The 249,168-nt window shown below is 38.9% G+C and overlaps 4 protein-coding genes across 7 annotated transcripts; 2 read left to right on the top strand and 2 right to left on the bottom strand.

Annotated features, from left to right (window-relative positions):
* Positions 1–6,230: 6,230 nt before the first annotated feature.
* On the bottom strand, positions 6,231–31,412 carry PIK3R4 (phosphoinositide-3-kinase regulatory subunit 4). Its single transcript, XM_074150402.1, has 19 exons — positions 30,683–31,412; positions 28,935–29,068; positions 28,170–28,752; positions 25,923–26,057; positions 23,779–24,000; positions 21,035–21,208; positions 19,740–19,885; positions 18,385–18,588; positions 17,357–17,558; positions 16,049–16,248; positions 14,876–15,086; positions 13,449–13,614; positions 12,569–12,733; positions 11,195–11,406; positions 10,795–10,926; positions 9,336–9,436; positions 8,228–8,316; positions 7,697–7,805; positions 6,231–6,865 (listed from the first exon to the last, which is right to left on the bottom strand). Exons 1-19 carry the CDS (start codon positions 31,410–31,412, stop codon positions 6,695–6,697), a joined length of 4,086 nt encoding a protein of 1,361 aa, XP_074006503.1. The 3' UTR covers positions 6,231–6,694.
* A 32,762-nt stretch (positions 31,413–64,174) lies between these two features.
* On the top strand, positions 64,175–137,154 carry ATP2C1 (ATPase secretory pathway Ca2+ transporting 1). 4 transcript variants are annotated; one of them, XM_074150605.1, is made up of 28 exons: positions 97,823–97,927; positions 98,847–98,963; positions 100,553–100,642; positions 102,722–102,757; positions 103,638–103,699; positions 104,051–104,159; positions 107,052–107,207; positions 107,826–107,894; positions 109,038–109,113; positions 111,406–111,472; positions 112,596–112,720; positions 113,965–114,062; positions 115,437–115,532; positions 115,643–115,732; positions 117,148–117,252; positions 118,955–119,111; positions 120,532–120,702; positions 121,679–121,776; positions 123,393–123,443; positions 124,249–124,415; positions 126,192–126,260; positions 127,930–128,046; positions 128,950–129,097; positions 129,714–129,809; positions 130,643–130,784; positions 131,689–131,781; positions 131,875–131,876; positions 137,143–137,154. In XM_074150605.1, exons 1-28 carry the CDS (start codon positions 97,859–97,861, stop codon positions 137,152–137,154), a joined length of 2,688 nt encoding a protein of 895 aa, XP_074006706.1. In that variant the 5' UTR covers positions 97,823–97,858. The 4 variants fall into 4 exon arrangements, with proteins under 4 accessions (XP_074006704.1, XP_074006707.1, XP_074006706.1 ...); XM_074150603.1 differs by lacking the exon at positions 137,143–137,154 and adding an exon at positions 64,175–64,279 and having other exon boundaries at positions 97,817–97,927; positions 131,689–132,499; XM_074150606.1 differs by lacking the exon at positions 137,143–137,154 and adding an exon at positions 97,154–97,168 and having other exon boundaries at positions 97,817–97,927; positions 131,689–132,499.
* ASTE1 (asteroid homolog 1) lies at positions 136,593–141,699 on the bottom strand. The gene is made up of 4 exons (XM_074150607.1): positions 140,386–141,699; positions 138,241–138,451; positions 137,135–137,330; positions 136,593–136,872 (listed from the first exon to the last, which is right to left on the bottom strand). The coding sequence occupies exons 1-4, from the start codon at positions 141,697–141,699 to the stop codon at positions 136,593–136,595; spliced, it is 2,001 nt and encodes a 666-aa protein (XP_074006708.1).
* Positions 141,700–145,788: 4,089 nt separating this feature from the next.
* NEK11 (NIMA related kinase 11) lies at positions 145,789–239,471 on the top strand. Its single transcript, XM_074150436.1, has 15 exons — positions 145,789–145,958; positions 164,312–164,477; positions 169,508–169,626; positions 174,469–174,533; positions 175,041–175,167; positions 182,280–182,429; positions 182,512–182,590; positions 183,102–183,187; positions 187,108–187,227; positions 189,305–189,398; positions 190,224–190,362; positions 207,318–207,442; positions 213,143–213,203; positions 219,987–220,083; positions 238,220–239,471. Exons 1-15 carry the CDS (start codon positions 145,789–145,791, stop codon positions 238,422–238,424), a joined length of 1,803 nt encoding a protein of 600 aa, XP_074006537.1. The 3' UTR covers positions 238,425–239,471.
* Positions 239,472–249,168: the final 9,697 nt, after the last annotated feature.

The following is a 249,168-nucleotide window of genomic DNA, read 5'->3' as shown; positions in this document are numbered from 1 at the left end:
AATTCAATGTGGTATTTTCATGAGAAAGCAAGTGTATATCCTCTTTGCAATTTACAGCATCATTCATGCATCACAAAATGGAATTGTCCCTCAGAGGTGCAGGAATCTGAGAAATGTGAGGGTGGAATGCAAGAAAAAAAAAAAGAGTTTTCCTTATCTTCCAAGAATCCTTGCAAGAAGCTGGGCCATAATGGAGTTCTGATACAGAAAAACAGAAAAAAATTGCTAAAGGGAGAACACATTTGTTGCATTTAAGTTACGTGATTTCAAATCATAAAAATGAAAAACATGATGACTTCTCAAAAGTTGCACGTTTCTTGAAGCTTCAGATAATGATTTTAATAAATTAACAGCTGGAAATGAGCACGTGCCATAGCTCTTTATAGCTTGTTAATTATAGTACGTTCAACACAGAATATCAGCTTCTTTGTTATAGATAAAGCTAAAAACCTCAGGGAAATAAGGTGTCCGTTCTGATATCATTAAAATTACCAACAACTTCACACAATACATTCTTTAATTTGGAATTGTGCTGTACCCAATATGACATGAAAGAATGGTTTTAAAATTGTTCTCCAAAACAAAAAACATTTTAACTATCAGAATCGCCAGTAGAAATAGCTTAAAGGTGTTGTATATCTATAATAATGGGTTTCTTGCTGGTTGAAACTTCTCTTAAAAATAAGTTACTGGTCCTATTTTACAAGAGGAGTCCAACATTAACTTTATAGAAGAAATTCATTTTCATATTTCTGTAAAAGAAGAATTGGATCTGGGTATAAATAAATGACTGGTTACTGTATCTTTTATGAAGCTGCAAGAGACTGTAAGGTGGGTATGGGGGAATAAGGAAACAGGACACTATCCATTCTACTGTTCAAGAGGTCTTTCCTAAAGAAGATGGGGTAGAGAATGAGCACATCAACATTTGAAGAAATGCTTTCTCCTGTGCAAAGTTCCTTGGTAACAGTTGCATCCTTGGCCAGGCTGGGTGGGTAAGGAGGAAAAGGCTGGAGAGGGGGTTTCTCCCACTCTGCTCTCTGCCATCACCCCAGCTGTCCTGCTTCTGCCCATAAGCATATTCTCAGCATCCTTTCCTCATCTCTCTCCTCATTGTTTTATAGCACAGTTGAACACTGAAATCCATTTCTTGTTCTACCAGTTCTTGTTCTTTCAAACCCTTCTCTTTGCTCTACCACTGTCAAAGAAAATAATTCCAAAAAATGACTCATCGTTTATAATAAGAGATTTGCATCTATTTTAACTAATTCACAACAAACAAAACCAAACAAAAAGAAAGCCTTAACAAACTATTTGGAGACATATTAATATATATTATTGTGTGCCACAGCTGAAGTTATGTTGTTCGATCCCTCTGCTCCTATCTTTGTGAAGCTTGCCATTGACTCTTGCTTCTCAAGTCTTAACATCTCTAGTGTAGAAGCACTTGGCCGAGATAGACAGACAGACGCTGGGACAATATTAACCTTATTTCAATTTGGAAAAAGGCTTTTTAGCCGCCTTTTAGTTTTTCTTTAGAACCATAGAAAAACAGGATCGGTGCACTCTGCACTCCCTTCTCAAAATGGCCAAATTTGCATTGTGCACATGGGAAAACTTTCTTTTTAAAACTGACCCAGTTCATCAGATTCTGAAGAATTTTACAGGATGTCATATTTTAAAACTAAAAACGAAGCTTGGTTTGAAGCAGAAAAGGGATTTCCAGCTAATTTTTTCTGACTAAACTGTTCACTAAAAGCTGGCCCAGAAACCTATTTCATAATTTATATCTTACATTACTAAGCTTATGGTTCTGGATCTTTGCTGCAGTTCTCCTGCGGGAGCACTGTCAGGCAGCCCAGTGCTGTCTTCCACATTAGTCACCTCATTACTTCAGCATAAAAAACAGGATTTGTGATAAGAAGCCTGGGAAGAAATGAATGCAGATAAAAGAACAATGTATCATCACACCGTTTTAAAGCAAAAATAAAAATAAAAATTGACATGGTCTTTCTGACCAGCTCACAAGCTCCTTAGATCTGTGAGTTGTACGGATATCTAATACTGTTCATGCTTTAAGCTGTGAATTTCCTGAGTCCTTTGTACTTGCTGTGAAGGTCACCACAGCACTACTTATGAGTTATGATTTCCTGTGGCTGTTTTGTAGTGACTGCTTCACCCTAGCATAATTTTTGAGAACACATTCACGAAACACAATGCAGCATAAAATGCGCATTTTCTCCAAATGATACAGGAAATCCAGGAGGTGTGTCCCAGCATAGTCGTTCTTGCACTGCGCTACACTGAGATGTGTGGACTTTTGTGGCACGTTACTTTTCAGTATGAGGAGGGAAGTGGATTTGCGTGTGATGGAAAAGTGTCACTGAATGCCAGGGACTTTTTCTCTCAATCTTTTTGTGGCTTAAAACATAATGGCCTTTTTCTGCTTCAGTCTTGGATTAAATTTTTGGCTTGTGCTAGTTAGTACAAAGCTATATATTTACACGTTACCTTTTTATTGTAAGATAACAATACATGATTTTTAAAAGTGTTCTGTCTCCCTAGGCAATCCCCTTTTCTTTCTGCTTCTGAAGTACATTTCTTCTGAAAGTACATTTCACTCAGCTGACATTTAGAAATAAGTTGTTTTCAAAATTTGCTTTTACAAACCATCCAGGAGAGTTTCCTGATTTTACACGTTGTCTTTATTTCTGTTTTCACCTCTGCTATGCTTTTTTTCTTGGTTTTATTTCATTTTCAGATACTATTTGCAATTTTAGTTTGAGGAGTCACTCTTTATAAACCATGCACAAGCAAGATATCAAAAGAAGGAATTTCTTAATGTTGTTTGATATAGATGTCTCTGCTCGTGTATCCCAAAATTGCAAGAAGTAGTAAGAAAGACTGGTTTGTCCAAAGCTAGTTAGTAATAAACTCAAGGGAGTGAAGAAGAGATGACTGAACTGCGTTCTAGCGGCTGCTCCTGGCAATAAAACAAACACTTAGGGCCTGACTTTCATTTCCAACCTTTTTCTAAGCAGCCTGCCCTCTGGCACAAGCACAGCTTTCACTGAGATCATGTAAGCCGTGTCAGAAGTGGACCCTCTGTACTGCCTCTCACTGGCAGATCTGATATTTACACAGAACTGCCAAGGTAAATCTCATATTGAAGAGACTGGTGGAAAGCCCAAGCTCATATTTTGAATAAAAAAAATTGACATTCTGAAGACAATAAAAGATAATTGGGTCCTTGCCATCACCACTCCTGAATATGGTTAAGTTCTACAATTTACTGTAACTCATGTTGATCTTTGTATTTATTAATTCATTTCAGATTCAATGGTCAGTATTTTAATGAGGTAAATAATTAAATGTGTTTTGTTCTTGCAATGCCTCCTTTTAGCACAGTGTGTGCATGGATGAAGTGCATTTCATTTGCAGTTTAGTCCATCTGACCCAATTGCCTTCAAAGATGTAATATTCTCCTTATGATCATCTGCAGCAGTAACATCAACCATCCTTGATTTGGGGATTGAGAGCAAAATTATGTCTGTAACTCAGCTTGCTTGCATCATTCTCAGCTTTGTCTCCCCTGTGATTTTTAGCCATACCCTTCCTTGTCCTCTTCATAAATCTTTGAAAGACCAGTTTCTTTGCAGTCCCTTTCTTTTCTATGTACGTAAGAATATTGACTTCTTTCTTCTCAATTATGCTAGCAAAGTCTCTTGTGATATGGTCTCTTCCCAAAAGACTATACTTGGTCTCTCTTACTAAATAACTTCTAGGTAACACCCATGGAATATATTGTAATAACGTTATGTTCCATTTCGGTTTCTTTTAGTCTCTGATTCTCTCCTTCAAACCCAGTTTTTGCAGATATACATAGATGATGGGTTTGCTCGTAAGTATCTCCTTTGAAGCTGGCCCTTTGAAGCAATGAATGGGCAATGGAAATCAGAAGGTGAGAAGACAGGTTTTGTTTCAGTCGTTACACCCACCCTGCAATTTAGAGTACGAGTGCCATAATGGCGTCAGCTGAAATAGAAGAGTTTCTTGGAGACTGCAGCCAATACAACCTCATCACAGTGGAGGATGAAAACCAGTGATTTTTAACACTTTAGTTTTCCCCTTCCTTGGTGGAGAAGAAAATCTGGACCATTGTTCCCACAGGTAGAAAAAGAACTTTTGCTTCTGCTCTCAGAGTTATTGCCAGCTTTGCTTTACTCCAGTGCTAATGGTTTTCTCTCTCTTCCAGACTTGATGGTACCTGCCAGCCTTACGGCAGCTGCTCCAATTTTGACAAGAAGTAACTTACCTGAGCAAAGCTACCTCTTTGCTTTCTCTATGGTCCAGATATACTCCCCCATGAGAGTTTAAAGTTGGAAGGCAAAGGGATTTGTGATCCCAGCTGGATTTTTAAAATCTTGGAATAGTCTGGTAATTCATAACAGTCTTGTTAACATTAAAATGCTTCTGTTTTGGTGGAAGACTAAATTCCATTCAGGAAGCTGTTTAAATAAAAATATAATTTTCCTCTTCCATTGTACAGAAATCTGTGCACACCAATAAAATTACTTTTTTCCACAGGCCATTCCTGTCAGAAAATTCATGCCAGAGTTATTGCAAAATCACAGCTTTAATTTTCAACATGCCATTTTTGTATATAGCAGTTTTGTGATTAATAGTCCTTAATGGATTCTTTTTTTGCTCTGAATTTATTTAAGCATAATTTGAATAGCCCAAAGTAATGAACTCCATCACTTAATTGCATGCTTTATGGAATAGTACTTTCCTTTGTACATGTTTATCTCATCTTTTATTTGATACTCTATAGTTCTGTCATTATGAGAGCGAGCAAATAGTTATTGCCTATTCAGTTTTCCCTGTGTCATTGCTCATTTACAGATCTCTGTCATCTCGTTCTTTGGGTTTCTATTTTCCAGATGCAGACTCCTAGTCTAGTTAATTATTTGTTATATGGAAACCATTCTTTACCCATAATAGACTTTCTTTGTGCCTCACATGGTTGTATCATACGTATTTTCATTACTAGGGGGAAGCGCTGCACACATTATTCACAGTAAGAGGGCACCATGGATTTGTTCATTGGTGTACTATTTGATTCTTTCCCTGATAATTCCTAACATTCATTTTAACTTGTGGATCAATACCAAGCACTGAGTTAATGTTTTTATAGGGCTCATTTTTTTCCCTGAACAGGCCTAAGCTATTCAGGACTGCTCATTATAAACACAAAGTTAAGACTGCGCTGTGTTTACCACGTGCACCACTTTTACCTGCAAAGGATTTCATTTGACTGGGCTCATTCAGTCATCCACTATCATCAAACCCTTCTGTAACATTTTTGTAGTCAGTTTTCATTCCTGCTGTCCCGAGTAACTTACTGTCTTCAGCAACTTTTGGGTACATCACCATTTGCTTCACAAATCCACGTCTCTACTGATAAGCTTTCCTCCAGTGGGAAAGCTGATTTACCCCAATATCACTTACTGTATTTTAACTAGTATTAAATAATATTTAATAACTGTATTGACCAGTGTTAATCTTTGAGAAGATTTTAATATCAGGTGACATTATTTTTGGAAGGCTTTCATTGGGGAATTGTCAAAATCCTCTGGAAATCAAAGACAATCAGTCAGACCTGTACTGTTCACATGGCTACCAATGCTTTCCAAGATAGGTTTATAATAAAAGACTTCACCTTGTTATCACCTGGTTTTAAGGGTAAATAACCTTCTGTCCTTGTAAAGCAGAACCGGGAAATGCAAGTAAGGAATAAGCTACCTCATGGAAAAAAGCCTAAGACAGGGAGACTGAAAAGGATTTGGAAATCTGAAAATCTGGATCAGACAACGGAGGAGAGGTGAGAAAGTTCACTGCCCTCATCTGACCTCCAGAACTGCCTCTCACATGAACATTGCATGAGGAAGAAATGATTCCTGCTGAAAGCTTGCGTTTTGGCCATTTCTGATAGCCATACCCGATGACGGAGAACACCATCCTGGTGGCGCTGCTTTAGGTTCCCAAGACAGCAGAGCTTGGCCCGAGACTCCAGTTCAAAGCAAGCTGGATGCACAGCACAAAGTACGGCTTAGGATCTGACACAAAGTTAAGCCGATCTCAAACTACAATTAACAGCCCCATGGCTCTGGGCAGCTGAAGCTACAGAATCACTGCAGAGGAACAAAGGACATAATGAAACCCAAGTACCAAAGAGGGAAGCTCAAGTGGACTTTATTATAGTTATTAGAATGTACAGGGACATTAGTGCACTGATTCTTACTTCATTTCTCAGACTCAACACAGGAGCGGTCAGACACCGAAGTACATGTACCAGCTCTTTGCTTTTTGCACATGTAGCATGTGTAACGTGGGACATCTTTAAATCATTTTCTGAAAGATTCTTGAAGAACAATGTAGTCAAAACCAGGTTAAATGATTTCTTCATACTGCTGGGTATTTCAGGAAATGCTATAGATTATTACTTCTTTTGTTAAAGATGTTTGCTAAGAAGTGCTAACAGGGTGGTAGGATACAGATAACTGATTTTATCATCACCGTTATAGTATTTAAAGTCCATTCTATTCCATGATCTGGAAACAGTCCTTGAAAAATTAATTATAACACTATTTCTTTATTACAAATATTTACATACTATATATTAGTACAGCTTTTATTTCCACACTTTAACAATTCCATCCCTTGATGCAGTTACTATAAACCCTTGCGTGGTCTGGAAAGTTGCAATATCTGTGATAATATCATGATGACCGACAGGAAGAGACTCTGGACCCTTCCGAGGGGTCTCATCAGTGGGCCCCAGTTTTTGCTTGTTTTGAATTTCCTGTACAAAAACAAAGTGAGAAATATTATTTACAGAAAGGTGAGCATTTGCAAAGGGGAACTGTCACACCTATTAGATTGTCAGTATAAAAAGACCAAAATATCTCTTCAAACAAACAAATGCCACCCAAACACAAGACCTCTCATCCTTTGATAGTTTTCTTAGGATTACTCCTTGGTTCGTTCCTTGTCATCATACACAACCCGAGTCTTAATCTGAACTGACATTACAGCTCTCTGATTAGGGAAAGAAATTTTTTTTTCAACACACAGCGCCTCAAGGGTTTTATAAAAACTGGTTCAATAGCATGAATGTAATTGTTTAAGAACTTCCGGTAAAACACTAAAATATCATAGTGCTTAGGTAGACCCTCGCGGAATTTTTTTTTCAGTCACCTCTGAAGTAGCATTCATTCAATTGAAGTGAAACAAAACATTGTGCTACTCAACAACGAGCAACACTGCCAGTTCCAAAAGCCACTCTGAAGGATGTCATAAAAACTGCAGAGTTCTTCTACCATGTTATTTTGGTACCAGTACACCTCACGTTGTCTTGCTAAGATCCTACACAAAAGACCTTGCACAGACTGACCAAAGCCAAGAGCGTTAAAACATTAGATTTCAATATCCCAAAAGTAATATACGAGTCTGGCTTCTGATATTTTTTCTTTTAAAATAACTTCTTCCTAACTGCCTGAAAATGCAACAGTGACATCATCCATAAAAGGTAAGAGAGACACAGTTATGATTAAAGCCATCATGTAATTAATACAACCCATGGGGCCATCCAAAAGGCAAGCAGAATAGGTGTCTATCAAACAAAGCAAAATACCTGAACCACCTCCGTGCCCTCAATTATCTTCCTGTAGTAGGAAACGGATGGGCAATTAGAACTTCCAGCAACAACATATGATCTCTCAGGGTAGGCTAGATCCCAAAACCTGAAGACAAACAAGATCAAGCTGAGATGTTCAATTTTATCGTCTTAATACAGCTGTTTAAAAGCTGTCTTGCTGTTATGATGAAAACAAGTGGGCCCAAACGCTACATGCTTTCTACACTTAGTGGAAGAGTGTGATGTAGAGAAATCAACATTCATATCAAGCTTACACATGAGTTACAGTTTTATTTCCCATCATGCAGCGTACCAAGAATTTAAAAAAGGGTACATGTTGTGTTTCAGAGAAGCAAGTAGTTTTGCGCTACTTTTGCTAAGAACCATTCTCTCAGCTCACTGATGCTTACTAATGAACACATCGTCAGCATTATTGTTTTGACTTCTTGGAGCTTACTTAGGCACTGCTTGGCAAAATTTAGTGCACCAGCAGGGGTGGAGGGGAGAGCATCAAACAAAATTTATTACCTTATTTTCATGTCTGAGCCTGCTGTCAGTAATATGGGATTACCCGACGCTGGACTACAATATATTCCATGGATGCTGTTAGGAGAAGGCTAGCAGGGAGAAGGGATATACAAAAATAAGTTATCACCACTAGCCGTTGCCATGCTTCATACAGAGAACGCATTCTTTACCACATTCATCCACTCAATTTCCAAACCTTTCTGACAATGCCAAATTACTTTAATCTCAATACATTAAGCTAAATTGCTTCCTTACATTTCACAGAGCAATGCAACGGATTTAACCCTCCATAATGCTTTTTGGGAATCTTGGAAATGATGTTCTCGATGGCAAATGAGAGAGATTATTTCTAAAAGAATTAGGCAAGCAAATCATGCTGAAAAGCATGATTTACGCTATGAAGCCATTAAGGGGCAGACATACAACAGAAAACTAGCTTGAATCCTTGCATGCAAAGTGCGTCACCAAAATTAACTCGACCTGCAATCTTTCTGGCACGTACGAGTTCAAGTTTAGGTAGATTCCAGATCTGCATTAACAACATTTGTCAAAGTAGCTGTGGTTATTTTTGTGCATGTGTTTGCGTTTTAAGAATGATATCCCAGATTGCTCCTTCCCCAATTAACTCCCTGAAGAAGCGCAACTTCATGCTTTAAACCAGCAGTTAAGTGTAGTAGTGGCACTATATCATAGAAACAATGTGCAGAAGAGCAGATGCTTACAGGAGTATACACAATCCCAGAAACAGCAAGTAAAAGTAAGTACAAAATGCCACACCATGAATTTTGCCTTTGCCCTAATCTTGACAGGCTTGACCAGCTCACTGGTTTTCCAAGAACGTGACTGGATATAGCAAGCGAGTGTTACAACTACATTCCACAGAGAGTGGAAGATACCAATGAAGATTCAGGTTACACTGCTGTTCTACAAAGGGGGTTTCATTTTGACAGCAAAACAATTATGGTGCCCAAATAAATCCCAGGGGAAGCTCCTGGTGCCAAACTGGCACGGCCATGGAGATGGGTAACTGTACTGATACACAGCAAGGAGTACGAGGTGATTGTAGCCCCCGCCACACAGCAGAAACTGGAAAAGAAAGAGACCAGACCTGCAGTTCTGAAAGAGGCGGTGCACTGCTGGCCCACAAAGTGAAGCGTCGATCGCCAGTTTCCATATCCCACATGGAGACTTCATTATTGCCTTGAACAGCTACAGGAAAGACATTGCCAATGCAAAAAATATGAAACAGGTCGGTTGGCTCTTTGCTACCTGTTCTACTGACGTGACATAAAGGGTATGACATAGAGACACTTTCCACTTGCTCTCTGCAGCGTCTGCGTTAGTCTTGCTTTAGCAGCAAAGCCATGCATGTGTTTGGTTTGGTTTACTGCTTGGAAGCAGCTTCACTATAGTTAAAAGTGTCTAATTTAAGAGAGTTTAAATAAAACCTGCTTTAATCTCCAACCCTTTTAAAAAGGTATTAAAACCTCACTTTCCTCGCTAGATAACTTCTCATCCTTCTTTGAGAAGGATGGATGGCCTGTTCAGCAGGGACTTTGGAGATTACCCCCGGGCAGGTAATGCAGCAATCCCAAGTTCCAGAGTTCAGTAGCTACCATGATGTTCCACCCCATTTTTAGTGTGGACTGGCAAAGAATTCTGTTCAAGGGATTGCCTGGCAGCAACCTAGCAAGCAAGGACTTTTTAATAATATTCCAGAGTGATGAACTTTGTCACTCATTTATTCTTTAGCAGGGAGGAAACAAACTAGAAAGCACAGAGAAGCTTGCTTTATTTGTATGGTTTTTCAAGAAATTTGTTTAATCTCCCAGGGTGGTTAATAACTAAAATAAGAAGTGATGCCTAAGAAGCAAGTAAAATATGAAACTCAAATTACTCTCATTTGAGAGCAACTTTATCAATTTTGCTGTTGTAGGATTAGTTTAAGCTACTCGTCCATTTCCAAATGTGTTCCTGACACAAACACTTAGAAGTATATGACAGCGCTGCACACAGTGAGGAAGAAGCAGATGTGAGCATACCAGATGAAGAATCTTGGGGAGATTCTCGAAAGCTCTAACCCGTGACACAGCTGTGTTAGATTCAAGTGGGAATTGGAATGAGACAACCTTTCAGTCTCTGATCTACAGAGGCACTGAAGGCAGTGGCAGGATTCCCATCAACTTACCAATGTATGTCATGAGTTTGGGTTATATCTTTTATAATATTTTGTCCTTAAAAAGTGATGTGGTAGATGTGGTAGACAGCACACAGGGAGAGATCCCCATGAGAGTTGTAATACTCAGAAGATGAGAACTGTAAAGGTTGTCATTTTTATAATAGCTTAACTCTGCTTCCCCCTGCTTCTTTAATTTCAAAAAGAGCCAGGAAGAGCACAGTGGCAGAAAACAAGTATGAACCTTCCCTTTTTCGTCTCCCCAAGCAAAGCATAAGAAAAACTACAAGGAAGAAAAAAAAAAACCAACAAACCAATAACTCCCCCCAGGGCTTGAAGCAGAAGCCGAAACAGAAGCTCCTTTAATCACAACCTCTGGCCACTCTTTTACCTGCAATTACCCAGGACTGATAGACAGGATGCATGAGCAGGCGTCTGATTCGGGCCTTGGAAGGATGAGAATGGCTGGAGATGGGTAACTGAAACCTCATGTCCCAGCACGCCATGGTACCATTGCTTGTTCCTGGTGAGAGAAAGCTCCCCATAGTCAGAGGGATAAAATGTAGGGTTTTGCCCATATCCCTGTGCTCTGTTCCTAGGGAGATGGACTTCAGCCTCAAGTACTTAGAGGGCAGAATACTTCCACAAATAGATCAGGAGGTGTTTCTCTCCTCTTGTTTGAGAAAAGCATATTCTAGTCAAGTTAGATCAAGCAAAAGCTTGAGCTATAGTTATTGTAAAAGAAAACCAGAAGTGGTGGGAGGAGAAGCTAAGAAGAAACACAGGCTTACCAATACACAGCCAGCATTGGTGTATGTCCACAGCAAATGAAGTTATGAGGCCTAACTTCAAATCATGTTTCAGTGTCCAAGCATTGCTGCTAGATCGCAAATCCCATCCAACCAGAGATCCATTAACTGTAGCGTAAGCCAGTACTGACTGGGCTCCTGAATTGAAGTGATGCATATCTACCACACAGCCATCATCCTTCAGATCCAAGGACCTAGATTAAAAGAATAAACTAATTTAGAAGCAGATATGACTCCCTCCAAGTTTAAGACTCCTTCCAACAGCTAAAGCTGAGCAGCATATTCCTCTTCATGTCACTTCTAAAGGCACGTGCTAGAAAGAACTTTCCGATTTTAGTACAACAGATGCTTATGCTCCCTCAAATCTCTCTGCCAACAAGACCTGCAAGTCTTCTACAGGCTAGTAAAACGCTGTCAGCAGCAATTTGCAAACAATCATACCTCTGTGCTCTGGGTCTCTCAGTGTGCTTGGTATTTCTCTCCTATTCATGCTCCATGTTTATCAGATATTCATCTATCCAGAGTGTATGGAACACCCCTCTCCATGTTATACTGCTAGCACTTTCACTTACTGCATGTGCAAATGGACACCTCCTTCAGGCACAAATGCAGAGTTTACCAAAAGGGAAGATCTGGTTTGTAGTTTCCATCTCCATTAGATTTCGCTTATTTAATTTCTGAACTTAATCCCAAATAAGAGAGGACATTTGAGACCGATACCTTACTTTTACTTCGGACAGAAAAGAGGTCTTTGAGATGGCTACTAGATTTGCTGGGGCCTGGACACATCTCTCACTCAAGCTGGAAGATTAAGCTGTTGAATCAGTGCCAAATATTAAAAAACTGCTTATATGGAGATGGGTAAGAAAGAGCTAAACCGTCCCCAAATACTCCCCTAAAGAATATCCTATCCCCCGTATCTTTGCTACCTTACTCACATTAAAAGCCTGGGAATAAAAATTGCAGGCCTGAAGCCAAATGATACGTAGATTTGTAAACGTTTATCTAACGACCTGTAAAAGAACCTCCAAAATTATAAGTATTAACATCATAACAGAGATAGTAAGAAACTACCAATCCCAGCGCGTAAATAAAAAAAACCTGAGAACTGGTCAGACTGACTCTTTCAAGTGCAGTGACAGAGGAGGCACCAATAACCAAGAGCCATGAATTCTCAGCCCTGCACGGTTGCCTTTCAACCCTTCTCTATGAAGCAGGATAAGATCATGGATTACAGCCTTCCAGTACAGCCTGGGCTCAGCCAGCAGGAAGCCTAGAGTAAATCAAGGGATCTAATGGAGGAATATACTAAGAGCTTGAACTTTGCCGTGAAATTTAACTGCTCTAAGTACATACCTGCTTTGTATCGGATGAATTTTAGGAGATTTAGGGAGCTTTGAAGCTTCAATACCAAGAAGCTGGATGGCACCATTATCCGAAGCTATAGCCAAGTAATGTGAGCCTTGGCAGAATGTAAGTGTCTTTACATGTCCTCCAATCCGAGAGTATGTCAAAATTGATCTAAATAGTAGAGAGAGGAGGAGAGGAAGAAAAAAGAGGAACTTTTTTTGTGGCACGTTAAAAAAAAAAAAAGAATTATTTCTCTCAAACACCTACTTAAAACCAATGACTCTTGAGAGAGCTCTCAAAATAACATTTTCTAACTGTTCCAAAATCAGAAAGGAACATAGCCTAAGTTGCCTCTGCAAGCTTAACTCCTCATCTTTGAGCCCCTAGGTTATAAACTGTATGACAGTAGCATACTGCAGTCCACAAGACTTTTTTCAAAGTATTTTGAGACAGACATCCTCGTCTCCCAAAGCTCTCTCTCACAGCCCCATACCACCCATGTTTCAACCAACAGTACAGCTTTCCCGCATCAAGTATCAGTGGATGAGACAGTTAAACATGAAGCTAATTTGTTCCAAAAAACTCAGATGGCTTTAAACAGCAGCACCAGAATTTATTTATGTCTGTATAGAAATGAAATGAAATAGGCTGTAATTACTACAACTGCTAAGCGGTCCCTTTGCATTTGCAAGCAATATTTTTTCTTTTATTAACTAATTGAAACAGAAATCTCGTATTTTCTTGCTGCATGCAAAGAGGAACACCAGTATATTTAATTATTGAAATCTCTAGCACACCCACAAGTGATTCATACTTTGCTCCCTGCTCTAATTTATTTTGCACTCTAAAACAGCAGCCCCAAAAATCTTATGAGTTTTAAATCTACCTGGTTGTAGTGGTCTTTCCTTCCATTTTTTGGCTGTTCCAGATTTTCACCGTGCCATCGTTTGAGCAAGTGGCAAAAATGGAGTGTTCATCAGAGACGCGGATGCGGTTCACCGCAGACTTGTGTTCATGAAGGTGAGCTACCAACAATCCTTTAGGCCGCCATCCTGCAGGGAAAAACAAACCCATAGAGTTTGGTGTTGATTTCATAACTTAATAGGAACATGAAAATCCCTCTGATCCCATCCACCAACAGCTATATTTGGATATAGTCATTACAGCTGCAAAGCACAGAAGGCACCAAAACCACAGAGCTAACATATTTTAAATATTAAAGGCAAAAGCCTGTTTGCCCAGTTCCAAACTAAACCCTCTTGGCAGATCTGGGTAAGAGTTTTCTTTAGATGGGTTCCACGTACATTCAATGAAATTACAAAGAGCTCTTCATAGACTTTGTAGAAATACTAGTGCACCATTCTCCTGGTAGCAGCCTTTGTAGATTGCTGTGCTGCAAATGCCAATCCCATAAAGGCCCAAAATGCACATAACAAGAAACACATTTGAACAGACTTAAGTTCCTGGATTGTCTGTAGAGGGCAAGTGACAGGCTCAGTGGTGCACTACATTCTAGTTTGCAAGCCTTATGTACCTAATGAAATGAAATAACAGCTCTTCTAAATCCCATAGAAAATTTATTCCAGAACTTCAAAAATAAATTGAGGAGTTGAGCTGCCACACAGTAACTCTTGCCGAGAAATTGCCAACATTTGTGTGATGTTTCCTTCTCTGAAACAAGCAATGCAGAAATACCTGGCTGCACTTCTAACATGCATCTACTATAGTGAAGGATTAACAGCAGACAAGGATAATGAAAGACACACCACACTAAATTTCAGAATAAGATACAAACTTTAAATATGAACAGTTTTCTGGCACTCGTGTGGCAGAGCAGGTCAGCTGGGACATGTATTTGGGGACATGTTATTTCATAGGTTGTAAAACTCTCTTTAGAAGACATACTCATGGCTTAGCCAAGCTCAGTCCAAGTTAGCTACGTACAAATGTTGTCTGGTTGGACTATTTTCCTGCTGATTTTCCTGTTACAGGATGGCAAGTCATGTGCCATACACCCGAGTTACAGACAACCCGCTTCAGAAAACTCACTGGAACAAGGCGCACAACCTGAACTTCAGACCAGTGGTTTGGGTCTGTTACTGTGAAGGTAAAGAACTTGCTTCCAGGCCCTCTTTTGTAAGCCGTTCAGGTATTTTGCCAAATATGCATTCTACATAATAGGCACATTTCCTAAAGTAGTAATTTCCTCTTTTCCTCATCTTTTGCATTTTTCCTTGAGATGATGATGTCTTGACTCAAGTTATATATATCTATATATTTTTCGTACAATAACCTCAGTTGCCTGTGATTTACCTGGAGGTGGGGGCTTGCTCTCCCACTCAGCATTCTCCATCATCTGCTTGGCCAGCCTCTCTGCATTACACTGCTCTCGCTTCTGCTGGATCAGCTGCTGAAGTTCAGTTTTGCAAGTGGTGATGCGCAACTGGTGTGCAGATGGGGACGCCGAACTGCTCAGTACCTGTATGGTGGGTTTCCTGGGCTGAACAACCATTCCATCAGATGCCTGTAAGAGGTAAGCACTTAAAAATATATGCCTTACATTCTATACACAGATAAATCCTGCTCTTAAGATTACTGGGTCATACTGAAAAGTGGAAAAATCTTTTTTACTGAATTAATTAGCAATGAATTAGCATTCAAAAAAAATGCTTGCATGAAAACAATTTAAAATAGTGAAAATTATTATTTATAGAAAAGTTAACCATTCACTTATTCTACCCTGCTTGCCTAGTCTGTTCTGTATTCTATTTGTAGAAACTATAATGTGCCGTGCACACGTCTTAATGGGATTATTACAGCAGCAGTTATTGCTCTCAAGACTGACAGAATTACAGGTTAGCTCTTGAACGATTATTTGTTTACATTGGGCTTTCAAATAAAAGCCTAAAGTGTTTAACCTCTTACTTCAGAGTGGACGCTCATTTAAAGCTAGCAGAAGTTAATCGCCAACTAGAAACAGAATAGAAAGAAGTGTTCAGAGTCAAGAGGTGCCTCCACAGCCTGCAGGGCTCCCACCCATCCCTCTGTAGCCAGTATTACAGGTACAGGATATCTAAATGCAGCTATGACATGATACAGCGGTTCCACGATAGCATCATGACATCTCTTCTCTTCCTCACAACATGTATTAGGGCATGCAATTTGAGGAAAAGTCTTCCCTGCCAGAACAGCTTACCTAATAATTAGCTAATCCATAAAGCCCCATTTCTTCATTCAAATCATCTATTTGTTAGTGAAGCTCTTCTGTTCAAGAGACTAAACTCACTTCCATCCTCTCTCAATCCCTAGTTTAAAAATAAGAACTTGAAATTCAGCTACTCTGCTGGAGAAGACACCAGGGAATAGCACCAGTGTGAAATAACCTCCAAACAAAACAAGAACGCCACATCCCTATAGTCCCACTTGGCTTTAAAACAATCGAATCATTTCGGTTTAAGATGCAAAGATAGTATTTTTCAGCAATACCTGTGGGGAGGATGACAAAGTGGCACAAATGCCAGCTGAGGACTCTGAACGAAGAGGTTTCCCAGCCTGGATGGCTTCAGGATCAGTAGTTTGCCCATGTCCTTTGGGTATTGGCTGGGAGATGTTAGTTGGTTCTAGGGACCCAAACATGCTTTTCCATTCTTCATTTACATTTGAATCTTGCTTTACATGTTTTCTAGCTGTAAGCAATCAGGAGGGAGGAGGGGGAGGGAGAAAAAAAAACCACCCATAATCATGACAACGTTCACTCAGGCTGGTCATTATTTTCAGACAACATGGAGCCCAATGTTTACATGCCAATTTACTATTCATATAGTTAATAGAGAAAACCATACTGCTAGGTTGTTTAAGCCACCTGACAGGGATTTATGAGGCAAACAGAACACACGTGGCCAGTGCTCTGTTTACACCTACTTAATCCTACAGTTGCCTCATGCAATAAATCATTCCAGCATAGGAAAGTTTTGCATCTAGAAGTTTGGAGGATTAAACTCCACATGATATTTTTTTCTTATGAGAGTTACTCCATTACTGGCATACGACAGGGATAAACTTGTAATAGCACAGTATGCAAATCATGGTCTGTGTCAACTACAACCAGTTTTCCATCACAATCACCACATCACCTGTAGATTCAAGAATGTTACCTGTAAATAGGAAATTTATTTATTTTCAACAAGCAAAACGAAAACATGGGACAAATTACATGTGGACAAAGTCAGCGAAGAAGTTTAAGGTGTGAAGACTATGCAGGTGACAGTTCTGGGTGAAGCCAATCAGTTCAAATACAGACTTCATATACTAACTTTTAAATCCTGTCCACTCCTGACTCCACAGGATGCAAAAAACTGAAAAGTCCTGTACTTACGTACTTTCCTTAAAATTATATGCAAAATATTTGCAGTCCAGCATCTGATAAGATAGATATATATTCTGATAGACAGCAGAAACGTAGCCTTCATAATTTACACTGTTACCCTGGGTCACTAGAGTCCTGTTTGTCACAATCAGCTTAACAACCTGTGCATATTACTACAGTAGATGCAGTCAAACTAATTTAAATACTCTCAGGGGCAAAACAGACCTATCTTTCACTGATCCAGAGAGCATTCCAGAACCTCACATTTCAAATAGCAGCAGTAATTGTCTTACTGCAAACTCAGTGAGGTGGTGATAGTTATGTAGCCTGAATTACTGAGAACACTTGCTGAGTAAATTAAAGACTTAATTCTCTGACCCTGAAAGAAAGGCTATACTTTATCTATACAGACGACAAAATATACCAACCACGTTTGTCATCAGGCTCCTGCTTTGTTTTAACAAGATCCACTTGTCTCCCAGTTATTCCCAGAGCTGACAAGTCAATCACCCCCTTCTGACTGCTGTCATGCAGGTGGCTCTGATCCACTATATTGGCTTTAGCTTTATTTGATTTTAACATAAAGTCTTTCAGTGCTAACAGCTTATCTTCTTCCTCCTCAGTCATCCCCTACAGAATAAAAGAAGAGATATTATTTACTTTTGACCAAGAACACGCATCATGGCATGAAGACATAAGAAGCAGTGAGATTAGTGACTGGCTCAGAAGTGGAAGGACAGCGTGCATCCCCGGAATTCGAGACATCAATCTATCATACGAGACTTTGGGTAAGCTGCTGTAGTATAAGAATATCCTTCCTCCTCAGGAACAGGGTAGGAATAGAGAAAGGGCAGAATAGCATTTTAATATTGGATCACTGCCTGGTGCAATCTGCTTTGCTGCCACTTAGGCCATGCTTACAGCTCACAGCCTATAGGGAAAAAAAAGGAGAAAAACCCTGAACCCCCCCCCTCACACACACACTCAGGTGCAGTCCTGCCTCTTCTCAGTTCTCACTACTTTTGTGTGGGTGATTCTTAGTGTTCCCCTCTTCACACACAAGCCTCAACACTTTCCAGCTCCCTTTGGCTTTTGCACTATTACTTGCATGTCTATCTCTTCAACAAATGCGTACTCTTCTCTCCAACACAGTATACAACATGTACACTGATACCATCACAGACGTGTCAGAAATCTGAGACATACAACTGAAGTCTTTAAAAAGGGGATGTACTTGGGAAATCCAAATGTAAGGTTGCCCTATTTCTGGCAGATCTTTTCAGAATCTTCCTTAACTTCTGAACTCTTTGTCCTACAAGCACATACTGAAAACAAGTTAATGGGACTCAGACTGGGAGTCCCTCAGAGCAGCCACTGCAAGGTTAGGGTCTGTGGAGACACACGGAGCCCACGAATCTCATGCCTGACTTTCAAAGTACAAATAAAAACCAATCACTTGTGAAAGTAGCTTCTTCAACAGCTGTGCAATGGCAGGGTCCTCTGGGGGTGGGCAGTCAGGGAGAACACCATTCCTCTTCTTCTGACGCATTTGAAGGTGTCGGAAGAGGCTTGTGATATCCTTTGATCTTAAGACATAGTCAAATATGGAACGGCTGACAGGCTCTTTAAGTACACTTAGCAGGACTATTTCTTTATCTATCTGCAATTCAGAAAGAGAGATCAGTCAACACAGAGGAGGATGATATAAACATAGGGAAATGTAGCAGTAAATGCAGTCATCTCATGTCTACAATGTTTGCACTTTTTTTTCCTAGGCTGAAAGTCAGTAGCTGGACAACTGCAAATATTAGTATAAAAATCACTCTCTTCCTCTGAAGGCACATTCTAAAAAACAGTTTCCAGCTCAGTCCTGAAGAGTTGCTTTCAAACTTACAATAACAAAAGACCATGCAGGACTTCAAAATTATTGCACATGATTGTGCCAATAATCTAGATTCAACTACTCTTCTTTTGTGAAAATAGTATCTTTCCCATGTTGATCACATCAGATTCTATCCGTTCTCTTTCCCTGTTCTCCCAGCAGTATCAGAACATCTACTTGGCATTGCTAGCTGGGATTAAAAATTATACTACTAGTACAATGATATCGCAAACTTTGTCTGTCTTTGTCCTACATTTACCCTGTAAAAAAAACAACTAGAAGAGCTCTTCCCTTGTGTCAGTCAGATTACCGAGTTTCCTCCTACGTATACAAGAGAATTAAGGATGTACAAGAGTATAATTAAGTAATATTCAAAAGCATATTAGGACATTAGTAAACAGTCATAAGAAACTGATGAGTTAAGGCATAATTCAGAGTCATTAACTGGGGCAGTCCTTATAAAGATTGCTCATTTCTATTAAAACAGAAAAAAATCAAACAAGTTTCTGTTCTCCCTGGTGGTGATTCAGTATCTGTGTTAGCGAGGCAGGGCTGGAATACTCGGTCTTGCAGATGAAAGCATAAAACATAGAAACACTTGTTTCACAGCCAACTTTTCATGCCTTTTACACTCCTGTAAACTAGCCCAATGTCGCATGAGTTTGGTTGTAAACAAGGCAGAGAAGGGTTTGTTTATTTAAGGCTTTGCAAAATGTTCTGCAATTTGCAACAAACTTGAGACAACAGTGTTTCAAACAGGGAAGACAACAGCCATTCTGTCAATGTCTGCCAGACATTGCTGCCTCTATACTTAATTGAAAAAAAAAAATAAAAATCCAACATTCTTATAGGAAGGACCATGGCCAAGACAGACTTAAGAATTATGACTAGTCAAGATATATTCACATGGATATCATCTGAAATATTACCTGTATTATTGGTTGTGTGATAAAAGGATGGAGGTATGGCATTAGCTTGCAGTAGACATCAGCAATATTCAAATACTGTGCTACCACAGTGATAAATCCAACTGCACCATAACGTATCCAAAGATTAGGATGGCACAGGAAAGGTGCTGAAAGAAAATTAGGCTGTTAAAATATATTCATGTTAAAGAGAGGGGATCATCCTCTATATGGCAGCCTGTAATGCCATTTCCTTCCCCTAGAATTACCCCCAAACTTGATTACCTCCTGCAGAGGACCAAGGTTAAAACACTCATACTAAGAAAATTATTTCATGGACTTCACTGTGCTGCTCAGCTTCCTTGCTGTTGCCAAAAAGCATATTTTTTCTATTTATTCATTTCAATCCTTAATTTTGTACTCCAGATTTGCAAAGGACACTAATCCCAAAATACTCAAAATCTCAAACTTATTATGGAGAATCCTCATACCAGTGATTTATTGTTCTCTTTTTAAGTAAATACTTTATTCGTCCCTTCTTCCCCTCTCTTCATTGAATAGTCACTACTTACATTGTGAGATTACCAGGCTCAGAATTCCATCTCAGTTATGTGGGTTTTAAGAAGTTGTAATCAAAGGACTATCTAGTCATAAGATATAATCACAGATCATCTGTCCCAAATTCTGGGTGCATTTGAAAAGCCATACCATTAGGAAGAAGCAGACTACATCTCAAAAGATCAGCTGATATTTTCTTTCCCATAAATAGCTGGTAAATCTTGTGCATGTCTAAATTAAACTGATAAGCCTGATGAGGAAGGAGAGACCAACTCTGTATTCAAGGTTCTGTCAAGTTAAATGGGGTTTTATGGTGTTAGAAATAGGATGAGAAAGGATCACGTATTGTCCAAAGGACTGGATTCCCCCCTTCCTCAAAGGCTGATGGGTAAGAGTTTCCAAGTTATGTGCCTGATCAACTTCCAGGAGTAACCAGGTGTTCTTCATTCCGACTTCCTTTATAGGAGGTTGGCATGAAGAACAAGGAAAGATCTTAAAGCAGAAAGTTTTTGGACTAAGTGTTGTTTGATGCTGTCCCATGTAAAATCAGAGAAGATGCTTCCAATTTGTTCCACCAAAATTATTAGAGTTCTGAACACTAACATGGTCCAACCAGCAATAGTTGACAAACACAATTTTGTGCAGGTTCTAAAACAGAGGGTTGCATATTGGACAGCTAAGCTGACAGTGAAGTTTTATGTAGTATTGAGATTTCTTTTGTTATTTAGGAAAATAAGGTATTCTCCAGTATTCCAACTTACCGATATCACAAGCAAACTCATAAATATGGGGCTTTTGCAAGAGCCCCAACTGGCACATACAAGTAAGAGCATTGAGGGCTTTATAAATGACAAATTCTTCAGCATCACTGAGACCTTGCTGAAGCAGAGGCTTCAGTATTGATGAGCTTTGCCAGCCGACGTAAGCAGCAACACCTGAAACAATGAAAGAACACATAAAAATCCAAAGTAGCACTTCCTTGCCTTTCCTCACCAAAGTTTAAAATTGCTGTCCCGCAGAGACACCTCAAAACAGATTATTAGTCATTAGAATAAAAGGAAGCTGCTTTCCATTTGAAGTTAGACCAATATTTTGAAAACCGTTTGATAAAAGCAGATCCCTGTGTCCCTGTGCCCGCAGAGATCCTTCCAGATGCCAGGCATAGATGTCAGCACACAGCTGGCCAGCAGAAGTCTGGAACAGCAAGGCAAAACCAGCAGTGCTCCTAAGGGGTGGGGATGCAGTGCCTGCATTTGTACACGGAAAGGACAAGTGAGCAATACCCACAGAATGGTTAGAGTTGGAAGGGACCTTAAAGATGATTCAGTTCCAACCCCCCTGCCCTGGGCAGGGACACCTCCCACTGGACCAGGTTGCTCAAAGCCCCATCCAGCCTGGCCTTGAATACTTTGAAGCGTGTGACAGAACCTAATAAAAGGTTCTGCTGGCAGGATTTTGTCTTTTAATTTAGTAGCAAACATAATACGAGTATCATCCAGACTCCTGAAAAGGCTGAACTGGATACTGGACTAATTATCAGCAAGGAAAGTCTGTAACATACATTCATTTAGCCACAAAGAAAGAATCACTACTCAAAAAGGAACTTTTAGAACTGTCTTCTAAAACTTTTCCAGCCTGAAATGGCTGCAAGATTTGCTGTTTAATTAACTAGTCTCAAATTATTTGCCATCATGAAGCCACCTTGACTGTAGTTTCAAAAATAAATCCAATTTGAAAATATATTTCAAAATCTTAAAGAAAGAAGCAAAATGAAAGCCTTGAAGCTGCTGGACAGCAATGTATCAACTGCATGGCAGTAAAAGAAACTGCCTCCTGTTCTTCTTCCTTTCCCACATGAAAGTCACTGGCCACGTGAAACTGTCATCCGGAATTGCTTGTCTGGATTGGATAACCCAATCTACAGTAATTAATCTCTGGCAACGGTAAGGGAGATGGACCTTGTTGGATTTCTGATCTTTCCTCTACCTTTACATCTATCAAGCTAACATTCCTTCCCACAAACTGCCCAAGTCCTCTGATTGTTCTCAAAAGAAAAAGAATTAGTTTTCCATTGAATAGCTCAGGCTCCTTGTTGCTGCTGTCGTATGTGGTACACAGCATAGACCGTAACTGGCTCTGCTTCTAACCCAGTTACTTGGGATTGATAAATACCAGAAAATTCAATGTCTTCTCAGCAGAATCGAGATTAAACATAGAATAACTTTATTACTTTTACTCTAATAAGTTAACAATAAATATACTTGTTCATGTATTAATGCTGTGCTTTGTAACCAGTTGCTAAATAGAAGAGAGGAAGAAGGGAGAAATAGCCCAGGTAAGAGAAATCCCCTTGGTGCCGCTGTTACAGAAGGGCACCCGCGCACAGCCACAGGCAGCAGGGCCTGCACATACTTAAAGACGAGTTAGAGAGCAAAGTTTTGAAGATGAGCAAACACCTTTAAGTAAAATAGTATAAAATAGTGTAAAATAAAAATATAAATTTTGAACTTTATCTGAATTCTTATGTGGAGGTTTTGAACAGATACTGGGAGAGGAGGAGTTAAAAATACAGGTTACATGTCTTGACTTTTACACTTAATTGCCTCATATATCTCTAAGTGCCAGGACACCGTGACCATGCTTTGGCTACCCCATTGCTCCTTCTAACAAATTCTGACAAGTTATTAGTATCTCATCTTGGCAGGGTTTGCCAGCACAGCATTTTGTGGCTTCCAGTCATAATGGAACGTGTGCCTACCATCATGGCCCTGCTGGACATTTGATCACACTTTTTTTTTTTTTTATTTGCCATACACCTGAAGTACCATTTTTCTCCCCAGGTACTGCAATAGGAAAGTTTTCTTGAACCGCAGATCTTGAGCGCCCACTTTCAGCAACAGTCATGTGCAATAATTTCCAACATACGTGGAACACCAGCTATACTTAACAGCTGATATCATCACTGGTAAGGTTTTTTTAAATTGTTATTAAGTTTTCTGAGCTGACAGGAATCTTTAAGTGAGGTTTCAAGGCACTAAAAAAAATTTTCAAATTACAATTTTTGCCTATATCAATGCATAGTTTTCATCATATGAACAGGTTGCCAGAAATTAACGAGACCATGCACACGTGAAGTGATGCATCTACTGGAGAGCGTCATAATTTAGCTTTTTGAGTTAGTGGCTTTAGCAAAGACTCAAAAAAAAAAAAAGGTATTTAAAGTTTATTTTTTACCTTAATTTAACCTAGACTTAAATGCCTCAGTCTCGTTTGTATTAAATATTTGGACTGAAAGAAAAATATATTTGTATTTACATTGTTTCATCTTCACTCCCTAAAGAAACATTTACACCCAATAACTCAGCAAAGACTTTTCCTATAATTTATAGGAAACTTTGTAAGAAAGGACTTTTATATGACTGTGTAACTGTTTCCAGGATATGCAAAAATTAATTTATTTACATTATTATCTCTCTACTCTGTTTGGCTGAAACCAAACACTTACCAACAATGCTGTCAAAGAAAGCTCCTCGGAGATGCCAGTCATTCTTATCATTTAAGAAAGTGATCATATGAGACAGAAGAACGTCGTTGGCTTTCTGACGTCCAAAAAAGACACAGAGACGAGTTATTCCATTTTCCATCAGCGTTTGTTTCACGATATTCTCCGGGTCACTTAGCAAAGTCACAACTTTCTGCTGGACCATTTCATGCAAGGCTTGCAACTCTGCAAGAGACAGCAGGATGAGCATTTGGGTTGGAGAGAAACAGTATCTGCAGGTGTAGTATCTGCTGCTAAAGGAGTTATACAGATAGAGCTGGGTGCTCTTCAGGATGGCCTATGATGGGCAACACAACAGAACCTCAACAATTCCAACAACTGGCTTACCAAAGACTTCAGACTAAGCCTGAGGTAGTGGCAAAGCCAAAGAATATAGAAGACATTCTTCCCAGATCGATATATTCTAAAATTGTCATAACTTCAACTAAGATGATCCAGCTCATGTAATTTTTATATGTGTGTGTGTGCATGTGAAATGCAGATGTAAAGAAACATCAGAACAAGTCAGCAGCAATGTTACAACAGTAACAAAATGCTTCAAGGCAATTCTGGTTTGGTATGTTTATTTGACCACCAGTTTCAAAGTTTGTGAACTGACAACAGATCAAGAGTGTATCTTTAGTTAGGTAGATAGAATGGCTTCATTAAGGATACAGAGAGGAATAAACAACACTTGAAAAAATGAGTACTTCCAATTTCATCAAATATCAGCAGTTACCCTAACACCACCAACAAAAAATCTGAAGATGACCTTGCCCACAGCTTCTACTCCATAATGTGACTAAAAAAAAATATTTCTGTTAAATGGAAATAACAGAATTGTTAATGCACTGCCTATTATTGAAAGCTGTACAAGGGAGGTTCTCAAACAAGTAGCACAAAAATTTCAGCTATTGCTGTCCCAGCTTTAGCAGGGGTGATTACCATTTCCCTGCAGTCAGAAGACCAGCTAATTTGCTTTCTATCGTGACTCTGTCTGTCAGTCACATGAAAAAGTTGCCTTCTGGGTTCAAACTTCTCATGCTTGATGTCTAAAAGGGTAAAAAGAATAGAACTATTCAAACTTCTTTTTTCCTTGCGTTAATTCTTCCATCTCCAAGCTATTTTGAGGGGACAGGGGAGAGTATATCTTAGAAATACAGCCCGTGTGATGGGGCTTTCTCTCTCACTCTTCAGCAATTCCGAGCACCCCATGCCTTATGTGAAGGAACTCGAAGGTGATATTTTTATGTTTGGTTTCGGTAGGGTGTTGTGTTTTTTTTAAAGTATCATCCTGCAACTAGTTAAGAGATAACTGAAACATGCCTTTTTCCCTACCAAAGGGCATATGTGTGGGATGTTTACCAATTATGATTAGTCACAGAGAAATCTATTTAGCCCAAAAGAGAAATTACAGTTTTAAACTATAAAGTCTTCAAGACTTGCCTAGCATTGTTCTGGAAATCTATGCATCACTAAAAGGCACTGGAGCTGACACACAGGTCACTTCTAACCATTCCTTCTTCCCAAGGGAAAGAGAGATAAAAGTCATTCTTAGGATGTTATATCATTCCCTGTGCTACAGTTACAATAGCACAGATTACGGATGCCGTTGGGCAGTAATGCCGTTCATTCAGCATCTTCAGGCAAAAAGATAGACAAGAATTGCCAGGCATAGGAACTGAAAAGGAAGAACAACTGAAAAATACAGTACTATGACTATGACAGAATTTGACAGGTTTTTCACAGCTAACGCTGCCTGCCACCTCAATGGAAGCGGTGTTTGGAATACAGCCATGTTTTCGCTGCTGACTTTTTTACGGGACTGAGTGAAGCCAGCATCACAGTCAAATACCTTGAAAACTTTTGGAGAAGAAAAGCATGCTCATTTATACACTTTTTTGTCTTTTGCAATGTTCAGAACAGAGGCATCTATTTCTGCATGAAGCTGTAACGTACACGCTTTGATACTGGTCACGACAAAGCATTCTTCCCATTTAATAAAGGAAGGCTAAACTTTTAAGAGATGAGGAAGATCAGAGCTAACTAGGAGTTTTGGCCCATGATTTGCTATTATAAGCAGGCAAGGTAAGTAGAAGTGACATTACCTGTGTCATAGTTATCACTAGGGTGAGAGGTTTCATCCATTTCTTCACCATTTGGTTCATTTTCCATATTCAGATTTTTCAGCTGTACTAACTCCAGAAACCTCAGAGCTGTTTCTGCCAACAACGCTATGTTTTCTGCAAAGGAAAACATTTTGGTTAAGAATTGTTCTACTTTGCCAATTTACATCAGTCTGATGATTCCCTGATGAGATATTATAACTACTGACAATACCAGTCACGATGGGCAAATGGGGTTGAAATTACACAACATGCGCTCATCAACCCCGTTCTGTTGACCCTGACCCCAGCGAAGCTACCACGTACATCAAATCATAGGGTACTTTTGTCATATAAACAAGTGGAAAAATTGTAAGGATATGAAGTTTAGCAAGGACTAATTTCAGTCTTCTAGAACTAGCCCTAAATACCACCTAATCTCAGACTAACGACTAAATAACTTGATAGAACTTAAAGGCCGATTAACCTGAATTAACTAACATGTCCACGTGGTAAACTGCAACAAAACAACAATGACAAACCACCATGCCAGGATATGTATCCTAGGGAATAACAACAGGGTTACCCTTGACGGCTGGATTCCACTTTTAGAACATTAGCCCCCATATCTATCCACGCGATTTGGCACTGTCCTGCACTGTTTGGAAACTGCTGAAGCAACTCAGGCTACATTATATGGGTCAGGCCACTGCTGGCACTGGAATAATCCCATCGAGGCAGAAGTCCCACTTAAGCAGCCATTCTGAGTGTCGTCCAAGACAACAGCAGCATGCTAACAGAGCCTGTCCACAGCCGAGATCAAATCCTGTAAGTCACCAGCCTGCCCACTTCCAAAAAGTGTGCTATACTAACACAAGTTAACTCAGGTGTCAAGCTACCTTTCATTATATATCTTTATTTACTTGAAATTTAAATTGCTTTCTTAAAAGAAAAGCTATTTGAAATTAAGGTGACTTAATCAGATTTAACCATCTACAGTTCAAGTAACTTTTTTAAATTTCAGAAAATATTAGCTGTACTCAGTTTGAAAATAAACCACCGAACACAGAGAGCACCTCTGCGTAAGCAGATGCAACTGATTCTGGGGGTACTGAGACCTGTTGCCTTTCTGCACTTGCAAAAAAGGAGAAATGTGGAAGATCAAGGTGACGAAAAGCAATTGGTTCTATTCATTAACTATACATTACCTTCAATAATTAGTTCTACCAGCTTACTTAGTAAACAAAAGAAAAACATAATCTGAGACATTGTCAACCAAATTCTGCATTTATAACTTAAAAAAACCCAAACCAAACCCTGAAACGACGCACTTAAAAATATGCTAATCCTAGCAAATAAGGGTACATGGTAGATAGCAAATATGGGCATGACTACAAAGCTTATTCCTGAACCAGGCAGAACCCATATATCTGAATAATGTATGAAGAAAATGCCTACTATGGTATAAGCCAGTCTATTACATAGCAAATAAAGTAATTTCAGGCCCTGAATATCAGCTTTCATTTTGTGGGAAAATAACTGAAGCGTAGCAACACACCGATGCTTTAAGTTAGTTTCATATTTATTCAGTTCAATCAGGCCGCTCTAAGCAAGCAATCTGAGCTAGTGAAATGTCAATTAAGATAAATTAATAAAAGCAGCAAGGGGTGGGCAAGCTCAGAAAGCCCTGTTCACATACTTCAGTAGACAAAGACGGCTTGGACAAGTACTTTTCTTTGTTCTGCTCTTGCTTATCGAGGGAATAAAGCCAAGGCTGCTTCCCTGAGCGTGGGGCTCTGAATTCTGACCCCTGACCTTAGCTGTGGGCAGAGCTGCTGTGTGCTACATCCAAGCCCCAGCCCAAAGCACGCGTACACATTCTGCAAGTTGCTTTTACATACAGAACTACAGAGAAGAATTAATATTATTTTTTTAAAAGAGTTGATTCATCTAGCAGAGAGTAAACATGTTTTGTCAACTATTTAAAATGTAATTATTTACTTTGAGTACATACCTACACTGGAAACTCATCTGTTAGTGTAAGTCAACTCATTAATTATTAAGTTGCTGCCACCACCTGCACCAGTTAGCTTAAGTGAATACAGGTGTCTTTACCTGCAGTCATTTCTGAGATTTCTGGGGAGATTTACTGAAACAGCAAGCTACGTGATGACTTTAAGCAGAGAAAAAAACAGTTAAGGAAATACAGAAAAACCCAAGACTAGGAGTTTTGACTGGATTTCCTCTTACCAGCATATGCAAGTCTGACGATGGTGGCTTCATCCTGGGCCAAGTGCGCAATGCCTGGCAGAATGTATTCTGGGTAAATGTTAATATCATTGCGTGGCACCTCTTTGACGAGAGCAAGAACTTTAGTTAGTGTCCTCACAGATTCTGCCCTCACCCTGGGCACAGAGTCGTTGCTGAAATGTAACAGATAAGGAGTAATACGATCCAGAAGAATCTCTACACTTAATCTTGGTGCTAAATGAAGAATCAGTTCCAAAGCGGCCAGTTTTGAATCACAGTATTTGAGAGTCTGTAAACAGGAAGTTATCACAGACACTAGAACAACCAGCCCATTCTCTTTTGTCTCTCCCTCGGCTTTCTCTGTGCGATCATGCCCACAGAGATTGTGAATGATGTTGTCCAGATCTTTACGTATGACCAATATACGCTCATCTGCCGATACAAACGTTTCCTTGGCAAACTGGGCCATGTAAGGCTGAAGGAAAGTGTAAAATATTTCAGGAAATGCATTGTTACGTTGCTGTTTCAAATAATCTTCAGCTGCTAAACGTTTATCTGGCTCGCGATGGACCATCTGAGTGACCTTGAGAAAGGCAGAAGTAGGAGGGAGCGGGAGAGAAAGATTAAAGGTTTAGACATTTGCAATACAAAAAAAACCCCAAAAACCATCCCAAATCCAAACAATTAGCAATTTGTCATCAAAGTAGGTGAAAAAACCCACAAACAGACCACACAAATGATTCTAATGCTGCAGTCCATCCTTACCAGTTCTCTGATACAGCGGTCTTCAATTTTGTTTAGGACTTGATCAGGGGAAAAGAGGCCATTTCTGTAAGCCAAAAGCTGAGATAAATCAAACAAGGGTACGCCTTCTGTGAAGAGCTCTGCTATTACACAGCCTGGGGAACAAAAACAACCACAAGCAAAAAAAGTCAAAGATGTCACAGGATTAGGAACAGATACTTTAACTTTGCTTTCTATATGCAGAAAAGAACAAACTCTACGAAACTCTTAGCTTGATTAAAAATAAGGCAAATAAGTTGCTATCTTCTTTCCATGAGCTAATTTGGCATCTCAAGCTCCAAAAACTGGCTTTTACACTTGTTCCCTGAAGTATCTCCTGGTATTTTATGTTAAACATGCCAACAGCAGAGGAGTTTGGAATTAGGAAACATGAGGCAGTGACTTCAGCCACCTGCCAGCTGGAAAATACACCACCAGAAAAGGAACCCACACCACAGTCACATGGAAGAAGAGTGCCACTAAGTCTGCATGGATCAGGCAGTGGGTCAAAACTAAGCAGCCCTTTTACAGAAAGTAAAGAAATCACCTCTACTTCCACAGTGATGCTTTGAGACAGCATATATTCACTCACACAAGCTCATAAGCACAGTGAGAAATAATGACTGCTAAGCACAGCCCCCCTCCCTCGTTGTGTACATGACACATTCTCTTCAAAGGTCCCACTCCTGCAGTTTGCTCCCAAGGGTGAGCATCTTGCTTTATCAGTGGAGTGCCCTGCAAGTTTGGCCCTAAGAGCAGCTTGTAAAATGAAGTAACCCTTACCTTTAAGTTCAGATTTTCAATCACTTTCAGAAAAAAAAAAAAAAAAAAAGGCCAGACTTACGGCTTTCAAACTGCTCAAGATAAGCCCAAGACTCAAGACAGGCTCCCATAGTCGGACTCCATCAAGTATTTGTGAGTGGGACTATGACAGAAGCTTAGTTAGTTATCCAACTTCCTGCCTGTAGGGAAAATGAATTTAGAAGGGGCTTCTAAGGCCAATATTGCCAAATTGCCCTGAAAGATGCCTCAGTCGCCAGGCAGCTGGACCTTAGGTGAAGCACTGACTGGTTCCTCCTCTTGGGTCCCATGAGACATACGCTACACATCCCCGGAACCTCAGCCACAAGATGATGATGATCTGTGGCTTGCAGAACAATCTCTTTCACTGAATTTCACTGAATTTTTAGAGTTGGAAGGGACCATAAAGATCATCTAGTCCAACTCCCCTGCCGAAGAAGGATTGCCCAGAGCATGTCAGAGTATGTTACTCAGGACTGCATCCAGGTGGATCTTGAAAATCTCCAAAGAAGGGGACTCCACAACCTCCCTGGGCAGCCTGTTCCAGTGCTCTGTCACCCTCACCGTAAAGAAGTTCTTCCTCATATTTAAATGGAACCTCCTATGTTCCAACTTGTGCCCGTTGCCCCTCGTCCTTTCCCAGGGCAAAGTTGAGCCATATCAGAACTGTTTGTGATCTCCCTCCCCAGGTAACATGGTGATGCACTTAAGTTATATAGCTTACTGTACTGTGTCTGTACTTTTTCTGTGAATGAAAAGGTTTGGGTCTTATGCTTAAAATAAGCAAGATTTTCCAATGGTGTTCTCTAAGCCCACTGTAAAAAAAAAAAAAAAAAAAAAAAGGAACAGAAAAAAAACAAATAAAATTTTCTGCACCCAAACACACAACCATAAACAACACACTGCTCTCTCCTGATGGCTCCAAGTACCTGCAGAAAAGATATCCATTGCACGTTTTAACTCCCCTCTTGTTCGCTGATTGCTATTTGCCAAGTCTACCAATGGAGTCGAAGGGTCCCGCATGTTTTCCAACTCCGTAGCAAACATACTGCCATCCACAAAGCGCTCGGGAGCGATGTAACATGTTCTCCTCCGGGATGTGTCAAAGAAATAGTTGAAATCAGCGGGATTGTCTTCAGGAAGATAAGTTGGTTTAAAACTGGCAAAGTCGGTCAGAAGAACCCAGTTCCAGCTGGTGACCATGATGTTCTCCGTTTTAATGTCCCCATGGCGGACTCCAGATTTGTGTGCTTGGTCCACCGCGGTGAGGATCTGGAAAGCGATCCACCTTTTTTCAATGTTGTTCAGGAATGGCCTGGTACTAATGCGATCGTAAAGGTTGTCCCGCACGTACTGCCTGAAGAGCATCGCAGCCTTCTCGGACAGGGTCGCCTTCTGGAAGGGGAGGCAGTTCTGGGCTGAGTGTAGCCTTATCTTCAGCTCCTCCAGCTCCTGCTTGTAGCTGGTCAGGGGTAAGGTGGGATCCTGAATGGCAAACACCTTCACGACCACCAGTCCCTCCCGGTGCTTGGCCCGGGCGACCTTGAAGAAGCGGGTGCTCCCCAGGCTCTTGTCGTATTCGAAGTCGTGGATGTCGGAGAAGTAGCTGTCCACCGAGAGGATCTGCGAGGGGGCGATGCCAGCCAGCTGGTTCCCCATGGCGGCACCTCCTCCCGCCCGCCGGCACCGCACCGGGGCCCTCCCGCCTCAGCCTGGGGGGGGGGGAAAAAAACCCCACAAAACACCAGGTGGGTTTCACACCGGCTGCGGGTTCGCTCCGCTCCCCCCGGGCCCGGCCCCGCGCAGCCCCCGCTCCCCCCGGGCCCCGAGCGGGCCCCTCCGCCGCTCCCGCCCTTCCCCAGGCCCCTCGCCGGGGCAGCGGGACAACGGGGCGCCGCGGCAGCGGGTGTCCCCCCGTACCCTCCCCCGCACCACTCACCGGCGCGGCCCGCCCGGCCCAAGGCAGAACCGGGCCCCCCCGTCCCCCGAGCCCCGGCGGCGGGATGGAGCGAGGCGGGGACTCAGGGCGGCGGAACCGGCACCATGAGGCGGGCGGGGGAAGGGGCGGCGCCCTGAGCTCACATCCTGCCCCGCCAGCCCGCCCCGCCGCTGCGGGACCGGCCGCCGGAGGCCGTGAGGCCTAGGGGAGTGGCCGGCTGTCCCCGCAGCTTGTAAAGAAAAGAGTTTTGGGCTAATGTTACCTGCCTCGAACTAAAGTTTCGGCTTTTACTGTGATCCGGACTTTTTTTATCTGGTTATATTTCCCGGAAGGGTTTCTTACCATAGAATCATGGAATGGTTTGGGTTGGAAGGGGCCTTAAAGGCTGAAAGATCGTGGAGTTCCAGCCCCCCTGCCATGGGCTGGGACACCTCCCACCAGACCAGGTTGCTCAAAGCCCCATCCAGCCTGGCCTTGATCAATTCCAGGGATGGGGCATCCACAGCTTCTCTGGGCAACCTGTTCCAGTGTCTCACCACCCTCACAGTGAAGAACTTCTTCCTAATACCTAATCTAAATCTCCCCTCTTTCAGTCTAAAACCATTACCCCTCATCCTATCGCTCCACTCCCTGATAAAGAGTCCCTCCCCCTCTCTCCTGTAGGCCCCCTTTTAAGTACTGAAAGGCTGCTATAAGGTCTCCCTGGAGCCTTCTCTTCTCCAGGCTGAACAACCCCAACTCCCTCAGCCTGTCTTCATAGGAGAGGTGCTCCAGCCCTCTGATCATCTTCGTGGCCCTCCGCTGGACCCATTCCAACAGGCCCAAATCCTTCCTGTGTTGGAGGCCCCAGAGCTGGACGCAGTCCTCCAGGTAGGGTCTCACCAGAGCGGAGCAGAGGGGTAGAATCACCTCCCTCGACCTACTGGCCACGCTTCTGTTGATGCAGCCCAGGATGGGGTTGGCTTTCTGGGCTGTGAGTGCACAATGTCAGCTCATGTCCAGCTTTTCATCCACCAACACCCCCAAGTCCTTCTTGTTGGGGCTGCTCCCAATCCATTCTCTGCCCAGCCTGTATTTGTGCTGTTCCTGTTTTGTGCTTTGTAATGGGAAGAGGATACGGTGGTAGCAGTAGCAGTCATGTGGTTTAGTTATTTTTGCCTATTTGTTCAGCAATTTGGAAGAAGAGCGGAGGGGGGTACACCACATCTACTTCTGTGTGGTTGGTACTGACGCAGCGCAAGCTGTGTGGGTCAGGTGGTGCGGGGAGGAGATGGGGTATGTTGGTGGAAGGGGCCTTGAATGCATCAGTCAGGACTTTCTCTCAGCTGAGCAAACAGAGGAATAGCAGCCGTGGTTCCTTCTCCTGATGCCTAGCATTAGATGCCTGTGGGGAGAAGGTTATTTTTTTTAGATGACTTCACAACTAGGTCTGTCCTGACAGTGTTTCATGTATCTGAAATATGAGAAAAAGGCTTTTTATAGCAAACTTAGAGTGAAACAAAAAGGGGGTTTATTTGATCTGAAAGTGCTTGAGAACAAGGAGAAGCCCAGGGCAGAGTTTGCTCGTCCTTCCCTTTGCTTACTGCCTTTGCTGTGTTGTTTCTTTGCTACCTGTAACACATTACTAAAGAAGTGATGTTTGGGTCCCATACATCAGTGCCTGTACAATTGAAACTTAACCAAATCCATGATTTCCCCCAGCCGTGCATGAGGTCACTTAATCACGTTGTCTCCAAAGTGGTTTGGTTGTGTTAGCAGAGAGCTTGTTTCCAGCAGGACTCTCCCACCAGCAATTGACACCTGGAGGTTCAGCATGTCCCAGGGCAGAAATCTTAGCCCAGCCTAGGGTTGTGGTTAGGGTGAGGACTAGGGTGAGGAGAACGAGAAGTAGGAAACTGATAGGCATTGGATTGGTGCCTTGGCACAGTTCCTTCTAGAGTTGTAGCTTGATATTGGGCCCTTTTTTTCCCTCTTGGGATGCCATGATCTGGACATAACTGTTCCACTCACAAGACCTTTACCTGGATGGCAGGGAGGTTATGTATCGAGTTCTGCCAAAGGGCATCTGGAAGAAAAGGAAAACAGAGTCAATTTTCTGCTCTGCTTGTGGCTTGGCAGGCTGGCTTCATCCTGTAACACTGATGATCTTGATCCCCACTGTTTAGCTCCTGTCATAGTGGGAAAAGAAGGGAATGTGGAGTTGTGACTCGTGCTCCCTTTTTAACTTTGAAACAGACTGTGAGCTAATGGTACCCTGTTCTGATCACACCTAAAATTTCCTCCTCTCCTTTTAGGGGGTGGAGACAGCTGTGTGGGGAGAAAAGTGAGCGGCTGCCGAAAGTCTATGGCTAAGTCAGACTGTCTTGTGAAACAGAAAATCTCTATTGACTTGTCTGCAAAGCAATTGTATAGGGGTCGCTCTCTCTAACGGAAAAAGTTAATGGATTTAAAGCAGAAATATTTCACAGAATCACGGAATTGTCAGAGTTGGAAGGGACCTCTAGAGATCATCTAGTCCAACTCCCCTGCTAAAGCAGGATTTCCTAGAGCACATTACTCAGGACTGCTTCATCAGTTGAATCAGATGAAGAACAAGTTCAGAAGAAAGTATCTGAGGTTTTTTAGTAAGCATAAATCCCATGAAAGCAACTTTAATTATTCTCTGGCTGTGTGTTTCAATGAAGAACAGAACCTGCAACTTAATTCCTGCTCCAATTATTGAACCACGACTGCAGCTACAGCAGCCCCTAGTTAAGGTTTTGAAACTGTCAGGGTTTGGTCAGAAAGTGGCCAGCCCACCCTGGTGATGTGCCTCTTGTCCTCTGAACACGAAGCATTGCTGCTAACACTGTAAGAGCCTACACCTCCCAGAACAGAGTGCACGAGAGCTCACGCTTCCCCCGTGACTGAGCACCCATGGCAGTTGTGAGGGGATGCCAGAGGCCACGTGGTCAAACTCCAGGCGTGGCTGGAGAGGAGCATCTGTCAGCCCCTGCGTCTCAGCTGTGCTCTCCTCCCTCTGCTCATAGGAGGTAAGTTCGATTTTCAAAGGAGGGTAGGGCTTTTTAATACTGAGGGCTTTTTGTAACTCCTGTAGGCAGACTTTGCTGCCAGCTAAGATGTTAGTTACTGTCTCCTAGCTGAGATGTATTGTCTGTGCAGGTGGTCGCGCTGGGCTAGAGTCATGGGTCAAGTCTGTTTTCAACCACTTGTCTTATGGCGAGAGCCTCTGCAGTACTGCCAGACACAAGTGGGCAGAGGTGCCAAGACAAAAATAGTGGCATGTTTTCATGCACTGTAATTGGAGTTAATTCTAGTTAAGCTAAACTGGCCACAACAAATGGAGAGGATGCATTTGGGGCTTGTGCATCTGCTCTCCTCCTACCATTCCTCCCCTTCCTAAGTTATATACTGTTTAGCTGCTCCTCCAAATCGAAAACTAGCAGAAGGGAAAAACCTATCATTTCATTGTTGCATCTTTGGTCCACATTTATTCAGATGTATACAAGAAGTAAAAAGAGACACTTAGTAGTGGCTGTTGACCATGCTGAAGTTAACGGAAATGAAATAAGCTGCCAAATACATTGCCATCATTTTCCCTGTTGCCCAAATCTGATTATTTTCTAAAGCAAACATCCATGGGTACCTATGCAAACTGTTTTGCCTTTCATTGTGTCTCGAAAATGTCAGAATTCTGCTGCTTCTATGGAGCTGAGCTTAGATACAGAAAAGCAAAACCATTATGGTACCAGTAATCTCATTTAAATCATGGATGAGGATTGGAAATATCCTGGAAACTCATTGTGCTCAGTGCTGTGTCCTATGGACCTCCTGCCCCACTACCAACAGTTTACCCCATACGTAGAAATGAGTGGGAAGGGATCAACATGCACATTCTTTAAAAATAGAGTTGTCTATAACAGTGGGAAGAATTGTTTCTGTGAACCACAAAAGTGCTAGTGCAAGATTAGGCAATGAAGGAAACGATACTGAAAAAGACAGTGGAGCTGTTGCTTGGCAAGCTTAAAATCTTCGTTGTTGTGGAGTGTAGAACTGACCAAGAATGCTAATGCAAGGCTTATTAGCCTACTCTCCTATAGATAAAAGGCTCAAATTAATCACACTCAGCCAGATTGTTTGTGCTTTGGGGTCTTTGTGTATGCGTCCCTTCCAACTCTTTAACCTACTAGCTGATTTCTGCCAAAGTTGAAAGAGATGCAGTTTCTAGAAATCGAATTTCTTAAAATGGGGAGGAAGACAAAAAAACCCTCTGTAGATGTCCTGGCTGGGCACCTGCTCTGACTTCCCAGGTTTTTTCTGACAGAGAATCCTCAGCAGATGGATCTTTTCCATGTCTCAGCTGTGGGAAAAGCTTCAAGGAAGCATGAGGTCTCGTTGGACACTGGAGTTGATCAACCAGGAGAGACAACTCTGTAGGAAACCCCATTTCACTAATTCCAGGGCTTATGGAGGTGTTCATGTTGTCTGAAACCTAAACTGCTTTGGAAAAAAACAACAAATTTAATGAATTTGCACTCTAAAGTATCTTGGAATAAGGACAAAGCTTTCGAAACTTTCAAATCCCTGTGTTTTACTGAAAAGGGTTTGAGAGGTTTTCATTTAAATGATTCTTTTTGTCAGTGTTTTGGATAAATTTTGCTTTTAAAAAGGTTTATTAATATATCAGTTGACTTTATCTGAATGGCACTTTTTTCATCACTAATTTGTAAAGGGATTCAAGATTTGCGCATCTCACCCTGGCTTAGTACGTGTAAACATTTTGAAATCTTCCGCAGCACCATTCTGCTCTATTGAAGCTTCTGACGGTCTTTCCTGCTCATTTAGCATGGCTTCACTGCATGCGATGTGGCAGTGACCCCAGGGACACTTCCATGGGTGGGAGAAATGGTTTATAGAATGCCTTCTTTCAAAGCACCTAAACTAGGAGAATTGCCTGAAGTTTAGTCTCCAGAGTGACATACTGACAGATTTGTTCCCTAGGCATGCGCTAATTGTTTTGGAATGAGAATCACTTGCTCCTGGATGCTTCTACCAAAGCAGCATGTACAAAATTAATTTCACAAAACTCAGCGAGAGACCATATGGAAGAGGAAAGTGATATTTTTTTTAAACAAAGTTGATTTCAGTCACTAACACATAGTGATATAGATGTCACTCCCGTGCACTCCCACACCATGTACTCTGAAGCATCAAGATGTGTGTGATACTTTCATACACACTTCTCCGTTAATGTTTCATTTGGGCCAAGTTTAGTATTTCTGGTATAAATCTCTACAAGCCCCATAAGTTAAATTATACTAACGTTCATGCCCGCTGTTAGCTTATACTAGTGCAATTTTCTTCTGCAGCTGCAGCTACTTTTAACTTTGGGGATTAAAAAGAGAAAGGAGGAAATGGTAACACCAAGCTTAATTATACTCTAAATGTACTTGTAAGCTGTTGGTAGTGGTTACCAGCCTCCCCCTTGCAGCGAGAGCAGAGGAGGAGGAATGTTTTGCTTTTTGTTTTACAGAAATGTAGAAATTCACGGGGAGAAATTACAGCCCATTTTGAGCTTCAAGTGAAAGTTTGGTAACTGTATTTAACATCAAGGACTAACCTATGTCATTTCCCCCCCTTCCTGCATTTAATTCCTCTGCCTGAGACTCGGAAATGGCTCTTCTGTAGTAGCCACAGGTCAGGTAATTGCCATCTTTTTGTGGCCTAAGTCAGCTCCAATGCCAGCCAAACACCTTATACTCGTTATTTTGCTTTATTTTATTTTAAAGACTGTGACTATTTAGTTTTCCTTAGAAATCCTGGGTACAAAATCAAAACGCTGCTCTCAGACGGTGTCCCCCTGAAGACGTCTTTAACATGTCCTTCGATAAAAACACCAGCCCTCTGATAAATGAACTGATGTTGGCAAGATGTGATGATGCAGGGTCAACCTCGCAGAGAGCCGAGCCCAGGCGTCCCCTCGGCTGCCGCGGGGTGGCAGCGCTCCCATTACATTCTAAAATGCATGTGCTTATTAAAACTGTCTCTTGGTGACATTTTCGAGGCAAAAGATAGCACAGAACTGGGGATGAATATACAATTTCCAAGCAAAGAACAGCAAGCAGCTCCAGGCTGCTGTGAAATCTAGATCAAATTTGAAGTGGTTCTTCCCTTGTAAGGGAAATGATATGAGTGTGAGCTCTTTGAGAACAGGTACAGTTTGGAGAAAGCCTACCAAGGTAACTCAGTTGTTAAGCAGAGTCAGCCCGCCTGGCAGTAGAATTGGAATGGCAACACCTGGGGAGATGATGCAGGGCTCAGAACATCTGATTGGACAGTGGTGTTAGTTATGGGAACGTCAGGGAAGAGGGCAGTGAAATAGTTATGGCCAGTCCCATAATGAATATGACAATTGCCGTCCAGACCCATGTGTGAGAACAACCGCTGTGACACTGGGTTTGTCCCCATGAGAAAAGAGCGAGAACAGAATCGCTGCTCTTTGTGATCTCCTCATGTGGACATACAGTATTAAAAACTGTTGCATCTTGTTCTTTCAAATAACAGCTTCCTGGCAGAGACAGAAGCAGTAATGCTTGTACTGTGATATCAAACAGTGCCCGCTCTCCTCCACTCTTACCCTTCCTCACCCAAACACTAAAATATCAGGGAAATCCACTCCTAGAGTCCTCTGTCTCGCTGGAGCCAGTGAGTATGTTTTAGCCCTAAATCCCAGTCTGAGTACAACACATAATATTGTCAGACATTTTGGCTATTCAAATTCGAGAGGAAAACAGTCGATTCAGGCCTATCTTTAGTGATTGATCTATTATCAGAGGCCTGGGAGACTGAGACATATCAGATGCATAATTACGTACATCGGTGCAATATTGGGTTGTTAGTCATTCTTGTTTTATGGCGAAATACAAGGCAGTTTCTTGTTTTGATTAGCATCTCTATTGCCTGTTCTCAGTAAACACATTGTTGGCTTTTTTTTTTTAATAGGAATTTGCACACATCTTCACCTTCCACACAGTCTAGTTACCCAGCCTGCTTTAATGTGTGCTGCAACTAATAAATGAGCAGCTGCCATGGCTACTGTAGCCATCCAAATATAAAGAAAAGCTCTTCAGCTTTTTAAGGAGTGGCTGGAAGTAGGTAATTAACCACGGTTTCACTCCTTGCACACAAAGCACACGGAAAGAAACGCACCGGGCTTCCCTGTGAGTTTTTGCTTTTACCAGCACGTACTTTGAGGATTGCAACATCGCTGCCATTTCTGGGGACAGCAAGAGAGTCAGAAAGAGCGAGGCCGAATGCTACAATGCTCGACAGAAACCTCTCTAGCAAATCCAGTTACAATCAAGCTAGCGATAATAAAGGGGTCTTAAAAATAATAGCAGATTCATGTTTGGCGAACGTCTTTCTCCTGCTTCCCTTCCCCCATTTTCAGGCTTTTCTTCTTTGCTTTATTCTCTCCGTTGCCAGAAAAGCACCTCTAAAGCATCCAGGAGTAGGAGGGTGTTCACTAAAAGATTTTGCAACTTTTTTCAGCTCTTGGCTTTTTCCATATCGATGCATTGCCATTTTTGCATCTTAATATGCCAGTCTTATATTTTTAAAGAATCCCTGATGTTATAGAGCTATTAAAAAAAATCACTTCTTTAACATGCAGGGTAAATCGCATTCTTCTATGTAGCAGATTATTATTTGTCTGTCAGCTCACAGTAAGAGGTCTGATTTCTGCCCACCGACTTCACTGGGAAGCCCTCAGTTGCCTATAATGAGAGTAAAATTGGGTCCAAGAGTGTTAAATTATATCTTCTCCAGCACAGAAGAGCACACCCAGGCTTCCAACCATATCACTCTATTTGCAAACACCAGTGAAATTCTTTTTTTGGTCTCACTGAGCCATGACAACATGATAGTCTCTTAGAGCTATAGATTGGATTTCAGGACAGAAATTGCTGCTACCAGCTGGTTTGAGTTCTTGGAGAGAGAGGGAAAAAATCAGCCAGAAACTTGCTGCAAGCCTGTACGTCCTGGTTGAGCTGTAGGACACGAATTGCAGCCTCTTTGTCTCAATAACAAAAAACACTTACCAGGAAAGCTGCTGGTATTGGTTTATTGGAGGATATTCTCTCTCTCTCTCTCTCTCATGTCCCATTCAGAGCTTACTGTTCTTACTTCACTTGTCTCTGAAATTCAAACTGTTAGTGGTTGCTCTGTAAAGGACAACAATAATTTTAAGTTGCTATAAAATTAATCTGAAGGTGAAGTTGAGCTTTCATTCATATTTTACTCTTTGTATAGTATATTTTAAAGTGTTTGGGGCTTTCGGCCAAGCATTGGTATAAATCAGAATAAATGTTTGGCTGACTCACTTGGGTATCTTCCTTCAGCAATCTGTTTCTAGCTGAAACCAGGTTTGGCCTTCTTTGCAGCTGGGATACCTGTTTCTTTTCCTGCCAGATTTTTTTGTGTGTTTTTTTTGGTTTGGTTTGGTTTGGTTTGGTTTTTTGTGGTTTGTTTTTTTTTTTCTTTTCCATCTTCTGTCTGAAGCAAAAAATATCTTGGTTCAGCAGTCTAACATCTTACTTTGTGATTCCTCAACACTCTTTCCAGTCAAGACTTTTCAAGCTTTTTTCACTTCTGCCCCGGCAATCCACCTGTTTTTAAAAAAATGCTGCTTATTATCTAACTTATGTAGTTCTCTATAATTCAATTTTCTGAGATAACAAATAAGAGTATGGGGGTATCTGCAGGCTGTTTGTGCACAGCCTGCCTATCTGTTGACACCAGTAAGGCTGCCAATGTAAGGTTTGCAAGTCCCTGCAAGGAAGTACATGCGGCTCCTTCTCATAGAGGCCCTTCTTTTGAAAATCCCTGTGGGTTACAGTTCATCTCCGTTCTCTCCACACACCCCTCCTGATTCCCCGGCTGTGTTTTCTGTGGCCTCACTCCTAAGGCATATTTGAGCCTTGCATAATGCCTTATTAGAGAGGAGGGAAACAGTGATGACAGCCAGCTCCCTCAGCCGGCTGGGGAACTGAGTGCTCAACTTAAGAGGGGCAATCAGCTTTTGTCCTTAGTCTCCACCATCCCCTCCTACACCAGCATCAACTGGTCTCCACCAGTCCCTTCTCCACCAGCATGTACTGTGGGAGCCAGCTCAGTAACTGGTGAGAAGCTGCAGCTGACTTGGAGTGACTGGATGCCTCCAGAGAGGTTCAATTCTAGGTCTCCTCTGGGCTTCTACGGTCTTAAAAAGGCCGAGTGGGATGTTTTGTTGTCCTTCTGTTGCTTTTAACTGATTTAAACTCTTTTAAACTGCTTTTAACTCATTTAAACTTAGGGAGAGCATTTGGGTGGCAAGTGAAGTGAAATAGTCCTTATCTTTGCAAAATAATGCTTCGAAGAGCAGCAGAGAGCAACCTAGAGGGAAAATGTTTCCCATGGGACTTGCACATTGTGGGGTGATTGTTTTTGCAGCCCTGCAAAAGAGAATCTTTCAGCACACACACTGCAGATCACCAGGAAAAAAAAATGCAAAATGAGAAGCTAAGCAGCTGCATTTTCTACTGTAGTAGCATCCACTGGCTGTCACAGCTCATCCTGGTGAAAACCTGGTGAAAGAATAGTGAGAGTGAGCTGGGGGGTAGGCACCTGCATGGCTCAATGCTGGAAAACTCGCTTCAGCTATGAGACTGGAAAGAGACTTCGAGCTCCTCTTGGCCCATACTTTTGCTGCGAAGCCAACTGATGGCAAAAATACAGTAAGAAGGACTGCTTGGGGAGTGATGGCAGATAATTAAGAAATGTGCCTGTGTAAGGAAATGCCTCATCTTTGCACCACAGAGCCAGACACAGTCCTCGTCCTTGTGCTCTTTGAATACGAGGACAGCTTCTGCCTCACCCAAGAGCAGGGTTGATCATCTCAAAACATTTGCAGAGGAAGAAGCACAGGCAGGGCCCACTCTCCTCCATGACTCTCCCCCATGTGCTGCAGCACTGGACGAGGAAAACCTATTTTCTTCCTTCAGGAAAAAGCCCATTGCATTAGAAGCAGCAGGATGAATTCTGCTATGCTTCCATTTTAAACTAGTTGTGTATCGGGGTATACACAAGATAAATTTTAAAGCAAGATTTTTTATTCCCAGCCTGCAAAAGATTCCGTTTTCCAGCTGCTGGGAAACATCATGAGCTGATGCTGTAATGAACTCTCTCATGTAAGAATTGCCTCATTACCATTAAATGTTGCCAGCTCTTAGATTTGTGTTCTGCTTCATAAATTCCAAAAAGCAGCTCAATGTATTTAGGAGCTATTTCCCTCTTTTAAAAGGAACCAGAGTCTATTCCAGGACCCAAGCCAGATCCCTTACAGTTTTAATGAAGACAGATTGCCATGAGCTTATTTCAAAAGATGAAGAAAAAGTTTTTGTAGAGCAATTTCTTCTTTTTTTTTTTTTTCTTTTTGCCTTTTATTTTTTTTCCAGGAACAAGAATTGTGTTTTTTGTGTTTTTGAAGAACAGTGAATAAGCCCAGAAAAATTACACTATTGTATGTGCCCACTAGTCAAATATTAACATTATGATCAATTTTTTTCCCTTGGCAGAAGGCAACAAAGGACCAGAATTCATTCTCCCTGATTCTGCATACCAGCTCCATAGGGTTCAATTCACTGCAAACCAAGGTGGAGCTGCTTTGGAGGGACTAATGCTGAGGCGTGGAGGGTTTCTCCCTTCAGTTGTTTATTTGACTATAATCCAGCTGACCACTTTAGGTCAGCTCTGTGTTGCCTGACTTCTGTAAAACAATGAAAATACCTTTTAAATTGTGATGGGTGGTTACTGCAACTTTTCACTTTTATTGGCAGCCTGAAGTACTGAATAGGAAAAAGAGGCAATTTTCTTTTATTACCTATATAGGGATAGGCAGAGCAGCACAACAAATTTGTACTGTTATTCATGTTGCATATGCCTACAAGAAATAGAATGGAATTTGCTATGAGCTGCAAAAGTACTTCACAAAAATAAATTCACCAAGGAGAACATCAGTTCTGAACTGTGTACCTTCCAAATATCTGGGAAATCTGCCTGGGCAACACAGTCTGTTGGATCTTAGTGGACAGTGTTACACGCGTGTTGGATTTAACTTACAAATCTTTCCCAAAGGAGCTGGAGAATGGAAAAAAAACTACAATGCAGTTGGGCATCTGTCATTTTCTGTTAAAAACTGGCTGCTTCCAGCATGTCCAGGCAGACTTAAACAGATGAAAGGGTCAACTAAACAATGATTATATGTGTACCTAAATTAAGGCATGAGAGCTTCCAGTAATTTATTTTATCTATTAAAATGCTGCTGTGGTTTTGACTTTGAGAAAGGAAGTGCCTTAGAAGGATCAGAAGACAGTATCCCATGACAAACAACCAAAATCGGATGAGTTCAAAGATGCAAGAGGATATGTGTTCACTCTGTTCAAGGGGGAGCGTGCAGCTGTGTCCTAATAAAAAGAAATAATTGAATTTTTTTGATCTCCTAGGGTTGTCTCCTTCATAATCTATGCAAGAGAGCATTTTTTAATGCTGTGACTTTTTTTTTTTTTCATAATGTCTTTCAAAACAAGGCCCAGTCTCAAGAACCCTTTCTTTTCCAGCATTAGCCCTGACATTTGGGTAATAGTGTGTTCATTACACAGGATCCCTCCTGCACAGCTCCTGGAGAACTGCAAAGCAGTTGGGACAGCTTGGAAGGCCATGGTTAGACCTGGACTACAGGTTTCCCATGCGTATTGAGCGGAGGTGTACAGAGAGGGAAAGCACCAGGTCTGACATGACAGCGCTGGGAGAAGCTTCTAGTCTAATTAACGCTTGCACCAGCAAACTGTTGGACTCTCCACAGGGACTTCTTCTATTAGCCAAACCCAAAATGCAATTTTACTTGTTCTTTCCTCACTAGAAGTAGTGTACATACAGCGCTCTGAAATTCCAGCTGTAGGTGTATCAAAAATTTAACCGTTGTACCCTATTCAGCCATCTCTTGGTGTTCCTTTCAGTTGAAAAATAGTGGCGTTTCTTCCACTTTTTCCTCAGAAAACCTGTTAACAATTACCATTTCTTATTGCAAGAAGGGCTGAAAAATTTGGCATATGAACATCATCACCTTATGGCATGTTGTACCTGAGCAGAAACTTTTCCATGCACCTCACAAAAGCAGGGTCCATGGAAAGAACAGTTGTAGCATTTTGAAGTGCTATTTATGCTGTCAGTTCTCTTCCTATAAATGTTTTTAAGTCAGGGATTTAAATGAATCACATGAATCACTCTCAAACTAATCAGTGAATTGATTCCAAATCTGGCAGCCAGTCAGTGTTGATACAAGATTTACTGCACGTATACTCCCAAATTTTGTTTGTACAGTATTTTATTGCAAATATAAAAAGGCAGTTGTTGATTATGAATGAAATCAAACCAGGATAAACTGAAGAACAAAACTGGTGTACATACCCTCAGCAACCTGGCAGTATGGACAAAAGTACCCATGAGTGGACATCTAGCACTTATTTGCTAGATCTTCTTGTAAATAATAAATCATCTTCTCTTTCTGCAAACAACATGAACTGTGTTCATTGTTTGAGATTCTTTACATTATTAACAGCTTGGCAGGGAGTTCAAAAACTCAGCTGAAGGAAATATTCAGGAGATCCTATACAGTTTATATTAAGATTCCATGCTGATCTTTTGTACATATGCCTTCTGATGTTACTATGAAGTTTCCATAATTTTGTATTAGTCAGAAAAGTAATGTTTTTCTACTTCTTTGGGGCATTTCCATACTGTAAGTATTCTGAAATATGATTTGAGTAACAAGAATCATAGAATCATAGAATGGTTCAGGTTGGAAGGGACCTTTAAAGATCATCTAGTCCAACCTTCTGCCATGGGCAGGGACACCTCCCACCAGACCAGGTTGCTCAAAGCCCCATCCAGCCTGGCCTTGAACACCTCCAGGAATGGGGCATCCACAACTTCTCTGGGCAACCTGTTCCAGTGCCTTGCCACCCTCATCGTAAAAAATGGCATCCTTATATCCAATCTAAATCTTCCCTCTTTCAGTTTAAAACTGTTGCCCTTTGTCCTATCACTTCAGGAAGGCTGGAACCTTTTTTACTCCAGTACTGCATACAGTTTGCTGTGTACTTTAGAAAGTAAATTTCCATCACTGCTGTCACACTTCTACAGCTTCTGGAGCTGATGTGCCAAGGTGTAAATTCCTTCTCAGGGTTAGTCTGGCTCAACAGGCACAGACCTCCTGCCTTTCTCTTGGAGCTGTAGCGAGCATGAAGAGGCTGGGGGACAATGACATAGGCAGGGTTTTATTGCACTATGCCCACTTCATCTTTGGCCATAGCAGTAGAAACCCTCTTGCCTAATGCTTTCAGTACAAAAGCCAGGGTGCTGAGCGCCCTGGGGCAGGCGTAGGTGTTTCAGGAAAGATGAGGGCCATCCTGTTCTTGCACACCCTAAAAATCTCCACAGGAACAGCCAGGTTTGTCTTTAGGTCTTGAAATTACATGTAGGCTGCTGAAAGTAAAGCTACTCATTAACTGTTCATTAATTCCTTTCTTGAAGTAATTTTTTTTTTTTTTTTTTTTTTTTTTTTTTGTGGCATGAAGATAACCTGCAGGGATAAATGGAAATTGGGTTTGTGCCCTGCTTTCTAGAGTGATTTGGGTTGGTGCTCTATCATTGGAAAAACAGCCATCCTAGCTGCTAGGCAGTTTTAATTATGATTTAGGCACTTCTCCTGTATTTATTGTGGACTTCTTTTCTTAAGTTTCTTATTTTCTTTTTCTTAATCTAAGCATCCAGTTTATACATATATAATCATTTAATGCAAACAAAACATGGATTTCTTCCAATAGTAATTTGTAATGGTGATATAAAATTTAATAGGAAGAAAAGCAATCTGGTACACTAAGGAACGTATAATACCTGCACCCTATCTTCTTCATTGCTCTAACCTATACTCTTCAACATATAAGCTTTGTTTTTTCAACTGAAAGACCTGCAGGAACATCACACCTGCACAATCTGATTAGGTAAAGCTAAGCAAATCTGAATGTTAATTCAGTAGGATCCCCTGAACTGGTAGACAGCCAACACAATTAAACAGCTATCCTGATAAGAAGAGACAAAAATGCTTCTGAAAAGACTTGCCATGGAATAAAGTACCCACCAAAGTAAAACTGCAGCAGTAACGAGATTATTCACAGCATTTTGTTTTTCTTTGGCATTTATTTCCTTATTATTACAGGAATTTCTGTTTATGATGGAAGAGAAGTTTGGCATTTCACACTGATGTAAGAGCTTGCTAATACTTAACTCCCTGTGTCACTGAATGACTATATCCCTGTTAAGCAGTTTCATTGTCATTAAGTGTAATTGTGCTATATTAGCAACCATGGAGATGTCCTGGTTAAGACTATCCTGGTTAAAAGGTTTGTACTATACCAGTGATGATATCCAAATAATATAATTCTGGCAGAAAAAAAAAACCCGGAGCAATAGCTATGAGAAGGAATTTGTAGTTGCTCATCAGAAGAGCAGACAGGGAAGTGTCTCCGCACCAGCATCTCCTGGGGCAGGGAAGATTGCTTTTCTCAGCTAACTCAGCAAAATGGTCATGGTCCCTAGGCATTGCTATTTGTTAAAGGTGTTTCTCTGAAAGGGATGCGTGACCATTGCAGGCTGAGGTTTGGCAGAATCCTGATTTTCAGAATGCTGGGCTCTCTTCCTGGGTAGAAATCATCTGCAGCGTTGGTGTTTCCCTGGCTTCCTCTGAGCACTGTGCACAAGAACAGTCTGCCGTACAAATTCTTCAAACAATCCTCTTATGAATTAATGTTGAAGGCGGCTTTTTCCTTTTCAAGCTGTTATGCTTAACATCTAATTAGCCCACGGTGTCAAGGCTAACATGATAATTCTGTAGGCCAGACATTTCTCCTGAGGAGTAAGGAATAATTTAAAATGGTCATTAGGAGCTGCATGGTCTTGAATATAGAAATTCTTTTCACTTTGTCTATAACTTTAGATAATCTTGCTACATTATTCCTTCCACATTAGTGCTCATTTCTGGAGTTACTAAGTAAAATAACAAGCTGACATCTGTACTGTTACATATGCTTGATTACCTGTATGCAGAAAGTGGCCAACGAACAATTTCAGATAAACAAGTGATTTGATGCTTGAGGGAATTGTCAATATAATTAATCAGCATCTGGGGACATTAACCTGTTTGCTTAAGAAGGGTTTTTCGTTAAATGAGGTTCACAAGCTAAGGTTACACAGAATGCAGAGCAATGTTTACTTCAGTCTTGAAGCCTTGCACTGAAGGGTGTTTCAGAGGATTATTTGAAAAAGTGTTTTTCATATCTAATAATATTCCTCTTAACCACCCTTAGTTACTAGCAATTTGATTATCTTTCATCTCATGTCCAGTAAGCTAAACTGACAGAAATTATCTTCCATTTTTGTATAAAAGGAAGAGCGTGAGTTGGTCCTTACCTACATACAGAGAATCTTTGAGTAACAAATCTTTGCTTCCACTAGTGCTGAACCATGTTAAAGTATTATTTATTCATATTCATGTGCACACAACAAACATTTTTTGAAACTATACTGATATAATCTATCTTTCATAGCCTGCTTCAGTCAAACCACCGGGACTGTGTAGGTGGAATAATGAATTCCAGAAGGAGGAATCTACACCAGTCATGACCCTTCCCAGCCTCTAGACGTTCAAACTCAAATACCTGCAATCAAAAATGTCACAGCTGATTTTGACAATTAAGCGAAGAGAGTGATGGACTTTCTCAGGTAACCAGGCAAGCTGAGCTGTATTCTCTGGAGAGCAAGGGATTTGGTTTTATAGCACAATATTGCCTCCCAGAGATGACCATTTTGCTACTTTTACTGGGTCGTTATAGGAATAATATTACCGTAAAGCAAATTGCTTTTTCACCAGCAACACCTACCTCCCACGTACCACACCTTCATTTGTACTTCTTGGCAACTCCTGCACAGCAGCACGCAGATCCCCATGTTGGCCTGGCATAGCAGATGGGATGCCTTGGCTTGTGTTAAGTCTAGAAGGCAGGTTTTGTAACATTTTGCTGCACATTTTCGTGTGCTAGTAACAGGAGCACGTGATCCCTAATTCCTGAGGTACAGCATCACTCCTACTCCCGTGCCAAGCCTTTTCTGAACAGGCTTGGCCAGCTTTGCAACTGCAACAGTCATTTTTCTCTGATACTGGTATTGGTTGAGAAAACCCATAACAATTTATTGTCATTTAGACAATTGTTCTATCACTCGATGACCCCTCCCCACCCGGAAAGGGGAATCGGGGAACAAAAAGAAACACAAGGGTTGAAATATAAATAGATTTAATAGAATAAGACTAAATAATTAACAATAATACTAAAGAAGCAGTATTAATCCCGATACTAATATAAAATATGCAAGGGTTATACTCAGCCAATTATATCAGTAGGAATCTGTGCACTCCCAGCAGTGGACAGCAAAAGTCAGACGCTGCGAGCACTACAGCTTGGGGAGGAAGGGAAGGGCTCAGGGTTCCGGCACCGGGGCAAAGAGTTGTCTGGACCGTCGCCATCAAGGGAGAGAGAGAACTCCTCAGCAAACTTTCTAATTTATATTGAATGTGACGTTCATGGTATGAAATAATCCTGTTGGCCAGCCTGGGTCAAATGCCTGGGTCTCGTTTTTCCTTGTCCCTGCACCTGGCAAGGCTCAAAAACACTGAGGCCTTGAATCCCACAGAACCTGGGTGGCTATCAAGTAAATATTTTCACAAATTCAAACACTAGAGTCTTCTAAAAGTGCAGTTTTCCCCAGCATTAGAAGAAAAGTTAGTCCTGTGTCGCTCAGCCCAGGACAGGTACCTATAAATAGGGATTAGAATAATACTGTCAAACCGCCTTTCAGATCTTGAGAGTAAAGAAGGATCGGCAAATGTGAAAGGCTAGTATCATAATATAGTATCATAATATTTTCTAATGCCATAGTATCATATAATGCTAGCTCCTGGGTATTTGATTTAACATCCTAGTTCCACAACATTGCTTTCAGGGCATGAATTTCGGGGCAGTTTTGAGTAAGGTCATTAAAATTGTCTCGGGAGCTAATGACTTTCAATATTTCATTCTTTTATGTTTAGTTTTTAATTATTCCTTGTTTAATTCTGTCTGAAAATGAGTGCTTTTTTTCCAGCAATGAATGAAAGAACGTGGGTTATACATGGGTTTTATATTTTTATTTTCATTTTCTTAAGAAATTGCTCAATGAAAGAATCACAGCGGCCACATTTTGACCAACAGATTACCCAGTCAACTTCACCAGCCACTAGATCGGCCCATGTTTTGCTCATGGAAGTTGTTTAATTTCCATCCCTGAAAGTCTTTTGTTACACTGCAAACAAACGCTGTGAGGAATAACATACACAGGACAGGGCAGTAGTCTGTGTCGATGCTTCTCAGCTGGTTTTAGTTGAAGCGCAAGCCAAACTTTAAGCAAAGAAAGATAAATCTTATTTGGTTTTGTCATAATTGTTTTCTTGTATAACTAAACAACACATGGGCTGAAATGACATCATTCGTGCTTTAGGTTTTTTGTTGTCATTTTTATTCATTTGTTCACTTCTATTTTGCTGTATATTTTGCTAACATTATGGAGGTTTAAATGGTTCAGTAAATGTGCCATCTAAGATCTGATGAGCCAGTGGTGAAAAACTGTTGAGAAGCATTCAACTAGGTAACTTCTACAGGTCCTTTCTATCCATTTGCTTTACAACTCTTTGATACGTAGGTGTTTGCAAGTAGGTGTTCCCCGGCATCCAACTTCCACCATTCACTCCAGAGTAGTAAGAATGAGGATGCGAGATCTTCCCCTGCATAGCTCTGGTCCTTTTACACACCCTGTTAAGCTACCAGGCAAACAGAAATGTTTACTGCTACTGTCTGCAGTCCATTCATCCAAATTTCATTCTTTCCATGACCTTTCTTGTAGCAGCTGTGTGTAACGTTTGTAAAAGCAGCAAATTTTGAGGCAAGGGATTTGTCTATAAATTCTCATTTACTTCTGCCTTTTTTATTTCTGATGAAAGGTCCTGATTGACAAAATGAAGTGTAATATGTTTAAAGACCAGCTTAGATATATACTGCTTTACAGCTAATATTTCCTGAGGTTTTTGTGAACTCTGAGTCAGTATGAATGTCAGCATGGGAAATGAAATACATTTAATCTTTCTGCACAGCTGTTTTTATCAACCTTCTCCTCAACCATTAATAAACAGCTGATAAAGCTCTCAGGGGAGCTTGCCAGGATGCATACTGAAATTGGTTTGTCCAATCTGTCCCTTCTGTCGCCTAGTGGAAGGTTAGTGCTTTAGATTGGTCAGAGAGCTTGAGAAGACTTGGAAAAACTCAGGAGTGGTTACACAGGTGGTAAGAGATCTGACCTTAGCCCATCATCTCATGTGAAAGGAGAGGACAGCTCATTTCACTGGAAGTGAGACCACTTTTTTAATGCTGGGCTGAATTTTGTGATTTGCTAATTTATATCAATAGCTCAGCTGCTCCAGATGGAAACTCCAACTCACAACCTGGGGGGCTGCAGATGAGGTGAGGACCAAGCACTTCCCACCCGTCTGCATGCTCCAAAGGGAGGCAGTAAGCAGAGTTACTAGCTAAATGCTATTCTGAACTAATGCTGGGCAGAGAAGCTTCTCTCAGTAAAATTGATAAGGACGTTTCCAGTATTTTCAGTACAATCAGAATTTCATGCTGAAGAGGGAGGAACGTAATTTCAGAGTGACTTCCCTGACACTAAAGACTGTGTGCCCATGATATACATAGAAAGTTATTTTTCTAGTGCTTGTAAATTTCTGTTTTTCATTTCTGTCAAAATTACTCTTGAAAATACTTATTCATGACACATTCCTCTATAGGATAGTCTATCTTTGCTGTGTTTACCTGACAGAAGTAACTCAGTGGGACAATTGTGCCACTGGGTAAATGATAGCTAGGGTAAAATGGTTGAATTGTCCTTCGGCTGGAAAAGCATGTGAGTGTTGCTGATTGTTGTTCATTGTGGCCATTTTAGAACTTAAAATGTACTGCGGGAGTGCTTGAGTTCTGAAGATACATATGCTTTTGAGGGAAAAAAAGTATAGTATTTTAAGTGAACTTTTGTACTGGTGTTTTGTGACCTTGAAAGTGATATCACAAGTGACGAGTGTTTTCCTGTGAATTTATGGCCACATTTCATAAATGGTGTCCCATATTATCCCAGTGTAAACCCTGAGAAGCTTGACATGACTCTATTTGAGCTACTCTGGGTTTACATCAGAGCAAATTCACTGGAAAGTGTTCTCTGATACCTCCAGCCTGAACCTTCATGTTGTTTTTGTTACTCATTATGGTGTTATACACAGGGGTTTTAGCATCGGCTATAGAGACTGAAGCCTTTTATTTGCAGCCAAGATGTAACATACACAGCACTCTTATAAAAAATGTCTGTTTTGCCTTCTAGTGGCCCTTCAGCTTTTGGTAGAGAGGATCACAGCTGAATCTAAGAATGGAGGTGAGGCTTGTTTTTCATGCTTTTAGCGGAAAATGCATGCAGTAACACACCTTTTACAACTGTGCTTCATCTGTGCTACCTGAACGTACACGCTCATCACTGGACAAAATAAATGAGGTAATTTTGCAGTAGATAGCAAGTGGCTAAAAGATGAAAGCAAGCACATCCTGTAATTTAATAATAGACATTTGGAATTATTTGTTTTAAATGTTTAATAACAGATGCAACTTGCAACTCTTTATTAGAAGAGCAATTCTTACTCTAACTATTCCTTAGAGCACTGCAGGTTTGTTTAATATCCCAGCTAGTCAGTGTAACCATTTTGTGATTACTGAGTGGTTATTTACTGGGAAAATGGGGAGGGAACCAGAAGAGTGAGAGTCCAGGTAGCACGTCTGGGTGACAAACATGTCTATTATGTCTGTGTCTACACCACACGTAGGAAATGCTCAAATAGCTCAGTTACCAAACCTTTCACTGAATTTCACTGAATTTTTAGAGTTGGAAGGGACCATAAAGATCATCTAGTCCAACTCCCCTGCTGAAGCAGGATTGCCCAGAGCATGTTAGAGCATGTTACTCAGGACAAGTTAGTTACTTTAATAATTACAAGCTAGAATCTAGGCCAGTGGGCAGAAAAGGTTTTTATATATGGCTGTTCTATCATCAATATGCAATAAATCAGTGGTGGTAAAATCCACTTTATAGAATACTGATGTTCACTTCATCATAGTGGCCATGACGAGACTGACTGGGTACTGGGACTTAAAGAACCTCTTACCATTGGGTGAGATTTGGCCTGTATTTCCAGCTGCCTGAGCTTCATGTCTTGTGAGAACTCCTTGCAAATGAATTGGGTAAATTATGCAGAAATACTCTGAGACACAAAAATGGATATAAAGACTGCTTTCCTTTTCACCAAAAGTGCTTGTTCTATCCCCACAACCTTCTCCTGTCTCACACAGTGCATTTATTTTATTTCCATTAACAGGCACTCTGTGCACCCATTTAATCAAGGGAATGAAATAACCCAGTACTGTTGAATCACATTCTGATTTAGTAAAAATAAATGCAGATGTTTCCTATATGCAGGCTTCCCAGGTGGTTAATTGACAGTTTCAGCAAATGCTGTTTTCTTGCACTGTTAATAATTTTTTTGTTAAGTGTGTCATAATTCATTTATTTACAGAATCTACCATATATTGACAGCAGGGAGTACAGTTCGCTTTTTGTAAAGTCAGCCTGAAGATTGTTATTTAAAGCAGAATCAAAGACTTATGAAGAAGACAGGGAGTTAGCTCCCATGAGGCGATAAGGGAAATTGCATTGAGACAACAGAGCAGGAGGTTAGCTTCCTGCGCTCTGGAATGGAGAGATATGAGAAGCAAAAGGGAACAGCAGTAAATCACGGGCTAATGTGATCGTGTTACTTCATGGGATGCTCTGGAAAAACAAATGGCAAGAGAATGGTATTATGTCTTACATGTGCACTGTAAGCATCTATAAGGTGATTGAGTGACCTGTGTGCTGATAATGGGCTTTAAATAGAAAAATGGGGGGAAGAGAGGGGTGAGATGCTCTGTTAACTCCAGTCGTGACACCACTAACTCCACTAGAAACAACCCTGTCTTGAAATGATCTCCTGAGACCATGAAACGCAACTCTTTATTCTCTCATCCAAAAATCATAGCAGCTGAAGAGCATTCAGTAAGTTGATTGTTCTGCGTACAAGAAGCCCTCGAGGTGACTCTTGCAAGGAAAACCCTGAAATGGAGGCATGAGGAAAATGGAGGCTTCCTTTTTCATCACTGTTTTAAAGCCAGCAAAGCACCACTGACATCAGCTTTCTGCATCACATGGGGAAGGGGATATCTTCTCATCCAAGCTGCTGTTGGAGAGCAGCAACATCCTGAAGTTGCTTGGGGCAGCTCAAGATAGGCTGGCAGCGTGCCGTACGTGACGCCCTAAGCTGGGCCCTAGGGCATATACTCCCAGCTAGCTTTGGCAACAAGCTCTCAAGAGCGGTGTTTGAAAACCACTCCTTCAATCAAATGCGTGTAATGCCAAGGAAAAAAATTCAGGGATGGAGCAAGTTCTCCTGTACTTCAAAAGGCAATGCAACAAAGGTCTAACAGCGCAGCATCCTAAGCCACAGTGTGCATGTTCCCATTGTAGAGACATGGGGAAAAGCCCCTGCGTTTGATGCCAGCAGTGGATGATATCATTCTCCTGATCTGTCCCAGTTCTGCAATGTTACTTCTCAAATTTCCTCCATAATCCGTAGAGTTAGCGAGCATTTCCCAGTTAGAGGCTGCCCTGAATAACCCAAATACAGTATCTGTACGATAATTTTCTTTTTTGACTCAAAAATTGTGTACTGTTTCTCTATCATGAAAACTCGATTGAGTCTGGAGACAGCATTTGTGCATATTCAGTGTATCATATTGATCATAACAGGGAGGAAGCCAAGAGAAGGCCTTCTCCATAGAAACGCAAAGTTACAGTGGGAACAATGAGTCTTCTCTCAGTGATAAATGGCACCGAGGCTGTGATTGCTCTGCTCATTTAGTCTCTGGAGGTATCTCTATGCAATAACGTTTTTACTAACAAGCCCTTTACTTTCCTTTTTAATCTGCTCAACATTTTGGCTGCCAGATTTTACAAAAACCAAACACATTGTATCATTTTTTCCCAGGAGTCCCTTTACTAGTATCTCTAAGCCTGAAATTTCATATTTGCATGTGAACACAGCAGTATCAAATCATTCAAAGCAACTGACACTTCTATAGCTACACCAGACCAAGGTCTGTTCTCAGTTACCCATAAGAATTCAGCAGCAATTTATATACATTTTTTTGCTTTTTAGAGTTATTCATAAAAGAATTCAACAGACGGAGGAAAGCTAAGAAGGAAAGCTCATTGCTACAGGATGCTGTGGGTGCCAGCAGTTTATATGGGCTCTTGGAGGAATTAAAATTCATCTGGGTTGTTATACCTAAAGACACTGTTTCTGGTACAGGAAATCCTTGACCAGCAGATTGCTGGAAGCTGATGAAAGTACCCTGAGGAAGCCATGTTATGTGCCTGCCCTGCCTGCTCTTAGTTGGTTCTTTGTGCATCTGCTACAAGCCATTGCAGGCAACAGGTCTCAATGGACACGTACTCTGACCAGGTACAGCGGCTCTTACGGATCGCTTAAGGCAAATGAGGGGACCTACAAAGAGAACCCCTGGAACTGTAACTTGTGATAGAAGAACACAACAATACTCCTTATGTTTGGCAGAAATGGATGAGGACAGTCTCACCTCATGTCAGGGCCCTGAGGGCACTCCTTACCACTTCTAGGGGTTTGGCTGCCTGGGCTCAGTGACAATCTAGTGCCCTGTGGCACAGCTGGTGGTCTTAGGGAGAGAGCCGGGAGGACTCAGGGAGGTGTCTCCCCACCTCCTGTTCACCCAGGGTCTGGTTTTAAGCTCAGGCTCTGGCTTCTTAGGTCCCAATCAATCTACACTGCAGCTGCATCACAGCCATGCCCATGCTTGGCTGTGGATCCTGCTGATGCACGCACTGGCCCTGACCCATGAACTGGATTCCCAGCTTGCCCCTGGACCTGCCTCATCACCCATGGACTTGCCTGATGACCTGTGCCTGGGTGCCCCCTTCCAACCTGCCCTTCTCCCTCCATGAGGGCAGCAGGATGGGCTCTGACTGGTGAGGCCATGCCTTCCCGACCTGCAGATCACCCATGGCTCACAGCTACCCATCTCTTAGCTTTATATCTCACTCCTTTGCTGTGCCACACCAATGCCTGTAGCCCATTCTGAGGCCTGATATGCAATGATGAGGTGTGATCCACTGACCACCGAGCATGGAGTAGGTGATAAAAGGCTGGTGTTTTGTTCATCTATGTGCACAACTTTTTAGCAGGGCCTGTTGCAATAGGAAAAGCAGTAATGGCTTTAAACTAAAATAGGGAAGATTTAAACTAGATACAAGGAGAAATTTTTTTACAATAAGGGTGGTAAAACACTAGAACAGGTTGCCCAGAGAGGTGGTGGATGTGCCATCCCTGGAAGCATTCATGGTCAGGTTGGATGGGGCTTTGAGCAACCTGATCGAGTTGAAGATGTCCCTGCTCATGGCAGGGGAGGTTAGACTAGATGACCTTTAAAGGTCTCTTCCAACCCAAATTATTCTATGATTCTATGTCTTTTGTGCACCTTTAGCTGTGGGGCACAGGCACGCACCCCAGTTATCATCCCCCCATCACATTGCTTGCTTGCCTCTCTGACGTGTGAACGTAGCACATGCGGTCCCACACACTGGTAGAAAAAGTCATAGGTCCGACGGTGATATTATGCTCGATCACACAGCACCATGGATCTTACAATTCAGTTATAGCCTCACAGAGATTCTCTTACAAGAATTTGTAAGGTTGAAGGTCACCATGCCAAACACAAACGTTCGGGCTATGTATGGACATGGTTGCTCACTGAACTCCAGCAACAATGATAAAGTGACTAAGACATGTCTTGCTCGGGGGCTGTAGAAGAGGTTTGCTAGGGTGTTCTTCTGACTTCAAACAGGAGAAGACAATAAAATGGCCAGGGCAGAAACATGGCTCATGGCACGCTTGCGGCCATAAGCTAGGATAATGAAGATCACTCCAGCTACCAACAGATTGTCTATCAACATATGCAGAGTTCAGAGTTGAAAGAATTTAATAACACAGCGTACTCTGCAATTGGAATCTGTTCATCTAATTTACCTCATGAGACAGAAAATTGGTGGCAGGTTTTCTTTTCCTGCTTGCCTTCCTTGAGAATTCAGTGTCAAAGGAAGCTAGTGTCAAACGGCCCTGGTGAATGATCATTTCTGTGCACAAAACACATAACTGAAGTTTCATCACCCTTTCCTGTCAACAAGTTTCAGTGCTGTTGAGGAAGGATCATTTCCATGTTACCTTCCGCCTCTGCTAGAATTGAACCATGTCCAGGCTGAGGATGAGAAAGTACCTGTAGCAAATCATTTAGACAAATTGCTTCCCTGAGAAAAGCATCAACTTATATTAACAAAACTTTTAAATGTTTAATATTGCATCTGCTCTGTAATTTGGTTCACTGTAATTTTTGTTTTAATAAAAAATCCATTTTTATTCATCTCTTCAATATGCCGCAGTCCTGTTTCACCCTCTTTATAACTGTGATGCATTTTTCTCTTCTAGTCAAAAAATTGGAGCACTTTTTCTGTTTGCTCATATTTCTATCTTACTAGGTTTAACCTCAGAACCTTTCTCTGTTTCTCTCTGGCGGATTATTTGATGTTTCATCCCTTTTGTTTTTCTAAAGAGTAAGTTGGAGTTTTTCTCTTAAGTCATCACATGTTGATTCATTTGTATTTTTGCTAATTATTTTTGTATTTCCTTTTGTGTCAATATCCTCCCCTTGTGTTCTGGGTCAAAAGCGTTATAAAGAAATTAACAACTCTTTCCCTGTCTGCCAGGATAACTGCTTATGATAGTATGGTTTCTAATTCCTTAGAGTTGATGAGGGATTTATGCCCTGAAGCATACAGTTTGATATCCCAGCCTGTACCCTTTCTAATGAATGTTTCCATTATATGCTTACTTGTCCAATCTTCTTCTGAATATGACTAGCATTTGACCTCTGAGATGACCTGCAGAAAAAAAAAATCCACATTTTAATCACTTCCTATTTTATTCAAAAGACAATCTAAAAAAGACTTCTTTCCTGCGTTTCAGATGTGCTGTGGCTTGGTTCTTCCTCTGTGTAGGGTAAAAGCAAATAAGAGCTCGGCCCTTCTTTGCTGTACCTTGTTCTTCTGTACTGTCCTTCATTTCCCTCTGTGCCTGTCTCCTGTCTGCACTAAACAGTTTGCATCGCTTCAATCCTTGTTCATTGGAGAGCTTTTGTATAACTATTCATGACCGTCGTCTGCCTTTGCATTTCTGCAGCTGCATTTTGTGAGATGATGATATGTCTGGCTATGGGTGCTCCCAGTCAGACACATCCTTAGTTTCTAAAATAGAAAATAATACCGCCTCATCTCATTCCCTAGGCATACTTTTTTGATCATCCGTTCATAATGTGAGCAGTACCTTCTGCTTGATGTCTTTAAAGTGGCTGTATATCCTCTGCACTAGAGATCCAGGCTATCCAAAACTGACAGCTAATTCAATCCTAAAATAATTTTTAGAGTGTGTACAAAGCAGAAAGAACAGATTGGCATGCAGCTACTAGGAACAGCGCCCTTTGATATATAAACAGATAAAGTCTAAACCAGACATAATTTCCCAGAATCCATTTTCTGAGTGTCTTTTCACTTTCAAATACAATTCTTCAAGTCAGGCATTTGCCAATTTACTACATGAAACTCAGAGCCTGTTGGCTAAGCTTTTATTCTAAACTATCATGCTGATTCTTCCTTTTAGTTGTATGGAGGTTTCCAACCATTCTTCTTTTTATCTGATAATAGAGAAATGAAGTGGCCTTTTAAAAGGAAGACCTTTTAAAAATGGAATCTCTTATAAAGTAGGTTATGTTTTTTTCAGTAGATCCTATGCAGCTGAACTATTAATTGCACCTGGAGTTTCAGGTGCTCAGCACTTGGTCCTTACTCTCCACCAGCTTTCAAATTACACATATGCTTTCAATTAGATCCTTTTTACCCTTTCATTGGCAGGATTCGCATTCTCCACTCTAGGATAAGTCACGTTTCATGCGCTCACAATATCTCCCCTCCTTGCTTGCTTATTTCACCAGCCTCAAATCTGAGATCTTCACAAAGACAAGAGGAAAAAATCTAGAATTACCTAGCAGGACTCCTTAAACCATAGGCTAGGCTAGATCTCTTTAAGTGAGAGGGAGGGGCCTCAAAGAGAGCCCTTATAAAGCCAGTATTGTAATCCCCTTCTTTTCTTCTGTAGTGCATAGCAGTATTATTGAGGGATGTGTTCCTAGGGGAACATTTGGAAGGGGAAAAGAAGAATTACAGACCATGAGAAGATGGGGGAAAAAGGTTAGTTAGTTTTGGTTCTCAACTGTTGAATCATCTTGAGAATGGTAGCTATGTTTAGAAAGAAGAAAGTTGTATGTAGGTATAAAGCCATAAGGAAATACAGCAGAGTATATCACACAACAAGTTTGAGGAACAAAGTTGTTCCTCAAACAACTTAAAAATTAAAAATTTTAATTAAAAATTAAAAATTCCTAGTTGAATTGCTAGAAGGTGTTACTTCCACTTTAGTGAAGTGTCTCCTTAATTTCAAGGACAAAAATACAATTTTTATGTCAAATCTGGCAGAATGCAGATTGAATTTCCCTGTTATCTTTCCCTAGTCTTACATGAGAAATATTTTGAAAAGCTAATGCCAAATGTTTACAGGTGAATTGCTGGAATCAGACTCAGTTTGAGAAGGACCTTCCTCTTGTTTAGGTGTGAAGAAGCAGCTATCTCAAAAGCAAGCAGCACTCTGGCTCTTACTATAACTCTTCTGATAAGATTGAAAAAAAAAAAAAAATTCTAAAGCCTCATACGGTGCTCCTAGCAAGAACGAGTCTCTTATCCCCAAGTTCATCTGCAGATATAGTACTTGCTGTCCAGTATGCAATTTCTGTAAAGCTTGTACTTAAATGAGAGGGGTTTCTCCATAATCTGATCTCGTTTGTCTCCGATTATGTCTTAAATAAGTGGGCCCATTAAAGACTAGGACTGTGTTGTAAGTGTTCTCCTCCTGAGGCAAACCTCCTGTGAAAATGCCTTTGCGTAGGACTCTTCTGAGTAAGAGAGGGAAAACATTCAGATTAGTCCTCTTCAGAGCTGGAAGATTTGTGTGTCTGAGAAAAGGAAGGTTAATGAGAAAAGGCTCCCTTCATTCCAATACTTCTCCCCCCTCAAACGATTTCTTCTGGCTAGGAGCCTAATGGGGTTTTGGATCGGCTACCTGATTTCCTGTGTTTGAAAGCAAATCTGAGGATAGTTACCTTGCAACAACCCTATAGGAAGATTGTGTTAGCAGACAAGATCTGCTGTGGGGATCTAATGTGTTCGACCTTGGATGAGAGAGAGTCAGAGGTGAGAAGAAGCTCAGCTGACTGCCGGGTTCAAGAGCAGCAGACTTCAGCCTGGCCTTTCTAGCCCCATTGCTCTCCCAAGCACCACGGTCAATCAGTACAGTGAGGAAGACGTTTTTGTGCTACTTTGAGACATATGTGAATAACCAGTCGATCTTTTCTATTCAGATGAAGTTAATAGTCTACAGTCTATTATGTGTTTAGTAGATAAATAAAACACGGTGGGTTTCTGTTATCTGGCTCTACCATGGCTTCTTGTTGCTATGTGTGGGAAGCTCCTTCAGGAAAAATTTGGTAGGAAAAAAGCTTTTCTCTGCTTCATAATCCTGTAATATGAATACAGAATTGCCTGGGCTACAATGTCAGAATAATTAACAATGAAACACCAGTGGCGAGGGAGCTATCAAATAGGATATCTCTGGATCAGTATTGGGCCTGGTATTAATTAATGAAAACACTAATTAAGGTTTATATTAAACAATCTGGAAGATAAAATGAAGCATGCATTGATCAAATTTGTAGAGGCCAGGCTGCAGCTACAGAATGATTGATCAAGAGATTTTAGAGTAAGAGGCAAATTTTAAATAGGGTGAGATTTTAATTTAGATAAATGTTAAACAATGCACTAGAGGATGACACTTTATAAAATGGAAGGCTGCTGATTAGAGATTGGTAAAGCAGAGAAGAACTTAGGAGAGCAGGTAACAAATGGGGCACAAATCCCAATACCATGGAGCTTTAAAAAGACAAATAGCTTTCCTGGCTGTAGAGAGAGTAAAAGGGAGGTCATTTGTAGGACAGTGGCCGTAAGGATATCTGTTCTGTGTTTCTGGTGTGGCAATGTAAAGTTTCAACCTGTTACCTATGTGAAATAAGCTCTTTAATTGTGACCTCAAGGTTGGATGGTAAAGGAATAAAGTTTATGAAAGAGATTCAGAGCTGATAGAGCTCTGAGAGGCACGTGGGCACAGTGGGTCCCACTGACAGCCCACCTCTCAGCCGTAGGGCACCTAATCAGGCAACCTGCGTATGATCAGTTGGTGCTAACTTCTGATGCATTCTTGTACTTGGCAAAACACAATGGGAGGGGGCTGCTTTGGTCATTCAAAATGTAGCAGAATGTAAGTGTAGAAGTTTCTGCCTCTGTCTACCATCTCATCAACCCGTTCCTCTCAGCTACAAAACTGAATTAACAGTATCTTCTGATTGATGGAGAAGGCTGATGAGCGTGAATAACATAAGCATGGAAAGACGTTTTGGGAAATGGGTGCTGCTTTTGAGCCTTTTTGGTTTTTTAGAGCTGTGGTCTTCCTTGTCTAAGAATGACTTCATCTAGATTGAGGCCCTGGCAAAGCAGAGGTCTTCTCATATGCTTAAGGGATCCAAAAGCCATGGCTTCATTGCGATAGAGAAGTCTTGGCCCAAGGAACTTTGAAATGAAAAGTTTAGGTGAAGGTCTCTGGCTGAGATACCAGGATGATAGGAGAAGATGACGAAACAGCTCACGATGAGCAAGAGTTACGTCTTGCTACCTGTCCAGCTGCTAGCAGCTTGCAAGGAGTAGTAGGACAAGATCTGTATTTGTTGATCAGCTCCTTATTATATATGTTTTCATGGTGGAGGTGTTTTGTATATACATGTATATGCATCTATATAGCTATACACATATACCTATACAGATGCATATTTATCTCTAAATATTTTTTTTTCACTCAATGGAAATAAAATTATTTACCTCTTTTACAATAGGATCTCAATGCTGTTTCTGGATTATATAGTGATATATTTTATTACTGTCATTAAAGATTTTTATAATACGGGGCAGGGGTTGAAAAGTGCTGTGTGGGAGCTGCTAAATTCACCTTGACTGATACCACGTGTGTTTGCTGAATAAATAGGTTAATGCTATTCTTGTTGATACTGGATAGTTGCCATGCCAGAGCGGAGGGGTTTAGTCTCTGTTGTTTGCTGTTTTGTGAACACATAATGGATCATTATTTTAGTACAAATTGGGTTCATTCCTAGGTAAAGCTAAAGTGTTTAAATTTCTTTCTTTTCCTTTTAAATATATCGTGGCATAAGAAGCCAGGGGATTTCTTTAATAAACACACAGGGCACAAGAAGAAGAAACTGTTCTTTCAGGTGTCAGAATGCCTGTTTGGAAACTTTTTTCACATTTCTTTAAACCAATGAAAAGAGAATTTTTCACTAAAACTCTTAAACCGAAACGTTCTGACAGCTGATACGGTATGTTGAAAGCTTCTCTTTGCTTTCCTTGGCTTGTTACTGCCTTCGTTAAAGGGGGACTGAGGGAGGGAGAAAATTAGTGATATGTACCACCGACTTACTCTTGTTAGTGCAAGTTTTTCTAGTTAAGAAAGCCAGTTTAATACTTCACTATTTCATCTCCGTTTCAATAAGGAATTTAAGGGGCTATTAAAGAAAATGTAGAATTCTGATATTAGCCAAGGCAATGGCTTGTAGCTTATGTAGCAAGCAGATGATGTCCTCCCACACTTTGGAGGCTCCAGCCACCTGGATTACTGCAGATGTCTCCCTCTGTGCTCAGTAAGTACCCATATGCAGCATCCACGTGGCTGCTAAAGCACTGATGTTAGGCCAGCCTGAAACAAGCCTACTGGCAACTGGTCCGTTCCTCTGGAAGAACTTGGTCATGCGCTTCAGAACTTTTTGCAAAGAAGGATCTTCAGCCTAGTAGGATTTTTCAATGAATGGCATAATGCTGTGATCTTAGGTAAAAGTTAGAGGACGTACAAAACAAATATATCCTAGTATTCATCTATTTTAAAGGAACCATTACAGCAAAGTAGAGCTCAATGCTTTCACCTTGAATCTTCTACGTCTGTCGCTTGTATCTTCAGTTTTACTCTCCTTGTCCTTCCGCTTATGGTGATCCTGGCTTTGCAGAGTATTTGCAATTAAAATTCTCGTGCTGTGATGTGTCACCGATCTTCATAACATTCCCCTGGCTTCTCAGCAACAAGTGTACTTGGCAATTTCCAGTGCTGACAACTCCAGTTTTCTTCCTCTGCTGTTCAGGTGGTCAGAGCCACACAAGCGCCAACAAATTCGATAAAGCACAGAAGCAGCATTTCTGGCTCAGCGGGGATTTGTACCAAAGTGAGGGCATGAGAGGTATTGCGCCGAGTGCCCAAAATTGGCTGGCATCTCTGGATGGGAAGTGAAGTGAAACTGGAAGATCACCTTGTAAGCAGGCCTGGTGCCATCCAAACAGATGGGCTGAAGCATAAGCAGCCAAACAGACATTTAGGAACACAAAATGGATTTGTTGAAGGCAGGTTTCCAAGTATGAAATGTCAGAATGGTTGCCTGTGTCAAGCCTCCAAACCTGAAGGGAAGGATTTGTGCGAGTAGTGTGGGATGAGCTAACGCTGAAAACAAACATGAAAATCTGTCTTGGATCCTTTCCTGGATCCATTGAAAGATTTTTTTCATAGCTGTGAGACCTAGAAGGGACGAGTGGGAGAAGAGTCCTGCAAGGCGGTAATATTTCACTACCACAGGGATCACTTTCCACAAACTGTGCTGACAAGGTAAAGAAATTATTTCTTCTACCTCCCACAGATGTTGATGTGCAGGAGGCCCGTTGCGTTGCTCTGGCTGGTTAGTCTTTGACAGCTGTATTTAATAGCTTCAGGACAAATTCTGTAGTACTAGCCAAGCTCTAAATAATTTATTATAGACAGAAATATACCTTAGTAAAGACTTAAAAGATTTTGAGTTAATCTCCAGTGGCTGTGGAGTTGTAGTGAGGACTGAATTGCCTCCCTGTAATAACCCAGCTCCTCTCTGGGACTTTTCTGCTTAAAAGATCAACAACAACAAAGGGGGTAAAAAAACCACCCCAAACTTCCATAACTCAAAAATTTAGGATGCTAATTGATGGAAATGTGCTTTGCTGTTTTTTCCACCCACTACAAAAGCCAGGCAAACGCTTATTACTTGTCTGCTGATCAAAGGTGCAAAGTAGAGAAGGGCTCACGGAAAGAGAAATGTAATGACTTGAAAGGAAATGAGTTTGCAGGTAAGATTCAAGGCAAAGGCTCCAATTGCAAAGTAAGCTTTATCTGAGCTTACATTGTTATGCCCTGTAACTGGTGCCTTGCAGTTCCAGTTTAGAAAGTGGAGAATGAGAGAAAGCATTAATCTGGCTGAAATCCACATAACAGGATTGTATGCGAAACAAAAGTGAAATCAGAGAGTGCAGTTGGTGAAATACGGCTTGGGGGGGGGGGGGCGGAAATATGCTAGAAACAGCAGTTTTCTAGCCTCCCTACTGCAGCTGAACAAGCTTTAAGAGGTATTAGGATTTATTCTTTGTAGCAAGAGGGGTAGGAAAAATCAGGACCGAGTTACTGTTGTTGGATTTTTCTTTTGCAGCAGCAGCAGAATATTCTTAGCAGAAGTAGGGCTGTTAGAGGATGCTGTCAGGGAAATGATTTGCATTTGGTAGAACTGCCCCTCAGTTCTTCCAGCTCGCACTGCCCTTGTGGCACTTTAACACTGGTCATTTGTTGTAGGCTCTGCATTTGATGTTTTGATTTTCACCAGTTGCTCTGCAGAAAAGGATTGTGCAACAGTCGAGGACTACTGATCTTTGGGAAGAGGCAGAAAACATGCATTCAGATCTCCAGCTCCAGACAGGGAAGCCTCTTTAACTGTGCAGTACCAGTATTGCTTAAATTATGGATAATCTGCTGCATAAGCCTGTCTTCTATTTCATGAAGCTTCCTATCCATGCGATTTGGAAACTTGTATCCACAGTGAAAGACAAGAGGACTCAAGACAAGGTAAAAACAAATTAAAAGAAAGGAAAACCTCCTTCAATTGTAACCCTGTGGGTGACCTGGCTATATCTTAAAGGGAGAGGATCAGAAGTTTAGCTGCACTGTTTTCTAAATGTCAGTATCTGGGAGTAATGGCTATGTCTAAGTTTTTATAAGAGCTTTGTGACTTTGAGAAAATTGGCCCTGAGAACAAATAATTTTTGACTCCGAGGAAATTACTGGACACTTAAAGCAATTGGGGTCTGAGACCTGAAGCTTTAAGTAGTCGTTACCTCTCTGTTGAGGATCACAAAAATCGTATTACGCTGCTGTCATGAGCCATTTTCAGTGTAATTCCAGTTCATCTTGAATCACTCATCTCCATCCTAGCTGGCTGGAGATGAGCTGTTAAACTTCCTTTTACTTTTGATAGTCTTGAATCCCCGGCTACACTAAGGGGGAGTATATATGAGGAAACAAATTCCTAAATATGTATATAAAATAAACCAGACTTCCCCTCTCTTAACTCTTCTGTTAGCCACGAACATTATGCTCTGCTGTTCTCTGTGCTGTAAGGGCTTTGTCTCTAATGAGAGGTGTTAATTAGCCTGGATCAGGTGTAGGGACTGGTCAGTATTTGGGCTCTTTGTCATGTAAATCTGCGTTAAATAAAAGGTTGAATTCTTGGCAGTACAGCTTGTAACTTAGTTTCTTAAATGTTTTGGTAGAGCATGATTTCTTGGCTTAAATGCAACATGAATATCCTTAGGAGAACTGACTTATCTGAAGTTGTTGCTGTTTCACAAGGAAGTGGAAATTATTTAGCACAGAGTGGGGGAGAAGGGGTGAGTCTAGAATGGGGCCATCTCTAATGAGTTACTGTTCTTTTCCATCCAATATGTGCTCAATATTAAGCTATGTGATGAGCATTCAGAAGCAGCCTATAACAAGAGCTGAAGTTCTGCATTCCTTTGAAACAGTTAAACTTCTTCGCTCTTTATGCGCTAGATGATGTTGAACAGCATATTTATTTAAAGAAGTGGTCAGCAGGCAAAGAAAGGCACATTCCTTTGACGTGATATATTTTGGAAAAAGAGTACCAGGGCTTTAACTGGGGGAGGGGGGGGGGGAGGGGAAGTCTGCTTTTCCTGTTTTGGTACAGTAATGTTCATTATTTTCTTTCTTACTCCTAATGTTTTTACAATGGCTGACAGCTCAAGCACTACATGCCAATGGTGGCAGGGCTGATACTCACCAAATACTCCTATTTGCTTCTTTGACTCTACAAACACTTCCAGGGGTGGGAAGTGCAGTTGAGCTCAGCAGGTTGCCCTGCATTGCTGTTGAGAATAAGCTTTTTATTTCTGAGGATCATATTCTTTTATCTAGCAGGGTGAGTCCTTGGGATTGTTTGCTTAGCACTGGCTCAATGCTTTTTAATAAATATTATCAGTAGGTGACTAACTGCTTTTCCTTTGAGGTCGGTTTTGGTTTTTTTTGTCATTTTCTCAATATTCACCCATTACCGATCTGGACAGGTAATTAATTAAAACTCAGGAAGGCTAATGGATCCATGCTAAGAGTGCTATTGTCATGTTCTGTTGAGACAGTTTTTGCATGGTGCTGCTTGTACAGTCATGAAGGCAGAAATCACAAGCAGAGCCCTATGCAGGGCTAGTTGGCTAATAACTTTGAGTTGGTCAAGGTTTGTCCTGACAGCTGAACTTCAGAGGATGTATAGATCACTTATAACTTGAACACTAATCGGTGAGACTGAATGGTTTAGAGAGCAACCTGTAACTAAATGAAATCATTCTGTATGTGCAAGGATGTGAGTATCTTCAGTGCAATATACTTCTGGCACTGCTGTTCCAAGCTGCTGGAAGAAATTCATTTAATCAAAACAAGCATTCACATGGTTATTAGCATGTTAGTCCCGAGACACAAAGCTTTATCAATATAAAATGAACTGAATGTGATGCTGTTATTCATTCTCTTTACATTGCCTGATATTATGCAGTGAATGTAATGAGGCTTGTTGAAGAACTGCTGTTCACTGTGATGTTCCAGAAAAGATACGCATCCTAGGAGAATTGTTCACTGATCAAACATTTTAAATGAAATAAAACATTAAAATCACTGTAATGGTTTCAATCTGACCTCAGCTTTGCATGCTCACTTTTAATGAGTTGCATTTTGCTCTGGAAACTAGAGAACTAAAAATCCTGTTTACTGGTTGCTTAGAAACTTTACAGAAACTGATTATAAGTAACAGCATTAGATATCAAATATTTCAGTAAAAACCAAAGCTGTGAAATAAATGCATATTGTTCAAAAAGTATAGATTCTGGAAATTACTACAGACTCTTATGAAGTCCAAGAGATAAACAGATTATAAGAAGGACATGTGAACAGATAAGAACATCCAGACTTATACTAAGAAGGATAAACTTGCTTGCTCCAGGTATACAGTATGGTTTAGGAAGAGTGTTTCCATACTGCAGTGTATTAAATGTTTCCTCTTTTGGATCACCTTCTGGAATCATTCCTTACTGAACATACCAGGCCCAGGAGCATGGACTTCGTAGAGTACCGGTATGAGTCAATAATGGAATTATTTATGATCGTTACGATTTTCTCTCCTATTTTTAGCTCAATCTTGAATGTTTTAAAGCACAAAAATCTGAAAGCTTCTTGACAATCTTTACAGAAATGTTATGAAAATGTGTTTTACAGCTATATATGGTAGAGTTTCTTTGAGAGTAAGTGACGTTTTAACAATATAGTTGAGTTTAGGAGGTAATTCTGGTTAAATTGGGCTTTCATCTAGATCTGTATAGCTATTTATTATGGGAATATGTATTTTCTAAAGAATAATTCTTATCTAATTCTATACATTGAATTTTTCCTTAAAAATTATTATGATTAAGTTTTTAGAATGTATGAGGCATTTAATATTAATTTAGCCTGAGTAAGGAAACGAATGAAACAATGTCCTAGGTTGTGGAACTGTCATTGACAGATGAAGTAGGCTTTTTAAAAAAAAAAAAAGTAGGCTCCAAATAAAAATTATAATGAAGGAACTTAGAAGATACAGAAAAGAAAAGAAAACACCAGAGTGAAGGTGAAAAATATAATGCATGTTTCTTTTGGGGGGTTGGAAGATCCAAAGTCTGTGAATTTTAGCCTTGGAAGTGACTATAAGCAATCTTGAAGCAGCAGCTTAGTAGCCCTGGAAATGAGTTTTCCTCAGTGACTATGCAATGGGTTTGTGGTTTTAATGCCATGGCCAACTAATCCCAGTCAACCCCATTTCTGAGTATATACATCAGAAAACTTTGTTTGTTCCTGCTGATAAGGCTGCAGTAAAGCTATAAACATGCCAGTTATTTTCTTGTCAAACATAAAAGACCTATTATTTCAAGGTGTTTGAGGCCTCTCTGCTTAGATAAAATAGACAGAAAGCGTGTTGTGTGGCTTGTTTAATGGTGTGTGTGCTGGGAAGGTTTTCTCCTTCCCTTGAAGTAATTTTTCAATTCATTTGGCAAAGCAAGAAATAAATGTTGCCTTCGTTGCTAGTTTGAGTGTACCTGAATTAGCGTTTGAGGAAATGACTTTTCAGGAGTATTGTAAGGTTACCTCCTTCCAAAACATGGCCATAAAACTTAGAATTCCTGTTGAACATGCCAGTTGGACCCAGATAAAACTTTTTCCTGAAAGAAACCACTGGAGGCTTTTTTTTCTTTACAGTCAGCTTCCAAAGGACATCTGACACAATGTTAAACAAAATGGAGGAACTATTATTTTGTGCTGAGAAACCACCAACTTTCCTTTTGAATCTTAGACATTTCTTACAGCTTCTCCAGCCAGTGCTTCTTCAGAGTTATTTTTTGAGCTACACACCAGCCACAAGATGACTGCTAAAATAATTTCTCTAGCTAACAGTTCATGCATAAGAGTGATACCATCAATGAGCTTCTATACATGAGCATTAACAGATGGGGTTTGATCCTTTAGGGAAACCACCAAATGAGCTCTGGGAGTCCAGAACTGAGGCAGCACAGAATGATTTGTACATTGTGCGTGGCATTGAGAGTACGTATGTCTTTAGCAATTAACACAGCTGCTTTGGAAGAACCCCTTTTTAGCTTCTTTTCTGAAGGCAGTGAGCTGTATCTGTCCCTCTCCCCCAGTAACTTCAGAACTCATGGATAGAAGAGTCTCAAAGATGTGAAAATAAGACTGGTAAGAGGAGAGGCATCCTACTAAAACTGCCTTTAAGAGCAGCATTTTGTCAAAGAGAGCATGCAGGGGAGATAATAATGATACTTCATACACAGGAAAAGCTCCAGTCAGTGTTGTCACCTCTCAGCTATTAAAAAAATAAAACAAGCCCCAAACCCTACCCTAGAGAATATATCTGAGAGAACCCTTGACTCAGATACCTGGTAGTGGTTGATTCCCTGCTGCAGCTTAGTTGGTTAACAAGTCAATCAGCCAGAGGACACCAGACTGCTGGAGACCAGGCAGGATATTCCACTAACTGTCACAGGAGGACTATTCCCTGCCATGAAAACATTTCTGTCTTTCTTGAGTTCACAGTTCAGTCACTGATTTCTAAATTAATTTGATTAGAGCCGCATAATGGCACCTATGCTGAGTTGCATCCATCCGTCTTTCCTTCAAGTCACCGTCCTAACTGTGACTGGGCAGGATTTGTAAGTCACTTTAAGGTCTGTGTAGGAAGAGAGTAGAGTTTCTTTTGTTAAGATGTTCTCATAACAGATCTTATCAGATGTTTGCTTGTGTAGTGCATTGTTCTTTTGCCCTGCAAAACCTTTTGTTTTCCTCAGAAATGGCAACTCTGCCCAGTTTAACAGTCCAAGTCTTCTCTCAAAGTAACTGTTTGAGGAGAACAGTGCTCACAAATGATGTGTTTTTAATCAAGGAGAAAAAAGCTCGCAGGCTGCATGCAAATAGGAAATAAGATACACCCTTCAGTCAGTATTTAACCTTTGGAATAATTTATCTATTGTCAGCTCTCTGAAATTTTGGTTAGAGGTGCTTATGAAAGATTTTATATAGATGAAATAGAGGTTATAGTCTTTGTGCACAGTTTACAGACAGAAGTTCTCTGTTACATATACAGTCAGCCTGTACTACAGAAATAATTCCTCACAGCTTTAAAATATACATTAGTTGAATCAAAATGGCACTGTTGAACTTTGTCTGTAAATGTAGTCATTATATGCCAAGCAACATTAGTATGACTGAATCTGACATATGTTTGACACGCAGTTCCTGAGATTATAGAACTACAGGCATTTTAGAGGACACATTTCATGTCCTCAAGTGACAATCTAAGACTTTTGCAAGAATCAACTCTTCCAAGTAGGAAAGATTTCAGACATCTAGTCAGCCTGGAGATGAGACACTGAGGATGCAGCTAAAGGGTCTGACCAGGACACAGTACCCAGTAAAAGATGTAGCAGCTTTTGCTGAAATAGCTGGCACTTGATCTCTGCTCTGAGATAAACAATACATTCCATCATACGTGAGTTAACCTCTAGCTGTCTCTTAGTGTGTATAGGAGAGATGAGATCTATTATTGCCAATGTTTTAACAGTGATCATGCTTGTATTATGGCTATGGTAGTCCAAGTTCTACTGTTGGGTTGAAAAAAAGAGGGGGGCACCTATAGCCTGGCTTTGTTTTGCTTTTCTAAAGATTTCTGTATCTAAAGATGTATTTGGTGTAGCTGCCTCAAGTTTCCAGTGTAGGCACTCTATGAAATATGCAAGTATTACAAATGACATAGTGCTTCTCTACTAGGACAACCAAGAAATCTATATAGCTATTAAAGAAAACTTCGTTATAATGACTTTAGACATGTAGAGTTAAGTTTATTTAATAATAGTGGTATACTTTTTGGTATGTAAAAACTATGCATATGTTAAATTTGAGATGACACATTAAAAGTGCTGCTTGCTTTGAATGACTAAGATGCTATGATTTTTGTGATTAAACAGAGGCTTGACTCATTTATCTAATGAAAATTTTTCTCTAATTTCTGCTCTTCGTTTTTCTGAAGCATAAAAAGCACTAACTGATTGCTGTGTATCCCTGGGGTGGTATGTCCAGAATGTAAATACTTTTTGATTCTCTGGGGCTGATGGGTATTACGTTGTTTAATATTTTATGCTTAACACCATCACGTCAAAATGTGTCCTAACAGTTCCTTGCAGTTCACAAATTAATTTGGAAAACTAATAAATAATTAGTCTATATATATAAATAAATATTAGTCTAATAAACAGGTATCCACTTTGTCACATTAGATTCCTCTAGGCTTGTTTGGATCAATATTTGAGAGACTGCATCAGAAGAAATCCACATGTGCTCTGGTTTGGCTTTATGCTAGACTTTCTACTGTAGTCGCACAGAAATTCCTGTCAGGATTGTATGATGTTTTCCAGGGATGTGCAGATTCTTCTTTTTTCTCCTCTAAGTAGATTTTCTTCTTGAATTACAAGCATTGGTAATGAGGCTTGGATGTTTTGCCCCTTCAGATAAACATCTTTGTTGAACTACCATCTAATGAGCTGGGTCTCCACTGCTTTGTGCCAGACACGACTAGTCAATTTTTCAAGCATACACTATGTCTATCTCTATTTACACATTCTAAGATGAGCAGATTCTGGTATTGTCGTAAGAAAACAGGAACTAATAAAAACCACCGGAAGGAAGCTACACTAAACAAGGATCCTAATCTTAAGGCACTGAGCTTCTGCCTTTTTGACAAAAGCAAAAAGGAGCTGTGGTCCCTTAACATCTTGAAGAACTTCTCTAGTTCTTCTTGACTAATGGTTTATACTATACAAATTCTTATCTTAAGAAGCTGAAAACTTACTAAATGGTCAATGCTTTTTTTTTTTTTTTTTTTTTTGAGTCTAAGTTTATGAGATGGTCTGTTGAAGAATTCTTACATCATTGACATTTAAAACAGGATTGTATCACATTTCCTGAAATACTATTTTCATGTAGACACTTTCGGTGACACTGATATCATCTCAGGAACGTGACCAGGTGTGATTCACTTAAGCCAGTATCATGACCGAATGGCTGCTGCTGACAGTTATTGCTTGGGGAGAGGAGTGGGCTGGCTGCCACTTCTGAAATCTAGTAAAATGAAAAACCTTAACGGAATAGGCAGTGCAGTAGAAAGCTTAAAGATTACAGAGAGACTATATTATTTGAATAATGGGTAGAGCAGTGTGTGTAAACAAAAATATGACGAGGACTGAAGGCCAAGAGAAAAGATTTCAATATTTAGATATATTCTGTTACTGTAGCTTTATTTGTGTACAAATAAAACACAGTATTTTTAATTAAAAAATTCTCTCTGCCCCATCCTACTGTTGCCTCCCTGTTTAAACTGTGAATAAGTCTGTCAGGTACAAATGGATTAGATTTAATTTACAGGACCTTCATATTAGCATTTCAAATGCCACAGAAAGACAAGAAACCCACCGAAATTTAGGTAGCATTTAAAGTCCTGAGATAGTCAAACAAAACAGATGCTTGCAACTCCTGTTGTCTTAATTGAATTTCTTCAGCTGTGCCCTGTCAAACTAGCTTATCACACCATCAGATGTACCGAACATGTGTTAGTTACAATGAAGAGGTACTGGGCTCACGTGTGCTCAGTAACACATGTATATATTCACGTTTCTCCCCAGGAAATTAGGCAGAAATACAGCAGCCCTATTTTTTACCATATTTTAAAATGAATTAGAGCAGAAAATGCTCAAGAGGCATTAAAAAAGCCTACTTGAAAATGATTTTGAATGCTAGAAATTCCAGGACTGTCAATTCCAACAATTACAAAAATGACTTAGCCTTTCAAATTCTGATTTCTTTTCAGAGAAATTTCATTTGGCCTTTCTATTCAAGTTCTGAGGTTCACGCTTTCAAGTTTTTCTATGCAACTAAAAGGATTAGAAACTTTTTTCAGCATAGGCAAACATCTTTGATATAATTGCACAGTTCCAGGAACCAGCATGCAATATCAAAGAATATGATCTTAAAGCCCAGGAACTGTAAATGCTATTAACACTGCAGTATTATAGGAACTGAGCTTTTGGTTGTAGCCTTTCTCTGGTGTTCATGCCACGGCACACCTCTTTCTTTATGGTATTTGCTTTGCATCCACGGGAAGTTTGTTATAGGCTACTACAGCCTGAACTCAGTCCTTAGGACAAAGGGAGGAACCTGAATTAGTGACAGCAATCTTAATAGAGGTTGCCTTTCATAGTAACGTATGGTATTTTCAATGAGGCCTAACATAAAAAAAATACATTTGCAACCATCCTATGTATAGGACTCAGAAGTGCTGGCATTGCTGTTAGAAACTTTTAAACCTGAACTAATTTCATGTAGTTGCTTCTTCAGTTACAGTGCTCCAAGAAGGCACTGTGTTTGAGCAGGGCTAATTTTACACAGAAGGACAGGATGTCATGCCACAGCTATTTTAAAAGGTTGAATGGAATTACTGCCACAAATGACTAGGCTGGTTCAAAATCATGTAAATTTGACAAAAAGGAGAGTACTCCTTAAAGATAAGCGCTTGTGAAGCCTGTGTACCTGCGATAAACCTGGAACTCATTAGAGAATATTTGCTACAAAGTTCCTGTTGGGATCAGAAGCCATTGTGTGAAGGGCTGCAGAAATGTATAAAGTCACTTGTTCTTTTATTCAAAATGGATGTCCTTTAAGTGGCCTAGGACTTGGGGAAAAATATGGTGGTTTTCCTTTTGTCACAAACTGCGCAAGAAAATGCAATTTTAAATGTTTTGGCAAATCTAAAAATGGACCTCATTTTTTTTTCTCACTGATTTTCAGTTTCTCTGTTACAGTTCTGCATTCTTCATGCTTTGATTCTAGAAGAAGGATCTTGATTAGACTCTGTAGGATGTAATAGCTTAATTGCTGCAAAGCTTAATTTCTTCAAACCTAGCTCTCTCTTCAGATATTCCAGTGAGACTATGGCTTAGGATATAACAGACTTTTATCAACAGGAAAAACTGAAACACTAAGGTTAGCTTATTTAAAATCCTTTGTAATCTGTCCCAGGAAGTGAAAACCAGCATCAGACTGTGCACACATGTTGAAGATGTGAGGCTGTAAACAACTAAAGATCAACTTTTCAAAAAGGGAAAACAATTTGGAGTGAAAATTATGGGAGATAGAAAAGACATTCTTAAAAGCACCTGGTTTACTGGAATCTAGATCTACTGAAGAAAATTCTTTAGGAGTCCTGTTCTGCAACTTTAAGAGTAGCAAAATCAAGATTTTGGTTCACACTGCATACACATACGAGTAACTTCTTGTTAATCCCTGTTGCTCCTAGAGTGTCAGAGGCTTCCAATGATAGTTTTATTTTTTTCCCCTAGATATATGATTTTCCACAGGTCAATGAGTGATGAATCAGAAACGTTTACAGCTTAATATCTTTTTAGTTTGGTGTATTAAATAAGCCATAGCTATATGGCTGGATAGATACATGGTTAGATATAACAATGATAGATAAACTAATGCTAGATATAAACATAGAATTATGATTAAGTAAATCATAGATATGATAGCAATCATAGAAATATGCAATGTAAGATATATTTGATATCGTATGATAAATATGATCTCAACAATAATATCTTAAAACATCTTACATTATTGTAATATTATAATCTTCTGACCTTAAATATATTATATTAAATATGTAAGATATATGATAGAAATCATGTCTCTCATTAGATATAAACAGATTCTGGGCACTTCTCAAACAGTATATAGAATCTTTAAGGTTATAATTTACCTTAAGGTGAACTTCAAATAGGAAACAAATTTTTCACTGATCTATCACTGCCAGTTTCTGTAGTCTATAAATAGGGTTGTATCCTCCTCAATAGATCCGGATTCATTGGAGGCCCTTAAAGATGGCATGGGAACTGCCTAATATTTTTACTGAAAGAAAAACTTCTTTTTTTTCCTTCTGAATAGGCAGTTGGCGTGCTGAATTTGTACAGAATGTCCCCACTAGCCAGATGGTGGGGAGGAGGGCATACGGTACAAGTTTCAACTCTTTTTAGATGAAATCCCCCTCTGGTGCTTCTTGGCTTGTTGCAGATGCACAGAATGCAGCTGACATTAGTCACTGATTTACTGGAAGGGAGAGAGAGGGGCACCTCAGGGCCCTTTCAACCCTCCCATTGCCATAGGCTGGTGGAATATACCCTCCCAGTGCATATGGTATAGCTGTGAGGTTTGTCCCTCCCCTATCCGCTCCTGCCAATTTCAGTTGGGAGCTGTATCCAACCCTTGGCGACGCATGGACTTGAGGATGTGATCTATTATTTAATGTAAGAGTTAGGCTAAAGATGGTCATGTTGTTGGAAATACTCTAGCACCTATTTTCCAAGGCAGACAGGAGTCTTTTTGTCCTGCCCTGAAATGAATGTTTGCTTTTTAATTCCCTTGTGCTGAAGTTTGATATTCATCAGCAGTGGTACGGGAACACTTCTGAGCACTTGCTCCCACCTCCGTTTTGTCCTAGCACAAGCTCGTGTAGCTGGGTAGGGAACCAGGTCAGAACAACCTTGTTAAATTTAGGTAATTTTACTAAGTGTACTTCACTAAGTTTCTAAGTGTTACATACTTGCAAGTACAGTTTTTACTTCTCCCCTTGCAGCCTTATTGTTGGGGTCGATTAAGAAGGCATCTGAATACAGATTTAGTCTTTCAGTTCATCACTTGGAGTTACCTTAGGTTAGGGGTCTTTTATGCTAGAGAACGTAGTTGCAATAGAAGCACGCTGCATTGACTGCTTTTGTCAATAACCTCTAACGTCTGCTTCTTAGACCACTTGTGTTAACACATTAGGGAGGAAAAAATCTTCTGAATACTTGACTTCCATTTCTATTCACGTAGTAGTAGTTCTGAAAATAAAAAGGAAAGTGGAATGTGAGCTCTCCTATAAAACAAAAGTTTGTAATGAATTTCTCCCAACCTGAAAAGCTACCGCATGCTTTCACTTGATAAAATTTTTGGCTCTGAGTCTGAATAAAATTACACAGTCCAACACATTATGCTTAAATGTTTTATCAAACAAATTACCTTATTCTTGCCAGAAGCTGAAATCTCATAACTACGTAAACATCTGTTTACTAACTGCCAGCTCCTTACTAAATATTACCTTCACCCCATTTTACCCGCCCCGAATAGTCTTGAAAAAGAATTTCCAAGTGCTGAGAGACTTGGCAAGATTACTTCTCTGTAATATATGCAGCATTCCTGAAATTCTTGGCACATTAGCCTTGAATCAATTCAAACTGAAGTACTTCACTACCGCTGGGTTTTTTTTTTTTTTAACTGTTTATAGTTTCATTGTTGAAACATCTTTATTCTCCACCACAGAATATATGTAAAGCAACTGGAATATTTTAAAAGTAAATGGGGTGCTCTTCTTTCCCATGTAATGAATTGCAGTAATCCTTTGGTGACACATAAACTTCTACTAGGGAGCAGTTTTCCATCTTCTGCTCTGCTCAGGCCATGGCATGACTGTAGCTGCAGCTGATAGCGCAGAGCAGCGGTGCCTTAGTCTGGCAGCAGACATCCTAACAAGGCACGTTGCCTGCCTTGGCTAAGGCTTCCAGGAGTAACTTCACAGCATATTCCAATGATAGAGCACAATCTCGTTGGATGTGTCTCTTGCCTGTCTGTTACAGGCAACAGGAAACTAGCTCCTAACTTCACAAAATAAGTAGGATTGTCTCTGGAAATGTGAAGCCTCGGTACATAGATTGGAGGCGCTTCCGAGAGCTTCTGCATTAGTAGTGGAGCTTTTACTGGAGTACTCAATTTTGAAAACAATCACTGAGGATAAGCCAGAAGCAGCTGAAGAGCTCTGTATGACCTAAATGAAGGGAGGGGAAACCTCTCTGGAAAATATGCAATTAATAATGTTAACTATTTCAAGGAAGAGAATGGCAAGTGAGTATGGAATATGCGGGAGAGATAAAAGGTATCCAGAAGAAAAGTACGGAAGATGAAATACAGGTTTGAGACAACAGTTGAGTGCTATAGTCAGAAAATTAATTAATCTAGCCTTTCCCTGAAGGACAGATTAAACCAGATTTTTCTTGAATCCTTTGAGAGCGCATGTTCACAACAGTTCAAGCTGATTTAAGGTTAGAGCTCCCACAATCCTGTCACTGCCCCATCCCACCTGCCTGTACCTGTTCTGGGAGTAATGCCGTTTTGGAGGTAGGCTTTCTTCTTGGCTGGATGAGTCCCCCTGAGTTGGGTCATCTACCAAGAGATGACAGTGCCAGGGCCAGGAAGTGCAGAACTGAGCATCAGCAAGAGGAGAACCACAAAAGCCTGATTTCATGTCAACTTACAGTGCTGTGGTGCTGCACCCCCTCTCTGAACACAGGATGTTCATAGGGATGCTATTTAGGGATGAAATGAGAGGGTTAAATTTAACGGTGTTTTAAAAATCAGTGAAATCTAATTTAAGACTGCCATAAACCAAAGTTCCTTAATTAGCATAATTGCACAGTGTCAAGACAGGGCTAAGGTAAGGTAATTTGAAAATGTAGCTATGTTTCTTACATCTTAACATGCTCAGATTTATAAAATGAAATGAGTACGTGTTTCCTCTGGGAAAACCATATCCTCTATCTCCTTTTAAACTTAGTGAACTGATTTTTATATATATATATGCATACGTGTGTATATATATATGCACATATATATAAAAACATTCAAAGGTTATGTAGAATTGCCATGGATTTTCCTCTGGAAAATTCTGTTCAGAGATGAGGTGATAGCTGATAGAAACAATCAGCGGAACAGCAGGGATGGAAAGGATGTTGGGAGGAAATAACGCAATACGGGCTTTACGAATGATACATGCCACTTAAAGTGTGTAAATGAGAAGCTCCAGTATCTTCCCTCCCCTGTCCTGGCTCCAGTCATGCAAGTACTCTGTCGAGAACTGTAAAAGCAGTGGTGAGTTTTTAACATCAAGATGAAAGACAACAAATAATGAGATTAGATCAAATTAAAGTCCATCTTAACAGAAAGTAATTTTTTTCTTCCAGAAAAGCTAATTTTTGCTCAGTCTACTGAGGGTGGTTTAAATTATACCATAAGCAAATTGGTAAAAAGCCTGTTTTGATGGAGGGATCACACATTAACCTTTTCTGCCCCAAACTGAAGTGATATAGAAGACTTTGTCCATATTAAAATACTGGTGTTATGATTCAGAAAAATGTTTCTCTTATTATAATGCATAAATAAACTTCTCATGAAATTAACAAAATTTGTGGTAGATTTAATTAGCATTACTCAACACTGACAGAATTTATACAAATGCATCTTTAACAGGATCCTTTAATAGGATCTGGAAGCTCAGTTCAGAGCAACAAGTATTTCAAGTGCTGTTACGGTCTGAGAAGTGACTTTAACAGAATTCTGTATAATAGATCTCCATTCTGTGAACCATGCAGTTATAGGTATCTTTGTTATTTGGTTGGTTTTTGGTTTGGGTTTTTTTTTTTTTTAACTAGTTCTGGTAGCTTGCATATAAACTTGCTGCAGGTTAAGACCTATCTGTTTAATGCTATGAGACTGAATTCTCCATTCTTTCTTTCCAACTGATTGATGGTACTATCTGGAATGTCACATATTTATTACCTTTTAATATGGTGGACTTCCCCCCCCCCCCATATTAAAAGGATTTACCTTTTAATATGGGAGACTTTTTCCAAGCTTTCCAGAGGCTCAAAATTCTTCTGAAGATGTAAAAAGGCAATTAAAAGCAACCTTTTGTTGGAAGCTAAGTATGCTTTTTTACAGCTGACTATTTAAAAAAAACCCAAACAAACCCCAAAGGACCAAACCCTTTTATCAAGTTGCTAGTTTTCAGCCCTGAAGGTCTAGGGGAGCACAGAAAGTACTGAAAGCTACAGTACCTATTTGTGATCCCCACACTCGTTCTACCCTCTTGGCTGTGCCAGAGTAACCACTTGTGATGCAGTTTGAGAGGTCTGTATTTACTGATCTGCTGGGTTATTCTGGACATGAATCAGTTCCCACATAAACTTAGGTGTTGGTCAGTTTGAGGTTGTGGTTCCGAGATAATCTAGTGGCTCCCTGCTGCTGAAGGAAGGAAAGGTCTGAATTGGGCATCAAGAGGAGGTAAATGAGGAGACTTCTGTGGGGAAAAGGATGGGGAGGGAGTGGGGTGGGAAGTGGTGACAGGATGACAGGAATTCCTTTTTGGTGATGCAGAACACACATAAGTGGTGTGCTGTGGCACATAAACCTGACAACACGCCAAGGGAAGGAGAAGGTGTGGGGCTGGGGGCTGCTTCAGTTGGCACCGAATGCTCATGAAACTCTGCTCTCCTAAATGCAAGCCTACCAGCAGCAGCTTCACTTGCTTTTAAGAAGTATTTTCAGGTCTGCAAAACTACAAAAAGAGTGATCTGATGACCGCTAGGATGTTTAGTCTTTTTTTTCCCCCAAACCCTATCAGTGTTGCATATCCTTTCAAGTACTGTTTTTTAAAAAAGATTCTAACTGTCAAGTTTAGAGATTATTTTTTTTGGCCTTTCATATTTGAATTTGTAATTGTTCTTCTAATTTGTATGTATATTTTCAGTGGAATTATTCAGTTGTGGCTAGACATGTTTGCTCACTGGATATTCAGATGAGCATTTTATTGCAAGATTTTTTTACAAGATTAAAAAATATTATTGTAAATTGTGACTATGACTGGCTACAACTGGTTACTGTAAGTGAAGCATTTTTTAATTTCAGCCTATCTCCACAATCATATTCTAGTAATGTTGCTCTGGTTTGCCAAATAATGCTTTGGCTACATACTGTTACGAGGCTTCCTGAAGATATTAGGGCTGTCCTAATACTCTTCTGTACCAAGCTCACATGAAGGTCAGAATTTTTAAAGAAACAATATTCAGCAGCAGAGGGAGATAAAACACTCTGAGCATTGTTTACTAAACAGCCACTGTTTGTAGGTGGGGAGTAGGGCAGAAACAGTAATATAACTACCAAGGATGGATATAGTCCTGGTCTAATGCAGCAGAGGCGCTTCCCAGCTGCCTGGCAGCATCACAGCCACGTATGATTGGCTACGCTAATGAGAATGAGATTAAGCCCCGGAGATGAAGCTTTTTAGTTCTCACTGTACAGTAGGGCTTGCTTTTGGCTTTCTTCTCCTGTTTTAAAGCACAGGAACAAAGAATGTTTCTTAGTAGGCAGGCTTTGCCACTGATACTTAGATCTCAATAGCTCCAGTTGAGAACAAGCTCAGTAACGTTCAAGAATTCCCTTCCAATCTTCTCCCCAAAACATCTCATAGCATAAAGAGAACATAGCATAGTGTAAAGAAGTCCAGATATGTTGTGGATGTAAACAGTACTAGGACCTACAGGCTTTGGGTTTTTTCCTTGATGAAAATATTTACATAAGCTTTTCATATTTAATGGTGACATCTGATATTGAAAGCAAGAGTTACCTGTTTTAACAAGCAACTGAATGTTTTTCCTAACAAGTTATTGTGCATCAGTTTTGTGTTGCAATTAAAAGCACCATAACTAGCGTCACAAGTAGCTCAATGTGGTTCTTTGCTTTGCCTTACAAACAAGTTAACAGAGGCAGTATCTCGGAGAAGAGTCGTTGCTACGATGACAGCGCTACCTACTTGTAGTGGGATACTTCACGGAGTAACCACGGAAATAGTCAAGTAACATGGCAACTATCTGGGGCAAGTCTGAAATTATGCATTAGTTGTTCTCAAACCAGTAACCTGCTTGTTGTCATCTTATTTTCCTGAATGCAAATATCCAGGGCCTGGACTTTACATCTGCACGTGTAACTCTTCTTTACCTCTCACAATATATTGACAAATTTGTGTTATTTTAGCACCCAATTTATCCTCAAGAGCTTCAGAAGAGGAAAGTATGCTCTTTAACTTCTCCTTGTTTAGCTGAGAAATTCAAGATGGGTTGGGAGACTAAATTGTTTAAAATTTAGTTCTGTTAAATACTACTTACAAACTGACAAAGACCGATTTTGGTTTCTTCTGCTGCTTAAGAAAAACAAAGCCAAGGTGACAGGTTGTTAATCACGACATGTCAATGCAATTGTATTTCTCGGACATGTTGTCATGCTCCTTTAGAAGCACGGTGTAAAGCCTACAATTAGCATGTCTCCATTGGATTTTGACCTTGAAAGTCAAAAGGCATTTTGTTCTTACTAGCACTGCGCATCATACCTTAAATATAAAATTCATTATCTCAATGGAAATTACTTGTACTTTAAAACTTCCCCAGCCTTGGAGCTCAGCATTGGAACTGTAGTTTCAAATAATACTCCTTTGGCATCTAGGTAAACATAATTGAATTGGTAAAGCGTATTTTTTTTTCCCACAGTACTTAACGAGTTGTAAGTTGGTAGAGTAGGAAGATTAAGGTTGGTGGTGACATGATTGGTTGCTAATACCAGGTTTTAAAGGTAGCCACTTGGGAGCGTTGGAGGTTTTGTACTGAGACTTCTTTTTTTGCTAACATTTGAAAGAATAATTTGGTGATGCCGAGCTACCCGGACCGCGAGTCTCGCCGGGGTTCGCTGTAACCCTGCAACCAGCAGCTGCTCCATGTGTGCGACACCCGCGTCCATCCGAGACCCGCCTCGGAGCGACACAGCGCGGAGGGCGGCAGAGAAGAGACCCGCAGCCAGCGGGTGTTCCCGGCCTGTCTGCCTACCGCCAGCCCGGGGCCCGCAGGGCCGGGTTTGGCTCCCGCTCCTGGCACAGCGGCCGGCGGGCTCGGCGGCGGCGGCGGGCCTGAGACGCCGAGCCCGGGCGGGTGCGCTGCGGAGGGCAGCGGTGCCCCCCGGCTGCCCGCACCGCTCACGGCTCCATCTTCCTCATGGTAACGAGCTTTTTTAATTCCTGCCCGGGCAGGCGGGTGAGGAGACCGCGCTGCGGAGGTCGGCAGCAGGAGCGCCGGCCTCCGCGCCGGGGGCGCCTCCAAAGCTGCCAGCGGCCGCTGTGGGGCGTTTTAAACGCGTTTGTTTTCGTGGCGAGGTCCCCGCAATCGGGGAGGCGCCCCCCCCCCCCCCGCGCTGTGGCCGAGGGCCGAGCGGGGGGGATATAGCGGCCGCCCCCTCACGCCGCCGGCTGCCACCCCCCCCCGCCCTCAGAGGGGAGCAGGCGTACCCTTCTCGGGGAGGGAAGAAGGGGGGAATCCGCCCGCCTCTTCCGCTGCCGCGCCCCGCCCCGTCCGCTGCCTCTCCCCGCCGCCCGCGGAAGTGAGCGGAGCGGGGATGCGGACGCGCTGCTGTTGCTGCTGCCGCCCCGAGCCAGGGAGCTGAGAGGGGCGACGAGGCGGCGGTTGAGGGAGCTGCTGCTTGCCCCTCTTTCCCCCCTCCCCTCTATATCACCCCCCCTCCTTGCTTACCGCGGCGGCCTGCGCCACAGGGTGAGCGGGTGGGGCCGGGGCGGCTGAGGGGAGCCGAGGCGGGGGTCGCCGAGCTTCGGGGGAGCCGCCGCTTCCCTCCGCCTGGCGCTGCGGAGACGGGGTGCGGGCAGGGCGGCGGGGGAGGGAGGGGTTATTTGGGGTGAGGGTTTATTTTTAGGTGCGGGGCGTTCGTTCCGTGCGCAGCCCCTCCCCGGGCGGGACGAGGCCGCTGGCGGCGCTTGTGGCGAGGGGGGTAAGCGGCGCCGCCGCTGCTGCTCGGTGTTGCCGGAGCTGCTGGGCAACTAATCCTAATCCTTGGTGGCCTCTGACAGCTCTGCGGGCTCCCTGCGTGCGTGTGCCTGCTCCGCCTGGCGTCAGTGGAAAGGCGGTGGAGACCTATGCGCCTCGGCCGTTGGGGTTTAAAATTTTTAAAATTATTATTATTTTTTATTATTTTTTTCCCCTCTTTTAGCGCTGGTTTCTCTTGCAGATGTTGCTGCAGGTGGGGGCAGAGGGAGCGGTGTGATTGCCTGGGATCTTGGGGCATCTCTCTCTTCACCTTTTCAGCTCCCGTGCTGCTGCTGCTAGAGACTTTTTTGTAACTATCGACTCAAGTGCAATTTCGATGGAAAAATGAAGGTAAAGGTCTCATCAGAGTCACTGACTTCATTGGAGCTAAGAGGATTTTTGCATGCAATTTGGTGACAACTCCTACTGGTGCGTGTGTATTGTTTTACCCTTCCAGGGGTTTGCAGGGTTGCTCTCGTGTGTTAATCTCGTGGTAGGAATTTTGATCTGCGTTTTGTACTTCTAAGATTTGTAGAACCATCGTTTTTTCTTTATTGTACTGCCACTTGTTGAACTAATCGGACAGATTTTATTCTCTCTTGACAGATTTTCAAAACGTCTCTTGAGTTGTTTTAGGGCTCTATGTGTTGGGAATAGAAATTTCTTGTTTTATTTAGGTAGGGGCTTCTGAGCATTAGCTGCTTGGTATTTTCTGAGGTTATGTGTGTTTGTTAAATTTTATCTTTCAGGGTGCAATTGAGAAGCATTAGTTGCATTTTGTGTTGAAATATTTTTGTGCATATTTTGTGTTCTTAAAGGTGACTTAATTTTGCTGCCTTGGACAGTATTTGAGTTCTACCACTTGAAAAATTTGGTATAAAGTTGTAAACTCTGTGTACTGAAAGAAGTGACTCTACTATGCTTTCTCCTTCTTGTCAAGTTTGGAAATGACTTAATCCAAGGAGCTAATTCAGTTTAACCATGTCGGGCTTCAGTTTATGCTCTGGGAACCTTGGGAGCTCCTTTGCATTGGTGATAGTGAGCGTGGGCTTCACCAATTTTCGCTTTCAATTTGACTCTGAGTGTTTAGAGATTTTCTTGCTGTATATATATACATATATATAAGAAAATAACTGTTGTTTCCCCCCACCCCTCTTGTGTCATCAGTATTCTTTGAAGATACGAGATGGATTTCTTTAGGTGGCTACTGGATTTCCTTTGCTCTAGGTTGTTATGTGAGATATATGAGTTCCTTTTATTCCCACCCCATTTTGAAAAGAGAGGTGCTTTTTTAATAGTTTGACTTGAATGAAGAACTGGATTGAGTTTGGGATGTAGACCAACTAAATTATTTTCTACAGCTAGATATTGTTGTGTTTTGAAATATGGTTTTCTTCCATGACTGGAGAGTTGTAATTGTGAAATCCAACCTATGTTGAAAACTATGTAGGTTATTATAATCTCGCATTTCAGAACTCTTTTTAAACTTTAAAATAATCTTAGAATTTTCTTAATTCTATTGATCATGTCTCCCAACTGTATGTTTGTAATAAAGAGCACAGAACATGTCAGGTAGAAGGAATTTTGGAGTGTGGTGGAGTGTCTCTAGAAGATTGATCTTTGTTTTGGGAGGCCAGATAGCCGATAGAAGTAGTGTCAGTGCCTCTGCATTTCAGTCACTGCGTTGCGAAAGATTTTTGAATGGACAGCACTGGGAGCGGAGGAAGCAGAGTGGATGTAATGCCATTGATGAGAAATATACTTGGAGGGGGAAAAAAGTAGCCGTCTGACATTTGTGTACCAAAACCAAAATGGCAGGAAGACTTTTAATGACTTTTAGGTCTATTACCAGTAGAATACCAATATGATATATAGTGTGTGATAGGTGTAGTTTATAACCAAGTTGCATGTGATAGTATGGTCGTTCTAAGTCTTCTGCATGCTGGGAGCACAAAGATGGCATTTCTTAAGTTTCTTATGGAATAAATAAATAATGCCTAAAAATCAGTAATACTTGTATGGTAGAAGTAACTTACATATATATAAAAAGCTTTATCTAGGGGAAAAATAATGATCATATGTGTATTTCAAAGGCAGAAATAAATTCTATGGTTTGTTGAGGGCTTTCAAAATGGAGTAGGCTCCTGAGGATAGGAGAAAAGCTCAACTTCAGTATGAATAAAAAGACTGAGTTAATTCCCATAACACTTGAATTACTTCCTCTCCACGCGTTCCATCCCCCCCCGCCCCAGTCTCATAACTGAGTCTCCAGACAGGCGTATGTATTTACAGCTGTCTATTTCGGTGGTCTTCTTGGTATTTCTGAGTTCTTCTTTTTCTATCCATTTGACATTTTGAGACAGCTAGACACTAGCAGCTTTCATATTGGAACTTTTCAGAACTCTTGAGAGGATCCTTAATGTATTTTCTCCAGGAGACAGTTGAAGAATCTCTGTAATCTTGTAGAACAAAGATTACAGTTAGAATATCCTTAAACTTGTTGTTTTTCAAGTTTTTGTTTGAAAGGTCTCTTCAGTTTGAATGTTGAGCAAGAGTTAGCAGATTTTTTTTTATCCCTGTATTTGGATGAATCTTAAAGATTGGGAAGTGGTAAAATGGTTTGGAAAACTGATGTTTTCCTCTGTTAATTCAGTTTCCATAAGCAGTATAGTATGTTTACTTTAAGCTAGTTAATGTTTTGTCCCAAGACTTCATGATTCCGGTCTCTTGTGTTGGGATGATTAAACTTCCGCAAAAATTCGTATGTCTCTTGGTAATGGGGAAGAGAAACTTTCCCATCATAGGCAAACAACTGTTTAGCTTAATAGAACTATGACTTAGAGGAATGATGTTTGTATTTCTGTTTGGAAAGATACAATTTTGTGACTTCTTTCCATAAGCGGATCTTTTTCTTAAACTGTAGACAGTCAAGAGAACTTGCAGCTGTTTAGACAAAATGTAACTCTGAGTGCAAACTAGGCTTTGTAACTTTTGGATCTCTCCACTGGTACCTTTGGGATGTTTTAAGTAATTTTCTATAATTGTAGTCTGAATTTTTTTGCTTTCTTTTATCACTATCTTTTAGATTGATTGTCAGGTTCTTTGTTCTACTGAAGATTGTCTTGTAGAAGACTGCCTTTTAGGAGAAAAATAAAGAATACAGTCTAAGTCACATCAACTTTGAGCTTCAGAGGTCAGACTGTGCTAACAAATAGTTAAATAGGAGTACAGTTTTGTTACCAAAGTCTTCTGTAGAATTTTTTTTTTTTCAGATCATTAAGTGCCTAACAGAAGAGGTCAGAGTAACATTTTCCCACATGTAAACCGAAAAGACTTCCCAAAATCATGTAGAAGGTTGGTACAAAAACTCAGACCAGACTTACTGTAAGTAATAGGAACATCGTGTGGTGATTCTGAAAATCCTCCTTAATCTTCATTATTTTGAGTCCTAGTTAATTTCAGCTAATCTTCTAAGAGGACTGTTAATTTCAGCTGACAGTTTTTCAGTAGTAATTTCAGGAAAATTTTGATAATTAGATAAATAGTGAGATGTAAGTCAAGATTTTTTTTTTTTTTTCTTTTAAAAAGATGCTTTAATTCTTCACATAATCCTGAGAGGGCAAATAAATCATTTTTGTTTGTCATGTGCTTGAAGTGCAGTTGAATTTCCTAATGAGTTTCATGGGTGTTTTTCTTAAATAGTGAAAATGGGCTTAGTTGTACAGTAACATTGAAGATCAGTGAGTAGCTTTTGTTTTCTGAGGGCAGTGAGTTAGCACTCTGGACTAGCTCACCATGGATTAGGCAGCTCTAAGTACTGATGAAGGGGTGGAGTGTGCGTACGTGCAACTGAAAACAGAGGGGGAAGGGATGCCTGCGGCAGCAGTGACTTGAAAACAATTTAAAATGTTCCAGAGTGGCTTCATCAGTTGTGTCATGAAAGTAATATCCAAAATAATCAATGAAATTTGTGAAGGAAAATGTTAGAAATTCTGAAATGGACTTGGTGTTATCACAGCATTTCACATTCCTTTTGACATGTAGATGATTTCTTAATAAACTAATAGGCGGAACAAGAATTTTAATATGAATTGATTACTGTTTCTTACCATCTGCAGCTTGCAGAAAATTAGAACGCAATACTTTACACTTATGTTGGCAAAAAAGTCACCTCTTCTGTTTAACTTGAAGGATAAAGTGAGAGATTTATTTTTTTTTTAAATAGAGAGTCTTCACTAAAGGCCAGTTCTAGTAGATACCTTCCTATCTTTTAATAGTGCTTTGATAACTTAGCAGTTAAGTTAACATAGCATTAGAAATGTAGATTTCCTTTTTAATGCAACAGTTGGCATCATCTTTTAATCTGTAGTTTGACTGGTTGATGGAGCATTAGATAGTTTTTGTCTTTCTCTTTTTTTCACATGCAGATAAATCACAAATGTTAGTCTATAATAATCTCAAAGTGGTTTAACATGGAATCTGCTTCAGTTCAGACAACACAGAATGTATGTTTATTATTTTGCTATCTTTGTAACTCCTTTATGTGGGGAGTCTATGGCATAATCTCTTAATGAGTCAGGAAAAACGGTGTAGGGAAAATGCAGACAATTCTCAGGGCAGCTAATTTAGCAAACGAGAAACAAACATTTTTGCTTGCTTTTTTGGTGAGGAGTTTGACAAGAGCGTGGCGATCTTGGGACGCTCTTCTATAGGACTGAATGAAGTGGTCTTATGACTGCTGAAAGAAGATCCTACTCTCAGCTATGTTCCTGCCGTGTTGCGTTGGCTATCATGTTTGTTGAGTTTCTCTGGCTTGCTAGCTTGGCAGAGGGTTAGCCCAGCCCTTCTTTCCCCTTGGCCCCTGTTGTTGGACAGCTTTCTGTCGAATTAGTAAGTTGAGCGGGCTCGTGAAGCATCCGGTTAATGTCAAAAACCAGTGAGGGACAAAGCAGTGAGACCTCCTTTTAGCATAAGCAGACCATTAGCTTGACTCACTTCTTTATGTGGCCTTAGTTTCAGTTCAATGTAAATTCACCCGTAGATCATGGTGGAATTTTGCAAGAGTGGAATAAGTTAATAAATAGGTTTTATTTGAGACCTGCTTTTGAATTGGTGAAAGAGTTCAGGTGATACCTAATTGACACTGAGTGATAAAAGTGGCATTTTCAGTGTGGTTTGTAGTGGCTAGAAGGAATGATAAAGTTACAATGTAGAGAAGGAAAATAAAATAATCAAGGTATAAATTTGGGACAAGCATCTGCTTCTAGTTATTTGTTTTGTAAACATTCTACTCGAAAGACTTAGAAGGTATAAAATGGATAATGGGTTAGCAGGTGCAGCCTACAGAACCTTTTACAAAGGCTTTTCAAATATTTTTAAGTCATAAATTTTCTGCAGAACTTTTTTTCTGCATACGTAATTCACCAAAGAAAAGCTTGGTGAGTACAATGTTGCTGCTTTCTTGATACTGATTATAAGAGAGCTTATTACCATAAGCAGAGTAATTATGCAGTGAGTTATGTTTGCATTTAAATTAGCACTGCCACTAACTTGGTCCTGAGAACTGCTGTAAACAGTAAGTTCAGGATCTTCTTAATTAGCATTGCATTTTGTTACATTGTGAAGTAACTTGTATAGCTGTAAAGGATATAATCAACGGTTGGGTCTTGGAGCTTCATTTGTTATTTTATTCAACTACTGAGCAAATATTTTTATTGGTGTTTTTTGCTTAATGCAATTACATGACAACTAAAGTTTGCATGTCACGGACACATTAATAGTATATCACAGGATGTTAAAATTCTTTATTAGTGGTTGCTGTTTAAGTGCATCCTTCAATTTGAGAAACTCAGCACTTCCAAGTGTTATGAGATAGCAGCAGACTACTGGAAAGGAGCCATATGATCTTATTTCTAAGCTGAAATGTTCTCCTAGAATGTTATCAACTCTCTGGCAAGATAAATGACTGATATTTAGACCCAAAGACTTTTGGCCTTCAACTTCCAAAAGGCTTCATGTGACTCAGGTTTTAAGCAGAGGCTTAGAGTCAAGTGAGATATGCCCATCGGTGCTCTTGTCCAATGTTTCTGAACTGACCCAGTGCTATTATATGTAAATTTTGCTTTCACCAGGGCATTAGCATCGATTTGACCATTTTAGTGCGTGCTTAGGATTCTATTTCTTTTTGTTCTTCTGATTAATAAGTAATGACAAATGTATGAAATGTTCAGGCAGACTTTTCCAGTGTTCAAGGAATTTTTTTGAACAGGAAGAGTCAAAGCTGAATGTTTTGGCCAATCAAATACAGATTGGTCTGGTGTGTTTGTCAGTGCGTTCTTGGTAATTCTGATGCCACCTCAAGGCTTTCAGCAACCAGGCTTTAAATTCATCATAGTACATCCTCCAGAGTATATGTAGAAATGCTCTCAATGGTAAATATTTTGTAGTGATTGAATACAAAGTTTGAATGTTTTTGCATTCTTTAGTTTTAATGGTGTGACTATATAAATGGGCTAAAGGAAGATAAGGTGATTTGGACAGGTGTGGCGTTGGGAGTTTAGTCTGAATATTTGTTGTCATTACTCCTACAATCTACAGCACTGCTGTCAGGTTAAGGTATCATTATTTTTGTGAATTATTTTCTCTGGCTAGAGAGCAGGCAGTTGTCATTCACAAGGCTCGCAAGATGACCACACAGAATATCCTACGATTACAGAAAATCGTTCAGCTTTACTGTTGTGCTGGTAGCCTCAGTTGAACTAGCTGTCCTCCTTTCCTTTTGGTTTTCTTAAATTAAAGAAGACATGGTGAAACATCTTGAAAGAGTAAGATATTTTTCAGGTTGTGGAGATGCGTTTATTGGAGAAGTGTTTTTGTAGAAGATATTTTTATTACTTAAGTATTTTTAGTTCTTGAGCTTTTATAGACTACTGTAGAGTTAGTGAGTTGGATGTTAATCGGAGCATTGTAGCCTTTATTACATTGCCTAAAGTAGATGGAGTTGGGGATAGATCTCTTTCTTAAATATTTTACGCTTTTTAAGATTGGACAACCCTTGAGGTTCAAGATGGTCAGTGCCAGTATTCAGTTTTTTGTTTCTTAGTTGGTCAGAAATGTGGAAGTATTGTGTACCAAGGAGTATAGTTCTGTGTTATGGCTGGTGGTTGGCCATAGTGAAAGTCCTAAGCACTGCTGAAATAGTACTCAAAGATAAGGCAGTTTTTTTCATGCTCATGGGGCAGTTCAGCAGGTTGTTCGCATAATTTGGATGTTTATATTTCTTTGGTTAATGGGTAGTGTCTGTGCCAGGTTGACTATTGCCCCCTTTCTGTAAAGTCTTATGAAATAACACAATAACAAGGGGCTGAAACTTTGTGACCTACAAGGATAGAAACTACTCTGCAAGGAGAACTCATTAATGCAAATTAGTATTTCTCTTTCCTTCTGGCTTTTTTAGAGACAGAACTTTTCTGTGTGCACTTCCTTTGATGTGGGGTCTCCTGGTAAAATGTTTAAACTAAAATACTGTTGAATAGGAACAAATTTCTTTGAATATTAGAATACAGGGCTGCTGCAGCTGTTTCCCCAGAAGTGAAAAATCATCACACTTTTCCAAAGGAGTCCATTTAAATGAAGGCAGTAGACAGTAACTTCAAAGCTTTCAAAAAGTATTTCTTCTCCTGAGCAAACAGTGGCTGGTAGAAAACAAGTGGCTCATTAGTCTGCAGACTTCAACCTTTTGGGGGTGGGAAGGGACAGCTCTTTGCAGTGGCGAGTAAAATACTCTTTTTGCAAATTGGTCGTGGATGTTTGTGTTGAATGAGTGTTGGCACTTTAATTGTTGCTGTAAGAAATATAAGCATTATTTCCCATAAAGATATTTGTCAAAGTATAATACTCTGCCCAGGTTCTTTTAGAAAATCCCTGTATAGGGGATGTAATGTTTAATATCAGTTGTGTATATTTGATGTTATGGGGGATTTCTGATTTAGCAGAATGATACATTTGTACTATTTTTTAAGTATATTTTATAAGTTACACTTGGCAAAAGAAAGAAATTGCAATACGCAGTTCAATCGCAATACCGATCTGACTCCCATTACCAGTCTCTATAATATGATCACCATCATGACGCCGGGCATCCCCAGTCACCAGAAAGGAATAAGTGGGTTGAAATCAGCTCAGGGCTGTTGCTCTCTTTTGAAATATTGTTGGTTGTTCAGTGCATGTGTTGGGCTGAGCCAAATGCACATCTCCCGTGCTGGTCTGGCTAACTCAGACTTTCACATTCTTTTGATTCAATCGGGGCGAAACATTTACACAACTAGTTGATGCACTCAACTGACATAATGGTTTATCCAAAGCAAAGGCCACCCTCCAGTCCCCATTGTGTTGAGGTAAAGTTAGCGTCTTTGCAACAGCTGTGGTTAGTCACACACCACATTATTTCCAGAGCTTCATGGCTGCATCGCCCTTGTCCATCTCCTCTGAGCCTTCTGTTTTAGGGGTTTATTGGTCAGTCACAGTATTGGAGAATTTTTTATATTTAAATTCACAGGGCTTTGAGACTCATTAGAGGAATTGCTAATTGAGAATACAGGAAGTAATTGGTCTTCCTGATGTAATCAGATGTGAGGTACAAACAACTCTATCACTGCAGTCTGTATAGATGAAGTCTTCCTGAATATAACTTCCAATTTTCTGCACATCGTTAAAAAATTAGTTCAAAAGCCAAGAATACGACATGAAATAATGGAATTTACTTAATCAAGGTGAGTTTGTAGCTTGTCTGCATTTGTAGTTTGTGAACTTGGCTGCACTGATTTTTATTTATTTTATTAAATCTGTATCCACCACACTCAGCTACTTCCATGTGCTTCTTTTTGTTAACATAACTGGTGAATTTCTCTGGAGGTATAATTCCTGTTCAGATCTGTCAAAATTTCACGGAGGAAGTTGTATCATAGTCACAACCATGTTCAGTGTTACATGTTCTAGAATGGTCTGAGGGCTCTCTGCATGCTCATCTCCACCCTGCCTCCGCTTCTGGAATCCTGCTATGCGTCCAGGATTTGCTTCTGGGTGTGCAGTTGGTCTAGGACTAAACTGTAACTATTGAGTGTGCCTAATGGCCTAATGCTTTTTTTTTTTTTCTTTTGTGCTTGGATTTTTGCTGTGTCTTGTCATCACATGGTCCTCATTCTGTGGCTGGGCCCTGTATTGAGGTTCAAGGAGCACCTTGCCTTCTAAACAAATGGGAGAGGCAAAGATGGCAGAAATCTAGTGAAATACATGGTTTTTAAGGTTGTTGCTAGAAAGTGACTCTGTGGAATCACAGTCATGATACTGAGTGGTGACCTGTTTAAATGGAGAGTTTGAAGATGGACAATAACATGATTAAAGATCTGGATCTCTAAAACCTCTAGCCACCATGTCCTAACAAGTAGGAAAAGACTTTGCAGCGATCTTTCATATCTGATGGAACTGACAGACTCTACCCAGAATGGAAGCAATGCTCTTTTCTTTTCCTTAAAGACCTTTCACAGCCAAGAGTCTTTGCCTAGTGGGAACTGTTTCCCAAGTCCATGTGCACACACATGGAGACTCAGGCCTCTATGCCCGTTGACATCTAGTTGATCTCTAGTCCCGTGACTTTCAGGATGCCAGACAGTGCAGAAGAGGTAAGCGCTTGATATTTTATTGTGTTACCGTGTGCACTGATGTCTAAGGTAGTTGCTCTGTCTGTTGTTACCTCTCTGCCATCCTGGCTCTGAATTGTACAGAACTGGAGAAAAGCATGCTTAGTAGCATCGGAGTTTTCTAAACCTTTTAGTATACGTCACGTATAGTTTGATCATACATAAAGTTCAGGAAATGAGGAGCTTGTAAGTTTTAATCTGTTTTGCATTCAGTCAAAAACCTTTATTATGTTGTTGAACGCTATCATTTTTTTCAGTGCAAGGAAGGTATATAAAAAGATAGTTCTTATGGTGGGTCAGGAGCTACTGAGTCTTTCAGGATCCCAAAAAGAAAGGCACGAACACTGGTAAGGCAGATCACTACTAATAACTCAGAAAAGGCGAGAGCAAGGTATAAATCATATGTCCTTTCTGATGCTGGGAACTCTGAGATGATCGAGCTTTGGATGGATCTTTGGTCAGGCACACTGTAGATCTCGTGTGCTCTGTGTTCACTAGTATTCTTAAGGGGTTTTGCTTACAGTACGGGTTCATCAATCACTCGCTGATAGCAGTCAGGTCTGGCATGTGGGCTTTGAAGTTGTCCCTTGGACAACACGGTCTAATATCCTTATCTCATAAATAAAGCTGCAGTTCCTGAGCAGGTGCAGGGAATATCTCAAGTGGAAAAGACAACATACTGCACATATACGTAAGTTTAAATGCACATTGATTAATTACCCATTGATTAAGTATACATTCATTAATTTTACTATTGATTAGACACGGTAGCATTCAGTAGCAATTGTGTGGTATCTGCGATAGAGGCATATTACCTGGGTGTGGGTCACTAGCTGCTCGTACAACAATAGTCTCACAGGTTGATTACTACAAACAAGTCAAAAGGTCTTTGTAGTACTTGTAGTGGCTTGAAAGGGGTTCATTTTTACAGGGACTGATGGGGGTAGATTCAAACTGACTGAATTAGCTATTCAGATGGACGGGAAGATTCAGAAGAAAGTGATAGGTATGGTTAAGAAGTACATATTGGAAGCATGCGGAGTCAGTGCTTCCAGTCATCTTTTCACATTTCCAGTTGCATCAGAGTGGTTCCCAAAAACTGCCTCTACTAACCTGCAGTTTGCCAGTGGGACTTCTTGTGTGGTAGGGTAAACGGTTCTTTCTGAAAGTAGAGTGCCCAAACCCAGATGCATCCTTATGTCTCAGGTTTCTGAAGGAACTTCTCAAAGAAAGAAAAAGTATTTTGCTTTAGTTACCTCAACTTAAATGCCATTTTTTTAAAAACTCCCTCCCTCCTCACTGTTCTCAGTAGTTTTGTTTTTACACCACCTTTGTGTTTTGCACTTTTAGGTCGGTTGAGTAACTGCATGTAACATTTACAGGACTTTATATTAGCTAATTAGCTAAAATGTTTTGGTCACGAGTCTGTCTAGAAATAGATTTTTCTATGAGAATGTTCTAAATTTTTAGACTGCTCTCAGTGAATGTAGGTCCTGCCATTTGCTTTCTCAGACAAAGCAGAGCTAAAATTTGTCCTGAAAAAAATAATTGTAAAAGTATCTCAATGTCAATGAGCCCTGCTGATTGATAATGGACTGTTCCTGCTAAGCTGAGAAATAGCATGGTAATGGTAGGTTGTCAGTATCGGTCATGGTAGAAAGAGGGTAGGCAGAATTTTGTAGTGTATGAGGAAGAAGAAACAGTAACACATTACTGTTAACTGGTTAATTAGATTTTTTTCTGAAGAGAAAACGCAAAAGAGCTCTGAATTTCTGTTAGTGTAAGCCTTCCAGGCTAATTTGTATTAATTTTGATAAACAAGCTTTGGTCACAGTTCCATGGTCATATGATTGATGTGTGTTTCTTGGTCTAGAACTCGTAGTGTGTACGTTGGAAGTGGTCCAAGAAAAGTCCTTCCCCAGGCAGCTATTTATTTTTGTTAGCTAGCATCCTGCTGCTTTGTTCCTTGGTAGAGTTAACTGCGAGCAGGGAATGGGCAGCTGTAGTCACAGCTCCAAAAGCTTCAGTGGTCATGTGTGTGCTGCCTATTTGATACAGCAGCATAGGCCAGTATAGTTTCTTAGCCCAGTTATCCATCTAAAAACTTGGCCTGCAACAAATTACTGAAGTGCTTTAAGGTATCAGCTGATAGATGCTAGAAAACTAATTGCAGCATAGGATGGGAAGACATCTTACTATATGTGGGTTGACTCCTTTAATATAGAAACACAGTGGTTTTGGGAATAGCTTCTGTTGGATATGCTAAAGGATGTTGCAGACGCCCGGACCTCCAGCGTGCAGATCTGGGCAGCAGTGCAAAGGGCTGTAGAGCACTTGCTGACAGTATTGAATAAATAACCCTTCTTTCGCTTTGTGGAAATATTACATAGTAAAGGCAAAATTATTTGCTTGAGGATAGTTACTGTGTTCCAGCAGATAGCAAGCACTTTTTCAACTATTTTTTTGGACCTAAATCTGTTGGTGTAACCCACTTTATATTTTGGAAGGTAGTGATGAAAGAAACAGTGATCAGATTCTCGTTGGCTAAGCAATTGAATTTAATTGGTGGCAAAGTTAGATATTTGAAACTGTTCTTTTCTGAACTAGGAGTGTAGTTTAATCTACACAGATTGTAGGGGATTTTGAGAAATTAGATGAAGATCCTCCACAATTGTCTTACAATATGTAATTTTGCTCTAGAGAAAGGAGCTGCCTATAAAAAGACCTTCTGAGCTTTTATTTTTTAATCCTGTACCACATTTTCTCTATAGATATTTTCACTGTGTACAGTACAGTATTGTTCGTAAAAGTGGGAGATAATATGAATGAAACACATTGAAAACAAATGCCTTTTTGAGTCTGTCACAAAAAGGTTGTCAAAATAGGCTTTGCTGTAGCACAGTTCTGTGCTAATGCAGATTTATTTGGAAAAGCCTGATCTTTGAGACTACTTTAACATTTTTGTTTAACTTCCTAAAATATCCTTAAAAAGCTTGTTATTAGACTTTCTGAAGTTGTCATTGATAATATTAGGGAAACGGTCGGTTACATATCCTTTTTGGAATTGTTATTTGTGTTTAGCAGCCATGTCAGTTGGTATCAGGAAAAAGACTTTTCTCAGCTCTAAAATTTGTAATGGCTGTCAGTTCATTTCTGCCGACTCTTGCTGGGAAACCTTGGCTGCTCGGCATTTTTGTGGAGAATGTGGACTCATCTTGGTCAAACTTCTAAGTTTGCGGGTTTGTTTTGAAACAGCACTTAGGCTTAATGGTTTTTCAGCCCTGAGCTGGTGTTTGGTAGCTAATACCATGAATGTGGTTTCTATTTTCAATAAAATTCAAAAGCTGGCACTTAGGATAGGAAACCTTAAGGAAAAGAACATGAGCTAGTAATTCGGTAGGGTGTTTTATCCGAGAGGGGAGATTGTGGCAAAATCCTGGGTGAATGTTTGCTTTAGAAAAGTATGTAGTCCAAGAAAACTGAAACACAAGTAAGGTTAAAATCCAAAGAAAATTAAGTATTACCATTTAAAGTATGCAAAGTCATCATTGTCAACTGCAATTTCCTGAGAATTGAAGTAATTAAACTTAATATTGGTTTGTATGTGTAGGCTTAACAGCAGCTGCAGCTGGGTGTGTTCTTAATTGCAGAATAGGTGAATTTGAATGAAACTGTTTCTTCCCAGGGACCAAACCTTGTGAGCATGGAGTGCTTCTTGGCTGCTGTAAAAGTGGTGGTACGTTTAACCACGGGCTGGCTGGCTGCGTGGAGGACTGGGTGGTCATGATGATGCATCGCTTCCCATAATGAAGTTGTAGGGAAATGAACTTATATACACCAAAGAGTATTTTATAAGGCTTAGGGTCACAATGTTTGTATTCTTCGTAACTGGAAAACCTGCCATTCTGCTGCTCTTGTGGTCAGCTTCAGTTGCTTTAATAATAGTTGTGTTTTGTAGAGGGAGTCTTATGATGTGTTCTGTGACAAACATGCAACTGTGGAGCATGTGTTTGTCCCTCTGGGCCAGAACAGCGTAACCTTGGTGTAAGGGCTTGTGAGCATTGGGTTTTGTCAAAAGACCCCTTGTTAGGAACAGAATTATATTCATTATTTTGTTTTCCTTCTGATGTTGAAAGTAATAGTGCTTTTAAAATACTTTAAATAAACATATGTTGAGACAGATAAATCTGTTCCTGTTTTGAACCATGGCTGAAATATTTTTTTCTTAATTTCTTGTCTGACTTGAAATGTGTAAAGGTATTTGGAAATGATAACTTGCTAGATAATTTTTATAAATGTATATATTTATAGTGTATAATAATGTGTATTCACCATCATTTTTAAAGATGACTTGCATCAGTTTATATACTTAAGGTTTCATTAAGTACCTAACCAATGCTAAAGCATATTTAAGTCACGTATTTTGTACTCTATAAAAATTTGGCCACAGACTTTCCAATTCTGGTCTTTGCATAAATGTATCATTGAAAGGATAGTGAAGAACAGAAGAAAGCTCTTTCGGTGGAATGAAGTCCGGGAACTGGAGTGGAGGTGTGGCAGAGCATAGCTGAGCTTCCGTTCTTGGCCCTTGCTGAGCTACACTCCAGGAGCCCAGCTGCTCAGTCCTGCTGGTTTTAGGCTACAGTGTGGGATCTAAGGGGTTCCCCCTCTTTGGAGGCCAGTAAACACATTGTTAAGGTGCAGTTCTTTCATCTGCCATCCTGCCTGCCCAGGAGCTCAAACACATGCTCCATATCACCCTGTTTCTCATTAGTCTCTAGACCTGCTTTCTTATATTTGCAGTGAAGGAGCAAGTTTTGTTGGTTTCCTGTTTCACTGGGAACTACATGGCAAGCGTAGAATTTCCAAGGGTTTCTCTTGAAAGTGAAAGCCTGTGAGTTCCAACTGTAGCACTTTCACCTTTGTTCATTGTTCCCATAGGCCCCTAGGATGAAGTCTTTGTGGAGTCTATTTAAGTAAGCAGCTAGAAGAACAAATACTGAGTTAAATTTATCTCAGCTGTCGTATCTGAGTACATGGCAAGCAACACGCAGTATAGAAAATGAAGATTGTCATTCCTTTTTTAGGGCATAAAAATGCTGGAATCTTTTAATGTATTGTCATCTTGAAGTACTTTATCTTAACATTTTAAGTCTCAGCATCCAGAGAGGAGATTTATATGTGACAGTCATTATTTTTAAAGCATAAAATCACCTGTTCAAATTCCGTGCAAGTATAATGGGCAAACCATTTCTGTGGTGTGCATGTTTGCATGTTATGTGTCTTCCAGTTAATGGAGGGGGGAAGTGTGTGTGGCACAACGGACGAGATATTAATTATGGGTGCAGTAAGGTAATGAGAGGGGGGAAAAAAGAGTATCACTCCAACTTCTCATTTAATAAGCAAGAATTCAGAAACTCTGAAGCTTCATTAAAAATCAAAGCAGTGCTGAGTTGTGCAATCAATGTTGCTGTTGCTCTGTTCTACAGTTCACAAAACTTTGAATTCCTTATATTACAGGAAAACATTACTTTTTATAGCATTGACTTGAAGCTTTTGAACTGCAGTCAAGTTTATGACTTTCTTGTTTGAAGTTTTCTTAATGTTGTTTCTCCTGTCTTTGTGTACAAGAAAATGTAAATAGGCCTGCTTAGACCACCTTCATTAATAAGTAGAAAGTAGGGGCAGGGAGTGAAATGTATCTGGAGTGATTACTTTCTGACCAGGTGTTGATGATAATGAGCTAACAGATTATGAATATATTTAACTATTAGGATCTTTGTCATCACTGAACATGTCGTTAGAGAAATCAATCTTCTCAGTTGCATGTCAGGTGTTTTCTTTTATTATTGCAGGTGATACTGCATGAAAATAAGCTGAATTTTAGATTTATTTTTTTTGAAGTGCGATGGTTATCAAAAACTACCTTTTAATGACATTAATACTGTATTGCTCTGGTATATGTTGTTTGAAATGAAATGTTAGTGCTCTCCTTCCCTTCAGACTTTGGTTTTGTTTCTTAGGTTGCACGTCTTCAAAAAATCCCTGATGGTGACAATGAGACAATGATTCCTGTACTGTCTTCAAAAAAAGCAAGTGAATTGCCAGTTGATGAAGTAGCAAGCATTCTGCAAGTAAGTGGTTTTGCATCTCTTAAGAATGCACTGATGTTACCAAACAATAAGTTTGATATTTCTTAAGGACAGATCTTGTCATTGAAAGTCTATGCATTATCATGCAGTTTGGTATTGGCTATTGTCTGCTTCTAAAAGCATGTTGATTTTTAAATTGTTACTTGAAATGCTCTAATCTGTAACGTTTTCAAAAAAACTGGGTATTTGGAAGGGGGATGAGATTCAACTTGAAAATGTTTGGATTTCTGTATGCTTTGAAGATTGCTTTTTGTTAATAAAAATCCTAGAGTCAACCTTCCTATAAAATTCTGTCCTATTTCTCGTAGCTATTGCTTCCATTTCTCTAAGGAATCCTTAACATCCTTAATTTATTTTGGTAGCCTTCATTTTAAGTGGAGGAACAGGATTGAGAGAGCTTCCCATTGACAGATTTATGAACCATTGAATCTGGGTTAATTTTCATGTTAGATGGTATTTTTTCAGTATGCTTGACTGCTTGAGACTACACCATGATAAAGGTTGGTCATTGACAACTCAAGACTTTGAAGCTATTGCTGGCATTTGGCTGAATAACTGAATTCCTGACATAATCTTCAAGAGTCTGAACTATGCCCACGGTTTGGCTTGTTACAGAGTTTTCTGCAGGGAAGATCAGCAATTGTTTAGAGATGTGAAACAGCATCTGCTTCTGTAGTTCTTCTGTGAATTTTTTGTTGATCTCTTAAGAATTGCCAAACTGAGTTCTAAAATAGTAGTTAGTTAGCTTTTATTGTCGTACAAACATTAGTATCAAACTTGTCTTTCTGATATTGGCCAAATTTGTATAATCCGAGGCTATATATTTTGGTGTTGGGATTTGTTTTGACGTCTACTTATTATTGTAATTGCTGACTGTGTTATTCTTTGCGTATTTTAATAGGCTAATCTTCAGAATGGCTTAAAAAACTGTGAAGTTTGTCATAGACGGGCATTCCATGGATGGAATGAATTTGATATTAGTGAAGATGAACCACTGTGGAAAAAATATATTTCCCAGGTTAAGATTTTTGTCCTTTCTAATACTTTTCAGTAATTTTGCTCTTTATTAATAATTTAGCTTTTGTGTGCGTGAACGTATTCTGATAAAAGTGGGAACAGGAACAGGAAATTGCAACTTCTATACATTATATCTAATTTACCTATTGAAAAACCTTTTATTTAGGTACGTGCCAGTGTTTTAATTACATGATTTGTTCTTGGATGTGTGTTTGTAACTAGCCAAAGGGTACCACTTATAACTAGCCTGAGGGCTGGAGGAGCAGAGCAAAGTTCCCTGTAGGCAAAGACTTGGGTATGAATCGCACTAAGGTCAGACACAAATGCATATGACTGTTGGTAAATATTTAAATGAAACGTGAAGTATGAATGCTTCATAGAGGAAATTTTAAAAAGCAAAACCACTGCCTTTGAGCTGAGGGTGGAGGTGGGGCCAGCCTTGATTCTGGTATTAAGCAGAACTGTCAAATGTCAAGTGTGTGGGGTTTTTGTTGTTTGTGTTTTTTTCCTATCAGTGGGATTTATCTCATTTATATATATGCATATATTTTTATATATATAAGTGCATACTACTTCTCAAAATGGTGTGGAAGTGTCACTACTTCCTTCTGCCTACCCCTGCCGTCCCCCAGCTACACAAGATATTTACCGCAAATTTTCACACGGAAGATTTTTTTCTAATGAATTTTTAATGTTAAACATCATGACCAACGTTTCCTGCACCTGTAGAGTAAACCCTGAAGTAATAGATGGTTAATTCTGGAGAACTGTTTTACTTGGGAGTGACTAAAAAGATATTCAGCACTCTGCTGATGTTAACAGTGGGAACTTGATTACGTACTAGCTGTCCTCTGGCATTAATGCTTTATTTTCCCATTTGTAGTGTCAAATTAGTCAGATGCATCAGAACATTTCTAAAGCATATTGTCCAAGTCTATTTTAGGTAGGATTTATTAAGATACGTATTTGCTTTGCTATATGTTCTTCACTTTAATTGGGGGAATGTTCTTTTTTGTACCATTTCTCAAAAAAATGACCATGTTAGCAACCCACTGTCATGTAGAAGCAAGACCTGTTATTATTTGAGCTTTAGAAATCTCAAGAAAGCATATGATCTAAAAGGAAAACTTGTGTCTTGTAAAACAAGAAATCATGAATTGAAAGTTACGAAATATATTGCTGCCTTGATAGTGGTCAGTTTCTGGGGACGATATAAGCCTCAGTATAAGCCTCAAGGACTGAATATATTTCAGGCTGCTTCTTGTATGTTTAAATTATGTTTAAATACAGTATGAACAAATACAGGAGATTATTCTTTTTGTCTTAAAAACGTGAATTGAGAAAGGTAAGAAACAGTTTTTTCCTGTTATGTATTGAATACGGTCTATTCAAGGTCTTTGACAGTTAAAAACAACACCCTCAAGTAAACACCCAAACTGCATAGAGTCAGATTTTCTTTGTACTGACAGGTTAGAAATACTTTACTTGTAGAATAATATGTTTCAAAATAGATCGGATGTGCTTTGAGGGATAGATAAAATGGTCTTTCTGTCAAGTATATTGCTGAATTACTGTTCTGTTTCATTTCAGTTTAAAAATCCCCTTATTATGCTTCTCCTGGCATCTGCAGTCATCAGTGTTTTAATGCATCAGTTTGATGATGCCGTCAGTATCACTGTGGTAAGGAACTAAAATTTTATCTTTGTTGGGAGTACTTCAGAATGTGCAATCACATGTACTGTCAACGTCACATGAATGCCAATGTGGGATGGGATCACTTGATTCTAATTAATGGATTTGATTTATATGCTGTCATTAAATCCATTAAATCTGTTTAGTTTGTGACTGGATTTTGATGGGGTTTTTTTCTTGACTGGTAGCAGTAATACATATCAAAATACATCAGTGAATAGTTATCTGGCTGCATCTTGCATCCTTACTGGTTGAAATGCCCGTCTTCAGGCATTTGTTCAGAGGACCAATTTTTGGTGTCTCTTATGTAATTTTTGTCTTAAATTATGCTTTAATTTCAAATTGAAACCAAATAAGCCTTCTGTTAATTTACTTGAAAGATGTAATCTTTTCAAACATGAAAAAGAAATGTAACCTGAACTCTCTAGAAATAGCAGATGGAAGACAGAAGCTGAAATAATGAATTTTTTGTAGAAGTTTGCTTCTACAAAAGCAAAAAGTTTGTTTTTCTTCATTTTCAGATGATAGTGCAATTTTTCTGTGGCTGTATCTTTGTGCTCAGAGCCTTAGCAACAAAACTAATTTGCTGCTGAAGATCAACGACATATTTCTTTTGGTGGCAACGCTGGCTTGAGCAGCTTTTGCCATCTTATTAGCTCTGCTGATACAAATGTATTGTAAAGCTTTTTGATCTGGACTGGGAACTGATGAAGATTTTTAAAAAAATAATAATTAAAAAATTACCTCCCTTTTCCCTTTTGGAACCTATTGGCTTCTTGATGCACACCATTGCATGTAGACACAAACCGAGAGACTGATGTGAGGGTAGGAATGCAAAGCTGTGTCAGGTAGCACGAACTGTAGAAGATAATACTGCCTCCAAAAGGAACACGTGTAGCTCTGATGGAAACATTCCATGGAAAGATGGAATATATATAGTTATTTACTCTAACATTCAGTTGGTGAGGCCAACGCTAGTATCAAAAATAAAGCAGACTTACTGGATTTATCCTTGATTTTGTTAAGAGTTCTTCAAGAGTGTTTTTCTCTTGCAAAATGGTAATACCTTGGTTATTTTTTAGTAGTTCCTGTGGGTGCTTTAATTAAAGGCTTAATTAATGGATTTTGTTACACCGATTTATTACACAACCATAAGACAACTCAATTTGAGTAACAAATTCAGGTAATGTAACAAAACTCAATTTGAGAGTGTATTGAAGGGGAAGATGATACTTACTTTACACGAAATAGATTTCATTCATTCACTCGCTTTCACATCACGGACTTAGAAGCCTCGTGATTTTTCTGTTGAAGTGGTGTGACCAGAATTGTATGTGATACGAGGGACTGTGAAGGCGTGCTTTGAGGCCTCAGTACTTGTCTTAGATTATTTCTAATGAGAGGGGATTTTTAGCTTTTTTGTTTGGGATCTTTGGTACTTTGGCTGTTTGGGGTATACTCTGTGTCCTGTCTCACTCCTCGGGAGTCCTGGGCAGAGTTCCTGAGTCTCATTCTCCTCTTGTTCTTCTTACTGGGATATTTTCTGGCTCCAGACCTGTTCTTCAGCTTGCTACCTTATCTCTGGTCTTCAGTTTATTCTTAGTCATTCTGTTATCTGGTTATTTGAATGAAAACACATCTGTGATGCTCTGCAGCAGTTAACACGTCATTCCTAACCTTTGTTCTGTTCACAGAGAATGCCATTCACTCTTCATTCAGACCAGTTTTCCTAAATGTGTCATGGATCTTTCTCCACTGCTGTCTCTTGCTCACTGTCCAGAAACACGGAGCAGTTCTTCAAAATCACTATCTAGTTGTTAATCTTATTTTTAGTAAAATCAGGTTATTGAGTTCTTGGACATCACTAGAGCAGATGTAAATAGATAATAGCATCACTTCTATAACAGACCCAAGGGATAGCGAGGGATTTTGAGCATGAGAAAGTTTGTTTCCAAATAATATTGTTAATGTGTAGTAATAACTATGGCTAAGCAAACCCAAATATGATCACTTACTTTCATGGCCATTTGGAATTAATTTATCTTACCTGCTTTTGTTTTCCTGCAGGCAATTCTTATTGTTGTTACAGTTGCCTTCGTTCAGGTAAGACAGCTGTTGTCCAAATGAGATTATTGCTTTTATGTAAACTCTTCTATTTATAAGAGTGAAGTAGTTGTCTTGATGCATTGTGCTGTGAATGGTTGAGTAAAGAGCTCTGTGCTTTCATCCAAGTCTTTTGTCTCTTCTAAAGTGCAGGATTCACCTGCTTTAACTACATTGACATTTATGCATCTGCATTGGTATTATACTCAGCCATAAAAGAGTACTTGTATAAAAGCACTTAGAATAAACAGTGTAGAAGTATTTAAATATTTAACTTCATAGAAAATAGATTTTGAAAATGTAACTCTGGCTTCAGTTTTGTACAGAAATTAAAATATAATAAAATTGTCTTCAAGTAGTTTTCTAAGTCGTAAAGGAGTTGTTTTCATTCTGTAAATGCACAGCTTTACTCAATGTGTACCTAAACCAAAATTGCTTTGTGTTTGTGCTTTATATGTTGAGTTAGAGATGAGTTGTGTGACCTTAGTTCTCCAGGAAGGGACTAAGAGCATGAACACAGTATTTTTGGTACTGACTTGTTAAACTGTAGAACTCAATCATGTGCCTGATCACCGAGTTTAGAAGCATTAGTACAAGGATTACAAAAACTTGAAGATATTGAAGAAAAATAGAGAGGACCTCTGCTATTCTTTCAGAAGAAATGCCTGTAGGCAATCTGTAAATTTTTCAGTGTTTGGACCATACTTGCTTTTTAAAGTATCTAATATAGAACTGTCGAAGGGCATCTTTTATCTTATTGTTTGGGATATTACTTTAATACAACTTTACTAATAAGACAAATTTCAGTAGATGTATCTTATGTTTAACTGTTGCCTGTTATAAAAATGTTAAGTTTTATTTTTTAAAAATGTCTCTACAGGAGTACAGATCAGAAAAATCTCTTGAAGAGCTTAGTAAACTTGTGCCTCCAGAATGCCATTGGTATGTAATAGTCTGTCAGTTCAGTCCTAAATTAAGTCATAATAACTTTAATCTGAAATGAGTTAATGAAAAAGGTTTTACTGAACTTACTGCCTTTGTATCAAGCTCTTATGCTGACACAGAACAAGCTTTGCTTTTGCTCATTTTAAAGATTGTTTTCTAAGCCTAAAAAACTACTCCATGTTCAAATGATGTTACTGATGTGTAACTTCTAAGAAACAAGCAGCAAATAAGAAATCATGTTTTGCTGAAACCAGTAACATTGCAGTGCGTAGTCAACAGTGTGACTGTTTTTCTTGGGCAAAATGCCAGGGAAGAGATTCTCATTGCTCTTCATGTTTTTGCCTACAGTGTACGAGAAGGTAGGGTGGAACATACACTTGCAAGAGACTTGGTCCCAGGTGATACTGTCTGCCTGTCAGTTGGAGACAGAGTCCCAGCTGATCTACGATTATTTGAGGTATATACCTAATATTGCTTTAATATTTAATAACTTCTGGTTTTGTGGGACAGAGGGGAAGAGAAGATAGCCACTGAACACTGAACTACAATAATTGTTACTGTTTGGAATTCACAACTGTTCTGATAGAAATTTTGAAATAATGACTTTCCACGTGTAATTGTGCATTCTTAACAAAATATATGATTTCTTTTTGTAGCACATAGGAAAGAATTTTCCAGTTTTATGTAGTAATGCATTTTTGAAAATTTTAGTTGAGTACTTTTTCCTCAATGTTAAACATGTTGTAAAATTACTGTTTTCAGTCTGAATGATAAGATATTTTGGCAGCTGTTTGCAGATGTTTTTTGGGTCTTTGCATTAATTCTTAGGGTATAGTTTCAGTGTTCTCTGATAATAGAATATTAAAAAAAAATTTGAAATTGTGCCAGTGTAATACTTTCTCTGACACTTTTTCATCAGTGTGCGTTGTTATATTTTCTAGTTTCCTAAATATTTAATTTGTAACATTAGCACGGCTGGAAGTGTTTGAGTTGAAGCAGTAGTACTATAATAGTACTTGCAGATTCTCTAAAAGCAAAGTGGAATGTGTATATATTCATCGCGCTTATTTTGATGGCTTTGGTTCAATAATATCGTGTAACTTTTCTGTCAGATTGGGCATCCTCAGGTTTCCCAATATTTGGGCTATCTATCATGTTAAAGTCATTTCTGGATACGATGAGCGGTGTATCTGTGATTGATACTGGATTAATCAGAGTTTGTTTTATAGACAAAGCCTGAACGAGCTAGTTTCTGAGACAAATCTGTGGCGCTCTTGAGAAATTTGTCTGGCTTATCTGTTGTTAGCCCCTGTAGCGTAGTTAGTGCTTGAGTGGGTTTGTTTTTTGTGACTGCAAACACTTCCTCCTTCCCTCAGCAGTTGTGTAGTCTCTGCATGGATATGGCACTGGTGTTGCAGCAGCATCATCTCCTGCTCATAAGCTTATGGCATGCTATAATAGTGGCCTGCTTGGATGTCTTACAAAGGAAAGCAGAAACGAAATTAGAAGTTTCTCAGCTGTCGTTAGCCCTAAAATAAAAATTTGTGCCATCGTTATCTCAACTACTCTTGCAGATCATTTGAAAATAAGAGCGTGTCATCTTATTTTCGTCTTGTCTGTACTGGGCATTTTTATGGGATGGTGGGTTTTAAAACAAATTGAGATCATCTTTTCAGATAAAGAGGTAGATCTTTTCAGCATATTCTGATTTATGCCGTCTGTCCTAGGAGATTGTAGAAATGAAAGCAGGCACTGTTTACTTTCTACAGCCTTTCGTATATGTGAGAAGTTTCTTCACTGGTCTAATCTTGCAGGGGCAATCTTGTTTTCTAAAAGACCTTTTCTGGCCTGAGTTTTCTGTATGTTAATGAATGGTCCATCAAGTTTTATGGTAGTCTTCACTAAAGCCAGAATATTACATCAGGAACTAACATACTCATAACAGTGTAGGCTTTGAACACAATTCCTTTTGGTAGTGATGATACATATTTCAGAGCTTGTGGCTAAATCTGACTAGTAGCAAAGTGGCACCTTCATCCTGTTTCCGCTTGGTGTCTGAGGAATACGTAACAAATACAAAATTACTATAGAGCTATCTGGAGTTAATAATTCTTTATGGCTTTGACTGAAAGATTCATTGCAGTTTTTCACAAGTGTCCCTTTTCCTTTACTGATGCAGCATCTATCTTCTAAAAACGGGTACTACCCTGGTAACTATGTGAGAGAATAGCAGGAATTAGAGGGATTTGGCAGATCAGAAAGCACTTTAGTGAAGGTACTATCCTTTTTTAACACTGACCAATAATTTTTCATCTAGCTGCCTGTGTTCATTTTATTATTCAGCTAGAACTGGAGTGGATCAGAGTTATCATGCCATTTAAAAAAACAAAGCAAAACACCAAAAAAACTCCCAACTCGGATGTCAGAGTGATCTGCTATAGTGTAGTGGTACTGAGTGCAATGTAACTGATTCTTACTTACTCTTTGTAAGTGATATCCTTTGAAAAAGAGTTTTGGCAGTTGAGTTTTATTATGCACGCTTTAACACTACTTTTCTTGAGAAGGTTATTTTGGAATTTAGTGGTATGGTCACCAATAGTGGGTTTATACCTTTTAATAGTACAAAATTATTTTACTTAAATTTTGGAAACAGAATTTTATGATTCAGGCTTTGGCTAAAGTCAGTAGATTAATATGTAAGAATTGATGTCAGTTGAGGGAAGACATTTTTCTTCAATTTATAATTTGATAATTTTTTGTTTATAGAGCACAAGCTTAATTTTCTTCATCTATCAGCTGATTAATACAGAATAACTCATTTTTAACTAATCCTTCTCTAACTGCCCCAACAGGCTGCCACAAAAGCCACAAAAGGAAAACGTAAAACAAAAAAAGGCAGCTTCTCTTCTTCTAGTTTACTTGACTGTTGCCTGAATAGTATTTTCCCTGTAGACACTTTGTGAACAAAAAAACCTGCATGAAATATGTTTTTTGTTAGGGAATTCTTAATGGACCACGATAGGAGGAAGTAGACAGAGGGAGACTTGACAAGATAATATATATGTGCACTTGTATTCCCAGTTAATTATTTTGTTTGGTGACAGAATGCATCTTGAATGTTTTATAGAAAACCAATCACGGACATAAAATTGAGTAAACTTAGACTCTTCGAAGTGAGAGCTTGTTGTTTTGTTGATCCTTAAAATATGGTTTATACTGACATGGCTTTTTATCATAGGAATAAATTGAATGTATTTTTGTCAAAATTGGGGAAATTCTATTAACACTTCTAACTACTTACAAAAGATTGTTATGCTTTTTATCTAGTCCATGTATTTTGTTTTCAAAGGCTGTGGACCTTTCTATTGATGAATCCAGTCTCACGGGTGAGACAGCTCCTTGCTCTAAATCTACAGCTCCTCAGCCAGCAGCAACCAATGGAGACCTTACTTCTAGGAGCAACATTGCTTTCATGGGAACATTGGTCAGATGTGGAAAAGCAAAGGTGAAATCATTATTAATAGAGAAGAATATTTTCCATGTTTCAACTATTTGAAGGCAGTTCTTATTTTTAAAGTTCACCTATCAATTGGGAAATGTACTTTAATAGCTACGTATATTTTGAGTTTTCTGAAAGAATAGAAATGGAATAGAAATAGAAATTTTTACTGGAAATATAGAAGACTACTGTGATACACTGCAGATCTTTTCTCATTAGTGCTTTTTGAGACATTCTTAGGGCCAGGAGAGCTCAAATTTATAGGGACTAGATGATGGGAAACCCTTCGGTCTAGGATGTGGTATTTTACTTCTAGAACTACATTTACATGTTTGAAAATCTGTAACTGAAAATGCAGTTTTGGCTGGTGTTAGATAGGGGTTACCCTTTTTGAGTTTTGTTACTCTACTTCAGTAGTGGACAGAGTAGCAGCTTGTTTCACAGAGGCAAAATGTTTCTTAGCAAAAATGTTTCCTACTTGTGCCAACAATTATTTTTATAAACAAAGCTAAAAATCATAGCAAGCTAAATGGCATTTTCCCACTATTTGAGTCAAAGCTGTCAAGAGCATCCACTAACATTAAAATTAAACTTCAGATTTGGCTTTTTTTTTTTTTTTTTTAGGGGATAGTTATTGGAACAGGAGAAAACTCTGAATTTGGGGAGGTTTTCAAAATGATGCAAGCAGAAGAGGTAAGAGTGAATATTCAGAAGCGAGGACATATTTTTTAAGTGTATATTTCATCCATTAGAACTGTACTTACTGTACCTTTCAAGGGAATAGTCCTGTCCAGCCTGTGAAGTGGAATCTAATTTAATACACGTGAGGAAAATACAATCATCTGTTCAATAGTATTTAGTTTGTATTATAACAAGTGTAATTATTAATGGAAAAAAAAGAAGGAAAAGAACCCGATGTGAGCATTCTACTCCCAACAACATTCTGAAATATCAGTCTTGTAGGGCTATTTTTTGATATTTATATTACAGTAAACTAATTTTAAAAGTAAATTTTGAAGGTAAGAGTGAATTAAACTTGATACCAGCTTTCTCAGATAGTGTACATGCACTTTAATGATAACTTGTTGAACAAAGGTGATTTTACAATGACCCTGTCTTTTTTTTGCCATGCTTTCTATACTGTAGTCCACCATCTATTACTATTAAAACCCCCAAACTTATTTGCGTCCAAGGTAAAAAATTCACTTTCCTGTTTTGGTTTGTTTTTTTTTTTTTTAGTTCAGATTTTTGTTTTGTGTCCCCTCCTTTCTATCCACCTTCACCCCGTTTCCACCACCCCCCCTTTTTTTTTTTTTGGGCACTAGGTTGTCTTAAGTATTTCCATGGTTTTCTATTTGGCTAAACTGAATTTTCTGCAGATGATTAACAAATTCCTTTAGAGATATAACTGGCCTTCCAGGGCTCTATTGCCTTTGTCTTGAAAAGTCAGTTTTATTTTTGTTATCAAGAACTTTTTTGTTCTTGGAAGAAATGCAGAGGCTTTTAGTCAGCATGATTTTTTTTTTTTAATAAAATCTTTGATAATAAAATCTTTTTTTAATAAAATATTTTGTGTTAGATTATTTGGTGTAGACATTGCAAAGCTCCAAAAGAATGTTTCTAATAAATTTTTCATTTCATTGAAGTGGTTGTGAATCTTCTTGAATTCTACATGAGAATGGAACAGAATAGTCTGTTTTCAGAAAGTAAACAGGGTATAACTGCATCTTACTCACTGACAGTGTTTTGAAATGTGCACATCTGAAGTAATATGTGATACAGTTCATTCTTTTTAACCTGTACTTGTTAACTGCTGCACGTTTACCGTTCATCAAGGCTCCAAAGACACCGCTGCAGAAGAGCATGGATCTCTTGGGAAAACAGCTTTCCCTGTATTCCTTTGGTATAATAGGTAAGAGAATTTACGTGAAAGAATTACAAATTGTTATGCAACTGAAACCAACAAGTAGGCTTGGGAAAATGGAAGGCTTGATCTTTTTTTTTTTTTTTTTTTTAAGTATTTTTGACTCCTCATTTCATCGGTCACTTTGAGTTCATGATACTAATTGTATGAAGATTGCTGATGTGACATAACTTTCATCATAAGAGTGTTTCACAGAATCGTAGAATGATTTGGGTTGGAAGGGTGTCACGACCCGCTCTCAGGAAAGAGGGGCGGTGACTCACATTTGTAAATCTCTGATGGCGCGGACTAAGGTGAGATAAATCTCAAGGTCCATATACAAACATTTATTAGTTTCCCAAAATGATTAGTATAGGTCTTAATAAGTCCATGCTAATTGGTTAGGTATATAACAAATTATGGCAAGCGGTGAGGTATGGATTGTGTTATTTAGCATGTTACTTATGCAACTACTTATGGCAAGCAGTACTTGGTTTTGTATTGGGTGCACCTCTCAAGCCTGTCCAGGTCCCTCTGGATGGCATCCCCTCCCTCCAGCGTATCGACTGTGCAACACAGCTTGGTGTCATTGGCAGATTTGCTGAGGGTGCACTCTGTCCACTCTCCATGTCTCTGACAAAGATGTTAAACAGCACTGGTCCCAGGACTGACCCTTGAGGAATGCCACTTGTCACTGACTTCCACTTGGACATTGAGCCGTTGACCGCAACCCTTTGAGTGCGGCCATCCAGCCAATTCCTTATCCACTGAGTGGTCCATCCATCAAATCCATGCCTTTCCAATTTTAAGACCAGGATGTCATGTGGGACAGTGTCAAATACTTTGCATAAGTGCAGGTAAATAAGGTCTGTTGCTCTCCCCTAATCCACCAACACTGTAGCACCATTGTAGGAGGCCACCAGATTTGTCAGCATGACTTGCCCTTGGTGAAGCCATGTTGGCTGTCACCAATCACCTTCTTATTTTCCATGTGCCTTAGCACAGATTCCAGGAGGATCCACTCCATGATCTTGCCAGGCACAGAGGTGAGACTGACTGGCCTGTAGTTCTCCAGGTCTTCCTTTTTTTCCCTTTTTGAATATGGGGGTTATGTTTCCCCTTTTCCAGCCAGTGGGAACTTCACCAGACTGCCACGACTTTTCAAATAGAATGGAAAGAGGCTTAGCAGCTTCATTCGCCAGCTCCCTCAGGGCCCTTGGATGGATTTCATCAGGTCCCATGGTTTTATGTACCTTCAAGTTCCTTAGATGGTCTCAAACCTGATCTTCTCCTGTAGCGGGCAGTACTTCATTCTCATAGCCCCTGTTTTTGCCTTCTGCAACTTGGGCGGTGTGGTTAGAGCCTCTGTCAGTGCAGACCAAGGCGAAAAAGTCATTCAGTACCTCAGCCTTTTCCATATCCTGGGTGACCAGGTCTCCTCTTTCCTTCCGGAGAGGGCCCACATCTTCCCTAGTCATGCCTTTACCTCTGACATACTTCTAGAATTTTTTCTTGTTGTCCTTGATGTCTCTGGCCAGATTTAATTCTGTCTGGGCTTTAGTAACCTAGTCTGGTTCCTGGCCACTCGGACAGTTTCTCTGTATTCCTCCCAGTCTACCTGCCCTTGCTTCCACCCACCAAAAAGCCTCCTTTTTGCTTTTGAGCTTGTCCAGGAGCTCATTGTTCATCCATGTGGGCCTCCTGGCTTTTTTGGCTGGCTTCTTCTGTGGGATGTACCACTCCTGAGCTTGGAGGAGGTCATCCTTGAATTCTAACCAGCTTTCTTGGGTGCTCTCCCCTCCAGTACTCCATGTTGCCCTGCCAAGCAGGTCCCTCGAGAGGCCAAAGTCTGCTCTCCTCAAGTCCAGGGTAGTGAGCTTGCTGCGTGCCCTCCTTGCTGCTTTAAGGATCTTGAATTCTACCATATCATCATCACTACAGCGAAGGCCACTCTTGAGCTTGATTACTTACTTCTTCCTGCAAACATACTTTTCTGACTGACTGCCTTTTTGTCTTCTAAATGCATCCTTTTAAATTGCAATGCATCTTGTATTCTGATTCAGGGTGTGCATAAGTGAGTACCTCACTGGTGGTATTATTGGGCAACTTGGCTGGCAGAAACTTTCTCCACCTTTGCTATACTAATGGAATCATACTTTGACGGTGAAAGAAATAATACATTTTTATAGGTAGCACAATGATAAGCTTGGTTTTGGCTATTTGAGTTCATTTTCTTGTCCTCATGAGGCTACACAGTACAGGTTGGTTTTATATTTATCTTGATGCCTATTTCCTTTATAGGAGTTATTATGCTGGTTGGCTGGTTGCAAGGAAAGCATATCCTTGATATGTTCACAATTGGTGTGAGGTAAGATTTTTGTTTTTAAATAGTGTAGATCCTTCATTGCAGCAAATTATCTGAAAGCTAGTGACATATAATATGCTTGCTCTGCTTTTAAGTTCACATAAGTAATTCACAATGAAAATAGACTTTGTGCTGTAAAAAGTCAAATTCATAGTAATTTTTAATGATACGGTATGTTCTTGCTGCTCTTTTAAACTGTGCATTTATGTGATGATTTCTGGGTGTATTGTGGAACATCTGCAAACAGACAATAGAATGGTACAATTAGCATTTTCATCACTTAGTAAATAAAGTAAATGTAATTTTATAAGCGGCATCAGACAAAACCAGGTTACTGCAAGCCGCCTGTAATGTAGCTCATTAGCTCATTTTCTAGCATATTATGGAAACTTCATTCCAGGGTGTTGTCTGCTGAGAATAACACTGAATTTAGATGATCTAACTGTACTCTTAGAAAAGTAGCTGAGTTGCTAATTACATGGACAGTGCATAAGGCAGAAGTGTTTGTTTAAATGACAGGATCAGACTCTGGAGATTTACCCTTTTGGAGAGGGGCGGGGAAAAAAACCACCAGGACCTGCATCTTTGAGCATTGTGTAATGAGTTATTGTGATCTTGTTTACACTGTTATCAGCTTTTTTTATTTGTTTGTTTTTAAATGACCTTCTGTTCCATTTCTGCACTTATCTTGCTGCCACATCATGATCTGCAAGTGACAGCTGTGGATCAGTGGTCACCTGAAGTGGTGGCATTTCCCAATTCTGTTTAGTGCTGACTACACTTACTGTTCACAGTCTGGGCTGCTTTGCACGGCACTAATTAGTGGTTTGTGTAGGCCAAACAGATGTACAATTGATTTCTCTCTCTCTCCCCCCAACTTTTCTCCATACTTTTGCATAAGTAATGAGTAGAAATGTCTAGGTTGCTGCGTTTCGTTACTGCCTTCAGTGTGTATCTTATCGTGAATGATGTACAACTGGAGTCAAATGGCAGCTGCTTCCTTTCAATGTTAACCTCAGTGAACAAGACAGACACAGAAACAATGTTCTGAAGTGTAAATGCATCATTGCTATGTATTCATGTATGACATTCTAAGACAAGATTTGTATATTTGCTTTCATTACAGTTTGGCTGTAGCTGCAATCCCTGAAGGACTCCCAATTGTGGTAACAGTGACACTGGCCCTTGGTGTGATGAGAATGGTGAAGAAACGGGCTATTGTAAAAAAACTGCCTATTGTTGAAACTTTAGGTATGACTAGGCTAACTTAGAGATAGTATTTTGGTATAAATGTTAGGAAATCAGCACAAATATTGATGACTAGTGATTTAAATAAAGCAGATATTCTTATTTTGCTACCAATGTGGTGGTATCTCTAAAACATTTCTAAATTGAATGCATTATACACAGAGTTAGAATTCAGGTATGTTTTTGTGGGCCCTCTACCCTTCTCTTTTTTTTTTTTTTTTTTTAACTGAAATAAACAGTCTGTCAGCATGTTACACTAGCAATATTCTAAACTGCATGAGTGATTGGATGTATGAAGTACCCTTTATACTTGTTTGCTGTAAGATGCTCTTGTTAAATAAGACTCGTAAATATTTTTTAAACTAAATCTTTGGTGTAAATTTAGGACTGAGACAGTTGGAAACAAACCCAAATTTGAATATTAGAAGAGGCTTTATAATCATAATTATTATTAATAATAATGTAGTCACTTTCAGGATGTTATGCTGCTATCCTATTAAAACTTAAAATCGTCTAAAAACATTAAAGCTTAAAAACATTTTGTATGCAGTTTCAGTCATGAAACGTGAAGCACAGGACATGGAAACGAAATAGAAATGCTGAGTTAAATAATTGTGCTGCATTTGAATTTATTTTTGCATTTGAAGATTGGAAATATTTTTCCTGATGCCTCTAGCAGAGTTTCATTAGTGTTGTGAGGTTTTTTGTTGCTTTTGCAATTCCTGCTATCGTGTCCAAAAATGTCAAATACTGCAACACTCTTTCAAAATACTATTTTCCTGAGTTAAAAAGACCTATACAAATTTCACATTTCTGTAATCTTTTCAATTTTATTAAAATTTGCTGGTTTAGTAGTAAGTCACACTTGTGTGTGCTACTGTTAGGTGTTGAGCTTTTTGATAAGTAAGAATGACTGCTGTACAGCTTTCCTCCTAACCAGGAGTTGCAATTGCAATTTCAGTAGTTTGAGATACAGCAGAATAAAATCCAAGAGAGGTAGTGAACGGAAGTATTTCAGACAAGTTGTGAATTTGGGATTTGAATTGCTTTTTTTATTTATTGGACAAACTTGCAAAGAACCTTGTAAAGCTATTCATTAATAGTTGAAAATTGTCTATGAAAAAACAAAATGGGATTTAACAAAGCTGCAGTATTTCTCAAAATTTGTCTTGAATACTTTGTTCTTGTTAGTTACTCGCATTGTTCTAAACAAGCATTGTCTTATAAACGTTAATTGATTATTTCAGGTTGTTGCAATGTAATTTGTTCAGATAAAACTGGAACTCTAACAAAGAATGAAATGACTGTTACTCATATTTTTACTTCAGATGGGCAGCATGCCGAGGTATGTAGTGAGACTGTTAGACTTTAATTTTTCTTTTTACTTCATTGTGTGTATCAGCTGAAACACACTTCAGTATACTGCAGGTAAAGCATCAGTTAAAGCACAAATTTGTTGCACCAATTCCTGTTCCTCAACTTCCAGCTAATTCTGTTCTTCTGTTCATTTAGTATTGCAGCCTTTGAGCTGTGCTATCCAAGCCTTCTTTGGTCACAGAAGAATTTTTTTGTATAATCTGTTACGTTCTTAAATCTCTTGGTGGCTGTAGGTCACAATATAAGACAGATGCTGAGATGCAGTACAAAAACAAGTTGAGAGATTGTATTTTTCCTCAGTACAGAAAGTTGAGGCTATTTTCCTGTTGCAGGTGCATAAAATAAAATCTGCATGTTACAAATGTTAAAAATAGGGACATCCAGCTTTTGGCTGAAAGACTATGTAAATACACAAAAGAGAAGGAAAAGCAGGAAGGTGTGGAACTAATGTGGTTTCATGGGAGTGTTTTAAACAAGTTCTTAAATTCTCAAACTCTTCTTGATCAAGGTTTTTTTTCCCATTACAGTTAACAGAGGGTCTTGTCATTGACTTTTGTAAGCATAAATACTGGCGTTTTTTCTTATTATTTCCTGTAATTGCCTGTGTTTGCTTATATATCCTTGTATTTATTTTTCTATTCTTAGAATTCTATAGGAATACTGTAATTGCTTTTTCTTTACTACTAGCACAATTTGTTTACACCTGGGTCAAATCAGCTCCTTTTTCCCAGTTCAAAGAGAACTTGAAATGGCTGTAAAATATATTAGCTGTTAATGCTGTGGACATGAAGACATTTTAGAATCCTAATGGGATGCCTGGTCTTTATGCAGTAAAAATACAATTTTACTGTTCTTAACGCTTCTCTGAGGTGTCAGCTGAGAGGCTGTTCAAATATGTTTTGGTTTTGTTTTTTTTTTTTCCTTCTTACTGGATAAAAGTAGGACTCTGCTCTGTACTTCCATTCCCCTACAAGGGGTATGCATTATTAACTAGTATAAAGACAAATAGGAGGGAAGAAAGCAAAAGAAAGAAGAAAAAAAGAAAGCATGCCTAATACTGTAAGGAAACAACATATACTGCATTTATTTATGCTATGGAATAAAATTGCTACTTAAATTAGTCTCTAATATATTTCGTTGAACTCACTTGCCCTCACGTTTTAATTCCTTTCTGCTACATTAGAAGCTGAGTAGGAGAATCCATTCACACTGGGTAAAATCAGTCATTACCAATGACCTTTTTTACATTTTCTGTAGTTTATAATGAAAAGATGAGATTAAACCAGTTTCTGAACCTGGTGAACGTTACATTGCATTCTGCCTTTGGCTGTTTGTTGTGCAGGTTACTGGAGTAGGTTATAACAGGTTTGGAGAAGTGATGCTTGATGGTGAAGTAATTCATGGTTATAACAACCCATCCATTAGCAAAATTGTTGAGGTAAGATCTTGGCACAGAGAGGTGAGTTTTAATTGATGATGTAGCACAAGAGCTTTGTATGGCATTTACTTTGTGTTCTGTTTTCTCCCCTTTCCTTCCTCCTCTTACAGGCCGGTTGTGTGTGCAATGATGCTTTGATTAGAAACAACACATTAATGGGGAAGCCAACAGAAGGGGCTTTAATCGCGCTTGCTATGAAGGTGTGTACTTGATGGTGCTTTTTGGATTCATGGCAGGTGGGAAGTGTGTAGAAATAAGGGGGTTTTTGTTCATCTCATTTTCTTCTCCTCTGGGGCTCCTAGATTTGTATGGCAACTGCTCATCTCCTGTGTTTCTTAGTTGTTGGAAATTGTTGGGCATTATTGAAAGATGAGACAAAACTATTTAGAACTGAAGTAAAATCTTTATTTCCATCTTTTTGCACTTAGCACTGTTATTTTACCTGCCACAAACTAATTTACCTGTTGAATATTGATTGTGCTGTCTCTTTCCCAGTTCTCATTGGAAGCAGTAAAAAGTTGGTAACTGATGTATTGGTGACTGCACCATTTATAGTGCCCTTTAAGTGCGGGGCACAGGTTGTTCGAATTGTGGACGCTGTGGTTAAATGTTTTGGTTTTTTCTATAATGTTATGACACCCATTTCAGCTACTGAGAAATGTGGCGAGGCCTCTTAGCACTTGATTTTTTTTTCTGTGTTGGTGAATAAACTCAAAAACATTGGAAGATGAATGCATTACATTCTTTCCCTGTGTAACTGAGGCACGAGATAGATGTGTGTTCTTGCTGAGACCCATTCCAAGTCCCCAGTCGTTGACTGGAAAGGATCAGAGTGACATTATTTTGGCATGAGTCCACAGAAACTGAGAAGAACAGGAGTCTTTCACATCTGTTGGTGAAAAGGGAGGTAGTGAAGGAGTTGTGAAGTTCTGTAAGTACTGAGAATGGCTCATGGCAGGCTGCCGCTTCTGCACCTTTAATCATTGCTTTTTCTTAGACTTGATTGAGGGTAGAGCATGGAATGCTGTGAGTAGCATCGGTGTTGGGGAAAGAACGGCATTCAGAATGAAATGCATTTTGTCTGGAATCTTCATGGTTAGTTTCAGATTAAATGTTTTGGTGATTCTGATCACTTAAAAAGAAGTAATATCAGGTTGGATCATTCAAACTTAAAATTACTTTGTCGAGGCCTTGTGTTATAATTTTGTAGGCCCTTCTAGCAGAGAAATTACATAGATTTTTAAAAAAATAAAAAAAAAAGGCTTTGGGGCTTTAGACGTGTTTTTGTTTTAGCTACATCGCTAGCCGTTGCCAGACTTGTGTTTGTGGATGGTTATAATCTACAAAGTATTTGAAGATCCTTGGATCAAAAATAGTATAGTGTTAAAATGGTCTGACTTAAACTGAAGCCTGAGAAAAGCTTCCAGGGGGTTTCAGTGCTGGTTTGTCAGAAGTGTGTCTAAACTGAAACAGTGTGCTCAAAAGCAACTTTGGGGATGAAACTGGTTTTTAACAACGTAATAATTAACTAAAATGTCTCAACAAGTAAAGAAATTGCATAGCTGTTTGGAAAGAAGAGGTCGTGACATTGTAGTGATACTTCTGTTTTATACAGATGGGTTTAGATGGGCTCCAGGAAGACTACATAAGGAAGGCTGAATATCCCTTCAGCTCAGAACAAAAATGGATGGCTGTTAAATGTGTTCACAGAACACAGCAGGTAAGCTTCAATCACTATTTCCTTGTGCACTTGCTCTGTAGAACAGTTACCTACCTTGTTTAATATCCTCATTTTTCACTTCATAAGTTATGGCAGGCTCATAGTAGTGCACAGTCCTGGGAATATGGTTTGATAATAGATACAGTTTTATTTTCAAGCTCTGAAGTGCAGATTAAGAATCACAAAAAATTCTTTCCCTAAAAGGCACACTGGGAAATTATTTTAAGTGTTTTGGTATCTGAGACTTTGAATGTATACCTGGCTGTTTTTTCTTCCTTCTCTTCCCTCCTCAAATGCGTAAAGCAATTCTGCTGATATTCTGTTGTTTCAGTGCTACATAGTTACATAATGAATTAAGAGAAAGAAGATGCATTGATGTTCGATAGTAAAACTTCTTTTGTTTGAAAACACAGGTTTTCTGGTTTTGATGCAGACAGCGTGTTCCCCAGTGTTGATAGATTTTTATTGATGTCAACAGTGTCCTGGATTATCAATACAAACCATTCTTTAACCTCTTTTCCCATCTTCTGATGCTTTCACATACATATCTGCATTCATATTTCATTAGACCAATCTTGAATGTTTTTGTTACAAATAGACATAGTCACTGCTAGTCTGATAACTGGAGCCTTCTAAATAATATGTGCACCAACAGACCTTATCTTGGATTTACTAGATCCTAGTAAAATTTCCTAGTAATTCTGACCAAAAAAAGACTTACTGGTGGCGTTCAACTATCACAGTAAAATCTTTGCTTTAGAAAGAAAGCATTTGACTCCTTTTATCTACATGAATAATATAATTGTATAATCCTTGTCTTTATAAAGAGTAGTGAGGAGGAATTGCTGTAATGTTTTAATTCATGTAAAGATTTATTGTGTCTGTGTTTCGGTATCAGCACTCTTAAGATTGTTGAAAAAAATGGTAGCAGTTTTAAAGGGAGCATAAATTATTTGAAGGCTAAGAAAATGCAGCAGGATTAGAAACTTAGAGCTCTATCAGTTGAGCCTATCAGAAAGACTGAGGTAACTTGACTACTGTGCATAATACCTTCACAAGGAGAAAATAGATATATTTAAAAAGAGCTTTTTAGTTCAGCGGGGAAGAGAAGATGAGAATCAGTGATTGAAAATTCAGCTGAGGAAAGCAATTCTTAATGGAAAAGGCAGGAAGGGAAAGGATGAGTTGATTTAGCATTGGAGTTAAGTGTTCAAGGTAGGTGGTGTATTCTTGATCCTTTGATACCATCAAGGCTAGATGGCTATCTGGAAAATAGTAGAGTTGTTAGGCGTAGTACAAGGATGTAGGTGATGTTTAATGACTGTGCAGCTGGTCAAATGATGAGCTAAAGGTCTTTCAGGTCTAATGTTCTGTGTAGGGTTTTTCTGTCCTTTGTATTGCCTCTTCAGTCTATAAACTGTGACCCACAGTGTCTAATGTGTATGACGTCTACTGAAATGAGATACTGATTATTAGCTTAGTTCTTTTGACATTACCACTCTTGAACATACACTGTATAGAGATACTCAAAAGAACAGACTTCTGGGTTTAGAAGTTTAATTTTGATTTGCGTTATATTCTGAAGGCTCTTTAGAAAAGTATAGATATGCCATTCTTACGTGTGCATGTGTATGTACTTGTGTGTGTATATATTTATATATACATACACACATGTGCACACAACAATTCTTCTTCCTTTTAGGACAAACCTGAAGTTTGCTTTATGAAAGGTGCATATGAACAAGTCATTAGGTACTGCACATCATATAACTGTAAGGGGCAGACCCTACCTCTTGTTCAGCAGCAGAGAGAGCAGTATCAGCAAGAGAAGATATCTATGGGCTCTGCAGGACTTAGGGGTAAGGCTGTTTCAGTGTCTCAAAATAACCATTTTTTTAAAAAATGGCACTGCTTAAAAAAAACAACCAAACAATAAAAACCCCCAAACCACTAGGATTTGTTTTTTCAGTAAGTGCCACTGTGTTGCTTAGTTTTTCTTTAAAATGGGTTAGTGGAAAACAGGTGCTGTTGCCTAAGGCCTGTATAGTAACATGATTAAATTGCAAATGATGAGAAAAGAAAGGTGCTGCTGATTCCTGTCATCTCTTGCATGTGACCATAACTGAACAGTACATTGCTACCTGATAGCTCCCATATCTCATTATAGATATATGTGCACTTTTTAAAAATGTTAATGTGCTTATTTTTCTATTACTTTGGCTGCTGACACCTTTGAGTTAGGCTAGCACAACTGATTGCCGGTCAGACATGCCATTAGAATTATGTTTTATGTGAACAAACTGTGTAGATTTTTAAATATAACAAAGTATTTTTCACAAGATGAATGCTGGGAGGTGATTGTGGGCAAGCATTGTAAATGACTGGCTTTCTTTGGCCTCTCTAAAGAGACCTCTAGGCTTTTAAGTCCACAGCTTTTCAATGTGAAGGTATGGAAATGTGGAAATGGCTCAGGAAATTCCTAGGATGCAAATTATTAGAAACTGAGCGGATGTGCTAGGAATGCTATTTCTTTGTGCTGTTTTGTTCGGACAGTCATTCTTTGTGTCTGCTTCAGACCACTGTTAAACAAAAAACCTAAGGTAATGTTTTGAAAAAAAGTGAATTTGCTTTTCTCTTGCAACTCTAATGTCATTTAAATATATTTTAATTATGATTCCTACTGTAAAAGAGGTTCCAGAAAATACTCAGCATGTACTTAATGAAATCTGCCTTTCTAAAAGAAAAAAAAAAAAACAAAGCAGAAAATCAAAATAAGTTAACTGATCCTTCCTTTCATTTTCTTGCTTAAAAGACTATGCATGTGCAGAGAAACCACAAAGCTAGATGCTGTGCGCTTTACGCATCTGAGAACAAATAGGAAAGTTATATTTAAAACCTGGAATACATATATTTGGTAAAAAGACTCCTGTTTAGAGGAAAGGAATATACACAAGTAGGCTATTTTGAATAGTGAAGATAAGACATTGCTACCCTGGTTTAAAGTAAGAAAATTGCAATTTCCACCCTTTGCTTTATGCTGGCCCACTGGTTCAGTTTGGTCTCATTTCTTAACATCTTGCGATAAGTTAATTTCAAGTGGAATACTCAGATGAATGCAGCTTCTCAAAATGTTTTCAGCAATGAGGCCTTTGGTCAGTGTGCAGATAAATAGTTGTATGCCGTTAGTTTTCATTTTTGAAAACATATATTAGAAGTTGTTTTAAATGCTGATGTAAATGTTAATTTCAAATCTTTTTTTTTTTAATTGTCTCCTAAAAGTTCTAGCCTTAGCTTCCGGTCCTGAGTTAGGACAACTAACTTTTTTGGGGCTTGTGGGAATAATTGATCCTCCACGGACTGGTGTAAAAGAAGCTGTTACTACACTTATCACATCAGGAGTTGCAATAAAAATGATTACTGGAGATTCACAGGAGACTGCAGTGGCGATTGGTATGAGTAGTCCACTTCCTTTCATTTTTCACTTGTTTTCTGTTTTGGAAATGCTTACCTAATTGTTGTGAAATGTAGATATTAAGCCTTTAATGTTTATGAGTTCTGTGTGTTAGATATAACGCAGGGGGATGAGAAGAAAACCCAACAACCCTTGCCTGAAGTGATACTTTTGTTTCAGCTTAACTGTAGTTGTTTGAGTTTGGTTAATGTATGACTTGTGCTGTTTTAGACTATGCATTTTCTTACTGTGTTTTGTTATAACATATGCTAGTGTTCTGTACCACCCTCCCTACCCTCAGCTTTGGATGCCTGTCTTATGGCAACAAGAGAGAAACTAAAATAGCCAGTGACAATGAGCATTGGCACTTCAGTACTATCCAATACAGTTTTGTCCATTTTGACTAAGTTTGAAGTTTAAGTACTATTAATAAATATTTAAACAAATTACTTCTTTTTACAATATAATACATTAAAGTACAAGTACTTTGGCCAGAATATGAATTCTTTACATACAGAATGATGAAGAAAAAGTTGAATGTGCACATAAAAGGTACACCCCTAAATTAGCAGAACTTTCTCCAAGGCTTTTTTTACCTTGTTTCCTGCATGTCATTTTTCATTTTTGATTGTGTTATTTTTGAACTTTGAATTCTTTGGAAAGGACTGAGCTCTTGAGTGTGTATACCATCTGAATAGTATACCATCTGACACAATGAAGTACAGACCTTTAGACCTAAAAAGTCTGAGGAAATAAATATCTTGTTAGAATAGACTTTGTAGCATGTGTTTGTTGCTCAAGAGTTCAGGTAATTTACTCCAGTATACTGAATCAATGAGGTGTTAAGATGTTCTGCTCTAGGCATTTCAAATCTGAAATGCTACAGAAGACAGTAGGTTTTTAAAAAAATAATTGGGTACTTAATTTTTTAAGAGGGTAAATTATAATAATACCTTTTTTATTATTTATTTCCAGCTAGTCGACTAGGATTGTATTCCAAAAATTCACAGGCAATTTCTGGAGAAGAAATAGATGATTTGGATATTCAGCAGCTTTCTCAAATAACACCAAAGGTTTGTTTTGATACACTACTTACGGAAATGCAGTAAAGGATATATTTTATATTGAGAAATGCTTTTATCTGTGGAAAGCTAAAATGTAACTTCTGAGATACAAATAACATGGTTCTAATAGAAGCAGGTGGTACAGTAAATTGCCAGAGGCTTTTAGTACAGAAGCACAGAAGCTGTCCTTGATCAAACAAGTATCTTTTGGTTTGACATATGACCATACGAAAATTTATTTCTTTCAACTCACACAGTTACATTTTTAGGGAGTTTATTATTTTTGTCTCTTTTAACAATTCCATTTATTTTTTACCTTTCAATGCCTATATTGGAACTTTCATTTTGCCACCTCTCGCTTTCAGTGAGCATCATCACCTTTTTCTGTTGCTAGACCATTTTATTTCTTAGAGTAGCTCAGCTCATATATATAATTTTACAGTTTGCATGTTCAGACAGGCCATCCTTTTGTAATTTTTAAGAGGAGCTGACTGTATCTTGATTTTTAATCGATCTGAGGTCACTGGTTGAGAAGTTTGAAAGGATCTATTTATTAAATTACTGCTTAATACTTTTTAGTTATTAAATAACTAAATGTATTAGCCCATGCCAAAGTTGTAAATGCGAAGGCATAATCAAATGCAATTGAGGTTCAGGCTTGGCTGTGTTGGAAAATTGGTGCATCAAAATGCTGCTCTGGTTGCAAGAGACTGCAAAATTAGACTGCAGCATGCTTGAGTCTGATGTAAGCAAGCCAAAAGCCAATATTTACAATCAAGAAATGTGCATGTCAGCTTTGAGTCTTTCCTGGGTGACTCACAAGAAGAACCTTAGAAAAAAAAGAATTGTGTGGCAAATAGTAATTTTCGGTTTATTTGGTAATACTTGTTCTTAAGGGCTGTCCTTCTTAAATAAATGAAATAGCTACAAATTTACTTTTTGCATGTTTGACCTGAGACCCAATTCGTTTTCTAGGTGTTAATTTAAAATCTCATTAGGAATTAATTAAAATCAACCAATAGGATTGATATCTGCGTACGGTCTAAATTGTCTGTTGAGAAAACTCTTATCCAGCTTCTTAAAAAGGAAAAATAGATGTGAATGCTAACTGTATGGAGTTTATTGAAAACTAAATTCCATGTACTCAAATTTCAATTTACAGAGAAGATCAGAGACAGAAAAAAATGCTGAAAAATAATTTCTTCTAAGCTGGAATCTTTATTAATTAGCTTTAAAACTTCAATCTGTTACTGATATGCTACACAACTAGTAAAAGTTGAAATGTCCTGAGTAGCTTGCAACTAGTGCTGACAAGGCAAAAGGACATTATAGAGTCACCATGGCAATCGCCTACATTAATTTAGTCGGGAAGGCCAGCAACAAGCCATTATAACTCAGCTGCTTCACAATTTTGGAGGGTTTTTACATTGCATACTCTATCTTGAGAATTCTCTGGAATTAATGATTTCACTATTAAAAACACAGCTTACTGGTGCTTCAACTTTAGAGCTGACAAGAGTACAGTTGGCCTTTGATAATATTTTTAATCCTCTAGCTTTATAGAATCCAGCGCAATTCTTTACATTTCTCAATTTTTCACTAGTTCTTCATTGTGCTTTTAACAGGTTGCAGTGTTTTACAGAGCCAGTCCCCGACATAAATTAAAAATTATAAAGGTACGTCTTACTAAAGGCTCAAATGCTGGACTGTTGCTATGGGTACTGTTTGTGGTGTCTTTACTTAGATTATAGCATGGCACAATGTGTCAAGATGAAACCAGAAATGCTTTTGGTTTGAAAGTGAAGTGTATTTTAAAATATTACTTAGAAACATGCGTAGTGCCCACAAGGGATAGGCAGTTGCTGGTAGGCAACATCATGCTTTCTGCTGTATAGGAACCTGGGGGTTGGTTGAGATTTTGTGTCATGTTGCAGTTGAATTGACTAGGAGCTTGACAGAACCATCCTTCTGGTACTTCTCAGAACAGGATAAAAGGGCATGAATTTCAAACCATATCTGAAGTAATGCTTCCATTCAGAAGTTAACAAAAGAAGGTAGCAGAGAGATGTACTCAGTATAACAATTGGAACAATGAGAAAAGTAACAATAAGGCTAAGGAAGTGCAACATTGAGACAGTTGGAATATATTGAGATTTATAAGAGGGTGATAAATGTTAAAATACAGTCGTCTTTTTTTCTCTAGAGTGTTTTACTTTCTCTTAAAGGCAAAATTTATATACCCTAGCTTTAAAATTTAGGCTGTCTGACTATACAAACTGAAGTTTAACCTAAAATCTTGTGTAAAAATTCGTTACAACACAAACAGCTGCATTTTTTTTTTTTTTTTTTTTGATTTTACAGTGGAATGAGAAGAAGTTGGGGGGGAGGGTAGGGAGTGTCAACACCAACCTTGTATCTAGAATAAATTTTATAGGATGGGTTATTTCAGTCCCTGATTTAAGTTCTTTTCCCTTTTTTTAGTCCCTGCAAAATAATGGTGCAGTAGTAGCTATGACAGGAGATGGAGTGAATGATGCTGTTGCTCTGAAGGCTGCGGATATTGGTGTAGCAATGGGACAAACTGGAACAGATGTTTGTAAAGAGGCAGCAGATATGATCCTCGTGGATGACGATTTTCAGACAATAATGTAGGTGGCATTTATGTACATACCTTGTGCTATATAATTTTAATGAAATGTTGCCTGGGTTAAAACCGAAAAGTTCCCTGAATTTGTAAGTGTAGCAGCTGTTAATGAGTTCTTGGCTAAGTCAAGAGAATTATCTTTAGGGATATATCTATATCTTTACCTATATTATATTCTTAAAAGAAGAGCTAGGAAGATAATAGTACAAGGGACAACTAAGCATTTCTGTCTTTTTATGTATGTGAATAATAACATAAGAATGTATTTACATATTTAGACCTCTGCTACTGTGGTCTTGTACATAGATCAGATGTAAGTAACAAAGGAGGTTTTGCAGGTATGTGATACAAAAACTAACCTGTATTTCTGCTTTTCCAAGTAGAATTATGGTAGTAGTGTGTTTGGAAACACAACTGAGATGAAATTTTGAGGCTGTTAGCTGTCAGTAGGACTCATCTTCATTTAATTTCTTACTTAAGAAGCATAAATCTTATGTAAAAATGAGAGGGAGCATTCCTATCAAGATTTAAAATTTTTACACAGTGCTGTGTTTGTTTTCAACTCTTTAAATGTGGTGATGTCTCAGAAAAGGAAAGGAATATGAGCTACTTAAATATCACATGCAAAAGCAAGTTACCAACTTCTGGTAACCAGCTATTTGTTACTTGTTTGGTTTTTTTGTTTGGTGTACTTCAAAGATGATATAGGTAAACTTATTCTGAATTTAACCCAGCTGACTTTTGAAGGTAGTAGTTACTGGCGAGAGCTAGACTGCTGTCTAATGAGATTAATGCATAATTTCAAAATGAAGCTATCTCAGAACACTTCAGTTTGTCTGAAAGTATGATGCTTAACCCTTGGGAAGAAGTGAAATGTAGTACCCAGGTAGAGACATGTCAGAGGATGATCTGAGAGTATAAAGATTTCCATACTAACTCAGCCAACAGCAATGTGCTGTTGTGCAAAAACAGAGAGAAGGGAATAATTTTAAGACATTTCCAGAAGAGTACATAGGAAAGACATCTGGGGTAAGTACTTGGGCTTGATGAGGCTTTTGCTGGAATGCTTTATCCAGTTTTGCTCACTTAATCAGGGAAGCTCTCAATAGAGAGTGAAAAAAGTGGTGAATGGTAAGGAAAAAAAACCAGTATGAGCTTCTATAGTTTTATCCTTCCCCCAACCCCTTTAATCTTTTTGTCTTCAAAGTTATAAAAGGAATGCTGCTCAACTGTTGCTCTTGAATGTTGGAGGAACGGGAAAAATAAATGAATTTTATTTGCACCAGAGTAGACTTAGTATAAGTATTAGAAAACACTTTCTCACTGCTGTAATTGCAATAATGCGATAGGCAAGTTCCAACACATGCTAGAAGTTGAAAAGATAGTCTATACATTTTTTATTTATGGTGCAATAAGAATACATGTTCTTTTAAAGTCATGCTACATTTCTATGATTTCATAAAAGTGGTTTTGTTTTTCTTTAATTATCTGACTTGAATCAGAAGGTCTCATCAGGGTTAATGGTGAATCTTAAAGCACAAGGGGGAGATTTTATGATTGATATTTCATTTTGAAAGTTAAGCAGCTGGAAGAATAACTGTTTTGATTAATCTCATAGTCAAGTTGAAACACAATGACTGGCAAAGAGATAAGAACCTCAGCTCCATTTGTTTCTTGACATTTATATTGCTGCTTAAAATATAGTGCTTTTGGTTTGTTTTAAACATTTTTGGCAGTAGTCTCATTTGTCTGGTGATATAATCTTTGTTTTTAATTGCAGGTCTGCGATTGAAGAGGGTAAAGGAATTTATAATAACATAAAAAATTTTGTTAGATTTCAACTGAGCACGTAAGTTTCAAAAGTTGACCATATCAAAGGTTCTAACTACATTGGGGATGAATCAAAGTACCATGAAGCAGATGCTGCATAAATTCATTGCACATTTCATGTGGGACGCTGATATACCGTACTGTTGAATTTTCAGAATTTTGTACTTGGTGGCTTGTTTATTTTTAAAGAACCAGAAAATAGTGCAATAAATAGACATCTGGCTTTGTCACAGTTCTTTCTGTGAAGATGTAAAAAGTCAATAACTGAGAGGATGGGGAGAAACAGGATAGCTACTTTTTCGGTCCTTGTTTAAAGGAGAAGTTAGTAGCCATTCCCTCCTTAACCAAAACATGTATATCAAATGGAGGAAACCAGGGAAACGGGAGGTTAAGTTTCTCTGTAATCCATTTGCTGGTTTGTGGAATGAGTTCGCTCTGTGAACCTGACTTCCTTTTCTTGCATATAAGGATCCTTACATGTTTGTGGTGCTAACTATATCAAGAAGACAAGACATCAAGCCTTAGATTCAACTTATGTGAGTTTCTTACTGAATCTGGATTCAGGAACATGGTTTTCTTCTTCATGGCATTGTTCATGTACTTTTTTGAATCCTCCATGGCATTTCAGAGTGGTTGAACAAAGTTGTCGAACTTTAAAACAAACAAAGCCCCCCAAACAAACAAACAAAGCCCCCCAAACAACCACAAATACCCTCCCCAAGAAACACCAAAAGCAAAAAAATCCCAACCAAAACCCCCCAACACAATAAAACCCAGAAAACACCAAACTCATAGAACTTCCATAAAAATTGTCAGAAGCAGATTTTCAGCCTTCTACCAATGCAAGACACTAGTCAAGACTGAAAGTATATGACACTTCTTACAAACAACTAAGCTTAGATGTTCTAGGAAGGCGTGCTTGCCTGTTAGCCTTGGGAATGGTAGCTCAGGTTTTTGATGAATGAGTTACCCTTTTTTTTTTTTCCTGTCCCTCTTTGTAGGGAGAGTATAATAGGGTTCAGTAGAGCGCTAAATTCAGAATTATTGTAAGTCTTGCTCTCTTCTTGTTGGTTATGGAACCACTTAATCTTTCACTGAAAGCAATTAGTGCATACTTGTTTAGAGAGGTTCCTAATAACTAAGCTTGCAATGACCTAATCTGTTTTCAATCTTTTGCCTAGCCTCATCTTGCTAATAATGAGGGGTGGTGTAGGTATTTTTAGGGAGCTTGGGTAGTACCTTGCCTGGACTGATGAGTCAAACTAGTGACAGGTGCACACAGTGGTTGTGTTTACGTCAAAAGCATAAAAGCAGTTTGGTTTTCAAAAACAGGTTTAGAAGGTCCACTTCTGGCATAATAAAAGTATAGGACCTGGTTCCCCAGTGAAAAAATCAATTAGGTGATAGTGAAACTGAAATGTTATCTTAAAATTTGGGAGCTTTTTAAGATGCAAATTTGCTGCCTTTTCATTGCCAAAACAATGCTATTTTAAATATGAGCTGCGTCAAGATGAGTATTCTAAATGAGTTCATGCCCTACCTTTAAAGTTAGGCTTTCGTCAGTCATGATTCACAGGCAAAATCTATATCTGCTCTTAAACAGTTGAAGTGTTGATTACAAAGCAGTTATCAGTGGATCTTCAGAAATGTTCCATGCTGACAGCTATAAAAATGGATTCTTTCAACAGGAGTATAGCAGCACTGACTTTAATCTCACTGGCTACATTAATGAACTTTCCTAATCCTCTCAATGCCATGCAGATCTTGTGGATCAATATTATTATGGATGGACCTCCAGCTCAAAGGTAAGTAATTACTTTAAATTTCATTAGAGGTCTGAAATTCTTTTATTTCAGCAAGGAAAATGGTTTCTCATAAAGGAAGCTCTGTGAAGTGTTAAACTTCAGTGAAATGTTTCTGAAAAGGCAAACTTTTTCTTAGAACTATACTGCAAACATAATTCAATGTTCGTTCCTTTTGGTTTGCTTTAGTATCTCATGATAATTAGGGGGGCAGCATGGATACCTAAAGATCCATGGCTATGGCCATGAGACTTGGGTACAGGATTCTGGCTTCCCACTGGGTCCTTCTTTGACCCTCTTCACTGGAGATAGATGGTAGAAGTAGAGGTAGAAAGGAACTAGAAGTAAATTCCTTTGCTAGATTGATCATGGTAACAGAAATACTGAAAGACAGGAGATTTATATTTTAGGAAGAAATTCTTTACTGTGAGGGTGGTGAGGCACTGGAACTGGTTGCCCAGAGAAGCTGTGGATGCCCCATCCTGGAGGTGTTCAAGGTCAGGCTGGATGGGGCTTTGAGTAACCTGGTCTGGTGGGAGGTGTCCCTGCCCATGGCAGGGGGGTTGGAACTCGATGGTCTTTAAGGTCTCTTCCAACTCTAACCGTGCTATGAAATGAGGAACATAACTAAGTTTCCTTTAAAATGGACATCTAGTAATTTAAATATTGTCTGATATCATGTATTTATGGACTCGCAAACTGCAGTGTTAGAATCTTGCCTGCTACTAATACATATAACTCCGTTTTCTGAAAGTGAAAGTATCATGTGCTTATTTGAATGATTCTTAGGTTGTAGAGAGATGATTAAAATCCTTATTTCAACTCAGAAAATCTAGTTCTTAAGTTTGAAGCAGTGAATTATTTTTATAATGATAAAAATCTGAGATGTTTTTTTTTAATTATAAGTCTTGGGGTGGAGCCTGTGGATAAAGATGTTATTCGGAAGCCTCCAAGAAATTTGAAGGACAGCATTCTGACCAAAAACCTGATTGTTAAAATACTGGTTTCATCAGTAATTATCGTGTGTGGAACACTGTTTGTCTTCTGGAGAGAGGTATGACAAAATTGCAAGCAGTAACAAACTAATTAGAAAGAAATCCTGTTTGTAACAGCAGTTGGAATTCAGAATTTGTATGAACTTTAGTTGCAAGTTTTGTCCATGCTTATTTGATAACCTATTCAGGTAGCAGATTAGAGAGGAAGATTTTTGAAGTAGTTGTTGAAATGAGGAATATACTTTTATTCCCCAATCTCTGTTGTAACACAGACTTTTCCAGGTCCCAAATCTACTTGGGAAACTTTGGCTCATAGAAAGTAATTGCAAAAATCTTCTAGCCGGACTATTGTGAAACAGACATTTCACTTTCTTTTCCCAGTAGAGAAAAATGTTGTTTGAACTTCTGGTAGTGCATCATAGATTTCTTGGTATTCCATGTGCTTGCATGGGTCTTTGTCAAGAGGCTTCATTTAATCACAACTTGGAATTACAAATTGTTATAAGTTACAGATATGTAATTTTTGCTGTATGATTTATTAAATCAGCTTGGGGCAAACAATTTACTTTTGCTTTCATTTACTAGCTAGTAGAACTTGAATTATTGTAATAACTGTGCTTAGTTGTGGAGGGTTTAAAGCATGCTAAAGCCATTTAATTTTTTTTTTGTTGGCAGTTAAGAGACAATGTTATAACGCCTCGAGATACAACCATGACTTTCACCTGTTTTGTATTTTTTGATATGTTCAATGCTTTGAGTTCTAGATCTCAGGTAAGTGATTTGTATTGTCCATTTACACAATAAGCAGAATTTTCTTTGAGGAGGATCTCGCTGTGTCTGTTTCAAATGTTTTCCTGAAGATTTACTTCTGAAGATTTCAGAATTCTTCTCCTGAAGATTTGCTATTAAGCGTCAGGGTTTCACATAGTTTCTGTGTAGGATTTCTGAAATTACAGATAAGTATTAGTTTTCTTTATTTGTTTACATGATGCAGAGCTGGTAGTAATGCTTCTGTCCTGACAGAAGCAAGGCAATTTTTATTAAAAGTTGAAGTGTATTGCTGTGTATGCTTGATTGGGATTTTTTCCTGAAAATTCTGTCAGTTCAGCGTCCTTCTTAGATTCTGAAACTTCTTGAAGGCCTTGACTTTTTTATTTTGTAACCCTAAACCCATAATCCAAGAAAATTTCTTAAACTGTTCTTTCTCTATATATTTTTGTTTCAAGGAAACAAGTCTGAAATTTTGTGCTAGTATACATTACTACATTTACTCTAATTTGCAGTCTATTTTCTGATGTAATTTGTCAGGGTCAACATAAACACTTCCTTCTAATGTAGAGGGCACCTTCTAATGCACTGTCCTTGCAGAAAAGTGAGCTCAATATACAAGTTGTTGTCTATGAAGACAAGATTTGTACTCTGTTTACCAGAGAGAAAATGCAATTAGCCTGTTCAAGAACTTGTTCTGGATTATCTAAAAGGTCAACAAGAATTTTTTACAGTTTTCTAAAAGTCTGGATGAAAAGAAATCATAGCTACGAATTATTTTCTTGTCTAGATAATTAAGGTTACGTGTACAGTGTAATGTGTTGTTTATTTAACAGGCAAAATCTGTATTTGAGATTGGACTTTGTAGTAACAAAATGTTCTGCTATGCCGTCCTTGGATCTATAATGGGGCAGTTATTGGTCATTTACTTTCCTCCACTTCAGAAGGTTTTCCAAACAGAGAGCCTGAGTGTCTTGGGTAAGAAAAGTTCCCTTTCCAAAATTGTACCTTAAGGATTAATTTGCAAATGCATTAGCTCGTGGTTCTATAAGAGCACTTTCTGGCTGCTTGCATTCAACAGGAATACAAAGCCTGCTGACCTTTTATTAACATCGTTTTAGAGGTTTTCTTTGGGAACCATGATTTAAATGCATATGGTACACAAATGATGAGTGCATTTTTCAATATAAATTTTGATGCAGGCAAAAATGAATCACAGAGTTTATTGAAATTTTTTAAGCACTGTTAATCTTGCTATTTAGCAATTTTTTTTCTCTAAATATAAACACCTTATTTAGAAATCTTGATCCTTTATTAAATAACCAACTGCATTGTTGTAGGATAAATACACACAAGGATTTTAAGAACCTATAGATACATAATGCTGTTCACCTCATTAATTATGTTTATTACTTCTGTGGTTTTCTGGAGTTAAAGATAAGTGTCATGAAATTCATGTTTTTCCATAATTCGTTTTATTTTAGTGTCATTTCTGATGATACTAATATTTTTTCAGTATAATGTTAATTATGTCGCTTCGTGTTGGGTTTGTGTGTGTGGGGGTGTGTGTGTGTATGGTTGGACTCGATCTCATAGGTCCCTTCCAACCATGAAGATTCTGTGTTCTTTGTTTTCAGAGGTGTTAACAAATACAGAATTATGAAATACTTTAGAAGTTTGAAATATCATGCCTGTACAGGTGATTTGTGCATAAACCATGCATGATAATCTTCTGGTCCTGCAAAAATTGGTTCTTGTATCATTTCTCCTGAACTTACCCAAAGATTGGGAGACAATTTGAAAGTCTAGCAAGTCTTTCTTTTGTAAGTCTGCCCTTAGCCTTAAATAGCAAATTTAAAAAAGGCTAATTATCTCTTTCCAGATCTACTGTTTCTTCTGGGACTCACTTCCTCTGTGTGCATAGTGACTGAGATCATAAAGAAGTTTGAAAGAAGCAAGGAAAAGATCCAGAAACGTGGAAGTTCTTCTTCGTCAACTTCGTCTTTTCTTGATGTATGATGCATATTGCATTCTTTTGTTTGCAAACTTTAGGGATTGCTGTCTAAAGATGTAGGAGGAAGAAAAACATATTTGGAGGATAAAGAAATCCTGAGGGCTTTTGACAAGTCCTTTGTTTCACTGGCTAAGGATGAACGTTCATGTTTCAAGACTGTTTAGAATTTAACTTCCAGCTGTGGGAGTAACAAATGAAATTATGCAACTTTGGTAACATTTTTCCTCAAACATAAATTTACTTTTGAGATTGAATGGGATTTTGTGTGGGGGGGTTTAATTTAAAGAAAGATCTAAGCCCAAGTCCCATTTTCTGCACTTAAAAGATATAACTGTGTAAAATCCTTCTCTTAGATATAAATATTTTAGTTTGTTTTTATTTAAAACATTGTAATATTTTACTTTTATGGTGGTGGGACTTTGCTACTAATAAAAGGATAAAAAAATATTCCAGAGGCATTCCACTGGGTTTAGAGTCTGTCACAAGAGTGCCATATTCTAGCTACTGTATTTATTTACTTTATCCTGCAATGTGTAAGCGGCTCAAGTACCTTGTGCTACAGATTTTTTGTATCCTGAGTTTTTTTTTGCACAGGATGTGACCGCTGTTGGATCACTGTTTTTCTTTTCTTTTTCTGTGATTGAAAAGCCTATACTGCAATTTGAAGTAAATGTTTGCTTTTCTTAAAAGTGTGGTGTCTCTTTTTGTTTTAAAAAAACCTGGCATTTACACCAGATTAGCATGCTTGGTTTGATGCAGTTTTAGATACAACCTTTGTTTAATGTCTTGTTTCATATTTACTTTAGCTTATGACTGTTAGATCACTTGAGTGATTATAAACAGAACTGTTACTGAAATGATTTGTAGTGTATTGAATTAGAAAATGAATGCACAAATCCTCACACTAATGGCAAAACACTCCACCCCTCTTTCAAAGAAGCTTGGTTTTTCCTTCCTCTTTCTTCTTCCACCCTGATCATAAAAATAAACTTTTTATGAGTAGTGTAACTTAAAATTTTAACCTGCAGAATAACTTTTTGTGGCTAGAAAAGCATTGTAATAGACTCCTATCCTGATCTGTTAAAAATACTTTTAATATATGGTAATGTCTGAATAATATTCACTAATTGGAAACGGTGTTCTTCCTCAAAATAGACTTGCAGCTGTTGTCATCAGTGTCTTCTCACCAGAGTAGGACTCATCATCTCTTGAGGAAATGCAAGGAGCAATCACCTAGGCAATCTCGAAAAGAGGATGTCTGAGATCTCTAAGGGGAGTTGGAGATGTAATGGTATCTCTTTTGCTTGAAAGCACATGGATCCACATCTTTTCACACGGCAGCCTGAAAGTGTGGCATTGCTGTTGGCTCTGGGCCCTGCTGGCACGAAGGTCATCCTCCGGTTAATGAGGAATTGTCGTAAACAGGCGCTGGGATATTTCTGCACTTCCCTTTCTGGCTTGCCCCACACGCCATGCTCAAAATCTGGGGAGTTCCTGGAAAACAAGGCAGTTTGGAAAGTGCTGTGTGAATATGTTAATTGTTCTCTTTCTTCTTCCCCCTGGAGATTCCCAGACTTGGTCAGGAAGTGGGGCTGCAGACAGGACATGAGTTGCGTGTGTGTAAGCAGACTCAATGGCACACTCATCTGTTGCTCTGGCTGACCTGGTCCTGCTCAGTATGCATGTTACCTGGACTACCAATGTGCAGGTGCCTTAATCGCGTAAAGGGGAAGACTAGCATATGGCCTTCACCTCTTCCTACTGAGCTGGTAGGGCCTGAAGGGGATGAGCTGTTACGGAAATGTTCTCATGTCTTCAAGCAAAAGCTTCATATTTCCAGCAGTTCTGCCTTTCAGAAGTTGAACACATTTGTCAGTGTTCCTCCTGTTGAACAATTACCATCTTTGGCAAGTGGGGCGGTCGTTGTTCAGTATTGTTGTAGGGTGTTAAGTATTTAAATGCCATTTCAGAACACTGATTAATAAAATACTTGGTATTCTTCAGTAAAGACAGGTAGTAAAAACCGTCAGTGCTTGCTGATGAAGAATCTCTTGAATGAACTTGGGTTTTGAGAAAGTAACAGCAACTGTGCTTCCCACGTAGTAAGTCTTAACTTCTTGTTGATACTGTCCATGGGATTTGACTGCTTGTGCCCTGCACTTGGTCGTCGAGTCCCAGAAATCTATATAAGTACAGAAGTGCAGATTAATGCCAATTTGTCATCTTAGCTTTGAAGTGTTACTGCCTGGTCTTTAAGCAAGGTACCGTAAGCAACGGTACTTTAAGAAGTACCCATTTCCCGGCCCAAGTCTCACTTTCTGAGTAAGTTAGGTCAGTCTAGACAAAAAATAAAATGTCAGTCTTTTATGAAGAATTAATTCTGCCTTCTTGCAGGGTGAACTTAATTGAATGCAATTCATTTTAATGCCAAATGTAAGTTCTGCTGTCTTTTCCAATGGAAGAGGAAACAATAACAAGTAATTCATCTAGCTCAATCTATTTATGAAAAATGCATGGACTGAATTCTGTTCTCCATTTTTGATCATTACCACCTAACGCCAAATTTGAGAGATTTTTCTCCAAAACAATTGAATCAGTAATGGGATTTTCCTACCAAAAATGAGGCATTTAATACAGGGTAAAATAGACAGCAACCAAGGAATTTAGTTGCTCTTACTAAAGCATGGAATAGAGAACTCTTCTGTTTTAGTAAGGGCCCTTTATTTTGAATAAGATTGAAAACCTATAATGACTTGAAAATTGGAACGTTTGATTTAAATTCTGAATAATAACCCTAGAATTGGTAATAATTTGCTTCTGCATACAGGGCTGGTGTCTGCAATGAGGTGTGTTTCATCTTACCAGCAACAAAGAACAGCTGAATTCTGCATTGAGAACACATTTCCAGTAGAGTAATTCTTAATCATTGAGTCAGCGCTCCCAAAGGTATTCTCAAAATGCCATGTGATCATAGCAGCCTTTTTATGTGGGAGTGGAACACTTGATTTTATCCCAGTCTTATGAACTATCTCATTGAAGATACTGCTTCTTAGCAAGTCTCAAGAATTTATGTTCTCCAGCACTTTTCCAATATGGGATTCAGAGTAAATTAATATTTGTCTTCTCACAGCACTGACAAAGTGGAATCAAAGATGCCTGTATTTTTATATTTAAGACTTACTTTAAATGTGACTATTTCTGATGATTTAAAATCATAAAAGAACTACACGCTTGGTGAAATGAAATGTGGTATCATAATGGAGCGGAGGATGATTTGGATGATTAAGGATTTAAGTTTTAGTTACTAAAATCAAGAACTTTAAATTTAGCCCCTTTCAACTTTATTTAAAGTCAGCTGATGGAAATGTGACTGCAGACTGCTGCCAACTGAAGTCTTTTTAAAAATGGGTTGTAAAGTTCCAGTAACTTGCTGTATGGTTGAGCGCAGGTGCCATCTGCTGGTATTTTAATAAGTAGCAGTTTTGTACTGAAGACATTAAATATTACTATTTTGGACTGTATCTCAAGAATAGTCATAAATGTATTCTTTTCTCATTGAATATATTATGGCAGTATCAAGACTCAGCTGTATGATATCAGAGACCCTTTCTGTAAGGCACAAGATCTAGTGAGTTACTTCCACATGGACATGTGTCATATGAGGGACGTAACCAGGACTGAAAACTGAGCACACGATGATGCAGGAATTGAGCTTGACTTCTGGTAAGTAATGGGCAAGACCTTAATGATTAAAGCTAGAAATCATGTTTTTCCTGAATGTAAGAAAAAGCGTATGGATTCTGAAGAAAAAAACAAAAATTGTAACTCGATCTCAAATGAGGAAGACACTGGAAAAACAAGGGTTTTATAAGAAAAGAATTTATGTAAATTGACTAATTTTGCTGGAAAGTTAGCTAATACAAAATATTGATGTGGTAGGATTTTTTAAAAATATATATTGTTTTTCAGTATTACCATGTTGATCGTAAAGGTTTGTCAAGTAATTTAGTGTGCGTTTGGGCAAGTTAAAACAGGTCTGTAATTTTACTATAGCCTTTAGACAAAGGAGGTTCATTCAAATGAGGAGTTTGTTAATGGCAGAAGAGAGTACAAAATCACTCTGCTGCCCAAACATGCTGTCGTGTGACAGCTTTGTGTATGCGTGTAAGCATTTAACTCTTACTTACATGTCAAAGTGGGGGAGAATAGAACCTGAAGTTTCTCCCCGAGTGTAATTCGGTGCCTATACTACTACAAGCATAACTCTCTCAGTTGTCACTGACTGAAGCTAGCTGTCCCTGAAACTACAAATGCACTACCTGTAAAGACTGATTTTTATAATATTTTTAAACTTGTCATTTCCCATTTTAATCTGATCTGTAATCACTGTGTTTGTCAAACACAAAGATCAGATTCTTCTGGAAGTTGGAAGCGTTCAGAGAGATGGAGAGATAGCCAGCTATAAGTGCTAGGAAAAGAATTCCTTTAAAATAGTCCAGCTTTTAAATGCTGAACAACTTTACTCTCGTTTTCAATTAGACCAATACTTTAAAGAAAAACAAAACACCACAACTTTTATACAGCACTTCTTTTATTTATAAGAGTTTTAGTTACAAAAAAGTAGATTAAAAAAATCCCTGAAGCAAGAATTGTTGGTAAAGATTAAAACAGGAACTTGTGTGAAAACAGCTGAGCAAATTCCAACAGTCACATATTTTAATATAATTTCTTCCATCTGCACGGCATTAAAAGTTATTTCAGGAATAACGCTTTCAGTCATCCACTGCAAGTGATGCAAACCTATTAACACTGCATAAACGCTGAGCTTCTGGTACAGCACACCGGATGGTCTTTTTTTTCTTATTTGATGCTTTCTTCTTTTTGCAGGACGCAGGTTTCTGAAAGAATTCTGGACATACAGTTGATGTCACTGTATTTAACAAAACCTGATAAAGCAGAGTCATTTTTGGAGATGAACTAAACAGATTTTCCACTGAAGGTGTTGATTTAAGCTCTTGGTACAGTCTGTGCACAAGGGTCCCACTGTAAAGCCTGCTCAAAGGAAGGAGAGAATCCTCATTTAGAATCACACCTCAGCAGGACAGGTACAAAAACATGCTGCTTAGTGAAAAAACTGGTCTTAACTACACACAGGATCCAACAGTGGATTCCTAAGGGATACTGAATTTGGCCAATTTTACCACATCTTCAAACGTAGTAAAATTGGCCAAAGGAGTTTGACACAGAAAATGAAACACATAAACATATTTCATCAGAGGCTTGTGTGGAAAGCAGATCTCTGAAACATCCTTACCTACTTAGGTCTGGCTCTGAGAGAGGAGCGCAGAGTAGCTGGTTGAGATAGAATCCCATCTGAAGACAGCACTGCCACTGGCAAAAACTGTGTGCAGCATCTAAATCAAAGTCTTTATTTTGCAATTTCTTTTCCTTCCACTTTAAAAATTCGTTATATGCAATAGTGTCATCTTCAGCACGTACAGCTGTGGGATCTAGGTTACAAATAAAAAATGACATGCAAGTAAGTGTTCTGCTGTGAATAGTACCAAAAAAAAAAAAAAAAAATTATCTGCAATGTGTAGGGTCTTCAATCCTCCAGTTCAATTTCAAGTTTTCAAATGTCTCAGACTGAACTTTAGATACAAAAGTGCGTAAAAATTCAAATATGAATATCCATGAGAATCTGAAATTGTGAAATCAGGAATTCTATTTGTTAAGTAATTTGCTACGCTGTTCTGTGAGTGGATCAATTCCAAACAAGATTCCCATCTGACTCCCACCCATTTGGGAAGCAGGTGGCAACCACATCAGTCCAGTTTCTATAAACTAGAACCTAAAGAAATTTTATACCGTAAATCTTTGCCATCAAATGAAGGACTCCTAGAGTAAATCCTGCCATAACTAATAGATACGTATAATATTACTGAAACAACTTCTGTGATAACTTAGTACTTCCAAATTCTTGCAATGCACAGGTGCCTGTGCAACTTGGCATTTTTAAGTACAGGTGACTTTAGAAAAACTCACAAGAAAAAAAAGCATCTATTGGAATGCAACAATAGTAGTTATTATCTTTTGATGCACAAATATGTTAAGCTTATTTTTTTGGTAACTTTTATATCTAAATTTATCTTTTACTCCTAAAGAAAGCATTTATAAATGCAAATTAACATGTTACAAGACAGCACTTTACTGTTTTACCTATATAAAATGCTAGCACTGTTTCTCTGCTCTGTATCAATGCAAAGAATGACACCTCAGGAGTAAATCAATGTTAATATAGTATAAATCAAAGTTAATTCATCTGAATTTGGACAAACCACCATAAATGAGGAAAAATGAATTATGGTATAGATTTTCTTAGCAGCTGAACACCTAGAATTGTCATCTTTGGAGACATACCTGTATCACTTGTTATCCTGTGAAGTTCTCCAGATACTATCATTAGAAGTAAAGCCTTTAATTGAGGCAACTTAACTTTTGGTTCTGAACAACATATCCAGTGACATGTTACAGCAATGGGGAGTTGTAAGTGACTGGGGATAGATTCTAGGAAACTCATTTTCACTCCTAGAGTCTCCAGCAAAAGCATCTGTCGGCATGACATGGGCACCTAAAAATAAATTAAAAAATTGGAATAGAAAAATAAAGGTAAGAGACTTTATTTACTGTGAGCAATTTCCAAAAGGCAAATAAGCTCGTGTTTGAACTAGTTAATACTTCAAGTTTTTGATAAATTATTTAAGTTTCGCAGATATTCTGAACAGGAATTATTTTTAAATACTACATAAGCTTTAAAAACTATACAGTTAAATGTTAGGCATAAGGATAAAAGTCACTTTTTTACAATTGCCTGAGGTTAGATTTTAAGAGGTTTCAGAGTCTTCTTCAAATCAGGTGACAAACTCCTATGTGAAAGTTGACTTGATTGGAAAAATCTTGTAACCAATAATGCATTAAAATTACTTCAGTATGGCAAATATCTATCTATCTATAGATAGATATAAAAACTTCATTTTGTGCCTCTAAAAGTTACTCTTGCTTTGTGAGATGCAAGGGTGATGTCTGGGTTTGATATGTTAAAACACACTTACCTGTAGTCACAATGAAATCTTAAGTGTGCAGCTTTTATTTTTCACCTGCAATGTATTAATTCCTAGCACATTCCCTCTTTGTTGTGCTATTTAACTTCTAAAAAGTGGTGTTATGAACTTTGTCTATAAATTCATGCATGCAGCAGAATAACAGCAGTGATTTGGGTGCTTTGTGAACCTTGATTAGGATGATTTTGCCTATTCTTAAGTAGACATACCCACAGTAGAAAATAAACTGAAATCAGTTTTGCCTAGAGCACTTTAAATGCAGAATAATCCTTCTTCTTCTAACCTTTCGTTCAATGGATAATTCCCATATATTTAGTAAAGAGATCTGTTATAATAGCAGGAGCTCAAATGCATTAAACAAACAGCATACATACCAACATCAAATGAAGGTGTTACTAATGTCTCTCAAAATCCCTAAACGTAATTTTTCAAACTCTTAAGTGTTTGCATATTCCTCATGTAAAAGGCCTGTAACAATGACCTGTCTAAAATAACCTGTATGTAAGCCTTTGGAACCTTAGCTATCTGTAGCATTTAATGGTTGTAGTAGTGATTAGACTTGATTCTTACATGAAATAGCCACCAGCAGTGATAAAAACAGAGGTGTGTTAACAGTTGATCTGAATGCCAGGATTGATAGAGCATGTGGTATTAAAAGACACTGATTGTATCTCCGGATCTTTCAGAAATTACTGCATACAAAACCTCAGTTTTGCAACTTTGGGAATGGGGATTACTTTCCATTCACAGCAAGAATTACAGTCTTAAATTGTTAGAATTTAAAAATATAGAATTGCTAATGGTAACTAGAACTAACCTAGTACACCTTTCCTTTGATTACAAGCTGTTTTTCAGGCGCTGTTCTGTCTGGCAAGCGGCTGGGGTGCACATTAGCAGGACACATAGTTGCGGCAGGTAAAACTGCTGGGCAGCTGCAAGATTCATATATAAAGTAATAGTGATTTTTAGTAAAAAAAGTGTCAGATTTTGTTTCAGAACATTGCTCCAAAACCTCCATAGCCTGATCAAATATAAAGTTTTGTAGTGTTAAACTGCACTTTTCTAAATTTCGTAAGAGTTCCTTCCTATAATTATAAAAGCAAGTATTAGTGTTAACAGAATACATAGGATGAGAGAACGGCTTAGAATAGAAAATGTTGGCAATACTACATACACACACAACCAAATTTTCATATAATTTGTCTTGGAACAGTTTGGGGGGGGGGAAGGACAGGAAGGGAAGAAGGTGGCAGCAATCTGTGTAGCCTCTCAAGTATCACAGGCTAAGCTCGGAGCCCTGTGCTTCTGTATCAAGTAGTTACTTACTGAGGTAGCTTAGTTCAGGCATCACATATAGTGACCAGCTAGAAAACGTGAATCCCAAATATTTTTTTTGTCACTTGTGAAACACTGTTAACCATGATCTGTTGTGACAACCATTTACCTCAATTAACTTGTCCAAAGGAAAATGATCATCACAAAAATCTGTGGGTAGGCTTGCTGCTTGAACAAATGTTTTTTTAAGTGTCTTTTGGAGTCTGTCAAATTCACATACAACTGGCAGCTCGCTGGTCTGCTTACTTGGAGAAGCAGCTTCAGTATTCTGAGATACTTTCAGAAGTAGTCCATAGATAACTTGTCGAATGGGCAAAGCTGTGGTGTGTGCGCTAGGTCTCTGCATGTTCTCCACCTGAACGTGGAGGAAGGTACTTCTTAGTATCAGGGCATCACTGATGAATGGGGCCAGCTTACCTTTTGCCAAAGCATCGAGCACCCACCGGGGTATATCTGCTTTCCTGGCTGCCTCGCATTCGTACTTCCCATTTTGAAAGAAGTCCTCGAGATTGACGTCAGACAGAATATAATCCTCCATTGAAGTGCACAGAAGCTCCCTTATGTCTTCTCTCTGGTGTTTCTTCAGGTACTTCAGCAGGCTGTCGACAGCCTCGGTGGGCTCGGCAAACTGCGACAGCCAGTGCAGCAGCCCCTGAAGGCGGGCGTGCTTCCCTCCCTTCCCCGCCGCGCAGCCCCCCGGCAGGCGCACCTTGCTGAAGAACACCTCGAGGGCTGCCAGGTCGATGTAGTCGTTCCCGTTCATGACGGCGAAGAGAGGGAGCAGGCTTTTGTTCGGGAGGCTGAAGTGCCTGCAGAACTTCTCCACGGAGAAGCAGCGAGCAGGAATGTAGCAGCCCGGCGTCCCCTCGCCCGGGCGGACGCTCTGCCACTGGAAGTGGCTGAGTGGGCAGTAACCGGCCGCCAGGTCGAAGACGCAGAAGTCGCTGTCGAGGGAGAGGACGGGGCAGCCCCAGCGGTTGGCCAGGCCGGCGATCTCCCGGTCGGCCTCGGCGAAGCACTGCACGAAGGGGACGCCCAACCGGCCCAGCGCCTGCACGAAGGCCTCGCGGGTCAGCAGCGGCACCAGGCAGCCCCCTTCGCCGCGGGAGAGGCCGTGGGCTGCCCGCAGCCGCTCGGCGGCTCGTCCCTTCAGCGTGGGCAGCTTCCTGTCGTCGGCACCGCGCCCGCCGTCCAGCAGCACGAAGGGGGCGACGCGACAGGCCCGCAGGCTGCCGAAAAACTCGCCCACTGCCGCCGCGAAGGGGCCGTAGTCGCCGCCGCGGCGGAAGTCGGCGGCAGAGGCGAAGCACAGCCGGTGGTAGAGGCTGCTCCCGTCGATGACCAGCTTGGTGTCCCTCACCCGCAGCTCGGTGAAGAACGACCCGTGCTCCTCCACGAAACCTGTCAGACCTGGGATGCCCATGGTGGTGGCGGCAGCCGCCGTCCGTCCGTCCTTCCTCCTCCCCCGGGCGGAAGTAGCGCTAGGAGTGACAGGCGGAGTCCTCCAATCAGAGCTCTTCCTCTTCCCGCCCACTGGCTCTCAGTGCGCGTGCGCGGCCCGTTTCCTAGCGACGGAGGCGCAAACAGGGGCCCGGCGGAGCCGTCGGCGCCGGTCGCGTCTCCGCGCTGCCCGGTTTGGCTCCTCAGGCCGGGCGAGGTAGGAGGCTGTGGCCGCTTCCTCTTTCGCCCTGCCTCAGGCCGTCCCGAGGGGAGCCGAGGGATCCTGAGGGACGGCAGTCCCCGCCGTCAGGCGGGCCTTGGCGGCCGGGCGCTGGAGGTGCAGAAACCGTGGGGAGGTCGCGTACCTGCCGGTGGGGCCAGAGGGGTCCCGGGGAGCACCGCCTTCCCCGGAGGGGTGAGGAAGGGGGAACGGATGGTGGCGTGCCGCCCTCGCCCCTCAGTGTGAGTGTAGCTGGGAAGGGAAGCGAGGACACTACGTACCTGTGTGTGTCCCCAGGTCCTCGGAGTGTAAATTTTGAGTCTTACACGGCCTACTAGAAAGTAGTAACATCTCTGATGTTATGCTAGGGGATCTCGGCTTCCTGAACGTGCGTCAGGCAGATATTAGCCTCTTTGATAGTCAACTACGTTTGACCTTGTTTTACCACCACCTGTAGGCTCCTTTGCTACCAATACTACTAATAAAATCTTTCTTAGTTATCCTTTCTCTGGGAGCAGTAAAAAACTGTCAACTGAGATGATGTTACTTTAGACTTGGCTAGGTTTATAAAGATATTGCAGGAAATAACAATGGAGCTGGTGTTAAGGCGTTCATTTTTTTTAAATGAAGGGAAAAAACAGGAGTACCTAATTTTTCTATTTTCCAAAAGTTTAAAGAAGCAGGCCAGTGAAGTCACTGACAGGAAAAAATTCAAGGTAGTAAATACTAAGGATATTTGGAGTTTAAAAATAAAAATTCTGAAATTTGTACTGCAAGGGATGGGGAGTGCGGGTGGCAAATGTCAATGTAGCACATGGATTCTTAAGGAATAAAAAGAAAACCTGATAGAATTGGAAAATGGCCCTGATTGGCAAAGAGACATTTGTCCTGGAGGCAGAAAGCATCAGAGTATGCTAGCCATTGCTAACCAGAACCTGAAGGTTACATGAAGGAAATTAAAGACAGTATCTTACTTACGTAAGCAAAAGAAGGTCAGGGGAAGAAGTGAAGGTGCTGTGCACTTAGCATGTGTGGGTGAAACTGTGAAATCCTAAACAACTTTGTTTTAGCTTACAACAATAAAGAGGAAGGAGATTTAACTCCAGCCAAGGAAGACAGAAAAATAAAAATGTAATCCAGAAAATGTTATTGCATTGATTTGGCATCAGCAGCCTGCCAGGTTCTGGAATGGGGTTTGGAGGAGGGGGAAGGAAGAAACTGAAGAGCATAAGCAGTTTACCAGAGTGTTACCGGATGGGGTGTATTGGGTTTTTTGAGGAAAAGGGAGCTGGAGAGTTGATTTCTTTGAATTATCTCTAGTTGTTCTGACCTTCAATGGAGCAATTGATGTACTGCTGCTTGGAGAATACTTGCTCAGTGGGAGAAGATGGGCACTAGTCAAAAGTTGAAGAAAGGCTGGGCTAAAGGTTTGAGTGAGGTAGGAGAGGCTGCCCGTTCATATACTTCTCAAAGAATCAGTCAAGATGTGGTTGAGTCTGTTGACTCTCACAGGGTATTTCTTTCAAAATGCAGTGGCTCAGCAGTCCATCTGTTCTGTGCCATTTAAATGTGCCTGTGACACCACAACTGCAGTCACTGGTCCCTGCCTTGTAACACTACTTAGCAGTAGATACCGCAGCATTTAGTATATGATAGTTATTACTGTCATTATCTACAGGGGGAAATAGAAGCATAGAGAGTAGCAGTGAAGAGGCAGGGTTGGAAGTAAAGTACAACAATTAGACTCAATGGGCTACTTGATCTCAAGCGTGGTATTGTGGTGTAAAGGATTGTGATTCTTCCTAGGGCTCAGGTAAGTATCAAAATATGAAGGTGAGCAGTGTTAAGTGACTCTTCTCCAGAAAAAAGGAATAGATACCTCAGCAGTTTTTTCTAAGTTTAGTTATTTCTAAAGGGTATATATCTCAAAACTATTCTTTTGGGGATTTATGAAGGCATCCATAAACCAGTATCTTCCTAGAAGAATAGTAAATTAAAAATATGTAAACTTTCCAGAACTGGCAATGTAATATTTTAGGAGTTCATCTTCCTGTCCTCCTCCCTGTCCCCTCAATGTGGTCCATTTATGCTTCTTCAGACAGATGTGGAGTTACAGAAGGAGTAATTTTGTAGCTGACATTCTTTGCTTAACATTTACATTTCAAAATTTTTGTCACTTGTTATCTGAAGGAGAATACAGAAACAAAATCTCAGGAGTGCTATTGTTTGAAACAAATACATGATTTGTATCATTGTTAAGATGGCTTGTAGTAATTAAAATTTCGCTGTTTCACAATATAGTGACACTGCAATGTCAGGCTCTCTGGTACAGTGTGACAGCAGCTCAGCAGATGGGTATTAAACTAGGTTCCTACACACAGAGAGTTGTTGTAAGATACAAATTTATAATCTTCATTTAGGGTCTACAAAGACAGCGACTTGGAACCAGCAGTTATATAGCTTTTAAAATTAAACAATTTGTCTTTTCTCTTCCAAAACAACAACAACAAAAAAACCCCACATTTTGATGTGCTTGCATTGATGTTATATGCTGTGGTGAGCAAACCCAGGGTGCGCACACTGCACTGCAGCAGGCAGTGCTGATAGATAGATAGTATTAGTTGCACTGATTGTAGGATCTTGCAACATCTTTATTTGCTCCAAAGAATCTTCAAGCGCAAATGATGCAGGTAGCATTTTATTATCTGCAGTGAAACACCTACCCTTTATCATTTGGAATGAGGAAGGTAGAGGAGACAAAGTTATTCTAAATTCACGTTTACTTATTGAAAAACATAGAAACGCTAGAGCTTTGCCTTTGCAGTCCCTACATTTGCAGAATTAGGACTTCAATTAGATAAGAATTCCAAGGCAAAGCTAAATTGTTAGAAAGGTGGTTCAAGAAAGAATTACTACAGCAAAGCAGAAATTAAGATCTTTTAGAAGAAATGGGTTTTATTGAATGTCTTGTAGGCTTGTGGATAGCCAGGAAACTAATTTGCAGAACATATTATTAGTAGTGAATCACGCAGAAGCTGTGAGGTCAGCACTGAAACAGATGGTGAAATTTGAGGGGCAAATGAAAGAGCTGAGAAAACAGCTTTGTAGTTATTGATGGGAGTGGACTCCACTGATGGGTGGAGATTTTGCTTCAGTATCTACAAAAATAATGAAACTTGTATCCTGAAACAGGCATTTTTGGTATTGGGTACTGTAGTGGTATAAAGGCAGCTGCTGGAGAGGAGTGCCAAAAGTTACAGATCACCGGAACAGGCTGCCGACAGAGGCTGTGAGTCTCCTTCTCTGGAGATCTTCAAAACCCACCTGGATGTGTTCCCATCCAGCCTGCTCTGGGTGAACCTGCTTTGGCAGGGGGGTTGGACTAGATGATCTCTGAAGGTCCCTTCCAACCCCTAGCATTCTGTGATATCTAGGGGAACTCTCTGGTGAGATACAGGTGTAATTGTCCTTGCAAAAAGCCCTTCAACTTTTAAATAAATTACTGTATAAGCACCTGCATTTCTTTTCCCCTGTGTTCTTTGTCCTAGTGAATTAATTTAAGGTTGATTTAGAGGAAGGCTAACTATGTCACATCCACGTTAACTGGAGTTTCTTTATCAAGTCCGCTACCCACATCTTAACAACTAATGACTCCACTTAATTTGTATTTTTCTGCAAGCTGAGCACTGTAAGCACTATGATAGTATTAAATGAAGATTTTAATAAGAATATTACATTGAAAAATGAATTTTTTTTCTGTTTCAAGTGTATCCTGTGAATATCCATGGACGATTAAAAGGATTTGAAAGCTACATTCCAGAGAAATTTGTGTAGTTTCTGTTACACAAAGCAATGCTGAAATTTCAAGAAACTGCTAAGCATGTCACTGCTGCCAGATTTAATTCTGCTTGCTCAGATGCTGTGATTGCAAGAAGATACGTTATTCAGAGGAAACTTGGCAATGGAAGCTTTGGAAGTGTATATCTGGTTTCTGACAGAAAAGCAAAACAAGGAGAAGAATTGTAAGTAAACCTTTTGCATACCTTAAATAAAAAAATGCTGGAACATGTTTCTTGCATTGTAGATGTTTTCTTTGTATTTATGTCTCATCTTTCAGTTTGGTGTTACATTGCAGCCTTAACTGTTTAACTTATTGAGGACATAGGAGCAGAGTTTATGCTGACTCAGCATTCCAAATGAATCTGTTTTTGTTTAAAATAGTTTATCAGATATGTCTCTCTTATTGTGCTTTTATCCTTTTTTTTTTTTTTTTTTTATCCTTTTAAATTTACTTGTGCAAGACAGAGTGGAGGTAGGTAGAAAATCTCAGACTCTCATCTCCATAGCGGTGTACACCTCTGAAGCTTTGTAACAAATAATATAAACAGTAAAAATATATGTAACTTACCTGTTCCCCAATGCCATGCCTGGGACAAGTTGCTAATGTAAGATATATGCTATGGAAAAGACCCTTGTATTTAATCAGAACTGAGGTAGATTTTATCATTGTCTTGACAAGAAGCAAAGCAAAGGTATATGCCACGTTTCACAAATTTATGCTGCTTCTCTGTAACAGAATTTTTTGTTAAAGGCTTAAAGCTTTATAATTTATAAGCTCTCATTTCATAATTACGTCAATACGTAATATATGTGTGTGTATTGGGCTGGTTCTCTTTAACATCTTTATCAATGATCTGGATGAAGGGATCAAGTGCACCCTCAGTAAGTCTGCAGATGACACCAAGTTAAGTGGGAGTGTTAATCTGCTTGAGGGTAGAAAGGCTTTGCAGAGGGATCTGGACAGGCTGGATTGATGGGCCAAGGCCAATGGGATGAGATTCAATAAGGCCAAGTGCCGGGTCCTGTGCTTCTGTCACAACAACCCCATGCAGCGCTACAGGCTTGGGGCAGAGTGGCTGGAGCTGCCTGGCAGAAAAGGACCTGGGGGTGTTAGTCAACTGTCAGCTGAACATGAGCCAGCAGTGTGCCCAGGTGGCCGAGAAGGCCAACAGCATCCTGGCCTGTATCAGGAACAGTGTGGTGAGTAGGACTCAGGAGGTGATCGTCTCCCTGTACTCGGTGCTGGTGAGGCCCCACCTCGACTACTGTCCAGTTTGGGACCCCTTACCACAAAAAAAGACATTGAGGTGCTGGAGCGGGTCCAGAGAAGGGCAACAAAGCTAGTGAGGGGTCTGGAGAACAAGTCCTGTGAGGAGCAGCTGAGGGAGCTGGGGTTGTTCAGCCTGGAGAAAAGGAGGCTGAGGGGAGACCTTCTCGCTCTCTCCAACTCCCTGAAAGGAGGGTGTAGCCAGGGGTGTCGGTCTCTTCTCCCAAGTCACAGGCGATAGGACAAGAGGAAATGGCCTCAAGTTGTGCCAGGGGAGTTTCAGATTGGATATTAGGAAAATATTTACACTGAAAGGGTTATTAAGCATCGGAATGGGCTGCCCCAGGAAGTGGTTGAGACACCATCCCTGGAGGTATTTAAAAGACAGGTAGACATAGTGCTTAGAGATACGGTTTAGTGATGGTGTTAGGTTGATGGTTGGACTTGATGATCTTAAATGTCTCTTCCAACCTAGACAATTCTATAATTCTATGATAATATAATTGTATAGGTTATTTTTGAGGTCTTTGTGTTTTATAAATAAACTTGGTTCTTGAAGTTCTTTCTTCAGAACACTTACTGAAGTGCTTAGCCTTATATCCCATGCTTATCCATCTTAATGAATGTGACATTTTTGTTTAAAGTCTGAAACATCTAATCAGTGTGCTTTTCAGCCAGAAATACATTATTCCTTTAAATACGGGGGTCTATCAGTCCTTATTGATGGACACATCAATGAGCAAATATGTGATAAAAGAGCTTTTTCTGATTCGTGTCTCACTTTTTGCTATTTGTAACAATGCATTCTTGGCAATATTGCTTTAAGAAATGTGCAGCCAAGACATAATTCTTTCACTTGTTTTCTTTCTACAACAATTTACAGCTTCTCAGCTCCTTGGATTAGGGTTAAAGGCCACTAAGCTCTTAGCATTTTCCAGCTGGTTTATAAGACTTTTGGATGTATCCTAGCCTTAGCTGTGGTTTGCTATGAAAATGTTCATTAATGAAAACTTTCATTAAAAACAATAGAAAATATTTTTCATTTTCTTTTTCTGTTAAAATAATTTATTATGCAAATAAGGTGACAGAAACTACCTGAGTTTATAAGACCCTTCAGAATTCAGCTCTTACTGAACTCACTCTTAGAATGTTAACAGTATAGTGAAATGTGTGTCTTCACACATTTGCTGCTATGGCACAAACTGACACACCTGAAAAGCAAGGAATGTGTGCTTTCCTTTTAAGTAGTTATCTCTATTTATTGCTTTAGAATTTTACTTTGAGAACTTCAATTCTGAGTGACTGTTTTGAACAAGCATTCACTGCCTGCAGCATTTCATGCCTCTGTTTTGTTGGAGATGAGGCTATTGTGTCCTCTGCCATCCTCAGGACAGAGCCCGAGTATGAAACAGCAAATTGTTTTTGTTTGGTTTTTTTGTTTTATCTGTCTCTTTTTGTGACTACAACAATATTTAACAAGCCTAAGTGCTAGTGTAATACTGTAGTTCATCCTTTCATCACTAGGGGGTACTTGCGTATCACAGTTATTCTTCATTCCTTCTGAGCCTCAAATGGGGATTGAAGAGCAGATTCCGCCAACTTTCTACCACTTATTTGCTAATAAGTGACAAGAATACCGGACCAGGTGAACGTGAAAGCTCAAGTAGCATAAAGAGAGAGTATAGACACTTTCTTCTATTTAAAAATACTGATTTCTTAAAGCGGTAAAATATACTAGAAGTCATATTCTCAACACTACTTTCAAATCAGAAAATAATCTCTTATGGAACTGTACTGGTTACTAATTCTGTTATATTTTCCATTGGGATGTATAAATATATATTTTCAAATGAAAAAAATAGGTGGTTATATCTTTAAAAAAAAATGATCTTGATACAGCTCTGAAAGCACTTCGGCAGAAAAAAAGGGAATTGAGCTATTTAGATCCCAAATTATCTCATCAGAATTAGAAGTCTATTTTTATTGTTTCAGAGATGGTATAGAACATGCTGAGACAAATGTTATATACACTGTGAGCTCAGGCACAGATAGTTGCCTGAAAATTGCTACAGTCTGAAGCACTGTAAAGAGCATAGGAATAAGTCATAAGAATACAAATTCCCAAGAAGAGTGACATCTTGGATATTGGTACAGAAGCTGTTTGGGATATCTTTTTCAGTTTTCCATTAGTGCAATGTCTACAGAATGAGTTAATGCAGAGACTAACAATGGTTATCGTGTAATTTCATGAATGTTCAGCAAAGCTGTTGCATGATTTTAGAAACAGTTTTTGGGTATGCCTTGTACTTTGTTACCCCAAAAGGATCTTCGCTGTAGTGAGTGAAGTATTATGGAAACAGTTGCTTCAGCTGGGAAGGAGAGAGGATTTGGGGCGTGCCTCAAGTTAACAGACTTATTTCACGTAAAACTCTCCACACAGAGCTGCTTAGGCCAGCAATACCTGCCTCTTGTGGAAGTGGATGCCAGCTTCATGCTGATCTCCAGTTCTGCGTTTGGATGGGATCAGGATTACTGACCTTCTGAGGTCTGTACTAGATCAGAGACATCCAGTGTGCTACAGCTGAGTTGCATACTATCTAAATAATAGGATTATGAAATACTACTAGTATAGTAGTGTATGTAGGTGTCTTACTATAATTGCCTCTTAAGTGTTGTACAACATATTCCTTGCCTGTTGCTTTACCTTTCTAATTTGTATTTTTCATAAATTCTATTTTCTTGTAACTTTTGTTCATAGTCCTGTGGGATTTCCTGAATTTTGCCTTCTTTTTTATTAGGTGACCCTGAAAACCTTTTTTATTTTAGTTTTGCCTTCCACCCTGTCTCAACTAGAAAATTGTACATAGCAGTAAACAGCCGTCAGCTACGACATAGCTAAACAGCTGAATGTCTAGGCCAGGAAAAATCCCTAGTCATACCATACATCATCTTATGTCTATGAACTCCAGTTTCCTTCAGAAAATAATAGTTGCAAGTTGTTCTGTATTCCTAAATATGCTTTCATAGGTTCTGTTGATATTGAAGTTTACTGACTAATAGCTTTTCTGCTTGTATTGCTTGTGTTTTATGTTGTTCCAAAGTATATTATCCACAATGGAGAGGGAGAATACCAAACCAGTGATTAGTATTCTGGAGTGAGATGGTGCCATCATGGGGTTTTTTCAGACTGGGTGTTAGACTTAAGGGTCACGCTTACCTCATTCTGAGGTATCTGCTTTGTGCAGACATGTGATGAATAACTATTTTGAATTTCATAACAGTTTCCTAAAAAGAAAAATGCAAGTTCTTGATTTTAGATTTATGTTTAGGGAAGGTGACTTTTTTCTTCCATGTTTGTGTAGAAAGTTGTGCCATCTGCTGTACATCTTCTACAAGAGCTTTTGATCCCATTGGGTGATTCTCACCAAGTTTGACAGAGGGTTAAACATCAAAGATAGAAGTTCCTGCAACTTATGTGAAAACAGACAGCAGAGTAGAGAACAAAATGAATGCCCTTATAAAGAGAAAGGCCAGAACCCGGGAGACTCTTCACTACAAAAGAAATTTCTCATGTACTAGGACAATCCACACAGGAGAGAGCTCATCAGTTTCTCCCAGTTTTGGAAGAAGCTATGGTCAGAATTTATATCATCTTAGACCCTAAAATCGGTTAAATGCAAGAGACATGTTTGTACAAAAGCAAGCTACTTAGTTCCAGTTTGCACAGTATGGCTTGGTTTATGTATTATTTGATATTGTCCCTGTTAGATATCTGCAAATCTTCTGGTTGTGAGCCAGATACTAGATATATTCACTAGAATTGAGACTGAATTGCTTAATATTGACACTGCCTTTCCATTCTAGTGGTCTCTAAAATGAGCTTTGGCAAATCTTTTTTTCAAATTATAAACTGATCTAGCTAATAGGTAACTAGAGTCCAAATAAGGATTGGATGCTCCTGCAAATATTTCCTGTGTTTGTTAATCTTTTCCAGGGTTTGAACTGAATTTAGGCATGCTAGATGGGGATACACATCAGTAGTTACCCGTTAGTGGTGTTTCACAAATTTTTAGAGGGTTTGGCTCTTTTAAGAAGAAAAAAATGGTAGCTTTAATCTGAGTAAAAATTACTAGCTATGTATTTTTGCTCACTTTCCTCTTTTTCTTTTGTATAAGTTGCACCAGTACTGAAGTTAAACTTCTTTACATTTGTATAATTTAATGTTACTAGCAAGGGACAAACAGTGCTACTCAGTCACTTTTCTTGACCCGTGTATGCCCACTATGGAATACTGTCTGTTTAGAATGACTCTTTGCATGCATTAGCACCTTTTCCATTCTGGGACCTGAAAGCACTTTTCAGAGGTGTGAAGTATTTTTATCCAGTTTGCAAGTAGGCAAAAACTAGAGAGGTTAAACAGTTTGCCTGTGTTCATGTAGCGAGGCTGTGGTATGCCTGGAAAATAATTGGGCCCCTATTTGAGAAATCATTCCTTGATATCCTAATCTTGCTAAATATTAGCAGAATTTTCAGTTACACTGTAGGTGCTTGATCCTCATCTAGAGCCTAATATCATGGGGGTCAGCTCTACAGTTTGAAAACAAGCTGTTCTGTGCGTGGCTGGAAGGAAGCCTAGTTTCCTGTAGACTTTGTCCCCTTATCCTACTACAAGAAGCCCTGCTTTTTCACCACGCGCATTATGGGCACATTCCTTTTTCTGGAATGCATGCCGTTTTCTTTTACTTCCTCTAATCATAGCTTTAGCTTCTCCCTTTGCTCTCATATCCAATATTTGTGTTTTCCTTCTGTATTCCCTAACTAGTGACTCGAAAAGAGACAGGTCAGGCTGTGGTGGTCACTGAGGATATGCACAGGTGAGATGATTGGTGTATGTACACTGGCCATTTAGCAACTCAAACAACGTATAACTTTTGAGATCCAGGGGTTGCTAATCTAAGGCTCTTGCATTTCCTACTTAGATCATTAAATAAGGTCATCTTAAGATCCGTGAAATTGCTTCCCTTCTGACGGATTTGGTTGAAACTGGATGATAACTCCCTAAGTTGAGTAGTGATTGCTAGACAGACAGTTTTTTCCTTGGTAGACAAGGCTACTGAACTTAGGACAACTGGAAAAATTTGGAAATGCTGATGGGACAATAAAACTAGGAATTTTGCAACTCTCTGGTGTACTTGATCTTTAATATCTACCTTCACTTCTTTGTTAACATATTATATGTAAATGCTTTGAAGCTTATTAGATCTTATTGGATAGGAAATTCAAGTCATTTATGTGTGAATACAATACCAATTTCATTGGCAGAGTTACAAGTGAAACTTATTTAGCAGCTCAGTAGTTATCAAGCCAGTACTGTCTTATAAAACTCAGTGATCTGCTCAAATACAATCTCTAATGACAAAGAGAAGAAAGGCATTTCAATGTTTTGTCTAAGAAACAGTTTCTATGAATTTTTGTAAATGAATTTACTGGTACACTTTGTGAAATTTACTTAAATTTACAAATCACCTTCAAAATGCAGGACATCTGCAGGAGTTTTGGGGTTGGTTGTTTTGGTTTTTTTTTTTGTGTTTTGTTTTGTTTTGTTTTCCCCCAGATTCTTGGCTTGCATATGCTTTCACAAAAGTCTCTCTCAATTTTTGAGGAGTTTGCTTTTATTTCTGGACATCATGGACCTTGACCTACCCAAAATAATTAGATAATTTGGTTTGTATAAAAAAAGGAGCAGGATTGCATCGGCATTTTTACAGCAAACAGTGATATCCCTGCAGTTACTTCTATCTCTGTCCCCGTGAGCGGTTTAGCAGTTAATTGTAACAGGTAATTATGAGTAAAGAAAATGTCTTTTAAAGTAGAGATTTACATTCAGCAGTAGTCTTGAAGGACAGTGCTATCACTTATAGATAATGCATGTCCTAATCAATTGTGCCAGGTGAAGCTCTGGGTTAAGTTTCACTAATTCATAACCATGCATAGGCAAGCAGCTGCAGTACACAGTAGGCAATAGGGACTTCTAGTTCATAAATATTCACAAGGTACTTATACGTCCCAGTGGTGGAAAGCACATGCTGAGAAGCACCAAACTCCCTGGACTGCTCCTGTGTGTGATAATTGTGGGGTGTTAGCTCAACTTCTGCGTCTGACTTGCATTATACCATTAATCCAGACTCATGCTATGATTCCTTGGAAACTGTGCACTTAGCTGAATAATTTATCACATGACTTTCAATTATTTATGGCTTGTTATAATAAATGAAATAAAATCTAAAGGTGGAAGAGTTTTGTAACTTACAAATATCCAAGCGACTATCAACAGATTGCTATGTCATCAAATCTCTGTTTGCTGCCTGTTTGCTTCTCTGAAGGTACTCCAAGGGAATGGTCATTTGATACTGAATTGATTATAACAGTAACAAATTATTCCCTGCCGGTTGTTGTGTGTATGTTCATCTAATTTTGCTGCTCTCCTTTTTTCTTCTCCCTCTTTTAATAATAAAAACTAGAAATTAAAACTAGAATCCATCCAGTCATTTTAGATACGTGAACAGATATTCACGATCTCCTTGGAAACTGAAGTAAGGTGCATTTCCTATAGGACCTTCCTGATTGCTGCTTATTTTTAAATAAGCTTTTCTTAGTGAACCGTATTTTGCTTGGTTCAGTCAAGTGTGCCTCTGCTTCTTCATGTAAGGCTCAGGCTACGGTGTATCAGCTGAGCTGCCATCACTGCTCAGGTGTGCAGTCAATCTTGTCCCCAAGTAAGAGATAATAAGAACATTGACGGAGAGGTCTTGCTGATTTAGCTAGAGCAGTTTAAGAAGTTAGCCTTCACCAGCTTTCCACTTGAGTGGCTGAGCATGACTTTCATATTCTGTGAGCAATGCTATGGGAGTCAAGACCTAGCTAAGTGTTGAAGTCCTTCCTGAAACCTCTCTAGCAACAGCTGACACTCTTGTGCTGTGATTTAAGGGTACACCTGCAAATGGAGGTTGCCAGAGAGTGAATCTGTAAATGTGGTTTCAGTTTTGGTAGGCAGTTGCAGCTCTGTCTACATTTTTTTCAGTGCTGTTCTAGTGCAGGCCAGTACTGGTTCAGAGACCAATTTGATAACACTGGACTCCTTTTAAGCAGTTCTCATTGGAGACTATATGGGAACATGCTTTAGTCCCCACCTCCTGCAGCCCAGCAAGGCACTGTAGGGCTCCTCAGCAGCCTTTGGCATATGGAGTGAAGGAGCTGCAGACCTTGCAGTGAGATTGTGACAGTGCCAAAGTACAACATGGGTACGGAAGACAGGCACTACCGTTAGAGCCTAGCACAGCTCTGCCTTCCTCTCTCCAGTAAACCTACCCTTATTCGCAGCTACCACAAAGCTATGGAAACAGACACACACATGCATCTGTGCAGAGGGATGCTCTGCAAAAATTGGTAGAACAGAATTAATGGTTTTATCACACACAAATCCAAGAAACGGGCCATTTCACACTGGAACAATTTATTTAGAGCTCAGTGTAAGAAAGTTTGGAAAGTCCCTGTGCTGGATAAGTCTCTAGTGGGTGCTCTGCAGGATAGCTTGGCATCAGAGCACGGATGTGAGATTTTATACTGCCCATGCTGGTGATGGATTTGGCAATTTAAAGCTACTTCCATACTGCAGGCCTTTGTGCAAGAAATTCCTTTGTTAAAATTTCTAGTTCCCTCATTTAAAAAAAAAAAAAAGTAAAACCTGATATTCTGTGGATTCTTTGAAACCAAAGGGCAAATATTTAGAAAATCTTGGGACCTTTTGTTCAGCTGGTGTAACATAGGTGCCTGTGAAAATCTTCTACAGCCATGTCTGATACAACTTTTACATCTGCTCAGTCATCTTTTTGAGCTTTGACGGAATTGTTATTGGTTTTTCTTTTTTTTTCTTTTTTCTTTGTTTTTTCTCTTACCCCTTTTTTGTTTTCTTCTTTTTTTTTTCTTTTTTCTTTTCTTTTTCCCTTTTTTTACCCATCTCCTTTTAGTATACCTTTCTTTGACTATGTAGCCTATTTTTTAATTTTCAGTGGGATTTGTCCATTTGACTGGAGTGTATTCCAACTAGGTTTTTAATTTATGGGAGTGGGAGGCAGAGTTCCTTAAAAAAAATATTATTTGGGTTTACTCTAAATCTCATCCCCCACAGAGCTGAGCTCAGTGCTGCAGCACCCACCCCGTTGTGATCCTATGTGCAGGCAGTGAATGGTGCTGATGGTTAAGTTAATTTTTCAAAATGTTTGCAAGAGGTATTTTCAACATTGAGCACAGAATCGTGCTTAAGGTATTGTTGGTAAATTACTGGTTATTTGAGATGCATGGCAGAAACAGAATTTAGTGATTTTGTAATTAAGCTAATGCCTTGACATCACCTGTATGTCATTCATTTTGTGAAAACTGATGTTTGGTTTTTATGCATTTCTAATCTAGCTTTTGTAAGAAAATGGAGAGGTACTGCCTTATTACTTTAGGTCAAACTGTGACCACCTGCCTCAAAGATACAGTTTGGTTTTGCAATATTTGAATATGCCTATCTATGTATCTTGTGGCAGTTTACCCTTGTTGGCAAGGTGTTTTCTCTTAAGTCTGCATCAAGGATGTTTTTGATTCTTCTATGCAGAATGAGCCTTCTGGCTCTTTGTTGTATTCAGTACATTGTAATAAGAAAACTGCTGCAGTGAGTAGTATAAATTCTGGATTTGCTGTACAGTCAGTGTGTTTTTCCTTCTTTTTTTCTGTTTTGGGTTTGGTTTTTTTGTGCTTATGTGACGCATTAGTAAAAGTAATTTCTAGCTCACTGTTTCTCTTACATGCATGGTTTGCCCTTCATATGTTCTAAAATAACTTTTCAATGTTCTGGGTAGTTGCTTAATTTTTGAGTTGCCCATATTTCACTGATTGCTAAAATCACAGTATCATACTCAGGAGGACTAGAAAGTATTAAAAGATTTTTATCTAATAATAGATGGTATACACAATTCATTTCCTCAGCGTTGCTTGATTCCCTTTGCCTTTGATTGTAGACTATTTAGTAATATGCTTTTGTAAAGCTATAAACTGTCCTTTTATCTCTATTTCTCCCTTTCCCCCCCACCCCCCTTTTTGTACCATAGATAATTCAAAGCATATCAGAAATAAACATTGAAGGAGATGCCTGCTGGAAAGAGACATGTAGGAAGAGTGAAGTTTTTCATTAAAGTTGCAGCAATTAGTATTTAAATTACTTATGGGAATTAGTTCCACTGAAGGGACAATGCTGTTGACATAAATATCCTTGCAACATTGAAAGGAACATAATTCTGCTTACAAATATATTCACATTCAGGAAAGAACCAATTAAATTTTACATGAGGAAATGCTTTAGTTGAATTTCTAGGGAAAGCATTCTTATAGCGATTATTAGTGTGTTTGGTTTCCCTTTGCAACTTCCTGTTCTTCAAAATTCTGTTTTCTGTAAACTGATTCATATGGATCAGGTGATAGGAGGGTCTTTCTTCAAAATTTCTAATTGAAACTAATTTCAAAATTTAAACTAATTCCTATGCATGGAAAATTCTTTTTGACAGATGGTGTAGCCCAAGTCTGCAAGTTGAAGAAACGTATCATGGCAATTGTGAGATGCTTAAACATATTATAATGCTTGAAAGCAAAATGCTGAATCCAAGCTTTAGTTCTCTAACACTATCTCCTTTTTCTGAAAGTGAATATTAATTAGCAGAGAGCAGTTAATAGTGAAATGTATCAGGTATGTGTAATGAAATTGCAACGGAAAAATGCCTGATTTAGATGATTTGATGTTTGATAGAATTAAGTCTTCAAAGATACAGAGGATAAACAAATTATTTAGTCCTTGTCACATTTCTGTTTCAAATTCCATTGAGGTTAGTGGCAGCATGACATTTAATTACATTCTTAAACAAGACTGGGCTGTAGAAAAAAGGATGAATGAACAGTAGGTGGTGATAATGCAACATGTAGAGATAAAGTATTGCTAAAAAACGTACATTCACAGGGATTTAGGCTGTACCCCATAATAATTTTTAATAATTTGCCTGAGTAGACACAAATTTCTGTAGTTCAATCAGAGTCTATTAGTAGTTAATATAGACCTGAAATGTATAAATAGACTATAAATGTAATTAAATTTTATTTTTTCATTTCTGCCAAGGAAAAAAGTTCTAGGTTTCAAAAACATAGTTTTAGAGGAAAATTATTCCTTTATTAATCAATGTCCAGTTTTATTTTGTAATTTTTAATCAACTTAGATGGCAACCTAAAACGCCCCAAAGAATTATTCAAAATAAAGATGGTTGAATATCTAAATAAATAATGTTAATGGTACTTTTGTGCAGTAGTAATATGACTTGTTCAGTTCTGTGGAGAATAACACAAGTACTCTGCTTTGCTTCATAATTATCAATTTTTTCTAACATTGGCACATATGGTTGACCAAAAATAATTTGAAGTATGCCCCTTTGTATATGTGAGATTTTGCTCAGTGCAGAAGAAAATGATATAAGCTGTATTTCTTTAAGCTAATTTATTTCAACAGTGTTCTCTGTCATGATCTTGTCCCAGAAAATATATTCTCATTTCTTTGGGATACTAATTAGGAACTGTTAATTTTCAAATAACCATAAACTGTTTACCTTATGAGCTGAACTGTTCAGTGTTAGTGCATATATTAGAGCATTAGAAAATTAGGCATCTCAAAAAATGTCTGTAGGTGCTATAATTGTGACTTGCTGATGGAAATGAAAAGTGAATCATCCATTTCACTTGTAAATTTATGAAATCTCATCACCATTCAAAGATTAAGCACTGTTAAATTCTTTAAAGTGCTTATTTAGGAAATGAAATTATATTTAATCCATCTACAGATATTACAGTGCTCAGATAGCGATTGAATTCTTAGTGGTTAACTCAGGGAATATCATAGAATCATAGAGGTTGGAAAAGACCTTTGAGATCATTGAATCCAACCATTAACCTAGTACTGCCAAGTCCACCACTAAACCATGTCCCTAAATATCATAACCTAAACATCTTCAGGTCTCTGAAATACCTCCAGGGATGGTGACTCAACGACTTTCCTGGGCAGCCTGTTCCAATGCTTGGTAACTCTTCCAGTGTAAATATTTTTCCTAATATCCAATCTGAACCTCCCGTGGTGCAGCTTGAGGCCATTTTTTCTTGTCCTATCACTTGTTACTTGGGAGAAAAGACCAACCCCCACCTCACTACAACCTCCTTTCAGATAGTTGTAGAGAGCAATAAGGTCTCCCTGAGACTCCTTTTCTCCAGGCTAAACCACCCAGTTCCCTCAGCCACTTTTCAGAGGACTTGTTCTCTAGACCCTTCACCAGCTTTGTTGCTCTTCGCTGAACAAGCTCCATCACCTCAATGCCTTTCTTGTGTTGAGGCCCCAGAACTGAACACAGTTCTCAAGGTGGGGCCTCACTAGTGGACAGGAGGATAATCACTTCCCTAGTCCTGCTGGCCACAGTATTCCTGGTACAGGCCCACTGATGGCTCATGTTCAGCCAACAGTCTACCAGCACCCCCATGTCCTTTACTGCTGGGCAGCTCTCCAGCCACTCTTCCCCAAGCCTGTAGCGCTGCATGGGGTTGTTGTGACACAAGTGCAGGACCCAGCGCTTGGCCTTGTTGAACCTTAAACCATTGGCCTCGGCCTATCAATCCAGCCTGTCCAGATCCCTCTGTAGAGCCATCCTACCCTCAAGAAAATCGACACTCCCGCCCAAGTTGGTGTTGTCTGCACAGTTTAGTTCTTGATGTTTGTGAATGTTCATGAACAGCTTGAATATCCTATTTCAGAGGATAGTAAAAGCCAATCATTGACAATTGTTATGGCTTTACTAATAAATCAATAGTGTTCATGGGAATGACAAAAGAAGCCCAGCATATGTTTAAGGAATTTTTGGGCAATACTTAGGTTTGAAATTGGTTTATGGCTCAAGTAATATATTAGTAGCAGCCATGGGAATGATAAAAGGAGCCCAACATTTGATTTAAGAAGTTGTGTAGTAATGCTTAGGTTTGAAATGTTTTGGCTGATGACTAAACATATATACGTAAGTAGGAATTGCAAACAGTACTCATCGTTTGTTTTTCATTGGAAGTGTGGTAATCTTCTTGATTTCCCCCCAGAAGTTAAGTGCACTTAATTTACTGTGAGTGTTTCTTTTCTTAACTAAAACCAAATATTCGTTCTAGGTAGGACTGATTTGTGTTTGTTGACTTTTTGCATTTCATGGTCTCACCAGCTCCTTCTTTCCGATCAGATGAATGAATGGTCAGACCATGCAGATACTGGTGCTCCAAATATAATAAATAAAATATAAAGAATGATTATTTTAATTTTTGATACTAAGCTGTAAACTGCAGGAAAGCCAGTCACTGAGACCAGGTAGAGAAATCTGGTAAGATTATTAGTAACAGGATAGCTGTATGTATCATGGATAAGGGTTAGATGAAAATTACAGTGGAACTAGAAGACCAACCTAAGTGAGGCAAGTAGATTCCAAGCAATAGGATGCCATATAAAATCAGTAAAGTATCTTAATTGCAAAGAAAAGCTGGATGTGCAAAAGTGCAAACATGAGAGGTCTGAATGGAAACTATAGTGCCTGACAGAGGGCAAGTAACTTTATATGAGGAGTACCTCATGTGCACAGCGTAATGTCAAATCAAAAGGAATCTGTAATATCTGGATGTGAACTGTACAGAAAAGACAGTTAAAGTTGGGGGCAGGCAGGACTATATATCAAAAATTAGATTCCAGGATATATTTTCAGTGTGGCAGCTATCAACAGAAATGCCTAATTGTGATTTTAGAACTATGCTGTTGGCTGTAATGAGCAAATCTCATCAACTGTGCAATATTCTAGAAAGCAACTGACTGTAAGAAGCAGTAATGATCAGCGACTTCAGCTGGTCTGTATGCAGATGGTGTCCTTTTTACTGGATTTCCGAGTTTTAATAGGGTGGAAGCTGTTGTGCAGACAGGACTCGTGCATGAGGGTTGTCGCCTGTTCATCGTTTTGGTCCCCACTTGTAGTATTGTACCTTCTCTGTTTGCCATTTGATAAACAGAATTTAAGGGATCATTAATTAGACAGGGACTCCTTTTATTTTATTGTTTATGACCAATTTCAGATGAGATGATACTTTTTTACGGAGTTGCAGGTGGTCTTTGTCCTGAGGAGTTACCAGGGCGAAGTGGTAGTCCTACAAAGGTCAGAGTAGATAGAAATACAATACACAGTTATGGGTTATGCCACAACTCTCCATATTGAATTCAGGATGACTTGGAAATATCAACTATATGGAATCATGAATTTCCAACTTTCCACACTGATTACTTGCTAGCAGGTCTTGCTAATGTCAGGCTGCAATTAACTGAATGACTGCCTGTGTAAAATTAAGTTTCTATTTAATGAAAACCTTCAAATTTTAATCGTGTATTCCCAGAGCACACTCACTCCATGGTAGTTTGACTATGTATTCTTGACATTAAAAGAGTTCTACTTCTTTTACTTCATTATCAGCAAGAAAATACACGTAGTCAATAATTCATGTTGCAGTCTACTCAGTAAACGGAGTGCGTTTTGAGAAAGATTGTCTTCTTTTAAGAATTGCATCTGATCCAATAAACCAAATTATATAATAATAAAGTATGTCATCAATGTAAACAAATACCAGATGGGTTGTAAAACATTTAATTTTAGATCAGTGCAAATAGACTGAGATAAACACTGCTGTGGCATATTGTCAGGCACTAGTAAAGCTCAAAAAGGATTCCCACTGGGTGTCCATATCCTGGAGGATTCCACCTTTGTGCTTGTTTTTCTCTTGTTGAAGTCTTGCTCTATTTATCCCCATTTGCTCCACGTTACTGTGCTTTCAGACACGGTGTGCTGGCCTGGCTGCGTTTCAAAGCGTGACAGTGCAAGCCAGCTGATGAAAACCAGAAGGTGCTCCCGGGGAAGGTCTGCTGAGATGCAGGCACTGAGGAGGCAGGGCAGCTGCTTTCTGTATTGTGGGGAGTGGTCTTATCTCTCATATTATTTTCCCACCCTGGGGGGAGTGGATGCTGTAACCTGTACCAGACCCAGCTTCTGTAAATGTGGATGTAAATAGTGACATCCAGCGCTTGTGACTCTTAAGATGCAAATGCATTCACTACAAGGCTTTTTCAGTTGTGGTCAGTTCAAGATCAGGTTAAAAGTATCTTTGCCCTATTAAATTGCAAGGCTAGGGTTTCTTTCCACACAGTTAAAACTTTTTGTTCTGTATTTAAGATATCTGCTAGCACGTCCATAACAAGGCTTTATAGTTCTGTGTTCACTGACATTTTGTCTTATCTTTAGGGACACGGTTTAGTGGTGGACTTGGCAGTGTTAGATTTTGCGGTTGGACTCAAAGATGTTAAAGGTCTTTTCCAAGCTAAATGATGCTATGATCTGCTTATATGTCTGTATGCTAAATTAAGTAGAATTTATACTAATAAATAAGTTTAAATCATAGAATCACAGAATAGTTTGTGTTGGAAGGGACCTTAAAGACCATCTAGTTCCAACCCTCCTGCCCTGGGCAGGGACACCTCCCACTAGACCAGGTTGCTCAAAGCCCCATCCAGCCTGGTCTTGAACATCTCCAGGGATGGGGCATCCACAGATTCTCTGGGCAACCTGTTCCAGTGTCTCACCACCCTCACAGTAAAGAATTAGTACATCTCTTTTAGCATTATATCAAAAGGAGTAGTTTTAACTATTGTATTTGGAGGGCATCCGCATTTTAGTGTTTTTGTCTGTTTTTCTGTATGTGCCACCTAAACCTATGATTTCTTAGTTCATGCGAACCGTTTTGGATGTTTTAAATCCTTCTTAATACTTGAGCCTAAGTGGCAGAAAATATAGGGGCAGGTCTTATGAAAAAATTTGACTTTCAGATGGACCTGAATACTCCAGATTAAGTCTTTACCAAATCTTAACAGAAGATTCTATTATTCCCAACATTCATAACAAATGTTTATGTTACATGCTTCAAAAGGTTTGTTTAAAATATTGTGTGTAACCTAACTATATATGTTTCTGAACTGTTCAATCCCTGCAGATTTTCAGCAGATGATACACAAGTATAATGGCTAAATTATGAGCAGTGATAACTTTTTATTATAAGTCAACCTTAAAATGCAGGTTGAATCATATAAATAGAAACACTGTCTCCTTTAAAGTGTAGAGCTGGGTTCTCTTGGTAGAGGGGAAAAGCAGTCAGGATTGTTTAGCTAAGAAAAGTCTGTTGTTTTCTTATGATTGCTAACCTCTTTTTTTTTTTTCTTTGGATAGAACCAGTTTATGGTTCTATCAACTGATTTGACATCACCAGGGATGCCACATTTGAGTTATCTTAGGAGCCCTGTAAATCACAGAAAGAGCCCATTTTTGCTGCTTGTTAGGGTAGAAGTTACTTGTTTAAATACTGAAATGGGGTAAACAAAAGTTTTCTTTCTAGATGCAAATGACTTCTAGTTTTGGGTATTAATTAGCATTGTGTCACAGAAAAGCAATACCTTATTTACAAAAGTATATTTTCCTGATTTGTTCATCTGGGAATGAATTTTAATAAGAAAAACACCTTGTCTTGTTGTCTGACAGCTGATGACAACATCAAAATCACCGAGTGACTAAGATGACAAGCCATCCCTACACATCAACACATCAGGCTTTTATTGCTGTCTTGGGTATACAAGAAACTTGTATTAAAGTGATGTTTAACAAAGACTCACTCTGTTTGTCAGTTCTGTGACGTGATCTATATGAGGGAAGGAATAATGTCTCCATGTCAACTGAAGATTAGAAGATTGCAGTAGTTATTACCAGTCTTCTTAGTATGAAGCCTGTCTGTAGAGATACAGACAGATCAAATGGCATGTTTTTTTCCATCACACTGCCAGATGGGGATTAGGCAAGTTTGTGTAAAAATGTATGCATTGTTAGTCAGAAACTGATGGTTGAGATTTAATAAGAAATTTTCTTATGAAGAAATACAGACTTTTTTCCTTAGGTCAGGTGAATTACTGTGGTTTTATCAATGTCATCTTTAACTACTGGGACTTTACATCCATGCAGTATTGAATGGGGAATTACTAAAAGCACTGTGAAGGCATCCTATTAGTGTGGAACTTTCCTTCCATGTATTCAAAAGTTATTTGAAATGCATCACTTTGTTTCACTAAAATACCATGATATTCTCTAATAGTCTCAAACAGCTCCTTCAGACATAGACCGATGATCTTCAGTGGCTAGTAAAGTGATGGAAATGGCATGCTTTTGTGTGATGCATGCCTTTTTTAAACATTTCATTAGGAAGATCCCAGCAAAATGTGCTTCCTCATAGTGCCCTGCACTAAGAGCTTTTTTCCAACACAAGTTAAGAGTAAACTCTCCAACTCCAGGTATCATGTAGAGCTGTCTGAACCCCAGTTTCTTGTGTAGTGTGTTTGTATGTTGAAGAATATGAAAAATCCCTTTAATTTTTTTAAGCCTTAGGGGGTTTAGGGCCTCCCAGAAAAAAAGGCTAAACACTGAAATTTATAGTTATTTGAAACAGCAGAATTAGGTTTCAGTCACAAATCCAAATTTGCACTTTCCACTTAGGTGTTTGGGTGACGGAAAGGCTGATCTTTAGAAAAAAATAGGCATCCTGATTTTATCACCAGAAAAACAGTCACAGAAATACTACCTTCTGTGTGATTTTTCTCATGCCTCCATGGAGAGACTTTGGCAGAAGCTGCAAAACCAAACAGTTTCTTGCTGCTGCTTATTTCATGTATTAATCTTGAGCATATGCTCTGAGTGGGTTTGAAATCACTTAGATTTGATTTTTTATTTACGTTTATTATTATGCATTAATCCATAGCACTGAAAACAAGTCATGAAGAAAACAGTGCAGTAGCGAGTAAGTGGGAAAAATACTTCAAAATAATATTTTAAAAACGTTGCTTAATCACTTTAGTGACTGGCATTTTTATTTGCATTTTAATGCATTCTGTTTGTTTATCTGTATTTGCCGCATTATTTCATGTTGCCAAGTACTTGGTTAATGTTATTATTTTGCATTTAAAGAAATTATGATGGGTTTTTGAGCATGGTGTGATTTTCTATTTTTCTATTTTTAATATAAAGATTTCCTGTTTTCCTCTAGAAAGGTTCTAAAGGAAATCTCTGTTGGAGAACTAAAGCCTAATGAAACAGTTGAAGCAAATCTGGAAGCACAACTACTCTCCAAATTAGACCATCCAGCCATTGTCAAATTTCATGCAAGCTTTGTGGAACGAGATAGTTTCTGCATTATCACTGAATACTGCGAGGTGAGACTTGTAGATTACTTTGAAGAAATTTGAAAGAATGTGTGTGTTAAAAGACAGTCTTAAAAGAAATATAGCCCAGTTTTCTTTAATGTTTTTGTTTGAATTTTACTCTTATTTCTTCCTTGTGGTATCACCTGCTACTTGTTAGGCATATTTCAAATAAGTAATGTTACCTGCTCACATGAGACTCATAGCTCACAGACAAACAAACCAGGGAAGCTCAGGTGTGATGATACGGATGATGAGTTTGGTAGCAGCATTGACTTTATAAAGTGGAGAATAGTGTGAGTCAAAGACCACCAAAGTTTGGAGGATACAGAAAACATTGAAGGATATACTGCAGTATAGCTACCAGTTTCTTTTACTCCAGCATTTGGTTTAAAAACATATTGATACAATCTGTTTTAAGGCTTTAAAGTAAGAATTTATACATACTTAAGCCAGCTTTTTAAGAGTTTGTATAAAACAAGTGCCTACTTTGTATCAAATATAGATGTACTGTGTTAAAAAAATACAATCTGTTGTACATACAGTGATCTTTTCATGAAACTGTGAAGCGGACTATTCAGTTGTGCTCTGCTAGACATTTGAAATGCTTTGGAAACTAATGGCCCTGGACTACTGGGTTACCTGTCCGCCAGTCAAACTTGTATTAACTAATCACATTTCTTCAAGCATTCGGCTTTGGTGTGAGTAATTAAAGAAGTATTATTCATACCAGTCATTTTGTCCTTAGAAGGTTTCTTTGATGACAGTTAAATGCCTATTTACTGCTGAGCTTTTTAAAAATTAAATCTGAAATGTTCAATTCCGTTATGCAATCTGAATATTTGTTTTAACACCCATGCAGAAGCTCTTTGCATAATTTCTCTGAATGTCTGACAGCTGATGCTTGACGGAAATTCAGTATTGCCGACTCTGTGGAAATCCAGAGTTCAGAACTGAAGGATTATTCTAACTGCCCAGATATTCCTGTGCACTAATTCATTTTCTCTTTCTTTGTGGTGCAAAGTGGCCCAACACCAGATCAGTTAACCCTATTGGAATAAAAGAGCCTCTTCCAGCAGCAATATAGAGCTGGACTGGTGGCTTTGGTGTGCACAGTTTTTTATCTTTTTTTTTTTCCCCCTCCATCTGGAATAAAGCTACAGGTGAATAAAAAAGAGCATAATAGCAATCACCATAGTAATCATAAGCTGCTGCAGCACTCCTTGGAATGTTTTTGTATTTAGGCAATATAAACTACCCTGCATGAAAATGTTTTGGTGCGCGGTTACCCTGGGATCTGGAAGTCACATATTCAAACACGTGAGAATGTATTAGAGCAAGGCAAATGACGGAGGAGGGAATAGATGCATTGGCTATGCAGCTGAATCTTTTCAGTTTTGAGTCTGCTAGGACGGGCCAGAATGACAGTGGTTCCACTAGGATGTGACTTTTTCCAGAAGCACGCACTATGTAGTATCTTTGCATTTTAGCAATTACAATGTATTTAATAGAATGTTCAGACAAGTACAGTACAAAGCAAGGTTTCGCATAGTGCTGTAAAGTTTCTTTTCTATTTTAGTGGGAGTATTTCCAGAAGGTATACTTTCGTATTTACTTATCTATAACCTGCCTTTGTGTGTGGTAGGATTTGAATCTTTTAACCTAAAAGATACCTGTTTAAGTTGCACATAAGTTGAGAATGAGAAAAATGTATTGCTACTTGATCCTTCTTTGGAAGCCTAGTACATTCAGTTTCTCATGCATAGAATAATTACCAGATTGGCAGTAATTGGTACTCTTGGGCAGACTCAAAACAAAGAATAAATGTTAAGTTGGCATGGAAACAGAACTACTTTCTGAGCCTTATTCTGTTTTCTATAAAGTACTGTGACTTATGCATTAGCCATAGTACTTTGCTCATTCTTGCATGAGTAGCGTAGAGTGAGCCTCCAATGCAGCTGCCCTGTGCTATACCAGTCCTGTGAAGAAAAGAGAACATTGGTCTCCATTGCTCAGCTCGACATCTTCTATTATAACTGAATTCACTCAAAATTATAGAAAAGAAATATGTTTTCTGTTTTGATCTTCTTGTTGAGCTTCTTTGGCAGTTTTCCTGAATTGAAATCTTACAGGCAACATGAACATTGTCGGGTAAGTCAGATTTCAAACAAAAATGCCTTCAGGAACCTTGGATTCCATTTTGTAACAAATTTTACTTCAAAAAAATACAGTTTTTACAGAATACTTACTTTAAAAATTGCATATTTTTTAATACATCCTAAACCAGAACTAGTTGTATTTTCCCTCAGGCAGTTATTTCTGTCTCTTCGCTGTGGTCTCAGCTGTGATGTGAAGGTGCATACGCTAAGGAAATCTGAGCAAAAGGAATAACTGAAGCAATCAGTGCCCGTTTGCATTATCAGCTCTAGATGCTAAGCTGTTTTAAATAAGTTACTGGTGTATTTGATACTCTTGATATTTCAATGAAAAACACAGCTTGGAAATTCCCTATGTACTTAATTTGTTACATTCCTTATGAACTTCATTATACTCATCTTCCAAAATGCAAAATTGGGTTAATAAACTTCATCAGTTTCATGGCAGCAGTATTTCAGCAATTTTTTTATGATATGTTTGTTTTCCTTTTTTAGATGCAAAATCAAGGTTAAATTAATTGTAGGACATTGAGACCAGTCTTCTCTGCTTGATACAGTTCCTGGAGGGCATATATAGTACTTTATCCGGCTGCTTTTGTCCTCCTCAGACCTTTTGAAGGAAATGTCCCCCAAATTAGGAGAGTATTCAGTAGCCTAAGTCTGTAGGTCCTACTTTTCCTTTCATTTTTCATGGCAATGTGTGATTTTGAGAGGGGACACATTGGGACAAGGACAAACGGTGATTGGAGCCTGCTGCACTTCATCTACCCTCACCTGGATAGTACATAGTCTCTTGTGGCCAGTATTCAGCTGACACGTGTTTGAGCAGCCCCAGAGTCTTGGGCTATCCCTGCAGCTGGCTCTGGATGGTCTGGGGCAGCCGTCTGGAATAGGTGAGTCATTATTTTTGAGGTGTGTGAGTAGGTTCAGACACAACCCATCTGGTTGCCAGGCAGCAGGGTAATCAGCAACACTTTTTCTTTCCTTCTGCTCTGCTGCTGAACATTTGGAGTTGCAAAGGGGAAGCAGCTGCTGAGAGCTCCAAGTTCCCAGAAGAGCTTCTCTCTGGGCTGCAGCAGGGAGGCAGATGGAGAGCTGAAGCCATATTCTCTTCCCTAGTGAATGAGATGATTCAGACATTTCAATTATAAAATTGCAGGACATTGTCAGGGAACACATTTTTGATATATGACAAAACATATTTTCTTTTTTTAAAAATTCACTCCTGAATATTGTACCTTAGAACCTCAGGGACCACAGAAATTACTGTAAATTCATGTCAAAGTACAGGACAGAAATGTATAGATCTGCAAGGACAGAATCTGCTTATTTTGTAGCAGCAATATGGTGCACCATGGTGCTGGGAACAGAAAAACAAGAAATTCTGAAGAGATCGTAAAACATTGAGAGTCAAGGGTGCAGAGAAGGGAAGGGTTGATGACGGGAAATAGTCATACAGGTGCAGTTGTACAGGTTAAACTATTTTCTTGTATATGGCACATAAAACTTCTGATTTTATGCAGAATGTGTAATGTAAAAGTGATGATTTATGGAGAATAAGCTGTCCTGACGCAAGGTAATAGTCACTAGAGTACAATGAGACTCATAGTCCCTTTGCTCTGGGATTAGTTACCTCAGCACACTGCTTGTCACTAATGTGCATTCTTGTAGACAAAATGCATTTATTTTATAAACTGGATAAACAACCAGCTGACAACTGTCTGTCTATTTTTTAGCAAAATGAACAGTTTTCATATAAGTCTCCTCAACAGTATCTTTTGTCATGCTGTTTTTCAACTGATTTTTCCAAATGTCTGACTTAGAGTTTTCAAGTAGTCTTTTTCTGTATATATTTTCTGGTTTATTTTCACGGCCTACTGTGTGTCATATTGCTCCATTTCTAATGGTACTTCAAGATCAATCGTTTTAATGAAGTATTTACAATAACACATGCTACAGATTCTTGAAGCTTTAATTTTGCTTTTTTTTTATGGAAAAAGTGAGTTTGGAAGAGGGACAAAGTATCATAATTAAAGAAACTATATTTTAATTCTTCAGAGAACAGCATGGTTTCTTTGATGCTGACATGGTTATTTCAGCATAATAAATCAGAGCGTCTCTTGACTGTGCAATGTTTGACTTAAGTGGACGTACTTTTCCCAAATTTTACACTTATTGGGACCAATCAGGGCAGATTCATTTTACTTCATTTAGGTGTCTAGTTATTACCCTGTCAATCTAGGCCCTCATTATAAACCCTTGCAGAAAAACAGCATTTCTATAACATGATCTATTCCTTCCTAAGGTAGGCAGCTAGATGGCAGAGATAATTGCACTATACAGATGCCTCTTCCTTGTGTTAACTCTAAAGGGAGTTTGAGGTGACCAGCTCAGACGTACATGTCTAAAGTTGGGGGACATGAAGTGAGAACCGTTGAAAACTGGTGATATCGTGTAACACTAAGACAAAACTGACCTGCTTTGCCTATGCTGCCAGACTGCCTGATCTCATTTTGATCCTCAGTTGTGTATGCTTTTGGTGCTGGGAGAGTTCAGAATTCATGTGCAAGCATTAATTTTACAAGCTATGTGGAAGGGAGCCTGAAGGTCTAAGAAAATTTAAGAAATTTGGGTATTTAAGAAACGTGTAGACATGGCACTTCAGGGCATGCTCTAGTGACTGAGGTTGTTGGTTTGTGTCTGTTTGTGGGTGGGTGTGGTGGTTTTTAGTTTTTGGGGTTTTTTTTGTGGTTGGACTTGATGATCTCAAAGGTCCCTTCCAACCATGAAGATTCTGTGATTCTGTGAAAATGAAGTCCTGTACTTTGATGAAGGAGAGATTTTAAAACCTTACTTTAAACGTATAAATGTTGTGATATTTTTCAGGGTGGAGATCTAGACTTTAAAATTCAAGAGTACAAAGAATCTGGGAAGATATTCACTCAAAGACAAATAATAGACTGGTTTATACAGTTGTTACTTGGAGTCAACTATATGCATGAAAGGTACAGTCATTTAATAAGAGAGCATTTAGCTTGGGAGGGGAGGGAATAAACTTATGGGCTAGTTGCAGATGTTCAAACAGAACCGAAACCGTATGGATCGTCATGTATAGGTATAAAGTCCTGTTCACCGAACTGCTGTAGTATATGTTGTATGCCTAAAGTGTAATTAATTATCTATCCTGCAATAACATTGTGTGTTACATCTTTCAGCAGCGCTGTGGTAAAAGTCTTTCAGAATTAGACACACTTTTTCTAAGAGCCATGTGAAAAACTTAGCACAACAGATATAGTTCAATATTGTTAGAAGGAAATGGATTAAAAGGTTAAAGTCAGCTTTTTCAAGGGGAGTCAACAAGGATCTCGCAGATATTTAATGTGAAGAATCCAATATATATGCTTGATGTACTCCCACTAAAATCAGTGAAGTTATATACATACATTCTTTGAAAACAGACATTACTTTTAACAGCACATCAAAGAATAACTTAAAAAAATTACTGCAGGTCATCCATACAGTGATGTTTGGAGATCACATTTGGTTTGAGCATGGGTAGATGCAGGTGAATACCCACCTGGTCATCTCCATGGGTGCAGTTCTTGCCTGTGATTTAGGGAGGCTGACTTGGGTGATTTAAGCAGTTCCCTCCTTGCCAGTGCACTGGACATGTGCATGAGCCCCGTCTGGTCCCCTTCCCACATCACCCAGTGCTGTTACCTTTGAAGGTAGGTGGAACTATTTAGCATGGTATGAGGGAGACCAAGCGTGGTGCTGAGCAAGGGGCAGAAGGCCCAGCATTATGCCACCCTCATTGAGAGCTGGTTGGAACAGCCGAGCAAATGGGAATACCAGCTCCTTTCCTAGCAGCTTTTCAGAAACAGTGAGCTGGCTAAAGTCAACCCGACTTTCTGTCTTCTCCTTTCCTCTGTCTCCTCCCTGTTGTGTTTGCCTATTGGCAGCTCTGAAATGTCACGTTAATGAACAAGACAGAGAATCCTTTCTAAAGAGCATTGTAGCCCAAAAGTCCAATATTTTTCACCCTGCCAAGCTGAACTATTTGGACTATTATTCCTATCGAGCTTTTAGAAATAAGAATCTCACTGATGCAAGAACTGTCTTAGCAGAGGCTGAGGATGTTTGTCTGGAATCGCCGGCATGTTTTGGAGAGATGAGCTAATCTGCTTAAAATAATGGCCAAAAGGCAGAGTGAATTGCTGTCCAAGATTCAAGAACATTTTTGTTCCTAAATACCAATTTATCTGGGGCTTGTACATGAAGTGCCACCCCCACAGACTGCAGTGATGGGAGCACAACAAAGAGAGCTCTCTTGGGATGCTCTGTTCCTCGGCATTCACTTCAGGTGGAAAGGACAGATGGGAGTGGAAATAAAAATCCTGACTGTTTAACTGAACTAGCAGCATGGGTTTGTTTGTGGGGGTTTTTTTGGTTGTTTTTTTTTTCTTTTTCACCTTCTCAAACTCCAATTCAACAATTTATGATTAGAAGTTTTGCTAATCTGGGATGTCCACTTTTGGTGAAATCCTTTATTTAGTTATATGTGTTTAGAGGATGCATTGTGCAGACCAGTGCAGAATAACAATGACATTGCAGTTGACTAGATGATCATTGTAGGTGCCTTCCAACTGAACTATTCTATTCTATTGTATAAGTTATTCTTTTTGTGTTTCATTTTCTGTATTTCCTCATGCCTCTTTTATCTCCTGCTTTCCTGCATGTCCTTTTTGTCTATTCTTCTTTTCTCTCTATTTTTCTCATTTTATACTTGTTCTCAAATGAATCTTAAAAAAAAATCTTATAAATAAACTCTCTTTGGTAAATATGTATATTAAATTACTGGGTTTCCTGAAAAGCACAATTTAATTCTCCAGTGAAAGGAGCAATCTGATTTTCCAAACAGCATTTCATTTTCTGTCTTTGAATCATAGCTATTTAATAGTGCCTCTCCAGACACATACAAATGACTTGACAGTTTTATTTTTGTTTGCATTTCCTGTATTGTATTATGTGTTATTTGACTGTATGCACAATAGAAAATTCAATCTTTATCTTATTAGTTTAGAGCCAAACAATAGCTTAAATGGACAAGGTTAGGCTTAAAAGGATTTAAAACTACTTACAAAAATTAATTTGAATTACTGAAACGTAATAACAGCCCTCTATTTAGGTATAGAGGAGTCATACATTATTTCTTTGCTACTGATATGGGAAAAAAACTGTAATATATGTTTAAAATATGTTCTAATGCAAAGAAAACTTTGCCATAGGATTAGAAGCTTGAGCTTCATTACCTGTGGGTTAGACTTTGTCATGCCTTTCCTTAGAAAATCCAGCTGCTGTGCATGGAAGTTTTTATTCCAAAGCATCAAAAATTATTATTTCTGGTTTTAGACATAGACTATTCCCTTGGTTGTCCTTCTTGCACAGCTTTAGTTGAACTTCTGCACTTTTTTAAAAAAACTCTTATGCTGGAAACTTTTTTTAAAACAGAACTTTTTCACTGCCTCAGGTTGATTTTCTTTTCCTGTAATAATAAAGATTATACAGATTAGACATTCCTGTCTTTTACTTATGCTTCATAAATCCCAAAGAGGGCATGAATAGTTTGTGGTCATTATGCTATCTACTGGCTATTTTGCATAATTGGAAGGATTTTTTAATTTTAAACCTGAAAGCTAAATTGTCTAGAATTAAATAGATTAAATCCTCATCTGTCATTGATATAGCCAGAGAGAGAAGTAGGGAGAGGCAACATCAGTTCAGTTCTTATCTAGATAGAGAAAGTTAGCATGAAACCATCATCTAGTCTCTCTGGCATACTTGTAGCCCATTGCACATCAGTGCACAAAATTGATCCCACATCAATCAGGCAATGTGGCTATTGATTCATTTAACCTCAATTTGAATAAAGCTGACCATTAAGTTATCCATCACTTTGCTAATCTTTATGAAAAATATACCAACATAGAGATTTTTATCAGATTACCATTTATGCAAACAAATCTGTTGCTTTCAATCTACAGGATAGCAGGCTTTGCCCAAGTACTGTTACCTGGATTTCATGTTGTCTTCCCTAGTACAGGATTCAGACTCACCCCGAACCTCTTACTTCTCTAATAGTTCTTCATATAGAGAAAAGGGAATTTAATTGCTGAATATTTCACAGCAGTAAACAGCTTCAATCAGCTTACTTGCTGGTATGTTGCAGAGGAAGCTTTATTCAAGGAGGCTGTCCCCTACTCAGTGCTTTGTGCTATTTTTTATGACTATGAAACAACAAGCAGGTAATCTATTGAACATAGGTATGGGTGTGTTTACTGCCCAGATTTGAAACTGTCCTTAAGTGTTAATTTCTACCCAAAATATCAATAACCACTTTGCTGACTGTCAAGTTAAATTAAGTTTGCTAGAGTCTAGTTAATTCATGTTACTTTTATATGTCTGTCTTTTACTACAACAAAGTGTCGCACTCTTTCTTAATTTACAGTGGAGGCTCAATATTTATTTCTTACTGAAATTAAAGTAGCTGATTCAGTTAAGGGTTCAGCTGTAACTTGTTTATCTTCTGATATATCCTGGCAGAATAAAGTGGCTTGCATTGAGAGACATCGTCATGGGAAGTTCCAAAGCATCACCAGGAGTATCTTTTAGTCATATTAATATATAAAAGCATCTCACAATTATTGATAATGCAAACAATTTGCATAACATTTTCATCAATATGTTACAAGTTTAGATTAGCATTACATTCTAATTCAACCTAATGTAACCCAAACATCTTCTCTTTATCACCTTTTCAAATAATATGCTACTGAAAGCTTTCTGGATAGTTTTTATACATCAAGATAGCTGCTATTCAAATCATAGATATCCAGGAAACTTGTAGGTTCAAAGAGTTTGTGGTTATATTTCTACAAAGCAGTAATAACAAAAAAGGGTTAAAACCCACCAACACTCAACAGCAATATGCAAGAAATATCTAACTCACTGAGGTCAAGTTCTTGCAAGGACTCTGTGTGATGAATGGTAAGGAAAGACTATGAATCTAAATGAACAGAACAAGATTTTTATAAAACTATGTGTATATATAGGCTTATGTTTTGTATACTGTAGAGATATTTACTTTTCCTAAGGGGATGGAGAATTACTGTTACACATTAAGATTTCAAGAAATTGAGAAGATGCTGTTTGTCCCCACATGGTGTGTAGTTTATGATGATACTTCAGTCTTTAATGGAAATATAAGTCTGTAAAAGCTGGTTGTTCTTTTTCTTTTCCTTTTGATCTCTCTCTTTGTGAAGTTCTTTTATCTTCCACACCATTACTGTAAAAGTTTGAACTACTAACCTAGTCTATATACATATTTGTGTTTCGACTTACACGTTTTCTCTGAAGGAGAGTTCCCTGAGCTTTGAGAATCTCATTGCTTTTTTTCTCATCCCTTAATCTATTGTGAGACATCTCATTCTTCTGGCAGAAAATAAGACATAAAGCTTTGAAGAAGAGCCAGATAGGAAGACTTGCTTTTCTCCCTTCCTCTGCAGCTCATGTTAAGCCTGCATCTGTATTCTCAAGCTGGGATCCCTGGGCTCATTTTTTTGTGAGCTTAAGCTCTCATCCTATATGTGGGTGTCTGTGAATTCACCTCTGTGTTTATATGAAGCTCCTTAATGCCATCCCCTGTGCATTGTCACTTACAGGGTTAGAATGTGGCCAGTGGTTGGCTGGCCTTCCTGACAAGGAGTGAAGATAAATACTTGGGATACTTGATACTTGACTGTGAATGCTTCAAGTTGGATGAGGTTGAATTTCCTTTTATATTCCAGGCGAATACTTCACAGAGATTTGAAAGCCAAGAATATATTTTTGAAAACTGATCGTCTTAAAATTGGTGAGATTTCCATACTTTTTAAACATGTATTTTAGTATGCTAGAACAGTCCAGCAGACATTTTGTCAATAGGAGATTTAGATGAAGTCATGTCTGATGTAGTATTTTAATTTGTGGTCAAAATTTATTTGACAGTCCGGCACAGGAATAGGGGCACAGAGAAGCAATGAAATCTCCAGCCTTGAGGGTGCCCCAAGCTTGGCAGGACCTGGAGCTGAGCAGCCTCATGTGACTTTGAAGTTGGCCTTGCTCCGGGCCAGGGGTTTGAATCGGATGACCTTGTGAGGCCTCTTCAAATCTACATCGTTCTATAGGTTTATGATTTTCTAGTGTTTTTATTTTGAAGAATTACAGAAAATTGTTTTTTCCATATTTTAAAATTCTGGCAGTTTTTCTGGATGTACAGTCATTGTATCATGTCTAAAAATAAACTCAAAGAGTTTGTATGAATATATACAGATTTATGGGATTTATATTAATAGATTATTGTTTCTGCTGTTGCTTTTAGGGGACTTCGGAGTTTCTCGTCTTTTGATGGGTTCATGTGATCTGGCAACTACATTTACTGGGACGCCATACTACATGAGTCCAGAGGCACTGAAGCACCAGGGATATAACACAAAATCTGACATTTGGTGAGTAGTCAGCATGCTATTTCAGTTGGACTAGGCATTTATTTTCTCGGTCAGCATTTGACTTTATTTAGGAACTACTTTTTTTTAAAAAAAAATGGCTCCCTCAGAAGGGTGCTCACACTTCTCCACTAAAATTATTCCAGGACATTTGTGTCATATTTTGCAATTGGAAGGCTTGCTCTTTGTGTTAAGAAGCATGTAGTTTACTCTTATTCTGGGTTACCTGGGACTTCAAAGTAGAGAAAGATTCAGGTCCAGTCTCTGCCATGACACAGGGCGACTGTAGACAAAGTTCAAGTTTTGGTAGGGAGGAGGAGATCTTTTTCTTTCTCACATTGAGAAAGATGAAGGGAAAGAAGCAACTGTCTGTTAAACTTCCAAGTAGATGAGGAAAAAGTGATTCCTGACTGAGAGGGAAGCAGAAGGACCTTCTTAGGAACTGAATTGAGAAACATTGGCAAATGCAAAAAGAAAGAAGGTACTTGGAAGGGGAGCTGAAGATGAGAATAACTGGAGTATTAGGACAGAAGCAAAAAGGCACTGTGTTTCATGAAAGGCTCAAAGGTAGAAAGTAAAGTGTGAGTTCTACACTTGGCACAAATTCTTGAGATCAAGACTTCTGAGGTGATGATTAAAGAATCAAGTTGAGAACCTGAGATTTGTTGAAAGACTTTAGAAAAGCTTTAGATGTGCAGGTATTCCTGCAAGCTAAGATGAAGAATGACTTTTGGAATGGGGAAAATATCTGCCTTGTTTATCTTTGTATCCTAAACATATCCTAAATTCTGGTTTAAGATGATGGTTAAAACTATTGTGTTTTTTAAATTCTGTCATAGTACTTCTTTTTATAAAATATGCTTTGTTTCTTCTGTTAAGATATGTTTATTTCTGTAGGTATGTTAATCTGAAGGTTCCTTTTTTATGAATATTTGAAATCAGGAAATTTCCTTTGTAAAACATTCGATGACTGGAATGTAGTTTGTTTACTTGGTAATTTACTCTAGCTTCTGCTCAATTCTGCCTTTTCAAAATATATTTGTGACTGCAAGATAGAAATCTAAATGTTGAAAACAGTCATCTGTACTTTCAACTTGTAGCAACCATTTTTCACAGTTAGCATGTTTAATCCAGTCAACAGATGTGTCAGCAATCTCATGTCACAGTCTGTATAGATGAACTGAGATGGATTTGATGTCAAATTCTCTCTTGTTCATCTGTAGCAAAACAAATATAAGTTAATACCTGTAGTCAATAAAAATATATTGAGAGGAGATTTCAAAAGATGTCAAAACAAGTAAACAGACAAGAAAACCTGCCTTTTGTGCTCTATTGCTGTAAAGAATAATTTATTTTATTGCAGTTGAAATGGAATTTAAAATACATGTTTAAGTTCTATTTGTTGCTACAAGTGTCAATTCATACAATCATTGAATTTGTATAGAATAAATGAAAGCAGAATTTTGTCCAGTGTATGTATAGACGATGTGTTGATCACCCTTTCAGAATTCAAAAAATAGCAGAAATGTCCTGCACCTCCACCCGCCCTTACAAGAAGTCAATAGCTATTAGCTTTCTGCTATACCTTTTGCAGAAAATACCTATGCATTTTGTAATCTTTCCAAAGCAGCACCAGAGCACTTATTTGGGGGTGGAACTGCCTTCAGTAGGAGCTTCTTGGCCCTCACTGTAGGGGCACTAAGGAGGAGGTGTGCTCTGACTCACTAGACTCCCAGCCCCCAAAGAACTTCTGAGCCAAGAAACTCTTTTGATCAGGACTTGTCAACTACCATGACTCACATATTTGATTGATGCATTGGTCATTTCATGTCTTCATTTAATATTTAAATATTTATTCTATTTGATTTTTTAATATTTTTTTTATTGGCCCCATTTAATGGGGCCTGAAACGTGAGAGGTCCCTGAGCACCCAGGGAAACTCACCTTGGAGGCTCCAGGTGAGGTGAAATCTTTGTGCTGCTTTGCAGGAAGTTCAGTTGCTCATCGAGAAGTTGCCTGTCTTTTATGAGTACCTGTTCTCTCTTTAGACTTGTCCTTCTTATCTCTAGCAGAACTCGAAAATTTACACACAAAATTTCAGAAAGTGTTCCCATATTAAATGTAAGAAAATGTAAAATATCTTCTACAAAAGCCAGTTATTGCTATCTTGCTAAGTTATCGTGGTCCTCTCAGTGTTCAGTCCAGTTAATCATTGTTCATTGGAAAGACCTTAATTTACACTGTGTTAATGATGAGCTCTAAAGAGAAATTGTGCTTTTCAGGTTCACTGAAATGTTCTGCAACTGGCTCTTCAAAACTGGCTTGAATATTCACAGTGCAGCAGCTGGTACAAGAAGTATTGTCCTTTGTAACCCAAGGTCAATAGCTGGGAAAAAGCCTCATGTTTTACAGTTTTTACATACAGAAGAAGTTCTGCAATTAGGCTCAGAAAAGCTGCAGCATTTATGTTTGTCCTCAGTTAAAATTTCAGGGCTGGAGTTCTTTGCTATTCCATGCTTTATGCCAAATCTTAATTCACAGGAGGCAAATTAAAATTGCCATCCATGTTTTCCTTACCACCCCTGAGCCTGCACTGGCCAGGCAGTAAGTGAAAGCTTTTGCAGATGACACTGTCTGGGGTTTCCTCCTTTCCGGGAGAGGAGCCTTCCTGGGGAGCTGGTCTCAGTTCAGGAGCTCACCAGCCCCTCTGCCCATCGGTGCTTCCCCCTAATGAGCCGGCAGACGGAGGAGAGTCAGTGCAGCGCCAGCAGCTGAGCCAAGACAGTGATAGTTCAAGAGGCTGGGATGGGTGGAGGATTAGCAAGCGACGTGTGTGTGCACATTTGGCAGCTGGGACATGAGCAGAGCATGACCCAGAGGCACTGTTGTGCCGGGGTCCTGGTGACCCTTCCTGGCCTTATGGACCGTGTGGTGGGATCGGCACGGGTGCTGGGGATCGGCTGGCGTTCCCCCACCACCAGCGGTATGGCACTGCATTCATGTGTCAAGCAACCTGAAGACTCTGTGTGTCATTTTAAGGTATTTCTTATGGTCAGGAAAGGTGAAGTCACGTGGTGGGACATGGCTGCAATCTGCTTCCTTTCTTTCCAGGGAGGAGTAGAGTAAAAGCAGGTACTGAGGGCATTCAGAGCAGTTGTGACTACTAACTAATGCATTAGGGGAGCTCTAACTTTTTAGCAGAGGTTTTTTGAACAATAGGAATACCTTTGTACTTTCCATTATCTTCATGGAACCTAGAAAGCCCAGACTTACCAAATAGGTCAATGGTAAGTCCTGCAAATGGTCCTAAAGTGAAAGGATGCTGTTGTAGCTTCCCCAGAGATGTCTTTTGTTCAAGAAAACTGGGGACTCACTTGGTACAAGGGTTCCAAATCAGTTTAGGTCCTGCTTCTTCATACTGGGGATTGAGCATCACACTTGCCCATCCCAGCAGAAACTGTCTCCCTGCTCAGCTCCTGAATAATGTTACCGAGATTTGCCTGCCCCTAGTAGTTAGCCTGTATTGCACCCGCAGTTTTGACAGGTTTTCTAATGGTGAAGCTTGGGGTTTCTCATATAAGACTCTGAAATCTGTACTGGCTGGGAGTCTGCCAAGGCTCAGTGTAGGTCCTTGAGTGCAAATATTGAATGCCCGTCTGTGAAGTGGCTATTGTAACTGTATCATATTTTGTTTCTGAGTGGATGAGATAAAGTATATGCACACAGTTATCAGCAATCATATTTCTCTCTTCTTTTCAAAGCTATGAGCATATAAGGCAAAATCCATCCAGGAACTTTTCAAAGGATTTGTGCATAGTGTATGTTATAAATAATCTCAGAGGCTGAAATGATAACAGAAATAATTTAGTTGCAAAACGAATACTTTTTTTCACTTAGAGACTTGCAAAGTCTTTAGAAGAGAGGTATAAATAACTTCCTTTTTGTCTTCCAGAGACAAAGCAATGTCACAGTCACATTTAAATCCATTGTAGCCTATGTCTTCTGTCAAGCGCTGTGGATTTTGACAGATGGTTTGTCTGTAGGGTTTGGGTAAATTGAGCTTGCTACACCATGGATCTGGGGACTTTTGTTTTAATTGTGTTTGCTTGTCTGTGCATTTCCCCCAAGTTGCCTTTTTCTTTAATCCTAACAATCCAAAAATTTATTATTTTTTTTAACTGCCAATTTATGTAGAATAAATACCAAAAATAGCAGTGAAAGCAGTGAAGACCTGAAAAGCAAGGGCTGAGAGAGTTATGATGTTATGTGTGTGCATGTACATATTCCTCATAGACTCTGGAGTCAGCAAATTCTTAAGACCTTCTGGTACAATCAGACAGAGAGATATAAGCCACAAAGGGATATGGATTTAGATTTTTCTGGCTTTTGGAGTTAATTTAAAAGCTAACTTGGATCTTACAGCCTTTGAAGGACTATAGGATACAAAAGATCAGAAGATGTAAAAGGACGGCAATGCTTATGTAAACAAGTAGCACCAAAAACCTCAGGGCGGTTTCTCCTGCGAAGAAGTTAGAGATCTGTCAGTCTGTATTGTGGAGAATACACTGAAGCCTGTCCAGACGCTCCATTTTATGATGCAATTGAACATAAGCAACTTCAATGTGGAATGGACATGCGTTGGTTTTGCTGAAATTATGTGCTGGTTGGGACCTTTGTCAAACTTACTGATGAACAGAGGAGGCCATCAACCCAAATGCTCTGGCTGGATAGCTTAATGACCATTTTAGAATTGTCTAACACTGGCAGTTATACAAGCTAAGATTATAAGAGTAATTAAATTACATGTTTGGGTCATGTGCAGGTTGCTTATGGGAATCAGGAAGCAATTTTCTCTTGCTGAATATGCTCCTTACAAGATGCTTAGACCAGGACTGTAGAAATACAACCGAGACATGAAGTTTTGAGGCAAAAGCTTGCCACTAACTCCCTTGGACAATCTCTGCTCAGCAGCTGCCCTGGAAAGAAATAGCCTTGCTCTGGGCCCTAGGGCAGCATTTCTCAGCTTAGGAGGTGTTTATTTCATATCAAACAATTGTATCCTGCAGTAGAAACTTTATTCTTTTTCCCTTGTTTTTCTTTTTTTTTTTTTCCTGATATTTTTCTTTCATGGGACAGATGGGGTTTTCCCTGGGTAGCCTGTTCGCAGCCCTGGCTGCAGCAGAATGCCCTGGGTGTTCCTTTCATCCTCATCCAAAGCCTCAGGTGTAGTCAGAGTACTAAAGTAGATGAATAAATGGGCTTCCCTGATGTGGCAAATCCTCTGCTCCTAATGGCTCATTAAGCAATTTCTAGCTGCCAGAATCAAGCAGCCTCTAAAACAGATTGGTTCTGCAAAAAGCAGTTATAGTACAGTCTGTCAGGTTGGGATTTTCCTTCCTTTTTTCTTCCCTCTGGCTGGTTTCCATTTTTGTTTGATGCTTTCAGATGGCATGTGTGCAGGATTTTTTTGTTGTTCTTTTTGCTTTTTAAGTATTTTCTCATGTAGTGATTATCTTGTTTCAGAATTTGAACATACATCATAAATACAGATCATTACCTGTGTGCTACTGTTTACTGATTTTGGAAGTTTGAAAACTGGTTGGCAGCTAAATCTTACATAAATAATTGCTTATTTTTTTTATCTCAATAGTTGGTCTTTATGCAGTTGTTAGCAAAAAAGTTCTGCTAATTGTTTTCACATACTGCTTAAAAAGTACCAGTGAGCGAGTCCCCCTATTCTCTCTCCCCTTCCTTATTTGTATTGTATATTTGCATTGTACGGGTTTCAGCTTTAAAATTACTTACTCTTGTTCTTTTATTGCCAGAAGGAGTAAATCAATTTGTCTTCTTTAACCAAAATGAATAATTAAAACTTTATTCATTATTCACTTTCAAAGATAAAGTTTATACTCTTTTCATCAAAGCCATCGACCTATATATGTACTTCTACTTATTATCACTATGCTTTATTTTCATAATGCTTTTTAAAATTATAAATACCACAATCAAATACTACATTCAGAGTAAAGTTGCTCTGACATTTAAGCTGGTTACTGAGGTGGGTCTGGTCCTGTAGCTGGCTCTCACCAGCTTTTTCTGTAACTTTGATCAAGTCACACATCAGTGCCTCAGTTCTCCTGACTGCAAACTGGAGGTAACGCTGAGCATCCTTCAAAGCCTGGAAAGCTCTACTCCCCTAATTTTAAAAGAACACTTGTCAGGCAGAACCCAGTCGAAGTGCAAACTGTTGTGAATAGTCATTTTATAAATTATTGTGAGAGTGTTTACATTAAAATGTTCGACTTGGTGATCTTTTATGGTCTCCATACAGACTGGTAACTAAAAGCTGGTAAATAAGATGATGGTAAATCAGAGGCCCTTTAAAAATTTGTAATCATTCCTTCCAGTTTTTAATAATTTAAAACTGACACTGGTTCTCAGCTGGGTCTCTAGACCTGCATGTTCAGTTTCCTTCTTTTCTTCTCCAAATAAAATTTTGAGGAAATTTAGCTTTAGATGTTGCAAAATGATGCCGTCATCTAAAATTTGATAATTCTTTGAGTCCAAAACAATTTCAGAATCCATTTGGAATATGTGACCAAATGAGTGAAATCACACCAGAAGACACTTCTATTATTTGAAACTGGCATTATTTAATTTGAGCTTGAATTTTAGCCTCAGTTTGTTGTCAGAAATTAATTTGCAAAACCAGTTTACACAAACCTATGTCCAACTGCCCTGTCCAAACACTGCTAAACTGCTTTGTCAGTCAGTCACCAATTAAAGTACTTCATTCTTAACTTAATGAGTAACTCCTTAAAAGCTAGTTCATATGATGTGGTTTTACCTTATTCATATATGTATGCGTATTTAAATAGAGAATTTAAGTTTGTGCCTGCACTTATGGAAATAGAATGATGATTTCTCCTGTTTATAAAGTTACTGATTTGTGGTCTGAATAAAAATATTTCAGATTAAAAGGACAGCACTATAATGAAATATCCTATTCCCAGGAGAAAAGGGCATACAATTGTAGTTTTACTTAGCTTAATCTCACTATGCATGCTGCTTTCAAAAATATTGTTTATACTATTCCTATTATTTTATTCTTCAAGGTCTCTGGGATGCATTTTATATGAGATGTGCTGTATGAACCATGCATTTACTGGACACAATTTTTTGTCTGTTGTGTTGAAAATTGTAGAAGGTGATACACCTTCTCTTCCTGATAGATATCCAAGCGAACTGAATGCTGTGCTATGCAGGTATGTTGTTTTCCTGTTTAGCAGGTTTTTAAGTTAATTTGGAAAATTGCTTAATTACTACTTTTGTTTTTTAATGTTTCAGCATGTTAAATAAGAATCCTTCATTGAGACCAGCAGCAGCAGAGATTCTAAAAATCCCTTATATTGGTAAACAACTAAAGGTATATAAGACAAAGTGATAGCTGTACACTTACTGTTTGAGTATGTATTTTGCAAAAGCAGAGTGGAGGCAGAGAAAGTGTATTGAGAAAAAATAGTTAGATAGCAGATCATGGGAACATTAATCCTGGGGACTTTCAGAGCTAAATTGCAAATATGACTGAGGTAGCAAGGCAGTGAGAAATGAAGCCCTTGTCACTTTACATGCTGAACTTTAAACATGTTATGAGCCATAAGGAGAATGGGCATTTATGTGTAACAAGTGCAGATCATTTGGGCCTGGGTTATGTATAACCTCTAAACTGTTCTGGTTAGTCATAGTTTTAATGAAAATCAGTGCATCTTGCTCTTTTGGTCCTTGCTTCAGTGTATACATTATTTGGCTTTCTAAGAAGGTGGGGAAGTAAACTTCTCAGTCAGTTTTTACATTAGGACTGTTTTGAGTCATAGCTGAGGAGTCTGGATCACTTTAGCCTCAAGTGTTGATACCACTCCTGTTTTATTTCCTTGTAGAATATACAGTACAAGTTCACAAACATGACTGTGAAGGACAAGGCACTTGACTGGCAGAAAGAAGCTGCTCCCCTTTTTGATGCTGTGTAAGTATTTTTAAGTGTTTTATGGGCACCGGTATATGAAATTACAGTGTTGCCAAATAATATTGTGTTGTAAACATTTGTGTTAGTCTCATAGCGCTTTATATTTAGAGGGATCCATTCCCCAGAAATACAGAAGAGCAACCACATTAGAGAGAAGCATAATTAAATTTAGGGGGAAAAAAAAAGAATTTACAGATCAAATATTTTTATTATATAATTGTAAATTGTGCATGCATGTGTAGTATATGCATATGTTAATTTAGTACCAATTAGTATGTAAATTATGACCTTTGTCTTTACATTTTGAGAGTTTAGATCATTTTAATTATGTCACAATCACTTATACTGCTCTTTTTTGTGTACCTACTAATTATTGAATGTGAAAGCTGTGTTTCCTAAATGACACCAGACTAAAAGCGTACACACTTTAATATTCAGCTAATAAGTCTGTAGGATACTATTACATCTGTCTTGTAACTATAGTGAGAAATTAAGGCTAGTGATGTTTCTTGGGTCTTACATCAGTAGTGCCTTCACACATGGTCTCTCTCATTTAGGCACTGAATATATATTAAATTAATTAATTGCATTAAATTACAACGCTGTAATGATTAAAGCAAATGTCAACATATGCAATTTCATTTTGCCTTGGTAAATTAGCTCTGCAGTTTGGATGGCAGCTGGCCCTCCCCTTTGCTTCCTATCCCTGAGTTTGCCATATGAGGTTTTGCTCTGTAAGGAGCTAGCACACTCAAAATCAGGAGTTTGTGGTCCAGTGTGGGCGCAATGGAAGTCCCTGCTTCATGTTTCCTCTAAATAACTGTCAAGACATTAACAGCTATTAGAATTTTCATTTGAATTACTAGGTAACAGCAAAAAGAAGCCCATGCTCCAGTCCAGAATTAGCAATGCCTTTGGGGCAATAGGTCTTTTCCCTTTGTTCTTTGTGACTTCTGCTGTTGGAGAGGACCCACAGTTTTGCAGATGTGATCAGTTTGCAGATGCTGCTAATTCTGCTGCCTGCAAGCATGCCTTCAGGAGAGGTGACCAGCTTCACCTTTTCGAAAGCAAGTCTTATTTAGTATTGGCAGTAGAAAGAATGGGGAGCAAAGACAGTGGAATTCAACACAGCAAAATTTTCTGTACCTCTTTTTTACCCAGTTTAACTACTGGGAGTGTATCTGTAAAGCTCTCTAGAAACTGTGGTTGGTGTTTCCACCCTGTCACTTCTGTTCTTGCTGTCTCTCATTGACAGATGAGTCTCTGTCTATTTATCAGACCAAGGTTTCTCTGATTTGGTGTACATAGGTGCCTTTGGTATAAATAGGTTGTTAAGCTTTGCAAGCCTAGATGTAAAATGCAACAATGAATGATACTTGTATTGGCTAGTAAGGACTATCTAATGAAAAACAGCAAATGGAGTTGGCTGAGACTATTGTCAAATTTTTGGCTGCCTTACTATTCTATGTGATTGCTTCTGCTAGAAATGACCCTTTGCTAGTATACTGGAAATAGAAGAGTCCGACAGGTAGATATGCAATAGCCAGGAAATATTAGATATATCTTTTGTCTGTGGCTGTTGTATTTAAGTTGATTCAATTAACTCTGACTGGATTCCTGCTTCTTCAAATATATAGTTAACTGCAGAGATGCTCCTCAGAAATATACCTTAAATAGTTTGGGGGTGCTGGAATCTTGCCCAAATATTTTGCTAACTCTATCTGAATTATATTGAGAGCTTAATGCTCATAAAAACATAAAGTATGAGAATCTTGCAGAAACTATTAATCTAAGCCTTTAATTTGTGGGTTCAGGATTTCAGATTATCTATATGCACCAAAAGATTGTAGATGCTTTGAGGAAGCAATATTTTTACCTGTAAAATATATACCTAGACTTTAAATATCCCTGTGCTTCTAAGCAGACTGATAAACCCACTTCCTATTATTTGTAACATATACTACGTTCCATCCCTGATCCATTGTCAATAGTTTGAACATATAGAGTCTTACCACCTTCCAAATGGACATCATATATTGACAGAGTTACCATATGGGGAAGACATTCATCTATATCCCAGAATCTGTAACTATTCTTGTTCGAAAGCAAGTCTGCAGTCTCTAAGATGAAGAGCAAGTTCTAACTACAAACATCATGTTCTTACATTTTTGTTAAAAGGAAATAGAAAGTCAGCTGCTTCTGTGCAAAGCTGATTGTGGAGCAATGGATGGCAACTGTTTTTATTTGAGCATGGAAATTTACCTTGAGGTTTTCAAATTGAGGGCATCAATTTGAGAAAAAAGTCCTAGGAGAAGCTTCACTATAAATTATCTTCAGATGTGCTGCAGTCTGATTCTTTTTGGCTAAATGGAATATGCATAAAGTCATAATCTTATGACTTTCCCTGTAATTATGAGAATATTAGCTGTCTGTATGGCTTCTGGTAAGCAAAATGCCAAATAATTTCTGCAATCTTGAATCTAAAAAGGTAGTTAAAATAAAATAAAAATACCTGAAAAATGGTAGAGAGCAGAAAAGTGGAGGAGAAATAATTTAAACATAGTGAATTTCCCTCATCTGCTGCAATGAAGCAATACTCTAGCCTGAGTGTGTGTACAAGGAGCTGCTTGCTATGGTGTCCTCCCCAATCATTGCTACTTTTTTTTTTTTTTTTTTCTCACCAGGAATTATTTTCTCCATGTATAGTTGAGTCTAGTTTCTTCTAGTAAAGGCCTCTAATGGCTTACTTTATTCCACTCTCATGCAAGTCATAAATTTTAAATATTTAAGTAAGTATAAAGCTGTACAAGTTCAGTTTCAACTTGAATGAAAAATGGGTTTTTTTCCCAAGAGGTTCTTACAATTTAAATTAGAGTTTTTTACAGGGGACAAGAAATATGTACATTATTCATACTTGAAGAATTAGTTCCATTCTTATGAACAATTGAGGTCTTCTTGTCTTTGTCCTTAGTCTTTTATATTTCACACTAATATTCATACCTTTACACTATTTCCCTCTATAGTCAACATTTAAAAAGCATAATGAAAACTTCTCATTTATTAAAATCCTGATTTCAAAATAATAGTCCAGAAGGAGTGTTGCAATTTATATGGTTACAAAACTGGCCTCTTAGATGATCAGAAGTGAATTTATCTCATAAGAGCAAAAATAGTAATTTGAAATGAATACTTGGTATCATAAATATAAACAATAGAAAAAGTGATGTAAGTGAAATATGACTGCCAAGGCATTGCAAGCTATGGTTTAATTTTTGTAATTACTGTAGGATGTGAAATAAAAATCTTAGATTAATATCCTCTTTCTGATATAGGACTAATATTGCTCTCCCTTGTTGATAAATACAGCTGAGATACATATGTCAATAATTCATGCTCAGCTTTCAGCGATGGTCTGTGGAGACCATTTTACCAGTGAATTGTTATTACTGATTAGCACTAGAAATTCAAGAGGACAACATGATAATTATAACTGTCATTAAAGACACATTAATATTCTCTTTTATTCTAGACAGCTTGTAACAATCAATGTAAAATATATGGATGATGCTGCTTTTTTATGTGGTTCTCATTTAAAGGCTGCCTTTGTACTTGGAATATGCTCAATAATGAAGCCTCACAGGGTAAATATTTCACTGTGCTTCGACATTTATTCTTTTAAGGAGCTGAGTTTACCTTTTTCAGTTCTCAGCTGAAATGATTCACGTTCTTCGTGAATCTAAGTTTAAATATTTCAATTTAAAAGAGGCATTTGTTTTTTAAACTAAGGTCTATTTAGTCTGCTATAGTACTTATGACTTTCTAATTATTCCATTTGAAATGTCACTATGTTTCAATATCAAATCAAAATACTGATATTTGCATTTTTATATGAAGATGGGTTTGCATGTATTCAATTTCAGTCAGAGGAAAGTTCATTTACAAACTCTGCAGGAACTCTCTGAAGTACAGAAAATGACACCACGGGAACGAATGAGGCTGAGGAAGTTAAATACTGCAGATGAGAAAGCAAAGAAGTTGAAGTAAGTTGACCATAACATTAACATCGGGCCCTAACAATGCAGTTTTCCCCATCCAACAGTCTAATGAGAGAGTTAGAACTGTCCAGGTAAAAATAAAAATAGAATGGGTCTTCAGCTACACAAAGTGAATGGGGATTTGGATTAGTTAATTCACAGTAATTATTTATGTAGAAACAAAAGTCAGAACATTAGTCCAAAACTGGTACACTATGTTTCTGCTTAAATAAGTGTATGAGAGCTTTTCGGATGTATTACAATAGGAGATTTTTCTTCTAATGACTTGTCATTTTAAGGATTGCACAGGAGTTGGACATTTAGTTACAATCCAGCTTCTGTAATTGTTTTGGTGTAAGAGATTTGCCAATAGAAATTAATAGCTCAGAAGACAGTCTTACCAAATGATCAAACAAGGGTAATGGACATCTTATAAAGGCGTTATGATTTATATTTTTTTTATTAAGTGAGTGAGAAATAATAAAAGGGGAAATTTGAAGGAGAATAAGTACCATTTCTGAGTGGAATATGGGAAACAGCAGGAGGACTATGTGTCTATGCATGGATTCCTTTTTTTAAATAATAGTAAGAATATACTGTTTTGATCACACACTTGAATTTTTCCCAGTTAAAAATATTCAATGTTTTATTTGGTATGAATGAAAATTGGAAAAGCACCACATTTGTTTTTTATTCATTTTTAATGTTTTCTTCAAGAGCATTTTGCAAAGTACAGTGCAAATTAACAAATGTTTACTTGGTTATTTATAGAGGCTGAGAGGAAATAATTATTTTTGAACATAAGAATTGGCATCTTAATTAACCCTGTCGTACCAAAGCAAGTTAGCAATTCAGTAAAGTAATGATGTCCTAGTACAGAAAAATATTACAAGGTGACATGAAGCGTGAATTTATGGCAACTCTGCAGCTACATATATGTGCAAGTCAATAGCAATTGCATTTGAGTCAAAATGCTCAGTAAAATCACATCCTAGCATTACTTGTGCCAACGTGTGATGTGGGTACCCAAAGGCTACAAACAAAAACCTAAAGGTCTTCATCTCCCTTTGGAACATATGTCTGATCACAATATATGTCTGTCTGATGCTTACCATTGCCTTCGATACTGGAGATGGTATGTAAATTTATTCTCATTTTTAAAAAAATCTCCTTGAATTGAAACCACTGTATAAATTTAACACCTCTTCTGCATGGTGTTTTCAATAATATGGTAGGCCAATATTTGTACTTATATGAAACTTATAAATAGCAAGTTTGCCTCTTTCACTTTTTTAAAATGAATGTAAAATAGGAAATAATATGCATTGCAGGTTAGTTCTAATTTGCTTTTCATTTTCTTTCCTTTCTTTTACTTTAGTGTTTTCTATTTAGATTTCAAGTTTTTTTCTGCAGCAACAAAATTAAATATACTTATTTTGTAATATAAAGACAACATATTAATCTTCAAATCTTGTTCTCAGTCATGAGTCTTTAAAATGGATCTATATTCAGCTCTGGGTTATTGCCAGCTCACTCTCGTTGAAAGTATTTGAAACAGTGCAAAACCAGTACCTGCTCAGACTGGAGAACTGCTTTCACCAGTGCAAATCTAGAGAAGAAGGGGAAGTGAACACAGGAATGGAACTGGAAAAGCTCTTTAATGTAGTAACTGGCTTAAATAGTCTTGTACAGTAAAACGCAGTTTCCAGTTGTCCCCCAGGTGAAGTGTCTATAGGACGCAAGTGTTGTGTGCCTGTCTTCAGCTGAAAGGTGGACTACATGGTGGAATGAAGTCCAAAGTATTTAAGACCTTTGGAAGAAATAAGAAAGACAGGGACTAATAATTTACTGTTTCTCAATTATATTATGCAAGTTGTGAAAGAAAAAAATAATCATGTTTGGAAGTAAGTCCTGAAATCTCTTTGTGAATTCACTAAAACTAACCTCTCTTGGGTGGATGCCATGGTTGTTTGGCAACATGGGAGTCTGATTATGGAATTTTCTTTTCCACATCTACTTCTGGAAGATCCCTTTGTGCAATCCCTGATATTGCATCCTAAACACAAGTACTCTGTATTTACAGACAGCTGGCAGAAGAAAAATATCAAGAAAATATCAAAAGAATGCAGGAATTCAGGTCCCGTAACTTTCAGCAGCTGAATGTCAATGTCCTACATGTACGTATGGGCTGTTGTTTCAGAGGCCTCATTTATGCACACTCAGTGTACAGCACTCTGCTGTTTCCTACGTGCTTTCTTTAGCACTAGAGGCACAGTCCTGTTCTAAGAGTAATAATTTGGAAGTGCACCAAAGTCTGGACTGCTTAGCTGAACCCGTGGGTCTGTGATGAGAGAAAGCGCATTCAGTTATTCAGATACAGTTTGACAAACTCTCTATTCATTGCACAATTTTCTTTTATTAAGTCACCCTTAAATCTAAATCTGTTCTCTGAAATGTACTTGCTGACAGTCTGCATGACATCAGCATTCAAAATGCATTCATTTTCAAGATAAGTTTAGAATTGTAATCTTTTAAACACTCTAATTTGACATGGCTGTGGGTTCTTTTTTCATTTGATTAGTTAGGAATATTAACATTTCAACTGGCTTTTTAGTAAGAATTAAGTCTTGGAATGACTCCCAGTGTAAGCTGTCCTTTGCTTTTAAGCTATCTGCAACAGAAGATAGGCCTGTTCAATTCTGGCACTATGTCTTATCATAGAGAGAACAGTGTCAGTTTGGAAATAGTCAGCGAAAACATCACAGAAATAATGAGGTTTTGGTTAGTGCTTTGTCTTCTACCTTTTCTTTCACATGCAGTCTACTTTCTATTTCCTATTTTGTCTGGAGAAAAAGATATGTTAGATCTGTCTCCGCTTATGGCTGAGACACTACTGATCATTAACAAAAAAGTTAGGATTGTGTATTGTGTTGTATTGTTGTATTGTGATCCTGCTGAAAGCTCTAACTACCTGTTTCTTCATGCTGTTTTGTTCGACTAAGGAATCTGATGAGCAGACTTCAAAACCCCTAATTCATTCTCAGCCAGTGATTACGTGCGGCTATGTGTCTACAGGACAAGATGAACCAAGTGGAAATGAGACATCGAGTCAACTCCGCATGTTTGAACTTACAGACCATGGTAAGAATTCAAAATCTGATGTTGAAATGAAACTGTATGGACAAAGCAAGATTTGATTTTGTCCCTTATAGTTAATTTGTGGTGGGGAAACTGTGGCATAAAAAGCAGTCAGATTTGTAGAGCAGTCAAAAAAATTTACAAAGAGAGAAGGAAAATTATCTACGTGGATGTATGTACAGCAGATGTACAGCAAGGTTACATGACAGGAGGTGTGCGTTCCCAGAGTCTGAGTGACCTGTGAGCAGTGACAGAGGTGAACAGACTTTCTCCAAATGAGTTAGAAGGAAATAGCTTTAACTTTGCACATATGAAACGACTAGTGTGAGAAAAGCATTTGCTAAATTATCTCTCCAGTGCAAAAATAAGTACAAGAACTCAGAGCATTTGCACCTTTGGTACACTCTGATGCCGTTTTCTTTATCTAAAACAATGAGAGAAGCAGATGGAAGCTGGTTAAACTGTGCTTATGTATACTGCCCCCAAATACTTAGCTACTCTCTAAAGAATATGAGGTACTATATAATATGTAACTTCTGTAGGTAGATGAACAAATACTCAAGCTTTTCAAAAAGGGTCAGACTGTGGAAATGTTGTGCTTAATGAGACAAGTATTTTTAAGAGCACATTTATATGTTTTGTTTCTACAATGTTCTGGAATAGTGTCATACTCTAATAATATTGTGTAAGCACTATTATGGTGAAAGATTTTTAATCAGATTAGGATCTTGCAAGTATGCATTAATATACTTTTAAGTATGAAAACTACTTTTCTCTAATAGCTCTGCCTTTTAGTGTCGGTTTAAATACATCCATGAAGGTATACACCATTAAACTGAAGCATCAAAATCAGCTTGTTTGTGGTGGAGGTGGGTTTTTTAATAGCAAATGACTTTTTTCTTTCAATGTAGCCTCATTTATGTCTACGTGGTTGGCTTGCTATTTCACAGTAAAAGAAGGGATGATCTGTGTAGGAGAGAACCCAGCTGCTAGAAATACATCCTGGGGGGAGGGTAGGGAAGCTTACAAATAGAGGATCGAGAGAAAGCAGTCAACGTGGGTGGGAGATGTACTGGGGGAAGCATACAAAGACACCTAAATAGAAACAGAACAACATGCATGAAAGGAAAGAAACTGATGTTTCTGCCTTTAGAGATCATTGAGCTGTGAAACTATAATGACAGAAATTAGATGCATCTATATCTATGATGCAAAAGTTGGGTCAATCCATTGTACAAAACTGAATGTATGTTTAATTGCTTTTGCCAGAGTCTCTGACATTGAAGTGGTGGGTTTGCGACAAAAGAAGTTATGGATAAGCAAGAGAAATTACATGCTTTCTCTTCTTTGCTTTGTGAATGCCTTGTTATTCCTGAAGCTGATGTCAAAGCTGTTACTTACTCTATTCAGTATTCATACTCTTCTTTTTTTAAAACATTTTAGTGCAACCATGCATGTCCCACATGTCTAGTTATTAAGTTATTAATGGCACCTTTGTATTTGAAAGTGTAGAAACAGCTCCAGCTATTGATTTTCAATAGAACTTTGTTCTTGATCAATGGGCCACAATAGAAAAACAAGAAAGCAAGAAGCAAGGCTATGAAATGGCTTTATAAAGTTGTCCTACATATTAATAAACCTTGCTAACCCATACTAGGTTAGCAGAAAAAGTTAGACTATGAAAACCAGACTAACAAGCTCCCTAGTTAGAACTAATAACTAAAAACTATTGAGGAAGGGGAAAGGAGATGGGAGAGTGTTCATAAATGCCAAGCAGGCTCAGCAGCAGCCTTTAAATTACTTCAGGGAAGACCTAAAATAATCCTTTTAGGAATGGGAAAAGTCGGCGGGTAATAGCTAGGGATAGTATCCCAATCCCAACAGGTGGGGAGAAAAGTTCAAATTATCTTTGGTTCATATCCTGCAGTCCTTAAAAAAAATAATATTACAACATGAACAGAAAAGAAGAGCAGGGCTTGGAAGATCAAAAGACCAGGCTCTTAAAGGGTTAGGGAGAGGCATAGACAATAAAACACCTTACACTCAGCTTTCACTGAAAATTATCTAAAACATTATGAAACACAAATGTATGTCATTGGGAAAGGTGTCAAATACAAAGCTTAAGGTTTAGCTTTAGTAAGTAGATTTAAAAAACAAGGCATCTTGATCCAATTTTAGCAGTGGTAGTTGTACTTACTGAAATTTGGGAAAAACAAGGCAGTGTAGTTAGATAAATGAAAATGACTATGACAGTTTGGGATTTTGACTTCACGGTGGATGAATTTCAGCAATGTCAAAAACATTTAACTGCTGTAGACTTCCCTAGGAAGTTTAAGTTTCTCTCCATGTTTGTTTTATGTAATCATCAATGATTTTCTGAACATTTTTTATTATAATTAGCAGCCCTGTGCACTTGAGAGACATTTAAGAGTTGTCTGAAATCACAAATAGCTGACCAATTTGTTAGTCTTCAGGCAGGTTTTATTTTTTGGAATATGAAAGAGATCTGAGTGGACCCTGGCCTTCTGATGTTGAGATGAACTCAGTCTATTACAGAGAAGGTTCATCCAGATTGTTCACAGTTGGTACAACAAGCTCTTCAGAAACTTAAAGAAAAGAAATAATCTGATTCTTATTCTTACAGAGAAATGCTGCAGGCAATTTAAATGCTGCTTTTTAAAAACAAAGTTAAGTTAGTTTTTCAACATCATGTTCCTTACCATGCCATTCAGCAATACCGTGCAGATTTATTCTTCTTTCAAAGAGACTAGGAACAATGCTGAGTCCTGTGGGACTGATTGAGACCATGTTTTTTAAATACAACTGTTCAGATGTCACTTGCTCAACCAGACCAGCTTCTGATGGCTGGTGCACCTGGACATACTGTCGCCTTTCAACCTCTTCACTTCTGGGATTCCGGGCATATGTTCTACAGCATCTTCCATGCCTCAGCAGAAAACAAAGAACTTGGGGAGGCGAGGAGGTCAAAGAAACATGAGCTTTTACAGAAAAAATCGCTTTGAAATTCTTTTGTGCTTACATTACTTAAGCTCAAGAAGAAAGGGATCCAATTTTAACCTGGGAGTGGGCAGCAGTGAAAAATTATTGAATAGCAAGTTATGCTATTTTTGTTTTAATGAGCGAAGAGTGGAAGCTGTGCATTAAACACACATATTCCAGAGACGTTATCTTGGCTCCTGTTGGTGCTCTACTAGAGAGAAAGCCCTGTCCCCTAATCACACCACTTTCTCAGCATTTGCTTCTGTTCCATGGAATGAGTACCAGCATCAATTTGACCACCAAGTCCAGACTGTGGCTGCTATAGGCATCTACTTGCACCGCCCCTTTCATAAAGAATTTGACCTGTTTTATATGCTCTAGAAAGTCCCCCCTGCAGAAGCATATGCAGAACATAGAAAGCTATTCCTGGGCCAAAATGTTGCTGTGCTTGTGAACCTTCTTATTTCTGGCTTAGATTTACTTCTGGCTGTTTCATGCTGACATCTTTGAGATGCATTGCCTTATTGCCTTGCAGCTTAAGTAGTTCTTTTCCTTCCTTTGCTTATTCTCCTCATGTTTTTATAAGCAGCAGTAATATCTTTCTGTGTAATACCTCTATATAATACTTCTGTTTTATTCATACGTTTTAACACCATTCGCTTTTAGCATACCTGAACCTTCCTTCCTTAAGATGCTTCCAGTCTCCCAATTTACAATAGATTATTTTGGTTTTAATGCTTAAACTCATTACTCTGTTCTTTGAATTTTCTCCATCGTTCCAGTTCTCAGGGTCAACCAGCCTATGTTACACTATGCTGGTCCTGCTTTGTATTGGGGATGCACTCTATCTTGGCTTCTGGAAAGCAGTGCTGTGCTCCAGCAGAGCAGACCTCTTCCTGGCTGGCTGTGCAGTGCTACTCTCGGTTGCCCAGTGATGCGTTGCTTCTGTTCCCTTCCTACTGTCCTCGAGGTCCCCACACTTGCAGTGATAGGAAGTGTTTGAAGAGCTGCTCTGCAGATATAGATGAGCTTGCAGGGAAATCAAGTGTCTTTTCCTGAAACATCAGCCTAGGTGGTTAGGAGAACTCATAACCACACAAGCACGGGACATCCTATTGCCATGTGGTGGCAGCAGGATAAGTAGGCAGGCACACTGGGTTTTTAATGAGTATCTCTGTAAATCTTCAGGTTCTGGGACTTGTCCCTTCAGTTCCTTGATTTAGCTGCATTTTGTGTGCATGCTAGAACAAAGCGTTCTTTTGGTTTGGCTATCACTTTTCTTTACATTGCAGATCTTCAGAGAGTCATGGCAGATGGGTTGGTAACATCCCCTGCAATGGCAAAGGCTTAAAAACAGGCTTTAAATTTCTATTTCTCTTAAGTTACTATAATAAGTTTCTTAACAGTTTTGCATCTTTACTCATACAATCTGGAGTAAAAAATGTTCCCTTTATTTGTAAAAAGACAGGCAACAGAGTTGCTAAGAAAAAGTCAGCTAGAAAAATTGCTTTTATAGTTATTATTAACCATATTAAGTAAATGGCTGAAATGGTACGTTGACTGCATCATTAAAATGGTATATACTCTTACTGTAAATATAAAACAATGAAAAATGGCTTTACTCATTTGCAACTATTTTATGCGATAGTTTTAATCTGCATTAAATTTTTAGATGTGTTAATTGGAAACAAAACTTAAAAGAATTTACATTTTGATAATGAGATATTTATGGAAAGATATTTTATAGCTGTGTTTAATTTTCATTGAAAAATGTTTCTGTCTCCATCTTATGTGTCCAGGAATTTATGGAATTGTCATCATACAAATAATTTAAAACTAGGGTGAACAGAGCAGTTAAGAATATATTGTACTACTGGGAACAGTTTTGCTTCATGTCTTTTCCATCTCCAGTTTCTCTAAGTTCAAGCAAGAGACAAAAGAGATGAAATAAGTTTTGTACTGAGATTGTACTCAGAGACACTGAGCCACTGTCAGTGTTAAATATTTGTATGTCGAAAATATATATCTGTGTATCTGTACACTTAATTTATTCTCAGGGAATAGCATGAAATTGAAAATTATTAATAACTAAATTCCCTCTGTATTTTGGTTTGGATTTATTTTCTGCTACATTTCTCCAGCTCGTTTTATTGATTAATTATTTCTGAATATTAAAAAACATATTTTGCAAATCATGGCAATGAAGTAGGAATGGACAATGCAAAATGTGTCAGGATAAACCTGCATCTCTATTTCCTATTTTTGCTGATAATTACCTAGGAAATAAGTCATTCATCCTCTCTGATTATCATCAGAAAGAAAAGCCACCTTGCAATGAATTGCTTAACATCATTTCTCCCTTCCTCTCCTTGCTCTCTCTGTCTCTTGATCCATTTCTTTATAGAAATTCACTTCATTTGGACTAGGGTAGATATGCCAATGTACATTTTCCTGGAGATCACTGTATTTTGAGTGCATGTACTTAGTTTTCAATAGTGGTTTTGTCAAAAAAACAGTGAGTCAAATTATATTGTAGGGCTGGGAACTAGAGGTCAGTTTATCTATAAGGAAAGAAATGCTGTTAAAAAGAACTGTCCATATTTAACTGCTCATTTCCATGAATGATAATGAGTGTAGGTGGAATAAAATTACTTATTTTCTAAACCATGAGCAAAAATTATGAACCAAAAAAAAAAGTATCCATGAGCTACACCCAGCCTTGATGTTATGGATACGGTCAGTGCCTTCCTATGCCACCTAGAATAAGGCTGTTCCAGCTAGGCAGGTTCATTAGATGTTTAATGTTCAATGATGTGGCCTCCTTCTAAAAAACTACTGGAACGATTATGTAAGTAATTAATTACTTTCTAATATATCAATATAGTTAATCTTAACCTACTAATTAACTTTATTGAGCTCATAGTCTACTTTTCTGGTTAGAACAAAAGTAACCAGAAGAGCAGATGCCCATTTTTTCAGAGAACTGGATATTGAGAGAAGTTTAGAATACTGAGGCTCATCTTTTCCGTGGATTTTGTGGTACTGGTAGACCACTGTGGCTTTTCTGTGTGGGCTACCACACACTGGGCTAGGTAAGATGGAAAATTGTAGCTCTGTCAATACATCACATAAAAGGATTTGCACCCAAATAATTTGCTTTGGTTACAGTGTCTTCTAATGAAGCCAGATTTTACAGCATAATTCTCAACTCCGTGTACAACTTGATTCCTGTTGACTGGCTCTATGTTTGCAGAGGTATTTAATAAATAGGAAACACGAGTTGTGGGGATGCAATTGTAAAGAAGCCAGAGATACCTGTATCAGAGCATGCATTGTACTTATCCATGTGGGAAATTAGTGTTGAATATCTGAAATTTCTCTAGTTTACTACATAGAAAATCCTCTAGGTAGGGAAGCTCAGTCTTTGCAGTTGAGAAAAGCACGAAGAGCAAGGCATAATCCTGTTATACAACTGTAATAGCTAAATGTTCAAGGTTTCTGATTCAATTTCTACAGTAGAACTTGCCTTGAAATTGGCTACAAAATCATAAACTGTATCTAACAGCGCTTCCAGATAGCTCGGTGCAATTACAGATGTAACAAAAACTGTCATTTCCTTACCATCATCTTTGATCCCTCTGATTTGAATCAGTTTTTACAGTGGAAAGATGTTGGATTGAAAGCTATCTCCATTACCAAAACCCCATACTTTTTACAGGAGCCATTAGGAGTGTTAAATTCAACAAGCTAAAGTCTAGCAGGCATGAAAACTTAAAGCCATGCACTGGCATTCCGGGCTAAAAGTGCCGCTTTATACTCATATCAATTTCACAGCTGATGAGACATGGTAAACAAAAGTAGGGAAGATGGCTTTTTTAAAAAAAGTATTTAAGAAATTATATATGCAAATGCATCCATATTTCTAAGGGCTTGTCTTCATTGCAGCACCTAACTGCCTGGAATGAAAAAGAAAATGCAGCAAAACCCACTGGATGTAAGGGCCACTAATAAAATATTGTATCTTGTATTTTTGGATTGCCAGGACATTACCAGTTGGGGCTTCACCTGCATCCACATCCATTTCTGTAAGAGCCCCAGGTCTGCATAAACTACTACTCTGCTCTTCATAGACGTGTTTGTGTGTGGGAAGAGGTCAAGTTAAAGGAGCAAAATAGCTTAAGCTAACTAGTTGTGGTATTTAAATTCTTTCTACAGAAAAAGAATGTTAAAAGTTAAAGGCATATAAATTAAAGGGATTTATTATATCATCTCTCTGATCTGTATTATATTCCTTTTTATTTCTGTTTACCGCAAAGATTGTAACATGTTAAATTCCTTAGCTTAATATGTTGAAATACATTACATCTGGCATCCCCCTGATATCATTATAATTCCAAAACAGGTAAGTACATTACAGTAACTGCATACATTATTTCTAGATTTCCATTGCTAATTTTAAGTTATGGATATATTGCTTTGAATTTCAAGTGGGCAAAGTTCAGTTGACTCTCAAATAGGAAATGTTCATTTTTATAAAATGATATGGGTTTTTTTCTACTCTGTTATTTTTACAAGCTTTGTTGAAGGATCTTCAAGGAATTTATTTAAATCTTGGAAGGTTATTTCTGAACATATCTTTAAGCATCTCTGCACATGCACATTTTGTTTAGTGCCTGTGAAACAGTATTTATGCATACTGATTGGGTAACTGAGTAACACTCCAAAATATGAACATACAGGCAATCACACCACTCAAAGACTTTTAGGAAAATTATGTCTGGTTTTGTTTTACAGTCTGGCAAGCCAAAGTAGAACATAACAATATTTATAATAAGCGGCACTAAGAACCTTTCTGCTTTATTATTGTTATAGTATCCTTTGTAACCGAGAAGACTTGTCTCAATTAAGAAGATAGTGTTGCAGTGACTTCTACTGTGAGTTACCCATTGGTTTCCTCTTTCATGACGTTACTCTACTTCCAGGACCAGAAGACATATTCCCTGACTTGCTACTTGCTGAAATGATACCATGGGATGCTTGCGAAGAGAAAGTTGTCTGTTTAATTCATTTGCAGTTACCAGTCCTTCACTAGTCCTTGGCACATGGGGTGACAAAACTCCCGTGACTCCTGCAGGGTTTGAGGACACAGGTGTGCTGGAAGCGTGCCTCTCTGACCTGCTCATCTGTCTCATGTTTTCATTGCTCGATTTCACACTGAGATCCCACCTTGCCTCAGATTCAATTAAAGGAATAGTAAATCTGATTTATTCTAGCAAAAGCAACGTTTAACAAAGTTTGCAAGTTTAGCCACAAAGAGGGAAATGAATCAATGCTGTTTTGTTGTGGTTTTGTTTTTGATTTTTTTTTACTTAAACATTACTCTTTTCATTTAAGGAGTTCTTTCCTAGAAGTATTGCCTTTGGAGAGCTGATTTCTTGCTTTAGTTATAGCTCCCCATTTAAACCCTTCTTCTATAAGGGCAACCATAGAATTACAGAGATATTATTGGGAATTTTATGATGTTTCTGAGTCTAGTATTTACAATAATTTAAAAACCTCTATTTAGAGATTTCCTTGCATTTTGCATCATCTTCAGGTTTTTACTCAAATGCTTTAGTTTATTTGAGGGCCATCAGGAATAGAACTCTACTCATAACCTCCTCAGGAAACATTTTCCAAAGCTATGTACTGTTCAGTATGCCTAGCTACTTAAATCTTTTCATAGCTTCACAAAAATTCACAGCTTACTTCTTACAAGCAGTCTTGCTCCTACAGCTTCCCAGAGGAAAGCTTGTGGAATGAAGTCTTTAAACAGCAGTTATGTAAAAAAAAAAAACCAACAACAAACCACTTTGAAAGTATGAGGAGAGATCAAATTACATTACTCTATAACTTCTACATTTTTCATACTGATTTAGTTTGGCATTGATAAATAGAGCCTAGCTCAAAATTCACCTTGGTCAATTAGTACAGTTAAAATTATTCTGGCCAAATCTTTTTAAAACCTACATGGGAAGTCCCTTCACTCCTTCCAAACCATTATGTTAAAAAATGTTTACAAAACACTGTATGAATTTAGGAAGCGATTAGAAGCAAATGCACCAAGATTGTATATGTACAAAAAACACTATATACTTGTACTGGTGTCAGCTGGGATAGAATTAATTTTATTTCTAGCGGTTGCTTTTCCCCCTCCCCTTCTTAGGGGCAAGGGGGTGAACTGAGCGAGTGGCTGCATGGCCCTAGCTGTTGGCTGGGGTTAAACTACAACAACACTAGATTCTGTAGCAGAAACTTTCAGATAATTTCAATATTTTAAATATTCCTTAGAAAGACACTAGTTTTTATTCCAAGTTGTCCTACTTACAGGGCAACATAACTTTACACTGCACTTTAGACTCAAGGTTAAACCGATGCAAATAAAAATGCACCAGGCATTTACTTGCAAACAAAGCATCTTGTGAACAGGATGGTGCGATAAACATTCGATAAGGAATCCCAGTCCACCCCCGAGTCGCAGTTTTCTGGCTCACTTATCAAACTAAACAGCATTTCTGGGGAGCTGGGCCAAATTATAAGGTGACATAAGAAGCTGAAGCCAATTCCACAAGAAGGAGAATTTACTCAGAAGGTAGCTGTAAATACAGAATTAGTTTGCAGTTTCTACCAGCTTAACTTTCAGTGCATGTGCCTGTCAGACAACTGGAGGAAATGAGAAAGTGACAGCAATGAAGATTTTGGTTTACATTCTCCTGCTATTTTATCTGCTCCATGGAGCAAAGCATGCCCCTGCCATCTAGTAAATATATTGACTTTAACCAGTTAATTTCATCTAGGTATTTAAGGTCTTAATGCTTTTTTCCCAGATTTGCTTGGTTGCAATCATGTACTTGGTTTTGTACTTGTTCAACATATAACTTACATTACTGCTTATGTCCAAATCAGATGTATTTTACATCTTTGCTACATCCAGACTCTCATGCGCACAACTGCTTATACCAAATTTAGTTCTGAACCTTTCCCATTTATTTTCTACTCTTTGAGTAACGTCTGGTTGTGAAAATATCCCCAACTTATGTCTTAAAAATAGCATTTTTGAACTGAATCTTGGGGAGAAGGAAGTGACTGTCTTAAGGGGCAGCTTTTTGTATTAACATGTGGACTCTTTCCTACCCAACAATGTCATCAGACTGAAAGGGAAAGTATCAGTTTTCCTGCTGAATCTGGTGGAGACTGCCTGAGCTTTTATTTGAAAGTATGCTTTGACTGATCAAAAAAGTTTAAAATAACTCAAGGGCTAAGGTAGTTTTAAATTGATGTCATAAGGTAGCTTCATGGTCATTTTTCCTTTAATTTACAGCTCTTGCTCTGCTCCTGCTGGAAACTGTGCAAATAATAGAGCAACCTTTACAATAATAGGGCCTCTTTGTGCATAAAGGAAATGGCTTCCAAGATTCACTAAATGCTCTCTCTTATTGACTACATCGCTATATTGTTCTTTCTCTTCATTCACCCATTGATACTAAAAGGATTTCTGAATATTTGGAAAATTTTTATATTTGCTGAACTTTAAACCATGCTTGAAAGGCAGCATGGCATCGTCTTCATTATGTCTGCCTCCCATTTCTGTATACATGACAATTAGAAAATCAAAGGAAAAAATCCCAATAACTAACCACTCAGAAAATTGAGGAAAAAATTGTGATGAAAGCGTTCCTTCTTGCTGTTCGTTTTTGTTAACAACTCCTTTTAGCAGCTCCTTCCTTCCTCTCGTGCTTTGCCTCTGTACATACTGATAAAATACCAGGAGGTGAAAGTTTTGGTGAAAAGAACTGTGTCCTTCAATAAAACATTTTTCTTAGAAATTTTATTTTGGTTAAAAAAAGTAATTTTTCCTTGGAAAAACATTTTGAACTAACAACTTCATTTGTAACATCAGGTGATGGAAGATCCCCATAATGCTACTGTGATTTACATCCTCTTTATCTCTATTTTTCCTAGACAGTTCACAATAGGTAAATCATCACTCACTGAAGCCCACAAGTGAATTGAAGCTTTTTTCCTTTTTAAATTGTTAAAAGGAGAATTACGAAATGGTAGTGTTTAACTTTGGTTATATTTCTAGTTCTCATTTCGAACAACCCATTTTACATCTATGCTGTACATTGCCACATAGAAGGTAATTCTGTTAATGACTTCATAGTCCTTTTGTGCTTAGTCAAAGACTTTAATGGGCACAAAAATCCTGTTGCATCCCTTGGTTCTTTTCTTAAACAAGGCATTTTCCAAGAGAATTTTCCAGCCTAGTGTAGAAGGGCTGGACAAAAGCTTCCACTGACTTTCTGAACAATGAAGCTTCAGAGTTTAATAATGCATATCTTGTCTATAGCTGACCAATGGATGGTGATTCTCTTTGATGGAAACTTTTAAAGTTGAAGTTTTTTTGTCTTGCACTGGGAAAAATAAACCCAAACCAATCTTAGTGAGCTTAAATTATAATAATAGAGTTATCTTATTTTTCCTAATCGTAGGAGTATTGACCTGAACTGCAGAGGGGTGCAGAGCCTGTGCTCTTCTTTGCAGTAGAATTTCTCATTCAGGATTATGTAGCTCAGGGGAAAATATCTCTGTGTTTCAAACCTCTCTCCTAGTGACAGTGTTTCAGCTCTTTCTGTTTTCTCCCTTGAAGGGAGAAATCCCTTTCTGTTTTCTCCCTCTGTGATAACTGATGCACTGTTCTGAAGAGTTCTAGCCAGCCCTGGTCACCATCTGCTTTTGCTGGTGATTTGTGAGAATATGTACGTGTTGCAGGGGCATACAGAAACAGGCAAGTTTCTGCTTAGCTTGTGGGTGTGTATGTTAAATACATACACACACACACAAATACATCTGGGGTAATTCTAAACAGTTTGTTTGTGGAGCGTCATGTAACTGCAGAATCATAACATAATTTAGATCAGAAGGGACCTCTGGCAGTCTAGTCTAATCCCCTGCTCAAAGCTGGTCTGATCAGATCAGATTACTCAGGACTGTATCTGGTCAAGTCTTGGATGCCTCCAAGGACTGAGATCCTAAAGCTTCTTTAAGCCCTGTTCCAGTATTTGATCACTCTCATTGTAAAATTTTTTTCATAATGTCAAACTGGAATTTATGATTTTCCAGCTGATATTTGTTGCCTCTTGTCCTCTGCCTGTCACCTCTGAGGTTAGTCTGGCTCCACCTTCCTTTTATCCTCTGAGTTGTAGACAGCAATAAGGTTTCCCCTTTACCTTCCCTTCTTAGGGTGGAACAGACCCTGCTGTCCCAGCCCCTCCTTGCACGCAGGGGCTCCAGCCCCATGCCCAACTTGGAGGCTGCCGTCATCCTCGTTTCGGTAGGTAACTCCTGCTCAGGTGGGATCAAACTGGAATTTGCTGATTAATTTCCACAGAAAGGGAAGGGACCAGGGGCACCTTTGTGTTACTGATGAGGTCCTGCCAGTGGGCTGCCTTGCAGCCCAGTGCAATGCAGAAGCTGAAGTGCAGAGGAATGCTTGTCTCTGCTCTTGCCTCAGTCCCCAGCGTGGCCTGTGTACAAAGCTTTGCAAGGGGGGCAGCACAAGTGTCTGTGTCCTAGCCTCTCCCCTCTTAATTTTTCCAGCTCTCTGTGGCAGTGTGTTGTAGCACAGATGTGGTAGCACCATTTTTTAGTGTGTTAGTTCATGTCACCATAACATTAAGAGTTCATTATATCTCATGGCAGTGTATGTTTGTCAGAGCAGTCGAACGATTTGCTCCTCACTTTGCTGTCTGTGGTCCTGTGCAAACTGAGGAGTGTAGCTACACGGAATTATAGCAGTTTTTCCTTAAGGTAGGAAAGTGACAGCTGAGAAAATCTGCCTTTTTCCAGAGATGTAATGAAACCTTGGGATTAAAAGTGTATCATAGTCCCTAGGAACCAAGTGTGACTTTGTTACTGTGAATGTTAAGTGGTGAAAATGAACATATGTTACACCGTTCTGTTTTCTTTTTTCTTCTTCTCCTTTTTTTAAATAAAAAGGGCCTTACTTATTGTCTTCTGCATGCACTGGAATGTGAGAATGCGGTATCAATGCACCAATTACAACTACAAGGCAAGAGAAAATTAAAGATATTTATCAAAGTATTTTCATCTCTTTGGAGAAAACTGTTGTTGCCAAGTTACCGTGCTACCTGAAACAAGCTCTTGGTGGATTTAAGCAAAATATTGCAAGTATCACATGCCTTTGTTTTCCATATAGCTTGTCTTCTTGGGAAATAACCATGCTTTTATGATTTTTTTAGATAACGGGTTTTTACCCTGCCTTCAGCAATTATTGTCATGGTAATGTACAGAAAGAAACCTAAAGAGGAATGTTATTATTCAGAGCTCCTTTTCTTTTGACAATCTAATAGCAAATATCAAGTGTCTGAATGCAATACCTAAGCCACCTAGCAATACGTAAGTAAGTTGGTTCTGAATGAAGTGCTTTGTAAGCAAATAAAAGGTACCGTGACTGGCTTTAGTGCAATACGCACAGCTAGATAAAACATAATGTATTTTCAGAGAGCAGACAGATCGGGTGGCATGAGGGAGCAGAAGCAGCAGTAGAGACCTTCCTTTCTGCTCCATAGGGATCGTATAAGTATGCTGTATCAGGGGGAGAACAGGCATCTGGGGGACAACTATATTACAGCAGTGTTGCAGCCATCAGGCTGTATGTTCTGCCAGCTGGCACAGTATTGGAAACCTTTATATCGGATGTTACCATCACCTTTCTTTTCCAAGGGTCTGCGAGGAAAGCTGAGTCCCTGCCTGCCGTGTGTATGCTGCACAGGGTGGGTGGCTTTGTCACATGAAAGGAGTGGGATGATTTGGACTCACTGTCCTCGGATGGGTCAGGAGTGCTGTGTGAGCAAAGGGGTCCAATGGACTTCAGACACTGTCAGGACCTTCTTAAATGTGACGTTGTTCCTCTTCCAACGCACTCCAGTTATCTGCACTTAAATCCAGCAGGGGTTCAGCTCACCATGTTGATTTATGGTATTGACTATGCTAAAGCCAGCTAATGTGTTCTTGAAATTAGGCTCATCCTGAGTCTCAACTAAATTAGCTGTTCTGTACTCAGATTAATTCTGCATCTCTAGCTTGTGAATGCCTGGGAGTTGGCTCTACTTAGTAGGACTCAAGGAACTGTTATATGGAACCAGATAGTCTAAATGAATGTGTTGATGTCTTGAAGGTGCCTTCTTTAAATATGCTTGTCATAAAACTAAGAAGTTTTAAAGACTAGTAGTAGCTAAATCCCAAGTTCCCATCCACTGGACATGTTGTCTTCTTTCAGAAATGTCCCTTGGAATAGTTTCTGAATCAGGGCCAGTAATCGTCTGTACCCTGGAACTTCTCTAGGGTCTGAAATAGCATTTAAAATTGTATTACTGAGCTTGGATTAACTGGCCATCTATAAACAGCTGTCAAAACAATTTCACAAATGGTAAAGTGAGCAATTCTGATAAGGATGTAAAAGCTGGCATGGCAGAAGGATGCATCCAGTGCCAGTCCCTCTGCATAGTTCAGAGGCATCAGCAGTTCTGGCTGGTCACAGTCTGCTCGCAAGGCATAGAGGTTTGCTGTAGCCAGAGAAGACATTTTGAAGTTATGAGTAAGAAGACTAATTCTGATACCTTGTGTGGTTGGGAAGGAGAGGATTGTGTTTTTTAGTACAGCAGTAAACAAATAAAGAATGTGGGAAGAGAAAACAACTCAGAAAACACTAGTGTAGTCCAATGTTTGCATTATAACATAATAAATAGGCTGATTGATATGTATTTGAATGCATATATAGACATAGATAGAATGCAGATGAACCTAATAAAATTATGCTAATCACAGCAAAAGACAGCCTCTCTGCAAGAAAGAAAAATTAATGTTCACTCTGTCTGGAAAAGAAGATGTATCTTCATTTAGTAGTGTTCTTCCCATGCTAAAAAGGAATGATATTTAAGATTTTTTTTTTTTAAAGATGAAACGTTAGGCTTTTCTGAAAATGGCACTTTGTAGAAATCAAGCAATTAAACACAATAATAAATGCTTTCTTTTGTGTGAAAAAGTTTTTGGGTTTGGGGGGTTATTGTCCTGGAAGCCCGTGTATTGATCCTCTTTTCTTTTTTTTCTTTCTTTTTTTTTTTTTTTTTTTTTTTCAAACCAAGTAAGGTGAAAAATAGAAACAGGAAGGATTAGAAATTGTGGCAGTGGAGCAAGGTGCTGGTATGCAGCTTCCATAAATATCTTAAAACAGAGAAACATGAGTGAAAATGTGTCAGCATTTTAGAGGTAAATCAAACTTATAGAAAAAGGAAGTATTTTTTAAAATACTTTGGAGACAGGAGATAGCAGAGATCATATCTCAACAGGAGAGCTTCAACCACCTAGTGCTGCAGACAAATACATTTTCCCTTTTTTCTTGAGTTCTCTTTCATATGCCTTAAAGGTTAAATTATTTCTCTTGCCCAAACTCCAGTCTTTTAATGGATTTTAATTGTATTCCCTTGGTTAAATCCTTTTGGGTTTTTATCCATGTGAAACAAGTTAAAAAAAGCTCTACTAAGCATTTTTCATGTCATATTGTTTGAATTTATTTCATGCAGTAATATTTAAGTTGGTTTATCTTTCTTTACAGTGGTAGACTTAATTGGGGAAAATGGCAGAAGTCAGCATTAGCTAAAGTTAGGGCTATGGTGATTTATGACAGCTGAATATTAGGCATTTTTTTTCTTCCACTGATATTTCTTGTAATAGTAACAGGCAAAGTTGGATACCAAACATTTTCTTTTTGAAAACTGGTAGCATAAAAATATTGTTCCTGGGCCTGGATGTAACTTGTCTTGGTAAGTCAGTAAGAGACTGCCTAGAATTGAAGCATGAGGGTCAGCTCTCTTGGAATATGTCTCTGGAATATGTGAATGCACAGGGCTACTGATGGGATGGCTGGCAAGCTGGGCTTCCTTGGCTTCTGCTGCTGACCCGTGTTTCTCATGGGCAACTCTTTGCCTTCCACCTTTCTGTCTAGAAAACAAGGGATTTAGCTTTTTATTCAAATAGTCAAGACAGTCCAGCCTCTGCTAAAAATTCAATATATGCTTAGATGCTTCTGCTGAGAAAGAACAGCTTGCTGAAGCAGGTGCAGTCAGGCCTCCAGACATTTCACTACCTCCTTAGTTAACAGAGTCTGGGATACTAAAGGATTTCACCTGAAGCAGACTGGCTGGGGTGTCTTTCATGCTGTGATGAATATGTTGAGTTTTTATAACAATTATTGTACTTCATAGGCTAATTGGCTATATTAATATTGCACTCACTGCTATTACTAAAACTTGTGATAGTAACAAATTGAGAGACCATGACACCCAAGTATGTGTAGCTTGACTTTACACCAGTTTCTTTTATTTTGCTATGCTTTTGCCTCAGGAAAGTTTGGAAAAATACACAGATTTTATTTCTTTTATCTTTTAAACATGTGCCTGGTATATATTATTTCCCATTCTAGCTTAGCAGTTGTATTTACCACAGTTTATATGTGTTAGAGGAAACCAAACTGGGGCATATTTTCTGCTCACGAAAGCTGGATTCAGTTCAATACTGACCCTGCTTTGACTAGATGATCCCATGAGGTCCCTTCCAGCCTGAATTATTCTATGGTTCAGTGATTTCAGGCCAAAATCAATATAGATCCTTTGAGGTCATTAATTTACATATGAGGCTCTGACCTTTTGCCAGGGACAGCTTTAACACTGCTTATCATGTCATCAAAGATGAACATTTTAATCTGAGAATTTATTCCTTGATTTCAATTACAGAACACATTGCTACTGACATAACATGGGTGGTATAAATTCAATTTTATCTTTTTAACATTGTGCATATTGTCTATCCATATACTTTAAACTCATAATTGCCTTTAGAGATCCCTGAAGACCCAGAAATTGCAGAAGAATATTATAACGATGAGTTTGAATCCTGTTCAGAAGGCAGTGAAGAGGAGGAGGATGTGGAAGTGTCACAGATACTCTCTAAGACAAATCACCAGGTATATGTGACCTTTGGGAAAACAATATATATTTGATGCTTATGGGAAAATTAAGCTCCTTTCAAGATTTTGTCCTACTGTAACTACTGAGATTTGGTTTTGTTAGGAATGTGTATGTCAATATCATTGATTAATTATATGTGTATGCATATGTAATTCTTCCGAGACACAGATGAGAAAAGATTCTTACATTCCTTCAAGATTAAGGATAACACTCTCATGAATGCCATAAGGGGGATTGTTGTCAGTAAACTTCCTGAATGTAAAACATTCAGAGTGGGGTTCTCTCATGTGTTAGCTATCGGTAAATTAAGTTAAAGCTGAAGGTATCCTTCAAGCATAAGATAAGTTCCAACTCTAATTCCCAGGGACAGATGGGCACCTCTAGTTGCCACTTTTTCCTGCCTATATTAGACATGTTTTCTAGGACAGTGTCATGAACTGTGAGCCTAAACAACTGCAAGACTTGAGCAGCAAATCTGTAGACTTTTCCAAGAATCTTAGAAACTGTCAGTGAAGAGAAAGCTTGTTATCGAAAGTCTTAAAGTAGCTTTGTCAGATGAGGCTGCCACAAGAAAGTCTTAGGGATTGCATTGTGAAGAAGGTTGAAGATTATTGGAAAAGGCACCTAATTTCTATCTGATCAGAATGAGCTGAGATGAATCATGTCTCCAGTTATCAAGTCTCAGTGAAATCAATGAACTTAAATGCCCAAGTCAGTTCTCAAAATGGATCTTCCTAAGGTATTCAGGAACGATTCATTTCTCCTCTGGGCCACCAGCTTAAAGCACTGCATACAGTGCCTCTGAATGGTACTGTCTGATTCTGCTTAGGATCATATATGTTATTCTGAGTTCATGTGCAAATTTTGCAGAACAGAGTGTGATGGCTTTTGTATTTTAGGGAGCCAATCACATATGCTAATACTCTTCACTAAATTAAAATTAAATTATACTGATTTTTGAAAAATTGGAACTAATAGATGTAGTTGAGATGTAGTTTTTAGGGAAAAAATAAAATGTTTGTGTCAGAAAATCAGAACTTGACTTCTACCATGGTAACTAGGAGCCCTCAAATTCTCTCACCAGTTAAACTTGAAGTTTACTCAGAAACAGCTTCATTTGATTTAGAAATATCCTCCTAGCTTTCAAACTAAACATACAGGATGTTTTAAAATTCAGGATCAGTTTATAAAGTAATGGTTTAAAGAAATTATTAGTGAATTGTAAATCAGTTGAATATCTAAGGCAATGCTTTTTTTTCAGTTTGCTGGGTCTGTGTTTGCCCACAACACATAGATATGAAAATGCTCTGTTGCCCATAAAGTCTGCCACAAGATACTGTTGAAAATAAATTATTGCTCACTTTCATCACTCTGAGATTTTTTTTTTCTTTTTTTTTCTTTTAAAATTTTCATTCAGCTTTCATTGACGGTATCATTAGGTGTCAATCAATAGTGTTTTTGAACAGGCAGACAGCAGCTTAGAATTAATGAAGGGCAGAAGATAAAAATAGATTTCTCAATAATGCAGAATAAATTAGGCATTGGCAGTCAGATCTGAGCAGCGATGTTCCCTCATTTTGCGGTGACTCAGAATTCAGCAATGACAAGAACCGTCACCACGGGCTGGAAGAGCTGTCCCACTGGCACCTCTTGTCTCAGTGCAGCCTCGATGCCCTGAGGCTTCGCTCTAATCGCTCTACCCACAGTCTGTGTACACACAGAGCATCAACCCTCTGCAAACTGGCCTGCACAGGCTGACTGGGAAGCACCGCCTGTGACCATTTGCCTTTTAGGACGTCCTCTATCAAAGAAACTAATTGTCTGTCTATGTTTTTTTCTCCTGTTGACCACAGCACCTTCAATAAAGCAGAAATGTGTGTTGACATAATCACCTTTTCTTTTTCTTGGGAAGTGAGCGTATTTTTCAATTTTCCCTTTGTTAAGTGAAAAATTCTTCAGTTAAGTCTGAGGTCAAAGCAGACTGAACTTAGCCATGCAATCTGAACATCTAAACCTGAACTAACTGAAAGGAAAGTCTGTACAGTAGGCGGAAGTAAGCAAGCATTTTTAAGGAATAATATTATCTCAGTGTAAACATCTAATGTAGGTTAGGTGGAATATACTGAGAGGTCTCTTTCTGGTGATTATAAAGGGATCTACAGTTATTAGCATGCATGGGACATCTTCGTTCTGGATGTCAACAGTTATGTGAGATGAATCCCACTCAAAGGTAGGTGGGATCATGCTCAGTATTAATAATAAGATTCAAATACTACCAGAATAGATTTGATCTTGCTAGTATATAGCAGTGGTTTGCTTCTGCAGTCATTTACTTAATATCAAAACTCCTACTCCTATTTCTATGATGGGATTCATAGTCTTAAACCCTTTCTTCAAAAATACCTTTATAAATTAAGCTTTTGGAGGTGTGTGCTAATAAAGTCATTCCACTGCAACGCAAGGTAAAGACTTGTAAAATATTTACCTTCCTAATATGTGCAAATCTCTCAATTTTCCAATGCCAAGATTGCTTTAGTAGTTACTTCTGTGCGGAGAGTGCAGAAATGCTGCATCTGGTGGTGCTCCCTGGTGCACCCCATCATTTCAAACAATGATTAAAAAAAAAATCTGATGTTCATGCAGTAGGGGTCATGCATCAGGAGTCAGAGAAGGCATCTAATTGAACAACACATTGGGATACATGATGTAGAAAGACATCAGAGTTATTTATTCAAGCTATATTAGGCTCCCACAGATGTCAAGACAGACTGAGAAGTAGTGCCCTTACGTAGGATGCAACACCTCTTCAGTTAAGAAGGTAGAGTTAGACACTGGAACGATATAATTTTGAAGATTTAGGATGGGAGCTGAGACAGCTATTTTTCCCATGTTGGTACCTTTCAATACAACCTGTGTGTTTTCAGCAACATCATCCAGTTGCAGATGTGAAGTTACCACCAGTTTCAGACCCCAAGCACTTCTGGGCCTCTCATCTTAGTTGTAGCATTGGAGTTTAGTGGTTTTTGTTCCTTTTGGAGCAGAAATGCAGATTGCCAGATTTCAAGCAGCAATTTGCCAATTATTTTTCCAGACCTCTTGAAGCCAATGGCTCTTTTCCACATGTTCTTTTCTGGGAACACTGGTTTCTAATTAGGAGGAAAATTAGGGAGAATGAGAAACTGTTTCTAAAAAAAATTAATATATTTATCTTAGGAGAGGTTTAATCTTGAAAAGTTAGTGTACAGTGAAGCTTTCATTGACTTTAGTTTAGCTGAGGTGGTAATGGATTCTTTTTACTGCAGTTTGTCACCTTGTTCTTTGTTTTTTGTTTTAGTGACAATAATAGCAAATTCACCCTCTTCATTCTGACAAAGTCTACTAATGTGATACATCAACTTCCTATTTTCAATTTCCAGGTCGCTTCTGAGGTTGTCAAGCCAGATAATCAGCTGGCATAAATCATCATAGCTCCAGCAGCTGTGGGTGGTCTGTGTGCTGTCACCTAAAAATGCTCCCCTGGATTCCTAACATGTGCCTTTGCTGTTAGAAAGGGTTTTGTCCGTTCTGAATTTGAAATGTGCGAGCATTCATCCATGCTGGCTCGTATGTGTAAGAGTGCCTCTGTCTGTCAGAGTTCCTTGCCTATTCTGTAGGGCTTTGCTTTCTCTGCAAAAAGAGAAACATTAAAGAAATATATTAAATAGATAAACATATTAAATAAACCAGCTAAAATCCTCTTGGATGCTAAACCCAAGTGGAATAAAGGCATAAATAGTTTCTACCTCAGTGTAAGTTGATTAACTATTTATTCAACTATTTACCACTGTGTGAAACCACATTCTCTTACTCGTTGAAATTTTATTTAAGGTAACCAAGTGAAGCTGGCTAGTTTCCTTGAAAACTGGTGGTGATTGAAGTGGTGAAAGTGTATCTTTTGCCTTACAGCGTAATGAGAAAAAATCAGCACTGTTGTGATATTTGGAGTAAATATGATGTCCTGTTGTGAGAAGTCAAAGCTTTGGGAATTACAGTCTTTATCCCATTAAAAATGAAAACCAGGTTTTATTAAAGCAATTGTATTAATTGTATGTGGTCACTTACCATGTTTTTTTCTGTCTATAGAATAATTTATATAAGCAGAAAATTATTATAAAGTTTGAGTTTTGAATGAAAAATATTTAATAACTTTTCAATTAAATCCTAAATGTTCTTTTTTTGTTGGGGGTTTTTTTAGGTTTTTTTTTTTACAAATACAGAGGAATTATATCTGTAATATTAAGTCTGTCTTAATTTAATATTCAATATATATCTTATATATAAATGTAATACGTTCTGCAGCATTTCCTGGGCACTTTACTGCTAACTGGCAGTAAAGCAGCTAAGCAGGGTCAGATTAACTTGGTCATCTGAGGTAACTCAGGCACCTTGGACGGGCTGTGGAACTGGAAACCCTGGTGCTGACTTTTTCCAGCCAGGACCCCACAGGCTGCTCCAAAAGGGTAAAGAGGCTCCTTCAGACCTATGAGCCTTTGAATTACCTGTCAAAACGGCCAACCAAGAAGCTGATTCCCATCTTGTAAACGTCAACTAAAATAGCAGAGCCTGTTTCAAATATAAGCCCATAAAACAAGGTGATAAGAAGTTAGATCATTCTCATCCATAACAGCTCTCATTTGCACCAAAAGGTCACTAACCAGCTAATAATCATTGCCAACAATTATTGTTATCCTGTTAAGGTATACTGGCAGTTCCTCAGTTTGAGAAATTTAGAATGAAAGAAATATAAAGCAGACTGTCCATTGTAGAAGCTGAAGTCAATAATGGTTCTTTTTATTCCAGTGTTTTAAATTTTAAAGCCATAGGCTTCTCAATATTTTTTAGAATACAGATTTTTGGCAGATTTTTCATTGAGGTTAAGAATTTGACTTTCAGTTTTTAATAGTCAAGAAATGCCAAGTTGTCAAATGTGATACAGCAGCAGCATCTAGAAACTCAGAGTCCAAGTTTCTCTTGGACTTTAATAAAATTGTGATCTACTGGAGCCAAATCATTGCTTAATAGACAGATCTTTAAATTTCATCTGTGTACACAAACAGCATTTCCCATGAAAGGTATCATGGCAAAACTGTTAATCATCTGTCTGGTAACAGAATACTTGAAATAGAAAAGTGCTAAAATCTCTTCTTAATTAAAATTTTTTTCAATCAGTCATTACTAGATATGTAAGTAGATGCAATTACATGAAACATAAGTATTAATTTGCAGTGGGCAGCTATCATATGCATAAGAATTTTGGCATAGTTAAGAACTACATACTTGCCTTTTTCAATGTAATACTGTTCTAGATATTCCAGGACTAACCGATGATAAAATGCTGATGTAGTTTCAGAGATTGCACACCACCCTCCACAGTAAACATGTCTTCTTTAAACTCCATGCACAGTTGTTCTACATGCTTGTGTTCTGCAAGGAATCTGATGTAAATAATTGTTTGTATATAACATCATTCCCAAGCCTAATAGAAGAAGAAAGCATAGAAAAAATCCTGAGGAATGTTGACTCTTTGTAGTCTAGTGTTGACACTCATTGGAATAGAGTAATATCCTTTGTGTTTGTGGGATCATACATCTGATGTATGTGCTTATAGTTAAATTTGTGCTCACATTAATGCTATTGCTGATTTCATTTATCCACAGGACAGTGATATTGAGGCAATGGTCAACTATTTGGAGGGCTTCTTGAATAACAGCTCATTGGGTAAGATGATATCTCTTCTTTAAATGTAATAGCGGCAGTTATTAGCAGTCTGTATTCATCGCAGTCCAATTATTTCCATTTTGCAACAAAATAAATCAAAAATGTGATCTTCTTGGAAATTGCTTCCTTAACCTTCTGCAGAGAAGTATAAATATGCCAAAAGAAAAGGAATACACAGTTAAATGCTTTTGTTAAAAAATAATAGAGCCATAAAGCATGATGGTCAGAAGTGCGGAATGTTATAACAAATGCTTTTAAAAACTTGGCTTCTGCCATCTTTTCTCGAGAAGAAAATGTTTAAGGATATGTAGGTTCTTTTATAGTTTCTAGTACTGGTAACAATAAAAGAAAATGAGTTAAAATATTTAAAAATTTCTTTTAAATGGTGATCCAGGTTTAGATAATATTTATTTTATTTTACAGTATCTCACTGCAGGCACAGAAAAATCACTGAGAATTTAAGCTTGCCATTTAATCCTAAAATCTCCTGCAAGTTCTCTCTATAGATTTAGAGTTTGAAAACGTGAATCCCTGTGTTCTACTTAAAAGCTAAAAAGAAAAGTTAAATGAAAGAAGGCTATTTGCTGAGGCTGGTGTTGTCACTGCCCTTGAAGACCACCGGGTGTGAACTGTGCCAGCAGCAGCCTGTTGATGTGTTGTGTGAGAGCTCAGCTCAGTTCCCAAGGGCTCCCAGGGGAACTGCAGTCTTGTTTAGCTGCCAAATTTATACTCGTTCAGTTGGGATAAACCTGACTTAGTCTTACCTTGTGTCTCTGACACAATAATGTAGGAGAAGCCTGGGAAAACTGGATCATGTCTGGTCATCTTCTGGGTCTCACATCAGGCAGATCCTTGGGACTGAAGGCAGGAACATTCACATCCAGCTTGTCTTCATACTAACAGAGATCCCGTGTTCTTCAAATTCTGCACTCATTTATGCATTTGCAGCATCATTGTCTGCAGTGGGTTTGCAGGAATGGAAATAGGGACAAAATTTAGCTCTATGCTTCAATATTTTGTTATTTTAATGAAAGAGAGGAATTGCCTTGAGAGCTTCTGGGAATAACCCAGAGTATTAGCCAAAGGCTAATTTTGAATACTAATTTTTAAAAATACAGTGGTATTTTTAAAAAATCTTAGTATTAAAGAGACTCTTGTCTTCCTCTCTTTCTTTCAGTATTAAGAACAAGATGATGTCTTTTAAAATTATAACATTAAAGAATTGAATTGTGCTTTAATCATTCAAAAATATCTGACCAGTCTGTGCTGAAACTTAAAGCCTTTCTCCAAACTGAGTTCATAATTAGGTTTGTATGGTTTGTTTCAAACAAATACATGTGATGATAATGAGAGAAATCTGCTAGAGTCCCTTTTATCTTTGTATGCTCAGTGTCACTGAGGCAATTTAAATATTTACTGTTTTTAGTTCTTCCAATGTCAAGCTACAAAGCTGCAGTTGGGACCACTTGTATGTGTTCACTAACATTCATTTGTACCTTGCTTTTTCTTTACTGGGCTGCAAATTCATGTTACATCAAAATTTTCTGTATATCATGCATTTTACATAGGTTAGGCACTTGTTCTCTTTGTTCACCCTAAAGCTAGTTCCATCCACTTCCATGTCTGCATTTCTTTAACTGATCACTAGCACATTGGTTATAGCTGTGGGATTGACAGTACCAGCCTGTGCCCCACCTCTTGTCATCCCATGCCTGTAGTCCTTTACACCTCATCCTTTGTCCCCACTTTTCAATGCATCTGCTGTTGTACCATGCCTGTATTCCTCTATATTAATTGAATTAAGTTAGCTATAAACATGTCATTCTACTATCTACTATCTATCTAGTCTACTACTATCCATCTAAAAATGCAGGTTGTATGATAGAAAAATAAGTGGAAATAAAACAAAATAGCCACAACTACCTGGTCATTAGAAGAACTGCTGTTCCAGCGTAAGCAATTAAATCAAAGTTCATGGCGGGTCAAGACAAGTTCAGACAAAGCCTGAAGCCTTGCAAACTCAGGTCCAAGCATTTGACCTAGTACTAACATTGGCAATACCATATTATTAGGCTACAGAGCTGCAACATCATTATAATGGCTACTCTTGAAAACAGTATGGATTTCAATGATAGGGTAGATGCAGAAATCCAGCCTAGATGGAATTTCTTGTAGTGTCTTTCATTGTTAAGGGTATTGTGAAAAAATTACATACTGTTTCAAGCAGATGTTAGAGAACTTCTGAATAGAATAAAACTAAAACTTTTTTTAATGTCAGCATGGGCTGTGTAAAGAGGATGCATTAAATCATAGAATCACAGAATGGTTAGAGTTGGAAGGGACCTTAAAGATCATCGAGTTCCAACCCCCCTGCCATGGGCAGGGACACCTCCACTAGACCAGGTTGCTCAAAGCCCCATCCAGCCTGGCCTTGAACACTTCCAGGGATGGGGCATCCACAACTTCCCTGGGCAACCTGTTCCAGTGCTTCACCACCCTCACAGGAAAGAATTTCCTCCTAATATCTAATCTAAATCTCCCCTCTTCCAATTTAAAACCATTACCCCTTGTCCTGTCACTACATTTCCTGACAAAGAGTCCCTCTCTGGTTCTCCTGTAGGTTCCCTTCAGATGTTGGAAGGCTGCTATGAGATCTCCCTGGAGCCTTCTCTTCTCTTCTCCAGGCTGAACAACCCCAGCTCTCTCAGTCTGTCTTCATAGGGAAGGTGTTCCATCCCTCTGATCATTTTCGTGGCCCTCTGCTGGACCCGTTCCAACAGGTCCATGTCCTTCCTGTGTTGAGGACTCCAAAGCTGGACACAGTATTCCAGGTGGGATCTCATGAGCACAGAGTAGAGGGGTAGAATCACCTCCCGTGACCTGCTGGCCATGCTTCTCTTGATGCAGCCCAGGATGTGGTTGGCTTTCTGGGCTGCCAGTGCACACTGCTGGCTCATGTTGCGCTTCTCATCCACCAAATATACGTTGTTTTTCCATAGGTAGAGTTTCTTTAGTGTAAACCTCAGTGTTGAAGGGTAAAAGCAACTGAGGTTTTGAAGTAACTGAGTTTTCTCCTGAAGAGTTCCCACCGAGTCACTGTGAATACCAGTGCTTTAGTGTGGTACAAGGTTCATTTTGGGTTGGCTATAAGGTTCCATGTGGAGTATATTTGAAATAAGATAGTCCATGGTGATAAAGTTTCAAAAATTGGGAAGATCCCAGAAAAGAACTGTAAAATGAAACAAAGTTTGAAAACCTGGCTTTGAAATTTACTAAACCTGCTTATCTTAAAGGAGGAAAAGGTTAGAGGCAGTTGGCTCACTTTGTATTGTTTAGAAACTCAGGAAAATCCATCTGATTCTAAGATTTTTAATCTTGTAGAAAAAGTCCTTGAAGGATCTCTTATGTGGCAGTGAAAGCTGAAGAAAGAAATCCAAAGAGAAGTCTATGAGTCAGTGGAGATAATAGCTTCACAACACATAATGGCTTACCAAGAGTAAATGTCTATCACCAGTTATTTGGCTGTTAGCAGAAATGGTGGTAGGAATGCCTTTGGACCATAATGTATGAAAAATCTCACCATATAATCATAATCACCCATTTAAATGTAAGTGTGAATAAATGACAGCCAGAGGATTTGTTTCCCTACAGATGCGTTCATCTAACCTTTGACAGAGCAGGAAGGATGCAGTGAGAAGCTCAAACTAGTGCTCCATGACCTGCGAGGACAAAAGTCTTTTGCCCTTTTGACCTATGTTGCTCTCTGCAGTACTGGGCTGGACACTGGGAGAGTATTTGGCTTTGAAATGCATTTAGAAAACCACAGTACCTGGTTTTTAAAAGTCAATGCTCTTGTTGATTAATTGGATTTTGTTTAATGAATCAAAAATTATATATTACTTAAAAATGCAAATAGTAGTCTGGCCACTTTTTGAAGAAGCGTAGTTCCTTGTTCTGTGTTGATGTATGGATAGGCAAACTGCTTGAAGCTGGGTGCAAAATATATTTTTAATCAAGTAACTGCTTCTAACAAAATACCTCTGATATAGAAGTTGGCAAGTTATGAATCATCCCAGGAAAATTTTTTGCAGCTTGCTGTAGCAACAACGTGAAAAGCTCTTAACAGTTTTCACTGAGAACTCTTTTTTTAAGACTAACCACACTTCTGCAGCATCCCAGAACCTGTAGTCATTGCAGCTGCCTTATAGCACCCAGAAAATAATATTAAGTGGAGAGGAAGATAGATACTAGTTTGCGTGTAGAGAATAAGTTTTGCTTGGCCAACCGCCAGCGTGAAGAGTAGGCAAAGTACAAATTATCTGGTCTGGAATCCCAGAAAAAACCAAGAAGGATGTCTTTAATAATGAAATGTCAGAGGAGAAGAAGATATTGTAGCAATAAATAGATTGAACCCACTAAGCAGAAAGAGTATGCTGAGCTCTTACTACAGTGTGATATATCCTGTAATAATAGTAATACCAGAATTTAACTGAGCCCTGTGGTTAAATGTATTCTTTCCTAAGAAAATGCAAGGATTGTATTTTCCTTCGACTATTGGTGCTCAGGGTGTCAATTTTTTATTGCTTTTGAAGCCCCAAAGTCCCACATCTGGACCTTAATCCTATGCCAACTCCAAGAGGATCATGCCACCCAGTAAGTCATTAGCATTGCTTTGCACCGTACTTGAGGTTTCCTCAGGGCCACCATGAGGACAGCTGAATTTTCCAATGCTACTAAAGTAATTGAATGCTTACAGACCCCGTGTAAAAATGTATGGATATGCATGTGTAGTGTTAGAGTAAATGATCAGGAAATGTTTTTTGCATCAATGGGTGAAGTTACTGGTTGCTTGTAAGAACTGAGCTTGTCATTTTTCATCTTTTAAACTATGTTAACTATACCTCAGTTGTAATACTTGGCACCGGACAACTGCTAGCCATTAGGTGTAAAGAGAAGTTAGGAAAATGTTTGAAAAAGCCTTTTTTTTTTTTTTTTTTTGTCCATAGCCAGGAATCAATTTCTTCTGTGGTTTCTCTCCATGCCTGCTTCCTACCTTCTGAATCCAGCAAAGCTCTGAATCCAGCAGACACTTGCTGTGAGTGATTCAGAAGGATCCCTCACAATATAAAGTTTTAATCTCAATATTCAACCTTATGTGATCAGGGTCTAGAGTCATGTAAGACATAGGAGCTTAACTCCTGGGAAAGCCATGATTATGCATTCCAGGGAAGCATTCATTACTCTCTGGGAGTGTCTCTACTGCTCATCGCAGGAAGGTAACTGCAAGCTCCCTATGGCTTGCATGAGATCAATGTTAATGCAATCCAAACTAAACCCCAACTGAATCCAAGCTAAAAACCCCTGCTAGGGGAGGAGAGTGTGCTCATTTAGACAAGGTATTGTGTCAATGTGTTTGTGTGGCTTTTGGCTTGTTCATATCCTGTGCAGCGCCCTCCTGTGTCTGTTCAGAACTTGGGCACTGTGTGCCACAGCCTGTACATTTACACAGGATGTAGTTCCACCATGATACACATTCTCCTCTTTTGGGAAGTGAAATCCTGATGTCAAATATTTTGCAAGAAGAAACTAAAATAGCTGCTTTGTTTAGTTTAGCAAATTGAAAGCTGAAGTAGGATCTCCTTTTCCATTTATAAAGAAATGACAGTAGTATGCAAAAGGGAAGGGAAGAACTGAGTAAGCCAAAGAAAAGGACAGGCACAGGAGAAAAATGAGCATGAACTGGCCAATCAAGAAGTTTTGTTGGGAAATTGGACGGGAGATTTTAGCCACGAGCTCACAGTGAGGCTCTGGAATCATCTTCCAATGGGAGCAGTAAGGGCAATAAATAAAACATAGAATCGTAGAATGGTTTGGGTTGGAAGCGACCTTAAAGATCATCTAGTTCCAACCCCCCTGCCCTCGGCAGGGTCACCTCCCACTAGACCAGGTTGCTCAAAGCCCCATCCAGCCTGGCCTTGAACACTTCCAGGGATGGGGCATCCACAGTATCTCTGGGCAACCTAAATTTCTTAGGTTAAGCAGAGACTTATGCAATGGAATGGCAACATGAAATTGCAGGGTATTTGTACTGACAACCCTGACAGTCCTCTGTGATGCAGCACTTCTGTGTTCCTGTGGATAAGCACCACAGTAGTCTGTGAGCATTAGGTCCTTAAATATTGCAACAGCCCACGAGGCCTCTAAACAGAAAGAGTGTGCATGTGTGTATATGCCTATGTGTATTTTTCACACATATGTATGTATTTACATATACTGGTATGAGTATATATATATGTGCATACATGAAAAGAGTGCCTTCATCTGAAGGGGAAAGTGATATAATAAATTAAATACTTTCAATTTACAGTAATGATCAAGCTAAAGGAGAGAATTGCCTGTTAGGAAGAAGGTTCTTGCTCTTATAAATATGTGCAAGAACAACGGAGGAAAATGCATATTGTCTAAGCAAATTTAATTTTGTTGAATATTTATCTGTCCCAGCACTTCCTCAAGTGACTGTTCTTTCTGTTGTAATGTAATTCCCTGTACGCTACACAGAAGGAAAATTGTTGTTTCAGTTCTGGTGTCTTTAAGCTGTAAATCTACTTGTCCCTCAGAAAGGAGTTGCCCTTAATGTGCATCTAATAATCTAATTCATCTTTAATTAATGTGGCACTACCTTGTGAGAAACAAGGTCTTCCTCCTTCTGACTGCCCTTGATTCTGCAATAGAGCTCAGGGGATGAAGGTGAATAAGGTTTTGTGTCTGTGCATTGATTTGTAGGCTCGGGGACTGTCACCAGAGTGTCTCCAGGGGCATCCCAGGGATTCAGAACTCTCAACAGCACTATGGCTGAGACCAAACTGAGACGCTTGAGGGAGTAAGTAGCATATTCATATATTACTGATATTCAAACAAATAGGATGAATTTGAAAAACTGCAGAACACAGCAAAGAAAAGCATGTGTTGCTTCTCCACCCCAAAAAATCCCTTCAGTGAAACGAAGTGGATGGTAAGGTATTCTTTACAGACTGGATGCCTACTTGCCTCCAGAGGAGGAAGGTTGACTGTCACTTCTGATTGTTTTCTCATAATCTGCACAACCATTGTCATCCTTGAAGGATCTAGTTTGTCTTCACTGCTGTCTGTGTCATTCTGAACTTCGCTTTCTTTATTAGCTCAGCATATGCACATAAGTCACCTGCAGATACCCATGTTCCCACCACGTTTGCTCCCTCACCCACACTTCATTCTTGCCTGGAACAAAAGACTAATGGATTTGATTCCCATCATGATATGATGATTTAAACCAAACATGTTTGCTGCTGTTGGCTGGGATTTTCAAATGAGACAGAGGAATTTGCATGTGCAGCTCCCTTTGAAACTCATTGTCTAATTGCTTTCAGCATCATTGAAACCCCAGCTTCATTAATCAAGATTTCTGTGTCTTAATAAAACAAAGATCTGTGCTTCCTTTCTAGAATGTACTGGTTAATGTATCTGGAGCTTTTACCTTAATTCAGTAATTTCTGGCTTTCCAAGATTTATTGTACCCTAATGTAGGTGCTGATCTGATAATCATAATGCTATGTATTATTTCTGAACTCAAATTTTCTTTGCAGTGTTGCAACATTCAACTGATCTCAGATTGTAAACTCTTTAAAAAGGGGCAGTTTTCTTTTGTGTGGGTGCACGGTGCCAACAATATGGTGAATGTTATTAGAATACAAATAAGTTCAAACAGTTAATACTAGTAGTTATTTAATGAATCCCCTAAAGAAAATTAATGCAATCACAACAGCGTTGATGCCAATCACTGTTTAAAACAAATTACAGTGCCAAATGCACCGTGTATTGAAGGGAAATACCAATATAGATTTACTCCAGATAGAAGTTGTTCAGTTTTATGGTATTTCATGATGCAGCAGCTCCTAGGGTTTCACTTCATGGCTTAGCCTTTATTGTGCAACCAGTCAGCAGGTCTCACAGCCTGCCATTCTGATTGCTTTCCATTCCGTTTTCATGGAAAGTACTTATAAAACTAAAAAAATGCATCATGTTATGCCAACTAGTTGCAAGGTGAGGTTGTTTAGTCAAAATGCCACTAATTTTACAGCCTTCACCTTGTGTTCTCATGGTTGCAGGATAAACCTTAACTATTTGAATTTCATAGTCATTGCCTTTAGGGCTGAGGTGCAATTAAATCACTTGCTTCTTTCAAATTCTGGTTTTTCCAGTGCTGTTTCATGGTTTTCACAGTTTATTGGTTCTGATAGAATAAACGCCTAGTGGTGGTTAAATGCTGAAAAATTTGGAATATGATCCTTTGGAAATGTCACATTTCAGAATAGTTTATAGACTAGCCATATGCTAATGAAAAGCCTGATTAAATGCAGTAGTGCACATTTAATACGTTAGACTTCCTGGCTTTGGAACACTTTCCTAGTTGTCGTTTCATTCCTGAATGAGAACAGTCAGCTGAGTATGTAGGCCAAAAGACCCAACTGTCATCTTGAGAACTTCCAGCAGACTGTACTCGTGAATGATTTTCAAGTTACATTCGTTAAGAGAACAAGTTAAGGGGGGAGTATGTTTTGGGTTTGTTTGGGGTGGGGGTTTTTTGGTAAATAGAGGTACAGATCTTTTGTGCACTATAATAGCTACTTTAAAGACGTCTATCAAAATATTTACTCAGGTTATTGCCCTTTCTGCTAAACATACTATGACCTTGTCATTTTCTGAATATGTAAAGGTGAGTGAGTATGTTAATCGCTTGGAAGTTAGGGTGTTAAGAAATGAGTGAGCACAGTACCCGACATCCACATACACAAGCTGATCCTTGCAGTGTCTTACACATGGCCAGTCTGCACACAGAGCACAGCAGGGGAGTTTTCAGTGGTGAGAAGGAAGTACATCTGGCTGCAGAATGATGCATGAGGCCTCAGCTGGTCTGCTCATCCCTCAGCAAACTTCATGTAATGTATTGTATTTCATCCACACAACAGTGCTGCTGAGGTAAGGCTGCTATAATTTAGACCTGTGCTATTCGGTTTTACCAGGAAGCCACGGACTTATGTTGGGGTCTTCCAGTTGACAGCTTCTAATGAAAGAGAGAATGTTGTTTTTTTGTCTTAAAAAAGTGAGTAGCTGGAGTTCTGATGAAACAGAAAAGAAGAGCAGTGGAGACAATGTGAAAGTGCAGTGAAATCTGTCTAGGCGGCAAGTCACTGTAGAAACAAAAGTATGAAGGTTTGAGGTTGGTGCCATTTTCAGATGCTGACAACAATAGATTCTGATGAGGGAGACTCTCTTTTATTGTCATGAATTGCTCCGAAAGTAAGCATTGTGCCTACACATTGCAAGTAACATTAATGCAAGCAACTCAATAGTTCTGAAAAAAATGGTATATTCATGTAAAACAACACAGATTCTAACAGCAAAAGGGCCTTTTAGACATTTTTAATTGACACGTGAATGATGTATATGGGCTGGAAAACAACTGCAGCAGGACAGTCACTTGACAAGATGTGATGTGCTCATTGTTTGAGTCATCACAGTGTGTTGCCTGAATGTGTTCTTCTACATTAGAGGGACTTGCTCTTTATTGGAGTGCCAATTTAGGTAGCTGTATTCTTCTGCAGGGCTTTATACCTATCTTCATGTGAGAGGGAAGTTGTGCTAAAAGTCCTTACAGGAATGTAGAAAGAAGTCATGGATGTTCTTGAATGTGGTAGTTAGGAATCCTTTGCCTTCTCCTATTTTAAGCCAAAACAAAAGGCTCAGGGCTAAACCTATAGACAGCCTGATAGTGTTTATGATTCAGCCACCAGCTTCCTTCACCACAGTCCCTGAATATTTTCCCTGGCATCTTCTTTCCAGTTCCCATTGCACTCTGTTCCAGCATTTTGAATTGCTGTCCCCTCAGTAAAAGTCATGATAAAATCACCTACTCCAGTGACAACAATTTGTTATACTTGGTATCAGTATTAATTATAAAATTTATAGCAGCAAAGATTTAACTTTACCTTTCAAGAGGAGTTAATTCTCTCTGCAAAGCCTTCTACTTCAGTGCTAAGTATTTTGATATTGGGATCTTCTGCAGTGTTGATAAGAAATCGCTTTTTCTTGAACTAGCCCCCTCAAAGGTTAGCTGAGCTTTTTCTCATTATGCTCTGTCCCAGCTTTGCATGTTAACAGCGAGAAATCAAGCAAATATGTAAATCAGACTTGTGTGACTCTCATTCCTCATATTGGGCATTTAAGCTGAGGAATCACGTTAGATGCATGAAACAGGAGATGTTTCTTGGTATTTTCTGTCGTGGCCACGACATTCTCATGGTGGTTCCCATCCAAGGTACTGGGTGACTTGGTGCATGCCTCAGTCTGAGAAGCTCTAGTCTCACATGCTCTCCAGAGCCAAATTATCTTCACCAGAGAGATCCATGAGGAAAAATTAATTTCCATTCCACCAATGCTCCCCTATAGAGACTTTCCAACTATGCGTCTCAGACGAGTACCAATGCTGTTGTTCAGAAAAAACTCCTCAAGCCAAAACTTTTTTTTCACCACCAGATCAAATTGTTACATCACCTATTCCTTTTCTTTGACCCTAAGGTCCATACAACTTGTCACACTCTTCTTTGCAAGATGTTAGAAGCTTTGGCGGAACGCATTATCTGAAAGCTCGAGGAAAAGCTTTAGAAGAGTCAGTGTAGCAAATGTTAGCTTGTTTTCTGCCAGCTTCTGAAAAACTTGGTAGGCAACCTCAAAGCTTTCTTCAGGCTTGAACTAAGAACACTGCAGTAAAAGAGACAGGCCCAACTTGTTTAGATCTCTAGCTGAGAAAGTTTTCCTGCTTCTTTTTAGCTTACTCTGTCTTCTTGTGAGGCCCTTCTTTCCAGGTTTTTGACCCCCTCACCCACAATTTGACCACAATGAAGGGCCTGGCAGAAACACAGAAGCCTGTGGGAAGTCTTACAATATATGCTTGACATCTCAAGTCTTTGCAGGTTTTCATGATCTAAAATGGAAAAACGAAGGTGAGAAATAAGACAAGTATGTGCAGAAATTTGTGGAAAAGAACAATCCTTATTAAGAGTTCTGGTGCAGTTGTCTATATTGACAATTGCACCTCCCTATATTACATAGTATTTGTATCCCAGGTGTCCAGCTTCCCCTTGAAGTCTCTTCAGCACTGTAGTTAGTCAAAATTAATTTCTTGGCGTTGTAAAATCAGGATTCCTGTTTTACAGACTAAGGCTAGCTTTTGAGTAACGGAATAGCTATGGAACAAAATGTGTGTCTTGTTCTGTCTTTCCTGAAAATATAAAGAGATATAAAACCTTAGGAAATGGAGTAAAAAACCTTAGTACAGAGTGTTTTGTGCTCCTTTGTGGAGTGTACCCATGAATACATACAATGAGTCATTTTAATAGCCGTGAACTTTAATATGCAGCTTAGAATTCAATAAAATGTATGTTAGTAAAAGGAGAAGGCTTTTATGCCCCCAATTTTAAGTACATTAAAATCCTTTTGCACAGCAGTAAGCACTTCTTAGTCAGTCCCTGAAGTCTTACACACAGCAGCATGCCATGATCAGGCAAAAGACTTCATCATCACCTGCTGAGTGTAAGTAAAGCCATCTTTCAGAAGTCAGGGAGTAAAGGCATTTGGTGATATTTTTATTCTGTTCCTGTGAATTCTCATAACACTATTGCTTTAGACTCATGAGCAGTATGCATATATGCTTCTTGTGCTTGTGACATTGGCATCAAATATATCGTTTATCTTAAAAATTCAGAAAGAAAGGTCATACTGAAGTCATTGAATAGGCACTGGATAATTTTTAAGATAAGTAGTCTTAAAAATGCCTAAAGTGTACAAGACTTTTTGTAAATTTATTTCTGCACATTTTTTAACTACTGCAGTAAAGAAACTGATTATTTGATTTAGTGTTTTATTAGATGCTAGGTGGACCTTCCTAAGGGTCAGCTCTGAGACTTCTGAAACTGGTTTTGCTGTTGGCATCGTTTAGGGCAGCTTTAGGTGAAGACAAAAGCAACAAATATAGAAAAGCTAATTGGGTTTTTTAGGCTTCCATAGAAAAAATTCTCAGTGACCTTCTAATTGCTGTTGACTGTCATGTTGAAAGTGTCATGAAGTAAACATGCATGAGGAATAAAATGTCTTCTCACAGAAAAAAGATATATTTGGTAAGGAAGTTTATTGACACTGTCTGAGCTATGGCTGTTTTTTTGCAGATGAATAGAGGACATTTTTCTTGAGGGTATTGATCCTGGAATGTTTTTCAGCAGGAAATTTCCTCTCAACGCAAACCACAGTTGTTCTGCTCAACGCTCCATTTTCTGGTAATAATTTCTGGTGATTCCAAGACATCTTGCAGCATAACTGTAGCTTTTTGCTTGTCGTGAGCTAAGCCAAAATATTACTTAGATATCCATCCTCCTTGTCACATCCTTTCTCACACCTCATTTTTAAAGGCCAGTTTCCGTCTCTTAATTGTTTAAGGCCGAATGAGCTTACTACAGAAACACATTAACATCTTAGCTCATGAGTTTCTCTTTCTTTTACTGTTAATCTATTTCAAGATAATTGCATACTTACCTTCCAGACCCAGAATCGAAGGTCTGAAATATTTTTGTTTTGCTGTTTGCTTTATAAGCAAGTGAAGTGAAAATATGGTAAAAATAACTGGGAACACTAGGAGAGTTGAATCTGCTTTTATGTGACCAAACTGGGAGCTTGGTTCTTGGCTCTTGTCAGGGAGAAGTGAGTTCCTGGTTTGTGAACTGTTCCTGTCCCAAGGCAAAAACTGAGAGAGAAGGTGGGAATGGGTGAATCCTGGGCTCTTCCTGCCTAAGAAGAAATGAAGGTGATGCAGTGGCTACTGCCCAGGAATATTTGAGTCCTCTGCAGAAGACATAGTAGTCCCTCCTCAATGCTGAAGCTGGAGCTGATGGTCTAATTCCCCACGCATTTCCTGTGGGTCTTCATTCACCTTCTTCCCATTGTCTATGTTGTTCCGCTTTCCATAGCCAGAGTTGGCTGCCTCTGTTGTTGTTTTGGCCCTCTGCCTTCCTCAGCTAAGAGGTTTGCACTGTTATCTTCCAGGAAGGGAAAACTAGGCAAAACCTCAGAGCACCCAAAGAGGCAAAGTTCTACTCACTTCCAAAAGGACCGAGGCACCCTGGAAATAGTTATCCTCTGAATATTTTCTTGATGATAGTTTGACAGCTGCTGCTCAATTCCTGATGGGGTCCTAATCTTCAGGACTCCTCTAGGGTACTATCCTCATTCTCGTTCAGACTGCAGGCAGATAACATTTCATCCTTACATCAGGAACAGTGTGATCCCTGGTATCCAGATGCATCAAATTACGTATTCAAGATTGGAATGGTAGGTGGGTAGAGGTGTGAAAATGTGTGAATCTTGGAAAATCTGTTGTATTAATTCAGACCTTGCCTCGCTTCCATTCAAGAAATAAACTAAAATACTTGCCAAGATCCAACTTTCTCCAGAAATGGTTCATTACTAGTGGCTTCTTTTCTGCCTAATACATGTGAAGTCACACAGAAAGCAATGGCAACCGAATTAAGAAACCTCAGGTTTCACACTTGCACATTGCATCTTTTTCCCTGTTGTAACGGGACAGAAGCTCTGTATGTTTGAGTTGGAAATGACGACGTCTTTAAAATGGTCGAGAGCATTCATTCCATGTGCCCAGAGTATTACAGCTGTTGTCCTTCAATTTTAGTGGTTGTTCAGCTTTAGGGATTCTGGTATTCTTCACAACAAGCTCCAATACACCTGAGCTCAGCAAAAGTTGCAAGTGATCCATCATTTAATTGTTAGATGGGGGTGTGCTGATTATATAGCTCTTAATGTGCTGCCCTGCCAGCTACAAGCAATGTAGGAATTGAACAGCTGCTACTGAAAGGTATTTGGCAAGAACAGTATGTTTCACCATTTTTTGTGTTTGTTTTCAAAGATAGTGTGTATGTATTGCTCCAGCCTGATGATTATGGAAAATAGAATTACATATTAAAATCCCAGGTCACTAATCCGAATGTTCTTGGGTTTTCAACCAGTCTGTAATATAGAACATGCCTTGGCTTTTCTGAAGTAGTCTTCAGTATGAAGCCCCCAGCTATGTAGCCTAATTTGAATCAATACTAGTTTATTTGCTGCATCCCAGTGTAAAACTGACCACAAATATTGATGTTTAGTTGCTTCATTTGTTGTCCTAGTAAGGGTGCCAAAGATTAAAGCCCCAGTTCAGCAAAGTACTTCAGCACGTTCATAATGTTAAACAGAAGTCCATTGTCTTCAGAAAGACAAGAGATGCCTAAGGTGGTACAAATATTCAACTGCTTGGCTTAATCAGACATTGAATGGAGTAGTCATACAGGAGGGTATTCACACAGCCCAATTATAGCAACCTGTCCTAGATGCCTATGAAATTCTCTGGGCCCTCTTTGTGGAAAGACACAGGATAATTCAGAATGTCTGCTTTAGAATCCTATTCTTAATTTACCTGTAAGAGTTTTGTTTCTCTTATGCTGGTGCCAAAGGTGGTAGCCAACTAAGGTAAGTGTATAAGATTTGGCTGGGTGACCATTCACTTTGCTTTTGCCTGTACTTGTATTTCTTGCAAGTCGTAGATTGTTGAGAAGCTTATACTGCTCCTCTCCATCCTGCATCTGGGAAGAGCATGTCACTTGCCAATGCCACTATTTCAGCAGTTCTTAGCAGTGTTACTCAGCACTTTGAAATGAATGAACTGAACAAGCTAGAATGAGTGTATCTATTAGCTAACATACAAAAAAAAATGTGATTAAACTTCGATGTAAGTGTAAGATTTTGTGAGTTTAGATATGTAAAGAAAACTCAGACTTTTTCAGCTTCTCTATTGAGCTACGTGTCATAGATCCATGAGGCATTCTTTTATTTTAAATTTTTAAATTTTTTTTTTTAAGTGGACAGTAGTGTCATAATTGCTTTAGCACTAGAGAGTTTTTATCCAGTAACAAACAAACAAAATTATAAGTATAGACTCATTCATTCTAAAATGTCAAGTAGCCCCAAGCACTCAAAACATTAGGAGAATTAGACTAACACATCTTTTTGTTTTGCACAAAGAGCGTGATTTCCCTAGTTTCTTGTGCTGTGCATACATAATACACACAGATTGAGCTGTTCAGTTGTCTAGCGCCTTGATTTTGTCAATAGTTTGCAAATATGGGAATGCTTTCATGTGGCATTAATTATATAGTCTGTTTTTAATACAGGACCACTTGAAGAATCTTGACAGTGTTTACTATATGCAGCATTGCAACCTTGGGAAGTTTACAGAGGCACTTGGGAGAAATATAGGTAGGGAATATGCACAGGACATTGACCAAACCCTTACCAGGGCTATTGATGTTTACTGTTTTCTTTATTGCTTTTGTCTTCATCTGCTTGCTACTCTAATACTGTTCTTATCTTTAAGGAAAATCTGTCCTTTTCCTTCTTTCCTTCACCATGTTTTTCCCAATAATCACATAGTGATTTCTTTCTTTTTTATATGTAAGACATTAAGGTATACGTCTCATACTTCCCTGTAGAAGGAGGTGAGCAATGCAGAGTTCGTACCATAGAAAATACTCATGGGGTAAAACACCAGAGACCTGGGCGACATGCAAACTGTCTTGCATGAAGGGGAGGTTAGCAGACCCAAAACACTGCATTTGCCATCACTCCAAAGGGAGCAGCCACCACTTCTGAGGGTGCAGCAGCGTTGGGGGTAGCTCTGTCGCAGGTCTGTCTCCTTCTGCAGTGAACCTCATTGCTGAGCAACTTTCATGAGTTGTTGGGCTTCAGAGTTTGGAGATACTAAACCAACTGCACTACGTTTACGGTAGTGCACGTCCTATGTTTACATTAACCAGGCACGGCCAAAGATTGGGACAAAACCAGAGGATACTAGTACTTGTAAGGCCTAACCTTGCTCTTAGTTTTAAGGTAACATCTCAGACGTATCTCTATTAACTTTTTTCTGCAGAAAAATAATTTTCATCCCAAAGAGAACTGAGTATCGCAAAAATACACTTTAGCTTAATGGTAATTTTTCTGGTTTTGTCATGTTTCAAAGCAAGCTTGGGTTTTATCTCTGTGAATCTGATAGCTGAAACAAATTATTTAGATACTGTATTCTCATTGTTATGTTTCTGTAAATATTAATAGAAATCTTTATTAATCTTTTATATGCCCTATTTTCAGGCAGCTAGATGTAGTCTTATTTGATTTTCCAAGAGATTTGAGACAGAGGAATGACCAGAGTCCTATTTTGAAAAGCATTTAAGAATTAAATGGTTATTCTTTGGGAAAAAAAATAAAAGGACTAGACCTCTGCCTCTTTAAATGCATAAATAACTCTGCGAAGCTCGTCTTCTTTTGATGAAGAGCCAGAAGAAACTGAATGCATAAGGCTTTCTAGGCCTTTCTGTAAGTCATAGATCTTCTGTCCATAGTTGGTAATTGCTTTTCTTTCTCTACAGTATGGCATAATCATTGTGTGACTCTGCCAGAATGTGAATTGGTCTTAATCCTGTTTTGTGCTATGAACTTCTTCCAGGGCTACAGATGTAGAAAAGGACCTGAAAGAAGTTGTGGACTTAATCCACCTACCTTCAGGCCCCTTCCAGTGGATATAGGTGTGAACTAAGCCCATGTTTGATGTACAAAAACTTTACACACACAGTTATTTGTGTCTATGATATATGTATTATATATATTTTTATGTGTACATATATACATGCATATATACTTGTCATAACTGGGCATCTCAGTATCCACAGCGGCTGTTTTTATTTTAACTTTTAATTTTTTTTTATTTGATTACTTAAAAATATTACTACTTTTATGATAAACTCATATGGTTATTTAGCATAGCTCAGCGTTTGAGTGCTGCTTCATCTCCTCCTGTTGCTGTACAGTACCCACGCCCAGCTGAAGGTTTTATTAGTAAATTACTATGGGGCTTGTGATGTTTCTATCAATAATTGTCCAGGTCCATACCAGATGGTTACATTAATCTCTCCATTGACATGCTTACCACATTGGAGCCTTTTGGTGGGACTGGTGTATTGTTAACTCAGAAATGCATTGTTTTACCTCCAATATTAACATTTGATACAATGTGGCTAAAAACAATGCTCAGGTTGACCAGAAATATATATGTAGTAATATGTAATATTACGAGTTTCATTGAAATGTGTGTCTCTATCTTTTCCTTTCTCTGATGGGCAAATTGTTAGTTTTATAACTGTCATTTTGGTACAAGACCCTAAATCAGGACAGACCCCCCCAAATTCAAGCCATGTAAGAGGAAATCAAAATTAATTCTGAATTACCACACAGCTGAACCAAAGAAATTGCGGTTATATTCCTACTCTTAAACTCTTACAAGAACTGTATGTAGTTATTGATGTTTTGGTGATAACTATTGTATCCTTGCCTACATTCAAGAAGCAGCAGTGTATTGTGCTGCTCTCAGACTCATCTGTCTAAACCAAATGCATTGATAAACAAAGTAGATGGTATCAGGTCTATGTCAAACGTGCCTTGAATTTTTGCTTGATCTTGATCAGTGATGCTGACTGAGGTGAACTGATGACTTTTCAAAGGCTCTTTGTATGCCACGACACTGTTAAAACTTGGATGTTGTTTAAAATAACTTTTCCAAGGCTAGGAAATCTCAGAAAGATCCTGAAGCCCAGGGAAGTCTGTTTCAGATAATTCTTCATGGGCAGTAAACACTATCATTTTCACCTGTCTTACCTCCTGAAGAATAGCTCTATATAAGCAAACTTGTTTCCTCTTTCATTTTTAGTATCAGCAGTAAATTTGCTAATATAGGAAGACTTTAAAATTGCAATATTCAGGTTTGATTTAAATGACCATGTTTTGTTGTGACTTGTTTTGCGATTTTTTTTTCTGTGGGGAAAAAACTAAAGAACATTTCCTCTTATGACAAACTCTATTCTAAATTAGTAGTAGCTAGAATTCAACTAGCAGCTCTAAATTCTAATTCACGCTTCTTCCAAGAGCAGATGCCAGCTTCAATTACTATTTTACGAATTCATTTATCTCAGAAAATGAGATGCATGGAGAATATTATTGTTGATATTTCTTCAGCTGTGTGTCTACAGCTTTTAATAATAAGATCCTGCTTAGCTCATGGGAAAATATGTCCTAAATATGCTTTAGATTTTGCCAGTCTTTGAAGTGGGACATCAGAGAGTTTTGTTTGCAATCAAATTAAGGTGCTTTAATTCAGAAATTATGAAGTAATTAAGGATGAATTATGGAAATTATCATTGTGTCTTCAAGTGAAGAAATTTCATTCAGAAGTAATATGATGAAAGTCAAAGTCTACTGAGGCTTGAAGGTGAAGGTAGGGGCTAATATTAACAATTCAGATTTTCTTTTACTAGCTTTTATATAATACTTCTTTCAATTTCCTTTTTTTTTTTTTTTTAATAAGCCCTTTTCTTATATGTCACCATACTTTTCACATTCCCAAGACTGAACAGCTGTCAGAACTCGAAAAGTATTGCCCTACCTTTAGCAATAAGTTCCTAAAAAAAAAAATCATGGAACTTATAATGCATTTCTCCTAGCAGATTTCAAAGGGTCTTTATAGAGCAACAGACAAGCTTTGCTGCTAATGCAGTTTTGAACCCAGAGCACTTTCTTTCAAGTTTCAGAGAAGTTTTAATCATTCCTAGTCAGTAATGCCAACATACCGAATGACAGGAAGATAACTTGAGAGGAAAGGGGCCTTTTGTGTTGTAACTGAGATAAACCTGTTTGTTTACTGAACCATGAGATGTTGTAGCAGATATTCTAAGATTTTCTGGTACAGTTAGAAAACAATATTTCGTATGAGATCAAAGATATATAATTTCTTGATTCTTTTGCAGAATCATTTCAGGAGATAGATGTAACAATCTTTTTCACCAAGATTCATGTTACTGCTGGTTAGCTGCGAAGTGGTTCATTTCTACCCTGTTTTAAAGAGAAATATAAGGTTAATAAACAAATGCTTAGAAATAGCATGTTCAGGGACAAATCAAAGTTGGATATACTGATGTGAACCTTAAGTAATACTGCTGGACTCCATAGGGATACCCTTGAGTTATAGAGAACAGAATTTAGTGAGATCTGCTGAAATTATTCTTTCAAAGGTCCCTGCACTTGCTTTTATGCCCTGTGAGCCTTAATCATGACAGATCTGCCCCCTAATTTACAATATGCTTTTTGGTGTAGAATGCAGGTGGCCTGGCTACATCCGAAAGGATAAATAATGCCCACTGGAATGGATGTTCCATGTACAGAAAGCTTCTTTTAGGGTTTACATCTAGATAGTCATGAATAACATTAGTATTTTGAAATAACTGAATTTTCTGTGGTTGGCTTAGGAGCCCTGTGTTTGTCGTCTACTGTGGCAGTGGTGAGATCCCTGATCCGGGGGGACTTTCACGGTATCATTCTGGTGTGCTCAGTAGTGGCTTGTGCAGAGCGTCGTGACTCAGCAGCTGCAGACCCTCTACTTGCTCCCAAGCACGGACCACACCACAGGTCCCTGGAGACACTAGTGAAAACTCTGTGAGCAAAAAGTGTCGCTTCCTTTTGGAGGTGGATGAGGGAGAGCAGAATGGTTTTAAATGATAGTCACTATCATGCTGAATGACATTTGAAAGTGAGAAGCTGAAAACCTCCTTAGCTGCTGATTTGTGTCATAGTTATCCTTCAAGGCAGGCAATGACAAGCTGTTGAGAGATATTAACCCAGCTGCTAACGCCCACAAAGGAGAGCAAACTTAAGCATTAATCTTGTTTTGTGGCTTTTGTCAGTGCTGCATAAAGGTAGGTGTATTGTAATTGATCTCCAGACCAGAAAGGAAATGTTAATACGTAGCTAGTAGCAGAATAGTCAAAATAAAGACCCACAGGATGATAGAAAATTCTTTGTTCACCCAGGGAAAGATTTACAACTTCCTCAGCCAGTTGAGAACACAACATTATTATATTGTCAAATTTTAGTAATTTTGCACTGATGCGTAGGAAATGAACTGCAAATCACCAGATAGCCTGATAAATTCATTTGGGCCCAGATCCACTAAATGACTTGGAGCATTTTTAGGCACCCTGAGTATAAAATTGCAGTTCTCAAGGCTCCTGTTTAGCTCCCCTCTCACGCTGGCAGTGAGTCAAAGCAGTAAGTGCCTATGATTTTGCTGATATTTATACTGCTTCTCACATGCTCAGAAGGACCTTACCTTTGACAGATCCAAGTCTCGGTCTCATGCCCAAACCCCATCATTATCCACAAATCAGATATCTTGTCTGCCTCTGTGGCCTTTGGGGCTTGTTCCAGTTAACTTTCTGTAGGCATGGATTGTGTGTTGCACAAAAGATGGCAGCAAGAGGTATTTTATTTCAAACGACAGCTTCCATGGATGACAGTGTGGGGACTGGCAATACCTGCTGTCCAGCTGGTGGTCAGAGCATGCCTCCAGGCTGTGGAGGTCCCCAGCCCTGTGCCTTCTCTGCTTGGCACACTGGGACTGTTCTCTACAGCCAGAAGGAGTGAGGGAAGTTGGGCTCACTGTTCAATCTCTTGTAGTTTGCAGGGAGGGCACTCACTTCCATGTGGTAACCTGGATTTCGGTCCCAAGGATTGAAGGACTCCAACGACTTCTTATACTATTTTAGCCAGAGACTGTTTCATAAAAATAGTATTTGCACATAGCTCCAGTGTTGTCCTTGGTCCTCAATCTATCCAGAGTTCGCTTCCATCATTGCTCATTCACTTCTAGTCAAATACATCTGTTTTCATACAAATCAGAATGAAGGTGAAGGAGAGTCCTTTGTCCCCCAGCCTGAGAGGTGATTATGGTACTGCTCTGGGAGGTGTGGGTTTGAATCTCCTCCTACCCCCAGGTTTCCAGCTCTCTGGGTGAATGCTCTAACAAGGGACTCTAGGATAAAAGGGAACAACTGGGTACCTGTGTGGTCATGTTTAATTGCTGCCAGTCCTGGGTGGACAGAGGTCATTCCCAACTTTACTAAAGCCAGACAAGTGTCAGATTTAGGGTATGTCTTCCTTCAGTTGTCGTGAGCTGTTGTGTTGGGGGGATGCCTTTTTCGGGTGACTGCATTGTACAGGGAGAACAGGGTTTAACCACAGAGCTGTAAACGTCATTGCATGAACAAGATGCTGAAAAGTTAGGAAACAAGAGTATTCAAATGCCAGCAATGAATCCTTCTGTGTATCTAAGCCTTTGTAACACAGTGAAACAAAATAAAGAACAATCTGAGATAGCACATTTCAGCATGTTAATGTGTATCACCCTAGGTCAGACCTTTGGTTAGTAGAGACTGATGAAACTCCTTTGTTTGCAGCGTAGTAGTGAAAAACAATTTAGGGCAGTGTTGGATGGGGTTCTGGCCCACAAAGCTTGTCAGAGTAATGAAATCCCAGATGTCAGGTATCCCCATTGCTTATGGAGTCTTGGCTGAGAAAGGGCTGATGGCTCATTTCTGGGGGAAAATAGTGAGTTTGTAGGTGAGTGAGCTATAAGATAGCACAGAGACAGTACATGCCAGTAAACCAGAAAACACGGCCAAATTGGAGCTCTGTACTTCTTCTCACAGCACATTTGGTGGTAAGGCTGTAAATGCAGGTGTCCCAGATTTCATGTGAAATAGAAATAACTATAAACAGAAGGGCAGTGCAAAATCCGTAATTGTGCCTCTGCAGGACTTCACAGAGTAGGATGGAACTATATCCTCTAACACAGGATAGGGACTATAATGGGCAAACCTCGCTTTCCAGGAAGCCACCTTCACCCTCCCGCCACCAGGATGACAGACTCACTCAGTAATGTCTGTTTGACATTTACTGTCTTAGATCCCACCTTTCTGCCTCTGTCACAGAAAATGTATGATGTGGTAGCAGACTCGCATTAATGCAGCTCTCAAGTCCAAACAGAGCCTGATGTCTTCTTTTGTAAAAGCAGGTTATAATTTTTGTTACCTACCCCTTAATTTTCAACCCAGTATCACTTTTTTCCCTAATTCTATTGTATCAGCTATTATACAGATTTGCATTCTCTGCCAAGCTAAACTGAAAAGATTCAAGTCCGCAGGTCACATATATTAGCAGAAGCAGTACTCCCAAGATATGTGTTTGCTTAATTTTTCATCTTTAAATAGACAGGACTGCCAAAAGATTAAACATACTTGTCTAAGAGGGAGAGAGGAGTAAGTAAAGGCATCGATGAAGTAGCAGTAATTTCAAAATAGCTTCTCATGGATTGATTTTTAACTATTGGAGAGAAAAACTGTGATATTTCTGATGAAGTTTTGTGAAGAAATATTCATTACTTGCCAAACAAATCCCTGCTTAGCTTTCTGTGCTAGTCTAATCCCTAGGCTTCCAGCGTCTGAGAATTAAGCACTTTCAAGAGTTTTAGTTTTCCCTAAACAGCACCCTTGGTAGGAAAAAAGGGCAGTTTCTAGATATAGGAAGCAGGACTGGGTCAGGTCTGGACTTGCAGAGATTCCAGCTTGGCCCTGGGGCTTCTGATCCTGGGTCTTGGCTTTCTCTGCCTCAGGTTCCCGATCCACCTCTGTGTCAGGAGCCAGCAGGAGGGGTAATCTGTAGCCAAAGCGGGGATCACAGCTGGGCATGACTGAGTTGCAGAAAAGCAGAGAGCAGGCGGGATGTGAGGAGAAGTATTTCCTCCTTGTGAGATGAGAGCAGTCATCTAGGATATCCTTCAGGAAAAAAGACCATGTTGGATGTATTGTCCATTTTTAGCAGCAGTAGGTGTGTATATATATATATATATACACACTATATATAACAACAGGGTTTTTCAGAAGTCTCTTATATGCTAATAAAGTGGTTCTGCATTACTGAGGAAACCCTATGCTTTCATACCAAATGAAGTTTAAGAAACAATAAACTAAAATTTTTTAAACAGTTTTCTAAGAAGGAAGGAATTTGCATAATGTGGAAATTCTACTGGCTGCAGTCTCACTATAACGATGTTATTCCTCAGCAATAACAGAATGACCACAGATGAAAAGCAGCTACCCCTTTAGGTGAATTATGCTATCAGGTTAGAGCTGTTGGCCTTGATCTGGTGTTAGGCACGTAGCAAAATCAGTACAAAATCAGCAAAAGAAGTGCAACTGGAGTATGTGGTGTTGTTGGCGGGCAGTGTGCAGGTTTAACCGTTTAAACTGCCTTTGGGAAGTCTTGTGCAAGGTCACACTGAATCCACTTGCAGAGTATTAGAGTGCTAAGCCATAATGCTGGCACCAGGAGACAACTCCGATACCTTTCTCTACTCCTGTACAGCTCAGAAAGGGCAATCCCCAGCGTGGCCAGAAGCTGAGCATGTTCCCATGTCCCTGCTGCCCTCTGCCCTGGGCACTGGCTGGAACCTGCCTGTGGGCAGCATGAGCCCAAGGCCATCAACAGCTCCTTTATAAATAGTAGGCAGCTCACTGTTGGGGTGAATACATGAGGCAGTTCCCATCCTGGGACAACTCTAGGGGCCAACCTCTTGGTTTACTGTGGTCTAAATTTGTAGAAAGCAGTGTGTGACAGAGACTCAGTGGAAAGGGAACCTGACCTCAGATATTCAGGCTGAAATTTTGGAATACTATACAGTTCGCTTCCTGGTACCTCTTTTCTGTCTAAAAGAATTACCACCAAGCAACATGTTAAGACATCAAAAGACATTAGTTTGTTTTAGTATGTAAGAATAATCTGTCAGAGAAACCTTGTTCAGGTTTATTGAAGACACCTTCATGCCACAATGGATTTTCTGGAAACAAAATCCCATCCCCCCAAAAACCCCAAACAAACAAGTAACCAAAAACCCAAATACTCTTGAAATCCTAGCAAAATCCTAGCGGGAAAAAAGCTTGCTTACCACAACTTTACCTAACCAAGATAAGACATATTTTAATGCAAATTGCAGATGTTTCCACAAGGTGATCCAGTTAGTCCAGCTCAGTTTCTGACTAAGTGAAGGGCATCTTTACTCCTGAAATGTGCAAGTCTGAAGCTGAAGACAATCAAGTATCAACTGCTCTAACATATAAAAGAAAGAAGACAACACAGTTCCTGTGGCAGACGTGTGCAGAGCAGGCAGATAGTTTCTGGTATGCTGAAGGAAGATTACTCCAATATTTTCATCAAAAAATATTATGAACCTGTCACCGAGTGGAAAATTTTATGTTAGCTGTGGCTTGTGAAAATGAATTTAAAGATGTTTGCCTTTAGAAAAAGAAGTTCTGTTCATTGTCTTGCAGTTTGCAAATGGATTGTCTTTATAAATCAACATTAAGATCCTGTGAGTGTATTCTTTGTCGCTGGATTACAGATCTGTCTTCTGATAAAAGGAAAGTGCTGTAGGAAAAGAAAAAATTGTCAGGTAGCTCATGCTGAGCTGGCACAACAGTTTCCTTGTTATTCAATAGAAGGTAAAATAAAGCAACGAATCCTGAAATGTGTTTGTTCACAAAAAACGCCACTGGTGTACGGTTGACAGGGGCTGCTCCTTTTGGTTGTAATGAGATCCAGATGCAATAATACATGAGTGTATACTGGGCTTCCTGTGGATAAAATGGTATGTTAGATTTGGCATGAAAAGGAATCTTGGTTTGTGACAACAATGATGGCCATGCTTCCAGTGGCTGTACTATGGCTAGGTTTTCACTCCTGGGCTCTTGGTATAACAAACACTCATAGAGAAATTCCCCAGGAAACTTTAGTTCCTTGTACTGACAGACAAATAAGGTGCCTCGTCATATCATTTTAACCAAAGGTAACTACAACATTTTAAAAAAAAGTCAGTACTAGTTATTGCTTGTATTAATATATAATGTGAATTAGCTTTTACTTGATCTTTATGTAATATTTATCCCCAGATCTGCCATTGGGAAGCTGGGGGCGGAGGTATTTGAGGCTGTGTACAGCTATCTCAAGCAAGCAAGACAGCAGAATGCCAGTGAGGAGGAGATCAGGAGACATCTGGAGAAACTGGTTTCTAGAGCAAGCGATTGCTTTGAAGTGGATCAGCTTCTGTACTTCGAGGAGCAGCTACAGGCTTCAGAAGCACATCTTCAGCTGTAAAATATGTGTCAATAACAGGACTGCAAATAGCAAGGAGGAGTGAAGGTGCTGAGCTGCCTTCTTCAGGCCAGTGAGCAAGTACGGGAGGTATTTGGAGGAAACTACTGAAGGTAACATAGTACGTAGGCATGTGAGTAAATTCCATTTAAGATTCCAGACCACAGTGAGAAGTCAGTAGATATGGTACAGATTACACGGGCAGGAAGAACAACAAATCTTTGTGACAGTGAAGGGGAGGATTCACTGTTAACAGCATCCCTTTTTCACCACTTTGGGCATAAAAACAGGTGTTGTCCTGGGCCTTGGCCAGGCATCAGTCCTGCACTCAGAGCATCACTGGCAAAGCTACCTCTGATGGAAATGGTGCCGGATTAGACTCCAGCTGCTGTTGATTCCTATGCTAACTGGTCCTCATGGTATTTAAGCCCTTATTTTTTGTGCTTTGGCAGGTTTACCCTTGAACATACATGTAAATGTTCGGCTTCTCAGCCACTAATTGTCTGTTATTATTCAATATTCAAAAGGACTGCATTTAATCTGCATGACTTTCAAAGGAACTGTGAAAATACATGCCTATGTGTGTATTTTTATATACATATATGCATGCTCACATACCCAGAGATAGGTATGTAAATACATAGAGGCAGAAAGATGTCTGGCCATACACCATACACATGTGTGTATAGAGACAGAGATGTCTCTATACATAGAGAGATCATAGCTATGATTCTATCTCAGGCCTGAGCTATAGCTATGTTAGTTAGGAATCCTTATTGGCACTTTTGAGAGTTTTGGATCAAATTAATTGTAAACAGATGCAACAATAAACTGGGTTTTTTTTTGCTTGCACATGGTTACCGTTAATGTTTTTTCTTAGTGTTCATGTTCCCTTCTTCATATGCATCACACTTTTGCTGATTTCAACTGCATATCATGCTCCGATTATATACCTGATGTTTTCCTTCTACCTCTTCCTTCTTTATTCTGCATTCTGAGATCCTTCATCCATCTGTGTAAAACATTAAAGGATAACAAAGTGGTACAATCTATATAGAGGAGTCTCAAATGAATTGTGGATGAAATTAATTTTAAGCATTGAGTCATTATCATAATCCTTATGTTTCTTACTTTTGTGCCACAACACTTAAAGGACTCAGGGACTGAATTAAATAAATTAAAAGAAATTCATAATATGAATATAAAAAACTTTGCTATTTGACCTGAGATGAGTTATTTACAGCTAAGGATACTGGTATTGGTAGTAAATTAAACAGTACTACTGATTTGTCTTTGTGACATGCTTTAAGAGACTCAAAGGGAAAGGTAAGGAGAGTCATCTTAATCTATCTCAGCAGCAACACAAACTGAGGAAGCAAAGGACATGTGCAGCTACAGAAGATGTGGAGTTATACGTCCAACTCAAAGTAATAGCAGAATCTGGCACGTCTAATTTCAGCTTTTATTCGGAATACAGAGTGTTATAAACTGGAGGCTAAAATCTGCTCTGATGTTCATTGAGGTAGGGAAACATTTTTTTCTTCTGTGTGGTGGTTCAGATCCCATAGGTGGAGAGGCAGTTTGAAGCATAGATTCTCAGTCAGGTTTCAGTCTCTTTCCTGTTATTTCTTCTTGTATTTACACTCCCAGTCCTTCTCAATGTTGTGTCTGTGTAGTTGCTTCCATATTTTTTGCACATGACATCATTTAAGACCATTTAAAGACAGAAGTGCCAAAGTCCAAGGTAAAGGAGGAGTTGTTGGATGTTGCAGGGACTAAAAATTTGACAAAGCAAACAATGAATAACTAACACATGGTGAGAATTATGTCAGATGGAGATAATCTTGACTACTGCACTTAGCTCTGGCTGTGATTCAGAGTAATTTATCACAAAAACTTCATAAACAGCGTCTATAAGCAATCACTTCCTTTTTATTAATGAGGAACACCTCATCAGACTTTCTTCCTGAAGCATGCAAGAAAAGTAGAGCTGCATAGGAATGGGTCAAGCTCTCTAAGGCATTCAAGCTCTAGGGAGATCGTTAAACAGCAGCCTTTAAAGCCTGGAAAACATGGATTAGCCATACAGATTACCCGTGGGGAAATGGTTGCTCTCTGAGGAACTGTGCTTTTGCTTGTTGCAGACGAAAAAGAAGTCACAGCGCCTTTTACAGTTACTTCAGTTGCTTTCTTCTCTCTGCAGGATATGAACTTCAAGCCATATGAGGGACACGGAGGTTACCACTTTTTCTGGTTATGTGCTTTAAACTACGCTTTGGTTTTGTTTTTTCCATCAATCATACCACAATTAAGCAATGTGGTATACCTATTAAACTCATCAGGAAACTTTTTGTCTTTGAACAATAGTAAAAGCACAGAGATAAATCCCATGGATTTAATGGAAATTCTTACATCACTGTTTCTGTTGAGGGGTCACTTCAGAAAAGCGTTAGGTTGGATTATATGCCTTCCTCTCTACTCTCATTTTCCAATAAAACCCTACCTTTTTCAAATCTCATCTCTTCCAAAATTCCCAGCAAATTGTTAGGTTTGAAATTGCATCGCCCAGACCAGGACCAGATCTTATTTTAGAGACAATGAGATCTATCCCCACCAGAACATGATAAAATGCAATGAATTTGTCTTCTGTCATTCTGCTTTCTGTACCCTAGGGGAGGATATGCATCAGAAGTTCAACTCCATTCTGCAGCTTGTTAAAACCTCTTTCATAGGTTCCATGGGCTTTTGTTTTGTTTTTACAGGTGTTTAAAGGCCTCCAAGTATCCTCCTGCACTTCTGCAGCTGCACAGTAAGTAGCCTTCAGCGGGGATTTTCTATGCTGTCCCCAGACTTGCGGGGACAGGCATGTGGGTATATAGAAGAAAGTTACACGGTCTTTTTCCAGACAGTTGCCATATTTTTTTTTGTTTTCCAACATATAACAACTAAAAGTTCTCATCATGTTAGTATTATCTTGATAATGTATAGGCTACGCTGTTCTTGTTTTGTGTGATATTGTTATCATAAACCTTTGCTGCGTTATACATGTGTGCACAAACACTCACAAATCTCCTATCAGTTTTTCTCTTGAGGTTGCCACCAGCTTAAAATTTTAAGAGCCCCCACTGATCCTGACTATTTCAAACTAAATAGATTACTGAAGATTTTATAAAACCGTATATAGGCACATGAATCACAAATTGTGACAGAGAACTGCTTATGCACCCTGGGGTAGAGAGGCTGGTGCTGTAGTGCCAGATAGACTGTCTCTGCTGAGCTTAGTGAAGCTGCGTTTGGTGCAGCGGTATGAGTATTAAAGGCAGCAGTGTTTATCAAGATGCCATACTGATAATCTTTATATACGGTTATCAGATTAATTATCTTTCTGTAATCAAGTTTAGTATAAAAAGAAAGTAGTAAATTTTGAATTAACAAAAAAGGTACAATACCGAATCCTTAGAGATCAGTAAGTCTTTAGAAATGCAAAAATTCTGAAGAAAGCAGGAGATGACAAAAGAGTCATTGTAACATAAAGTCCATTAAGCAATGGTTGAATCCAGTCAGGCTTTTAACAGGCCTTACTCTTCCACAAACATGTCAATCTACAGAGAGAAGTGCAGAGTCCTTTTCTAACCTAATAAAGCCTTGATGGAAGGAGAGGAACAGAACAAGTTCATTACATTGTCTATTAGACAAATGGAATGAATTGCCATAAAAGAAAAAAAAAAATCTCTTCTTAAAAGATTAGTTCTTGTATAACATAAATTTTATTTTTCAGATCTATTCTGCTTGCTGAGGAAAAAGGACTTAAGATGAAGAAAAGCCTGAGTCCCTGTCTTTTATATATGAAAGGCATTGCATATGTGAAAACATATATGAAATACAAGCAGGTTCATTTCCAGCAAAAGCCCAGTGCTGGTGGTCATTAGTAGAAATCTAAAAGGAAAGAGGAGGAAGTGAGGTGAGTAATTATTTAATGCTTTGGGGCCTTGAACTTGGTAAAAAGGTGCTTGAACTATAAAGGAAAAAAGAACATTTGAGGTTTTTGATAAGAAGCAGAGCTGTCAATGTCTTGTCCATAGCTGGATTAGGAGGAAGACCAATTTGATTTGTCACAGCAAACAAGATGTAAATCCTTATTTACAGATAATTTGCCATGTTACCTCTTCAGACAGGTTTCGGTCTTGAGTTGTTCACAAATGGTTAGCTACAGCCACTTGATTTTCAGTATTCTCGCACGGTGTAATTGGTCACTACCGCATCAGGTCAGGAAGCAGAAACCAGGTCATGGGGATAAACTTCTCAGCAGAAAGATCAGTTGAGGAAAACAGACCTTTAGTCAGCTGGTTTAAATGTATTTATCCATTCCACCAGATGACACCTGGCCAGGGATTCCCAATGTTTTGCAACGTGCCAGGAACACACGTGGTGACTATCATCCCACAGATAAAATGGGCTCAGTTTTGTTGTCATCTTCATTAATAAATGGCTATCTGTAACCGAAGTACAAAGGCAGTGGTGTGCAAACAAAAAGAAATACCACTTCCAAAGAAAAATGGCAAATGAAAGGGGAGAAGGTTACTCCTTTCTACGAATTGACTGTCCTGTGTATCAATATATTTTCACATTTAGAATCTGCAGTCTGTGTTAGGGAGCCTGAGAATGTTTTACCTCTGTGTATATATCTATATAGAGAATTGAATTGTGAATCTATCATGAATTGTCTATCTAATTATCTATCACCTGCCTCTACATCTACACATGCACATGCACACATATATACACATAGGTATGTATATTACCTTATGCACAGTGCATCACCAGACCTTCAAGAATACTTTTTCTCTTGATAAACAAAATGTCTGCCAACTGCTCAGAAAAATGCTTATAAGCAGGTAAATGCACAGCTGAATGCACCTTGAGGGGAAAAGCCCCCAAAATCGTGATCAGCTACTGCATCAGACACTGTACAAAACAGCCCCGAGGCAATTGCCAACCCAGAGACCTCCCGGCTGAAGTACCGAGCAGGAAGACGAATGGAAGATGGCTCAGAGAAGTAGCCTGAGCACGTGTAGCAAAATGGGACAGGCAGCCTACGAAGCGGAGCGATCCTCTTGCTCCTCACCTAACACCGTGCCAGGCAGTCGGTGGCGACTTGTAGGTATTGGGGGAAGGCAAGTCATGAAGAACAATGCAATGGTTAGTGAGAGGTGAAATGAGTTTTAATACAGAAACCCGTCATTTCATGAAATATGACTCTGTGGCTGTGCAAGCAAGCGTGCAGGTGATGGACTACTGATGAACTGATTCTGTGCCAGAGATCTGTGCCAAACAAGCTGGGAATCTGTGAATTGCTCTTCTCCATCCATTGCTATCTGCTGAGCCCTCAGGGACTGCCTTACTGTACCATGGCATGGAGATATTCCCTTGGGCTGTATTATTTCCCCTCAGCATCTCTAATCTGAATTCTGTTATTTATTTTTTTTCGTATCAAAGCCTCCTTTTTCTGGCAGAGGCCACTCTGTTGATCTGTATCTATAAAGTATCAGCAGTGTGAGGGTAGTCTTAAATAATGCATTGGGGTTTGCTCCCTCTGCTCTCAGGGAGCCCCAGTAAACTGCTCCTTAAAGCTGCTGTGGAGCCTTCCTAGCTTGAACTGTCTCAGTTGTCTTTTGTCCTCTCTCCCCCCTGCCTTCTTAAGGACAGAAAGCAAAGCAAACTCAAGATGTTCAGAGTTTGGAGAACAGATGCTGTCATTTATTGTCCAGAGGCAATCCTTATAATCAAGAGAGGCTGCTTCTCTCTTTTTGTAAGACTGTTTTTGAGTGTGAACATTATTTTATTGATGCCTTTATGCATCTGACAATCAGTGGCATACTCTTGCCATCCTGTCTCTGCCAGTGAGGGGTTTTTTTCCCACCTCAAAAAGAAGCTTGCTTGTTTTGAATGCTCTTTTGGCAGGAGCTTGGCTCCTGATGATGACAGTGAATGCTCCTGACTCCATAGAGGCCTGATTTTGCCAATTACTCATGCTGAGAAGTATGTCCTTCTACAAGCTGTCTTAGCAACTGGGGGTTGTGTTTCTGGGAGGGGGCGTTAGTCAAGCCAGCGTAAGCCAGGGCCTTGAAGTGGTCCTTGTGTCAACTGAGGAGGACAAGAATCACTGCCAGGGTGCATCAGTCCCAGTTGGGGAGCAAGGCAGGACCTGGGGCAGCCCAGGCAGCCCTGGGCATCTCCTTGGTGCTGCTGGAGGACCCCCAGAGGTTTGCTGCCTCCGAGGCGGTGGGTGTCCAGGAAACAACAGAAGCATTTGTGCCTGGGCCAGGAGGCTCACGAACCCATCTGGATTCACATTCACTTCGTGCTGGCTGTTTCGAGCTAATACTGCAGTGAAGAGATTCACAGAGAGCGAGAAAACAAACTCTCATGAAGACAATGAGTCTCCAGACTACCTAATGACTACTTAATGAGTGTCTAAGCACTGTACCATTATTGAATTTTAATTGCCTTCTTTCTGGCTTTGTGCTATAAAATGAAAAAGGAGCAAACACTACATGTAATGAGAGTGGATGATTAAAAAGTAATACCTAAGAGACACCCAGGCGTTTGTGGAAAAGACCACAAGAATAGTGTAACGAGAGAAAGCATTGCTGCTGTGTGCCTGCCACCTCTTTGGATAAAAAGTACATTTTTACAATTGTTAAAAATTGAACTTGTTTTCAGCATGATCTGGCAGAAAAATAGATTATTGTGTATCAGTGAGGTAATTAAAGTTATACTGAATGAAATACTGGTTAATACCAATGTGTGGAAAATCCAATCTACCTCACCAGGTCAGTGCAGATGGGCTTTTCAGAGGTTGCTCTTTAGTGTTGTGCCCTTAGTGATGTCTGCTTAGATTATTTTCTACCTTACTGAATGAACAGGCATTACTTTCAGCAGTACACAGCAGGAAGACCCAAATGAAAGGAGATAAAATGCACCTTAAATCCATCACGCATTTAAACGTGTGCTTACCTTTGAGTGCCAGCCCCAGTGCTGCAAAATTGCCAGGGAAGCAGATAATACTGGTGTGTAGCACTGGGAGAAACACAGCACACGGACTTTTTGCCCTTAAAACAGTTAGGCCTTTAGAGCTTGAAGCCCCAGCTTCAAAGCAACAGGCATTCAGAGGTCTGAGAAGACCTCCAACTGCTGGAGAGCTTGACAGTGCCGCAGCCTGGTGGTCCAATAAGTTGAGCTAAATTAATGTAGATTTATATAATCAAAAGGTAAATTAAATTGAATTAAAATTTACATAGATTAAATAAAGTCCTATAAACAGAGATTGACCTCCCTTTTTCCATTTGTTTCGTACAATCATAATTGACTAAATGTAAAATGTAGCCAAGTCCTGGAGAGCAGGCCAGCCTTCTCAGGTGCGTTAGCTCCCTTTGGCCAGCTCTCCTGGCTGGGCTGCAGGGCCGTGCATCACAGGCTGATTTTTTACCCCTCTACTCTAACAAACTGTAGTGTTTGATGGCATGACAGTGGGGACTCCCCAGCGAGCAGCACTGGTGGGAGTAGAAGTGTCTGTAATTAGTTCTTTCTTAATGCCAGAAAATTACCTATTTATGGGCAGCACTTGCCCATAAATCAGAAGTCCCCATAAAGATCGATGGCAGAAAACATGTTATTTAGGGGACACGCAGCCTGCAGGCACTCCCATAATTTCACGTTTTCCAGCTCTGATGGGTGAGCATTTGTGGGGTATTTTGACCTGAACCAATAGAAAACTCTGCCTTAGTGTTGATGTCTGTGACTGTACCCATTTGTTTTGATCATCTCTTTCTCTTTCCATGTCATACATTTGTCACCAGGCATTAATCTGACAGGTCTCTCTGGTACAGCTTCTCCTCTGCTGGAGTTTCTGGTAACTCTTAATGAAATATTTTGGGCTCCAATGTTTTCATAAAGAAAATGAACTATTTTTTTTTCTTCCTCTCTTTCTCTCTCATTTTCCGTCTGTATTTGTTTGGCTCTAATAATTTTTCTCATGAGCAAGTTTGGTGTACTGGGTGTCCACATCCCTGTAACATTCCAGAAAATTCTCCCTCCACACTCCTGACAAGCATAAACTTTATAGATACAATTTTTCAGAAACTTTGGATCAATTGTTACGCTTTCTATTTATTTAATAATGGCTACCTCTCAAATGGCACCAGAACTATATTTTTGTCACATTCCCCTCCTCTTTCTTTCCTTTCCTTTTTTAAGATCTGAACTTGTCCTTTGCACTTTCCAAGTGTTCCCTACATTTTAAATGAGTTGTGAACCTTTGAAATAATTACAAACAAGAATTCTTCCTAGGGTTGAAAGGCAAGCATCAAGCAAAATTTCACAGGAAGACAAAAATACCATTCCAGCTAAAGAGGCTCCGCAAAGCAAAACATCAGAGAGACAAGTCAGAAAAAGGACCAGGTTTTCAGCTACCAAAAGGAGGAACAGGTTTTCAGAATTCTTACCACATAATGAAATATCTGAGGGGTTATAAGAAAAATAGGAAGCATGATTTAGGCATTATTCTTACAAAATAAATCTACAGTATTTTAGTATTATCAGCACCTGAATCTAATTCTTTGCCACCAAAACACTTTTTTTTATTACTGCGTTTATAGTCAGAAAAGACAGGAGAAAGGTCATGCCGTTATTGTCATCTAAGGAAATACACAATTTTTTCATCTTATTAATCAAAAGGTTGGCAGCAAAAAAATGTAAGAGACTGAAAGCCTGAATAGATGACTTTGGAGAAAGACACTTTTCTTCAGGATTTATGTCTTTTTTCTAGAAAAGCAAAAAGAATTTGAAAATGTCTAAAATGTGAGCTGCATCAGTTAATTGTGTGAAAATAAGCTTCAATCAAAGAGGCTTTGATTTCTCAAAGAGAATGAGGCACACTTTCAATATATTCATTTGCAATCAAAAAGAGTAGACAGATTTGACTTTTTTTTTCAGCAACAGATTCAGGGATTTGCAGAATCTGAGGATGTGTTGATTTAATGACAATTCCCATGAATTATAATGAGTGGTGTTCTCACATCTATGAACATTTCCATTTCTCTTGAGTAGAGCACCAACTCACTTAAAACTGCCCCAAGAGCAGGGAGAAATTATTCCCTGTGCAGTCACTAAATAGAACAGCCACAAATACCCATGTGTGGACCACGTCTCAGGTCCATGGTGGCAGGACCTGGTAAGGATGAGTAACAACAGGATCTTAGGCCAAAAGAAGAGTCTTGGTCCCATCTCCACCTGTGAGAACCACAGGTGCAGGTTGGACCTCACATGGGTAATGCTATCACCAGCAGCACCCCTAAGGCAGAAAGTGATCCTGTCTCTGCCAGGAGGTCTTGTTGCAGAGTCAGTGAAAGGAGATGGTCAAGGGAAATGCACTCCCAAGGGCGCAGGTGGTGTGATTTTGTTGGATCACAGAGCAAGGAGACTTGAGCACCCAATTCAGATGGTGAGGATGGGGTGAACTGCTGCCTGGCAGCCCTGAGCCAGGCGGAGCGGGTCTGTACAGCCTGGCACCCTGGTCCAGAGCCAGCCCAGCAGTTTTCAGGCTTTTTTTTCCCAAGGACTCAAAGGGTAAAACCTCAACACTGGTGCTTGTGTAAAAGGAGCCTGCTTGACTGCTGTGTGGCGCCTGCCTTTCCCAGCTGCTAACATCTGTCTGTAATTGCAACAAGGCAATGGAGACTCATACAAATGAAGGCAGAGCTAGTGCTGACATGCGAAGGGTTATTGTTGCTGTTTAGTGCTAATGGCTTTCTGCATTATTGTAGCCATTTATCCCTATTCCTTGTGCCTTTGTCACATCCTTCTCAGAGACAGGAGTTACTGTCACTGAAGACTGGAGGTAATTTACCGTGCTGCCACCTACGCACAAGTTGCTAATTATAGACTAGGAGCAGGTGGAAGGAGCCAGGTACATTATGAATCTGTTCTTATTAATGAGCGAGCAGCTAGGCTGAGGGTTTCCAATTATGCTCTCTGTGTTGGCAGCAGATTTGCTTGTACCCTGGCTTCTGTTTCAGGAGCCAATACAGCAGTCCTGCTGGGTAGATGTTTGCTCCCAGTGGGAACTGGACTTGCATTGATTAACCTGCAAGTATGGAGCCCTGAAAGCAGTATACCATGTGCTCAGATGCTGTGTGCTGTTGCCCCCCCGATTTAGCCTTTAAACACCCATTAAAACCCACTAGCCTCAGCACTCCTTGTGGAAGCAAGACAAAAACTCATTCAGTGGTGAAGTGAGCTTAAGGCATTTATTCTCTAACAGAGCTCTCACTGTTGGATTTGTGACTTTCCACTTTTCTTTCCCTGCATAAGCACTACAGAAGTTTCGGGCTGTCCAGGAATGACTGCTTGGTCAATGTATTGTTTCCAAGGATGATGTGGATGAGGGTGTATGAGGAAGCTGTTTCTGGGAATGGGATGTATGAAGAGAGATGCAGAAACTCCAGATGAGCAGAGGATAAAGAGGGGAAGAGGCAGAATGCCTTGAAGAGAATTGCAGACTTCACACCCAGCCTGGTAAATGAGGACAAATACCTCCCCTCAGCAGGTAGGAAGCCCTGAAAAAGAGAAACATTTCTGATGGGAGAGGAAAGTCCTACTATCCCTGTGGATATTTGTTAATGTTTAAAGTTATCTTTCAAACAAAGCAGCAATTACGTCTTTTGGGTGCCAATAACACGATAAACAT

The sequence above is a fragment of the Numenius arquata genome, chromosome 7 (genome assembly GCF_964106895.1).
Source record: "Numenius arquata chromosome 7, bNumArq3.hap1.1, whole genome shotgun sequence".
Taxonomy (NCBI): Eukaryota; Metazoa; Chordata; class Aves; order Charadriiformes; family Scolopacidae; genus Numenius; species Numenius arquata.
Note: the sequence above shows the minus strand (reverse complement) of the source record. Positions and strands in the feature narration are given on the sequence as shown.

Coding starts and splice junctions, on each gene's coding strand:
- ATP2C1 (XM_074150603.1), top strand. CDS start 64,175: ATGGATAATCTGCTGCATAAGCCTGTCTTCTATTTCATGAAGCTTCCT. Junction 109,114..111,405: donor GTATTCCTTTGGTATAATAG/GTAAGAGAATTT, acceptor TTTCCTTTATAG/GAGTTATTATGCTGGTTGGC. Junction 120,703..121,678: donor GGAGACTGCAGTGGCGATTG/GTATGAGTAGTC, acceptor ATTTATTTCCAG/CTAGTCGACTAGGATTGTAT.
- PIK3R4 (XM_074150402.1), bottom strand. CDS start 31,412: ATGGGGAACCAGCTGGCTGGCATCGCCCCCTCGCAGATCCTCTCGGTG. Junction 28,753..28,934: donor ACCGCTGTATCAGAGAACTG/GTAAGGATGGAC, acceptor GCCTTTCTCAAG/GTCACTCAGATGGTCCATCG. Junction 17,559..18,384: donor TGAAGAAGCTACTTTCACAA/GTGATTGGTTTT, acceptor TTTATTCTGTAG/GGGATGACTGAGGAGGAAGA.
- ASTE1 (XM_074150607.1), bottom strand. CDS start 141,699: ATGGGCATCCCAGGTCTGACAGGTTTCGTGGAGGAGCACGGGTCGTTC. Junction 137,331..138,240: donor CAGGATAACAAGTGATACAG/GTATGTCTCCAA, acceptor TTTGTAACCTAG/ATCCCACAGCTGTACGTGCT. Junction 136,873..137,134: donor TCAGAGCCAGACCTAAGTAG/GTAAGGATGTTT, acceptor TCCTTTGAGCAG/GCTTTACAGTGGGACCCTTG.
- NEK11 (XM_074150436.1), top strand. CDS start 145,789: ATGCTGAAATTTCAAGAAACTGCTAAGCATGTCACTGCTGCCAGATTT. Junction 175,168..182,279: donor AACACAAAATCTGACATTTG/GTGAGTAGTCAG, acceptor TTATTCTTCAAG/GTCTCTGGGATGCATTTTAT. Junction 182,430..182,511: donor CTGAATGCTGTGCTATGCAG/GTATGTTGTTTT, acceptor TTAATGTTTCAG/CATGTTAAATAAGAATCCTT.